This window comes from Pelobates fuscus, chromosome 5, assembly GCF_036172605.1.
Source record: "Pelobates fuscus isolate aPelFus1 chromosome 5, aPelFus1.pri, whole genome shotgun sequence".
NCBI lineage: Eukaryota > Metazoa > Chordata > Amphibia > Anura > Pelobatidae > Pelobates > Pelobates fuscus.
Genome location: NC_086321.1, coordinates 74093238 through 74381595, shown reverse-complemented (window position 1 = coordinate 74381595; position 288358 = coordinate 74093238). Strand labels below are relative to the sequence as shown.

Below are 288358 nucleotides of genomic sequence, written 5' to 3'. Positions count from 1 at the left end.
GGCCGGATCCAACCTCGAAGTGAACACCAGGTTCTGAACTTCATCCAAACTCTGAAATAGATTTACGAAGTGGACCAGCGGACAGAAGACAGCAACACATCACATAAAGGTCAGAGAGACCATGGCCTTGAAGGATCACCCTTGCAGCAACCATGCCGTCAGGTGAAAAATATCCAGAGTTTCCACGGGGAGAGTCACATTCTCCAATACTTGAGAAGAGACTGGAGATGCCAACGTGAGATTGTCAAGTTTTCCACTTCCGAAAACCAACTCCTGTTCGGCCAGAAGGGCAGGACTGCCAATTACTTGCCTTCTTCATCTTACTTATGAACAATCCGTGGTATAAGAGCGACAGGAGGGAAAACATAAGCCATGGCGAAGGTCCAAGGTATTGATAGACCGTCTAGGACAACTGGGTACTCTCCTGAATGGAGAGAAGCAAAACATTGTACTTTCCTGTATCTCCTTGTGGCAAACAGGTCTATCTCCGGCCTGCCGAAGCATGAACCCAGCTCCAAAAAAAAAACTTTGCTTGACAGAGCCCAGTCTGCCTGAGACCAAAGTCTACGGCTGAGGCCGTCTGAAATAACGTTTAGAGACCCTCTGACAAGGGTAGCTGATATAGCGAGAAGATTCGCTTGAGCCCAAGACATATGAGGTAGCAGAGCTCTTGAAGAGCTTTTACCTTCGTGCCACCCTGGCGATTCAAAAAAAAAAAAAAACACTGTAGTGGCGTCGTCCGACTGAATCCTCATTGCCTGATTGGTGATGGCTGAACGGAAGGAAACCAGTGCCTTCCAAACCGCATTTAATCCCTGAAACTTCAGGAAGCGCCTGCCTCCACTCTGTTCCAAGACCCTGACGGAACTGAGAAGCTAGATGGGCGACCCAACCCATCTGGGAGGCATATGTGGATATCATAAACCATTGTTTCTGAGCAAACGATAGGCCCTTTGAGATTTTGCTTCTGTGTTTCCACCAGTTCAGGAGTCCTTTCACCCCTTTGGATAGGTGGAAGGGAGAGACTAGATCTTCCTGTTTTCGTGTCCATTGGGAAAGGATGTCCCATTGCAATGGTTTTGCTTCTGCCTTTGCCCAGGCCACTGCTGGGATTGCAGAAGCGAGGAGGCCTAGAACCTCATAGCATCTCTGATTGAACTTAGGTTTTTATGCAGCTTTGATACGGCTTTTAAAATCCTCATTTGTTTCACTAATGGTAGAAAAAGAGAGAGGACTGTGAATTTCCTCTAAGACCCAAGAACTCTAGACTACATGACGCAGTCAGCTTGGATTTTTCCAGGTTCCGGATCCAAGCGTGATCTCTTAAAACCTTCATTGTAATCTTGAGATGAAGATTTAGCAGTTGTCTTTATTGGGCCTTCAGGAACCAAACGTCCAGGTATGGAACAATCGAGATACCTTTCAGACGTAAAACCACCGCTAAGGGTGCCAGGATTTTCGTAAAAGCTCGAAGAGCTGAGGACAGGCCAAAGGGAAGAGTTTAATTGTAAATGGAGAATCCTTCGCTTTCTTGAAACAAGAATGCTTGGGCACTTCCGGATTTGAACCCTGGACCTCTTGCACCTGAAGCGAGAATCATACCACTAGACCAACAAGCCAGTGTTGCTAGAACAGCAAACCTGAGAAACTTCCGGGAAGATTCTGAAACCGGTACATGGAGATAAGCATATTTAAAAACCAACTCTGCCATGTAATCTCCCTCTGACCCTTGTACTGAAAACTTTAATATCCCTGGGTTCTTGATTCCAGAGGCAGGGCTTTCTTCGTATCAGACATCTGTCTAACAATGTCTTCCAAAGGAGTGCCAAAAAAAAATTTTGTTCCTTTCAAAGGGTAATTCACATAAGGATGCCTTAGACGCAGAGTCAGCTGTCCATGTTCGTAGCCAAAGAGCTCTTCTGGCTACTGACGACAAACCCATAATCCTCGCTGATAAACAAAGAAAACTCATCTTTCAGTAGGAACAAGAGATGGGAAGGATCTGTATCAGATTTCCCATAAGGGAATCTTCCAGGGCTTGTAGCCAAACGCTCTGAGCTCTGAGAACCGCTTAACCTGCAAATTCAGCTCTGCACTGATATACTGCGGCCTGGAATATTCTACTACACGAAGATTCGGCCCGTTCGTCCATTGGGTCTTTAAGCCCTGAGACTTCGCCAATGGGTATAGTGGTTTTCTTTGATAGCTGGGCAATCTGAACATCCACTTAGGAAGATCTTCCCATTTTTCTCCAGACTGTAGCTTGAACAGCAGTTCAAAAAAGTTTTGAAATGAACGTATTTCAAGATTCTTTAATTCTCTATGATGGAGATCCAAGATTTAAGGAGACATTGGGAAACCTTTAACCTTACCCTTGGTAGGTTCAGTTTCTTGTACCGCCGTCGTCACTTCTTTAATAAATTTCTTCAGCTCTTCTGGTGGAAACCCCTCCTCCACACTTGAAGCCAGGCTGGAAATATCCGAAGGCGAAGAGACGTCAGACACGGAAGGAGATCTATTCCTCCTACGCTGTGTGGGCCGTTTCTCCCGAATAGCCAGTCTTTATAAGCTTCAAACGTCTGGGACAAATTTTCCTGAAACCAGTCCAGGAAGGATGCCATATCAGTCTGCTCGGCTTTTTCTAGCCGATCCGTTGCGCACTGAATGCATGTATTTTTGCGACATCCGTCAGGTAGAGATAACGCACATTCCAGACAACATAAGTGCTTAGATTTACTTGTGGTGTTTGGAACAGAAGTTGACATCTTGTCTATATCTGTCTTATCTGGAGACATAGGACTTATTCTAGAAGCATGCATTAAGAAAGGTGAAAAAAAAGGAGAGTTCTCACCTTAAATCACCTAAGATCCGTGTAGGAGGGCAGGTGACACGGAGAACCAGAACTGTACACCCACCCTTGGGGTCAGGAAGGTCCTGCACAGCCATGTATCCAAATTTTAAATTTGGCGCCAAACACCGTTTCGCGCATGCTCAGTAGCGTGATTCTGTGTTTGGTGGAACGCAAAGCCTCCCGGGCGTGCGTTCCACCGCTGTGCGCATGCGTAATGAGCAATGAAGGAGGACCGCCTGGGAACTCCGTCAGAAAAACCACAAAAGACAGTACCCGGTCACGTTCCGTAACGCGAACCCGGAAGTACTGTAGCCGCTCAGTTCCCGCCCGGGAAACTATCGGGCACTCACCTCCCGGTCAGCAACCTGTGCTGAACGCACCAAATCTCCACCTGCACTGTGGGGGAACCTGTCCGTCCTGTTGCCGGGACAAGAAGAACTGGTGAGTGTCTCTGAGTTACAGCTTATATGGAGGCAGCAGGCGGAGCACAGCATTTAAATTCTAAAGAAGGGGGAGCTTCTTGTCCAGAATCCTAAGGAACATCCCACTTGTAAGTACTGCCACTATACAAAGGGAAAATACTATTTTGTGTGTGTTTATTTAGCCACTCTAATTGTACACACATTATTACACGCGAATCTGGAAGAAAGTTTTTGTTTTTCATTTTATTCCTAAATTATTAGTTTTATATATTCATATTGAATCAAAAGAAAGTCGTATCTGTTCAAGATAAAAATACAGGAAGGCAGAAAACCCCTGGTTCTCAAAGGGTATACAATGTATGTATTTTTTAAAACTTTATTTTTGAGGTCAGGAAAATCTAGTTTCACCCTATTGTAGCAATATTTGTATTAGCAGGCCAGGTATGCAACACCCTGTTTACCCAGTAAACAGAATGTTTGTAAAAGAAGTCCCTTTGATAAACTAGTTCCACTTGTCAACACTAGCTGTTTTGCAACTATATAAATCATGCATTGACCATGGAGGAGTCAGTTCCTCATTTGTATATAGATGCTGTTCTGAAAAGCTTCATTTTACTCCCGGAATGCCAACAGTCAGAATGTCAATGAAGGTATTATCGTATCTGGTGGGACTGACCGTTACACTGTGCATTTTACAAAGTGATATTTTTGTTTCAGGAAATGTAAGGTAAGACTAAATCTGAAAAGTAATAGTTTATTAACTAAACCGTGGTTCATTGAAAAACAAACTTTTAAGGAAAATATCTGCGCTTACATTTAGAAAATGCAGATCTCTGTCTACCATCATTCACTAGAACTCACTGACTGCAAAATACAATAACCATAGTTGTTTTGAATTCTTATATTATTGTAGTTTATATTTTTGCATTGCATATTGTGCTTAGTTTCTAAAAATCACTTGTAAACTTTGCAAGTGAGTATTGCTGAAGGTTCTGATTGGATACATAGGTCGTTTTGTTTCTCTGATAAATAATTTGCTGATATTAAAATCATGTTTATTTATTTCTATTTAAAGTCTACCTGCTAGGATAGATTCACATGAGTTGTAATGTTTACTTAAGCAAACACTATATGATGTCTTATATGATTTCTATGAACATTAAATATATATGTAATAAAATTTAGGAAACAAGGCATCATAACTGGGTAGAGATATAGGGAGGGTTACTGCATTGCCCAAAAATCTAAATTAAGAAAACCTAGTAATTCTGTGCTGCTAATCTTGCTTCTCCAGCAAAGCACAAGATGTGCTCACCAGAGGAATAATCATAGCAGCTACAGCTCATCTACTGTAGTTGTTGATTCAAACAGCAGGAGAAATGCCTGCTGTTGGCTTAGTCCTATCTACAGAGAATCGATTCCAAAGTGAAGGAGGACCTAATTATTTTATAAAAATCTATCCATTTGCTAGGACAATACAGTTTAAACAAAAACTACCTGCTGTAGTGATTATGGTGCCAGAAGCGTCACCTCCCAGTTTACCTCCCAGTTTAACTAATCAAACCATTTGAATGATTTTGCAACTTATTGTGGATCTGCTGGGTTCCTCCTCTTATGAAGCTGGGAAGCTCCTGTAAGAAGCTCCAGTTAAGTCCTCTGAGCCAAGCCTTGCCATTTAGGGCTGGCTCATTCCTGAGAGCATATGCTGAGCGGGATAGCTCAGTGCAGGGAGCTTTAGGGCTGCAGAAGAGGAGGTAACTGGTGCCACACGGACCCCAGGTAAGTTGTCAAACCGTTGTAAAATGGTTTGACTACTTACACTGAGAAGGCACTCCTGGCACCATACCCACCATAGCAAGCGGTAGGGGTTTTGACACTTGGGGTGTTCCTTTAACCCCTTAAGGACACATGACATGTGTGACATGTCATAATTCCCTTTTATTCCAGAAGTTTGGTCCTTAAGGGGTTAAAAACAACTCAAACAAACTTTGGTTATGTTTGCTTCAGACTGCAGCTGCTATGGACTTATTCTTCTTATACAACATACATAAGCTATTCTTAATATGCATTTTGTTTGGCATGTACAGGGTTGACTCGATGATTTTTGCAACCCTTCCTTTCGTGTTCCTTTGGAGTTTTTTTTTTTAACTATCTCTTTCTTTAGGATTTTCTTTTTTTAAATTTCGTTTCTATCCTTATCCAAAAGGCATTTTCTGATAACCATTCATCAGTTTGTTTGTTTTTTCCACTTCTTGAATTTTTCTTGCTCAGTATTTATCTGTGCCATTTTCCCCTGACCCATGTTGGTCACTTTTTAACTCCTCCTCACCTTTCCCTTTGATCTCTCCTGCATACTCTACCTGTGTCCTGTGGGTTTTTTTCTGCCTCCCTTACCTGCCCTTGATTTATCGGACAGGTTGCCCACTGGACCAGAAGGGAGGAAGACTGTTGAACCTTCAGAAAATGTATTACTTTTTGTTATTTTTAATGTGGGGAGACTGGTCAGTGATCACTGGTCACTGAAACACAGCCTCTCCACACACTGTCATGGTCCCACACACACACTGTCACCATCCCCACACACTGTCACGGGCCCACACTGTCACCTCCCCCCCCACCCTTCACCCAACTACACTTACATTAAAGCTCCTAATCCTGTCACTCTCACCCTCTCCAACCATACCACACTCACCTGCCCTTGCTCTGCCACCGTGTCATCCTATCACATTAACCCCTCTAATCCTGTCACACTTGCCTTCTATCTCAAAAAACGCCCCACCAACCTGGTCACACTCTATCACTCTGTCACACTCACCCTATCACATTAAATCCCCTACTCCTGTCAGACTTACCTCCCCACGCCCTGTCACACTCATCCCACACCCTGGTACACTCAGCCTACCTCCTTCTGTCACACTCACCCCCTCAACCCTGTCTAATGCACCCGCTTGCCATATCACACTTGTTTTTTATAGATTGTTTAGGAGCGCATATACTATTCTATACAATTTGGAATTTTTTCTCCTTAAGTCACTTACATATGTATGTAGCTGCCCAAGTTAATATACTATTTTAGTTACCAGTGATTTACCTTTTTACTTTTTCCCTATTACACTCACCCTACCACAGTTACCCCTTTACTCACCCTGTCACTCTCACCCCCTGGACATTCATCATACACACAGTCGTGAAACATATCTTCACAATAAACACAATACACAAAGGCAACAGACAGCACACACAAACGGACAACACACCGCAAGCAGCAATCCCACACACATATAGTCCTAGTCACAAAAATGCACATGCCTTCGAGACATACATTTACTCACAAAGATGCTCTCTGTCAGGCACACACTCTCAGACACTAATACTGGTAGACAATGTCAGACACACTCAGAAATACACACAGCCAGATACACATTATAACTGTATGTTTGTATTTGTCAATGTGTGTGTCTCTGGATGTGCATGTATTAGAGTGTGTATTTTTGTTTGTGTATTAGAGTGTATATGTGTGCATGTATTATTGTGTTTGTTTATGGATCCAATGTGAAGGTGATATGGTATGGACAATGCAAAGGTAAAGTTACAACATGTATAATATACATAATATACATACATATACAATACATGGGGCGACACATATATGTTATATAGGATAATATATATGTAAAAGGATTATAAAATATGTGTGGGAAATGTCTATGCCATTGTTTTCTTATCTGCAACTTTATTATTTGGTAAATAATTTTTTAAAAGCTTTTTTGCTCAACCAAAATTTTCAATTTTGTTTTAAACAACAAATGTATACATGACTATCAGGCTATGTAACCATACCCGACAATTGAGTATTAACGATTAGCATAATTGCAAATGATGCCATAACTACAGTCAGAGAGCCCACAACGCAGTGGCACACAGAGCCATGACACTGCAAGCCTCTGAAAGACGGATACAGTGACTAGTGCAACCCTACCCTTCAATATAACTACAGTTATAATGGCAAATTACCAGAAATAGCTATTTCAAACACTCTTATTTAGATATATAATGGTATTACCATTATCATGTTTCTGAAATGATGCAGTGAATCTAACAATAGCTACGGAAGAATTGGAGTGAATCCACCATTTTTGGATTGCTGTTTAAGTTTGATGTCAAATTATATAAAGCATAAAGTAACATAATGTTTGCTTCTATTTAAATAGATTTGTGAGAGAAGTTAACCCTCCATCTCCAATCGATTGTCAGCTAAGCAACTGGGGCAATTGGAGTGAATGTGATCCGTGTACAAAGCTAAAGGTAAGTATTAGGTCACGTGCATTTGGTGGAGAAAAAATATTTGGTTCTTAAACACCCCTTAATCCTAAACTCAAACAGTATGATCTCAGTAGTGTATTGATAAAAGTCTAAAAATTAATATAACTGACCAATAAAACCAAAACGGTTTGTTTCAATTTGACAAAATCTGTACTTCGGTCAATTGGTCTGAATGTCCGTACACCATTAGATTTTAAAAATAAAATGGATTTCAAGTTCCAGAACTTTTTTTGTTTCGGACTGAATTTGATTAAGTTGGAACCTTTACAATGTATGTACTTATTACTAAAGTGTTTAAAAAAAAATGTAAAATCTGTTCATGATGAATAAATGTCATCTAGTTAAAGCAAATAGGGTTTCAGGCTTTCTGATGGAATTATACCAAACATCCAATAACCATTCCTCTAAGTTGATTCTGTGTTGTCAGGCTTAACTACATATAAAGTTTGCAAATATCCTTTCTTTGTTTATCATGTTTATCTTGAATAAACCAAATGAGAACAAGGAAGAGGAAACCTAGGAAATCAACAAGTGACTTGAAATGTCTTTAGTACATAGTATGTTACACTAAATATTTTTGTTTTTTACATATACACTTAATTTAGTTCAGTTAAAGGAGTCCCAAAATTATATGTTAAAAGGCCTGAACTTGTGGAGGCCTGAATTTGTGGGAGGAGTAAGTCCCCTACTTAAACTCCCAGCCCCTACTCACCTCTGCCTTTCAGCTGATTGTTTTGTCCCCATAGCAACCAGCACTTCCTGTCCAGCTTCCCTCCAGAATTTTTTCCTGTTTCCAGCAGTCAGACGTCCTGACCAGTCCTCTGTCCGTTTGAGGCCTTCCACTCGGTTCCCGGTCAAGGTACCCGGTTTCCGGTCACGAGACCGGCACGTTCACGTAAGTTAGGCGTAGGAAATAGCGCCCCGCTATTTCCCGCCGTTCGGGCCTAAAAACGTAGGGGTAGGCTCCCTCTATCATATTCGTACAAATACACGCTTTTTTAACCGATTTCAGTGTTCACGCCAAAACAGACGAACGCTCGGCACTTTATCACTGCTTTTACATATTCGTACGGAAACTACCGAATCTATTATTATTTATATACACAGTAATATTATTATGGGCATTCTCTTATTTCCGTTTGGTCACCCAGGACCAATCTATTTCGTACGATTAAAACAAACACCTTGCTCTAAATCCATATTCGGCTAGTTCTTATTCAAATAGGCTACAGTATGCACTAAGTTCTATTTCACGAATTCTACTTTTCTTTACGTATATTCCCTGTTCGGTCATATTGCTACTGATACCTTTTTTGTCAGTTTGGGGATATAATTAGCTTGTTTAAAAATCTGCCTTGTGATTTTCTTTCTATGTTAACCAGTTAATTTGTTTTACTACTTTTTAAAATATCCACGTCTATCATAAACGTACGGTTTCTATACACTGTGGCAGGATGGCCAGGCTCGTCACAAACTTCAAATGCAACAGTCAGGATAAAATAGTACTGCAGTTTATTGTCACTTTCCACAATATATACAAGGTTGTGCTCTCCCACAAAATAAAACAAAAAGAAAATAAATCCTACTCCAACTTGGAGACTTACTAAACAACAGTGTTACTAACTATCCAACTGGCCAGCTAATCTAGTTACCAGTTTTAAACAAAATGAAATACAGCACTTTAAGCAGGTTTCACACAGTACCTTTGTCTCAGGCTTAACTGCCTCCTCTCTCCCAGCTGTTAGACTCTCTGATGTCTTCAGAGGCTAACCTTTTAAAACCCTAGTGCTGGTTAATTACATTCACCTGGTATATAACATTCAAGGGGTGACTCCCACCAATTAACCCCATCATGCTGGGAATAGAGAGCACTCCAATCTATTACTAACATAGAAAGCCTCTATGACCTTGCCACAACACATATTTACCTATTAAACACTTCATTTTGTCACATATACTAATAAATACTGTTTATAAACACAATATCCGGCGCATAAACGTCTGTACTATTCATTTTCCATATAATCACGCTGTCACATATTTTTGGCTTTACAGACTGCATCGGTTTCTCGCTTTTTCTGCGCTAAAGTTGTTTATTTCAAGATCTTTTATTACAGGAACAGGTATTGTATTGTATTTTATCACTTTGCATTATAAAGCCATAGGCCTAAAATGTTTACATATTGGGTTTTATTACTTACCTCCACACCTGTCGTTAACTATGGAATTTTTCTTCGGTTAACCCTTAGCTCCAGTATTATTCTAGGCTTCCCCCGGTTCTACACAGTTAAACCGTTTCGCAAAACGTAATTTCTTTATGTCAAACCAAGGTATAGTTCACAACTCGTTTGTTACTACACCTCATATAAAACCTATCACGGTCTCAAGTTCATTACTACTTTTCCACAGGCTTACGCCCACGGTACGTTAATTCTTTACTATTATTTCTACTCAGACATACGGTCATACAGCCATCAGGCTCCGGAAAACACCAAAACCTGACCCGGTACTCAGCCATACCTTCAGGTACTTACGTCTATACCCAAATACGTCCAATCGTCACCCCAAGGCCTCATCCAGCCTTCTCACAAATATCTATTTCAGCCCAGTCACACACTTAAACCTTCCAGATCCCTCAATGCAGGATCTCACGTTGCGCCCCTAACAAACAACCTACTCCCAATTCAAATCATACGCCACCACGATACGCATAAATACGTCAACATCTGTCTTAAAGCCTCAGGACTCTTCCTCAAGGACCGCATAAGATGAGACTTACCACACTTATTACCACCAGAAGGTTCCAGATACCATTCGCAAGAAGTCAAGGTTAGTATCTACACAACATTCCAGTCCTCTCACCTTATCCTTAAATATACAATCGAACTGGCTACAGGGTCTAGGCTAATGCCTTAGCGCACCCTATCAGAAAACCCGTCCCAGCGAGGCCTTCCATCCCCCCCACCTCAACACGGAGGTACGGCCCCACGCCCAAATCATAGTTACAAGCCTCGCATGCCCTACTACAGGGCGCTAGTCAGGGCCTCACCTGTCACGGCCACACGTTTTGATTTCTCTCTACTGTCACCGAGAGGCCAACATCCCGCCACCACGTCTGTGGCAACTACGTCATAAGCCAAATCATAGGTAGAGCCTCTCACCGCCACTTGGCATTAGCAGGGCCTCACCTATCCAAACATTCAACAGTTAAGTTTTTCGCTTTGGCATCTAGCATTACAGTCCAGTTCTTCCATATACACCACCCCACATACCCCGCCTACTTACCTTACGCCCCTTCTAATATATCTTTCACATAATCATTCCTTTTAGAATGTCCCAAGAACCTATTCCAACCAAAGAATTGACAGAAGAAACTCCATTCACGCCTACCAGACCCGGGTCTCCAGGCGAATCACTCACTCTTTCAACCCCCACGTCCTTGAGAGCATGGACTATTCCCAAAATTACGGCCGAGCTTAGGCTCAGGGGAATCCCCTTTCCGGCCACAGCTAGGAAGGCTGAACTTTATAGGCTACTTACTCACCAAGCCCCCGAGCCCAGGCCAGGGACGAGCTCTCAAGGACAACCACCAAGCAACAGCACGGCCACCCAGGATACCCTGGCAGAGATCTTGGCCAATCTACATACCCTCAATAGCAGGCTATCTAAGGTGGAAAGCGCCATCTCCTCCCCAGGTACTACCACGGTAGTCCCAGTCACTTTCACGGCTGTACCTACTATACCAACATGCCCTCCTATACTCCCCCCTCCAGCACCGGGCACTGCCATTACACCATTTGAGTCACCAGCACACTCCGTCCCTGACTCTATCAGGAAAGATATCCTAGACGGGAAGGATGTGTGTCTGGTGTCCTTGCTCATAGCCTCACAGGATGTACTTGAGAACAAGGCATTCAATTATGGTGATATCTCTGTGGTGCTCAAGACAAGGGATCCCAGGCTTAATCATCTGGTGGATTATCTCACCACATGGTTCACTAAAGGGTTTCTCACGGGTATTGTAGCCATTCCCCCAGGTACACTAGAATGCCCTAATCTCCAGTCAGCATGTTTAGACCCAGTCTCCATAGACACTCTCATTGCCTCTGAAATCACGGTTTCATGATCGGCCCCTTCACCTCTTCACCATTCTCCTCCTGGCGCACTAACCCCATTGGTATTGCTATTCACAAATATTCTAATAAAAAAAAAAAGCCGCACTCCTCTTTTGTTCCAAGCATAAACGCACTCATTCCAGCAGACAAATTCTCACTTCAGTACGTAACCATCGACAACGCCATACAGTCCATCATATCATCTGGTAATCGACCCTGGCTTAGCAAAACGGACATCACAAACGCGTTTAAATTACTACCCATGCACCCCTCACTCTGGCACTTACACGGTGTTAAATGGCGAGGGAAATATTACTTCTCTACACGACTCACTTTCGGTTCTCGAAGCAGCCCCAAACTGTTCGACATTTTCGCAGAGTCACTATGCTGGCTGCTTCTGAACGTCACCAGGTGTCACTCCATTATCCACTACCTCGACGACTTTTTACTAATAGAGCCAGGGTCACCTTCACCCACAGCAATCAGAAGCACTACTGCACTATTTTCCACACTTGGAGTCCCTTTGTCCACAGCCAAAACTATAGGCCCCACAACTAAATTGACCTTTCTGGGGATAGAACTGGACTCGGTTAACCTCAGAGCTAGCCTCCCCCACGACAAACTGTCACGTTTGAGAGGGGAGATGACTTGTTCCTGCGGAATGATGTTTGCACTAGAAAAGAACTTCAGTCCCTTCTCGTATCCCTGAACTTTGCAATGCGCATCATTCCGTAGGGAAGGTCTTTCATATCCAGACTCCTTTGCCTGCTGCACGGAGTTCCGGACTCTGGCACAGTTTCTTTGGACCCCCACGCCAAGGCTGACTTAGCTATGTGGGGGAAGTTTTTGAAGGACTGGAATGGAATCTCCATGTTTATTCCCCCTCTTCACCCATCATCCACACAGACGCAGCAGCCAATACCGGTTTTGCAGCCATTTTTGGGAACCACTGGTTCAGGGGCCATTGGCCCACTGATACGGATGCCTTGCCAGGATTGAGAGAGACCTCAGCACTATTTGAAATTTATCCCATTGTGGCGGCCGCACACACCTGGGGTCATCTCTGGTCTGGCAAGGCAGTCAAATGCTACTCTGATAACTCGGCAGCTTGCGAAATCGTGAACAAAGGGCGATCATCTTCCCTAACCATCATGCGGCTGATTCGCAAGCTGACCTGGTTGGCAGCATCCGGCCAGTTTCACTTAGTTTGTTTTCACATCCCGGGTATTCACAACACGGCCGCTGACGCTCTTTCTCGTTCTCAATTTCAGGCATTTTCTCAGGCACTCCCAACGGCTCACCTACAACCATCCAGGACACCACGGTTCCACGATCTAATCCTGGATTAAGCACACTCTTGAACCACGCTAGAGCACTCACTCACCAAGCATTATCACCAAACACGGCTATCACTTACAATAGGGCTCTTAATATATTTAATAAATTCACAGCAGAGTTCGGTTTACAAGGTGACTTCTCTATTCAAACCATGGTGGCTTTTGCCTCTTTTTTCCACCTACACCTTAAACTATCTCACAACACCATTAAACTATATCTCACGGGGGTCCAGCACCACAGCCTCACCTTTTTTTCCTAACAACACACCTTTCCTGTCTTCATACCCCGTCAAAAAGGTTTTGAAAGGAATATCAAAGGTTTCACTCTCTACCATTAGATTACCTATAGATGGGCCTATCTTCAGGTCACTTAGCAATCTCCTTGACACAGCCCCATTCGACATCGGCACAAATACGGTGATCAAATCTGCTTTATATCTCGCTTTCTACGGTTTTCTCAGACCTAGAGAGTTCACCGTAATTTGTCAAGGAGATACAAAGCTAAGACTTAAAATATCACACCTCCCTAAAATAGAGGATCACTACCAACTTTCGATCCCTACAACTAAAACCAACCGGTCACTACACCCTACTATAATTCCTCTCTTCCCTACTGATAATGCCTGGTGTCCGGTAAAAGTACTAGACCACCTACGGTCAACTCTGCACGGTCACCTACTGGACTCTCCGCTCTTAACACTACAAAGGCACCCGTTAACCACAGCAAAATTGATGGTTCATATCAGAATTCTGTTATCTAAGCTCGGACACAACCCAATTGCATTCTCTAGGCACTCCTTCCGTATAAGAGCCGCCTCTGCAGCCTCTAGCACTAACACACCGGTCCATATCATCAAGAGACTGGGGCGGTGGAAATCCTCCATATATACTGCATATATTCCACAGCCGGAGAAAGAGCTTCGCCAAGCTTTCAGCAACTTGGTTTTGTAAAAAATGCAATAAAGTGTGTATTTCTCGAATTTATCTTTTTGCCCTCTTTTATTTACAGGCCCACTCGTACGTTGGTTTCGGCACACCACAACCAACTTTGCTCACAGTTACTATCCATTACGTATTTAAATTCCGAGCACAAGTTAAAAGGCCTGAACTTGTGGAGGCCTGAATTTGTGGGAGGAGTAAGTCCCCTACTTAAACTCCCAGCCCCTACTCACCTCTGCCTTTCAGCTGATTGTTCCCACCCACCTACACCCTGTTATAATTACATTCTCCTTGGTGGGCCCTCTTTTATTTACAGGCCCACTCGTACGTTGGTTTCGGCACACCACAACCAACTTTGCTCACAGTTACTATCCATTACGTATTTAAATTCCGAGCACAAATATATATATATATATATATATATATATATATATATATATATATATATATATATATATATATATATATAATTATTATTATTATTTTGTAAATGAATGGCTTAGATGACACTAAATATTTTAGTTTTTTACATATACACTTAATTTAGTTCAGTTAATGGAGTCCCAAAATTATTACATATACTATATATATATATATTTGTGGTCAAGGCATAAAGCCGTACAGTTAGTAACTTTAAAACAAACAGGACATGAAAAGTCAGTTGTGGTGTGCCGTAACTGACGACGTAGTAGGCCTGAAATAAAAGAGGGCAAAAAGATGTAACCAGTTTATTCAGCCTACAATACAGTATAAGATTATCACACAATCATATTCTTGAATGCTAGGCGTACTTCCTGAACTGGCTGGGGGATGTATCGTGTATAAGCTGTGGACTTCCAGCGGCCCATGATCTTAATGATGTGTGCAGGGATATTCTTTTTTGAAGCGGTAGTAGCGGCTCCTATGCGAAATGAATGACCAGAATATTTGGCCGGGTTTAGCCCCAAGCGTACTAACAATGTTCTTATGTAAAGCATGAACTTACTGATGGTCAGTGTTTTACCGTACAATGCCAGTAGTGGTCGATGTGGTGTCATTGGGATGGACGAAAGGTACTGGTCGAAGACTACCAAGGGACACCATTTATTGTCAGTAGGGTAGTAAGGAATAGTGACCGTCTGTCCCTTCATACTAGTTTTCATCTGGTGTAGAAACAGTGAATAGTGGTCGTGTGTTTTAACTAGGTTAGCTCTTGTGAGGAAGTTTGGGGTGTTATAATTAGTAGTGGTAAATTCTTTGGGCCGAAGGAACCCATAGAATGCCAAGTATATGACTGTTTTGATGACCTGATTTGTGCAAGTCTCAAACGGTGAAGTGTCTAAAAGATTTGACAGTGACTGAAATAGAATGTCATGTATAGGTAATCTGGAAGGTGTAGGTGCCGGGGTGGAGTCCTTGATACCCTTCAATACAGACTTTACTTGGTAAGAGGAGAGGAACCGTTGTTTATCAGGCCATGTGGTGAGGATGTGGTGTTTAATACCCGTGATGTATAATTTAATAGTGTTGAAGGATAGTTTTAAGTGAAGATGGCAAAAAGAAATAAATGCAATCATAGTGCTCATGGCAAATTTGTCAGAAATTTTGTGTTCCATCACAAATTTATTAAACATCAGAAAAGCCCTGTCATAAACCTTTTTAGTGTTTACAGAAAGCCCTAATTGTGAGAGATGATATCCGTGAGCGAGTAATCTGTTTAGTCCAATATCATCTCCTGCCACTGTGGTACTGGAGTGGGTATTAAGGCCGCTGTGGGTAGGGCCTCCCGGAACTCCTGAAAACGAGATCGGGATAAATGGTCAGCGGCAACATTGAGAATCCCAGGAACATGTACGCTATTCAGGAAAAAAATGTATTTCGCTGCTTGCCATGTGAGATTCCTAACAAACCGCATGATGGCCAGGGAAGCGGAACGTCCCTGGTTAACAATATGGCATGTTGCCATGTTGTCCGAGAAGCACTGCACCGACTTCCCTGACCAGATAGCTCCCCATTTTACCGCTGCTGCAACAATGGGATAAAGTTCAAATAAAGCAGACGTGTCCTTGAACTCTGGTATCTCCGCAATTTCCTTTGGCCAGTTGCCCCACATCCATTCATTGCCAAAAATAGCGGCAAAACCGGAAGTGGCTGCAGCATCTGTCCAAATAGAAACAGACTCATCCGATAACACTGGTATGAATAAGCTCTTCCCATTCCAGTGTCGTAAAAACTCCCTCCACATGTGTAAGTCAGCGGTGGCATGCACATCTAACATTATACGAGAGGAGTCGGTCTGAAACCTAGGGAATAGACTGAGTAGTCGGGATATAAAAGACCGTCCTTGAGGAATAATTTTCATGGCAAAATTAAGAGAACCTAACAGGGATTGCAACTCCTTTTTGCTGCAGGACTGTTTGGTTAAGTAAAAGTCAACGGCGGCCAGTATGCGTTCAATCTTTTCCCTGGGGAGGCTAGCCTGCATGTGTACTGAATCCAGCACGACCCCCAGGAAATTGATGACCGTATCGGGACCTTCGGTCTTAGTAGGTGAAATCGGGACTCCTAGTTGTGTAAAAAGCCGTGTTGTAGCCTGGAGGCTACTGGGAGGTAAGAGGTTGCTTTCTATGGAAAGAAAGTCACCCAGATAATGAATAATGGTGGTGCATCTACAGGTGTTAAGCAATATCCAACACAACATCTCAGCAAACATATCAAAAATACGTGGGCTGGGGGGCGGGGCCTGACAGCCAACATGGCAGGACTTGCTCTATGAGAGCTCCGGCAAAAACGGGCAGAATCTTAGCAATCCCGGCTACATTACTGTGGCCAGCACCACACGGGACCCAAAAACAGGTCCAGGACCTTACCAGCAACGGAAAGACACCCGATTTGTACAGTTTCGCACTGCGAGCACAAGTTCCGACCATGCGGCCTAAACTGGAGCGGAGCCCGAGGCCTGGGGGAGGCAGCCGATCCCCCGGCTTAGGACCTGCTCCCAAGCGCAACCTAACAACTGCCCTGCTGCCCCCCCCCCCTCTGGACCGGCGGGGGATATCCCGGTCCTCGTGGGGGACGATTACCCCCCACACACAGCTCCAAAAAGCGACGAAACTCGAGGCTAACCAGGACTACAAAGGTCCAATCAAGATGGCGGTCAAAGCACAAACAGCGCCAAAACGCTCCCTCACTAAGCCACCTGAAAACATTTGGGTATTCCTTGAACGGATCGGCAATCACTTCTGGACCAAACTCCAGATCAGAGGAAGGTCCCTCCACTCAGCAATGTGTGCACTGGCGACATGGATACGACCAGCGATCCGGCGCCAACTAGGCAGACACATACCCCCAGCCACTGGAGCGGTCTCCGGCCAGAAACAGAACCGGGGACCGAAGCGGCGAGTGCGGACGACATTTCCCTCCGAGACTAGCAGACGGTCCTACGACTACCGGAACGACCCAACCGAACCCGCTCGACACACTCCCCACCCAGTGGAACCTGACCCTTCCGACCACCAAAGCGCAACCTGGCATACGCAGACCCGCACAGCAACTCGGGGAAAGGCACAGCCTCACATCGCCAAATCTGTCCGGCTCCAACGTCCCTCGCAACACCCCATCGAGACTGTTTGGCCACAGCATATTGCCGAGCGGATTCTTGCTGCCGGGCGGCGGGCCGCAAGGACTGGCGTGGGTTGAGGGCCTAAGACGGACTAGCTGCATGTGTCCCATAGCTACCTGTTATTTCGCAGGGATACCTGCTGCTCCTACACACAAGATGGTCATGAGCACCACTGGACTGGCGAGGACTCAGTTTCCTTTTCTTTATCTTTTTCTTTTCTAAACCACTCACTGAGGTGCTCCTCACCCGACTCCTCAGGTACCAGCCTTACTTGCCTCAGCAGAGTGAAGCAGGTACCTCTTAGCTTAACTCACCTGCATCTTAAGTTATTACGGCCAAATATGGCAATGTAGTCCATAAGCATAGCACATATTGTTTTACCTGCTAATTAGACCTCCTTGGACTTCCTATGCTCGACTCATTTAAACCTGTTTTATTGTAAGCAACCCTATAGTTTACAACAGAGATCGAAATATATATATAGCGAAATGATGTATCACCATTTATTTCTTTGGGAATGATAGCACTGCCACAGCAGTATTGAAATCTGAAAGCTGGTCAATCTCGTTGTTTTAACCATTAAGTATGCTGTTACAGACATGTCTAACCTAGCCTCCTTTTATACACAAGACCGTAGATGCATAGACTGCTACACTACTGATAATGAACAATAGGGAGATGCATTTCATGTTAAACGTAAGCTAGAATATCTTACTAAATTGTTGAAGCATGTTATTATTACTTTACTATAAAATTGTGCTGTCAAATGTATGCCACAAGAATGTTTAACACTGTTACTGTCTGGCTTGTCACAGCTGTCGTGGCTTTCACAAGCGTAATGTTATGCTCTGCACAGAAAAAATAAAGAATTAAAAAAAAAAAAAAACCTGGGCTGCTCTTTGAACCGAATGTAAGACACGTGAAAAAATAATATAACTCTTGCCATTTAACACCATGTAAATGCCACAGGGATGGATGAATAGGGAGTAGTCTAAAAGCATTCACTATGTCCGTCTTACTAAGCCAAGCGCCTATTCCTGCTGAGAGGATGGCCGTGATGGCATTATCTATAGTAGCGTATTGCAGCGAAAACTCTTCAGACGGAATAAGTGAGTTAAGACTTGGTGTAGCTGATGCATGAGGAGCAGAGAGGTCAAGAATCAACCTTTGCTTGTTTGAGGTTTTACCAGTGACCAGACCTATGGGGTTAGTTCTCCATACAGCAAAAGGTGGAGAGTCAAAAGGCCCAATTACAATCCCTTGGTCAATCTCTTTCTGTATTAGTCGGTCAATAGCGTCAGGATCTGCCATGGCTGTTTGCAAGTTCTTGCATTCTAAGACCCCAGTAGGCATGTGGATGATACCCGTGTGAAAACCCGCCGTGAAACCTGACACAAAAGATTCCACTAAGTGTTGGGATGGGTGATCACATAATAACTTTCTCAGCAGTGAGACATCAATAGACGATAAATACTGCTTGGGGTATAATTTATTTGGGCACATTGCTTTAGAGTGACCCCGGAAACATAAGGAACAAACATGAAGCAACCTACATGCACTGAACCCGCACGTGCCTGTATTAAAATTGTTGCAAACCTGCGACTTCCCCCAAAAAATTATATCACGGCCCAGTTTATCTTTAAGGACCTTGGCTGGTCTCCCAGTCGGTGTCATATTGGGAGGGGGGTAGTTTATCGAAAATACGACCTAAAGAGGTCAAGACCGAGGATAATATCGCGTGCAGATCAGAAGACTGACCGCTACTAGAACCTTCATCAGCCCCAGTATTACCAGTTTGCGTGTTTAAAAGTCTATACAATTCGTCTTTCCTAGCCGTAGCTGGGAATGGAATATTCATTTTCCTCAATTCGGCGGTGATCCGAGGAACCGTCCAGGAGCGGAGAGATGAAGGACTTGCATTGTCGACTCCTTGGGATGGAGTGACCGATCTAGCAGGTGTGCTAGGGATAGACAGATCTTCCCCGCCTTCTGGTAGTTGTGACATGCTACAAAATACATTTTTGAAGTTTTACCTAGTGTAATTTTTTTTTATTTTTTTTACTGGCTGCTTTAACTAGTGCCAAGCGGCGAAACAATTAAGGCGATAGGTGAGGCCCTACTAGTTGCCAAGCGGCTGTTAGAGGCTCTACCTATGAATTGGCCCGATTGGGGTATGAGGCCATTGACATTATGGCGGGGAGTTGTCCCCTCTGTGACAATAACCAGAAAAGACAGAATGGGAGTGACAGGTGAGGCCCTCTCTATGCAACCGAGCGATGCGGCAAACTATGATTTGGCCCGAGGGGATGTCGTACCTCCGTTTGAGGATGGGTGTTGGCCTCGCGGGACCACTAACGTAAGGTGTAGAAGGCCAAGAAGAACGTACCTAGAGGCTCCTATGCTTTAGTGCCAGTGTATAACTAGCTTTTGAAAATAGTCGGGGAAGGGAATCGTGTAGAATCAAGGCAAAGGGACGTACCTGTTGAGCCGAGTATTTAGCCGGGTAAGGTAATACAGGTGAACTGTAGGTCCTACAAAATAGTGAGTTTACAATTAAATTAAATTTAATAACTATTAAGTGGTTATCGATATGTACCTTACATTCCCTCCTGTACCCAAGATACCTACCAGGTAGCAAAATCCTAAATTGGAACCTGGAACCAAAACCCCAAAATGCTGCGTGGATGGCCTAGCCTATAAATGTAGAAGTAACAGAAGTGGCTAGTTAAAACATGAAAAATGACATGTGAAACTGTACGTGTTTTAAGAATTTTATGTGTCTGTTGCGGTCACCGGCCCGCCGAGCCTCACGGCCGTGCCCGACCGGCACGACCGCACCGACTACACGAGCTTACCTGCTTGTCGGCGAGCCGGGAACCGCGCACGTAGTTCTTCCGGGCATCACGCCCGAATCCAATATGGCGCCGACCACGTGGTCGCGTCTATGGATAGCCCCGCCCCCGAGAATTATACTAACGTGTGCGTGACGTCACGACGTCAACGCACACGCACGTTCTGGGGTCAGAGGTCGCCCTCTGACCAATCATAGCTTAGAGAGGGGTATTTAAACCCCTAATTCACCCCAGTACTTTGCCATGTCGTGGTTTCAGTTTCCTGAAAGTGCTATTCTCGTGTTTCTGATTTCCTGGTATCCTGATCCTTGGAGTTTCCCTGGTTATTCTGATCTCTGGTTTCCCTGACTTGGCTTGTTTTATCGGTATTGAGTATTTTCTGGCTTCCTTGACCTCGGCTTTCCCTTTGACCATTCTCTGTCTCTAGCGTATTAGTCCGGCCATTCTAAGGTCCGGTTTACGCTCTATCCTGTTATTTTCCTTTTCTTACTTATGTATATGTTTACATAGTTTCTGCGTGCTGGACCACATTACTAGTCGTGACAGTGTCACATAACCAGAAAAAAAAAAAAAAGCCTTATCTTGATTGCATGTAGTATCTGGAACACGGAATGCCTCATGCCACACCTGCAAGTAATTTGCCTGAATGCAGGTGTAACCCAGCTAAAGTGCACAATGAAATTACGAATGCATTTAAAACTAATGAATAATGAGTATTGTATCCCATAAGCACAATTAATATATGCAGCTTATAAGTACGTATAACTTGCAAACTGATTTAAACTAAATCAGGAATCGAAACGAATTGCCCAGCGTACGTGCAACAATTCCCGCCAAAATATTCAAAAATGTGACGTAACGGTAAGCTCCGTATTTGGATAGTGGTATCCCAAGATGACGCAGATCGACCGCGACCTCCGCCCGACGGCAGCCGTGACTTACGGTTTTGCTGAAAAACGGAACCAGCCGCCGGTCGCTTATGCGTTAAGCCGAAATGCGGGGACGCCGGGGAGACAGGGAATATCTTGCAAGCTGAAACGGAGCAACAGGACCAGGTAAGTGTATCCTCGGGGTTCAGCCTGTGACAGAGGAGATTTGCACGGACCGGAAGTGCGGTTATGCAAATCTCAAGACCTGAACCGGTAGCAGGTGAAGGGCTGGAGCTCCTTAAGAAGGGAAACCAAGCCCCTCCCACAACTTCAGGCCCTGCCTTCCATATATGTATTTTTATTTTATTTTTTAATTAATATGTCGAGGTTTTTTGGATAACCATAAAACCAGAGAATTTGTCCTCATAGTGCCACAACCATGTTGGCAGGTTTAGTGAGCCTCATAGCGCCTTTACAATTCCCATGCATTGTGGGGTGTAAAATTAACCACTTTTGTGACTTTTCTGTAGTTCCCAGTTAATATGCTATGAATACAAAAAAAAGTATAGATTATCTATGAAGTTGTTCATATTTTTATTTTTGCAAAAGTAAGCATGTTTTACTGAGTCTGGGACAAAACACACTTTTTGAATACCTTATTAATGCTAGATAACTTTTCACTTGTAACATTGTAATTTTTTTTTGTATGTCTAGTATCGATCTCGAAGCATTGTAAAATTTGGTCAATATGGAGGAGCACGTTGCTTGAGTTCATTGGGAGAAAGTCGGCGTTGTAAACCTGATGCAGCCTGCGAGCAGGAACGTGTTGATTGTGGAAATGATTTTGAATGTGAATCAGGTAAGAATATCTGTAGATGTTTTGAAATATGTAATCATTATTACTGTCTTGATTTATAGAGGTTACTATAGTGGTTGCCTATTTGATCATGAAGGACCCTCAATATTTCTGTTCTTGGTTAGCATCTATATTGGAATAATCTTTTTTCAGTTATTGTAATAAATAAAAAAGTATATAATAATACTAATAATAATAATATATAACCTATTGTTTTAAAACCAACACATACCTTCAGAATTCTAATTATCATACTATTCACGAATTCAAATGAGGTTCCTATTGCAATCCTGTTCCTAGTCCCTATCCTATCAATAGTTAGTATCTGGTAACTATTCACTTGGTCCATAGTTAGTATCCGGTAACTATTCACTTGGTCCATAGTTAGTATCCGGTAACTATTCACTTGGTCCATAGTTAGTATCCGGTAACTATTCACTTGGTCCATAGGTAGTGTCCGGTAGCTATTCACTTGGTCCATAGTTAGTATCCGGTAACTATTCACTTGGTCCATAGTTAGTATCCGGTAACTATTCACTTGGTCCATAGGTAGTATCCTGTAACTATTCACTTGATCTTGTCATTGTCTAGAATTGTCATGTGTCATTGTCTTGAATTTGAAGTGAATTCAAAGTGAATTTTACATTTTAGGCCAAAGTAGTCAAACTGAGAACATGCCTGACTTAGATATATTTTTTTGCCCACCAGATTTGAAATTTACTTTTATTTAGCTTTGAATTTGAAGAACTCACAATTTAGTTAAACCTGTTTAAAAATTTTTATATATAAATATAGATATTTTTTTGCTGGGACTTTTAGAAATAAATGGGTATTTTGGCAAACAGAGAATATCCATGGTTAATGGAAAAGTTTGGGCACCATCATTATTTTATCAAAATGAACTGGTTATTGTAAGAGTCATCGAGATCTTCTGGAACCTAGAAATGTCTCATGGTTTAAAGCAGTGATCCTCAACCCTCTCCTCAAGGCACACCTAACAGTCCGGGATTCAGGGATTACCCGGGTGTGTCTAAGGTGTTTTTAAAAAAAATCTAAAAACACTGTAGACTCTAAGGTGTTTTTTTTCTTCTTCTTTGAAACACCTTAGACACACTAGGGTAATTCCTAAATCCTGTACTGGTAGGTGTACCTTGAGGAAAGGCTTGAGAAGCACTGGTTTAGAGTATTCAGGATCCACCCCTAATGAAAGATCTTTATGGAATTGGGAATTTGTCATCAATCTCAAAAACATTCCAATAGTATCCTAAGTGATATTGAATATTTATTAGGTGTTCTGGGGGTGCTTCTATATGCTTCTCTCCCATACCAATGTGCTTCAGAAAGAATGGAGATATAAATGATAATTGTCTACCTGCTAAGATCTATATTGCGACAGATTCTTCTTCTCATGCTTGTAATTTCAAATTGTGTGCTCATTACTATTGTTTTTTAATCTTACTTTACAGGTAGATGCATAAAAACAAGGTTACTGTGTAACAATGATAATGACTGTGGAGACAACTCTGATGAACAATGTGAGGATGAACAAGAGCCAAAGCCACCATGCCGCAACTTGAACATTGAATTGTCAGAATTAGGAAGAACGGCAGGGGATGGGTATGTGAAACATCATCTAAACATTTTCTTTTTAATTTAAATGAACACATGCTAAGTTAACGTATTTGCTCATGAGTTTGAACACACTTCCATTCTTATTACTTGTCTTCTGTATATTATATTATGTAAAAAAAAAATAATTCCGACAAACATTCCACTGCATGTTCACTTTCTAATTTGGAGAATTCTAAAATAATTCATGTGCATAAGTCAACATGACTCACAGATGGGAGACCATCTTTAATGAGGTAAGGACCACAGTTACAACTAGGCTGCGAAGTCAGTTCGGGCACAATATCATTGTCCTAAAACCTCATCTATCTTTGGTAAAATATTAGACACAGCTGGGGCTGTACACTCAAAGGCACAGATCACTTATTTCTGGCCCACTCTGTTGCAGTACTAGAATGCCCTGGAAGTACTTCATTATTTGTCCATTGCCTGTTAAATAGTTACATATTAGTAAGTAATATATATGCTTTAAAAGACCTAAAACCACCAGTTCCAACTCTTCATATATACACACACATTACTGCTGTTGGTCCAAGAGATGGTAAAAAAAACACCTACATTTTAAGCATTTTCAAATTTTGCCACAAAATAGGAGAACATTCCTTCTTGACTCCAAAGTGGCAGTCAAATTTCTCATTGGATCAACAAACTGTTATCGTATATATTGGAGTTTATATAATTGAATATTCTGGTATTCCAAAAAAAACAAAAACAATCAATTCAAAATGTGTAGAGAATCTGACAAAAAAAAACTTTATAGGCAAATAATTCAAATAATTCCGCTTCATTATTATTTTTAATTGTAAAGTACTTTTTCCTCTGACATAAGGGAAGTAACATTTCCTCATGTTTAAATGGATGACCTGTCCTTAGCCCAATTAATGGACTGATTGCCTGAGAGCTGCACTGGCCCTGTTTATATTATTTTTATATTATTACCATGTTCCCTCTGAGTTGCCATTTTTCTAAAATAAACAAGTAAACATTTTTTATTTGGTATCCTAATTAGTGGTACCCTACATCTGGGTGCCAAATTAGTGGAGCCTTCTACTAAACAGTACCCTAATTTGGTAGGGTTATCCCACATCTGGGTACCAAATTAGGGTATGTTACAGTTGCCTCCAGGCTGGCTGGAAGTTGGACCGTAGAAAAGGATGCTCCTAGCGCTCACCAAAGGACCATCAGCACCGTAGACACCATAACTACGGCGTAGCCACCATAAGTACTGCAGACTCCACGAACAACCGCTGCTGGGCTGGTATTTGTCATCTGCTCTGCGCCCTGGACCTACGACCAGGCTCCAGGTTCCAGTAGGTGAACCTCTTCCTTCTGTAGAGCGAAGCAGGATCAGGAACAAGAGCTCTTACAAGAGCTCAGTAGCTAAGGGAGTATGAAGAGCATAGCAATCCCTGTAGTGATTATAGCTGTCCCCTACAAACATGAGTCAAGGATGCAAGTTAGAGGGACAAGTCATTCTGTTTATTGGCACAAAAAAAAAACCTTCTTTTATGCAGGTTTCCCTTAGATAGGACCACCCACAGGGCGTTACAAAACAACCAATCATACACATACATTACCGAAAACACTCCCAGCAATTAAACACAAAATCCTCCCCTCTGCCTGTGCTATAATTATGTCACACAAGGGATTAACATAATTATCACACACAGTAAAAATACAGTTTTTACACATACACTGTAACTTTAAAACCATACATCCAATCTTCGAACGGGACTTAGTCTCTGCAGCTGAAAATTCAGTATGGGAGAAGGTAAGGGTCAGCGGTGTTCGCGGAAATGTGTAACCGATTTTAGTTCCATGAATTTGGCTACACATACCGCTGACCTCGTTCGAATGAACAAAGATGGCCGTCGCCACGTGTTGGTTTGCACGAACTGCGGCCACCCAGCGGTCGGCAATTAACCTGCAGTAACCTCACAGCCTGGGAGGTAAATTGCCTGCACACTTCCACTTCTGGGTGGTCTGCCTGTGTGGTACTTGGTTCAGTAAGCCCCATTTACTGAACCAAGTGGGAGAAAGCCAGGGGCACAGTGTATTAAAGGTCTGGGGACACCATCTTAAAGGGGCATTGTTCAGCAAAGTCACACTATGTCCCCAGACGGTTCTTAAAGGGCCATACACACCCAGAAAAAGGCCATACTGTTTTTATAGGGCCCGATCTCCCAGGGGCCATAGTCATGCGGGAGGAGGCTGGCAAATAGGCTTCTCCACAATCCAGGGAAGCAGGGCAATTTATCATTTAAAGGGCCAGTTACAAATAGCAGTTTGTAACAGGGTAGCTTAACAGCGCCTTAGTTAGGTATCCTAAGTAGTGGAACCCCTCATTAGGGTACCAAATTAGGGGAGCCATCTACAGATCAGCACCCTATATGGAATACCGAATGTCTGAATTTTGCAAAAATTTCAGATAAATTTTGGGTCATCCAAATTGATAATTACCAAATTTCGACAAAAGAAATTCGGAATGACCATAATTAAAACGAAAACAATCTGAATTTGTTTTCCTCTTTCATATGTCTATTATCAACCCTATTTTTTAAATCATTGAATTACACCTAAGAAACAGGACATATTTATACAGAGAGAAAGTAATTAATGTATCCCTGTTATGGAAAATATATTGGCTGTGATTTACTCATGCTGCTATCCTATAGTCTATTATTTTCTGTTTTCTATGCTTATTGATGCAACACATTTTTCTACTGCCGTTCCCTCTAATTTTATTTCTGTTGACGTTCCCTCTTATTTTAGTGTGAATATATTGGGAATGCATCCAGGGAGAAATCCTTTTGACAACGAATATTTTAATGGAATGTGTGACAAAGTTTGGGATGGGAACACCAGAACTTATTACCGCAAACCGTATAATGTAGCTTCTTTGGTTTACCAGGTAAGCTGCTTATATCAAGCTTTGCTACATGAGTACCATTATGCGTTAAGATAAATGTAATGAACAGATAAAACAGCACTTCCAAGTGTCTAATACTTTTTTTTTTAACTTAGATTTTATATTTTCCAAGGTCCCACAAAGTCCCTTCAAAATTAGGTATTAGATGTCCTGTTGGTTCCTAAGGAGATATGTAATGTTTTACGAGGGGATTTGGATAAATTACGAGACAAGGCAGGCAAGTGGCTGATTAAATTCATTATAGATAGAGGCATTTTGGGATACCGACCCCTCAAGCAGTTTAAATTCTGAATGAGATTGAGTTATATATAAGAGTATATCAAATTTGCTAACAATAGACTAGGCAACAATTAGCAATGTCAGTCAGTCATTACAAAGGTGAGTAAGATACTATTGTACATAAAAAGATAAACTCGTGGACATGTTGAAAATAGGTACTTTTTTGTAAATTAATGGCTTAGATGCCATCGTGAGTATGTGGTGAAATGTTGGGATTTTTTTTTTTAAATTGCACAGTTGAGCTAAAAAATATAAACAGGGAATGGAAGATATTAATTTGGGAAAAAAAGCTAGAAAAAAAGCATTTGTTTTAGTTTAGAATCTGAGAGAGGTTATATACAAAGTCAGTACAAAGAGCTATTTGGAACAGGAACAGAACTGTAGAAAGGATGTAGAGAGGAGTTCATCTTCTGATAATGGAACAAAAGTCACTTGTAGCAGAAGAAGGGGCTTTAAAGTAAAACGTGAAAGTTAACACATAGAGGTTTTAACAGATCAATTACCGTAGATATTTTTTAATTTTAGAAAAAGTACATTTCAAGAATAGACTAAATAATATGCATGGTAACAGTTTGAATGTCTAAAGAGACAAATTATGGAGTCCAGAAGGAGTTTTCATTGCTTCACACACATCTCTGTGTATCGGTTTCACGGGGTTTTAAGGTTTTATTTGAATTTTATTTTCTAAGTAGAGTACATGCGTACTAGCTTCGATGCAGCATGTACATTTGACATTCATAGGACATGGCAATATCATCGTCTTATGTAAAACTCCACCTTCCAGAATTGCTTCTAGGTTTTGGTATTGCAATTGTCTGTGCCCTACAGTTGTGATTGACTATGGGAATCAATGGCCATTTCATTCTGTTGCCATACTCCATTCATCAGTTAGAAATACTTTATCTCGTACATTAAAGTCAATTTCTGTGAAGAATGTGTCAACTTATCTGTAGTGGACTGTCTTTGTTTTGTATATCCAACAACTCACATTGGGAGAACAACATTTTTAGTGTAAACATCTACAATGAGTTTCCATTAATAGGCTTTGCCACAGAAAATTTAAAACCAGACATTTTTGCTATTTATTTTTATCTTCTAGCAGTCACATTTAGCTCAGACCCTGTTTTTCTTTGTCTAGCTATGATTTTGAGCTAAACAGCATCATGTGCCTAAGCATTTCAAGAGACACTGACAGTTAATTGAAGTGGTCTGGGTGCTGTCTACCTTCTGCACCTAGTGCTGCAATGTAAACAGAACTGTCTCAGCCACTGGGGGCGCTTCCAGGATCCAAACGGACATTTGCATGAGGATCTCCAGCGTCAGATTTTCCCCATAGGAAAGCATTTATTAATGCTTTCCTATGGGGAGGTCTAATGCATGCGCACTGCCATTGCTGTGCATGTGCATTAGGTCTCAGTCGGCGGGGGTGGAGCGTGGACGGAACCTGACCCAGCGCCGAGAAGCAACGGCGCTGGATTCAGGTAAGTGACTGAAGCGGTTTTAACCCCTACGGCCCCATGGGAGGGGGGGCGTGAGGGAGAGGAAGACCTATTGACTCTATAGTGCCAGGAAAATGGCTTTGTTTTCCTGGCACCATAGGATCCCTTTAACTTTCCCAGTACATACAAGCATCAGACAAAATCAAAGTACAACAGAATTAGAAAATTATAGAAAGAACAAGAAACGGATAAATGTACTGGTCCACCTACTGTCAAGTATGCAAAATTGATTTATTACATATGTTAAGTGACGTTGCAACTTTATCACAATATGTGTTTTTTAAATTAGTTAAGATTCAACATTATCATCCAATTTCTTACACCCTCATCCTTAGATGAAACTACATAACTGCTGCCCCCATTTGTGATTGTCTGATGGACAGTCTGGTAATGTACCAATGCGTATGCCTAGGAAAGCGATGTATATCCATGTTTTTTTGTAAGGGAGTCTAGCTAAATGTGGGCTTCAAATTTAAAACGTAAGAATGCTGATCATGTCAATGTGGATTTCTTGCATAGCATAGCATTCAAACTTAATACAGTTTTGTATATGCGGTCATTTTTTTAATGTTGCCTTATGGTAAGTGAAAGCTGATGAATATCAAATATATATGCATGTATAAATATTTCAAATAAATATATATATCTGTTTTCTTGATCTAGACAAGAGCTGACAAAACATTTGCATCAGACACATTTGAGGATTCAAAAGAAGTAATTGTAAAGATTTTACAAGAAACAACAAATAACTTTGACGCATCGTTTTCCATCAAAATTACTCCTACAGAATCAAACGTCTCTCTTACAGGATCTTTGGGAATAAACACAAATAGAAGTGAAAGTTTACAAAACCTCAAAACATATTTTAAAAAAACGGTAACACTTTTTAGATATCTTATTATCTTTTCTATGTGTTTTAATAAGTGCTTGATTATGGCATTAATAATAGATAACCACATTTTATCAAATCAGAAATTTTCATTTCATGTTTAAAAATGTTTTTGTGGATGTGTATTTTGAACCTGTTTCCAAAACGTAATGGATTTTTTTTTTTCATAAAACTTGATATTTTCTGCATGTTTCAACCTTTTTGTAAACAGTTGGAAAATACTTTTCATTTGTTTTATTCAATTATTTGCCCTGTGGCACAAGTGAATATTGTGCAAGCTGATGTTCAATTCCAATTTTCAGTGGTTATTGAAATTCAATGAGTAAATTTAGCTGAGATTAAAAAAAAACTGTTTATTAGAATATAAAAAAGCATATTCCATCAGTTGGGCTACTTGGATATCCCATAATAGCATGAGCCTTGGCAAAAGGCCTTACTCAATGTTATATATATATATATATATATATATATATATATATATATATATATATATATATATATAAGGTACCTAGCCTTTAGCTTAATGAAGCAATTTTGTTTTTTTTTTAGATAGCCTTTACCTATTTAACAAGGACAGATTATTTCCTTCTTGTCTACATTCTTCAAAAAGAGTTATCCCCTCTTTTCTGTCCTTGATCCTACATTCATAAAATTAGACTTCCTTCTCTTTCATTTATCTTTTTAAATGATTTAATATTTTTGGATAAACTTTTAAAATGTTTTTTTTTTTTCAAAATATTAAAATTACCAAAAAATATATAATTTATAAAAAGATATATCCATTTATAAAAAAATAACAAAATATGAAAGTATTAAAAAAAATGTTAAAATTATAAATACTTTTAAAAGGTTATTAAAAAATATTAAATCATTTATCCAAAAATATTCGATCGAGGCCATAGTGAAGTGCAATGATCCATTAGCCCTGCTGGTGTTGAGTTTTATAATCAGAGGTACATTCATATTAAATGGACTAGGCTTTTGTATAGAATCCTGTGGTTAACTGATACATTGCTATGTAGATCCCTCCATATGACTTAATCTACATTTAGGACCAACATTCCATTAAAATTAAAGGTTCTTGGCTTTGTTAGACAAAAAAAAACATATAATTAGAAGACAGTAAAAAGTGTTGTATTACTTTAATGTTATTATCTTAATTTTCAGAATAAAACATTCCTGAAAGTGACGGGGAATATACAGTTAGCAACATTTCAGATGAGAACCCGAAATGCCATTTTATCACCGCTTTTCCTTGAGGATCTCAACAGTCTTCCAACTTTTTACGAAAAAGCAGATTATTATTCATTCCTAGAAATGTATGGCACTCATTATACAGTTTCAGGAAGTCTTGGAGGAAAATATAATCTTGTTTATGTATTAGATTCTACCGTTATGAAGGAAAAAGGTATTGTCATTTTCAATTGCTTTAATATCCATTTAGTAGACGAAACTTAAAATAAAGTTGTTTACATATAGTTGTTTCCTACATTTGTTATAAATGCAGAGGTGTATGTGAGATAGGTGGGGGGAGTTAAATGCCATTGAAGTATAATATTGTATTGTATGTGGTGTCTAACTGATAGGTAGAATGAACAATCCCACTTAGTAAGTAAAAGGAGTATAACCATTCTTCCACAGCAAATACTCAAGATCCTATTTTAGCAAATTAGTGGATTTGGGGAGACCCTAAAAGGGATTATGTGTGTTTTATCAAAATCTTGTTTAAGAAGTTACAAATGTTTCAGCAAAACATTACTTAGCAGGGGATGGAAGGTATTCTCTGTTGTGGAGCAAATATTTGGCTAAATGTCTCAAGTGCTACTCATGTATATCAATATCTTGTTCCTTTAAAAACTGGATATTTAAGAGAATATCAAATATTTTATTTGGCTGTAAATTATTTACTATATATTGTATCTTTATTTAATATTTTTTTTTTACAGACATACAAACAGCAGATGTCAAGGATTGCCTTGGATTTAATGTGGGAGTAACTGCAGCCATAGAAGGTGTAGATGTAAAAGGTGGGATAAAGAATGATAAATGTACAAAGAACAATCAATACAGTGAAGGTGAGTGTACATTTATTCTGTTTATGAGAGAGTTCATATTTATTTTCAGAAGTAATGAATCTTTTTTTTATGACACCTGACATTCCCATAAGCCCAGTGATACCAAATATGGGTTTCAGCAGCTTGTAGGTATATTTATAGAATAGCGCAGGGAGGGACAAAGATAGGTAAAAGATTAGTTGGTAATGTAGACACGAGAAAGTTAAAGGATCACTATAGTGCCAGAAAAACAAACTTGGGTCTTTAGTTTCCCCCACCCCTCCACCCCCACCCTCAGGGTCCAACTCCAGCTGGGCTCAAGGGGGCTGAAGGGGTAAAACTTTAACCTTTCTCCAGCTCCCGGCTCCCTCGGCGCTGTAGTAATCTCCTCCCTCTTCTGACGTCAGCGCTGAATTTGCATGCATGGCAAGAGCCGCACGCGCATTCAATCAGTCCATAGGAAAACATTTCTCAATGCTTTCCTATGGACGTCAGTGTCTTCTCACTGTGATTTTCACAGTGAGAAGCGCGGAAGCACCTCTAGCAGCCCATCAATGAGACAGCCACTAGAGGCTGGATTAACCCTAGTGTAAACATAGCCGTTTCTCTGTAACTGCTATGTTTACAGCTGCAGGGTTAACCATTGAGCTGAAGTGGTCTTGGTGCCTATAGTGGTTCTTTAAGAAAGGATGTATGGAAATAAAAGGAAATTGAAGATTTCAATAGGGGCACTTGGGCAGCACCACACCAGTTTTTATATAGGGAAAAATTAATTTTAAGTATTTTAGAAACACTAAGATTATACATGCTATTGCCCTCTCTATTTAGCAGCCACTATTGTCTGATATCACCAGGGGTGGAGTTACTGTGCACACAGGAGAGATAAGCAAGAGTCCATCTTGAAAGTAACATGGAGAGAGCACAGCAGCAGCAGTTCCTGACTCCTGCCAAATCTTAGTGTATAATATTGATAAGGGAATCTTTTAGGCAAACCAATAAGTTTGAATGACTATATGTTCCTGACCAAATTAGAGATGTATAAATTGCGTATACGCAGAAGTAAATTCACACTGACACACAGAGTTCAGATTAGATGAAAGAACTTCAGGAAATTTATTGGCTTCTGTTAAAAAGCGGGCTCGCAGGCCCTTTTAAAGGCAAAATTACATCATTGTAAGAAATCGAGATAGAAGCAAGAAAACATTGTCAATTGGCTCAAGTGCAAAGTGGTTAGTCAAATGCCCTCCTTGTTGGGTGTTACATCTTTATGTCATAGCTGACGTCATGATGAGCTCCTACAGGTTTCGGCTCCATTTTGCTAAACACGAGGGAGCTTACTCAATGGGAGGGGGGCTTGGCAGCTATCCATAATGAGTAGCTGGTACGTTAGTCGTTTCAAGGTTAGTATCCTCAAGGCCTTTTTAGCAATTATACATTCTATTAAGACTATCTGCTACAGTGTTTCATTTAATCAGAAGATTCTAGCATTTTCTGCTGACATGCTGTTTCTACGAACAAAGCAATCTTGTAAAGCTTAAACTATGAGGCCTGAGAACTGAATATGAGAATATAATATTAAAGGGGCCCAGTAAGGAATATAGTTTATAAGGGGCCTAATAATTCTACAACAATATTATCTTTTTTCTCCTCCAATAGCCCTAGTGACTACCCTGAGGGCTGATTAAGCAAGAAAGTTTACGCAAATATATAATTGATATATATATATATATATATATATATGTATATATATATATATATATAAAGCCACAGATGCTCAAGGGTGACAAGTGGAGGGGGCATTTCTGACACATAGCACTGTGCTGTCTGTCACTAATAGTTTCAATAACATACCCACCATCTTCTTTAAAGTGTCCAACCACTCTACAGCTGAGACTTGAGACACTCATTATGTGGTTGGTTGAAGAATTGTGAAGCTTCAAACTGCCGAACTAGGGCTGTGACTCTGAGGACTTGATCTGATTCTGATTTTTATTCTGTTTCAATATGTGATGGTTGTTGCCTCTGTTAACCATGTCAGCTACTTCTTTGCTACATATTACCACTTCAAATTAATTATATTGCCAGTTGTAAAGATAATAAGAAATATATTAATAACCTAATGCTTTAACCATGTGAACTCTGTGTGCTGAGAGCTAATAGTGAGCCAGGAGTAACAGACTTTGTTGGACTCTATCTGTATCTTGTTTCTTTGACCATGAGCACAGAGACATGTGTGGGTATCTCTGTATTGGCTGTGTGGGATACCCCATTGCGCCCAGTTCTGTATGTTATTTCTCTGTATTTTTCTCGGCTCTGTTTGTGGTATTGTTGTCTCTGTATTGTACGCAGCTCTTTGTAATTTATAGATATCCTTATGTTTTGTCCAGCTTGTTTTATTGTATGATAATCTCTGTATTATGCTCAGCTTTCTGTATTGCATGATTATCTCTGTACTGTATAGGGAGGAGTAACATTCTGGGGGAGATGTCTGGCACCCCACCATCTTAAAACTTCACCAGCTGCCACTGACTGGGAGGAAGCACATTCTTCTCTGGTGACTGAGCCCTCTGTTACTCAATCTATCTGGGATCCTATTAGGGTCCTAAAGTGAAAGATTCATTTCAGTAAAACGACATACATTTGGGTTGTGAGAGTCATTTAAAATGATTCACTAAAGTAAGAATTCTAAGGGAATTTAAAGGGAATTTCAACTATAAGACCAAAGTAGCCAAGCTGGTAGCATAGCCGACATAGTGAATTTTTCCAGTTTGGCTATTTTCACCTTGAATTTGAGATTTACTTTGAATGTTCACTATAGTGAATAATCCTGGTAGTGTTGGATGACATTTAACAGGGTTATTCAAAAAACGAAAAATGTTATGCGGATAGACCAAATCTGCTAAAAAAGGCCCAATTCCTATATTTATTTCACCCTGACTAAATTTACAACAATCGGCTGGATGCATTCAGTGTCTGACTGCTACACAAAGTATAAGATTCTGAATGCGTACAGAACACTGATTTTTAAACTAACTAGGGACCAAGTGCATCCAGCAAGATATATATTCACAAATTATCATTCATGCACTTGTGTGCAATAATTGAAAGTACTTACCACATTCATATGCACCTAAGTATGAGAAAGCATATGTCTACACATGTTTTATACATGGAGATATAATAATAATAAAAATGTCATTATAGTACATCTTAACATATGATGGGGGGGGGGTCATATAAAGCTCTTGAAGAAAAAAGGAAAATTAATTAAGCTCTACAAACAATGCTAGCATAAGATGAGATTCTAAAAACATTTTCTCTGAAACACCTAAAGACCCTATAGTGCCAGGAGTTTGTTTTTCTGGCGCTGTAGTGGTCCTTTAAGCAACAGCAACTGCAAAAATTAGAAAGGCTAGTTTTCTTTCATTTTAACCTTTCAGATCTTCAATGGATAGATCCATAATTTGTTGTCCTTAAATGAAATTTCCATACTTAACCCCTTAAGGACACATGATGTGTGTGACATGTCATGATTCCCTTTTATTCCAGAAGTTTGGTCCTTAAGGGGTTAAGGGTACAAAATGATGTACGTATCTACTAAGAAATGAGTCAGCAAAATTAAGAAAGGACTTTTTTAGAAGTTTAGTAAATAGTTTCCTAATTTGGTGCCCTGCATTTATGTGTTGCATGTGATAAAAATTTTAATAAGCCACGTTTTGTTTTTTTAAAGCGATCTTTATATAGTTACTTTTTATTGATTTTCAAGAAAGAGATACATACATATTTTAAACAGTCAACGGTATTGTATTAAATGACATAGTTACATTGGATTATGAGAAATGTTATACAATTCTTATATTTTAAACAGTCAACGGTATTGTATTAAATGACATAGTTACATTGGATTATGAGAAATGTTATACAATTCTTATATGAAATCATACCTGACAGTAGATTTGTAAAATCATTCTTATATATTAAATGTTGCTTGATAAGCAACCAAAATGAAAGAAAGAAAAAGAAAAAAAAAGGAAAAAGAATAAAAAAAAAGGAAAGTTCATTACTGTGATATTTTACCCAAAAAGTATCAAAATGTTCAAGTTTATTTGCCTAATATAAGAGAGGCAATCATGTAACACATTAATCACATTTAATAAATCTAAAACCCCGCCAACCTGGCTTCTTACTTGAATGGGTATAAGGCACTTTTATAAGTCACACCCGACATGGCTTATCCAATAATATTCAACAAATAACAACACCAAAACCAAGCTGACATGCTAATACTTATTACTTGATTACCAACTTTGCTGACCGACCGGGGAGTATTCCTGTTACCTTATTCAAAAGTCTAAATACTAAATACTCATAATTGTTTTAGCATTCCATTCTTTCCAAACCTCCCTCCTAAAATCGTGTGAAGATATGGATTTTCTAGCTGCTACTTCATACCTGCCCACTTGTGAAATATAATTTGTGAGTTCTAACATTACATAGTTACATAGCTTACAAGTTCAGCCTTCCTCACATATGTTTTTGCTATTGATCCAAAATAAGGAAATAAACGCAGTCTGAAGCACTTCCAATTTTGCGTCAAACAAGGAAAAATCCCTTCTTGAACCCAAAATGCAGCTATTACCCCGCTAATTAGAAATTATATCCCTGTATGTTATGTTTTTGGAAAGATTTATATAATTTCTGTTTAAACATCTGTATGGACTCTCTAAAACCACCTCTTCAGGCAGAGAATTCCATATCCTTATTGTAAAAGAAAACCTTTGCCTTAGATGAAATCCTAAATGTGTGACATTGTGTCCTATGTATAGCCCTGTTTATGAATAGATTTCCAGCTAATGGTTTGTACCGGCCCGAATATATTTGTAGAATGTTATCATATCCCCATTTTTTGACCATAGAAAGGGTTTTAGTTTTCAACCAATTTTTAGCTATTAATGATAAGGCAGCCATGAGAATGTGGAACATCAAATATCTAATAGGTTTAGAATACTGGTCTTTAAAAAATACTGATCGACATAGGCTTTTTGACAGGAATCGATTGTACACAGAATTTCTCGAAGTCGGTCAGTTGATGCTCGTTTACAGAAATTAAATCTATCACAACATGATTATTGCACCAAGATCTAATCTGCAAACATAAAAAAAGTGCAGCGCTCGGCAGTGTCTATAATCGTTCCAATTGTGAAGATGTTAACATTTTACCTTCATAATATAACATATGTGAATACAAGATCCCACAACGGTTCCATAACTTATAATCAAAATCAGGTATTAGAACTCATAGTGCCCTCATAGGTGTAACTAGAGAGATAGGGGACAACTGCACAATGCATGCTATTGCAGTAGGTAATGCATTAATAAAATGTGGTCTGTGTAATGGTGTCAGCCACATTATATCTGAATTGGGCATTCCGTGTGTCCAATGTTTTTCAATTGTCACCCACTGTGGCAGATGTTGTTGTTAAGGGGAAGACACTAAACTATTCAAGAGTGCCGCTTTATAATGCAAACGTATGTTTGGAAGGCTCCTACCGCCTTTTTCAATGGGAATATATAGTGTAGTCAGTGCAATCCTAGACCTTTTGCCTTTCCAAACAAAGGAGTTTAGACTTTGTTAAATTAAGTGAAAATAAGTTTGTGGAATAATAATGGGAACTGTTCGAAATAAAAAATGGACATTTTTGTAATATGATCATTTTGACCGTGCCTATTCATCCAGACAAAGATATAAATTTGTTATGCCAATTATGTTATAATATTTCTTTACTAAGTTTCACATCGTTTTTGGTAAGGAAGCTGTACTCCCCCAAAAAAGTCAGGTGGTCAGTTCTCCATTCATATTTATATTGATTTTTATTAACAAAGTTAAATTTAACTTTGTTAAAAAAGTGAACTTTAAAGCAACCGTTTAGTAGATAGCTCCCTAATGGTACCTTGATGTGAGATTACCATTTTAAGGATACCAAAATTAGAAAGCTGTCTGCCAAACAGTTGAAAGTTCAAAATGAAGGGGCAAAATAGCCCTTTTCCTAAGTTTGATGTTTTGGTTGATCAATAGAGAAGTTCCCATATTTGCTATGCATATGAAAATAAATGGATACCAATACTTGTGAATTTTCAAACTTCATCCAAATTTAGATGAAATTTGTTTGCTGAATGAAACAAATACAAATGTGTAGCGCAGGGGTGCCCAAATGGTAGATCCCAGACGTTGTAGAATTACAACTCTCATGATAATTTGCATGCCTTTATCAAAGCATCATGGAAGCTGCTGTTTGAAAACATCTGGGGATGTGCCTTTTGGGCACCCCTGGTCTAGTGGGTGTGGGTGGCTGAATGGGGTGTCACTTTTAATTATAGAACTAAATGTATTAATTCTGATTAGAACACCTTTTTATAAAGAGTACACTCGTGAAGAATATTGTCCACTCTTTACTAATTTGCTTTGGTATTTATTTATTTTTTATTTAGTTTTCTATATTTTATTTTAAAATCTCCTTAAAAAATACAACATAAATTTTAAATGTTCTTTATTGCAACCCTTTTGCAGACAACCCAATAAAATCAGCTGTGATTGAGGAAGTCATTCCTTTTGTTGAAGGAGGAACTGTAATTCAAGCAACAGCCCTGAATGAAAAGCTGTCTAAGAGTTATAAAGATATGGATGTGGACGACTATGTAAAATGGTCTGGAACTATAGTAGATGCACCAGTCATTATAAAATCCAAGGTACAATTTTAAATATTTTTTGCACATTCCAAGAAAATACAGACCATAGATATGATAGTCAGTTTCAATAAAAATTATTTTCTGATTATCTATGAAATAGTGCAAGATAAAAACTTTTCATACTCCAATAGTTTCTATACAGGATAAACAAAAAAGTGAAAAATAAACAAAATTGCTTTTTACCATAAGATAAATGGTAATATTTTTTTATAATATATAACAAAATTGCTTTTTACCATAAGATAAATGGTAATATTTTTTTATAATAATAATAATTATTGCTTTCTGTAGCGGAGCGCTAGTTTAACATAGGTTTTCCTCAGCTGGTATTCCAACAGCTACTCAGGAACAAGCAGGATATTATAAGAAGCACAGCATAAGTAGTAAATAAATCCACGAATCTCCCATTGCCCTTCCCAATAACTGGACGACACTCGGTATCAGGAGCAGAACTAATTTTTAATGCCACGCACTCTGTTTTTATGCAATTCTAACATGCAAGGGAGACGCCCACAGAAAATTAGGAATTATCCAATCACTAGCTGGTTACAGTACACATATTCCCTCCCCTCAGCCTGAGAGAACTTAATTATCTGTACATTTTAAACACACATTTTCCCCCAAATCTTAGATGTACCCCAAAACTATAACCTACACCCATAAATCACATATCCCCTGATATCCCTGATCTGGGTGAGCAACATACTGAAAAATCACCCACATCAGTTCAGGGGTTCATGAACTTCCTGGAGGTCTTAGTTTTACCAACCACACACGAGGTGTATGCCCAAAATAGTTCCACATGAAAGGTCTGTGCAGTCGGTCTTTGTTTTGACTAGTCAAAACATACGAAATCCCAGGGTTAATGAGTTTGTGACTTAGTTCGGCATAATCCCCTCGTTCGTATACTGATTCTCAGAAACTACCGATTTGTTTGGTTGGATTTTCACGAACTTCCATGAGGAATGTTTTAACGGTGTTCGTGCCTTCGAGTGTCCGATTTGGGTTCCAGACACTCGACGACCAAACACCGCTGGTGTCATTCGTATGCCAAGATGGCCGCCGCCACGTGTTCGTCTATACGAACAACGGCTACCCTGAAGTTTACAAAGGGATTCGGGCATTTGCGGTTAAGTAGGTATGCTGAAGATTAATGGGATCAATTGGTGCCACACTCCACTCCTGGGTGGCCGGGTTGTTCGGTACTTTGTTCGTTTTGACGAACCATATAGGTGAATCCAATATAACTGATCTTAATACCGAACAAATAGCCGAAATAACATAGGAACACAGTGTTACATTAGATCGATACAAGTTAACAGAATATACATACACACACAGCGGTATGGACAGCCTCTAGTACCAAAACGGGATACTGACCTATAGCCCATTTCACTACACTTCCCATGCATAAATATTTTTTTTAATGCATTATGTAATTGCCCTGATACTTATCAGATTAATCATGTTGTCTGAATTTTCATAATGTATTTACTGTTAGGAATGGGGGTACATTGTACCACTGTTATTTATTTTGTTTGCTCACTATGATTTTTATGTTACCAGACATCTCCAATTTACACTCTAATTCCACCTGATCTGAAAGATGCCTACACAAAGTCAAAGAACTTGGAACGAGCCATTGAAGATTACCTTGAGGAAAACAGTGTGTGCAAATGCCAGCCTTGTCAAAATGGTGGCACAGTAATTGTGTTAGATGGCGAATGTGTTTGTAAATGCCAAAGACATTATACCGGAGTGGCATGCCAGACAGCAAAATCTGATATTTTACCTAGTAAGTAATTTGCAACCATTTTATTGTATATTAATGTGTACAGGTTGTATGTTTATTTATACATAGCACATGCATGGTACTCCCTGCCCACTCCCAATATAACATTTGATGCACTGCCTTTTTGACACAAAACTCTGAGATTCTTTTCACTCCAAACTGCAATTCGGGCGGACTCTGATTGGGTGATCGGCAGAGCAGGGGTAAGGATTTCTGGCTACACAGGCACAGATGCATTTTGCTGCCACCCCTAACCAACAAAAAATGTTACTTTGTGTTTCTTATTCCCTTTTTTGAATGTTGACCCCCTTTAGTGTACCGTATGCAACATTTTTCTCCTTTGTGTGTTTTACATCCCCTTGTGTGTTACTTTTACATCCCCTTGTGTGTCTCTTACTGGCTTTTAGCCACTCTGTGTGTCTCTTACTCCCATCAGCCCTTTTGTGTGTCTCTTGCTTACTCCCAGTCACTTTGCGTGTCTTTTACTCCCACTGGCACAATTGTATGTCTCTTTCTCCCCCGAATTCCTTTGTGTGTCTTTTTCTCCCCTTATCCCCTTTGTGTGTCTCTTTCTCTCCACAGCCCCTTCGTGTGTTCCTTTCTCATCCCCAGCCACTTTGTGTGTCCCTTTCTCCCCCCCACGTACCATATATGTCTCTTTCTCTCTGACCCTACATCCCTTTGTAGATTCTTCCTCAGCTTACATCTATTTTGTAGCGTGGCCATGTGGACTGATGAAGAGGATCTTCTGTATTCTCTACCCGGTCTGACAGGAAGCTGTTTGTTGCTCATAACGAGCAGCTTCCTATTAAAATAGACAGAGGATACAGAAGATCTCTTACTAGGGTCTGCACAGTCATACTACATGAAGTGATTGGCAGGAGGGGGAGTACTGTGTATTCCTCTCCCGAGTGTCACCCGGAAGTTGCGGCTCCCGGGCCAGTGCACCGTAAGGGGGTTACATGTGTAGCTTTATGGTTACGCTGGCACTGGTGATCAGGGGTTCAGATTTCAGAGCCACAACATTATTATTATTATTTTATTATTTATATAGTGCCAGCAAATTCTGTAGCTGCCAATTGGATGCCAGAACATTAGGGAAACCAATTCACCCTGTAGTGTGTAGTGTAGTGTGACTCACTATTTTTAAGTGTGGAAAAAAAATGGTGTTATACCATCAGCTGCTACCAACTGTGTCCACAGAGGTAGGAGGCGCTGTAAGCAAAGCTGGGAGAAACCACTACACTGAAAGGCATTTGAAAAAATGGGGAGCAGCTGCAGTATGAGTAATTTAATTTGAAAACGTCTTGAAAAAAAAAAAGTGAATGGGCAATTGATAACCCATTCATCAGTTCAACTTTTCTATTTTTTTATAAAATCCCCTTTTTATTCAATTAAATGACTTTTGCTTTTGCTTTAAAAAAAATAAATAAAAAAAATGGAAGGGCTGTCTCTGAAGCTTAAAACAGGAACGTTTTTCCTGCTGTTCTGGCTGTTCAAATAGCTTTCCAGTTTTTTGGGGGGGGTACTGAAATTTGTCAGAGCTAATTTTCTAGACCCACAGTTTTTTGAGTTCCATAAGAATACAAATGGTACAGACATGGATACAAATGTAATCCACCACAGGCCAACAAACGTACCAACTTCTAGATGTGTCTTTTGACCTTCTGTAAAAGTACAACCATCTATATTTTTATTTCAGAGCAACCTAGTGGACGATATAAAAAGTTTAAAAACTCACACAAATGTGTGTTGTTGGAAATATATCATTTTTATTTAGAGTTTGTGTTGGTAAGATAGTCACATCTACACTAGATGAATACAGATCCAAATTCACACTAAAATTGCCAATCTTTCATTTATTTACTCTTTATCAGTTCACATGCTAAAACGGTTGTGTTTCATGCAATATTTCACTGTGGTCCTTTTTTTTTGTGTGTGAAATGCAATAATTTGTTTCCACAGAATCAAACCCTCAGGTGGATGGGAGATGGAGTTGTTGGTCTCCTTCATCTTGCAAAAATGGAGAAATAACTCTAACACGTCAATGCAATAACCCTGCTCCGCAACATGGGGGTCAATCATGCCATGGAGATAACAGAAAATCCGTGCCATGTTGATTAACATGAATTTCTGTCTATAAGCCAGCTTCAAGGGACAGAGCACTAAGTATGTGACTAAGAACATAAAACATTGCAAGGATTAAGAAAATGAACAGCAAAATAATTGACTACATCTTGTCAATAAACTTAACATCTTAAATTGCAACCTCTCAAAATTCAGAATAAAAGAAAATAAATGAAATATTGTTTTTGACTTGTGAAATAAAGACCATATCTGGGACAATTAGTGATGAAGACAGAAATAATCCATATCTGGGACAATTAGTGGTGAAGGCAGAGCAAGCATCCTATCATTGAGCAGATTATGTATATCATGAGGCGCTCATAATGTAGCAGATGCTTCTCGGTAACACAATCATTGAACATGGCTTGCCTTAGTTACGTTCCTAAAATTGAACACATTTGTTATTTATTTATTTTTTTCATTCTGTATCCAGAATAGGTTAAGTAAGACTTATCTTATGTAGGTACTTGCATTCCACCATGGAAGGGACATTTTAAAAGGAAAAAAATAAAAACAACACATTTATTAAACAATTGAGTCGATATACCCCCAATGAAAACATGCATGCATTAAATTATCAATTTTTTTAATTGGCGTTATATCTAAAAACAGCTTGTAAAAAAATAAGATCTCTTTTCTGGAGACTTTGCAAGCGCTTCTATCACCACCCAGACTTTCTGTGGTTGTCCAATCGCAGACTTTTCAATGCAGTTCAATGAGAAATCTTTGCAAGGCAGATGAGTCCTGAATACACTTATAGTTCTAATATGCGAGGGCAGATCATCAGCAATAAGCCATATTAAGTGATGGAGGCTAACTGCTGCATAATTGATTCAAATAGACCTTAAAAAGTGTCTGTAATGTTTCAGGGCTACTAACTCGTTGTCTTAAATAAAAGGCATGATGTCAAACTTATGTGAGGGGATATGGTAATTGTCTGCAGAAAGTGGCTACTTACCCATCTGTCAAACTTACATCTAACTGCTAGCACAAATACGAGATTTATACAAGGATATGAAAATGTTATTGTAACGGAGTAGCAGTATAATCACGGTATCTCCGCTGGTAGTCAGGATAAAGCAGGTAAAACACAGGCAGCGTAATAATAATCCCTCTTCCCCAAGGACTAGACGACACCAAGTCTGGGAGCCAACTGTCAACTGTCATTTTATTCCACGGTCACAGTATTTATGCAAGACCCCATGCAAGGGGTTTCCTGAATGACATTGCAGGGGTTTTACTACAGAGGACTGTGTGGGTGTCAGGATCGGGACAGGGATCCAACACGCAGAGTACAAAGAGTGGAAAGGTACGTATACCGGGCCTTAGAATGGCCGGACTAACGTACCGAGAGTAATAGAGAATAGTCAGAGACAAGCCGAGGTCGAGGGAGCGAGAAGACAGATAAGCGAGAGACAAGCCGGGTCAAGGGATAACAGAGATAAGCAGGGTAGTACAACAAGCCGAGTCAAAACCAATAGAGCAAACTAGAATACCAGAGCACTGAGTGACTAGACAAGCTAGAACCACGACAGGGCAATGAGCTGAAGTGAGAAGTAAGCTTAAATACCCTGGCTCCGGATGGTAGACACGCCTCTGACAAGTACCGATTGGATATCGGACACTTGAGTGGCAGGTCGCTCGTGATAGCGTCATGACGTCACGTATTGAGCGTACCGCTAGAAAAGGACGTGGATTCCTCGCGGTCGGTGTTTAAGTGACTGGATGAACCGCGAGGAACGAAGGAAACAGCTCGTTTGGACGGATAAACTACTAAGTCTCTACCTCTTTTAGAGGTAGAGACCTCAGGTACCCTGACAGTACCCCCCCTCTCAGATACGCCCACCGGGCGGAAGGAACCGGGACGAGATGGAAAGCGGAGGTGAAATGCTCTGCGAAGGCGAGAAGCATGAACGTCCTCCTGAGGTACCCAACTCCTCTCCTCAGGACCATATCCCCTCCAGTTGACCAGATATTGCAATTTTCCCCTTGAAATTCTGGAATCAATGATGGAGCTGACCTCGTACTCCTCCCGACCCTCCACCTGAACAGGACGAGGTGAGGAAACCTTAGAGGAGAATTTGTTGCAAATAAGAGGTTTCAACAAGGAGACATGAAAAGAGTTAGGAATGCGTAAGGCAGGTGGCAGAGCAAGGCGATACGCAACCGGGTTGATACGAGTGAGAACCCTGTAAGGACCTATGTAGCGAGGAGCAAATTTCATAGATGGAACTTTTAGGCGAATATTCTTAGTGCTCAGCCACACCCTATCCCCAGGAACGAAGACCGGAGCCGCTCTTCTATGCTTGTCAGCGTGTCTCTTGAACAACGAGGAATTATGTAACAGAATTTGCCGAGTCTGATCCCATAATTTCTTCAGGTTGGCGACATGATCATCAACCGACGGTATCCCCTGAGAAGAGGAAACCGAAGGAAAAATTGAAGGATGAAAGCCATAGTTCATGAAGAAAGGGCTAGAGCGAGTTGAATCACAAACAAGGTTATTGTGTGCGAACTCCGCCCAAGGGATCAAACCGACCCAATCGTCCTGGTGTTCGGAAACAAAGCAACGTAGATACTGCTCGATCTTTTGATTGGTGCGTTCAGCAGCTCCGTTAGACTGAGGGTGATAGGCAGAGGAGAAGTTCAATTTGATTCCCATTTGAGAACAAAAGGATCTCCAGAAACGTGAGATAAATTGAGAACCTCTATCAGAAACAATCTCCGAAGGAATCCCATGTAGGCGAAAAACTTCTCTCGCAAAAATCTCTGCCAATTCAGGAGAAGTCGGAAGTTTAGGTAATGGCACGAAATGGGCCATCTTTGTAAATCTATCCACCACCGTGAGAATAACAGTCTGTCTCTTGGAAGCAGGTAAATCTACGATAAAGTCTATGGACAAACAGGACCAAGGTTTCTCAGGAATGTCCAAGGGGTGTAACAGGCCACAAGGGGATGTATGAGGTTGCTTAGTCTTGGCACAAGTCTCACAAGCTGCGACGAACTCCTCAATATCTTTTCGTAGTGAAGGCCACCAGAAATCTTTGGATATCAGAGAGTATGTCTTGCGAATACCAGGATGTCCAGCTACTTTACTTTCGTGAAAACATTGTAAGAGTTCCAGTTGGAGTTCAGGAGGGACAAAGTTTCTTCCCTCAGGAGTGTTTCCGGGTGCCAGATGTTGTGACTTCAAGATCTGGTCAAGTAGCGGAGAATGGATCTTGAGACTGGTATTAGCAATAATATTGCCTTTGGGTACAATGGAGGACAAAAGTGGTTCAACTGAAGCAGACGGCTCATATTGGCGAGATAGCGCATCGGCTTTAGAATTTTTTGACCCAGGTCTGTAAGTCAGAACGTAATTGAAATGGGTAAGAAATAACGACCAACGAGCCTGCCTGGAGGACAAACGCTTGGCCTCTCCGATATAAGACAAATTTTTGTGGTCCGTTAGAATGGTAACAGGATGTAATGTACCTTCCAATAAATGTCTCCACTCTTTCAAAGCCTTGATAACCGCTAGTAATTCTCTGTCACCAATGTCATATCTGCTCTCTGTACCAGACAATTTTTTAGAGAAAAATCCACATGGATGTAATGGTTTATCAACACCCAACCTTTGAGATAGGACAGCACCTAAACCAGTCTCTGATGCGTCTACCTCAAGTAGAAAAGGCAGGGAAGTGTCGGGGTGAACTAAAATTGGAGCGGAAGCGAAAAGCTCCTTGAGAGTTTTGAACGCAAGAAGGGCTTCAGTAGTCCAATTCTTAGTATCAGCCCCCTGTTTGGTCATATTGGTGATAGGTGCGATAATTGAAGAATAACCCTTAATAAAGCGCCTATAATAATTAGAAAAACCAATAAATCTCTGTATGGCTTTAAGACCTTTGGGTAAAGGCCACTCTAGAATGGACTGGAGCTTATCCGGATCCATCTTAAATCCCTCCCCCGAGATCACATAGCCGAGAAAGGTTACCTGGGTTTGATCAAAGCTACATTTCTCCAACTTGCAGTACAAGCCATGTTGAAGAAGCTTGTGCAAAACCCTCCTGACTTGCTTGTGATGAGTCTCAATCTCACTAGAATGTATGAGTATATCATCTAGGTATACAATGACGCAATCTTGCTGAAATTCCCTAAGAACCTCATTTATCAGATCCTGGAATACAGCTGGTGCATTGCATAACCCAAAAGGCATGACTGTATATTCATAGTGGCCATATCGAGTATTGAATGCCGTCATCCACTCATGTCCCTGCTGGATTCTCACCAAGTTATATGCCCCTCTGAGATCCAATTTGGTGAAAATTGTAGAGCCCTTCAAACGATCGAAGAGTTCGGTGATCAAGGGAATCGGGTAGGCATTTTTAATGGTTATCTTATTTAGGCCTCGATAATCAATACAAGGTCTTAAAGAACCATCCTTCTTTTTAACAAAAAAAAATCCAGCCCCGGCAGGAGAGGAGGACCTCCTAATGAATCCCTTGTCTAAATTTTCGTGAATATACTCCTCTAGAACTGAGTTCTCTTTCGTAGATAACGGGTATACATGACCTCTGGGCGGCATGGTACCAGGGAGTAGGTTAATTTTGCAATCAAAGGACCTGTGTGGGGGTAAGGTATCGGCTTTCTTTTTGTCAAACACTGCCTTTAAATCTAGATACTGAGACGGAATTTGTGTCTCTGTAGGATTGTCAGAGTTAGTCGAGGTGTTGGTTAAGCAGAGAGGTGAGACCTTCCGCAAGCATTTCTCTTGACAATTCTGTCCCCATGAAACTATCTCCCCTGACTCCCAATTAATAATAGGGTTATGTCTCCTCAACCAGGAGTACCCCAGGACTATGGGAATAGACGGAGAAGAAATGAGCAGTAAGGATATGTCCTCTCTATGTAGGATGCCAGCAGTTAAGTTAATCGGTATGGTCTCACGGAAAATGACAGGCTCAAGTAACGGTCTACCATCGATGGCCTCAACAGCCAGTGGTGTCTCTTTTAACTGGGATGGAATAGCATGCTTGGCAGCAAAACCCTGATCTATAAAGCTCTCAGCAGCTCCAGAATCGATTAGTGCCATAGTCTTGACTACTCCCTTTTCCCATTTTAAAGAAACGGGTAACAGAAGCCTGAACTCTTTGTAGTTGTGAATAGAGGACAAAGTAGAAACACCCAAGGCCTGTCCTCTAGAGAAACTTAGGTGCGAGCGTTTCCCGAACGATTAGGACAATTTAGGCGTAAATGACCTCTGACTCCACAATACATACATAAACCCTCCCTTCTTCTGTACTGTCTCTCCCTCTCTGTGAGATGAGTACTGCCTATCTGCATAGGTTCAGAAATACGTAAGTCCTCGAACTCAGAATTTTGAAAGGTAGGCGCTAGTTTAAAGGAGGGTCTACGGGTCCTATCTCGAGTGTTCTGCCTCTCTCTTAGGCGTTCATCAATACGAGATATAAAGGAAATTAAATCCTCCAAATTCTCAGGGAGTTCTCTAGTAGCAACCTCGTCAAGAATTACATCTGATAACCCATTCAGAAACACATCTATATAAGCCTGTTCGTTCCAGTTAACTTCTGCCGCCAAGGACCTGAACTCTAGTGCATAATCCACTAGTGTTCGATCGTCCTGTCTAAGGCGCAACAGTAATCTAGCTGCATTGACCTTTCTACCAGGAGGGTCAAAAGTTCTTCTAAACGCAGCTACAAAGGCATTATAATTATAGACTAGTGGATTATCATTCTCCCATAAAGGATTGGCCCATCTCAGAGCTTTCTCAATGAGTAAAGTAATAACAAATCCCACCTTCGCTCTATCTGTAGGATAAGAGCGGGGTTGTAATTCGAAATGGATGCTAATCTGGTTCAGAAAGCCACGACACTTCTCCGGTGACCCGCCATAACGTACTGGTGGGGTAATACGGGAAGAAGCACCTACAGTGGCTACCTCTAGACCTGAGACTGCAGGAGAAATAGAAGAAGTACATGTCTCCTCAGGTGGGTTACTAGCACGAGACAAAAGTGCCTGTAGTGCTAGAGCCATCTGATCCATCCTATGCTCCATGGCGTCAAACCTGGGATCAGAAGAACCAAGCTGACTGTTTGTACCTGCAGGATCCATTGGCCCTGTCGTAATGTCAGGATCGGGACAGGGATCCAACACGCAGAGTACAAAGAGTGGAAAGGTACGTATACCGGGCCTTAGAATGGCCGGACTAACGTACCGAGAGTAATAGAGAATAGTCAGAGACAAGCCGAGGTCGAGGGAGCGAGAAGACAGATAAGCGAGAGACAAGCCGGGTCAAGGGATAACAGAGATAAGCAGGGTAGTACAACAAGCCGAGTCAAAACCAATAGAGCAAACTAGAATACCAGAGCACTGAGTGACTAGACAAGCTAGAACCACGACAGGGCAATGAGCTGAAGTGAGAAGTAAGCTTAAATACCCTGGCTCCGGATGGTAGACACGCCTCTGACAAGTACCGATTGGATATCGGACACTTGAGTGGCAGGTCGCTCGTGATAGCGTCATGACGTCACGTATTGAGCGTACCGCTAGAAAAGGACGTGGATTCCTCGCGGTCGGTGTTTAAGTGACTGGATGAACCGCGAGGAACGAAGGAAACAGCTCGTTTGGACGGATAAACTACTAAGTCTCTACCTCTTTTAGAGGTAGAGACCTCAGGTACCCTGACAGTGGGGAACTTAGCCCGCAAGGTTGTTTCCCAGCAAGCCTTGCTGTACAGGAGAGATAATTGTGCAAGAATGTATTGTTAATCACATTATGTCTCCGTACAGCAAAATATACAGTTTTACATAAAAAAAAAAAAACAACTGATATAATATTCAGATGAACGCTACACACTGCATATAAAACGAGCATAGCAACAGTTAACAAAATAGTCACCCTAAGTGTTCAGAAGTGGCTAGGTTTGCCACAGTTATTGAAAGAGCCACCATTATCACTGGATTTGCATGAATCCTCCGTGCCCTGCAAAATCATGGGAATATGGTAACCCAAAACACACCCATGACTCTTACATAGACCCTGACAGGGTGGGCAGCAACTTGTGTAAGCCTGGCCAGCACGCACCAGCTATACACATTTGTTTCCAGTCAATGGAGGAAATCTATGATGTCTGTCATTAATGGAGCAAGTTTTAGCCACCAGTGGGATAGCGTGGGGCAGGGGGCACAGGCATGGTTGTCCAGGGCTCAAAATTGTTAGGGACAAACTTTCAAGAGAAAAAAAAAGAAAGTAGTAATAATGCACTTTTAAAAATATGGCAGCCTTCTTTTCACACAGAGAATCTCACAATGCTCAAACATTCTACACAGTTTTTCAACATTACAAGGGGCAAATAATTTTGAAATCCATCTGTATTATGAAATGTGTATTACTTTAGGCATTAGATAGATGTTAAAAATTACGCAAAGTAACTATCAGCATCACACGCATCATGGAGACGAGGCAGGAAAGGAGCAGCGAGGCTATCTTGGCACCCGTTGTCACGATTCGGGGAACCCAACACGTTAACACACACACACACAGAAAAGGACCTTAGAGTGGCCGGGCTAAGCACACAAAGAATAGTCAGGAGACAAGCCGAGTAAGGGGAACCAGAAGACAGAATAACGAGAAACAAGCCGAGGTCAAAGGGTAGGAGAAAGTCACAAAGTCAGATTAACAAGCAAGAGAGTACGTAACCAGAAACACAAGTTCAGTAGCAATACTAGCAAGCATAGACCACAACAGGGCAGGGAGGAACAGGAAAGGTAAGTATTTAAACCATAAGGTTAATTCTGATTGGATAATTTCCAATCAGAATTAACAATCACACGTGGGAGATATCTAAACCTCCCACTGCGATTGAGGCACTGTGCCTTTAACGCCAGGTCAGGTGACTGACCCCGGCGTGTAATATATTGGGCGGTCTCCCAGCGTGCAGCGTCATGCATGCTGCCGCTGGGGGACGTGGAGGAAGACGCGGAGGAACAGTAATTCCTGTTGGTGACTTTGATGTGGCCACATATAACAGTTAGACTTCAGGGAAACGTGTTACAATATAGTTTTGGCAAAATTCCTTCCATATTCAACAGCTAAAATATTCTGTGTATATATCGGCAGGGTCACAAGCACAAAACACAACACTAAGTTGGCCTAAATCACTTTAAGGGATATACATAATACAGTACATATTATTCAATGATAACATTTTTCAACTGTAGGGTAATAGGTTCTTGATCGTAGGATAAATCTGACTGCCATTCTAGGGTCAAGAGGGAATTTTTTCCAAGTTTGTTACAAAATCGGAACGTGCTTCAACTGGTTGTTTTTTTTTAACCTTCTTTTGGATCAACATCAAACACAAATGTGAGGAAGGCTGACCTTGGTTGACGCATGTCTCTTTTCAGCCTATGTAACTATGTAACTTGTCAGTACCCTCAGCTAGAAATATAAAAAGACTCACTCTTATACCAGTATTAAGTGCTGAGAAGTCAATAGTAATTGATTTGATGATATCCAATGATCCCAATAATTGCTTTCATACCATGTTGTATTGTGAACCCATAACAATGAATAACCTGATACAATGAATAAACAACTATTCTCCTAATCTTAAAAGTATTCCTACAGGACAATAACTAAAAGCAAGATGATACAATATATAGAATAATTTAATAAAACTAGATTCAAACTAATCTCTGTGTCTAATTCATCAAGTAGTGCATCTGTTATCAATTATGAAAAGTAGAGGAAGAGCTTTGCATAAAATTATTATTAAGTATATATACACTGCTCAAAAAAATAAAGGGAACACTTAAACAACACAGTGTAACTCCAAGTCAATCACACTTCTGTGAAATCAAACTGTCCACTTAGGAAGCAACACTGAGTGACAATCAATTTTACATGCTGTTGTGCAAATGGGATAGACAACAGGTGGAAATTATAGGCAACTAGCAAGACACCCCAAATAAAGGAGTGGTTCTGCAGGTGATGACCACAGACCACTTCTCAGTTCCTATGCTTCCGGGCTGATGTTTTGGTCACTTTTGAATGCCGGAGGTGCTTTCACTTTAGTGGTAGCATGAGACAGAGTCTACAACCCACACAAGTGGCTCAGGTAGTGCAGCTCATCCAGGATGGCACATCAATGCGAGCTTTGGCAAGAAGGTTTGCTGTGTCTGTCAGCGTAGTGTCCAGAGCATGGAGGTGCTACCAGGAGACAGGCCAGTACATCAGGAGATGTGGAGGAGGCCGTTGGAGGGGAACAACCCAGCAGCAGGACCTCTACCTCCGCCTTTGTGCAAGGAGAACCAGGAGGAGCACAGCCAGAGCCCTGCAAAATGACCTCTAGCAGGCCACAAATGTGCATGTCTCTGCTCAAACGGTCAGAAACAGACTCCATGAGGGCGGAATGAGGGCCCGACGTCCACAGGTGGGGGTTGTGCTTACAGCCCAACACCGTGCAGGATGTTTGGCATTTGCCAGAGAACACCAAGATTGGCAAATTCGCCACTGGCACCCTGTGCTCTTCAAAGATGAAAGCAGGTTCACACTGAGCACATGTGACAGACGTGACAGAGTCTGGAGATGCCGTGGAGAACGTTCTGCTGCCTGCAACATCCTCCAGCATGACCGGTTTGGCAGTGGGTCAGTAATGGTGTGGGGTGGCATTTATTTGGGGGACAGCCCTCCATGTGCTCACCAGAGGTAGCCTGACTGCCATTAGGTACCGGTTAGCACTGGGTTCCTCCTAATGCAAGACAATGCTAGACCTCATGTGGCTGGAGTGTGTCAGCAGTTCCTGCAAGACGAAGGCATTGATGCTATGGACTGGCCCGCCCGTTCCCCAGACCTGAATCCAATTGAGCACATCTGCGACATCATGTCTCGCTCCATCCACCAACGTCACGTTGCACCACAGACTATCCAGGAGTTGGCAGATGCTTTAGTCAAGGACTGGGAGGAGATCCATCAGGACACCATCTGGCACCTCATCAGGAGCATGCACAGGCGTTGTAGGCAGGTCATACAGGCACGTGGAGGCCACACACACTACTGAGACTCATTTTGACTTGTTTTAAGGACATTACATCAAAGTTGGATCAGCCTCTAGTGTGTTTTTCCACTTTAATTGTAAGTGTGACTCCAAATCCAGACCTCCGGGGTTGAAAAATTTGATTTCCATTTTTACATTTTTGTGTGATTTTGTTGTCAGCACATTCAACTATGTAAAGAACAAAGTATCTCAGAAGAATATTTCATTCATTCAGATCTAGGATGTGTTATTTTTGTGTTCCCTTTATTTTTTTGAGCAGTGTATATAATATTTTAAAGGGACACTCCAGGCACCCAGACCACTTCTGCCCACTGGAGTGGTCTGGGGGCCAACTCCCATCACCCTTAATCCTGCAAGTGTAATTATTGCAGTTTTTGTAAACTGCAATAATTACCTTGCAAGGTTAAGTCCTCCTCTAGTGGCTGCCTATCAGACAACAACTAGAGGTATTTCCGTATTCTTAAAAGTGTTTTAAAAAACAATGGAAGTCCTCATACTATGCATGAGGACCTCCAGCGTCACCGAAATCCCCATAGGAAAGCATCGGCTCTTGATTCAGGTAAGTCACTGAAGGGGTTTTAACCCCCTTCAGCAACATGGGATGGGGGCTGGAAGGGAGGGGGCACAAACAGGTTTGTTTTCCTGGCACTGGAAAGTCCCTTTAAGTATCACTATGTTCTTCTGGAGAAGATAGCAAATGTCCATTTCTCCATAGGTTAATTTGGGTCTAGTGTGCAAGCATGATTTTTTTTTAGACTGGGAAACCCTGTGCTTATCACTCGCTCTGCCTTGTTATGTAAGTGCACTGCCAATTGGTGGCATAGTTCATTAATGTATGATCATTTTATGTTTTCCTTTAAGGCTGGAAGGAGAACATAGATGTATACACTCTGCATGGAGCATTGTTAATTTTGGCAGCAAACTTCAATTAAGTTTTAGTCATCGTCTTTTGACTAAAAAGCCATTTTAGTTTTAGTCGTATTTTAGTCATCCGAATTGTTTTAGTTTTAGTCTAGTTTTACAAGTAGACACCACTTTGTGTGAAAACTAGGTTTAGATGGTAATCCCCTTAATACACACACAGTAGAATATAGTGCAACGCTAGACAAGGCTTACCCATACAATATGGGGCGTTTCTCATATAAAGCCGAAAAGACAAAAAATAGAGAAATACGTAATAGTACAATACTGTTATAAACAACTGGTATACACACTAAAAATTAGAGAATTTTATGCTCGCAAATCAAGAGCCTTTTAGACTCTATGGCTCTGAACGTATGCGCTTGCTGTGCCTTTAAGGTAGCAACAGTGACCTCCTTGTTAGTCCCTTTCACAAGTTCGGATATGATGTGTGTACATGGAAGACATAAACAAGCGTTAGGAATAGTGCAGATGGTAAAAAAAACTCTTTGGGTCACAACTTTAAGAGTAAGGTGAGCAACTTCTACCTTACTCTTAAAGTTGTATGGGTAAGCCTTGTCTAGCACTGCACTATATTCTACTGTGTGTGTATTAAGGGGATTACCATCTAAACCTAGTTTTCACACAAAGTGGTGTCTACTTGCATTTCTGTTTTCTGGGTAAATAAGAGGACCCTAAGAGTGCTACAGCTGCTTAACTAAATTTTATATTATATTAGATAGACTAAGCGCCTCAAATCACACGCATAAGAAAATATAGTTTTTTCTTTCCTTTTCTTTTAGTCTAGTTTTAGTCGACTAAATCTCCAGTAGGTTTTAGTTGACTAAATCTGAAATTGATTTTAGTCAACACAACTAAAATCTAATGTGTTTAGTTAAAGCTTCTATCTGTCTCTTTTGCCTCTTCCCCAGCCCCTCTTTGTCTCTTTGTGTCCCTCCAGCAAGGCCAGATTAAGAGCCCAGTGGGCCTGGTGCTGACAATTATGATTGGGCCTAATTACAGAATCTTATCGATCAAAAACACTAGTCATACCTCTCAAGCGTCGTGTATCTGATGGAGATGGTGCTGGAGGGAAACTCAAAGGATGCAGCTATAAGAAAACACATACTCTATGCTAATCTCTCTCTAATTCATGCTTTCATCTTTCAAGTAAATCCATACCCCCTTATAGCAGTGTCCAGTGAAGCAAGAAGTCAATGGGCGGGGTAAAAGGGTGTGCCACTGATGCAAATCACGTGACCAGAACTGCCAAAAGGGGCAAACATGCCCAAGAAGGGGGCATGTCTGTTCACAGAATTGGAAGGCCAGCCTGGCATCAGTGTCCCTATGTATCACCGTGTCAGTGTCCCCATGTCACTCAGTCCCCTAGTCTCCCAGTGTCTCAGTGTCCTCATTTCTCCCAGTGTCCCCATTTCTCAGTGTGTCCTGTGTCATTAGGAGATAGGAGACATAGGGACATAGTGAGACATGGGGACACAGAGACCCGGGACACTAAGACACTTGGGGACACTGAGAGACAAGGAGGCACTTGTGGATCCAGATATGGGGACACTGGGAGACATGGGGACACTGAGACACTAGGGACACTGGCTGGGAGAATTGTGGACACTGAGAGACATGGGGACACAGACATTTGGGGACACTGGGAGACATGAGCACACAGGCACTTGGGGCACAGAGACATGGGGACACAGACACTGGGAGACTACGGGACACTGGGAGCCATGGGGACACTGAGACACTAGGAGACATGGAGACGCTGTGTCCCTAGTGTCTCTGTATCCCAATGTGTATTCCAATGTCCCTATGTCTCACAGCGCCCCCATGTGTCTCAGTGTCCCCATGTCTCACAGTGTCCCCTAGTGTCTCAGTGTCCCCATGTTTCCCAGTGTCCCCAAGTGGCTCAGTGTCCCCAGGTCTCCCAGTGTCCCTTAGTGTCTCAGTGTCCCCATGATTCCCAGTGTCCCCAAGTGTCTCAGTGTCCCCAGGTCTCCCAGTGTCCCCTAGTGTCTGTGTCCCCATGTGTCCCTTAGTGTCTCAGTGTCCCCATGTCTCTCTGCTGCCTATCCCCTCATCCCTCACTTCCCTGAGCTGCAGTCTTTCTCTACAGGCTGGGAGCTGCTGTCTGAACTCTCTGTGTTGTGTAGCTGCTCCCCCGTGGATTAGGGAGTAGAGAGAGGCAGGGAGGGATATGCTGTAACTTCCTATCCCTGCCTCTCTCAACACACAGTGATTACTACTTGCTGGTGCTGGTATTGCAGAGTAATCTCTGTTTATACTGAGAAAAAATATCTGCATTTGTATTGCCGGTATTACTGCAATACCGGCACGGCCAGGCAGCCTCTAATACCGGTAAAATACCAATCAGGGGGGCGGGGCCTGACCGGCATGGTGGACGGTTGCAACTCGTGGGAGCTCCCACCTAACCTATGTACCCAAGCGAATTGCAGGGGCTCCCACCGCACGAGATCTGACCCAAACGGAGCCTTACATACCGCAGACGGCAGCTGGAGTGTCCCGACGCAGGAAAACGGGATGCCGACCGCCGGCAACGGAGCGGAGCGGCTGCGGCCTAACAGGGGCTTCGGGCGGGAGATTCGGCTGGTCTCCCGACTCTTGCCTCTCCTGCCTATGAGACCGCGCAGGGTCCTGCTTCCCCCCCACAGGACCGGGGGGGATATCCCGGTCCAACACACTCAGCATGAATCTGGTCCCGACCCAAATACAGGCGACCAACATGGCCGGACGGAGATGGCTGTGACAAACGCCACAAAGGCGCTCGACAATGCAGAGGACATGCTGGGAAGTGACTCCAGATTGGGGAGACTCTTCCAAGATTTTTGGCACAAACTAGAAGCGCTGATGTACCGTCCAGCTCAAGCCCACCCGACTACCAGCCTCCCGCCTAAACGCCAGCCTGACCCGCTGCAACTGCACAAGCAACATGTGTTGACGCGACACCCAGCACCGCAGTTGGGAAAAATGCCGTTTAAAACCCTGTTTAGAATACCCAGCTCAAGCCGTGCGCCCCTAACTAGGCCTAAGGATTCCCCTCCAGGCCCAAGGATACACCCACAATGATTGTATATCTTTGATCAGATGCCGATTGGCGCCGTGTTCCTCACAATGAACACTAGCCCTCTCAAATATATATTTTTTTATAACTTCTGGATTGTCCGAACATCTAAATAGATTGCATAACACGCTAGGATCAGAAATACAGGGTTTTTTTTAATGTGTTGTATTGCAGATTTAGTCAAAAGTTAGGGATCACCCAAATATGTTTGATTAATCTCTATTTCAACACTAGTAATATCAGTTGCATCCATTATTTAATGCCATTCATTGGCTGAATGGGTCATATAGTAGTCATGGTTTCTCAACTGCCCCCTAAGTCTCCTCAATGCATTATCATTAAGTGTGTCAACCCTCGTCATCATTTAACTATTGCTTCCACACCACATTCCAGTCTACAGCACTACTTCACACTCATATTTTTTTTACAAGTTTTATTGGATGCAAGTGTCATACCTGTCATCTAAAGGAACACTCCAAGCACCATAACCACTACAGCCCACGGTCATGATTGTGGTGCCAGGGGTGCACTGGTGCCAACACAGTGCAATTTGTCAAACCGTTTCTAGAATGGTTTGCCAACTTACATGGGTCCTGCCGGGTGCCTGCAGCCCCTGCATCCTTCAGCTCCATTGAGTTGAATGAGAGCATCAGCTGTGTGATCTCAGTCAATAATCATGATACTGAATTGACAAGGCTAAGCTCTATGAAGACATGCCGCTCCAGTATGAGAAGACTGAACGCAGTGCGGGCAGCTGTAGGACCCCAAGTTTTTAAACTGAACAAATTACACTGCGAGGGCACCAGTGAACTCCTGGCACCATATTCAATGCAGTAGTCTGTAGTAGTTATGGTGTATGTAATACATACAGGCAGTGGCGTAAATACCGTGGTCGCAGGTGTCGTAGCTGAGACCGGGCCCGCCACTCCAGGGGGCCCGGCCGCCCTGCGGACCCCTGCGACCAGGTACCAGCTGCCATGTTTTGCGGCCCCGGCCCGTGCAGCAAACTGCCGGGGCCGCATGTTAAGAGGTCCATCGGTTGGCCCATGCCGTCAGGGCCACCCGATGCACATGGATTGTCAGGGGTCCCAGTCAGTGCTGGGAGCTTTAACAGCGTGACCAGGCCCCCTGTGATGACATCACTGCTGGGAGGAGGTGACTCCCCGGTCACTCCTCCCAGCATACAGAGAGCCCGCACGGGAGGAAGCAAGAAGGAGGGAGTCAGAGTGGGAACTCTGACTCCCATCAGGCTGAGCCACCACTGGACCCCAGGGAAATTCACAAAAGGTAGGAAACATTTTGTGTATGTGTGTGTGTATATCTGTATGTATGTGTGTGTCTGTGTCTCTGTATGTGTGTGTATCTGTATGTATGTATGTGTGTGTCTGTGTCTCTGTGTGTGTATGTATGTGTGTGTATGTATGTGTGTGTCTGTGTGTATGTATGTGTGTGCCTGTGTCTCTGTATATGTGTGTGTGTATCTGTATGTATGTGTGTGTCTGTATCTGTATGTGTGTGTGTGTGTCTGTGTGTGTGTGTGTCTCTGTATGTGTGTGTGTGTCTGTGTGTGTGTGTGTGTGTGTCTCTGTATGTGTGTGTGTGTGTTTTGTGTGTGTTTGTCTCTGTATGTATGTGTCTGTCGGGGGGGGTGTTTGTGTCTTTATGTACGTGTCGGGAGGGGCCCACGGTCAGGGGGGGAGAGGGTCAGGGAAGAGGGGGGGGGAATGATCAGTTTTGCACCGGGGCCCCATGGATTGTGTGTACGCCACTGCATGCAGGGCAGTGGCAACTAAATATGATGCCATCGCTGTTCTAGAGAAATAAAAGCTTTAGCATTGCGGTTTGATTGCTTTATCTATCAGCAACAATAAATGCATAAATAAGCATCAGATAAACATTGCATGTGAGATACTTTGTTTAATTTAGAGGAAATAAAACAATGTTATAAATTATTTATTTAGTGCTACTACTAACAACAAACTCCAACTGTCTATAAGGAGTGAAACAAAATTGGTTGTCTTTGTGAATTTCCATAAAAAGAACAGTTTAAGATTTGGAGAACAAAAAAACAAAACAAAAATTTCCCCGCAGACTAAAGCTGATAAATCTTTTACAGCTGAAATCTTTGAGGATTCTGCTGAGCTTTTAATAAGTATTGCTCACGAAACAACCAGGGATTTCCTACAATCATTGTCCCTTCAAATAACTCCTTCCGAAATGAATGATACTACAATCACTGGGAGTTCGGGGATTACATTTTCAAGAACAGGAAGTATCCAAGCAATTAAAGAATATTCAAATGTAAAGGTAATTATAACACAATTGTTTATTTGTTCTAACAACAAGGATACCAAGTTTAGATTTTTTCATTTTACCACTAACATGTTATTTTTTTTGTGTGCATGGAAACCTCTATTAAAGTATCAGGGATTATACAGGTGGTGACCTTCAGATGAAAGATTGAAATGCTGTGTTATCACTTTCTTTCCTCAATGATGTCAAACATCTCCCAACCAGGTTTGAGAAAGGAGAATATTATGCATTCCTGGAGATGTATGGAACCCATTACTCAGACTCTGGAACTGTGGGAGGAGAATACGAATTAGATTCAACAATTCTGAAAGGAAAAGGTATAGTCACTTTTATTTCCCTATTATGCAGCTCAAATACGGGTATATTTTGTGAAGTTTGTCAATTACCATCTGTATATTAACTTAATGTGTGCCTCTATGTGGGAATAGCATTTCATAAGGCCGCATAATGCATTTAGTGCCCCCTGCCATCCTCTGCCTGAGGGAGTGTGCTTTAGTTCTGTTGACCATTGTGACCATTGTGTTTTCTGAAACTGAACCCACATTTGCAATGTCAGAAGAGTTGTAGGAAAAACATTGGTGTTATCCTCAGGAGTGGGGGTGTCCATAGTACATCTAACACAAGTCTTTGGTGACATTCCTGCGTTTCATGTCGACCCACTGAAGTGTGCCCTTGGGTGAGTGGAGCTTAATGGCTGATTCTAATAAGGCTGCTTTATGGAACAGTAGGACATTAGGCATTCCCAGGCCTGTGGAGTTTTGGTGCTTTTGTATTAGGGTCATAGCGAGTCTGGATTTATGACTGCCCCAGAGGAAAGCAGAGACCAAAGATTGGAGTCTTTTACAGATCTTTATGGGGCTTGGAACCAGCAGCATACGAAAGACACAGTATTTTCTGTAATGCTATCATTTTTATGGCATTGAGCTGCCCTAACTAAAAAAGCTTTACTGATTTCCACTTTTAGAGGTCAATTTTAAATGTTTGGATTAGCGGGTTGTAATTTTGTTTTACCATTTTCTGTAGAGTGGGTGTGATGCGTACTGCTAGGTAGGTAATGGACGATCTTTCCACTCAAATATATATCGACTGCGTAGAACCTGTATTCTATTAAAAGGTAATCTGATCATCAGTGCTTGTGTTTTGGATTGATTTAGTTTATCAAATAAGATGACACTGTATTCTGACAGGAGGTTCAATAAGTTTAGTTGAAACATGGTAGGGTCCTGCAATGTTAAATTGATATCATCGGCAAACTTTGATTAATAATATTCTTTACTGTTTATGATTATGCCCTTGATATCTTGATTAATCATAATCTTGCATGCTAAAGGCTCTAGCAAAAAAAATAAAAAGAAGGGGTGGCAGGGGGCACACCTGCCTTGACCCATTCGTGATTGGAAAGGGAGTTGATAGGCCACTGTAGAGAGCCATCACACCTGCCAAGAACTCCAGTGGAAATCCATATTTAATCAATACCTGGCACACAGCTGTTCTTCCTCATTAATATTTACATTAAGTGGTTTATAACATATCCCAACCAATAATTGATTTATCTTTATTTGCCCCAAGCAGATATCTACCCATAAAGCTTCCATATTTTCCTCGTCACACTCCACATACCTAAGATTTGACTTTAACTCATGGTTGACATACAAAACTACCCCACCACCCTTCTTGTTTTTCCTATCCTTCCTAAATAACTTGTACCCATTTAAGTTAACTGCCCAGTCATATGTCTCAACCCACCACGTTTCTGTTTTGCCTATTATATCATTTTGCTTTTGTTATTTAGGCTCCTTGCGGTAGTAAGCATACATTTAATATTATCATGAGTCATTTGTACTTTTTGTGATTTTTTATCACTATTACATACCTCCTCTGTTCTGAGATTGCCCCTCCCCCATCTCCAGCCCCTTTATACTGAGTTAAAGTCCATCTCGTTTCTATCCTATCTCCATTTTCTAGATTGCTCTGACCCTCCCCCCATGCTACTAGTTTAAAATCTCCTACAACATTCTAGCCATCCTATCCCCCAAGCACAGAAGACCCTCTTCCGTTTAGGTGCAATCCATCACGGTTATGCAAGTTGTACCCAAGCGCAAAAATCGGCCCAGTGCTCTAAAAACCCCAAACCCTCTTTCCTGCACCAAGACTTTAGCCACGCATTGACCTCTCTAATCTCCTGCTGCCTTTCTGCTGCAGCACGCGGCACAGGTAATATTTCTGAAAATATTACCTTGGAGGTGCTTTTCTTACTTCCTAGTTCCCTGAACTCATTCTTTAGGTCCTTCCATTTTCCTCTGACTTTGTCATTGGTACCATGACAGCTGGGTCATTGCCAGCCCCTCCCAATAATTCGTGAAAACAAAATAGTAAATGGTGAGAGCACACACAAATAATAAAGTTTTACCCTTATGTTCAATTAAAATCTTGTGAATATAAAATCAGGAAAAAGGCATAGGGTAGTAACGCAACCGGCAACCGGGCATCCTAGCGTCTATAGTTACCCCCCTCACTTCCGTATTCGTAAGCGTGACGTAGGGGTGTGGGAGGAATCTCTTGTGCCGAGAAATTTTCGGCGTTCGCAAAAATCTCTCATTAAAAGTGCAACATAGAAACATTTAAACAATATACATTATTAATCAATCAACGTGATACTTTCATCTCCCCTATATGTGCAAATAGATACAGTAATTCATGCTACCTGCATTTATCCACATTCTAGCATTTCAACTTTCTAACAGTTAGAATAATGCGTTTAAGTACTCTGCATAAAAAATAATCAACATCAATTATTACATACATTTCCTCTATATCAAAGGATAAATAAAAACATATATTTAGAAACATTATGCTCTTATTAAAAGACAAAAATGGAGAGAAAAGGAGATATATTAAAATAGGTTCATAACATAAGTGAACATTCTTCCAACTACATTGTCATTCCTAGTAATCAAAAGGAAAAAATATATAAAGAGGAAAAAAATAATTATATAATTAATTAAATCTTGATAAAAAGTTAATTTTTATAAATAAATATATAAAAGATCATAAAAAATCACCTGAAAATTATAAACGGTTTTTAAAAACCTAAAAAATTTACCTAAAACTCATATATGGTAATAATAATAAACTTTTTACAGGAATCTGATTCAAATCTAAGCATTTATTTCAAAGTCGGCATTAAGCCCCCTTGGTATAAGTGTGTCCAAGTCGAAAATCCATCTCATTTCTGTTTTGCTGAGAACACTTTCCTTATCTCCACCCCTCCAATGGATTTTTATACGCTCAATTGCAAAAAAATCTAAATAACTAGGATCTCCGTTATGATACTCCATGAAGTGTTTGGACACACTATGATTTGGGAATTTTCTCTGGATGTTGTATATATGTTCCCTAATTCTTATTTTAAAGGGGCGTGATGTTTTCCCTATATATTGTTGTCCGCAGGGACATACTAACATATATACAACATCCATAGTGCTACATGTCATGAAATGTTTGATATCATATTCCTGTTTTGAATTAAAAGAGCTGAATTTTAAGGTTTTTCTATTGTTCCCACTTCTTGTTTTACATCCTTTACAATTTCCACAATAAAAAAAACCCTTTTGTTCTTTTAAAAAAATTGTTTGGGCATTCTCTCTTTTCCTTATCTAAAAAACTATTAGTTAAAATCTGCTTAAAATTACTAGCTCCCTTGAAGATGAGTCTTGGTTTTTCTCCTATAAATGGACGGATTTCGTCATCTATATTTAAAACATGCCAATTTTTTATTAACAATCTTACGTAAATCTTGGTTATTAGAGTTAAAATTAAAAATTAGGGGTATAATGTCTTGTGCTTCTTCATTCAACTTTTTCTCCTTATATTCTAACAGATCCAATCTATTCTCTTCTTTCACCTCCTTATATGCTTTTTCTAAAATTCTTTTATCATACCCTTTCTCTAAAAACTGTTTTTCTAAAATCTTAACTTGATCCTCAAAATCTTGTTCCTTTGCACAATTTCTCCTTATTCTTAAAAACTGCCCTTTGGGTATATTTGATAGCCATGGTTTAAAATGGCAACTACTATAATCAATAAAACTGTTGACATCCACTGTTTTAAAATATGCTCGACTTTTGATCTGATCATTTTCTATAAAAATCTCAAGATCTAAAAAATTTATACTGGAGGGGCTAATAACAGGCGTCAATTTAATATTCCATGAATTTTTGTTGAGGGAATCAATAAAATCTAATAAAGATTGGGGACTGGCTTTCCATATAATAAAAATGTTGTCTATGTAATGTTTGTAGAGGACCAGATTTGCCCCAATGTCCAATCTGGAGAAGACATTAGTCTCCTCCCAATAGGACATAAATAAGTTGGCATAACTTGGGGCAAATCTGGTCCCCATGGCACTCCCGTTTGTTTGAAGATAAAAATGCTCCTCAAACCAAAAAAAGTTATTGTTGAGGATCATACTGATCCCCTCCATGATAAAATCTATCTGTGGTTCTAAAAGGTTCCCACATTTTGTTAAAAAGTGTCTCGTAGCCTCACATCCTATACTATGTTTTATATTCGTGTAGAGGCTACTGACATCACAAGTGGCCATTATAAACGAATTTTCCCATTTAAACTCTTTTAAAATTTGTAAAAGGCTCATAGTGTCCTTGAGGTATGCTGGACATTTTGGGACTAGATTCTGTAAAAAACAATCTATATATTGCGAAAGAGGTGATAATAGAGATCCTACTCCAGAGACTATAGGTATCCCCGGTGGATTCTCCTGATTCTTATATATCTTAGGTAAAACATAAATAACCGGAATTCTAGGAAATGTTACATCTAAAAATTCATACTCTTTCTCATTTAAAATTCCTTCTTTAAAACTTTTTTCCAAATACATTTTATAATTAGTTTTAATTTTATCCAAGGGGTTACCACGAAGTTTAATATAGGTGTCTAGATCTTCTAATTGATTGTAAATCTCCTTTAAATAGTCTTCTTTCTTCCAAATGACTACATCTCCACCCCTTCCCCCCCCCCCCTTGTCAGCTGGCTTAACCACTATTGTTTTATCTGTTTTGATCTCTTGTAAGGCCATTTTCTCTTTCCTAGTTAAATTTCCTTGTCCAATGTTTAATGGTTTGATCTTTCTTAAATCTTTCAAACACAATTTTTCAAAAGTTTTCAGAGAATCTGATTTAAGAAAGTGCGGATAAAATTTAGATTTTTTCTTAAAATTGGTATGTTTAAAAGAATTATCAATAGCAATTTCCTCATCTTTATTTTCTGGTAATTTATTAAAAAGCTTTTTAAGACATAACTTAAATTTGTCTATCCCACAGGCAGGGGCATATTTAAACCCTTTACTTAAAACCTGTTCATGAATTGGGGTTAAAATTTTCTCTGACAAATTAAAAATCCTAATTTTTTGTTCATTTTTTATATTTACTATCTCCTCAATGTTCTCTCCTCTTTACTTTTGTTTTTGCATTCTATTACCTCCTCTTGTGTTTCTCTTATGTTTCTCTTATCCTTTTTATCCTTTTTATTGGGGTTTGTATTTTCCCCCTCCTTTCTGTTAATCTTGACATTGAAAGGCCTAAAAAAGGCTCATCCTCTACCTCTTCATGTCTTAGATTCTCAAATCGGTTTGATAATGGGATAGTAGATATTTCCTTTCTCAATCTACTATCACCTCTTTGTTGGGGTTTTTGTTTCTTAGTTCTAACTTCTGTCCAAACCCTTTCTGTCTTTTTCTCCTCTCTGGGTACCGCTGGACTACCTCTATATTGTGGGAATTTTTGTGACATATTTTGTTTCTTCAATTTTGTTCCTTTTGATTCCATTCTCTGGAATCTTGGATTCTCTCTATTGTTTGGCTTCTGCTCATATTGTTTATTTTTCTTTTTCGGTCTTATGTTCCCACTTTTGTAATCCTCCTGATCTCTTATTAATTTCCTTTTCTTAGTCTCGATTAATGCCGACTTTGAAATAAATACTTAGATTTGAATCAGATTCCTGTAAAAAGTTTATTATTATTACCATATATGAGAAAAAGAAAAAGAAGGAAACCGCGCCCTTAATATAAATACGTAAAAAATATGTAAGTATACGTACACAATGGTAATAGTAAGTAGTCTTCTTATACAATTGACCTCAAAGAAAACATAAAACATAAAAACAATAATAGTGTGGTATGTCAGGTATAGTGGGTGGATAAATAGTTGTAAGTGATCCACACTCACATGGCCCAGAGCTAACTCAGAGCTCAACTGTTTGCACGCTTGGACAGAACAATCCCCGTCTAAGGATATGTGGGTTTCTTTCACGATCTCAGATGGGCGATATATGAAAAAATAATAAGAGAACTCCAAATAGTGCAGTATGTATAGATAAAAATGTGTGAATAAATAATAAAATATCGTACTCACATTTGCTAGAGCAGAACTTGCTCTAGTCTTAATGGCATAGGTGGTATAATCCCCACCAAGGAACAAGTAGATGATCAATTGACCTAAAAAAAAAAGCATAAGACATAAAAACAATAATAGTGTAGTATATTAGATATAGTGGGTGGATAATTAGTTGTAGGTAATCCACACTCACATGGCCCAGAGCTAACTTAGAGCTCAGCTGTTAATGCGCCTGGACGGAACAATCCCCGCCTAAGGATATGTAGTTGTCCTCACGGTCTCAGATGGGCGATATATGGAAAGATAAAATAACTCCAAATAGTGCAGTGTGTATAGATAGGAATACGTGAATAAATAATAAAATATTATACTCACATTCGCTAGAGCAGAACTTGCTCTAGTCTTGATAGCTTGGGTGGTATGGTCCCCACCAAGGAACAAGTTGGTAGCCAGGAAAAAAAATAATAAAAGTGATAAAAAATCCAAATATAATAAAAAGGATAATTTATTAACAAAAATGTATTAAAAGTAAGTAAAATATAAGTATATAGTCTCTAGTAATCCACTTGACGCGTTTCACCTGTAAAAGGCTTCCTCAGAAGTGTGGAGAATGTCCTGGTACCAATCGTTTATATAGGAGTCTTAATAATGGTAATTACTTCCTGCTTTGTGTAATTGATGCTTCCTGTAACCACTGGTGAACTGCACGCGTCATACCAGAAGTGACGCGGCGCAATGTGTTCGTGGTTATATCTGTGTTCCATATATGGAACACACACAAAACTATATTAGTGATGTTGTGTTCCATTAGGTTAGGTAAGGTATAAAGTCCATTATAGGATTTTGTTCCCGAGATTTGCTCGTTGTTTAAGTCTTTCGGGTGCGTCTGACGTCACTTCCGGTGTCGCCCCGGAAGTGACGCGACGTTAAGGACCATGAATGTGTGTTATGCGTTCCACATGTGGAACGCAAGTGTTACTGGAACTATTCCGGTTTCTATTCTTGTTAGGAGGGGCGATCTTCAGGGCAATAATCTCGGTAGAGAGAAGTGTTAGTATACAGCTTATATATAAAATACCAAGTGGTACATATATGGAAATATAAATGTATATACATATAGAAATATATGGATAGAAAGGAAAATCTAATAGCCCCAAAAGAGGTATAACACTGTATATACAGGGAAATAAACCCAAGTGGGTAATATATTGAATAAAAGTGTATAATATAAATATAAATATAAATATTCAATCAGCTTGAAACCAAAAGAACTGAACTGAATATAAGGAATAAATAATATTCAATATCGGTAAATATAAAATCTATGTAAAAGCAACAGATAAAATAGTCAATGTATCAAAACAAGTGGCTTTACAGGTCTATAGGCTATATAGGCAACTAGAACATAGAGTACAATAAAATGACATTTAAGAGGAAAAAAGTGTAAAATATAAGAAAATATACATAAAAAAGCATGCAGCGCTTAATGGTACAAATAAGAGGATGGGGAGACTGATTAAGATGTAAGGTATGGAATGGATAAACTATAAAAGAAAAAAATGATAAAATGTAATGATAATAAAAGATTATAAAAAATTAAATAAATCAAATTCTATGTTTAATCCATGTGAGTGTGGATCACTTACCACTATTTATCCACCCACTATACCTGACATACCACACTATTATTGTTTTTATGTTTTATGTTTTCTTTGAGGTCAATTGTATAAGAAGACTACTTACTATTACCATTGTGTACGTATACTTACATATTTTTTACGTATTTATATTGAGGGCGCGGTTTCCTTCTTTTTCTTTTTCACATTTATTCACTACAAGGTTGGGGTTCCTTGTATTGGTTACTGCTGCCATATTATCCCAAAATATATAGTGAGCGCCTAATCCACCAAAACTTACACTCCATCCTTTTTCCCCACCCATTGGGCAGCCCTATAAGATTATCAGAATGACACTATTCGAATATCGTGATAATTACAACATCAACATTGCCGATATTTTTAATGACCTAGAAGATTTAACAAATATAGATAATAATGAACCTCTGATCATCTTTGATGACCCACAAGAATTGCTCAAAGAACTAGAATTCTCTTTAATAAAAGAAATGAAATTAAGGTGGGAAATAGCTACCCTAACTAAATATGTTAACGACAAAATTACACCCAGAGGTTTAAGACTATTTAAAATGCCCACTTCAGATACTGAAAATAAGACATTCATGGAAGAATGGTACAATCATTCCATACCTTACATCTTAATCAGTCTCCCCATCCTCTTATTTGTACCATTAAGCGCTGCATGCTTTTTTATGTATATTTTCTTATATTTTACACTTTTTTCCTCTTAAATGTCATTTTATTGTACTCTATGTTCTAGTTGCCTATATAGCCTATAGACCTGTAAAGCCACTTGTTTTGATACATTGACTATTTTATCTGTTGCTTTTACATAGATTTTATATTTACCGATATTGAATATTATTTATTCCTTATATTCAGTTCAGTTCTTTTGGTTTCAAGCTGATTGAATATTTATATTTATATTTATATTATACACTTTTATTCAATATATTACCCACTTGGGTTTATTTCCCTGTATATACAGTGTTATACCTCTTTTTGGGCTATTAGATTTTCCTGTCTATCCATATATTTCTATATGTATATACATTTATATTTCCATATATGTACCACTTGGTATTTTATATATAAGCTGTATACTAACACTTCTCTCTACCGAGATTATTGCCCTGAAGATCGCCCCTCCTAACAAGAATAGAAACCGGAATAGTTCCGGTAACACTTGCGTTCCACATGTGGAACGCATAACACACATTCATGGTCCTTAACGTCGCGTCACTTCCGGGGCGACACCGGAAGTGACGTCAGACGCACCCGAAAGACTTAAACAACGAGCAAATCTCGGGAACAAAACTCCTATAATGGACTTTATACCTTACCTAACCTAATGGAACACAACATCACTAATATAGTTTTGTGTGTGTTCCATATATGGAACACAGATATAACCACGAACACATTGCGCCGCGTCACTTCCGGTATGACGCGTGCGGTTCACCAGTGGTTACAGGAAGCATCAATTACACAAAGCAGGAAGTAATTACCATTATTAAGACTCCTATATAAACGATTGGTACCAGGACATTCTACACACTTCTGAGGAAGCCTTTTACAGGTGAAACGCGTCAAGTGGATTACTAGAGACTATATACTTATATTTTACTTACTTTTAATACATTTTTGTTAATAAATTATCCTTTTTATTATATTTGGATTTTTTATCACTTTTATTATTTTTTTTTCCTGGCTACCAACTTGTTCCTTGGTGGGGACCATACCACCCAAGCTATCAAGACTAGAGCAAGTTCTGCTCTAGCGAATGTGAGTATAATATTTTATTATTTATTCACGTATTCCTATCTATACACACTGCACTATTTGGAGTTATTTTATCTTTCCATATATCGCCCATCTGAGACCGTGAGGACAACTACATATCCTTAGGCGGGGATTGTTCCGTCCAGGCGCATTAACAGCTGAGCTCTAAGTTAGCTCTGGGCCATGTGAGTGTGGATTACCTACAACTAATTATCCACCCACTATATCTAATATACTACACTATTATTGTTTTTATGTCTTATGCTTTTTTTTTTAGGTCAATTGATCATCTACTTGTTCCTTGGTGGGGATTATACCACCTATGCCATTAAGACTAGAGCAAGTTCTGCTCTAGCAAATGTAAGTACGATATTTTATTATTTATTCACACATTTTTATCTATACATACTGCACTATTTGGAGTTCTCTTATTATTTTTTCATATATCGCCCATCTGAGATCGTGAAAGAAACCCACATATCCTTAGACGGGGATTGTTCCATCCAAGCGTGCAAACAGTTGAGCTCTGAGTTAGCTCTGGGCCATGTGAGTGTGGATCACTTACCACTATTTATCCACCCACTATACCTGGCATACCACACTATTATTGTTTTTATGTTTTAGGTTTTCTTTGAGGTCAATTGTATAAGAAGACTACTTACTATTACCATTGTGTACGTATACTTACATATTTTTTACGTATTTATATTGAGGGCGCGGTTTCCTTCTTTTTCTTTTTCACATTTATTCACTACAAGGTTGGGGTTCCTTGTATTGGTTACTGCTGCCATATTATCCCAAAATATATAGTGAGCGCCTAATCCACCAAAACTTACATTACCATATATGAGTTTTAGGTAAAAAATTTATGGATTTTTTAAAGATTCTTAGGTTTTTAAAAAACGTTTATAATTTTCAGGTGATTTTTTATGATCTTTTATATATTTATTTATAAAAAATAATTTTTATCAAGATTTAATTAATTATATAATTATTTTTTTCCTCTTTATATATTTTTTCCTTTTGATTACTAGGAATGACAATGTAGTTGGAAGAATGTTCACTTATGTTATGAACCTATTTTAATATATCTCCTTTTCTCTCCATTTTTGTCTTTTAATAAGAGCATAATGTTTCTAAATATATGTTTTTATTTATCCTTTGATATAGAGGAAATGTATGTAATAATTGATGTTGATTATTTTTTATGCAGAGTAATTAAACGCATTATTCTAACTGTTAGAAAGTTGAAATGCTAGAATGTGGATAAATGCAGGTAGCATGAATTACTGTATCTATTTGCACATATAGGGGAGATGAAAGTATCACGTTGATTGATTAATAATGTATATTGTTTAAATGTTTCTATGTTGCACTTTTAATTAGAGACTTTTGCGAACGCCGAAAATTTCTCAGTACAAGAGATTCATCCCACACCCCTACGTCACGCTTACGAATACGGAAGTGAAGGGGGTAACTATAGACGCTAGGATGCCCGGTTGCCAGTTGCGTCGAGGAAGAAAGGGGAGGAGCCGAAAACCAAAACAAGGGCGTGAAAGGACTCCTATTTAAAGCAAGCTTGGACTGAATGGATTTACACTTTGAGAAAAGCTTTGGCTGAAACGCGTCAGTGTGTGGAGAGTGGACTTGCTGTCTTCTAAATTTTGCTGCTGTTTTTTATGTAATAAAACCTTATTAAAAAAGAACCTGCATCCTGGGCATTTTAAAGAAGGAACAAGTTAACAGTTGGCATTTGAGTTCAGCTACCACTACTTTTTATCCATTCAACGCTTCTAGTCTGAGTCAGCTTTTAAGTGACTCAGAAATATGTGAGTTTGATAATTTATTCACTATTTAATAATTTACTTTGACGTTATTACCCTATGCTTTTTTCCTGATTTTATATTCACAGGATTTTAATTAAAATAAGGGTAAAATGTTATTTGTGTGTGCTCTCACCATTTACTATTTTGTTTTCACTGATTTTAAGTGTGGTGGAGTGACCCCACAGGTGATTGAAGCACCCCAAGTTATTGTATTTTAATCCAATATACGCACTTGTCTTTGTATTGTTACGTATTTTGCCTCCCAATAATTCCTCCACTCTGTCAGCAACATGCCGGACCCGAGCACCCGGGAGACAGCAAACTGTCCGGTTGAGACGATCAGAGTGACAGATTACCCTATCTACTCTCTTAATAATAGAGTCCCCTACCACCACAACCGTTCTAGCCTTCCTTACACTCTCAACCCCATCCATACTAGAAGGGCTGTTCCCACGGCTGTTAGAAGGAACATTTTCCTGCAGTACAGCTAATCCTGAGCTGATGCTCCCAACATCTTCACTTAAATGAGCAAATCTGTAAGGCTGCACAAGATCGGGACTAGCTAAACCTTTCCTGTTCCCTTGCCCCCTGCTTCATCGACCCACTGTTACCCAGCTATGTGCCTGCTCACCAACTGTCTCATCTCCCCCCACTTCACTACCTGCACCCACTAAACTCTGCTCAGTGAGCAGCAGTCTCCTCTACAGATTTTCAATCTCCCTCAGTGTTGCAATTTGCCTCTCCAGATCTCCAATCTGAGCTTCCAGAAAAGCCACTCGCTCACACCTGCCACAGAGGTATGGACCCTGGACAGATTCATCCAGGCATAGTCTACTTTAAAAAGACTACTTGAAATAGCCTACTTTCAAGCAAACGCCTGTGAGCAAGCTCTGTGAGTCAGTAGTGGGTTTATATTAGCAATACAAATCCCACACAGGTGGAAATGAAGTGCACTCCCACTAATTAGCTTAGCAGCAGCAGCACACAAAAAGGAGGGGAATAAAAACAGCAAGAGAAAAAAAAGAGGGAAAAGGTTTTAGATAAAAACAGCAAAGACATAAAAATATATATAAGAAAAAGTGAAAAAAAGCTTTTAAATTAAAACAGCCAGGAGAAAATAAATAAATAAATAAATAAACCTTTTTTAGCAGTCTTTAGCAGAGTCAGGGCCAGATTAAGAGCCCAGTGGACCTGGTGCTGACAATTATGATGGGCCTAATTACAAAATCTTATTGACCAAAAACACTAAAACAGTCCTACCTCCTAAGCGTCATGTATCTGATGGAGATGATGCTGGAGGGAAACTCATAGGATGCAGCTATGAGAAAACACATACTGTAGCAGATGGTATCAGGGCTGTCCTAAAAGACTGCAATATTATTGCAATTCGTGTGTTATTTTTGTGCCTATGGTTAAAATGTATGTGGGATTCGTATAATTGTTCGGTAGTTTCCATCCGTACTCCATACGAATGTAAACTACCGAACCAATAGACCACCCCAGAGAGAAGTGTGTACCTTATTAATCGTTCACACTTCTCTAACCGCAGGTTAATCGGTACTTTAGTGCTGTATCTGGGTGGCCGCTGTTCGGTATACGAACACGTGGCGGCGGCCATCTTACGCACAAAAATCTCAGCGGTGTTTGGTCGTCGAGTGTCTGGAACTCAAATCGGACACTCGATTACCCGAACACCGCTGAGGCCTCCATGGCTCCGTAACTCCCGAACGGGAAGGCTAATCAGTCTCCCGTTCAGTAGTTTCAAAGTACCGAACAAGGGGGTTCATACGAATCCAAGAGTAATCGTGGATGGCAGTATTTGATGTGTATTTTACCTCCCGAACGAAGAGGTGCGGTCGTTCAAATTACACCCTCCACCTAACTCCCGAACCCCTGGACAGATCTGGATGATTTTTGCATATGTTAGTCACCCAGATCAGGGCTACCAGGGGGTAACCCCAGGATTATTGTAACTGCTTGTTTGGGGTACATTCAGAACTGGGGGAAAACTACAGTATGTGTAATGGGATTAAGTGTCATACTGAGGGGAGGAGATGTGTGGGAGGTAACGGTTATACTATTGGATACTGTCCTAATTAATGTGAATCCCTCCCTTGCATGGGAGAATGCTTTATAAGGAGACTGTGTGGATTAAAAGTCAGTTTTGCTCCTGATGCTGTGTGTCGTCCAGTCATTGGGATCTGTATGGGGATATTCTTGGATTACTTTATTTGCTGGAATTACTGCTTCATGGTGTTTTTACTATTTGTTCCTGAGCCTCACTGGGATCTATAGTGGAGTTAACCTGTGGAATATCAGGCCTCCGCTACACATACCCTATGCTAATCTCACGCTTTCAAGTAAACCCATACCCCCTAACAGCAGTGTCCAGGAAATAAGGAAGTCTATGGATGGGGTAAAAGGGTGGGCCACTTACACAAATCACATAACCAGAACTGCCGAAAGGGACGAACATACACATACATGGGGCATTTCTGTGTCCCCATGTCTCACAGTGTCCCCATGTCACTAGGACACTAGGGGACATTGAGATACTAGGGAACAATGGGAGACCTGGGGACACTGAGATACTAGGGAACAATGGGAGACCTGGGGACACTGAGACTCTTGGGGACACTGGGAGACATGGGGCACTGAGACAATGTGATACATAGGTGACACTGTGATATATAGGGAACACTGGAGACTTGATAAAGACCTGGGCACAGGTCAAAACGTTGCAGTATCCAATAAACCAACTTAAATCTATCACAGTGAGTGCCTGAGATTTTTTTATTTTATACTAGGGGACACTGAGACACTTGGGGGCAATGTGAGAAATGGGGACACAAAGAGACTAGGGGACACTGAGACACTATGGATACTAAGACACTGCAGACACTGAGAGACACCAGGGACACTGGGAGAGATGGGCCACTGAGACACTCTGATACATAGGGGACACTGTGATACATAGGGGACACTGGAGACTTGATAAAGACCTGGATACAGGTCAAAACGTTGCAGTGTCCAATAAACCTGCTTAAATCTATCACAGTGAGTGCCTGAGATTTTTTCTTTTATACTAGGGGACACTGAGACACTAGGAGACATGGGGACACTGGGAGACATTGGGACACTGAGAGACTAGAAAACACTGAGACATTAGGGACACTGGCACACTACGGACATTAAGAGACACCAGGGACACTGGGAGACATGGGGATACTGAGATACTAGGGACACTGGCTGGGAGACATGGGGACACTGGGAGTGCCCCATGTCTTCCAGGTCTCAAAGTCACCCAGTGTCCCCATCTCTCCCTGTGTCCCCCAGTGTCAACATGTCTCTCAGTGTCCCCTAGTGTCTCAGTGTCTTCATGCTGCCCAGTGTCCCTTAGTGTTTGTATCCCCATGTCTCCCAGTGTCCCTTAACTGGGGGCACCTAGAGACATTGGGACACTGGGAGACATGGGGACACAGATACATGGGGACTCTGGGAGACTAGGGACACAGACACTAGGGACACTGAGATACACCAGGGACATTGGGAGACATGAGGACACTGAGAGACTAGGGGCCACTGGGAGACATGGGGCAACTGTGTCCCTAGTGTCACAGGGTCCCCATGTTCCCCAGTGTCCCTATGTCTCAACGTCCCCAAGTCTCTCACCGTCCCCATGTCTCGCAGGCCCGGAGCAGCTGTCTGGCCTCTCTGTGCAGAGCTGCTCCCCCACGGATCAGTGAGTAGAGAGAGGCAGGGAGGGAGATGCTGTAACTTCTTATCCCTGCCTCTCTCCACATAAACAGCGACCCCTACTGGCCGGTGCTGGTATTGCAGAATAATCTCTGTTTATACTCTGTTTATTACTGCTATACCGGCACCGGCTAGGCGGCCTCAAATACCTGAGAAATATTTCTGAGAAATACCTGGCAACCATAATAAATACATGAGCAATACCTGGCAACCCTAAGAGTAGTGAGTAAAAAAAAAAAAAAATGTTTTTTTTTTTTTAAATCAATGGGCCTGTCTTATGGGCCTGGGCCTGGAGCTGCAGCTCCATCAGCCCCTATGTTAATCCGGCCCTGAGCAGAGTCACTTGTTAACTAATACCAACCACAGTCCACCAGTTCTCCAAGAAACTCCTTTTTCTATATTATTTCTAACAATAGACAGTATAAAAAAAGAAAAAACAATCATGCCAAACTTACCATGATGGAAAAACCTCAATTTCCCATGATTCTTATTACAGTTCACACACATGAACCCTACGAATAAAAGCAATCGCTCAGAAAACAATACATTTATAAAATTTAGTCAGTAGGTGGCACTAAACCACATTTATTTGTGCAAAAAAAGAACTGTAAAAGTTTCAAGGACCATTCGACAGTTTCTGCAAAACGGCACTATTTTACATTGAAGGTTTAAAGCGATATGTGTGAAGGTAGTTGGGATAATGTAGGAAGAAACCCCTTTTAACAACTTATAACAACTTACCCAGAATAATTTGATGCAAGAAGTAAATGGTGACAAACAGGCCACAACTTTATTTAAAACAATACCATTATTAACATAACACATTGACATGACATTCAATAACCACAACCTCCATTACCATATCCTTGCCAACCATTTAACATAACCTGGGCGCTTGCCTCCCCCCTCGTCCATACACCACAATTGGCCTTCCAACTGGCCTACCAATACCATCCATGCTAACCACTGGTTTTGGCTCAGTGGCCACATCCTTCATTATAACTTAATCTCGAGGCTAAGGGAGGGATCAGCCCTGAGCCATTTCCACCGGACCACTGGTCCAACCCTGACTGGCAAGGACCTTCATCCGCCTGCTGTGAGAAGAAAACACTATTAGGAATACCATCACAGAACATAACAAAGGGAGGGTGGGTGAGAACCTGTTCCCAAGCCGTATAATTAAGATGGCTGAGGGTAACAGAAAATGGCTCCCTCTATGTACATGGCCACTCCCCTTAACTTAGGCCTCCCCCCTTACCTACAGGACCTTCTTTCTTTGAACGTATTACACTCCCCCCACTCACACATGTCCCTGATCCCATCTAGCCTTTTGGTCTGCCTCCTAAGGGTCTGGACCAGTGCACTCAGAACACTTCATGGAGATAAAGTGATCTAGGTGCCTTTACTGGTACTTTAAATCTGAAAATCACTTTGGATTCCTTACAATTCACACGGTAGAAATTAACCCTGATAGAATGTTTCTAATGATGATACCGTATCATGGTATAAATATTCGCTGATACATATAATATTTATGTTTCTCAATAGTAATCCAATGTCTGGTGTGATTGAAAACGTCATTTCTTTTGTTGAGGGAGGAACATTACGTTTTGCAAAAGCTCTAGCTGAAAAATTTGCTAAGAACTACAAAGACGTTGATGTGAAGGACTTTATGACATGGAGCTCCTCATTATACGATTCACTGGCTCATATATAAAACGAACGGTACATCAGTTTTACGCTGTGGCTTTGCTTTAATATGGATAACGATAAGTAATGTCTGAAGTTTGTGTAAATTTCTTGCTTTATAAATTGGTATGTCCGTTAATTAATATGTAGATTCAAAGATAAAATAAACAATTTTAATAATTTATAGCACATTTTCAGTATTGCTTCCCAAATTAAAAGCACAATTTAATTGCAATTCCAACTCTTAAAGGGATCATTGTTATTGGTACTAGCATTTAAACATGCCAACATGTTCTGCGCTGTACAATTGGACAAAAAGCACTGCCACATGTGAGTTCTGGAGGCACCCATAAGCCATGTATACTGTACATATACATATGTAAAAATATATATATATAATATGGCTATTCAAGAGTATCTTTACGAGTACAGTACAAACAAACCATGTCAAAATGATGGCATGGTGATGATTGTTACCGGTTTAGCCTGTCAGATATTGAAGTCAGACTTGTATGTATAAAGGTAAGCCATTTATTATTCAAATCTGTGCATGCAAATTTCAAACCGTAGCCTTGAATTAATATTTTTGTATAAGCTTTTCAAATATTTTTTCTACAGCAGTCACCAAAGTCTATGAAAATGTTTGTTGCTAAATCATTTTAAAAGCTATTCCAAAAATATCACGACATTTTGGATAAAAAAAAAATTATTTAGGTTTAGTGATTTGGAGAATTTTTGTTACACTTTGTAGTTCCATTGTCCGCTCACCACAACTAGCTTTTTAGCGAATACCCTCTTTGTCTTGTGAGTCTTGATTTTGGGATCCTGCCCTGCCATCCTGCTTTAGGTCCCTGGTGTCCCACATCTACAGACACCGGGGAACTGTTCCCAGCACATTAGATGTACGCTCGCTGTGCAGTAGGCACTAGTAACATGCAGGGAGCCTCCTGGTCAGGCAACCCGTCAATAACCTGATAGCATTACGCTGTTGCTGTCAAGTTGTTAGCTTCCCTGGTTCATGAAGGCTAATATACCTTGTAATGGCACCCCAGGCATAAAAGGGTTAAACCGCCGTTTAGAAGATCTTCCCCTTCCAGAGATACAGGCACAGCTACTGCAAAACACCAACCTCCTGAACTGCATATAAAATAGCACTCCAAACTCCCGAACTGGAACCTCACGAATAGCTGCTAGCAGACAAACAGGAAAAGCACCCAAGCGGCTTACACTCCTGGCAATCAGTCTCTAACAGCATACAGTAAATCCCCCCCAAAGACGAGACAGAGCTCCGTGTTGAAGGTCAAGCCGTGGTCTGCTTTATTCAGGGCTACCTGCCCAGTATTTATGCAGGTCTCCCACCTGGTGGACACTCCCCTAGGGGACCAGATGGAAGACTGTAACACAGACAGACATGTATCACATTCAGACACACAGAAGTAAAACATCCCCACAATGCATCCTAATTTCCCTCCCTCTATCCTGGAGATAATTGGGAAGTAATCCAATTATCTCCCAGGACAGAGGCAATACTCCATTATACACGTGGGGACACAAAGACAGCAAAACACTTTAAAATATGCAAAGTTACATTTTATACCTAAAATACAGACATGTCACATATCCCCAGATAGCTGGGATCTGAGCGCACATAACTACCGAATAGCACTCAGATCCTATACACACAGTTCAATTGCCATGGAGCCAAAGTCTTTAATTACACGAATAGGCTCCATGGCATAGCTATCTGGCTTAAAACAGTCACATAGAAAAAGTCCTGATTAATCCAGCGTTCGGCTAAACCGTCACGAATAGAAGCAAGGAGGCTGACGGCTCAGCGGTGTTCACGCAAATAAGTGTCCGTTTCCAGTTCCATAGTTTGGGCGCTGAACACCGCTGGCGTTCGGGACTTTAAAATGGCCACCGCCACATGTTCGGCAAACGAACAAAGGCCACCCAGTATTCATCAATTAAGCTGCAGTTAACCGCAGCTTCTGGGAGGTAAATTGCCGACACACTCCAGCTCCCAGGTGGTCCAGTCTTTCGTGCGTTAGTTCGGTAGATTGAATCTACCGACCGCCGGGCAGAAAGGCACAAACAAGCCTTTTCTGCAGGCAAAAGGAAGACTTTTTAACATGGGGCCATAGTCCAGAGGCAACAGGTGGGCAACCAGGCTCCTCCAATGCAATGTGGCGAGATTGGTCTTGTCACATACCTGTTTTAAAGGAACATTTCAGGCTGAATCTCATCTGTGATTTTAATGCATATTATAATATTAGCACACATCTATTTCACATTATTTTTAGGAAGTATCTAAACTATTAATGGAAATTAAGTGTGTTTGTTTCCTATATCCACATTTATCTATCTGGGAATAAACTGTAAGATGACTGTGTAACAAGACAGCTCCAAAACGTTCTGGTATACCTTGATGTGGAGAGCAGTTTAGAAAAGATGAATTAAATTTTCTGGTTTTAACCAACTGGGTTTTCCCCAATTGAAGAATGACCCTTTGCGTTTCCTTCCTTGCTCGGGTAGTTGAAATCCTATGTTTTACACTTTCCCTAGTGTGTTTTATTCTGTTGTTTTACCCCCTTTTTATTCTAGAACATTTTATATTATAAGAACCTGCTTATTTACTAATATGAGGTTGATAGTTTAAGCTTTGTAAACTTTTATTCCTCCTTTTATTCTTATGCAAAATGCAAGAAAATTGTATCTATGTCAAGGAAAGTACCAGGTCTTATTTACAAAGTGTGTTAAATAGACATTTAAAGGGACACTATAGTCACCAGTGCAACTACATGTATTCCTGACCCTATAGTGTTAACACGACCATCTAGCCCCCCTGGGCCACTCATGCCTCCATAAATATAGTAAAAATTGTATTGTATTCAAGCCAGAAGCTGTAAATCGGCATGCTGTTAGACTCAGGAAAAACAAGCAGTCTGCTGACATGTGATAGCCTGATCCAATCACAATGCTTCCCCATAGGATTGGCTGAAACTGACAAAGAGGCAGATCAGGGGCAGAGCCAGCATGATCCAAACACAGCCCTGGTCAATCAGCATCTCCTCATAGAGATGAATTGAATCAATGAATCTCTATGAGGAAAGTTCAGTGTCTGCATGCAGAGGGAGGAGATACTGAATCACAGGATGCTCGTGCACAGCAGATGTGAGTGGATGGAGGCATAATACTCAGAAGTCCCTCTGGTTCACTCCGAGTGACTGCAACTGGAGGTGTTCCTAACTTTCAATGTAAACACTGTATTTTCTCAGAAAATACAGTGTTTACATAAGAAAGGCTGCAGGGGGCTATAGTTCTCACCTGAACAACCTCATTAAGCTGAAGTTGTTCAGGTGACTATAGTGTAACTTTAAAATTATTATAGGTAACAAATGGAATGTGAATTGTGAAGATAATTCAATAAAATGTAAGATCGACTTATTCTTAGGAAACAAGACAATGTATATGCTTATATTGCTATAATGTAGCATTTGTAACTACACTGTGTGCAGAATTATTAGGCAAATGAGTATTTTGACCACATCATCCTCTTTATGCATGTTGTGTTACTCCAAGCTGTATAGGCTCGAAAGCCTACTACCAATTAAGCATATTAGGTGATGTGCATCTCTGTAATGAGAAGAGGTGTGGTCTAATGACATCAACACCCTATATCAGGTGTGCATAATTATTAGGCAACTTCCTTTCCTTTGGCAAAATGGGTCAAAAGAAGGACTTGACAGGCTCAGAAAAGTCAAAAATAGTGAGATATCTTGCAGAGGGATGCAGCACTCTTAAAATTGCAAAGCTTCTGAAGCGTGATCATCGAACAATCAAGCGTTTCATACAAAATAGTCAACAGGGTCGCAAGAAGCGTGTGGAGAAACCAAGGCGCAAAATAACTGCCCATGAACTGAGAAAAGTCAAGCGTGCAGCTGCCAAGATGCCACTTGCCACCAGTTTGGCCATATTTCAGAGCTGCAACATCACTGGAGTGCCCGAAAGCACAAGGTGTGCAATACTCAGAGACATGGCCAAGGTAAGAAAGGCTGAAAGACGACCACCACTGAACAAGACACACAAGCTGAAACGTCAAGACTGGGCCAAGAAATATCTCAAGACTGATTTTTCTAAGGTTTTATGGACTGATGAAATGAGAGTGAGTCTTGATGGGCCAGATGGATGGATTGGTAAAGGGCAGAGAGCTCCAGTCCGACTCAGACGCCAGCAAGGTGGAGGTGGAGTACTGGTTTGGGTTGGTATCATCAAAGATGAGCTTGTGGGGCCTTTTCGGGTTGAGGATGGAGTCAAGCTCAACTCCCAGTTTCTGGAAGACACCTTCTTCAAGCAGTGGTACAGGAAGAAGTCTGCATCCTTCAAGAAAAACATGATTTTCATGCAGGACAATGCTCCATCACACGCGTCCAAGTACTCCACAGCGTGGCTGGCAAGAAAAAGTATAAAAGAAGAAAATCTAATGACATGGCCTCCTTGTTCACCTGATCTGAACCCCATTGAGAACCTGTGGTCCATCATCAAATGTGAGATTTACAAGGAGGGAAAACAGTACACCTCTCTGAACAGTGTCTGGGAGGCTGTGGTTGCTGCTGCACGCAATGTTGATGGTGAACAGATCAAAACACTGACAGAATCCATGGATGGCAGGCTTTTGAGTGTCCTTGCAAAGAAAGGTGGCTATATTGGTCACTGATTTGTTTTTGTTATGTTTTTGAATGTCAGAAATGTATATTTGTGAATGTTGAGATGTTATATTGGTTTCACAGATAAAAATAAATAATTGAAATGGGTATATATTTGTTTTTTGTTAAGTTGCCTAATAATTATGCACAGTAATAGTCACCTGCACACACAGATATCCCCCTAAAATAGCTATAACTAAAAACAAACTAAAAACTACTTCCCAAAATATTCAGCTTTGATATTAATGAGTTGTTTGGGTTCATTGAGAACATGGTTGTTGTTCAATAATAAAATTAATCCTCAAAAATACAACTTGCCTAATAATTCTGCACTCCCTGTATAACTATCAACAAACAGTTTAAAACATTTAAGTTTTTTTTTTTTGGGGGGGGGGGGGGGTTAAACAAGGGAGCTTTCAACTGTAAAACAACATTATAAAAAATAATAATAAACAATACATATTTTTTTTTTCTGAATATGATATTTGATGCAGTTTTCACATTATATTTATTTATTAAAACAATCCATAGCGTGACCTTTCTTCAGTTAGTGCCAGTGCTTTCACCTATGGAATACTACATGTTTATATCAGAAAACTGTGATTTGTATTGAATTAGAAATCATTTTCTAGTTATTTTGCCCTACACTTATATAATTCACAGTTTATTGAATAATCCTTTCACAAGTAGACAAAAAAAAGTATTGCAACAGAAAGAGAAGTAAAGTAACGGTCTGCAATGACTGCTGAATATGCAAATAATATACATCTATATATTTATAGCTACTTTGGGGAACCGAGGAAAAAATATTGCTGACTTTTTATTTGGGGGGAATTTATTCCTTTGTTCTCTAAGTGTAAAACAAATTTGAATTTTAAGATAATTTTCACGTAAAGTAAACATTGTGTATTATAAAAATCCACAGAAACTTGTTTTTTATACGGATGACATCTGTGATCAAAATATGTTTTAATTATAATAATAGTCATGTTTTGTTCTTTTAATAAAAGTCTGAATTTCTATTTTAAAAAAACATGTAAACTGGATTCTGGCCAAGATGGTTATATTATGAAGCCATCCAGGCTTCTCAGAGGCATAGTGTACAGCTCAGTGGCGTAACGACCACAGTCGCGAGGGTTGCAGTGGCAGCCGCGCCCAGGGGCGTATTAGCCGCGAGGCAAACAAGGCATTTGCCTTGGGCGGCATTTTCCAGGGGGCGGCAAAAAACGCCGCCCCCAAATGCCCAAGGCAAATGTCTTGTTAGCCTTGCGGCTAACAGACATGCTGGGCTGGTCGCTGGTTGCTGGGCCGCCCGCAGAGTGAGACTGGGAGCCGGAATATGACGTCATATTCTGGCTCCGCCTCCCAGCCTCACTCTGCGGGCGGCGCGCGAGGGAGCTGAGCAGAGAGCTCAGGGGAAGAGCTCCCTCGCCGGCCGCCCAGCCTGCCCGCCAGTGCCGCCCTGCAGCCACTGGACCACCAGGGAATGGGAGAACCCCCCCCACCCCCAGTGTGTGTCTGTGACTGTGTGTGTTAGTGTGTGTGTGTGTGTGTCTGTTAGTGTGTGTGTCTGTTAGTGTGTGTGTCTCACTGTGTGTGTCTGTTAGTGTGTGTGTGTCCGACTGTGTGTGTCTGTTAGTGTGTGTGTGTGTCCGACTGTGTGTGTTTGTTAGTGTGTGTGTCTCACTGTGTGTGTCTGTTAGTGTGTGTGTGTCCGACTGAGTGTGTTTGTTAGTGTGTGTGTCCGACTGTGTGTGTTTGTTAGTGTGTGTGTCTCACTGTGTGTGTCTGTTAGTGTGTGTGTGTCCGACTGTGTGTGTTTGTTAGTGTGTGTGTCCGACTGTGTGTGTTTGTTAGTGTGTGTGTGTCCGACTGTGTGTGTTTGTTAGTGTGTGTGTCCGACTGTGTGTGTTTGTTAGTGTGTGTGTCTCACTGTGTGTGTCTTTTAGTGTGTGTGTGTCCGACTGTGTGTGTTTGTTAGTGTGTGTGTGTCCGACTGTGTGTGTCTGACTGTGTGTGTCTGTTAGCTAGTGTATGCGTATCTGTCAGTGAATGTGTGTGTATTTAGAAGGCGGGGCAGGGGGGAAGGGTTGGGTGGGGGTGGCGCGCGCGCGCGGGGGGTGTCTGAGTTTTGTCCTGCCTAGGGCAGCACAAAACCAAGATACACCACTGGCCGCGCCTGTTACTCCAAGGGGGAGTTAGAGGAGGGAATGAGACACAAGGGGGAGGGCAATTTTAGCACCAGTTTCTAGTTACGCCTCTGGTACAGCTCTGTTGTATATAATAGTTCTCAAGCACAGTCTCATCGGGACCAACTAAAACCAGAGATCTTGTTTTTTTTGTTTTTTTTTATGCACATAGTCTTCTCAGTATGGAATTGTAGGATTCCTAGGTCAATCAATTCTAAAGCATCAACCTGAAACAACCTGACTCTTTTCTTTTAAGTTAACTTTCCCATAGGGATGTACAACAGTTATCTCTTTGGGACACTGCCATAGCAGCCATTAGCAATACTAACTGGACCAGTACTGCCCCACAGAGATAGGTATGGAAATGGATATAAAGTTAAGCCTCAGTGTTTCAAAAATAACTTTAACCTTGTGCTGTTTTTATTTAGATAACCCATTTATGCTGATAAAAAGCGCACTCTCCATATCCTTGTTGGCGTTATTATGCACTATTTTTCTGAATGCAATTATGCTGGAGCCATCTTATTTTACACTTATCTAACAAACTATACGTCTCATCTCAAGAGATTTAACATATTTTTTTCTTCTTGCTAATTGATCTGTTCAAACTTTAATAGCACATCTCCCCATAGGGAGATGAAAAAGAAAAGAAAACGATCTGTTAGAGGCTCGCCCTCAGCTTAGCAGCTTGTTAAAAAGGTTTAAGCATTTTATATTCAACCAGGGTACAAATCAGCAGTAATCCCCTTAACATGTAAACACTCAGCTAGACCATACTAAGTTCTGTTTAGCCCGGCGTTTCTCACAAGATGCTATTATATATTTATGTTTTGGACATATAGTTGATATGACAAAGTATTTTTAATGAACTATCTTTATGCACATAATGTATATATAGAAACAAACTAAATAGCTTCATTAGCTATGTCACCACAGGGTGGAAACCAGTTGGTCACATGCCAGATTAGGCAAGAAGGCACAGGCTACAAAAAGGGAACAAAAAGTGACTTCCAAAGAATACTGTGAAAACAATAATAGAATTCATGAAATGCTTAAAGGGAATTAGTAGATAATTTAAATATGTCCTTTAACTCATCAAATTGCAATATAAAGGGCCAAATTTATCAAAGTAAAATGAGTGCAAGTCTAAACTCATCCTGTAGATGGCAAAAGTTACCAATGTTCTAATCTTTTGCAAAATGCCATTAGTTCACAACAATATATCATGGCTTTTCTTTTAATTCTCAAACTAATTTTATTTTATGGAAACAAAATGCATGGATGGTAAATTTGAAGACTTTTCTCAGAAATTCATGCTCGCGGTAAAGGAGTGATGGTTTACAGATTTCACAGGAGTTTTTTTCCCAAAACATTTTTGCTCATTCCTGGACTTGGCTACTGTTGTTTTCATTTTTATAACTTTTAACGACTTATTTTTTATTTACTTTATACTATTTTATACTTTTTAAATGTATCAAATACCTGTTTATTTTTATTTTATTTTTTGCTCTGGACTTGGCTGCTATTGTTTTGGATAAACTACTTTTTTTACTTTACTATTTACTTTATGCTATTATTTTATACTTTTTAGGCTCATCCTATCCCTTTTTTATTTTGCTCATTCTAGCTTACTTTTCAGTGTATGTTACTAACTAACATCACCCACACCACGTGTTTTCCTCATACTTTCATTGGCTCGTAGAACTAGCAGTTTCCTTGCAAACGTCTCTACATTTCCAATACTCAAAACGATACAATATGACTGCAAACGGAAAGCTATAAACAGTTCTTGGGCCCTTATGAGATTATGAATTTACAATAGGTGTTTAGCATCAATAATTCAAGGCAGGCTTGAGCCACATCTTGGAATTGTGCCTTTAATCAGACAAGGTCATAGAAGTCCCTTTTTGTTCAGAAAATGAAGGACGTAGGAGATTTGAGATATCTGTAGCTTGGTAGACATCATTTTTTTATCTACCTTACATTTCAAACTCCACTAAGAGAGAGAAAATTGCAAAACCACAAATCCAACAAGTGTTTCAAGGGTCTGCAAGTATTAGTGCTCATATGTAGAGGAAATTAAACAATATCAGATATTATGAAGGTGTGGTAACAACTTGTAACATTGTTAAGGAAGAAACTGCGGCAGAAAATAGCAGAACAATAAAGGTTTATTCAAGCCTTGCCAGAGGCGGTTTGGTAGAGATGACGGAGGTTTTCATTTTTTTTTATTTTCTGTTTATCCCACTTACCCAGAAAAAAAAAATAGTTTTTTTGTTTTTTTTTCGTCCTAGTACAGAGCTCTGGTAAATGAAAGACATTGTCAATTTTTCTGTCGCGAAAAACACAAATGCTGATTTCTTGATAAGAGTGAATGATCCACAAACAGAAAAAGGGGAAGTGTTTAATGCTGTGTTTGGGATAATTATTAAACTGTATGACAGTACATATTCTTTTTGTCCCAGGAATAGTATTGGAGTTACAATGGTGAGTGCACTATTGTTTTTAATTTTTTTTACTGTAAACATATTGAAATGTATTTTAAAATATTGAAATGGAATTAACGAAAGGATTTGTTGCATATATTTCTAATACAGTTCTCTTTTTAAAGTCCCTTGCTTTCACTGTTCGTGTTAAGCAAACAATACGTTGGGTAAGAGTACAGAACGAATGAATGTCTGTGAATTATTAATATGACAAGGTTTTACACCATTACTCAGATATGTATTTTTATCACAAAAAAAATAAAATAAATAAACATAGAAATGAATGTATTGCTTAGAGAATGCATATATGGTAATTGTGAGAATTTCATTTGTTTATTTTGTTACTTATTCCTTTTATACATCTGTTATATTTTGTACTGTAGTTTATTTTTATTTCTATTTCAGTTTCACTGGTGATCATATGTGATATTAAGGATCACATATATGTCAGGCATGTTGTTTCTTGCTGTTAAACTCATCGTTGTAATGATGTAAATATTTTATTTTTGAAATTGCCATCCATGATTCAGGTCCAGCAAATGTGGACGTACTCATCTAAATATTAGTAAGGATATCTTTTGGAATGTCGACATTCCTGGCAGTTGGAACACCGATACTTCAGAGTACCTATTGTAATAACCATCAGTTAAAACTTGCTACCCCATTTACTCAAATTAAATTGAGGTTTACTTTTATGCTTGTTAAAACCCACTATTTTATTACTTGTAGGAAATAGTTTTTGACAACATTAGTTATTTTTCTGTTTCGCCCAGGGTATGCTAAGGTTTTTTAATGTAAACGCAGCTCAATACAAAAATAACTGTAACAGCATATTGCATGCAAACATATTTAAATTAGCAACACCCTACCAGCAAATGTTATTGGTATCCTTTTAGATTCACGCCTTCTTGAAAATTAGTTTTTTTTCTCTTTTCTCTTTTTTTTCTTATACTTTTTTTTCAGCCATTTAATTCATTGCTTTGGAGTACTACGTTGTATAAATGTATATGTTATACCGCTGTCCAATCCTGTTTTGAAGGTGAATCAGAGTGGAGAATAATATCAGTTCTTACAATGGCTCCTTACAATGATATGTAAACATTTGAATAAAGCCGCCAGATATGTAGTCATATCATGCGCTGTACTGTTTGCATTCATTAACTACACTGTGTCTTTCTGTTCCCTTAGACAAAGTAAATTATTTCTAAAATATGTTGACCTACAAATGTTGACTTTAAGAAGTCATGTGTCATTACAGCAAATGATATAAATATACCTTAATGAATTATTATAACTCAATGTGTAGGACAATACGGTATAGTACAGTATCTGTTGCTGTAATGAGAGTGTGACTAGCTGTGTACAGCACCAAGTATATGAAAATCATTATTGTGTTCTTTTTACCCAAGCAAACACGTTCCATTATTTATTTCTTCTTTCAATGAATGTGTGTGAACCTGAGGCTCTATTGTGCTCATGTTGTTTTCTCATTAATTATGTCAAACTAGAGAATCACCTGCTCTAAGGTTTAATTAGGCTATTTCACATGTTGATCTTAGGAGCTAAAAAGACATCAGTGGCGTTGCTAGGTGGCAAAAACAGGGGCTTCAGCCCAAACTTTTCATAGTTTTGGCAACAATAATGTGTGCATAATTAGTTAATCTTAAGAAAAGTTATTCAAAATAAATTAATGTATTTGTCAGAGTGTATAATATGTGTAGAAGTTCAGTTTATGTTTGGCAGTAGAAATTTTCTAAATTTGATTTGTTCCTCTTTTAATTATCATAGCCCTCACAGAAAACAAAATTGCCACCAAAAAAACATCTATTTATATAAAGTAGACAACACAGGCTATTTATCTATGGATATTTTTAACTTTTTACATAGGCTGTGTGCTTGACAGCCACTAGAGGCAGTCTTAGTCATGCAATATAATTATTGCAATTTCTCTAAAACTGCAATGATTTACATTACAGGACTAAGAGGGACAGGGACACTCACCGAATCCACTTCAATGTGCTGAAGTGATTTGGGTGCCTATAGTGTCCCTTTAATATAATCTTTATGTTATAATATATTAACCCCGTTTTTAGAATAAATGCATTTTTAAATTTGTTTATGGAAGCCTTTCTTTCTCGCTCTTTCAGACCAGGCCTGGACTGGCCCTCGGGCAAACTGGCAAATGCCCGGTGAGCTGCGAAGGCCACGGGCCAAGGCCACCATGAGAGATCAAAGGATCTCCCATGCCTGCCCGTGCAGGGCAGCACCAGCCCTAAGAGGGACAACTGACCCTTCATGGGCCAGAGATGAGATTCAAGAAAACTCATGAGCATTGAGGGTAAGAATTGCATGCCGAACAGCCTCTGTCTTCTTGCGAGCTCCGATATGGTGTGGTAACCTGAGGCAAATTAAATACTGCCGCTTGCGAGAGTTCTCTGAAATACTGGCGCTTGCGAGAGTGAGAAGCATGGTCTGTACCCTGCAGACCACAGGACCACCAGGGATCATCTTCAGGGTGCTGCCATGCACCCCAAAAAGGTAATAAAAGGGAGGAAGGAGCAAATATGATATACATATATATTTTGTATATTATTTAATTAAAGACTCCTACCCCTCTCCCACAAACACGTAAGAAATAGGCAAAACCATTAAAGGCAACATTATTCCTTATTACATTTATGTTATATAATTTCATGCATAATAACTAAAGTGTAATTAATAGAATCTCTTGGTGCCATGCAAGGTATTTTAATGTCCATAAAAACAGGGTGTCAGAAAGAACCTGCTGACTTGAAATTGTTAAACTGTTTGGAGATGACACAAACACACTACACACACTATATATCCCGTATATATACACTATACTCCAAGCACTTACATACAACCTTACTACACACACTATATATCCCGTGTATATACATTGAATTACTTCTCAATTATCTCCAGGACAGAGGAGAGGAAGCCAGGATGCATTGTGGTAAAAAGTATGTATAATTGGGTTACCTCTCAGGATAAGGGGAGGGAATCTGTGGGTTGTAACTGATATGTTATTGGATATTTTATACCTCCCTGTGGGCGGTCCTGTATTTGCAAGACTGTAATAAAAACCAGGCTGGGTGTGCCAGCACCTGAGACCACTGCTTGACCCTCAACACGGAGCCTTGTCTCGTTCTTGGGGGGATTCACTGTATGCTGATAGGGACTGATTGCCAGGAGTGTAAGCCGCTTGGGAGCTTTTCCTGTTCGTCTGCCAGCAGCTATTCATGAGGTTCCAGTTCGGGAGTTTGGAGTGCTACCTTATTCCCTTGAATGCAGTTCGGGAGTTTGGTGCATTCACTTATATCCAATTCGTGAGTTTTGGTGATTCTACAGTAGCTGTGCCTGTCTTTGAAAAGGGGATTATTGCCTAAACGATTTTAACCCCTTGTCTGCTGAAACGGTCTGTAACAATTGGTGGCAAGCGGCGCGATCGTTCCTACAGCCAGAAGGACAGCTACAGGAGACACCATTTCTTTGTATTTTACAATTTGAGGGCAACGCATGTCTCAGTACAGCGACCCTGACAGCACCAGGATGGAACCAGCAGTGGAGTACAGATACTCTGTAGAGGAATTTGACCGTATGATGTGGTTGCGGCTGAACTTCTATGGACCTAATCCAGCTGAGAAATCCGTGAAGTTCATGAGGGGTCTAGTGTTCAAGACTCTGCTATACCGGGCAGAGGGTGACAGTCAGCTGCCACGTTGGGTGGACCTCCACCGGATGTTACAGTTGCGGGACAGAGAGAGCTCAGTCTCCTCTCCCCAGCGGCAGGTACTGCAGGGAATTGGGAGCCCAGTCTCCATTCCCTAGCGGCAGTGTGAATTGCAGGGAATTGGGAGCCCAGTCTCCATTCCCCAGCAGCAGTGTGATATGCAGGGAATTGGGAGCTAAGTCTCCATTCCCCAGCGGCAGGCTAAGTTACAGGGGGCAGAGGTAGTTGTTCCTGCCCCCCCAGCAGCAGAGTGATATGCCGGGAAGGCAGTGTAAAGTGCAGGGAGAGGAGAGCAGCGTCCTCCCTCCCCAGCGGCAGGCTGAGCTACAGGGGGCAGAGGTAGTTGTTCCTGCCCCCCAGCAGCAGCGTGATTTTTTGGGAATTGGGAGCCCAGTCTCCATTCCCCAGCGGCCGAGTGATGTGCCGGGAATTGGGAGCCTAGCGGGAGATACAGCAGGGACTGTAATAAAAAACAGGCTGGGTGTGCTAGCACCTGAGACCACTGCTTGACCCTCAACATGGAGCCTTGTCTCATTCTTGGGGGGATTCACTGTATGGTGATAGAGACTGATTGCCAGGAGTGTAAGCCGCTTGGGAGCTTTTCCTGTTCGTCTGCTAGCAGCTATTCATGAGGTTCCAGTTTGGAGTGCTATTTTGTATCCAGTTCGGGAGTTTGGTGTTCTGCAGTAGCTGTGCCTGTCTCTCAGAAAGGGGCATATCGCCTAAACGGATTTTTAACCCCTTGTCTGCTGAAACGGTCCGTTACACTTACTACACACACTATATACCCCGTATATATACACTATACTCCATGCACTTACATAGAAACACACTACACACACTCTATACCCCTTATATACACACTATACCCCATGCACATACATACAAACATACTACATACACTGTATATCACCCATATACACACTACAGCCCCTGCACGTACATACAAACACAAACACTCTACACACTCTCTATACCCCCTACATAAACACTACACCCCATGTACTTACATACAAACACACTCTATACCCCCTATACATTGGTGGAACAAATGTAGAGAGGACCCTGGTGCAAGACATGTTTTTTGGCCTACCACTAGAGAAAGGGTGGGCAAAAGGTAGATCCCCATCTTTTTTTTGTATATAATTTGGGAGTTTTAATACAGGAGTGTGTTTGCATGTTGTGTTGGTGTTTGATTTATGGAATGTATGCATATACACGCACATACACTTCAACATACATACATACGTACATACGTACACAGATAAACATACACATTTACACACACACCCACACAAACATTCAGATACACACTGACACACACACACATAAATACACATACCATGACAAGCAGACACGCACCCTGACACACCGATACACACACTGACACATACAAACAGTGGCGTACTAAGGGGGGTGTGGAGAGGCGGTCCGCCCCCGATGCCACTCACTAGGGGGTTGCCCGGGGCAGACTGTGTCGGGTCCTGGGTCACTGACCTAGCACCCGACACCAGGAGGCTCGATAAGCTGCCGGGTGAGATGCCCCTCCTGCACCCATTGCAGACACGGGTCTGCAGCTCCGCAGTGTGCAGAGCTGTAGACCATGTGTCTCACGAGATCTGATCAATCAGAGCGTTGCCGCGTGTTACCACAGCAATGCTCTGACTGGGTGTTGCGAGATTCATGGTCTGCAGCTCTGCGGAGCTGCAGACTGGATATTATGGCCACCAGACCACCAGGGAGCCCACACTGGACCACCAGGGAATTAAGGTATTTAGTGTCACCCCCTCTCACACCACCCCCCTCTCACATCACCCCCTTCCTCTCATCATCACTCCCTCTCCCTCTCATCATCACCTCCTTCCCTCTCACATCAGCCCCCTTATCATCACCCCCTTATCATCACCCCCCTCACACATCACCCTCCAACCATCACCCTTCCTCCCTCTCACCATGACCCCGCTTCCCTCACACATCACCCCCCCTTCCTCTCACCATCACCCCCTCACACTAACACCCCCTCCCTCTCACATCACCCCCCTCATCATCACCCCCTCCTTCACACATCACCCCCCTTCCTCTCACCATCACCCCCCTCATTCACACCATCACCCCCCTCATTCTCACCATCATCCCCGCCCTCTCACATCACCCCCTTGCATCAACCCCCTCTCATCATCAACCCCCCCACACATCACCCCCCTTCCTCTCATCATCACCCCACCTCTATCTCACCATCACTCTCCTCCCTCTCATCATCACCCCACCTCTATCTCACCATCACTCTCCTCCCTCTCATCATCACCCCACCTCTATCTCACCATCACTCTCCTCCCTCTCACCATCACCCCCCTCCCTCTCAAATCACCCCCCCTCCCTCTCAAATCACCCCCCTCCCTCTCAAATCACCCCCCCCCCCCTCACATTCCACATTGCCAATGTTCACTTCTATTTAAAATCATGTGCTCTTTGTGCATGCATCACTTTGTCAGGTGATGCTAAAAAGCAATGGGCAGTTGCTAAACAGATAACTGACAATTCCACCAAAGATGAAGATCAGAAAGTGAGAGTGAGAAAGGGAGGCAAGGGATTTCTTAAAAAATGTCCGTGTATATGAATTTAAACAAAATATAATTAGATGGTATATTAAAACATAAAGATATATAAAAAAATGTAAAACATATATAAACATATTTAAAAATGATGACACTGTTCCTTTAAATGAAAGAAGTTCTGCGAGTTCTGGGGACCTCTTTGTTAGAGCTAGCTCTCTTTAGGATTGAAAGTGCTGCAGACAAAGAGAGGGGGAACAGGAAAGGCTTGGGAACTTTATGATTGCCAAAGCAGCAGTTTCATGTCTAAGTACTAAGCAATGGGCTGGTGCAAAAAGGGAATGGGGAGACATTGAGATAAAGATTACAGCATTATTCACTAACGTGAGAATTCAAAGTGAGTTCAAAATTAATTTCAAATTTAAGGCAAAAGTAGCTGAAGAGGAAGAATAGCTGACTTAGAGAATATTTCCAGTCCAGCTATTTTCAACTTAAAGGAACCCTACAGTGTTAGGAATAAATTATATATTCCTAACGCTATAGTGCCCTAGCCACCATTTTTTCGCTCAGTGTTTGCATTTATTAACTGTGCACTGTGCATTTTTTTTGCCACACTGTGCCGGTTTCCAGGTCAAACACCACCTCTTTAACTGAGATCATCGAGATTGTTGATCTCAGTCAATCCAATGCTTTACCTTGATCCTGTAGAACTACAATGTTTTGTACTGAGGGTTAAAAGGGAGGGAGAAGGCACATGCCCCTTCCCCAACGATAGTATACCTTTAAATTTGAAGTTTACTTTGAATTCTCACTGTAGCGAATAACCCTGCAAGACACCAAGAAGGACTGGACACTGGGCATATTGGTCATATCAGAGTAAAAGTTTGGTTGTCCTAGAAAGGAGCCAAATATGTATTAATTGAGGAAGGATCTACATTGTCCAGATAAACAGAATGCACTTTCCAAGCGTCTGTGATACCTGTAACTAGATTAAAAGTAGCTCTGTGTTTATAAGCATGCATAAGAACATAATACACCGTACACAAGTCCTTTGTTATAAAGTTCACTGCATACAATACCAGTCAGTGTTGTATTATGCAAAGTGAATACAAAGAAGGTTTCATTATTTTGAAAGGCATAACACAAGGTATTTTCTTAGTTGATATAGTTGTAGCCATATTTAGAGGAAATAACCGTAAATAAAAAAAATCAATTTCTATAAAAGTGGAAGGAAGTTAATTACAATTAACTCTCTGTAGACATTTTACTGCATGAATTTATTTTCTGTTGGAGACTGCTGATTTACTAGTCAGGACGTGAAAGTAAGACTCGTCTCCTCCTTTAGAGCGTCCACACCAGTGGAGCGTTTCCAGAAATAATCCGAAAATTACAGTAGTTGTGCTGTTCTCATTGTTTCAATATTTAAGATGGAGTGATGATAAAATTGTGTATTTGCTGTGTGTCAAACTCACCATCAGTCCTCCAGGTGGCATACGTGAAGTAAAGATTGAGTTCAATTATTGCATGTCTCCGGACACTGACAATTGTGCATCAAGTCCAGATCAACATTTGATCCTTAACCAACACAGGCCATTATCAAAACCAAAAATGCTCTAGAATCATTTTTTTGAAGAGAACAATGAAAAACATGTAATATGTCTAGTTAATACAGAAGGATAATTTAATCCCTGGTCACTGGTGTCAAGATCGTCAATCATTCAGCAATTTAGGGTGGCACTTTTGTCATCCCATAAAAAAAAAAAAGTCTTTCAAATTAATTAAATAAAAAAAATTCTATGGGGGTTATAATTGTACGTCCCTTAGCCTGCTCCTTCCGAGTGGCATATCTGCTAAATGCTTAACAATAGACTTGACAGCCTTTGCTGCGCAGTTGCTTGAAATGGGCCATGGAACCTGTGAAACAACAGGGGGAGGGAGGACATAGTTACTAAGGATTAAATATTAATAACTATGTTGGATGACCTAGTATCCCTCCCACCCAATAGATTTCCACCCATGTGGGAAATGTGTGGGGGCCCTGATATAATTAATAATATATTATATATTCAACAAACAACAAACAAGGAAGTGCACTCACGGGATTTGCTGTAGAAAAATCTCCACTTCTTTATTTCATGAGAAAGCAGGCTATAACATGCAATTCAATGTTTCAGTCTCACACACAAGACTTTCACCAGGACGCCAGTGATATGAAAAGTGCACACCTAAGTACCCCACCTGTGGATTGAAATCAAGGGTGAACTTGAAAGTGGTGCTCTAGATATCAGTGAACCCCTGCATCACCAGTCTGTATGCATCAAACACGACCCAATCAAGTGAAAAATCATTGCAGAGATCTGAAAAAGCAAAGAATGAGACACTGTGAAAAGTAAAATAGATTAGTAAAGAAATATATGTGCATTTAATATATGTATGTATATATAGACATAGCAGAAATGACCGCACTCCAAGGACTTTGTAGAGATTTTCAAATAAGATTTAACTTTTATTCAATCCATTTAAAAAGTCAACGTTTCAGCTTCCACATGGAGCTTTCATCAGGACAAAACATAACTTACTAGTGCAGACACAAAGAAATATATACCCCCAATCCCTCAAAATAATTTACCTTAAATGTGTACTCACCTAGCCATGATACAGCTTTAGAGAGTAATGTATCTCTGAGTGTGGTGGCCATGTGTGCCATTACTCTAATGCAGGGCAAGCTGTCTCATAAATTATAAACAAAATCCTAACTTGAGGGATATTCTTGTACATAACGATCAATTTAATAGGAAATCTAATACCTATATGAATGTTGGGTGTGTGAGGTGCACCATTTTGCTATCACGATCTTATCTTTTCTTTTGCTTGGATGCTTAGCAACTTCAAAAATCATGACAAGGTAGAGGGAAGTGGGTCTAGTAAATTACACAGTTTTCTCTATGTGATAGATATTGTGGTTGGGTTCACTTTGATAGTTACCCTTTGTTCCCATGGCAGTTTGGGTGCAGCTTGAGCGATGGTGGTAGACCAATTTAAGAACATACACTCTTAGGAGTACATTACATTTTATTGTTTGATAATTATTCGGATGTTATTGGCTCCTGGTGAGCCTTTAACGATATTGACGCAATCCTAGTCTCACCATTCTGATACTTTTTTTAAATTATTTTTGCTATCTTTGGTTCAGTGAAAGAGAACCTTTTGGTTGATATATTATGATTTCATGATATTTTAGGATCTGTATAACCTTTTTTCATGAAGGGGTTAAGCAGTTCCTCTTGGTTTTAACATGTAAGCTTCCTTTTAGAAACTAGTTCCTATTAATATTGTTCCTCTATGAAAAGTGGAATTGTTTCACACTTGGCAAGTGTCTTTCAACATATGACAGTAAATGTCTTCTTGGTAACAAAAAAAGCTAGAACACAAACGATGAGTGTTTGATGCTTTGTTGAGGACAAGAAATGCACTCATCTTGCATTTTGCTTTAGTGCTTCCCAATGTTTCTTTGGGTTCAGTGTTTACTAAAAACAGGTGAGTAATAATATATACTGTTTAAATATTTTGTTTATTTGATTTGGTCACTGGTGACATTCAAGTGCTATGTAAACTACTAATTATTGAACATATATAATGAAAAAAGAAAGTTTATAGTTTGTTTCGAATTCTCCACCTGTAGTTTCCCGAATGATTTTTTTTTGTGATAACTCTTGTAATATAATGTTGTGTTGTGTAGACAAAGGGCAAGCTCTGTTTGTTAAACTAATCTTTTCTGCTCTGTAAGATTTAACATTATTAAAAGTACATTCTTTTTTCATACACAGATCTACTTTGTAACTGTATATGTATTTATGATAAAATTATATATCAATACACTGAGCTATTTGTCCGTTCTACTGTTTGTTTGTAGCTCGGGCGCTGAATCCAGGGGCCATTAGATAGTTGAACTGTATCTGGTATTGGATTACCATTCCTTTCAAATGTTGTCATTCACCTCGCCCACTAAAAATCAATTAATTACTGTCTCCTCCTGTATATAAGTCAGGAAAATTCATCCAAAATAGATATTGTGCAGGGCATAGGAACAACAGCAACGTTCTAGGTCTCAGCCCTTTATTAATGTGTCAGGGTGTACAAATTAAGAAAGGCCTGAGACGTTTCTTGTTTTAATGCACTTTACAAAAAGTTGAGTTAGACTAGAGGGCCCTGCATAACCCATTTGTATATTTCTAAATATACAGTAGTATATTTCTGTTTTGCCGATCATGTATTTGAATACTCCTCTCCAAAGCCATTTAATGGACATCGTAGCTGTCATGTTTAACCTGAAGTAGGTGCATCTTATCCCTTGGTGGCAGATAATGATAGGAGAATGAAAAATGATATATTCAGACTTATGATAATTGGGGAAACTATAACTATAGTATATAGTATAGTCTTTCTACAGTTAAGTCCTGGATGTGTGATTACTTTTGAGTAAGGATTTCTATATTTCCCAGTGAATACTGTGGAATAAAATGCTTAATTTATGTTTCTGCATAGATATGAATTAAGGTTAAATGGTATTGACACAGCAATCAACCCATGAAATCAGTTATGGTTTTGGGAGCTAGATCTATTATATTGAAATTTGACAGGGTTATTTATGGAAGTGAGAATTCAAACTGAATTCAATGGGAATTTCACATTTAAGGCCAAAATACCTGCAAGCCTAGCTGATTTAGAGATTTTTTTCTAGTCTGTCAATTTTGACCTTGCGTTTGATCAACACATTAATATCACACATATTAAAGGAACACTCTAGCGTTAGGTATAAAAACATGTATTCCTAATACTAGAGTGTTATACAAGCTAGTTCAATTTAGCCCCCACCCAGCAGATATTAACTAAAGCATTTTAATTACTGTAACATATTCCCATGACACTCTGGTCTTCCTGTGCAGCCACAGCTCGCCAGGCTGAGATCATCAATACTGATGACTTCAGCCAATCCAATGCTTCCCTACAGGGAAATGCACAAGTGTTCATGCAGTGCAACAATCAGCATTGTCTCATGAAGATGCATTGACTCAATGAATCTCTTTGAAAAGCATTCAGCTTTCATCTCTATGTAGTAGAAGGAGACACCAAAGCCTTCCTGCAATCTTTGCAGCACTGCATCTAGGAGTCCCTCTAGTGAATGTCTGAGTGACAGCCACTAGAGGTAGCATTAAGCAATGTTTGCACTGCTGCGACTGCAGGAATAGGATCTTAACTACATTAAGCTGTATTAGTTCTGGTTCCTACAGTGTCCCTTTAATTATTGCATCTTAAAACATTATGTGGTATTTGTGTCGAAAAATAAACTGTTCTGTTTGTTAAAAGGACACTCCAGACCCCTAAAGCACTTCAGTTTGCTGAAAGGTTTTATTTGTGAAAAGCGTAGTATTTTTTCATTTTGCAAAAAAAAAAAATTAGATTTCAATTGAAATGTAAACTTTTATAAATTAAGTTTGTTACACCCCCATGGATTTCACTCAAGCAACTGGTCTAGTTATTTACTTGTGTGTTTAGTTCAGCGAAGCTAAGTTCAAGAGGCAGGTAATTGCTCCGAGCAACTGTCTTGCAAAGTCTTCTCATTGAGCTGCATTGGGAAGTCTGTGATTGGACAGCTACAACAAGTCTGGGCAGGGTTAGGAGGGGAGGGCTTGCAAAGCTGTTTTAGATATATCCCAGTGTAAAAAATGCATAGTTAAATGCAGGCAAGTTTCTATTTGGCATCTATCTACTTAATAGTGATTTTTATTTCTTTTGTGTATTTCGGCAGCGGAGTTTACTTTTAAGTATCCTGGTCACCTTTAAAAATTAAATCTCTAAAAAATATAATAAAGCAATCTCATTCATTAAAGAATTCCACATCATTATTGCTCTTATTGTAAAGAACCCCTTCTTATAATGTAATGTGCAAATCCTCCTTTTCTATATGGATGATCTCCATAAAGTCCTGTTAATACACAGGTTATGAGTGCACCTGCATAAATGTGCATAGTATTATCGTCTTTTCCAAGATGTCTCTTTTGAAAATTAAACAGATTAAAACACATAATGTTTTTCTAACCTTTCTCCATATTTTAAATCTTCAATTCCCTCACTTTTGAATAGTTCCATAAAATTTAGATTCTCATTAAATGCTAGTATTTATTTTAGCAGTAGTAGTAATTTTCTAGAGTATTAGTGGTGTTCGTATATTTAATAAATATAAAAATATATTCAGAAATTGGAACTATTTTAGTGTATATGCTAGTATCATATTAAAATAGATGTTAATTTGCATTTTTTCATAATGGAAACGATAATATCCATTATAAGGATTTTCCGTACATAAATAAATCGTGTATTTATTGTTTTCACTTTTTTTCCATGCTTAAAATTTGTTATTTTCTGCTGCCTAATACCTGTCCTCTTTTTCTGAATTTGCTGTGCTATTTGTTTTGGAGTATTTTGGGTTTTCCAAACTAAGCCTGCCAGTCATGGTAAACTACATTTCCCTGAATGATGTATTTTTCTGTGAATTTCATTTCAAAAAAGTCCTTAGCAAACATTTTTCTATTGATTTCTGGGGAAATAATTTACAGTTAACGTAATATTACTAACCTCACAAAAAAGGTAGAACCCCCCACTCACATGTAAAATTACTTTTTTTGATCACACCTACAGAAACATTCTTCTTTTTCACATCTCTTATTTCCTCACGACACAACTACATTGCATGCAGTTATCTTCCCTCACAGCTATACTATAATTACACACCAACTTTCATAGCACAACTATACTTTACTAACTTATCTTAAATTACAATACAGACATATTGTCTTGTCATATTCGCCAGACAGTGATACTATATTGACTCTCTTTACTGTCCCTTAAAGTATACCTGACACTAAATTACAGCTTAAAAAAGTAGGCACCATAACCACTTCATGTCACTAAATCATTATGTTTAGATTTTAAAAAGGGCATGGGTAGATGATAGGCAGAGTTTTTTTTGTTAATTATTTGTGGCATTGACTGTGTCTGCTTTTGGTATGTGGGTTTAAATTAGTGTTTAAGTGTCTTGGTTCTTATAATTAAGTTGCTTAAATAAATTAAATATGTTTGCTATCATTGCTTTATTATTTAAAAAATATTTATTTTATTGTGTTTTCAACAGTACACCATATATTTTATATAGCCATGCAGACCATTCAGCAAATATGTGAAGCAAAAGTCACCAGGATTCTCAGTGAACCAATGGATAATGCAGCATGCACCCCCTATTCTTTCATTTCATTAGGAATGTAGGAAAAGTTTATAATATAGCATGTAATTGGGCAGAGGAGCAAGAGTACACCCTAGCCAACTCTTTTCCCTAAACTAATGGGTGGTGTAGGCCTTTCAGAATTAAAAATCATTATGCCTCCCACTTGCTTAGAATTATTGACTGGCATGCCCATAGCTCTCAAAAAGATGGTTGAGTGTTGAGAGAAAGGTCTCTGATAGCTTAATGTGCTAGACTCTAGCTACACAAATCTTCTGTTTCCAAATAATTCTTGCAGCACCCATTTATTGGAGCTATATTAAAAGCATGGTACCCTGTCAGGTATAAATATGATTTAACAATCTACCCTAATCCTTTAATTCCTAAAGTATTAGTCAGGGGGGCATTAGTTGAGAATTTACCATTAAATTGACCTGGATATCTTTACTCACTCACAACCACTTTAGATATTTTTTCCAGCTTTTACATTACTGTCGTTAGGGAAGACATAGTGTTAACAGGGACCTTACTGTCCTGAATCGGGATCAAGAACACACAGACAGAATAACAAACCGGAATATTGTAATACCGATCCTTAAAATGGTTGGTTTATACAATAAAGAATAGTCAGAGAACGAGCCAAGGTCGGGAAAAATAGAGATAAGGAATAACGATAAGCAAGCCAAGGTCAAAGGATGCGACAGAGCAGAATACACGAGAGACGTAAACCAGTCAAGATACCACACAACTAATCCGAAGGAACGCGCTACTGGGCTAACAAGAAACCACAACAGGGCAAGGAGGAATAGGAGATCAGAGAATGTATACCCCAAGATTACTTGTGATTCGTTGAACTACGATTGGAGTTAACTACTATACGTGAGGGGTATCTAATCCAATTACGCTTGACCCTGACGTCATTGGTATGTGCCGAAACCCTGGGGTATTTCGGGTGCATATTTAAAGAGTCAATCTGCTAGCGTGTAGCATCTAATGGAAAGCTGGAAGAGACTGTGGTACTAGGAGGTGAACCATTGGGTAAGCAGGCAGGAGGTCTGACTCTTTACAAACACATTGTATCTCCCATGAGCATTTACACAGAGGTATATCTGCCTTACATCAACTTCTATTAACCTTCCATCCCCTACTCCCCACTATGTTTCTCTGCAGATGGGAGTTTGAGTTTGGGCATACTCTCTATGAAGCTTAGTGGAAAACTATTATTTTGACACACTAGAGTTCAGTTTTAACTAATGTTCAGGAGCTAAATAACAAACTCCTGAACTTTAGTTAAAACTAAACTTCACCCTTTAAATTGGTGTTGGAGACAGGTTGCCCTGCTGAGGAAGGATTATTTATTTATTTATTATTGCTATTTATAAAGCGCCAACAGATTCCGCAGCGCTGTACAATTAGTGGAGAAATGTACAATATACACAGACAAATACAAGAGGTAAGAGAGCCCTGCCCATAAGCTGATATCTAGCCATTGGAGCTCTTTTATACAAAATGCTTGGCTAGATGGCCCGTGAGCTTACAATCTAAAGGAAACCATGGGGATTTGAGACAAGAGGTAGCAGGGGAAGTTTGGAGGTGATGGCTGAACGAGTTAACAGAGAAGCAGCTATTGGTAAGATGTTAGGGGAATTAAGAGGTAATTGGGTGAGAATCTCAAACAGCTGGAGGAGCATGCTATATATTTAGGGGGAGCCTGGGTGGGGAGAAAAAAATGCAGTCTTTCACTGAGTTGAGTGAGGCCTGAATAACAGAGAATAGGATTGAACAATTATATGGAGGTATTTACAACTGGGGAGGAGAAAATAGTACATACTGCATGCACAGAATATTACAAACTACAGGTAAAATGTTTACAAATCTATAGTAATACATGAAAATGTTGGCAATACAGGAATACAGGAGGTGGAGTATCTTCCAGCTTCAGTCAGTACCTGAGAGTGGTAGGTGTTTCACTGCAGGATGGAAAATGCAGTCTTTCACTGAGTTGAGTGAGGCCTGAGAGTGGTAGGTGTTTCACTGCAGGATGGAAAATGCAGTCTTTCACTGAGTTGAGTGAGGCCTGAGAGTGGTAGGTGTTTCACTACAGGATGGAAAATGCAGTCTTTCACTGAGTTGAGTGAGGCCTGAGAGTGTGGTAGGTGTTTCACTGCAGGATGGAAAATGCAGTCTTTCACTGAGTTGAGTGAGGATCGGAAATAGCACTGCACATTTGGTGATGTTGCCCTCTTATAGCTTCTTTCTAGATAGCAATACATGAATAGATACATAAAATTACAGATTCTCATATCCCATTTTCTCCAGCAGCTATGCCTTTCCATCTCTCTCCAATTTCAATTGCTGATTATAAGCAACTTTTAAAGACAGCTAAATTATTGATTTCACTTCTCTGAAAGATGTCTGTGGTTCCCACCTTCCATCAACGAATGACCAAAGTTGAAAAATTGCATTGCCAGATCAGGTTGGACAAACTTAGTTAACTTGCCTGAGTTTATTTTCCGCACTTCCCCTACTTAAGGCTTAAAGGAACACTATAGTCACCTAAATTACTTTAGCTAAATAAAGCAGTTTTAGTGTATAGATCATTCCCCTGCAATTTCACTGCTCAATTCACTGTCATTTAGGAGTTAAATCACTTTGTTTCTGTTTATGCAGCCCTAGCCACACCTCCCCTGGCTATGATTTGACAGAGCCTGCATGAAAAAAAAAACTGGTTTCACTTTCAAACAGATGTAATTTACCTTAAATAATTGTATCTCAATCTCTAAATTGAACTTTAATCACATACAGGAGGCCCTTGCAGGGTCTAGCAAGCTAATAACATAGCAGGGGATAAGAAAATCGTAATTAAACAGAACTTGCAATAAAGAAAGCCTTAATAGGGCTCTCTTTACAGGAAGTGTTTATGGAAGGCTGTGCAAGTCACATGCAGGGAGGTGTGACTAGGGTTCATAAACAAAGGGATTTAACTCCTAAATGGCAGAGGATTGAGCAGTGAGGCTGCAGGGGCATGTTCTATACACCAAAACTGCTTCATTAAGCTAAAGTTGTTCAGATGACTATACTGTCCCTTTAAACCTCTTTTTATTGTTTTCTCACCATCATAGTTGGTCTAACATAGGGTAATAAGTTCACCAAAAGACACTCTCTATTCAGCACATTACTTACTAACTGGACCTCCAGTGACTATTATGCTCATCGCTCTCTGAGGGGTTAAAAGTTCAACTCCAACTTCTTTCTTCATCACTTACCCATTAAATGTTTCATAGTAGAAACATACATAATTATACAGCATATATATTCACCAAGAATGACTCAGTCTCATACTTCCTGACTTTGATGCAGTAACCGCCAATGCAGTATCATGGGTATTTCAACTTTGAATATTTTATTACATAAGCATAAAATAATAAAACCACAATAAAATAATATGAACAGTATTACTCCAAGTCCCTATTAGTTTTGTCTCTTCTGCAAGAAAATCTTCAGATAATCCATGTTTTCATGGTGTATCTTTTCTCCGTCACAATAGCTCCTATTGTATACTCAATTTCACTTCAATGACCACACGGGAATATCCATATGATAGCCTAGTGTTCGTGAGCCCTCTTTGACTGGTGCTTATAAGGACTGAGTCTACACCCTGTATCAAATTATTATGCAAATTCTATTCAAGTGTCACAAAGATTAAATATTTTGTTTTTCAGTTTTACTCATGGATGGCATTGTGTCTCAGTGCTCTATTGATCACTGAAAACAATCTCTGACACCTGTGATAATTAGATTGCCAGGTTAGCCCAATTTAAGGAAAAACTACTAATGGAGGGTGTTCCACATATTAAGCAGAGCACCATTTTCATGCAATATGGGGAAGAAAAAGGATCTCTCTGCTGTTGAAAAGAGTGAAATAGTTCAATGCCTTGGACGAGGTATGAAAACATTAGATATTTCATGAAAACTTAAGCGTGATCATCGCACTATTAAGAGATTTGTGGCTGATTCAGAGCACAGACGGGTTAGTGCAGATAAAGGCACATTGAGGAAGATTTCTGCCAGATCCATGCATCGGATCAAGAGAGCAGCTGATAAAATACCATTACATAGAAGCAAACAGATATTTGAAGCTGTGGGTGCCTCTGGAGTCCCCCGGACATCAAGGTGTAGAGTCCTCCAGAGTCTTGCAACTGTGCATTAAGCTTCTATTCGGCCACCACTAACCACTGCTCACAAACAGAAACGGCTGCATTGGGCAGAAAAATACATGAAGACTAATTTTCAAACAGTCCTGTTCACTGATGAGTGCCGTGCAACCCTTGATGGTCCAGATGGATGGAGTAGTGGATGGTTGGTGGACGGCCACCCAGTTCCAAAAAGACTGCGAAGTCAGCAAGGCGGTGGTGGAGTCGTGTTTTGGGCCGGAGTCATGGGAAGAGAGCTTGTCAGCCCCTTTAGGGTCCCCAAAGGTGTAAAGATGACCTCTGCAAAGTATGTGGAGTTTCTGACTGACCACTTTCTTCCCTGGTACAGAAGGAAGAACTATGCTTTCCATAATAAAATCATCTTCATGCTTGACAATGCACCATCTCATGCTGCAAAGAATACCTCTGCATCAATGGCTGCTATGGGGATAAAAGGAGAGAAAGTCATGGTGTGGCCTCCATCCTCCCCTGACCTCAACCCTATTGAGAACATTTGGAGCATCCTCAAGCAAAAGATCTATGAGGGTGGAAGGCAGTTTACATCCAAACAGCAGCTCTGGGAGGCTATTCTGACATCTTGCAAACAAATTCAAGCAGAAACTGTCCAAAAACTCACAAGTTCAATGGATGCAAGACTTGTAAAGCTACTATCAAATAAGGGGCCCTATGTTAAAATGTAATGTGACCTGTTAAAATGTTTAAAAAGTTAAAATGTTGTTATAAGTTTGATTGAAATAGCTTTTAATTTCAGTAAATATGCTGCACAAATGACAATTTTCAGTTCTTTACAACCTATAAAGTGTTTGTGCATTGTAAGTTGTTTATGTTTAAAAAAAAAAACACTTATCATTAGGAGGTTTGTTCAATAAAATTTGAATTGTACTCTTAATAGTTGATAACATGAAAATTATGCTGACTGTTATTTACATAAATTATTTAGATAAATGAGAAAAATAAAATTTGCATAATAATTTGGAACAGGGTGTAGTCTTTTCTTTGCATATTCGATGTGGGCTAATAGTGATAAGCCCTTATTATTTAGTTAATGCATGATTCTTTAGGATGCTCTCTTAACCATGCTTTGGCCTGTGGTGGCACTATTATCCTCTTGATATTGCGATTTGTCAAGGGCATGGCATGTTGGGTATGTCATACCTTCCAACATTTCAAATGGACAGAGAGGGACATTTTAATTTTAGAGCAGTGACACGGGGGTGACCAGGTGCAGGGCTATTCTGAGAAATGTTATGTAACAGTAATCTAGGATAAAAAAAACTCAACTCCATCGAGTTCAATCTTTAAATCCCCCAGACGGGGATAAAGAAGTGGTATGAACCATTCACTGGGACCCTACCGCATTTATTAATATCTACCACTAGACACCAGTTAGAGGATTTGGCAGGATTGTGTGCCAAAGTCCTACCCTGTTTATTATTATCTTCCAATGTATATGCGGTGGAGGATAGGGCAAGGCTGTATGCCTAAAGTCTGCTCATTTGTTACTATCTTCCACTGTATATAAGAGAGGATTGGGAAAGGCTGTAGGACAGGATCCTAGCAGTCTCATTTATGTGTCCCCAGCTCCCTCATCCGCGTTGTCCACCAATGTAGGAATCATGCTTTCTGCGATACCATGCTGCCTCCTTGGATTTCCAGTTCCTTGCCACATCCCCATACCTGGTACATATCATCAGGCATGCTTCTTCTGACTGCAGAGAGATATAGCTAGGTCCTTCTCCCAGATTCTTGCAGTGGTGGCTAACTGTAGAAATGCCCCAATCTCAGCTAGTAGGGCCATGGTCTAAATGGCACCCTATTTGAAAGCACTGAGCAAGTTGCTTAGTAGTTCTGTCTTCTGTCTTTTATTGTATTTTACATTTTATACTACTGACCTGGATTTATTGTTTTATTTTATAAAATAGCACTTAGCTTGTTATATATATATGTAAGGCCTTGGCCTGTAGTTGTGGGAGGGTCTTGAATTCCCTTTAAAAGGGCGCCAATCATCTCCAACCTTACCGTGGACAGTCTGGCGAATCACTTCTGACTGGACTTCCGGTTCCCTAAATGCTTGCAGCTGTTCCAGAATGAACCTGGCCTGCGGACCACACACAGCCAGACCCGCCAAGGTCCACGGCTGCTGTACAGGGGCATCGGCTCAGGGGTTCACAGAGTTTACCCGCCGGGGGGCCTTGCTCCCATGACAACTTACCCGAGTGCCAAACTAACCTGAGTGCCCCCTCAGCCTGCACTCATCGCAGTGCTCTCTGCTGGCTACCCGATCACATGTTCGAAGGCTCTTCCAGATCTCCACCGGTCGGAACCCGGGCTGTCCTCAATGTATTAAATATCATGTGTATGTACTGCTATTCAATTCTGTTAGCCAACATTATTGAGACATTTACGCCTCTCAAGTTGTATATTTAAAGTAATCTGGCTATTTATGTCATTCTGCTATATTTAGGGTTTTGATATGTTTTCAGTAAGTTCCGTGTCAGGTACCTCTATAAATATCCAATATTTGTATTTTACTCCATGCTCAGAGTACGGAAGCCCCATGTATCTATCTTAGTCTGGTATAGTGAGTAAACTCCCCCCGGGTTTAGTGAGTGAACTATAGTGAGTGGACTCACCAGGGGTACGGAGTGTAACCACATATCTGCTTTGCCGGCACCTCACCAGGGGCTGGCCATGACCGGCACAGTAGGGCTACTCATTGGGTCTTAGTTCGGCCAGCAGCACTCGGTGCGGTGTCGGCTCCCTCCACAGATGGCACCAGGCTATCTCTGGCTGTCAAGCGCTGTCTCAGCACACGCTCTGCCTGCCTCATTAGTCGGGACGGCAGAGGGTCTACAAGCGTAAATACATGCAAATCTCATCACTCTCGACCAAGCGTGACCACATAGAGGGATTCATGCTGACCCTGACAGGGATGGACACGACGGTCCTGCATATGGACTAATATAGATATGGTACCAATAAATTACTTATGTTATGTGCACATAATTGGTCAACACTCAGTATTATACGAGTGCTGTGGTTTGCTATCCACGTCATGGGAGTCTTAAACGTAATATCTGACATGACGTGTTAGTACTAGACTTAACTCATTTTGTATTGTAGGTCTTGAGCTGTTTGTGGATATAGTTACTGAGTACTGTTTAGTGGTGGATGGCCATATCAAACTTCTTGCCAATTGTGATGGGGGGGGGGGAGTAGGGATAACCTTTTTCCTTAGGTAGTTTATTTTAGACATCACTGAAACACCATAACTACTTTGCATCTTTGTAAAGGGTTTTGGTGTAACGTGCAGAGGAGTCACTCGTAGCGGCAGCGATGGCTAAATACCACTACAGCTAAGAACCGCCCTCACTGTAACGACCACAAGTATCCATTCTGGTCTGTCTGTGTAAATTCTGCCTATATGCTTCAGATACTTGGCCTTATTGGGTTATTGATGTGGTTTGGGGTTGTACGTATTAAATGTTATTTTAATGGGCATTGACATCTCGCTTTCTTTAGGTGCCTTGGTCATGCTGGTTGGTTGCTGTACATGCACTGCAATTCCGTCACCTACCTTTGTCATATTTTCATCACTCATCTATAGATTCTGGTAGGTTTTCTGTTTACTGTTCGGGGCCACGATCTGGGCCACTCACATAATCTATACGTACGGTTACTCCCCATATAGTTTTCACTGGGTTACAGCACGTATCTACTACCTCCCTCTTGCTCCTATTTTCTGCTTATAATCTCGTCCTGACAGACTGTATCAGGCACGTTTTCACAACCCCATACTTTCTATTTAGGGTAATACTGGCTTTTGAAATTTAGGTTGCCCAACTAGGTTTTGTTTCCGGTCTTAATCCATACATTAGTGGTCCCGCGCGGCCAACACCCATCCTCATACTCTGAGGTATACGCCCCTCGGCCCAATTCATAGGTAGCCGCCTCGCATTGTTGCATAGGGAGGGCCTCCCATGTCACTCCCATTCTTCCTTATGCTTTAGTTGCCACCGAGAGGCCGACACCCCGCCACAACGTTTCGGTAGCCTCAAAAATCCCCTCGGGCCAACTCATAGTTAGCGCCTCTCATGCTGCTTGGCAATTAGAAGGGACTCATCTGTCAAGTTAGCTTAATTTTTTGCCGCTTGGCTTCTAGCTAGCCTGCCAGTAACCGGTCCCTTTGTCTCACTTATAATGATTGAGTTGCATGTATATTTTCTGTTATGTATAAAGTTCCGGAGGGACTGGTGGTTCTAGTTCGGGTAGATTGTTGCAAGTTTTGTTCTCCTTATTCCCGGGCTCATGGTAATTCCATGTGTACGAATTATGTTTTCCTATAACCTCACCACACGGGCATCAACATCACGTTATTGGTTACGCTTTTACAACGTCATTTGGTTCACTTTATCAGCAATAGGCTGGCTCAGGGGTTCAACATGGGTTTTGTACATTTTGACAACTGGGACAATAGAAGGCAATTATAAGGATGGAATTAGTTTGAGGGTTGTGGGGGGGGTTGGGTCCTTTTATTTTTACATTGGGGAAAACCAACCCCATATGGGGGACACAAGGGGCACTTAATTTCCACCCTGACCAATAATATACGTCTCCACTGTTCCCAGTCTTCATTCACTCATACTCTCCGAAACACTTTACTTACAATTTGCCGCTATCAACTATGCCATTTGGGCCATCCTGGTGACTGGTACAGGCGCTTGGCTCAAACAAAACTGACATTGTCAATGTTTTAACTTATTTCCCATTCACCCTTTGCTATGGCATATACACTGCATTTAAGTGGCAGGGGCTTTATTTTCTCATTACTTACTTTTAGCTCCGAGAGCAGCCACGGAATCGGTGCTACTTGGCTGATAGTTTGTGTTGGTTATGGCTTAATATGTACTGATGTCCGTCCGTTCTTTCTACCTGTACAATTTTCCCCTTTGTTGAGTACAAGGCACTCCCCCTAGCAGCCTTACACCCATGTTGGCGTTGGTGTCCCTGGCTACCCCAGTCTCCCCTCACAAGACCTTAGGTCTTGTTAATGCCACGCAATTTTTGGGGATCCTACTTGACTCTATCCACATACAAGCTGGCCTTCCCCATGACATGGATTGAGCGCACCCTATCATGCATTTGAACTCTACTTGCAACCAGGTCTGGCAACCGCTAGGTACTTCAATTACTGCTGGGGTCGCTCAATGTTGCCACGTGATTCATCCCACAGGGTAGATTCTTCATTTCCCTACTACTCCTTATTCCCACGACTCACCACAGACGCACCACATATCACGTTAGTCACTCATGCATCCTCTGATTTACTAATGTGGCGCTTTCCTCAAATACTGGAAAGGGCAAGCCATGTTATCCTCCCTCTCTGACATTTCACCCTCCGTTTTGACAGATGCCGCGGTAAGCTCTTGTTTGTTTTTTGGCCATCAGAGGGGTTATATGGCGTGGTGTGTCTTGGCCTATAGGCGTTAAGTCCCGACCCAGCTTCTTTTCTACTTCAGCCTTGTTTGAATGATGTCTGATCATGACAGCTGCCGTTGCCTAGGGGCCAATATGGTCCGGTCACTCGGTCGGATGTTATTCACATACACCTAACCATTGCGCATATAGGCCGATCTTCATCTCTAGTCATCAGGAGACGGTTGAGGAATCTCACTTGGGTAGCCACTGGCATATCTTATCACAGGTATTCACGTGCCGGGTTTCACAAACATCTCCGTTGACCATTTCCATGGGTTTCATTTGAGCTTTCGGACAGACACTGCCAGCCTCTTCCGGGCTGGCTAACCTACCCCGCCTTTCCGAGACATGCTTGCATGTCCCGTTTCTCACCTTACACTTTCAGTCAACACTAGGTACTTATACAATAGGGTGTTCACATATTTTTCACTAAGGCTATAGTTGGGTTTCAAGTTCTTGACATGTTTGCTATGATATCTTTTATTGGGGTTCACTTCTTTTGCCACCTTTACTTAAATTATCATTTAACCCAATTAAACTGTACCTTACGGATATCCAACACTACATGCTCATACGACACCGCAACAATACAGGATTCCTTTCATATTATCTAATAAAGATCTACTGAAAGGAATTCAAATCCAAGACACACATACCATCTCAAAGGATACCGATCCACACGGCATATTTCATTCACTATCCGACTTAGTAGATTCAGCTCCGGTTGAACACATGACCATACGACAATCAAACGGCCATACATCTAGCATGCTGTGGGTTCCTACGTCCCAGGAATTTAACTGAATATAACTACCACTGAATTCCTGGGAATGTCTGATATCCAGACACCTTAGACCCTATAGCACATACGGCCACCATACCCCTATTACCTACTCTAGACAATGGTGCCCGGTAAAGTTTGGGATACTTATTGCACCACTTTACAGATATAACCACTCAAACCATTATCAAAACTTTATGGCTCCTTTCTTACAGCATCTTTAGTCAAGCTTCATGTTCACTTACTGTGAACTAGGCTCGGCCTAATACAAACCTTTCATCAGGACACTCCTTCCACATAGGGGCAGCATTCTGTGAGAAACTGACTCTGCTGGGTACCTGAGATCTGGTAACCTTGACTCTACAAGCATTGGTATCAGTGACAAGTCTCTTCAGCTGTGTCTGGTCCTGTGTCTGGTTCTTGGCCTGTAAAAGCCACTTCCTGTCTCTGTACCTTTGCCAGATTATTGTGGTTCCTGTACTCTCTAATCAAGCTTGTTCCTGTTTCTCCTATCTGTTGCTGAATTTGGACCGTTTTGACTTTGCTGCTTCTCCTTCCCACTGACATCGGCTTGCCTCACGACGATTATCATCTCTCTGTTCCAGTCTACCATCTCTGCTTAAGACCAGACAGCCACTCAAGGCTCAGGGGCTCAACCACCTGAGTAACGAGTGGCTACCTCTGGCAGAATACTTTGCTGATCTGGCTACTGGACTCCAAAACTTTCTAACATCAATATAATTACAGAATAATCTGGCCCATTCATGGAGACCGTCGGATCAGATTCTGCATTGGCCCAGCAGGTTGCTTTTAATGCACGAACTATGCAGACCCAGGCACAGACCATTCAAGTGCTGCAAGATCAGGTAGCTGAACTGCAAAATGAAGTTCAATCAATGCATAGTGAGCTTACCAGCTGCAGGGCACATGATGTTGCGGCTACTGCTGCTACTACTGTTACACTTGCACAAGATGCCCGCTTGCCTCTACCAGAAAAATTTGGAGGAGACCGCAAAAAATTTAGGGGTTTCCTAAATCAATGCTGTTTGCATTACATGATGTTGCCTAACCGTTTTCCATCTGAAAGAGCGAAGGTGGAATTTATTTTCTCCCTATTCAAAGATGAAGCCCTGGTTTGGGGCTCCCCTTTTCTGGAACAGGACAGTCCAGTCTTGGGAAATTTAAAAGACTTTCTTGAGGCCATGTGCCTAGTTTTTGATGACCCCAATCGCTGTGCTACAGCAGAAGCCACTCTCCTTCATTTACATCAAGGGAGGCGCTCTGTGGCTGAATATGCTGCTGAATTCAGATAGTGGGTTGCTGATACTACTTGGAACCAATCAGCCCAGAGGTTCCACTTCAGAAGGGGTCTCTCAGAAGCTATAAATATGAGCTAGCTCGTGTTGATCTTCCTGTTGAGTTTGATGCATTTGTGCGGTTGGCTATCTGTATTGATCGAAGACTTTCAGAAAGAAGATTGGAAAGACAGGGCTCTTTTAAACCAAGTGTTACTCCTACTTTCTATTCAAGAATTTCTACTCCGACCCCACAAACACCTACAGACTCTGAACCTGAGGCTATGCAGGTAGATCTAATAAGAGGGTCATTATCCAATGAAGAAAAACAGTGGCGACGCACTCACAATTTATGCCTGTTTTGTGGTAGTGCTGGGCATTATGCCATCAATTGCCCTAGCAAGTCTAAAAGAACAATAGCTATGACTGCTGAGGGTGCACAGATTCAACACCAAACACAGATTTCAGACCAACTGGATTCTGTCACACAACCCTTGTTTTCTCTGGCTCAGGGTGAAGAGGGTATGATGACTCAACATCCTCATTTGGTGGTGCCTATCACTTTGCAATATGGTGATAATAAAATTTCAACAACAGCTATGATAGATTCAGGCCGAAACTTTTGGGATATTAGATTTGCAGCAGGAAATAAAATTCAGTCTATCCCTAAATCTTCACATGTGTTATGTAATGGAAACAGAAGACGGTTCTCCACTTACGTCAGGCCCGGTTACACATGAGACTGTGCCCTTAAAATTGATTCTGGAAGTGAATCACCATGAGTCTATATCTTTCCACCTAATTTCCTCAACACAGTTTCCAGTGATTTTGGGTATACCCTGGCTTGCTCTGCATAACCCACAGATTGATTGGAAGACTAGAACTTTGTCCTTTCCTTCAGAACACTGCTTAATGAATTGTCAACCCTCTAAGGCAACACCTGTTGCCACAACAATTAATGAAATGGTTGCTACAAACTTAACTAAGCTTCCTCTACAATATCGGGATTTTGCAGATGTCTGTGATAAGAAGAATGCACAACAATGATGTACTACGGGATCTCCTGGATCAGTTTGTTGTGGCATATTTGGATGATATCCTGATATTTTCTGATAATCTTGAAAATCACAGAAAACAGGTCTGCATTGTTCTTGAGCGCCTTCGTAACCACCAGCTATACATTAAACTGGAAAAATGTGAGTTTGAACAAATTCAATTCCTGGGATATGTAATAACTCCTAAAGGTTTAAGTATGGACGCAAGTGAAATTAATGCTGTGCTGGACTGGCCCATCCCCAAGAATGAAAAAGATATTCAGAGATTTGTGGGGTTTGCCAATTTTTACAGGCGTTTCATTAAGAATTTCTCTGCCGTTATTACACCGATCACTGAACTTACACGTAAAGGGACTCCTTTTCAGTGGTCCAATAAGGCTGACACTGCATTTTCCAGATTAAAGACTCTGTTTACATCTGCCCCTATCCTGGTACATCCTCAGCCAGAATTGCCATTTACTGTAGAGGTAGATGCTTCTGATTCAGCTGTTGGGGCTATACTGTCTCAAAGGACTGGACCTAAGATGTTGTTACATCCATGTGCCTTCTATTCCCGCCAGATGTTACCAGCAGAAAGAAATTATGACATAGGGAATAAAGAACTTTTGGCTATAAAAGCTGCCTTTGCCGAATGAAGACATCTCTTGGAGGGAGCCACCCATCCAATTACTGTCCTCACAGATCACAAAAATCTGGAATGTATTCAATCAGCTAAGAGACTGTCAGCCAGACAAGCACGCTGGTCCCTATTTTTCTCAAGGTTTAATTTTTTGATTTCACACCGCCCTGGTTCCAGAAATGGCAAGGTAGATGCCTTGTATAGGATAGCTGACCCCCTCCATACTGCAGTAACCAAAGCCACCATCTTGCCTGAGAGTAGATTTTTAGGAGTTACCTTTCCTTCTGATCTAATGTCTCGCATTAAAAAGGGCTACGCTGAAGATCCAGTTTTTCGTGATCCTCCTCGTGATCTTCATATGACCATGCTTAATGGGTTTTGGATTTTTCAACAACGTCTGTTTGTTCCAGAATCAGTGCGACTGGACGTTTTACGTCTCTACCATGACTCAAAACCAGCAGGTCATCCAGGAATCCGAAAGACACAAGAACTACTTACCCAATCCTTTTGGTGGCCTAAATATTATGAGGATGTTAAGAAGTATGTGTCCTCTTGTGATGTATGTGCCAGACATAAGACTCCTCGCTCATCCCCTGTTGGCATGCTTCAGCCTCTTCCTATTCCTCATCGTCCCTGGGGATCTATATCCATGGACTTTATTGTGGAACTACCTCCCTCTAAGGAACTCACTACCATTCTTGTTGTTGTGGACCGGTTAACTAAGATGAGTCATTTCATACCAGCTCGTGGTCTCCCTTCAGCTAAACAGACTGCTGACCTAGTTATTCCGGAAATATTTCGCTTGCATGGAGTGCCTGATGAAGTCATTTCTGACAGGGGAGTGCAGTTTACATCTCATTTTTGGAAATATTTTTGTTCTAGTCTAGGTATTAATGTAAATCTGTCAGCTTTTCATCCACAAAGTAATGGACAGACTGAGCGAACCAACCAGACTTTAGAACAATATTTGCGGTGCTATATTAGTTACCTGCAGGATGACTGGCTGGATTTTCTACCCACGGCGGAATTTGCCTATAACAATGCCCAACACTGCTCCACTTCTCTGAGCCCATTTTTTGCCAATTATGGTTACCATCCAACCTTTCTAGTGAGTCTCCCAATTACTACTTCCATTCCTGCAGTCACTGACCGGCTAACCGCCTTACGAGATTCCCAAGAACTGTTGAAGAAGACTCTTTCGGAGGCTCAGGAATGTTACAAAAGAGCTGCTGATAGGCATAGAAAGGAGGCCCCAGTTTATCATGTTGGTGACAAGGTTTGGCTGTCAACAAAGAATCTTAAGCTTAGGATTCCTTCTCATAAATTGGGTCAAAAGTTCATGGGACCTTTTGAGATCATCGCTCAGATCAATGCTGTCACCTTCCGTCTGCAACTTCCAGATTCCATGAAAATACATCCAGTGTTTCACGTTGCACTGCTTAAACCTTTTCAGGAAAATACTTTCCCTGGTCGAGCCCTGCCTGCCCCACCACCAGTCCTCGTGGATGGTGAAGATGAATACGAGGTGGAAAAAATTCTTGACTCCAGGATATTCCGCAACAAGCTTCAATATTTGGTTCATTGGAAAGGCTATGGTGAGGAGGATAGATCGTGGGAACCAGTGGACAATATTCATGCTCCTGATCTTCTTCAGTCTTTCCATGCACAGTACCCTGCTAAACTAGGAAATAGTGCATCCAGAGGCTGCGCCTGTAGAGGTGGGAGTAATGTGAGGAACTGACTCTGCTGAGTTTCGAACCCTGGTTTACATGCTGCAAAACCTCTTCCTCACCAGTACACCAGCCTGCCTTTTTGCAAATGTACCTGAGATCTGGTAACCTTGACTCTACAAGCATTGGTATCAGTGACAGGTCTCTTCAGCTGTGTCTGGTCCTGTGTCTGGTTCTTGGCCTATAAAAGCCACTTCCTGTCTCTGTACCTTTGCCAGATTATTGTGGTTCCTGTACTCTCTAATTAAGCTTGTTCCTGTTTCTCCTACCTGTTGCTGAATTTGGACCGTTTTGACTTTGCTGCTTCTCCTTCCCACTGACCTCGGCTTGCCTCACGACGATTATCATCTCTCTGTTCCAGTCTACCATCTCTGCTTAAGACCAGACAGCCACTCAAGGCTCAGGGGCTCAACCACCTGAGTAAGGAGTGGCTACCTCTGGCAGAAAACATTGCTGATCTAGCTACTGGACTCCAAAACTTTCTAACATCAATATCATTACACATTCTGAGCTTCCTCCAACCACATTCCAGCTTATATCATCGGGGATATGGGACGCTGGAAGTTCTCCGCCTATACTCCTTAAATTCCGTACCCACTTAAAAAGGTAATACAAGTTTTTCATGACTTATACGAATAAGCAATGGTTGTTATATGATTCATTTTGTATGGTATTCTTTTTGCCCACTTTTATTACAGGCCTACTGCTCTGTCGATTCCGGCACACCACAACCGACTGGTGTCATTTGAATATGTCTATTGGTTATAATATGCTATGTTACACTATTATCACAGCTAGATTGCCCCGACTACAAATGTAAGGCCTTGGTCTGTAGTTGTGGGAGGGGCTTGAATTCCCTTTAAAAGGGTGGCCAATCATCTCCCACCTTACCGTGGACAGTCTGGCGAATCACCCCTCCCACCGCTCCCTCTATTCATATCACCCTCTAAGGTAGGCCCACTTTTATTACAGGCCTACTGCTCTGTCGGTTCCGGCACACCACAACCGACTGGTGTCATTTGAATATGTCTATTGGTTATAATATGCTATGTTACACTATTATCACGGCTAGATTGCCCCGACTACAATATATATATATATATATATATATATATATATATATATACATACATACATACATACATACACCGGTAATGTGAAATATGAGTTTAGCTATACATTTTGCATTTAGTATGTTCTGACACTTCACCTGAATCTTTGCCCCTGTGTGTCTACGGTTTGGATCTATTTCGCAAACTTGTCTTTGACCTTTGTTTGGCGTAGCTGTCTTTGAACCTTGCTCCTGGATATTAATTTTGGCCTATTTCTGAACTACCCCTACTGCCTTTTCACATTATTATACCATTCAACTACTTGGAGACATGCATCATGGGTTCCTGTTATCCAAACCTTCCTGATACTTTTTTATTATACTCCATTGCACACATTGTAGAGGATAGGTTGCCAGGACCCAACCCATCTGATTATTTCCCTTAGTGCTCCTGTACTTGGGGTTGAGTATAGGATGGGGTCGTTGCCATCAACACAACAATAAACTAAAAAAAAAAACACACAGAAAAGCACAGCTTTTAATTTACCTATTTCATGAGGCGTTTCGCCTGGCTTATTATAGATTTTCTTCTTGTTGTAATGTAGTTTTTAATATACAGTCACTAAAATAATACTAATATAGTACTGCTGTCAAATCAAGAGAGCACAGAGGGGAAAAGAGGAAGAGATAATGGAATGTAAAGGAAGCACAAAAAGTGCTATCGTTATCTTTAACATTTTTCTAACATGTTTTTTTCAATAGGGGAACAATTTTATATGCACGTTGTAGCATGCTAAAATCATGTTCCCTTTTTAGCACAGCACATGACTGTTTTAAAATTCTGATAACAGTACCCAACAAAAAAATATATTTCTACCACCCTCTCTCCATAGACATAAATTCAAAAACAAATTGCAAAAACCAAACTAAAATAGCCAAATTGGAGAAAGAAATTGATAAGCTTTTATATTCAGCTATTTTGGCCTATAATGTTACAATTTGATTTCCCAGTCACCAAAATCCACTATTTATGGAATAAATTCAAGAAGGTCTTATTTCAACTGGGATCTAGATGTCAAAAGTAATCATAATCAGGAACTTTACACCAGCATTAAATTGGAGGCCAAGGCAACACCTTACACAATCGAGTAAAAGATTGCGAGGGCTATAATTCTATAAGTGGAGATGTGAAGTGGTAGTACCCTGGGCTCGCAGGGCTGGCAACATTGGGCTTGGGGACAGGAACAAATGAGTATCTTATTTTGTGCACATAACTAAATGATGTCAGTGTGGATGCTCCTAGTAACATGGAACATACAATATATGTATTTGACGTATGGAGGCTTTTAGAGTTGCAAGATGTAATATTATATACATATGTTGATCAGCACCAGCATTAAAACTTAGATATGCAGAGAAGAAATATGGGATACAGCTGTTACTTCTAAAACGAAAATAAATTATACATAGTGTAATATGTCAGAACATTATATATATATATATATATATATATATATATATAAATAAAACACACTCATACTAGTAGCGCACATAATAGTATGCAGTTAATATTGCCTTAAGGATACCTCCCCTGATGGCGCTAGGGGGTGAATACTTTCCCTTTATGGATATCACTCTGCAGAAATCAGCAAATAACAAGAACAGTCAGTTGTGTAAAAAAAACGGTGCTACGCGTTTCATTCTAAACTTAGCACTTCTTCAGGGACCACAAAGATATAAAAACAAAGAATCCGGGGGCATGGCCAACTATCTTGCTGAACTGACGTGCTGGTTTGGAGCTCTGTACCAGAAACAACACATAATAGGCGAAAAGTCCCAAAGTCCCACAAACGGCCACTCACAAGCCTCCTACCAAGAGACGTCCATGGGGAGAAAAAATAAGAAATTCTGCCTCCCAGAGCTGCCAAAATCCCCCGTTATTAGGCTCGCGTTTGCAAGGCCCTCTCCACTGGCTCCCGCCAAAATGGCGCCTGAAGCACTCAGTGAGACCTCGGACGACTCCCACGAGGCCAGGGAGAGCCTTGCTTCGCCTCCTGCTGAAGATGGGGCTCACTACCAAGCCTCAGAGGAACACTCCTCTCCTGTAACTAAGCAGGACATAAGGGATCTGCTGGAAGAAATGCGGGAAGTGTGGAGAGCAGACCTGCAGAGCACAAAAAAGGAGGTGGGTGATCTCCAGCAGAGGCTTACAGCAGTTTAATCCAGAGTGGGAGCAAGGGATCACCAGCTGCAGCACTCCAGTGACATGGTACAAGCCCTCAGCTCCCAAGTCCAGTCACTCACACGCACAGTCACAACTCTGGAGATCCGGCATAGGCGGCGGAACATCCTCATCCAGGGGCATCCCAGAGAGCGTTAGGGGAGAAGCCTTGTTGCCCTACATACACCACTTACTCACGGTGATGGGCATAAAGGGTGAGCGCCAAGCCTGGCCTGATACTGTCAGCATTTTGGATCTGTAAAGCCGCAACAGCGCCAGTGGAAACGCCCAGAGACACAATAGTGGTCACAAGAGATATGGCAACCCGCTTCGCTGTCATGTCCCGCTCCAGAGCCCTAGGCACAGTGCAACTGAATGGCAGCACTGTGGCCTTCTATGGGGACCTCCCTTTCGCAACACTTGTAGAAAGGAGACAACTGGCGCCTGTAGCAAGAAGACTAAGGGAAGCGGAAATTAGATACCGATGGGGTGCAGACAGCTCCCTAGCGGTACCACGGGGAGACCAGACGCTCACCCTGTCCTCCAAAGACGACCAGGAGACATTCCTCAGGAAGCTTAACCATGCAGGATGCATACGAGGGAGGGGCCAGCGGAGGTGACAATCAAGCACTGCGTCAGCCCAAGAACAACAGGGGGCCGAGGAGAGACATCAACGCACCGACTATAACAAAGAGACAGCCCTAAGCTTTAGCAGGTGGCAACTCCAGTCCGTCTGATGGAATCTCGCTGGCCCTAGCAACCATACGGTACGGTGCACGAGAGAGCAGCCCTGGGACACTCGATCTAACAGAGGTCCAGAACCCCACACAACTCCAGCTCCTGTACACAGAGACTTTTGCACACTCCTGAGTGACACAACAGCAACTGCATAAGGCCCCTAAAACCAAAGCTAACAATAATATATGTCCTTGCTCACCCCTAGTAATCGCCAGACACATAGCCAAAAAAATAATATAGCTAAAGCCAGTTGCTCGCCAGACAATGTTTATGCAAAACTGCAAAACTGTCACTATACACATGCAAGTTTGACATTACTTATATTTGAAATTGTTACTATTTACTTTCTAAGTCTAAGTTGTATTTTGAGTCTTTAAACTCCAATAAAATACAAATTAAAAAAACAAACAAAAAACAAAGAATCAAATTCGAACTAAGAATCACCCTCCAACGACTTCAATCCAAGAGGGGAAGAAAGAGGATGCCCATTTCACCACCAATGAACATTCAGGTTTAGTCCTATATAAAGGGTTTGTGTGGAAGGGGGTTTTAGGCTGCTTTGTGGTACATGATTATTCGAATCTTTGGTTTTGTATCTTTGTGGTGGTCCCTGAGGAAGTTCTAAGTTTAGAAAGAAATGCGTAGGAATGTTTTTTTTTTTTTTTACACCACTTGTTATTTTGATATATTTTATTTGTTTATCTTGTATACAATTGCCATAATAAAAACAATTAATTACCTTTGTCTGATTCCTGACTATGGTTTCCAGTTGAATTCAGGTTCCTGCAGAGTGATATCCATAAAGGCAGAGGAGGTATTGGCTTCCCAGTACCATGGAGGGAGCCACCCTTAAGGTGATATTAACTACATACTATTGTGCTTGCTACCAGCATTGGTGTTATTTATATGTTCTGACATATTACACTATGTATAATGTATTTTCTTTTTAGAAGTAACAGCTGTATCCCATATTTGTTCGGTGTATATCTATGGTTTTATGAGAAGTTACCATCTAGGAGGTACCTTTGGGAAGCTGTACAACTTAAAGGACCACTATAGGCACCCAGGAAACTTCAGGTTAATGAAGTGGCCTGGGTGCCAGGTCCATCTAGGGTTAACCTTGCAGCTGTAAATATAGCAGTTTCAGAGAAACTGCTATGTTTACATTAGGGTTAATCCAGCCTCTAGTGGCTGTCTCATTGATTTTTCACAGTGAGAAGACGCCAACGGCCATAGGAAAGCATTGAGAAATGCTTTCCTATGGACTGATTAAATGGGCGCGTGGCTCTTGCCGCGCATGCGCATTCGGCGGATGACGTCAGAAGAGGGAGGAGAGTCCCCAGCGCCAAAGGAGTCCAGTGCTGGAGAAAGGTAAGAATTTAACCCCTTCCTCCCCCTTCAGCCCGGCAGGAGTGGGACCCTGAGGGGGGGGTGGACCTAAAGACCCTATAGAGCCAGGAAAATGAGTTTGTTTTCCTGGCACTATAGTGGTCCTTTTACTGAGCTAGGTTAATTTGTTGCTTTTTACTTCACATTGGGTTTTGTGGTTGAGCATTTTGGATATTGTTTGTACAACATTAAAACCACTTGCCTAATATCATGTAGGTCCCCGTGTGCTACCAAAACAGCTCTGTTGTGTTGAGGCATGGACTCCAGAAGACTACTGAATGTGTCCTGTGGTATCTCGCACCAAGACATTTGCAGCAGATCATTTAAGTCCTGCAAGTTGCAAGGTGGGGCATCCAAGGCAAAGGCCCATTTTGTTGCCCCCTAATGAGAAACAATTCCATTCTCTCAGAACTCTATTCACTAAACACCATAGCAAACCGAAAACTAGAATGTAAAACACGAATGTAAGGTGCACCCAATTCTTTGAGCTGCACCCAATTCTTATTTTTTCTAAATGCACTGCTGGACACATGCATTCTTCCGACATATGCTGCAGCACACACTAATAAACATTGTTGCACACAAATAATCAGTGACATCAAATAGAAATACATGCTGTCACATGCACAGTCTGATTCACACTTCCACACAAATGCCCACTGAATGAGACACACGCATATGCACTCACAGAAACACAGTAAAATGCACACTGACACATACATAAATGCGCATACCAACACTACCAAACACACAAAGACACAAACAAAATCCATGTTTTAACCATACCCATTTTGCATATGACTTTTAAAGGGGTCTGGTGCAGAATGTCAGTATCCTACATGCTCTGGGAGGAAGGGATGTGAAATCACTCCGTCCCACCGCAACCCTATTGGTGGGTCAGTCTGCTCGGGGGCCTGGCTGACAGGCTGCTAAATATGGTGCCAACTGCTATAGTCCTGGTGCACACATTTCATTAAAGGGTTTCATGTGAGTCTGGGCTTTAATGCCTTTATGGCAGTTCTTCATTGAATAGCAATGCCTACATTACTCATTTTGAGTGAAACATAGCCCCCTTTAACATTCCACTCAACAATTCACACTGTATTTCCCCAGTGACACAGCATATGCATTTTGTACATGATGGAAGAAAGCATCTTTGCAGTTTACACTGTTGCAATCAGGAAGTGGTTTTCAGAAGCCAAAAGCCTCTTCCAAAATGACAGATGCTGTTTAGCTACTGATGTGGTGCGCTTTCAGTACGCAGCATAGTAGCACGTTGTTTCCTCTAGCATTTCTAAACACAGCAGCAAATGCAATAGGTGAACTTTGAAGATTGCTTCATTTTTCATAGTTCTGTTGTGCACTCTGGGATTGTGAACATTGCCATTTTCATGGTAAATTAGAACTTTGCATCATACAGTGAAGAACAATCACCGACTTGTGGGAGCAGAATATCTCAAAATGTAACAGTTATATCAAAATAATATTGATAAAATAAGTACATTGCAATTTGAATGGTTACTTTAATCACCAAGACCACTTCAGAGATTTGAAGTGGTATTGGTGGTAGGAGACTGTATGTATGCTGCACAGAGAAATGGGGCTTGTTATGCTCCAGACACATGTGGCTTAGGAATCACAAAACTTAAAGTCTTTCTTTACAGATTTGAAAGGGGTGACCTACTTACTAATGCCCAATAGGGCACTTTAAATTAAAAAAATATATATATGCCTTAAAAAGGGTTAGAGTAACTAGAGTAAGATTAACTGCTGAACTGACCTTACAAGAAATTGCATTGTTTTAATGGGAATCCAGCTAATTAATTACATTTGAAACAATTCACTAAGACCTTGCATGCTCACACATCCACAAGGAATTATGGGGCATGATATGCTGAGAATGGCAGTGTTTACTACAAGGTTCCAGAGGCGTATGCCAGGCCCAGCATGAAAAAAGAACCATTTATGACATGTACTAAATCTTGTGGTACTAGATTTACAGGCAGAGATGATAGATAGACAGACTGATAGTCATTACAGAGAGATGATGATAGACAGAGAGACAGATACATGTAACATCGATGCGTACACATGACACCAGTCCTCAGAAAATTCTGCATAATTCAATTCTAAACTTGGTCCTGCTGTGTTAAAATAACACATAAAATAACAGGACATTTTTGAGAATTTAATAGTGTTTCAGCAGTGCTTTGTATATAGGCAGTGGTGGGTCGGCTGGCCACTAGAACAACTTTTTCAGAGAAAAGGCAGTGTTCACATTACACCCTAGAGATACCTCCACTGACCACTCCTCATATAGCTAGAGGTGCATCCGGTGGCAGTGCTGCACAGAGTGACTGCCATTCAGTGTCTCCACTCTCTGCAAGCAGACACTGAACTTTCCTCATAGAGATGCATTGATTCAATGTATCTCTATGGATATGCGGATTGGCCAGAGCTGTGTTTGGCTTGTGCTGGCTCTGCCCCTGATCTGCCTCTTTGACAAGCTTAACCAGTTAAATGCTTAACCAGTTAAAATACTATATTTCGGTGGGCGGGGGGGGGGGGGGGGGGGGGGAGGAGGGGGGAGGGCAGTGGGTTAGATGGTGTTTTTAACACTATAGGGTCAGGAATATATGTTTGTGTTCCTGACCCTATAGTGTTCCTTTAATCTCTCAATTAAAAGGGACATCCAGGCTTTAACCCCATTAATTAAATTAAAAAAGTGATTTAACTGGCAAAGACTTGAGCAGTGAGACTGCAAGGGCACTAGAAAAAGTGCAGAGGCGGGCTACAAAATTAATAAAAGGAATGGAACATATCAGCTATGAAGAAAGGTTAACAAATTTAAACCTATTTAGTTTAGAAAAACGTCGCCCGAGAGGGGATATGATAACATTATACAAATATATTCGGGGCCAATACAAACCATTGTGTGGAAATCTATTCACAAACCGGACTTTACATAGGACACGAGGCCATGCGTTTAGACTGGAAGAAAGAAGATTTCGTCTAAGGCAAAGGAAAGGTTTTTTTACTGTAAGAACAATCAGGATGTGGAATTCTCTGCCTGAAGAAGTGGTTTTATCAGAGTCCATACAGATGTTCAAACAGCTACTAGATGCATACTTGCAAAGACAGAATATTCAAGGATATAATCTTTCAATGTAGGGTAATAACTGCTTGATTCAAGGATAAATCTGACTGCCATTCTGGGGTCAAGAAGGAATTTTTTGTCCTAGCTTGTTGCAAAATTGTGCTTCAAACTGGGTTTTTTTCTTTTTTTTTTTTTTTTTTTTTTTTTTTTCTTTTCTTTTGGATCAACAGCAAAAAACAGGTGTGAGGAAGGCTGAACTTGATGGACGCAAGTCTCTTTTCAGCTATCTAACTATGTAACTATGTAACTATGTAAGGGCATGGTATATACACCGAAACCACTTCATTAAGCTAAAGTTGATTTGGTGCTTAAAGTGTCCCTATAAAGTTGTGTTGGTATCTGGAATGTCTCTTTAATATGAATACTTACAATTTGTATTACCAAAAACAAAACAAATAATATATATATATACATATATATATACATATATATATATATATATATATATATATATATATATATATATATATATATATTTTTTTTTTTATTTACTATATAGAAAGCACATATAGTACTAGTATGTATATAAAATAACAAATATAAGTCAAGGTAGATATGAGACTATCAAAAGTAGATCACATTTACTATAAGGAATATTGAAAGAAATAAGGTAAACAAAAAAGTAACAAAATGAAAAAAGGAGCTAGTACCATTTGCATATCTTTTAGGGTAATTTTAATTATGAAGATAACGTTTGATCATTTTTAAAAACAATCTACAGAGAAAATGGCTGTATGTATGGGTTGCAATGTATGAGCTATCTGGGCTATTCATCGTACTCTGATTTGTAGCATACTGAAATGTGATTTTTAAACTTCTGGCTAAAACAGCTTTGACTATAGCTGACTATATAGTTTGAACTATATTTCCATCTTTTTGTAATTTGGGCTTCAATTTAGAATGTTGTGAATAACCCAGTATGTGTTCAAGGCGATGAGTGCAAGTTATGTAAGTATAGTTATACACAAATGGGAATTATATATTTTTTTACTTAATCTAGTGATTTCTATGAATTATATTAACATTTGATTGTATTCCTACAAATCTACTGCATATGTATAGACTATGTATTAATTACAGTATTAATAAATTATTTTTATTATTATTTATAAAGCACCAACAAAATCCGCAGAGCTGTACAGTAGGAGGACTAACAGACATGTAGTTATCGTTATCATCAGACAAGCTGAAGATTCAGGAACAGAGGGGTTGATGGCCTTGCTCGATGAGCTTACATGCTAGACAGAGTGAGGTATAGTGACCTGAAAGGTAAGGGTAGGGTGGAAAAACTAGGTTCCTAGAAGAGTATTCACTAAGGGCATAGTGGATGTATTTTTTTTTTTGTTGCTTTTTTTTAAATGACAGTTGCAGAAGAGGAATCAGGGTGTGGGGAAGGAAAGCTATTAACAGTTTAATTACTATGCATTCCCAAAAAATACTATCAGGGAAGAGTAAAATACCATTCAATAAGGTATATTATATTTTTTTAAACATATTTTATTATTCTATCTGTATCTGAAAACAGTTGTATTTCTGCTTCTGTTATTTCGAAACCAGTCTGGAATATTGCATAATATTACAAAATCTCTAAACATGTATATACAATGTAAGAATATTTTACATTATTTTATTTTAGCAAGTAACGCCAAACAGCTAATATCTATGCTAAATTCCTGCTATATCCTTTCTTCATGTGCCCCAATTAGTCCAGATCCTTCTAGAGAGAGATGCCATCCTGTTCAGAATGTGTTACTTTACCTAATTTTGCATCGTCTTGTGTAGTTCGTAATGCAGTTCCCATTTAGGTTGCCATCTGATGTACATTAGCCACTATTCAGGGATGGACTGACAAAAATCTGGGTAAACTGAGATTCTGGGTTCGTTGACACACAAAATACACACATAACAATACACGCAGTGGTTTATTCACTAAGCAAATTTAATGTGGAATATTAACTATGAAATTGCATATTTTAGGTCCAAATATCGGAATAAATAGATCAATTGGAGATTTTTTCCACTTAAGATATTTTGCTCTGCAATGTGCAATTTTCTTTTTTGTCTGTAGTTCGAGTGTGTTGATGCAGGAATTTATTTGTAGTTTGCAGTAGTTTTAGAATGTGTCTAGAGGTACATTTGTGTTTATTTTTAGGGTTAATGAAAGCAATGTGTATTTTTGTGTACTGTCCAGATGCAAAAATAGATGTGTGTATTGCAACCTTCATTACATGTTGTCCTTTGTGGTTTAGTTCAGGAGTAAAGAAATAAAGGAAATCTGTGGCTGTGATGCTCAGATCTCTTACTTGTTTTGTCTGCTGGTTATGATCAGCGAGTACATTCATTGTGGTTGTAACTGTATCCCTGTATGCCCCTTTTAATTAGACAAATGTATGCACCAACTATCCCTTCATTTTAATTTCATAAGGCTGATGCCTATGCAAAACATGAACCACTTTTTAAGTACATACATGTTGCTGAACTTGGTCTGTTGTATTTAAAGCCAGGGTAGAAATATTAAAAAATATTTTAAAAAACAGTAACAGAAAGTAAAAGAGTAACAGAGACTAAAGAACAAAACTATTGAGTGACAAAGGAGGAAATGTGTTACAATACCCGATCAGCTAAGCTGCAAGCCTCAAACCAGGAAACCTTTGAAAGACCTGCAACGAGATGTGTTAACTGCACAATTTCTCATTTCAGCTGTTATTTTTTTTTTCTTTCTGCTTGTAGGACACAAGCTCAAATGTAAAGTCGCTCGCAGCGAAGTTTAACTCGGTGCCTCATCCCATGGAGGATTCAGAGAAGTCACCTGTACACCCCGGTTTCAAGGGAATACAAGACAGAAGAGCTGGTTTTGAAAATAATTTCAGCCCTGCTGTCGATTTTCAAGCAAAAAAGCCTGCTTCACCAAAACCGACATATGGCTTGAAACCTGTAACAGATGAAGTAAAACCTTCAATAGCAAGACCCATCGTAGGAGTTAATAGAATTGGAGGCTCTTTTCAAGCTAACAAGGAAACTGAACCAAAAGGTGTCTTTCCAAAACCCCCAGGGTTCAAGCCTCCTGACCTGCACAAAGAAGAAGCCCGATCACCATTTCCTAAACCGATTGGAAATAAAACTGCTTTTGGTGGGACCCCTCCACAAGAACCTAGGTTTGGAGCTATCAAGTCAGCATTTGAGCCAGAACATAAGGAAAATCAAGAAAAACCTGTATTTCCCAAACCATCTGCCATAAAAGGACTCAATGCGGCCACAGAAAATGTATCAAAACCTATATTTCCCAAAAAGCCACAGCTGGGCGGGAAACCTCCAGGGAATGTCGGCACATTGCCTACAGAAAATGCAGTTAGCAACAATACCTTTGTGACTAAGACCTATTCAACATCTCTTGATAATAAGCCATTCATACAGTCTAAAGAACCCGCTGAAAGCAATGCTCAAGCGAATTCACGGCCAACGGGAATTAAATCTATCCAGAGTCCATTTCTGAAGCAAGCTGAGGAGGAACAGAACACTGGTGGCCCACGCCCAAATTTCCCAGTAAAAAGTTTTCAGAACAAAACGAGTCAAGATTCACTGTTCCCAAAACTGCAATCATCGGGTCAGGTGTCCAGGTTTGGGGAAAAACTTAAGGAACATGCACAACCCTCAGAACCCAAGAAAAAAACCCTGACTCCTATGTTTAAATTAGGTCCTGCACCCCAGAAGCCCGTTCGGCCACCAAAAGTAGACCTCACACGATTTAAAGGTACAAAAGGAAATGGTAAGTTGATTTTTTTAAATACATATTTTTTTAATCTAGCATTTCATGTAAATATATTTTTTATTACAGTGTTGGACATCTTTTCAATCGGGGAAGTCATTTGCTATTGAAATGCATAGTTATGGGTGATGTAGAGTCAACATAGCAAAACAGTGGAACCCATTTAATTTTGTGGTTTTACAGTAACTCTAACGGTGCTATTCAATAAGCCATATGCTATCAGGAATTCATTGGGGATTTGCAAACTGAATCCCAAAATATTTGAACTCAATATATATCCAAGTCAACTATTATGCCCTTAAACTTGCAATTCATTCACTCAATTCATGTTTTAGTGAATAAACCTGTGTGCATATTATGCTGTATTTTATAATGTTACTCTTTTAAAGCGAGGCAGGAAAAGGAAATAAAAAACAGGTTGTTTTATTATTGTTATTATGAATATTAATCTTGTCATGTATATGCCATCAGCATATTCCACTCCCATTTACGATATTAAAAGGGGAAGAAACCCCATTTTATTATTGCACAGGGATGTCATAAATTACAAAAACAAAATAAAGTGGACAGAACCAAGTAATACAAAGGGCCCTACACAGATAATCTTCTCATTTATAATTGTTATTCTGTATTTGTTTGGACTATATAGCATAACCTATTTAATCATACCTTACAGTATAACCAATGGTTGATATGAGAACCGGAATATTCTCAATATTTATATAGCAGTGAGCAAAGCTCCTCAATAACCTATTTCTTGTTAATATTTCGAATAGTTTACTACATATTGGTTTTCTATTTCTTTCCACATTAAAAAAAATCGTAAAGTGTTGTGGAGAATGTTGGTACTACATGAATGCCAATAACAATAATAATAGTAATAAAGGTGGTATAATCAAGAGAGTTAAATAAAACAAATACTTCGTCATCCATTTTTAAACTGAAATGTTTTAACTGTAAAGCAATTTATTCCCATAAAAAAAGCAAAGGCATGTGTAATTTTAGAGGAAATTATTTGAAGTAGCTAGAAGCTGTGGGCAGAGCCATACTAACATAGGGGCTATTGGAGCTGTAGCCCAATGTCCATGCATTGCAATAGATCCACATGTTGAAATAGGAGACCTTTCTTTTCTCCAAATTCATTGCACATAGACCTTTTGTGCTCCATTATCCATGGGTTGGAATCTATGTGTCTCCTTACTCATAGGATGGTCTGTGCCCCCTCTAACTTCCCTGCTTTACCAGGGAAGCCTGCATGTGAAGATGGATTTTCAGTGCTTGAAATGTCCAGTTTACAAATGCAAGTAGCAATGGTTTTATATATGGCTGCAAAAATGGCTCTGAACAGAAGTCAGACACTCAAGGCTAGAAGCAAAAGTCGAATTGTGCTCCAGGCCAATACAGATACTAATCCTGCTTTGATTTTACATTCTCTAAAATAATAAAAAATATATGTATTTCTGGATTGTCAGCAGAGGTAATGCACTAAAAGTAAAGGGTTGTTTATAAAACTCATACATATTTTGTAAAGTTCTAATATTTGAGTATAGGTTATTTGGCAAACATAATATATAATATATTATATGTATATACAGTATTCAGAGAGCTTAGAATGTAATGTTGTGCGGATGTTGTGCATGTTTTGTTTCCAATATATACCCCATTCTGTAGACAGAGACTGGGAGTGAGAGATTGAAAAAATCAGGTTGGTCAACTAATTATATTAGAAAGGGACAGAAAATGTTTAGACGGAGGATGGGTTTGAGATCCTGGAGACCAGCATTTGTTTATATAGGCATATTCTCTTTTTTCTGGTGAAGCAGAAATTAGGCTGGTACCTTTCACTTAGGTGAAGAAAAATGCATATTTCCATTTCATGAATAGACTTGGTGGAACACATAGAGTGCTGAGGAATGAGGATAGGAGGAGAACTGGTCTAGTGATGATGGAAAGAGGAGGGGTAAAAGAACTGAGGAGAGTTTTTGGAGAAGTGACCTCTGAACTTCGGATGAGGGAAAGGAGAAAGAGTGGTGAGAGATATAGAGGCTTTCATAAAGATGAGGACAGTGTGAGGAGGGGAATTAATAGTACGAGAATGAGGAGAATGTGGGTGAAAATATGAGGTAGAGGAAGAAGTATACATTTAAAGTCCATAAGCTAAGGAGGCAGAGGACCGAATAGAAAATTGGCAGTCCACAGATAGAGAAGCAATCACCTACTTGAACAGTAGAGTCCAGTATCCATAAAAACTGGTCAGTCCTAGTCAAATAGGTACAACAGAACGGTGGATTTGCCTGCTAACACTGTCCAATAGTATAGAAGAAACTGCTCCAAAAATTAATGTGAGAAACGTAGCTTTTATTCTATGATAAAAAGTTTAAATAGTGATACACAGCATACACTTCGAATACACACATGATCAGGATGTCTCCAAAGATTATGCTGCCGAACATGTTTTATGCCAGATAGCACTAAGCCCTAGTCCTAAGTGTGAATATATGAGGCAGAGGAGAAGACTTATCTCACTAGAGGTTGAACTCTTGAAATGTTGGGCTACTACTTAGGTTAGTTTTATGGGGAATATGTCTTCTTTTCTTTTTCATTTTTTTAATAGTTTTCCTTCTATTTGTTATCACATTTGTACTTCACATGAATGAAAACAACTTCGCTGGACCCAACAATCCCTCTTTAAATGTGTTTATTTTACAATTATTTGTGACTTTCATTAAAATAAGCAATTTGTAAGCAAGTGAGCCAGTGAGGGCTAGCATTTTGACATTACAGCTTTTTTCAAGTTTAGATAACATCACCCATGTTGCCCAGCCAGCTATATGGCTAAAAAAAAAAAAAAAAACTAAATGGACGCAGACATCACATTTTCACTTTTTCCTTTCATATACAACTGCACAACCATGAAGGGTTTAGCAAAATTAAAATAAAAATTAAAAAAGTAAAAATAAGTTAAAAAGTTGAAATATAATACACTGTGATATTTCCTTTACGATTTTTCCCAGGCGCTGTCAGACAGATAATTTACAGCTACGATGAATCATACAAAACAGGAACAATGTATTTGTAGTTTTTATTTTCTCCATTATTATTTCTGTATTGCACCTCTTTAAGCATGATCAAACTGGTTCATTGTCTCTGTAGGTATTTGATATCACAGTATTACATTTTGAGCTACTTCTAATTCGTTTGTTTATCATCCTTTGGTCATCAATCCATTACTAATCTTATTGTGTGGTGTTTAACGTATTAGTTTTGTGTTGTTTGTAACGATACTTAAGGCAGGGTTTTTCATTTCCATTTTCACTTGTAAAATTGGTTCACTGACCCATTCGTTATTTGTAGAATTAAATATCTGACAATGCATTTTAAATAGCACACAGTAACATGAATAGTTCAACTTAATTTATTCTAGGAAGTTGTCTAAGGGTGATCAATATAATCAGTCTGTTCTAACCAATGGCGGCCAAAACAGAAAAGTATTCTCTGTGAATACTATTTGTTAGGGATATACATTAACATTTACCTCCTTTAGTGCACCTTCTCACTTAATGTTGCACTTGGGGACAGTCATCTTTAAGCCTGTTTGATCAGAAGCAACATTTATCCAACAAAACGTCTTGCAGTCTAGAACAAGTAGACATCTATGATCTTGACATTATTTGCAAGCTTGAAGAAACTCAGGATCTTTTCTAGACCATTCAAAGCCACTGGACCTTAGCAGATAAGTAATGACCAAAGTAGACTTAAAGATGGCAGCACTCACCCAGGGAAAACCAGACAATGTACTAAACCATTGTACTAAACCAATGTACTCAAGCAGACAATGTACTAAAAAGATTTCTTAACTAATACGTGTTATAAAACAATATCCAGCACGGCTCTTTTGAACGGCAACCTAGGGGGTTAAGAACTACTCTCCTTAATACAGTATTGATCATTTAGTTTTGTACTGTATATTTTAGAATCACATGTTTAACTGTGTATACAACCATGGATTGCTTCAATCCTATAGGTGGGATTTAGTCAAAGTCATACTGTACTATACATACCCTATAGAATTGTTCCAGAGAGGGTATGATCAAAACTATTTTATAACATTATTAGATATTAGAAATGAAACTTTGAATTCTAAACTTGCCCTGCCGCCACTGAAAACACATCATTTAATAGGTTATGCAAAACTACCTGTGTGGTCTATTATATTTTATATCTGTAATTGCCATCTGTATTGCCACTTGCAGAGCATCTTTAACAAGGAAACTTGTTGTGGAACGAATTCTTGTAGAGAGAGCGAGGAATATACATACAGTCATTGGAAAAAGAAAGTGTGCACCTATACCATGCTAATATACAGCTATACCCTTTCTGTGTGCACTGATACCATCCTGATATACAGCTATACCCTGTCTGTGTGCACCAATCCCACCCTAATATACAGCTATACCCTGTCTGTGTGCACCAATCCCATCCTAATATACAGCTATACCCTGTCTGTGTGCACCAATACCATCCTAATATACAGCTATACCCTGTCTGTGTGAGCCAATACCATGCTAATATATTATTATTATTATTATTGAATTTATATAGCGCCATCAAATTCCGCATCGCTTTACAATGGGTGGACGAACAGACATGTAGTTATAACGAGACAAGTTGGACACACAGGAACCGAGGGGTTGAGGGCCCTGCTCAATGAGCTTACATGCTAGAGGGAGTGGGGTAAAATGACACAAAAAGGTAAGGATAGTATTAGACTAGTGACAGTTGCAGAAGAGGAATCAGTCAGGAGCTATTAACAGTTTAATTGATACGCTTTTATGAAGATTTTTTTGAAGGAGTGGAGACTGGGTGAGCATCTAACGGGGGAGGGAAGTGAGTTCCACAGGAACAGTGCAGCCATCGAGAAATATTGAAGGCGAGCATCAGAGGTGGGAGTACGGACAGAAGATAGACGTAAGTCTTCAGCAGATCTTAAGGGCCTAGACAGGACATACTTGTGTAGAAGGGAGGATAGATAGTTGGGAGCAGCATTATGTAGAGATTTGAAAGCAAGAACCAGAATTTTAAATTGAGCTCTATTTTATAGGAAGCCAATGTAGGGACTGACAGAAGGGTGAGGCATGGGAGGTGCGGGCAGACAGGAAGATGAGCCTCGCTGCCGCATTCATTACGAACTGTGACGGCGCAAGTTGGGAGCACGTAAGACCACTGAGAAGTGGATTACAGTAGTCAACGTGAGAAAGGACCGTGGAATGGACCAACACCTTAGTCGCATCTGGCGTTAAGTAGGGGCGGATGCGCGCAATGTTTTTGAGACGGAAATGACAGGATTTGGCGATAGATTGAACATGAGGCTTGAAGGAGAGGTCGGAGTCAAAGAGAACACCTAGGCAGGGCCGGACTGGAAATGAAAAGCAGCCCTGGAAAAAAATTCCATACCAGCCCCGTAATGCATCGCGCCAGCATAGTGCGCAGATATGGAAGCGGGGAAAAAACTGAAAAATATCACTCAAACATGAAAGAAATCGTTTGTGCGTGGAGAGAGTGCCGTTTGTGCGTGGAGAGAGTGCCGTTTGTGCGTGGAGAGAGTGCCGTTTGTGCGTGGAGAGAGTGCCGTTTGTGCGTGGAGGGGTGCTGTGTGCGTGGAGGGGTGCTGTGTGCGTGGAGGGGTGCTGTTTATGTGTGGAGGGGTTCTTTGTGTGGAGGGGTTCTGTGTGCGTGAAGGGGTTCTGTGTGCGTGAAGGAGTTCTGTGTGCGTGAAGGGGTTCTGTGTGCGTGAAGGGGTTCTGTGTGCGTGAAGGGGTTCTGTGTGCGTGAAGGGGTTCTGTGTGCGTGAAGGGGTTCTGTGTATGTGTGGAGGGGTTCTATGTGTAGAGGGGTTCTGTGTGCGTGAAGGGGTTCTGTGTGCGTGAAGGGGTTCTGTGTGCGTGAAGGGGTTCTGTGTGCGTGAAGGGGTTCTGTGTGCGTGAAGGGGTTCTGTGTGCGTGAAGGGGTTCTGTGTGCGTGAAGGGGTTCTGTGTGTTTTGAGGGGTGCTGTTTATGTGTGGAGGGGTTCTGTGTGCGTGAAGGGGTTCTGTGTGCGTGAAGGGGTTCTGTGTGCGTGAAGGGGTTCTGTGTGCGTGAAGGGGTTCTGTGTGCGTGAAGGGGTTCTGTGTGCGTGAAGGGGTTCTGTGTGTTTTGAGGGGTGCTGTTTATGTGTGTGAAGGGGTTCTGTGTGCGTGGAGGGGTTCTGTGTGTGTGAGGGGTTCTGTGTGTTTTGAGGGGTTCTGTGTGCGTGAAGGGGTTCTGTGTGCGTGAAGGGGTTCTGTGTGCGTGAAGGGGTTCTGTGTGTGTGGGGGAGGGGGGTTCTGTGTGTGTGTGTGTGGGGGAGTTCTGTGTGTGTGGGGGAGGGGGGTTCTGTGGGTGGGGGGGGTTCTGTGGGTGGGTGGTTCTGTGTGTGCGGGGGGTTCTGTGTGTGCGGGGGGTTCTGTGTGTGCGGGGGGTTCTGTGTGTGTGGAGGGGTGTAGTGTGTGTATGGGGGGTGGGGGGTTGTAGTATTGATATATTTATATAAAAAAAGACTTTATATTACTCCCCTCCCCCCTTACATTTGGTCAGGGCCCAGGGGAGAGGGGGAACGGTTACTCTTCAATCCCTGGTGGTCCAGTGGTGGCGCGTGCTGTTCAGCCTGCAGCTCCTCTGGCTGCAGGCTGACTTCGGTCTCCTCCCGCGAGCACAGCAGGCAGGTCAGAGCGTTGCTATGGTAACGCACAGCAACGCTCCAACCTGCCTGCTCGAGGGAGGAGCGTTCTCGTTTGCAGGTTCCTGTCAGACCGGGCAGGGGAACAGAAGCTCCCCTACCCGGTCTGCCTGCTCTGCCACGCTACATTCTGTGACCGGCAGGAGGGGAGCACATCCCCTCCTGCCGGTCACCCTGTAATTGCGGCCTGGGCTGGTGCACACTAGGCGGCCGCGCACCGGCCCCCTAGTGTGCTGGCCCACCGGGAAATTTCCCGGTGTCCCGGTGGGCCAGTCCGGCCCTGCACCTAGGCAGCAAGCCTGCGTGGTGGAGTTGATGGTAGCACAGTTGACTTGGAGGGAGACAGACACAGGAGTAACAACACTTGAGGGAGGAAAGACCAGAATTTCAGTTTTGGTCAAGTTTAGTTTAAGGAAGTGGGCAGCCATCCAGTTAGAAACAGCAGAGAGGCAGTCAGAGACACTAGTCAAGAGGGACGGGGAGAGATCAGGAGAGGACAGGTAAATTTGCGTGTCATCTGCATAGAAATGATATTGGAAGCCAAAGGAGCAATGAGTTTACCAAGGGAGGCAGTATAGATAGAGAACAGTAGGGGACCAAGAACTGAACCTTGGGGGACACCAACAGAGAGGAGTTGGGGAGAAGAAGCAGAGCAAGAGAAAGAAACAGGTAGGAGGAGCACCAGGAGAGAGCAAAATCTTGTAGACCAATATCGCGGAGGATGAAAAGAAGCTGTTGATGATCAACAGTGTAAAAAGCCGCAGAGAGGTCAAGGCAAATTAGGATAGAGTAGTGACCACGAGATTTTGCAGCAAGTAGATTATTGGATACTTTGGTCAGTGCCGTTTCCACAGAGTGCTTAGCGCGGAAACCAGACTGAAGCGGGTCTAGCAGAGAGTTGGACTCGAGAAAATCTGTCAATCTTGCATACACAATTCTTTCAAGGATCTTGGATGCAAAAGGCAGTAGCAAGATAGGATGATCGTTGGATGGGGAGTTAGGGTCAAGATTCTAAAGGCTTCTTTAGAATTGGGGTTACAGTTGCACCAATTGAGAAAGCCTAATGGAATCGGCGAAACGCGTTACTGTATGTATTAAGATTGATTTTAAGTGTATGAAATAAATATTATTTTATTTTACTTTAAAGTATATTTGGTGTATCTTCCATCCAACTAAAGAGGGAAGGAGTCATCCCAAAAAGGACTCATATGCCTTTTGTCACGATTCTGGGAACCAACCACGCTAACAGGTCACAGAGAGGAAGGGTGCTATACCGGTCCTTAGAGTGGCCGGGCTAAGCACACTAAGAATGGTCAGGAGACAAGCCAAGTAAAGGGAGCCAGAAAACGGGAGAACGAGAAACAAGCCGAGGTCAAAGGAGAGGAGAAGACAGGATAATCGGAATAACAAGCAAAACAATCGGTAACCAGAGAGCAACACGAGAAAACTGCACTACAGGTATCACAAGACCACAACAGGGCACTGAGAGACAGGAAAGGTATAAATACCCTAGGTTTAATTCTGATTGGATAACTTCCAATCAGAATTAACAATCACACGTGGGAGATATCTATGCCTCCCACTGTGATTGTGGTACTGTTGCTTTAACGCCGGGTCACTCACGTGACCCCGGCGTTTGCATAAATTAACGACCTTCCGGTGTGCAGCCTTATACATGCTGCCGCTGGGAGGCGTGGAGGATGCGAGCGGCGGAGAGGAGACGCCGCTTGCCGACCGGTAGGAGGAGGAGAGACCGCTGACACCTTTCTACTTAGAGCCAGGTTACAGGCTCTTGTCCAGGTGAGAAGCAACCTTCACCTGCATACATATGTTTGCATATTGATGGTTTAAGGATTTCAACACTAGGGCGAATTTTCCCTGTTTCTCTCTCTTTTTTTGAGGGATATCCTCTATTTGGAGTTGAAGGTGTGTGTCACCTAAAGGACACAAGGCAAGAGTGATTAAGAGCCAATCCTCAATAGGCTCTGAACCACGTGAGTGCTTCCTATTATATGGTGTACAACCACGTCCTTCTGCACAGAGTGCACTATATATTTCTCTATTTTCTCCACAGTAGATATATCTCCTACACCCTCAAAGAATTTAGAGGATATATATGTATCCCATACCCCTGAAGTTTTTTATGTTGTAAGTTAATATAATTTAGCGCTACACACTTTCACTTTTACATACTGGTTATGTAAATTAGTGTTTAATTCACATGTAATCACGATAGGATTGGAGAGTACCTAGTTTTTTGTGTGAGAGCTGCTGTACCATAAGAACACAGAATATTTTGTTATATTGTTGATTACAGTTGCATGTTTGAAAGGCGATGGAAATATACCAGAGGGGAGAGAGAGATTGAGAATTTTAGTGAGAGGTGGAGAAAGAGAAGAAGACAGAGTACGGATGAGATGCGAGGGAATTGGATCTAGGGAGCAGGTGGTGGGGCGGGAGGACTGGAGCAGAGCAGAAACCTCTTTCAATATAGCGGGTGCGAATTAACATAGAACAGCAGAGGGAGTGAAGTTAGGGGAAGTATTGTAAGGGGAAGAAGAAAGATGAGAGATCTCTTCTCTGATTGTAGAGATCTTGTCAGTGAATTGAGTTGCAAAATCTGAGGCGGTCAAATTAGTAGGTGGAGGAGGAACAGCAGGGCGAAGAAGAGAGTTAAATGTGTGAAAGTCGTTTAGGTTTGCGGGAGAGTGTGGTTATGAGGGTATTAAAGTAATTAACTTTTGCAGAGGAAAGAGCAACTCAGCATAAATTTATAGTGGAGAAAGTCAGATGCACAGTGAGACTTTCTCCAACAGCATTCAGCAGTTCTGGAGCATTTTTGGAGATATCGAGTGAGCTTGGTGTGCCAGGGTTGTTGTTGGGGGCGCCTGTGGCATTAAAATGTACAAGGTGCCATGATGTCTAGTTGAGAGGAGAGAGTGGAATTGTAGAAGGAGGTTGCAGAACTAGGACAGGTGAGGTTTGAGATAGGTAAAAGGAGAGTTTGGAGATTAGTGGAGAAATGCTCTAGGTCAAGAGATTGGAGGTTTCTGTGAGAGTGATGTTCAGACGGTGGTATCAATTGGGTCTTAGGTATGCCAATGTCAAAAGTCAGCAGATGGTGGTCAGATAGATGAAAAGGAATATTGGAGAGATTAGAGGAAGTATAGAGGTTGGTGAAGGCAACATCAAGGCAAGGTTTCCCGCTGTATGGGTTGCTAAATTGGACCATTGCGTAAGGCCAAAGGAGGAGGTTACAGAGAGCAGATGAGAGGCATCAGTGCAATTGGGGTTGTTGATTGGGATATTGAAATCCCCAAGTATAAGGGAAGGAGTGCTAGATGAGAGGACATGGTGAAGCCAGGAAGAAAAGTGAATCAGGAACTGTACTAATCAAGCCCAATTATCTCCAAGCACAGAAAAACATACAATTTTATGAAACCCTAAAAAGTACCTTAAAAACACATAAAATCCCCTGATAGCGCCGATCTGGGTGAACAACATATCCAAAAATCACCCAGATCGGTTCAGGGGTTCAGGAATTTCCTGGAAGTCATAGTTTTGACCGACTGTGCACATGGCCCTATGTCCAAAACAGTTCCAGGGAAATCAGTGCTAACAGTGGGTCAAGTTTGGTAGTCTTTTACAGGTTTCCCTGCAGGGCCCATAGTCTGTGAGCAGGAGGCTGGCAAGCAGGCTCCTCCAGAAGCTCGTGGCAAACTCACTTGGAGAGGGGAGTTTGTCACATATACATATACATATACATATACATATATAATAATACATAAAATGTATTATCAAACATAATGTGAAGCTGAACTAAACAGCGACATTTTATATATAAATATAGGCTTTTGTTTAACTTTGGTGGGGCTGAAAGAAGCTATGGATGTTTGATAAATCAGGACTGTGGTGCATGCACATTATGCATTCTCAAAGGTTGGCTGTGCATCATGGGTGTTACTATTACAGCTAGGAGCATTTGGATAACCCTTAAATGGGTTTAGTGGCATAGGGGGAGGCAGGCACTTTGCAAGGGGAGTTAATTGAATGGGGGCATAGAGGCAAGAGGCATAGAGGGGTCAAAGGCAGGTTCACCCTCCAATGGATGGGGTTTGAGGGTCCCCCCACTCCATTATTGAATTGCTACCACCCACCACCAAGTTCCCCTCTCCACTAGCACTAATCTGCCCTAGCTCATTGATGGGGGATATAGGAGGACCAGTGGCAGCTCCCTACTCCATTACTGATGTTCCTTCACCCACTGGGATAACCACTGGAGGGCCCCCTTTATTACTGCCATATTATGCCAATGGGTGAGGGCTTAGGTGGTGATGAGCAACAAGTACCTACTGCAAAAAAGCAGGAGACTTGATTTTGTGAATTTGGCTGGTTCCAGGTAACACCCGGAATCAATGCAGTGTGTGGTAAATAAAACTGTGAATGTAATAATTATTTTTAAAACCAGGAACTATTTTATAGCAATTGAAAAATAATTAAATTTAAACTGCATTATCTTAACTGAATTTCAACCAGAACATATTTAGTCTGTAGCAACAAACCCTGTAAGCATTACAATGTCTTTGAGTATTGTTCTTTATATGAAACTGTTACATAGTTACCTGAATCCAACGAAGCCAACTAATTTGTGTATGGATTATTGATTCTGACTTCCTCTTTTAGGACATGGTTTATGAAAATGTTTTTTGTAAACACTTAAGGGTTTATATACTAAACAGTGAATTGCAATGAATTTACATGCTGTATGGCCTTTCACAAAACTTGTATAAACTGTGTAGATGTCTTTAGGGCCGGTGCAAGGATTTTTGCTGCACTATGCAAAAGTAAAATTTGCCCCCCCCCCCCATATGACATCACAATGCCCCACCCATATGATCTGCCGTGTTAACGAATGCCAGTGCTGCAGTGCCGCCGTGTTTACATTAAAAGGCCTGCAGGGACAGGCATTGGCGCATCCAGGGGGGGGCAACAGGGCAATTGCCCCCCCCGAGATTCTCCCCTGCCGGCTAGTGCAGGGCTGGCATTGCCCAAGCGCCAGCCCTGCAATGTGCCTGCGGACCGGGGAGGGAGATCAGTGATCTCCCTCCCCGGTCCGCAGGCACATTACTGACAGCCGACCGGAAGGGGAGGGAGAGAGGACCCGGGAGCTGTTACCAGCAGCTCCTCCGGGTCCTCCTCTCGCGAGATTTGGAGCGTTGCCGCGGTTACCACGGCAGCGCTCCAAATCTCGCGAGAGTGAACTCTAGCCCTGGAGCGCGGGCTAGAGTTCACTGGACCACCAGGGATTCCCCACTGGGACCACCAGGGATCCAGAAATGTCCCTCCTCCTCCTCAATAAAGGTAAGATGGGAGAGGGGACATAAATATATTTTATTAAATACATTTTTTTTTTTTATTAAAAAGCCTCCCTTCCCTCCTCCCCTCCCCCCCATACACACTGCCCCACATACACTGCCCCCATACACACTGACCCCATACACACACTACACACACTGACCCCATACACACACTGACCCCATACACACACTACACACACTGACCCCATACACACACTACACACACTGACCCCATACACACACTACACACACTGACCCCATACACACACTACACACACTGACCCCATACACACACTGACCCCATACACACACTACACACACTGACCCCATACCCACACTGACCCCATACCCACACTACACACACTGACCCCATACACACACTGACCCCATACACACACTGACCCCATACACACACTACACACACTGACCCCATACGCACACTACACACACTGACCCCACACGCACACTACACACACTGACCCCACACACACACTGACCCCACACACACACTGACCCCATACACACAAACACTGCCCCCATACACACAAACACTGCCCCCATACACACAAACACTGCCCCCATACACACAAACACTGCCCCCATACACACACTGACCCCATACACACACTACACACACTGACCCCACACACACACTACACACACTGACCACACACACACACTGACCCCACACACACACTGACCCCATACACACAAACACTGCCCCCATACACACACACTGCCCCCATACACACAAACACTGCCCCCATACACACAAACACTGCCCCCATACACACACTACACACACTGACCCCACACACACACTGACCCCACACACACACTGACCCCACACAAACACTGCCCCCATACACACAAACACTGCCCCCATACACACAAACACTGCCCCCATACACACACTGTCCCCATACACACACTGTCCCCATACAACACTGTCCCCATACAACACTGTCCCCATACAACACTGTCCCCATACAACACTGTCCCCATACACACTGCCCCATACACACTGCCCCACAAACACTGCCCCACAAACACTGCCCCATACACATACTGCCCCGCACACACTGCTGCCCCCCATACACACATTGCCCCAAACACACACACAGTGCCCCCCCATACACACACTGCCCCACACAGACATACAGTGCCCCCCCATACACACACTGCCCCACACAGACATACAGTGCCCCCTACACACACTGCCCCCTAACACACACACTGCCACCCTTACGCACTCACACTCACTTCACCGCTCACACACACACTGCACCTTTCACACACACTTCACCCCTAACACACACCACTTCTCCTATGCCCTATATCCCAGCAGACCCCAGGTAAGTTGTCAAACTGTTCTTAAACGGTATGACTACTTACTCTGGGGTGGGATCCTGGCACTACTGGCACCATAACTACTACACTGAGCTGCAGTGGTTATTGTGCTAGGATTATTTTTTTTAAATAATCTACATGTGCCCCTCCCGAGATCAGGCTCTGGATCCGCCACTGGGGACAGGCTATAGACACCAGAACCACTACATTAATCTGAAGTGGTTCTGGGGACTATAGTGTTTCTTTAATGTGAGGTAAATTAGAGATTAGTGCCACGAATAATATACTAGATTGCCTACTTACAACCAGATGAGGATGATGATGGGCTCTTGCTGCAGTCTGGCTCCACAGGTCTGGTGTAGAACAGGCTCTCTGGAGGCTGTTTGTAACTGTGGTCACAAAAATCAATGTTCTGGGAGAACGGGAAGCAGCTCCATTTTTGTAACGCCCTTTACACAGCTCAAGGTCTGAGTCCCAGGGTCCACCTTCATGTTCCACCAATGAGTTTGTTCACAGGAGGTGGAGTAGGGGATGTCCTGATATGTGTGTAAGGAATGCATTGGGTGAATCTGTGTTTGTATGTGTAAGGGCTGCAAGGTGTGTTTCTGTGTATGTACGGGATGCAGTGTGTGTAAGGGGTGCATTGTGTGTAAGGGTTGCATTGCTTGTCTGTGTGTGTAATGCATTGTGTGTTTTTCTGTGTGCAAGGGGTGCATTGTGCAAGGGGTGCACTGACCCCATACACACACTACACACACTGACCCCATACACACACTACACACACTGACCCCATACACACACTACACACACTGACCCCATACACACACTACACACACTGACCCCATACACACACTGACACTACACACACTGACCCCATACACACTACACACACTGACCCCATACACACACTGACCCCATACACACACTACACACACTGACCCCATACACACACTGACCCCATACACACACACACTACACACACTGACCCCATACACACACTACACACACTGACCCCATACACACACTGACCCCATACACACACTGACCCCATACACACACTACACACACTGACCCCATACACACACTGACCCCATACACACACTACACACACTGACCCCATACACACACTACACACACTGACCCCATACACACACTACACACACTGACCCCATACACACACTACACACACTGACCCCATACACACACTACACACACTGACCCCATACACACACTACACACACTGACCCCACACACACACTACACACACACACTACACACACTGACCCCACACACACACTGACCCCACACACACACTGACCCCACACACACACTGACCCCACACACACACTGACCCCACACACACAAACACTGCCCCCATACACACAAACACTGCCCCCATACACACACTGACCCCATACACACACTACACACACTGACCCCATACACACACTACACACACTGACCCCACACACACACTACACACACTGACCCCACACACACACTGCCCCCATACACACAAACACTGCCCCCATACACACAAACACTGCCCCCATACACACAAACACTGCCCCCATACACACACTGACCCCATACATACACTGCCCCACAAACACTGTCCCCATACAACACTGTCCCCATACAACACTGTCCCCATACAACACTGTCCCCACAAACACTGCCCCACAAACACTGCCCCACAAACACTGCCCCACAAACACTGCCCCACAAACACTGCCCCACAAACACTGCCCCGCACACACTGCACACCTATACACACACAGTGCCCTACACACACTGCTGCCCCCCATACACACATTGCCCCAAACACACACACAGTGCCCCCCCATACACACACTGCCCCACACAGACATACAGTGCCCCCCCATACACACACTGCCCCACACAGACATACAGTGCCCCCTACACACACTGCCCCCTAACACACACTCACTTCACCGCTCACACACACACTGCACCTTTCACACACACTTCACCCCTAACACACACCACTTCTCCTATGCCCTATATCCCAGCAGACCCCAGGTAAGTTGTCAAACTGTTCTTAAACGGTATGACTACTTACTCTGGGGTGGGATCCTGGCACTACTGGCACCATAACTACTACACTGAGCTGCAGTGGTTATTGTGCTAGGATTATTTTTTTTAAATAATCTACATGTGCCCCTCCCGAGATCAGGCTCTGGATCCGCCACTGGGGACAGGCTATAGACACCAGAACCACTACATTAATCTGAAGTGGTTCTGGGGACTATAGTGTTTCTTTAATGTGAGGTAAATTAGAGATTAGTGCCACGAATAATATACTAGATTGCCTACTTACAACCAGATGAGGATGATGATGGGCTCTTGCTGCAGTCTGGCTCCACAGGTCTGGTGTAGAACAGGCTCTCTGGAGGCTGTTTGTAACTGTGGTCACAAAAATCAATGTTCTGGGAGAACGGGAAGCAGCTCCATTTTTGTAACGCCCTTTACACAGCTCAAGGTCTGAGTCCCAGGGTCCACCTTCATGTTCCACCAATGAGTTTGTTCACAGGAGGTGGAGTAGGGGATGTCCTGATATGTGTGTAAGGAATGCATTGGGTGAATCTGTGTTTGTATGTGTAAGGGCTGCAAGGTGTGTTTCTGTGTATGTACGGGATGCAGTGTGTGTAAGGGGTGCATTGTGTGTAAGGGTTGCATTGCTTGTCTGTGTGTGTAATGCATTGTGTGTTTTTCTGTGTGCAAGGGGTGCATTGTGTGTGTGTGATGGATGTCAATCTCTCCCCCCTCCCTTGTCACTCTCTTCTCAACCCCCTCCCTTGTCACTCTCTTCTCCCCTGTTTGTCCCTCTCTTCTCCCCCTCCCTTGTCACTCTCGTCTCCCCCGTTGTCACTCTCTTCTCCCCTCCCCACTCTCATTCCCCCTCCCAACCCCGTCAATTCCCCTCCCTGTCAATTTCTTCCCCCCACCCTGTCAATTTCTTTCCCCCCCTTTCAATTTATTCCCCCCACCCTCCCTTTTAATTTATTCCCCCCTGTCCATTTATCCCCCCCTCCCTGTCCATTTATCCCCCCTCCTGTCCATTTATCCCCCCTCCCTGTCCATTTATTCCCCCCTCCCTGTCCATTTATTCCCCCCTCCCTGTCCATTTATTCCCCCCTCCCTGTCCATTTATTCCCCCCTACCTGTCCATTTATTCCCCCATGTCCATTTATTCCCCCCTCCCTGTCTATTTATCCCCCCCGTCCATTTATCCCCCCTCCCTGTCCATTTATCCCCCCCTCCCTGTCCATTTATCCCCCCTCCCTGTCCATTTATCCCCCCCTCCCTGTCCATTTATTCCCCCCTCCCTGTCCATTTATTCCCCCCTACCTGTCCATTTATTCCCCCATGTCCATTTATTCCCCCCTCCCTGTCTATTTATCCCCCCCGTCCATTTATCCCCCCTCCCTGTCCATTTATCCCCCCCTCCCTGTCCATTTATCCCCCCTCCCTGTCCATTTATCCCCCCCTCCCTGTCCATTTATCCCCCCCTCCCTGTCCATTTATCCCCCCTCCCTGTCCATTTATCCCCCCTCCCTGTCCATTTATCCCCCCTCCCTGTCCATTTATCCCCCCTCCCTGTCCATTTATCCCCCCTCCCTGTCCATTTATCCCCCCATCCCTGTCCATTTAATCCCCCTCCCTGTCCATTTAATCCCCCATCCCTGTCCATTTAATCCCCCCTCCCTGTCCTATTAATCCCCCCTCCCTGTCCATTTATCCCCCCTCCCTGTCCATTTATCCCCCCTCCCTGTCCATTTATCCCCCCTCCCTGTCCATTTTAATCCCCCCTCCCTGTCCATTTTAATCCCCCCTCCCTGTCCATTTAATCCCCCCCTCCCTGTCCATTTAATCCCCCCCTCCCTGTCCATTTATTCCCCCCTCCCTGTCCATTTATTCCCCCCCTCCCTGTCCATTTATTCCCCCCGTCCATTTATTCCCCCCGTCCATTTATTCCCCCCCGTCTGTCCATTTATCCCCCTCCCTGTCCATTAATCCCCCCCTCCCTGTCCATTTAATCCCCCCCTCCCTGTCCATTTAATCCCCCCTCCCTGTCCATTTAATCCCCCTCCCTGTCCATTTAATCCCCCCTCCCTGTCCATTTAATCCCCCGTTCCCTGTCCATTTAATCCCCCGTTCCCTGTCCATTTATTCCCCCCCTCCCTGTCCATTTATTCCCCCCCCTGTCCATTTATTCCCCCTGTCCATTTATTCCCCCCCTCCCTGTCTATTTATCCACCCTCCCTCTCCATTTATCCACCCCCTCCCTGTCCATTTATCCACCCCCCCTCCCTGTCCATTTATCCACCCCCCCTCCCTGTCCATTTATCCACCCCCCCTCCCTGTCCATTTATCCACCCCCCCTCCCTGTCCATTTATCCACCCCCCCTCCCTGTCCATTTATTCCCCCCCTCCCTGTCCATTTATTCCCCCCCTCCCTGTCCATTTATTCCCCCCCTCACTGTCCATTTATTCCCCCCCTCACTGTCCATTTATTCCCCCCCTCACTGTCCATTTATTCCCAACCCCCTCCCTTTCAATTTATCTCCCCCCCTTCCCTACCTATGTTGTAGCGTGGCCGAGCTCTGTGTGGTCCGCGGGTACAGGGAGCTTTTGTTTCCTGTACCCGGCCGGACTAAAAGGAAGTGAACACTAAAAGGAAGTGTTCACTTCCTGTTAGTCCAGTCGGGTACAGGAGACAGATGCTCCCTGTACCCGCGGACCATACAGCGCTCGGCCACGCTACAGTGAGGGAGTGACAGGAGGGAGCGCTGAGCGCTTCCCTCCTGTCAGTCCCTCTCCTCTGGCTGCGCCCGGGCGGTGCGCCCTCATGGACGAACCAGCCCGGGCAGAGCTGCAGCCGCCTGAGGCTCTCTGCAGAGCGCTCGGGCGGCTGCAGCATGAGGGGGGCCGGCGCTCCTGGCGGCGCCCCTTCCCAAGGGTCGACCTAGGCGGCTGCCTAGTCCACCTTACAGGTAGCGCCGGCCCTGGATGTCTTTTATATACTTAGCCCAATACAGCTATAGTCATACCTTGGTTACATTAGACTCTTTTCAATATGGTTTTCATTTCACCACAATTTCATGTTTAGTAGTGTATCCATCAAACTCCAAATTGTAGCACATTTAAGTCTTAATGGCTAAGTGTGGGCTAAAATAGTAATGACAAAATCTCCAATTGAGCAACAGTCAAACTTTGGCTATTTCAGCTTACATTTAGAGTTTACAGTATAAACTTAACATTGAGATGTATTCACTAAATAATTTATTGAAGATCAAATATAAGCCTAAAATGCCACTTTAGGATTCTATTTCACTATATATTTTGCAAATTCATTTTTAATTTGCGACAATTTTCAAATTAGCCAATATATTGCTTCAATTGCTATTCCCCCAATTGTCCAAATACATATTAGGGGCACATCAGTTGAATAATAATGTTACAGTTATTCACTTTGAAGCCTGGAATTATGTAAAATAGAAAAATGGCCTATCCTTACAATTCTTTTCATTGTTTACACATTTATAGTAATCACATTCTATACTTGCAAAACAACATATTGTACTCTATATGTTAGATATCAGGAATATCTATCTGATCTAAAACTATTAAGCAATTCTCCTACTCAAATAGATGGCAGTTTGTTAGGGGATTTTGCTAGTGCATTACTTTAAGGAGGCTCTCCAGACCCCAGCTTGTGTGAAGAGTGTGTCCTCTTTTTTCATTTTATAAATAGTGCAGATTTGAATAGAAATTGGCATTTATATAAATTAGTCTTGTTACACCCCCAGGCTGTAAATCAAGCATGGTGTCCTGTTACTTCTTGATTGTTTAGTTCAGTGGAGCTAAACTCAAGATGCAAGCAATTCTCTGACCTCCTGCCTTGCAAAGACTTTTCATTGAGCTGCAATGGGAAGTCTATGATTGGACAGCCACATGAAGTCTGTACTGTGGAAGAAGGGGAAGGCTTGCAAAAGCTGCAGATACAAATTCTGCAGGCTTTGCAAGCTGTTTTTAGATATACCTTAATGAAAAAGGCATAATTAAATGTATTCATATTTTTATTGGAGGTATATCTACGGCACATTATTTTTTTTGGTGGGGGTGCGGGCGTGGGGACAATGGATTGTACATTTAAGTACATAGAAAACTTATTTTCAATACAGGTATTTCTGCATTGCACCCCAAATTTTTAGCGGCTAAACCCCTTCATTTGTTTTTGCTAAGCTTGGTTTGTTGTACTTCTTTTACCAGCAGTAAAGCTCTGCTGTGCCAGCCATGTAAAGTGGATTTGCCATCCAGTACTTTCCAACCAGTAGGACATTTCAAAGAGTTCTTTAAAAATGCAGTGTCCAATATACTGTAGCATTTTCCAATGCAATGTGTAGGAAGTGTGGAGCAAATGGTAGTGGGTCAGGAGGCATGTACTATGCTGGTGCTTTAGCATGTACGTTTGTTTGGGCAGGGTCCTCTTTAACCATTGTTTCTGTATAGTTTATCTTGTTTACTTATTGTACAGTACTGCAAAATATGTGGTCACAATATAAATAATTGTAATTGAAATGTAATTTCTAATCTTATTATTTATTTTCTTAAGCATATTCCTTACTCTTATTTTTTTAAATGTTTTTCCTTTTCAATTTGCATTTTTCACTAGTCGTTATTTACCCCAAATTTGTAACGTTTGCTTTGGGTCCTATTTTTAGGTCTAAATGGGTCTTTTTTATACCACATAAATGTGCTATTTTCACTTTCATTTTTAGCCAGTGTCCAGTGACTATCTTTCTCCTTGACCTTCTCTTTGCTGTAGTTTTTTTTTTAATTAACAATTGTCGATAGAATATTTAATGGTTATCAATCATTCACTACAAACATTGCATCCACTACACAAACACAGACATTGCTTTCACTACACAGACACACACTGCATACACTACCCACACGTTATCCACTACACAGACACAGACACTTCATACACTAGATCCACTACACACACTGCATACAATACACACTGCATCCTCTACACAAATAGAGGCACTGCATTCACTATATACACACACTCTGCATCTATTATACGCAAACACACCCACCTTGTATCCACTATACACACACATCCACTACATCCACTATAAACATACATAATGTATCCATTATAAACACACACTGCATCAACTTTACTTATCCTTGTGGGTAGGCTCGAGGTTAGACTCTGTGGGATGGCAGCCCTGATAATGGAAAAGATATGGGTGGTTAATAATGTCACCTTGACGTCTATAGCATACCTACCAACTGTCATTATATTCAACGTCTTGTTACAACATCCTTGATTAAGTCCCTGGTGTCCCACATATGTAGACACCAGGGGATGGTCTCCATTAAGCAGAGAACCAGTGCTTCAAAAGAAGTGCTAATGATGTGCTTGGTGTGCAGTGCACGCATGCCAGGTTGACATGCCCCATATTAAGAGATATTTGCCCCCATCTTCACCATCCCTTTTTGCCCTGTTCATCCCACCATGGTGGTTTCCATACCTCTCGAAAGGTGGCTGTCCAATTACTGACTTCCCAATGCAGCTCAATGAGATATCATAAAACGTTTCATCTTAAATCCTACTGGAAGAGGTATTCTAAACTCTAGGACATACGATGGGGTAAATAAATCAATTTGAACCATGCTTTATTGTCTCTCACACACAATAGATTTCATCAAACGTGTGTTAAAACTTACACGCAAGTTTGAAGTCAGCTAGGCAGATCCTTTGCAATGCTTTCAGTTGAAGGCTTGCATTTTTTACCACGGAAAGTCTGTGGTTAGTTCTTTCAGACATTAGTAATCTTGTGGCAACAGGTGAACCTATCAGATAAAAAGATGCCTGTATTTTAAGTAAAACACATCCAGAACCACAGAAAAATTTGTATAGGTCTTTTAAACATAAAAGGTGTCAACTTCTGCCAAGAGAAGGTAAAGGGTGGTCAATGCTTTACACTAGACAACCAAAATCATTTTAAAAATATGCTACAATACATAAATTAAAAATGTTGTGGATGATACAGTCCATTTCAGTTGTTTTGAAGAAACCTAAATAAGCCAAATAGAAGAAGATGCTTAGAAATGCTGCAAAGCTCCTCTGACGTTGTTTAGCTAACTATAGCCATTTTATCCACATGATAATGGCCTCAGGGGTGAACTAGCTATCCATCGCCACGTCTCTTTTACTTGTTCACCCCTGACATGGGTGAGATAGGTCTGAATAAGTGGAATGACAAGATACTCCTCAGCACACAGCTATTTTGTCTCATGATGGTTTTATGGCACCTTCAAACATTACAAAGCAACGTTTCGACACAAGATGTGTCTTTGTCCAGCCATAACTTCAGGTTTATTATGCAAAGTGTTATGTAGTGTTATTATATGACACTTTGAATAATGCACATGAATTTATGGCTTGACAAAGACGCTTGTGTCGAAACGATGCCATGTAATGTTTGATGGTGCAATAAAACCACCATGAGACAATATTGCTGTGTGCTAAGGATTATCCTGCTGTTACTAAAAGTGAGACATTTTGGTGGAACGGGAACCCTAACCTATGGCACGTGCTCCAATATTTGGAGGAAACATTGGCAGTACTGCATATCATTCCTTAATGAATAAGGGGCATTTCAGGCTGACATGCATTCACACAGCCGTTCTTGCCGGTCCTAGTCAGGACAAACCATGCGCAGAGCACTCCTGAAACACTCTGAGAAGGGGCTTAATGCTCTGCGTTAACTATGCACATCACATTTAGTTTTATATTATTTTCGCTGTGTAAATGTGTTGCACCAATAGTGTTTTGCATGTTGCACTTTAACTGTAAATAAAATCCATATTGTAGATACATAAAATGTATTGCTACATGATTGTGCAATGTTACTACTTCTTAGCACAATCTCTGAGAGTGATCTCACACTGACAGTTGACAGGGGAGGATCCTAATTGCCTCTTTTTCAGAGCAGATAGGATTTGTATTTTTTGCAGTGATCACAATGAAATTGCTAGACTAACTAGTGTCAACTGGTGAATTTTTAAGCGTATCTTTCATGCTAACCCAATGATCTATCAGTGAAACATCAGCATTCAGCAACTAAACTAGTTCACAACCTCATTTCTAGCTCAGCTCAGTGCCACTCACAGCACCCAAAATCATTATGCTTCTCACTGCAAACTAAGCCAGGCAGCCGAAATACACTTCCACCTCTAGTGGCAGCTGGTGTTTGCAGTTTGACGATGGTGAGGAGTTAGTCTCTACCCCTGGAATTTGACTCAGTCCCCTCTTTCTACTATCAATACAAAGTTGCCCACTCTTCTATACATACACATGTGGATACGTATGTATATATTTTTTTATATATCCAGGCTTAAGGAAATTCTTAATATATACATACTACATGCACAAGTATACCCACACCTTTCCATAGATATAAACAAGCATAACCACACTCTATATACACCCATGTAAACCCACACTCTTTGCATGCCAAGAGGCATATTCAAAGTATCTTCAATGCACCTATACAAAATAGGGTTTGTTATATGAAAGTTGAATTTGAATTTGTAGTGCAATCTAGTGGCTTCAATTTGACACTACAGGTACAGTTTATAGCTGAGCATTTAAGCAGGGTTTTCATTAAATCAGCTTAAACTATGGTTAAATCTGAGATCTTAGCTCAGTACATCACAGAAGACAACATATCACACAACATACACAATAAATTAGAGCAGCAGGTTTAGCTTGCATGACAATATGGTGTTCTTCCGAGAAAGGTCAGCAGAGATACTATTGCACAACCCTGCGGCTGGTGCCTGCTTAGTTCCTCTTATGGTGCTCTAATGTGTTATATGCCTTAAATATCCTCCACTACTCTTATCTAGCATATGTAGGCTTATATATATATATATATATATATATATATATATATATATATATATACAAAATACAGAATCCAGCGCACTCGCTTATTAACTAAACAGTGATTTCAAATCTTAGAGATTGTAATAGTTTTATTTAAAAACACCTCACCTAGGCAAAAAATGATGGGAGTTTAGTTACATTATATGATCACACATTGCATAAGCCTGCCAACTACGTCAAAGTACCCCATATTCGGCAGGTCCTATCCTAGTAGCAGCCTAATGCTTGCTCTTATGAGATTAATCCACTTACTTGGGAAATACTTCCTTACTGGGACTCTCTACAAGTCAAGGCTAAATAGGGTCCTGGAATGATGCACCTGTAACAGGGAGGGGTGCAAAACCAAGGAGTTGGCCTGGGACTCCCAAATATATAAAAGAAACCAAGAGGGCTGCACTCACCTGAACATGCATACATTATAGGGTGCTGCTGGGGCCAAAATATACAAAATACAGAACCCAGCGCACTTGGCTGCTACTAGGATAGGACCTGCCGAATATGGGGTACTTTGACGTAGTTGGCAGGCTTATGCAATGTGTGATCATATAATGTAACTAAACCCCCATAATTTTTTGCCTAGGTGAGGTGTTTTTAAATAAAACTATTACAATCTCTAAGATTTGAAATCACTGTTTAGTTAATAAGCGAGTGCGCTGGATTCTGTATTTTGTATATTTTGGCCCCAGCAGCACCCTATAATGTATGCATGTTCATGTGAGTGCAGCCCTCTTGGTTTCATATATATATATATATATATATATATATATATATATATAAAATTAACATAAAAGAAAAACTTTCTCACCCCTCCAAGGTGGTAATTTGGTGTATTCCTCATTCCTGGGTTATCCACCAGAGTTTTGTGGGGTATGTGCAGTGTCTGAGCTCCCAACTTGGAAAGTTACAGCCCCAAGTGCTCTTATCTCAAGTGGGAGTATTACTACATTTAGTTTCCACATCCTCTCTACCTTCTCTACTCAATAATCATTGGTATTCGTTCACCTCCTCATGTACCTTCTCCTTGATCTTTTGGTCACTGGGTATTGCCACATCCACCACCACTGCAGTCTTCCATTCCTTGTCTACTTCTTGTTGTTTGGCCAGTACTGCTTTTCTGTCTGGATCTGGAAGCCCTACAGGATCTTAGCCCTGTTATTCTTAACTACACTTTGTGGTATCTCCCATCTGGACTTAGGCAGGTCCAGCCCATATTCCGTGCAAATGTTTTGATAAACAATCCCAGCAATTCGGTTGTGCCTCTCGGTGTATGCAGTACCTGCGAACATCTTGCATCCAGCTACTTTGTGTTGGATTGCCTCTTTGCACAGTCTGCACCTTGAGTACGGTCTGGTAAGGTAGACCCCTTCATCTATTGATCTAATGCTGAGTACTGGTACTCATGGTGCCAATCTGATCTGATCACAACAAAGATAGAGCTTTGCTTCTCATAAAGCAGGAACAAGTGGTTTTGGGCTGGTGACTGACTGGCAACTTGTGGCCCAAGTGCCTTATGGCATATCCTGCCCTGTACCTCTATAACCACCGAATTCAGCTGTCTGTCCTGCTCTCTAAGTCAATCCTGACATTCAGTGTGAGGTAGAGGCAGGGGAGTAGAGAGATGTGGCTGTTAATGAGCAGGGGGCAGTATCTGAACAGTGTAGTAGCGATGTGGCCGTGAATAGGGAAAAGCAGCAACACCAAAGTAAGTATCCTCAGTGCACACCCCGATATATATATATATATATATATATATATATATATATATATATATATATATATATATATATATATGCAATCAATATATATGCGTGTGTGTATATTTGTGGAGGCTATATGTATCAGTAGGTAGGTGGTTGGATGACAATTGAGACAGAACTAAGGGATTAATTGTCATAGACTGAAATACTCTCTATAGCAATAAAATGGTTAACATTGCTGTGAGACATGAGTCGTATTTGTATTTCACATACCTGTCTTTCTCTAAAACGATAGGGTTTGGTTAAAGCGAAAACACTGTAGAGCAAAAACAATAAATGTTCTGATGCCTCATGTCCAGTCCTGTGTATCTAACAGTTTAGAAACATAACTTGACAATTTAAATTTTAAAAAGAAAATATAAAAGTGTCAGATGTCTTCCTGACATAGTATTTCCATGTACATCGGCCTGTGTGATTTACATCATGAAATGCATTACATTAACAAGACAAATAACATATTGTATAGGGAAGTGAAGTAAACAAATGATTGTAAAGAGGAAGTGCTGGAGGTGATGGCCTTTCTTCACTCGTCACAGAGAAAAACAACATGATGAAGAATATCCTCAACGTGAGAAATTAATGCATATTTTAAAAAGTATGAGATCCAAGTCCTCAAGGACCATTAACCACGCAATACATTCCTGATCGAGCAGTATGGCCTCAAGTAGCAATATTCCCAAGTCTGTCATATAAAGTAACGTCATAGCAACATTTCTATCCATCTAAGAGCTATCCCATAGTGAGTAGGGCTGCACATTTTGATGATGCACCCACTTCATATGTCTCTTACAGCATGTTAGTGGCACAGGCTCTTGTTCAGACACAGACCTCTACTTTTCCATTTTTTTCTTGCCATGGCTCATTGATGCAAAAGGTAAAAATATTTGATTATTAAAAAAAAAAAAACTAAAACACTAGCATGGATAGGGTTTCGCAAACTCACAAATAAGTACAGAAATGCTAACTCTCTTAGGACACATTTTCTTTAAAATGTATTTGACTTGTATGTAGAATTTGTGTCTCATTCTTTCTACCAACAAAACAAAGTCAAATGATATTTACTGCTTTGACGTACACAGGAAAACATGCAAAGCATTTACACTAAAACACAATCACACAGGAGCACACTAATATAAAAATATGCAAATGTTAGTGGAAATCCAAAATATAGACTCCCTTTAGTAATGAAAGGACCACACACAAATATATGAAAATATACAGAACAAAAGTTCGAACAGGTCTTATATACATCAAAGTACTTAATCCAGCGTTCTACAGAACAGTCTAAACAGAGTATTTTTCTTCTCTCACGTCATTGTTGTAACCTGGTTGACTGGTATGTAATTCTGTACTCTGTTTAAAGGAAAAAAATGTGTATTCCTGACACTATATGTATAAATAGTCTGGCTAAAAAATTGACTGTCTGGCTAAAAAATTGATTTACACACCTTTTTCGAGAGCTGCTAGTGTCCGATCACGGCTGGCCCCACCCACACTCTGCCCCCTTGGCTGAGATCATCAAACTTGAGAGGCTGTTGCGCATGCATCTCTATGGGGAAAGTTCAATTTCTGCATGCAGAGCGTGGACATTGTGCACACTGACCCAGGATGCACCTAGAGTGGCCGTTTGAGTGACTGCCACTGGATGTGTCCCTAAGCAGTAATGTAAACACTGTCTTTTGTCTGAAAAGGCAGTGTTAACATTAAATGCCTACAGGGACTGACTATACTCACTAGAAGAACTACATTAAGCAGTATTTGTTCTGGTGACTATAGTGTCCCTTTAACCTATTTCACTAATGCAATAAAGGCATACATGTTAAAAGTATAGAGAACATAGGATTGTGATTGCTATGGCATCATTAATGACTTATCAACAACAGATAGCACATCAGTAAGTATCAAAGAATGTAGTTGAATGTACCCTTGAGGGTCAACCCTCACTGTACTTATGTGATTCCAGTGCCGAATTCCATAGGCGCTGGGTCGGTTCTCCACCTTCTCCGATGTCACCCGACGGGTGCACTAATGCGCATGCACGGTGAGCGCTGCGAGCACGTTAGGCTTCCACATAGGACAGCATTGTTGCCAAGGGAAAATAGCTGACAATGGATATCGTCATGCACAGAATGAGGACTTCCAGCATCATTTAGAGTTCCTTAGAATCCAGGAAGTGCCTCTAGTGGCTGTCTGGTAGACAGCAACTTGAGACAGTCTTAGTGCTGCAATGCAATGATTTACATTCCAGGAGTAAGTGTAACAGGGACACTGCGCCCAGACCACTTCAATGAGCAGAAGTGATCTGGGTGCCTACAGTCTCCTAGTCTCCCTGTAATGAATATCACTCATAATTATCCTTATAATGCAGATTAGGCCCAGACATACCAATGAAATCCCAATGAAAATTATTTGCCATTTAGGAGTAGAATAATTTTGTTTATGCAGCAGTAGCCCTACCTGTCACGATTCGGGGAACCCAACACGCTAACATACACACAGACACACACACAGAAAGTGTGCAGTACCGGTCCTTAGAGTGGCCGGGCTAAGCACACACAGAATAGTCAGGAGACAAGCCGAGTAAGGGGAACCAGAAAACAGAATAACGAGAAACAAGCCGAGGTCAAAGAGTAGGAGAAAGTCACAAAGTCAGTATAACAAGCCAGAGAGTACGTAACCAGAAATCACACGTTCAGAATCAATACTATGAAGCAAAGACCACAACAGGGCAGGGAGGAACAGGAAAGGTAAGTATTTAAACCATCAGGTTAATTCTGATTGGATAATTTCCAATCAGAATTAACAATCACACGTGGGAGATATCTAAACCTCCCACTGTGATTGAGGCACTGTGCCTTTAATGCCGGGTCAGGTGACTGACCCCGGCGTGACATATCTTGGACAGTCTTCCAGCGTGCAGCGTCATGCATGCTGCCGCTGGGGGGCGTGGAGGAAGACGCGGGCGGCATCCGAGGCTGGAGGGATGCCGCTCGCCGAACCCACGTGGAGAAGGGGACCGCGGACGGCTGGAGGGTGAGTGCCGCGATCGGACTGCAGCCTCCCCTTGCAGCCGCCCGCGGGATCCTGACATTACCCCCCCCTCGAAGACTGCCCAGAGGGCGGGAAGCAGAAGGCTTCAAAGGAAACCGGGCATGAAAGGAGCGGACCAAAGAGGGAGCATGCAAATCAGAGCACGAAACCCAAGATCGCTCCTCAGGGCCGTACCCCTTCCAATCCACCAGATATTGCAGCCGACCCCTAGAAACACGAGAGTCGAGAAGGGCAGCCACTTCGTACACATCACTGGGGACAGCGCGAGGGGAAACAGGCCGCCCGAGGGGACGAGAGAACCGGTTGCAAAGCAAGGGCTTCAAAAGCGAAACGTGAAACGTGGTCGGAATGCGCATGGAAGAGGGCAAGTCCAGGGAGTAGGAAACGGGGTTAACCCTACGTAACACCTTGTAGGGACCAAGGAACCTGGGAGCGAACTTCATCGAGGGCACCTTGAGGCGGAGGTTCCTAGAGGACAACCATACCCTATCACCTGGAACATAGGAAGGGGCCGCACCCCTATGGCGATCAGCAAACTTCTTCTGAACAGCCGCTGAACGGGACAGCGCAACATGGACCTGATCCCACATCTTCCGCAAAGAGGCGAGGTGCTGGTCCAAAGCGGGCATTCCCTTGTCGGAGAACGCACCGGGAAGGACGGAAGGCCGAAACCCATAAGCAACCTCAAAAGGACTTAAGCCAGTAGACGAATGAGACACCGTATTCCTGGCAAATTCAGCCCACGGAAGGAGGCGAGACCAGTCATCCTGGTGCGCATTAGTGAAGCAGCGCAAATACAATTCCACAGACTGATTAGCACGTTCGGCTGCACCATTAGATTGCGGGTGATAGGAGGAAGTAAACGACAAGGAGACCCCCATCTCAGCACAAAAACCCCTCCAAAACCGAGAGACGAATTGAGGACCCCTGTCAGATACAATATCCTCAGGTACCCCATGCAAGCGGAACACTTCCTTGGCAAACACCTGAGCAAGCTGAATCGCAGAAGGCAGTTTCTTAAGCGGAATAAAGTGCGCCATTTTAGAGAACCTATCCGTCACAGTTAATATCACTGTCTGACCATCGGAAGGAGGAAGGTCTACAATAAAATCCATGGATAAGTGGGTCCATGGTTTCTTGGGTATCGATAGAGGCATCAGGAGACCCTGGGGTCTCACATTAGGGGACTTACACTGCGTACAGACCCGACAAGCCTGCACAAAATCCATTACGTCTCGCTTGAGTGAAGGCCACCAGAACTGTTGAAGGAGGCCCTTATACGTCTTGGTAACCCCCGGATGACCAGCAGTTTTGGCGGTGTGAAATAAAGTTAATAACTTCTTTCTGTCATTCACTTTAACGTACAGTCTGCCAACAGGCGTCTCAGGGGGTGCTTGGGTTTGGTATGTCTTAATATTATCAAGAACAAGAGACGAAACAACCAAACGGGTAGCAGCTATTATCTGAGACGCAGGTACAATAGGTTCAGGGGTCGGGTTAACAGATTCTAGAGGTTCATACTGTCGAGAGATAGCGTCAGCTTTGGCATTACGGCAACCAGGTCTATAGGTAATCACGTATTGGAAGCGTGAAAGAAATAGAGACCATCTAGCCTGCCGGGCGGACAACCTTCTAGCATCAGCTATATAGGAGAGGTTCTTATGATCTGTTATAACCATAACTTTGTGTCTAGAACCCTCTAATAAGTACCTCCATTCCTTAAAAGCTAACACAATAGCTAATAGTTCCCTGTTCCCAACATCGTAATTCTTTTCCGGATCAGATAACCTTTTAGAAAAGTAGCAACAGGGATGGAGGGGTTCGTCATACGATGACCTCTGTGACAGTACTGCTCCCACGCCTGATTCAGAAGCGTCCACTTCCATAACAAAGGGAAGAGAAGGATCAGGGTGGCGTAGTACTGGAGCAGAGGCAAATGCCTTCTTGAGAGTGTCGAAGGCCTTAAGGGCTTCAGGAGTCCAAACCCTAGGGTGTAGACCTTTCTTAGTCAGCTTCGTTATAGGGGAGATAAGTGGTGAAAAGTTTCTTATAAATTTCCTGTAATAGTTGGCAAATCCTATAAAACGCTGGATAGCCTTAAGACCTTGGGGAAGCGGCCAGGATAGTATGGCTTCTAATTTAGCAGGATCCATACTGAAACCCTGTTCGGAAATTATATATCCTAGAAATTGCACCGAGGTCTGATCAAACAAACATTTTTCTAATTTACAATAAAGTCCGTTCTGTAATAACCTTTTAAGCACCTTCCTAACATGATTATGATGTGTCTGCAAATCAGGGGAATATACAAGGATGTCGTCAAGGTACACCACGGCACAGACATGTAATAGATCCCTGAGGACATCGTTTATGAGGTCCTGAAACACAGCGGGAGCATTACACAGTCCAAAAGGCATGACTAGATACTCGTAATGTCCGCTACGTGTATTGAATGCTGTTTTCCACTCATCATTCTCCTTTATACGAACAAGGTTATAAGCCCCCCTGAGGTCTAATTTAGTGAAGTACTTAGAACCTTTGACCCGGTCAAACAACTCCGTGATGAGGGGAATAGGGTAGGCGTTTTTAATCGTTATATTGTTCAGGCCTCTGTAGTCTATACAAGGCCGTAGGTCACCCTCCTTTTTGGCAACGAAAAAGAAACCAGCCCCAGCCGGAGAGGAGGACCTTCTGATAAAACCTTTACATAAGGCTTCCTGTATGTACTCCTCCATTACCTGGTTCTCTTTTTCAGAAAGAGGGTATACCTTACCCCTAGGCGGCATAGTACCAGGTAAGAGGTTTATGGCACAATCATATTCACGGTGCGGGGGTAGTTTATCTGCCTCCCTTTTTTCAAACACCTTAGCTAGGTCTGCATACACAGGAGGAACATAAACAGAAAGTGGTTTGGCTGTGGGTACATTAAGCAAGCCAACAGGACAAACACGAGTCATACATTCCCTTTGACAAGATTTCCCCCAGGAGAGAATCTCCAAACAACCCCAATCAATCATCGGATTGTGTTTAACCAACCAGGGAAAGCCCAAAACGACAGAGGCTGTAGGGGAGTTGATTATTTGAAAGGACAATCTTTCCTTGTGCAAGGCACCCACAGACATAACCAGTTCTTTGGTCTCATGGGTCACCAGAGGTTTCTCCAGTGGTCTACCGTCTATGGCCTCCACAGCCAAGGGAGTGACCTTTTGGATCAGAGTCAAAGATGCGGTTTTAGCAAAACTCTCATCCATAAGATTGTCAGCAGCCCCTGAATCTATCAAGGCTTTGGTAATCACGGTAGTATTACCAACAAAAAGGGTAACCGTAATAAACGGTCTAGTAATGGGGACGTGAGGGGTAAACGACATAACACCCGAGGTCGACCCCTCTATAGGCCTTGGGTGCTGCAGTTTTCCCCGCAATTCAGGGCAGGTTCTTAGAAGATGTCCCCTTTTCCCACAGTAAAGGCATAACCCTTCCCTTCTTCGGTATGATTTTTCTACCTCAGTTAACCCAGTAACACCCAATTGCAAGGTTTCAGGGGGAGGTTGGCTAGAAGGGGGTAATGCCAGTAACGCAGTACTGGGTAAAGCAGGTAACATCTGTGTATACATACGCCTCTGACTACGTCTCTCTCTAATACGATTATCAATACGGATGATATAATCTATAAGATCATCCAGAAGAACAGGCAATTCCCTGGACGCTATTTCGTCCAGGATGTAAGCAGCCAAACCCTCCTGAAAGGCTGTAACGAGGGCATCATTATTCCAAACCACCTCAGCTGCTAGAGTGCGGAATTCGATAGTGTAATCCGCTACAGATCTGTTAACCTGTCGGACCCTAAGCAGAGCTTTGCCAGCAGAAGCAACCCTACCGGGTTGATCAAATGTGCGTTTGAATGCGGTCAAAAAGTCTGCAAAGGATATTGGGGAAGCATTCTCCCACATGGGATTAGCCCATGCTAAAGCTCTCCCTGACAAGTGGTTTATCAAAAAGGCAATTTTAGTTCTGTCAGTGGGATAGGAACGTGGATTCATTACCAAATGGATGTCAATTTGATTGAGGAAACCACGACACAAAGCTGGGTCACCACTATAGCGCTGTGGCGGTGTCATATGGACTATATGAGCAGGAACGGGTACTGGAGTGGCAATGGGTTCGGACACAGCAGCAACCGCCTTCTGGACGGCAGGCTGCTGGTGTGCAGTACGAGCCAGTATGGTCTGCAAAGCTGGGGCAAACTGATCCATACGGTGGTCCAAGCCATCCATTCTAGCCTCCTGATTAACTAGGAGCTGTGGTATGTCAGCAGGTTCCATTATGGCCCTGTTGTAATGTCACGATTCGGGGAACCCAACACGCTAACATACACACAGACACACACACAGAAAGTGTGCAGTACCGGTCCTTAGAGTGGCCGGGCTAAGCACACACAGAATAGTCAGGAGACAAGCCGAGTAAGGGGAACCAGAAAACAGAATAACGAGAAACAAGCCGAGGTCAAAGAGTAGGAGAAAGTCACAAAGTCAGTATAACAAGCCAGAGAGTACGTAACCAGAAATCACACGTTCAGAATCAATACTATAAAGCAAAGACCACAACAGGGCAGGGAGGAACAGGAAAGGTAAGTATTTAAACCATCAGGTTAATTCTGATTGGATAATTTCCAATCAGAATTAACAATCACACGTGGGAGATATCTAAACCTCCCACTGTGATTGAGGCACTGTGCCTTTAATGCCGGGTCAGGTGACTGACCCCGGCGTGACATATCTTGGACAGTCTTCCAGCGTGCAGCGTCATGCATGCTGCTGCTGGGGGGCGTGGAGGAAGACGCGGGCTGGAGGGATGCCGCTCGCCGAACCCACGTGGAGAAGGGGACCGCGGACGGCTGGAGGGTGAGTGCCGCGATCGGACTGCAGCCTCCCCTTGCAGCCGCCCGCGGGATCCTGACACTACCTCTGTCAGCTGTGACTACATACTTCCTGAAAGGTCCACATTTTTAGCTTCCCTTATTGCACAGTCTAATTTAGAATATATTATCTCCTGCTCGGTTAATAGCCCACTAGATCATGCAGGACCGTCCGTCCTGTGTGTGATTAAAGTTTAATTAACAGAGTAGGAGATAAAAACCCTCCAATTTAAACACACAGTAGGGTAAGATCTGTTGGAAAACAAAGCCATTTTTTTTCTCTGAGGTTCTGTGAGTCACAGGCAGGGTATGTGTGGCTAGGGCTGCATAAACAGAAACAAAAGTGATTTCATGACTAAATGGCAGAGAATTGAGCAGTGAGACTGTAGGGGTATGATCTATACACCTAAACTGTATAATTAAGCTAAAGTGTTTTTGGTGTTTAAAGTGTCCCTTTAAAGCTATACTTTATCTTTCTAGGACCTAGCTATGTCCCTGACTAAATACAGTTCTTACTGGAAAACGTCAGCATTATAAATAACTATAATGCTTTTCCCCCTGTTATGTATAAATAAAAGAAATGAACTGATCTAACACAATGGTGACTGGGTTCCTCACAAGAGCTCTGCTCTGCCCACCAAGAGATTGTTAGCATTGATTATCTCACAAACAGTCTAAAGCATCTTACATGGAAACCTCGGTGTGCAGCTTCTCATAGTGAAGCATTGAATCCAGTCATTCTCAATGAGAACCATTTCTTTCCACTCTGTGCCCCAGTATAAAGCGATCAAGAAAAGCAGTCACAATGGTGAAATCTTGTCAGTTTATAAATGTGAAGATTTCTCCTGAAATTAGCATTTTTATAAAGTAACACTCTGTTAACATCTAAAGCACTTCAGAAAGCTAAAGTACTTTAGACATACCCACCAACATTGGCATTCCATGAATTGGGACCCCGGTGGGCATGGCAAACGGGGGCATGCCAGTGATGTGAATTGCATTACTTGCACCACTCAAAGGAATTGTGGTCCTGCCGCCCCCAAAGGAATGGGGGTGGGACTGCTCGGAGAACTGCCAGGTCAGCCTTGCATGATTGCATGCCAGGCTGCCTGCCAATCATACAGGCCATCCCACTGAGGGCAGACCATGCAGGGAGCTCTGTTTCAGTGCTCTCTGCAAGGTCCCAGTGTCCTTAGAGTAGAGTAAGCACATCTAATGATCCGCTTGCGCACCGCATTTTGGGGACAGTTTCCAGGTGTTCCCAAAAGTGGGCAGGGGCTTAAAATTGGGAACGTCACACTGAGATTGGGATGATTGGGAGGATTGTTTTAGAAGTTTGGAATGTACTTAGAGACCATGAATACAGACAGAGATGTAGAGAGCGTGCTTATGTAAACTGTATTGTGAGATAGTTTAAAGGAAAAATTATGTATCATGATGCACTTTTTGGGACAGTGGTCAACTCACTAACGTGATGTGTTTGCTGAAAAGTTATATAGTTACATAGTTACATAGCTGAAAAGAGACTTGCGTCCATCAAGTTCAGCCTTCCTCGCATATGTTTTTGCTGTTGATCCAAAAGAAGGCAAAAAAACCAGATGCAACCAGATGTCTCCGTGGCTCAAGCAACTATTACCCCACTAATTAGAAATTATATCCCTGTATGTTATGTTTTTGCAAGTATTTATCAAATTGCAGTTTAAACATCTGTATAGACTCTGAAAAAAACACCTCTTCAGGCAAAGCATTCCATATCCTTATTGCTCTTACTGTAAAAAAACCTTTTCTTTGCCTTAGATGAAATCTCCTTTCTTCCAGCCTAAATGTGTAACCTTGTGTCCTATGTATAGCCCTGTTTATGAATAGATTTCCAGATAATGGTTTGTACTGGCCCCGAATATATTTGTATAATGTTATCATATCCCCTCTAACGTGCCGTTTTTCCAAACTAAAGAGATTTAAATGTTTTAACCTTTCTTCATAACTAAAATGCTCCATTCCTTTTATAAATTTTGTAGCTCGTCTCTGCTCTTTTTCTAGTGACATGATATTTTTCTTTAGAACAGGTGCCCAAAATTGCACAGCATATTCAAGATGTGGTCCTACCAGCGATTTATAAAGAGGCAAAATTATATTTTCATCTCGATAATTTATGCCCCTATTTATACATGACAAAACCTTACTGGCCTTAGCAACGGCAGATTGACATTACATATTGCTGCCTAATTTGTTGTCTATAACAATTCCCAAATCCTTCTTGTGTGTGGTTATCCCTAGTTCACTACCATTTAGAGTGTAAATTGCTTGTGCATTCTTAACCCCGAAGTGCATAATTTTGCGTTTCTCTACGTTAAATTTCATCTGCCATTTTAGTGCCCAGTCCCCCAATCTATCCAAATCGCTCTGCAGCAAGGCAGTATCCTGCTCACATTTTATTACTTTAAAAAGTTTTGTGTCATCTGCAAACACTGATACATGGCTTTCAATGCCCATTTAAAGATCATTTATAAATATGTTAAATAGAAGCGGTCCCAAAACAGAACCCTGAGGGACACCACTTACCACTTTTGTCCAGCTTGAAAATTTACCATTTATGACAACTCGTTGTACTCTCTCCTTAAGCCAATGTTCTACCCAAGAACAAGAATATTCATCTAGACCAATTTCTTTTAGTTTGAAGACTAACCTATTGTGAGATACCGTATCAAATGCCTTGGCAAAATCCAAGTAGATCACATCCACTGCAACACCCTGATTTATACTTCTACTTACTTCTTCGTAGAATGCAATTAGGTTAGTTTGACAAGTCCTATGTTTCATTAAACCATGCTGATTATTGCTAATAACACAGTTCTTCCCAATGAATTCCTGAATACTATCCCTTAATAGCCCTTCAAATATTTTCCCAGTTACAGAAGTTAAGCTCACAGGTCTATAATTTCCAGGCAAGGAGTTTGAACTATTTTTAAATATAGGAACAACATCTGCCTTCCTCCAATCTTCCGGTACAATACCTGAAACAAAAGAATCTTGAAAAATTAAATACAGAGGTTCACTTATTTCCCCACTTAGCTTCTTAAGTACTTGTGGGTGGATACCGTCAGGCCCCTGAGCTTTATTTACATAAATTTTCTTTAATAGCTGTAGCACCTTGTCTCAAGTTATCCAATCACAAGTTATCTGCAAGTTTGTTGCAGCAATCATTTGCATATCTCTTGCCATAGGATCCTCATTAAATATACTGAAGGAAAATAGTTATTTAAAATGTCTGCCTTTTCCTGGTCTTCATTAACTAACAGACCCATCTCTGTTTTCAGTGTACCTACACTTTAATTTTATTTTTTTTAGAATTGATGAACTTGAAAAACATTTTAGGGTTGGTTTTGCATTCTTTGGCTATCAATTTCTCATTTTCTAGTTTTTGCAAGTATTATTGTCTTACTTATATCTTATATGGGATGCCTCTGATTTGTCCGATTTAAATGCTTTAAATGCCCTTTTCTTATTTTTAATCTCTTGTTTTACTTCTCTACTAAGCCACATTGGTTTTAATTTGTTTCTTTTATATTTATTACCCAATGGTACATACTGTGAAATGTACCTTTCTAATATTTGTTTGAATAGTTTCCATTTTTCCTCAGTGTTTTTATCACTAAGGAGTTTATGCCAGTCGATGTGTTGTAGAGCCGCTGTAATCTTATTAAAAAAATTTTTTTTTAATTATACGTTTTAGTTTACCCCACGTGCTTTTGCTTTTTTGAGTTTATTTCAAAAGTTACCATATTGTGATCACTATTTCCCAAATGCTCCCCTACTTGAATGATGGTTAAAAGATCAACGTTGTTTGTTATAACGAGATCCAGACAAGCATCCTTTCTAGTTGGTGCTTGTACCAGTTGTGACATGAAGGTGTCATTTAACACATTCAAAAACCGGATTCCCCTTGCTGAAGTACTAAGTGTTCTCTCGATCCCTACATCTTCATAAAATACATTTACAACCATGTAAGCTTGCTGCTGTACAACAACACCCAACAACTTATAGCTCAGCATGCATTTTAAAAATATGTTTTTTACTGAATTACAACTGAGTGCTTAATTTGTGGTATGATAATATGACAATCAAAAGTGGACTGGCAACTGAACGTTTAGTGAATAGGCCCCTAAATATTATGCAAACAAAGGATCCCAGGGAAGGAGAAGTGTCACTTCCTTTCTGTTTCACTTCTGCTTGGTTCCTGGAAGAGTGTAATTAAAGTGTCATCATTATCAACTCCAGAAAAGAAAAAAAGAAAGATCAACCATATTTTGCATCAGGCTTTTCCAAAATTCTCTCATAAAGCAGAGCAGAGGTTTTGTGCAAATTTATCTTAAAGGGATAGTCTAAGTGGCAAAATCATTTCATCTTAATGAATTGATTTGGTGGCATAAATGTCACCCCTGCTGCCTTACTTTTATAAATAGTGTCATTTCCGTGGAACAGTGCTGTTTACTGAGAGGGTACTTACTTTACTGAGAGGGTAGTGGATGCATGGAATAGCCTTCCAGCTGAAGTGGTAGAGGTTAACACAGTAAAGGAGTTTAAGCATGCGTGGGATAGGCATAAGGCTATCCTAGCTATAAGATAAGGCCAGAGACTAATGAAAGTATTTAGAAAATTGGGCAGACTAGATGGGCCGAATGGTTCTTATCTGCCGTCACATTCTATGTTTCTATGTTACTGTACATTTCATTTTCACTACTACTAGTTACTGTCTGACAGACAGACAGTGTCTAAAGGTTTTGGACACAGTTAAATAAAATTCCTGAACCTATTTGATATACAGTGTCAGCATGTAAAGTATGTTGATGCCCGACCTACTCTCATAAAACATGTATGATAAAATCACTATTGCAACTGAAAGAGCATTAGAAACATCATTGAACAGCTGGTTCTCCTCAAAGATAAATCCACGGCAAAATTGAGAATGTCCGTCTCATGGACCAACTTACAGCTTTGGTTCATAACAATATGACCTACTATCATAAGACATGGTCTCTCTGGTTAGATTATGTGAACATGACCTAGTCAGATGTTTTGTAGTAATGAGAGGTTTATATGTTGCACGTTGAGGAATCTTTTTAATTTCTCTACCAATTTCTTCATTAATCCTTTTTCTATATCTGTAATTCAAGAAAATTCCATATGTATTTGTCATCAATTGGCTGAATTGCTGATTTATTTTTCCTAAATGAAGATTTTTTTGTTAAAGTGCATTCTGTACACAGAAGGATGGTGTACGCAGTGCAGTGCCACACTTGAAATATCTTTTTTGTTATACAGGGAGTGCAGAATTATTAGGCAAATTAGTATTTTGACCACATCATCCTCTTTATGCATGTTGTCTTACTCCAAGCTGTATAGGCTCGAAAGCCTACTACCAATTAAGCATATTAGGTGATGTGCATCTCTGTAATGAGAAGGGGTGTGGTCTAATGACATCAACACCCTATATCAGGTGTGCATAATTATTAGGCAACTTCCTTTCCTTTGGCAAAATGGGTCAAAAGAAGGACTTGACAGGCTCAGAAAAGTCAAAAATAGTGAGATATCTTGCAGAGGGATGCAGCACTCTTAAAATTGCAAAGCTTCTGAAGCGTGATCATCGAACAATCAAGCGTTTCATTCAAAATAGTCAACAGGGTCGCAAGAAGCTTGTGGAGAAACCAAGGCGCAAAATAACTGCCCATGAACTGAGAAAAGTCAAGCGTGCAGCTGCCAAGATGCCACTTGCCACCAGTTTGGCCATATTTCAGAGCTGCAACATCACTGGAGTGCCCAAAAGCACAAGGTGTGCAATACTCAGAGACATGGCCAAGGTAAGAAAGGCTAAAAGACGACCACCACTGAACAAGACACACAAGCTGAAACGTCAAGACTGGGCCAAGAAATATCTCAAGACTGATTTTTCTAAGGTTTTATGGACTGATGAAATGAGAGTGAGTCTTGATGGGCCAGATGGATGGGCCCGTGGCTGTATTGGTAAAGGGCAGAGAGCTCCAGTCCGACTCAGACGCCAGCAAGGTGGAGGTGGAGTACTGGTTTGGGCTGGTATCATCAAAGATGAGCTTGTGGGGCCTTTTCGGGTTGAGGATGGAGTCAAGCTCAACTCCCAGTCCTACTGCCAGTTTCTGGAAGACACCTTCTTCAAGCAGTGGTACAGGAAGAAGTCTGCATCCTTCAAGAAAAACATGATTTTCATGCAGGACAATGCTCCATCACACGCGTCCAATACTCCACAGCGTGGCTGGCAAGTAAGGGTATAAAAGAAGAAAATCTAATGACATGGCCTCCTTGTTCACCTGATCTGAACCCCATTGAGAACCTGTGGTCCATCATCAAATGTGAGATTTACAAGGAGGGAAAACAGTACACCTCTCTGAACAGTGTCTGGGAGGCTTTGGTTGCTGCTGCACGCAATGTTGATGGTGAACAGATCAAAACACTGACAGAATCCATGGATGGCAGGCTTTTGAGTGTCCTTGCAAAGAAAGGTGGCTATATTGGTCACTGATTTGTTTTTGTTTTGTTTTTGAATATTCAGAAATGTATATTTGTGAATGTTGAGATGTTATATTGGTTTCACTGGTAAAAATAAATAATTGAAATGGGTATATATTTGTTTTTTGTTAAGTTGCCTAATAATTATGCACAGTAATAGTCACCTGCACACACAGCTATAATAGCTATAACTAAAAACAAACTAAAAACTACTTCCGAAAATATTCAGCTTTGATATTAATAAGTTTTTTGGGTTCATTGAGAACATGGTTGTTGTTCAATAATAAAATTAATCCTCAAAAATACAACTTGCCTAATAATTCTGCACTCCCTGTATACTGCACTATTTATTTTTACTACAGTGTTCTTTAAATAAAGCTGCCCTTTGACTGTAAGAAAAGTAAAGAGAAACAATAATGCATGTATTAAAAAAAATAATACGTAGGACAGCTTTAGCATTACTGGAAAACAAAGATATATGTTAAGTGACAAAAATATTATTATTATTATTATTATTACTGCTATTTATAAAGCGCCAACAGAAATATACTTCAGTATTACTGGAAGAAAAGAATACTGGGGTCAATCTCTTATGCAGTTATCTTTTTCCTCTTTGATTACTGGTTTTATACCCTATTTAAATGACATTGTAGGCTCAGTTTGAGCAGAGCCTCTTCACATCTGAGTTCATGTTCTATTTAACTTGTTTGGTATTTAATTTTGTTTTGTTTTTATTTGGATCCAACGTGTTTGGTAGTTGTGTATAATCCGTATAATGACATCTTACATCCTCTCTCTCCCGAGTGGAGAAATGTCTACTGCTCCCCTAGTTGTTGCTGTTGACAGGAAGAGCACTTAGCTTGTAGCCACACACTGTCTGGTTTACATTATTGAGTACTGCTGACCAGACTTATCTAATTAAAGCAGCATTGTCACTGTCTGGGGACTTTCCAAATTTGCAAAGATCCCCAACGGTGACATCGCCGCTGGGGGTCTGATGGCCCTGGGACAGGTAAAGGTGAGATTTACTTACCTAGACCTGTCCCTCGCATGCGCCACCTCTTCCTCTGTCAGTGAAATTCCAACACAGTCAAAATGAGTATTTCACAAAGATTATATCTTTATGAAATGCTTATTTTTCAGGGTGGTGACAGTGCCTCTTTATGTGGGGCTCCAGTTACTTAATAGCAGTGCTGCTCGATGTCTCCAGTAGTCATGCACACAGTGAGCATGCTGGTAGAGTGTGCAAAGCAGCATTACCAGATAATTGCAGAGCTCAAATGTCTTGAAAAAATATAACTAATATATAAAACACGTAGAGCCCAAATACCAAGCTACTTTTCCTATGTAAGCAAATCCATACAGCACTCTAGGCCAAGGATGTCAAACTCACATCCCACGGGCCGCATGCAGCCCACAAAGAATTTAATTGGGGCCCAACCGATCAGGCGGGAGCAAAAATCACTTGTCAGACTGACAAGTGATTGCGCCCACCTCGACCTGCTTTTCTTCTGCCCACAGGCAGCATGCAGCTCCATAAGGGTACTGCAGACACATTACACTGGGAGAGGGAGTGCCACCCTCTCCTATTCTGTGTAGGAGCATCGGGTGTTACATGATTACCTGGCGGTCTGACATAATGCGCCACCTGAGACTAGGAGGCCCCCCTCTCCTTCTATGTAAGGTGAGAAATAGCAGAGAGAGGGGCCGTCTATCAATAGGGCAGAAGCCAAAGAAAAACAAGTTACCTGCACTCTCTCCTTAATCCCTGTGTATATTTAAACAAATGGAGGTCATTTAGTTACTCCAATGGCCATTGGAGAGAATGCCCACCTGCCAACGTCAAGGCAGACCCCCCTAAGCCGGTCCTACACTGACCCTTCAGCTTGCTTCCTTGAGCTTCTGGCAAAGATATCTCTAATGAGACAGAAAGGGGTATGTTTTATATACACCCCTATATATTATTAACCCTTAATAGGGAACACATGGGATGGGCGGCAGCATTGTAACAAAGCTGTGTGATACAAAAAGTGAATACAAATACAAAAAGATAAGTCCTGCGCTTACTTCCATCACTCCTGGCAGCAGCATCGACTACAGTACACATCAGCCCCAATATATAGTAAAAACCAAAGAAAAACAAGTTACCTGCGCTCTCTCCTTAATCGCTGTGTATATTTAGACAAATGGAGGTTATTTAGTTACTCCAATGGCCATTGGAGGGAATGCCCGCCTGCCAACGTCAAGGCAGACCCCCCTAAGCGGGTCCTACATATAAAAAATGCCCCTCTGTCTCATTAGAGATATCTTTGCCAGAAGCTCAAGGAAGCAAGCTGAAGGGTCAGTGTAGGACCCGCCTAGGGGGGTCTGCCTTGGCGTTGGCAGGTGGGCATTCCCTCCAATGGTCATTGGAGTAACTAAATGACCTCCATTTGTTTAAATATACATAGGGATTAAGGAGAGAGCGCAAGTAACTTGTTTTCTTTGGTTTTTACTATATGTATTGGAGCTGATGTGTACTGTAATCGATGCTGACGCCCAGGAGTGATGGGAGTGAGCGCAGGACTTATCTTTCTGTATTTGTAATCAATAGGGCAGAGCAGAGCCGGCGCTGTCAACACCTTGGCACTGGCTCTGTGAGAGAAACAGCTGCCTGCCAGAGCAGGAGGTGGAAGGTACGAATGGAAGGGGTAGGAGGGAGACATGGGTGGGAGACATAGAAATGGAAGGGCGGTAGGGAAATATGAATTGTAGGGTTAGTAAGGGAGATTTGGATTTAATGAGTAAGGGGAAGGAATACGGAATGGATGGAGACATGGGGGGGAGAGATATGAAAGGGAAAGAGAGATGTGGGGTAGAGATTTGGAAGGGATGGAGAGATGTGAAAGGGATGGAGAGATGTGGGGGAGAGATATGGAAGGGAGGGAGAGATGTGGAGGAGAGATATGGAAGGGAGGGAGAGATGTGGAGGAGATATGGAAGGGAGGGGGAAACGTGTAAGGAGAGACATGGAAGGGAGGGAGAGATGTGGAGGAGAGATATGGAAGGGATGGAGAGATGTGGAGGAGAGACATGGAAGGGATGGAGAGATCTGGGGGGAAATGTGAAAGGGATGGAGAGATATGGAAGGGATGGAGAGATGTGGGGTAGAGATTTGGAAGGGAGGTAGAGATGTGGAGGAGAGATATGCAAGGGAAAGAGAGATGTGGGGGAGAGATATGAAAGGGATGGAGAGATGTGGGGGGGAGATATGAAAGGGAGGGAGAGATGTAGGGGAGACATATGGAACTGGAAGGGAGAGAGACATGGGGAGAGACATGGAGGGAAACAGACACGAATGGAAGGGGGAAGGAGAAACATGGATGGGTAGAAGCGAACTGAGTAGATTGCAGACAGTGCGCCTACTTATCTGGCTGAAACTGCAGTTTACAGAGGCACTTCACACAGGTAACTTGAGGTGAAGCTTTTGAGTGAATTATATGTATGTACCCAGGATTACATGTTGTGTGCATGAGAATGATGCAAGTAATTTTAGTTTGTGTTGGTCTAGGTCGAACTCTTTTTTTTTTTTCTGTGGCCCACATAACTTAAGCCTTGTATATTTGGCCAGAGTTAGCATTTGAGTTTCACATGTTTGCTCTAGGCTTTTGTTAGGGCTGATGCAAAGATTCTTGGCTACACTGGCAACACTTTTTGCCACCTTTCTCCTTCAGACTCCTCACTCTCTCTCTCTCTGTTTAACCATTTTGTATTTTTTTTTTTTTTTTTTTTTAAATAAAAGATTGTTACTGAGTATATTTTGAGATACCATGTGTTGGTGGTTGAGGCTGTTTTGGCAATGATTGCTGTGCATTTGTTACATTATAATTTCCTGCCTTCTCAGTAAGTACACCCTATTATATTTTTCAAAGGACAGATATGATTTTCTTACGATGTCCTATTTAAATAAATAAATAAAAAATTATACACATTAGATGTTAAAAGTGGATTAAAAAGGAAAACAGTATTTGTTCATATTTTTGTAAAAACAATTTCTGAGCAAATAGTGCATCTAAAAAACTAACTCAAAAGAGATTAATCTTTCAATCGTGATTGTTGACATAGCTCATATGTCTACGATTTCAATGAGTTAGAAGCTATAAGGTAGTAAATTACTATACTAAACATTTGCAAAATATTGTGTGTGGAGAGTGTAAGTGTAACAGCAGTCACCGAATCCACAATTTTTAAGTATATATTTGTAGAAATTAGACCCCCAGTAATTTTCTATATGAATATTTTGACACGCCTCATATAACTATGAACACCTCTGCCAAAACTGCTTGTTATATTTATTTTTATCAAACACATATCTAATTTTTATGGCAAATTTCACAATTCTTGTGTTCTATTACTGCTCTAGACCGTAAGTCTATTAAACTGTAGACATACTCCGTACATCTGCTATCACTAACCATATAAGTGAAGGGGACATACAGGGTAATTACACCATCACAAAGGAGTTCAAGTACAAGTTCACTTATACACTAAAACATCACAAGCCTCATACACACACTATGCATTAGAAAACACACACACAAAGACACCCCTGTTACACAGATATTAACATCTTAGATGCACAAATGCACAATAACAAATCAAAGGCACACGATTAAACTTGATAGCATCTATCTATCTATCTCTCTGTCTGTCTGTCTTTGTTTTGCTTGTTCAAAACAAGGAGATGAGTATCACAAGCATATCACAAAGATGGCCGTGATTTAGGTTGGTTTGGGTATAGCAGTTCTGAGAAATCAGGTTTTCACAATTCTCCTATATTTACCAAGTTTTGTTCTTTTGGAACTCATCAGCGTTGAAGGTTCTTGTCCAGGAGTTGGAGTCTTTCTGGCAGCATGTAGCTAAGTATTAAAGAAAGCTTTAGAGTGAGCAATAAAACTCCATACGGATTGATGCAAATTCAAAATTTACTGTTTACCGTTTATCACCTACATATCACGTCAAGTCAGGCTTTAGAAAAAGTCTTTCTTGGGCACAGTAGTTCTGAGAAATCATGTTGTTCAATTGTAGAAACATGTTTTCTTAGAACTGCTTTCTCAACTTCTGACTTGTGTTAAAATTGTGATGCCCAACAGTAAATTTTGAATTTGCATCAATTTAGGGGAGTTTTATCATGTTTTTCCTTATAACAACATTCTTTAAAACATATCTGTGTATATTATACATGCTTATACATGGGTCAGCCACAACATTGAAACCACTGACATGTGAAGTGAAAAACGTTGCATATATTGTTACAATGGCGCCTGTCAAGGGGTGGGTAATATTTGGCAGGAAATGAACAGTCAGTTCTGAAATGTCATGTGTTGGAAGCAGGACAAATGGGCAAGTGAAAAGAGTGACTTTGACAAGTGCCAAATAGTGGTGGCTTGATAACTGGGTTTGAGCAAAATGGTAAGTCTTGTTGGGTGTTTCTGGTACCCAGCGGTTAGTACCTACCAAAAGGGGTAGAACAAAGCACCTTCAATGGGGATGTGAGCATCAGAACTGGACCATGGAGCAATGAGAGAAGGTTGACTGACAAAAAATTTCTCCATTCCCCTGCATATGTAGCATGCTTTATAGTGGAGGAATTGGCACATTTTTAACAACTTGGATGCAGTTTTGGGGAACAGCATGTGGGTGAACCTTCTGTTACCATCTGCTCTCTTTCGGGCCTTAATGCCTTAATGCCTGCCCCCCTTCTCCCCCCCCCCCCCCCACCTTAAATCCACAAACACACACTGATCACTTAAATATCCCGATCTCCCTTTTTGAAGAAAATAGCAGTGTTTTAACTATTACTGGCTGGAAAGAAATAAAAGTATGCGCTGACAAAGAAAGACCTTGGATTTGAATTAAAATGATTTACTCTGATTAAAGGAGCACTCTGTGCACCATAATATGTTCAACCTCTTCTCAATTAAGCTGTTGTGATGCCTGAATGTCCACTGCATCTTAAGTGTTTTCTACCATGACCTTAACAAGTGGAAATCAATGCACCATGTGGGGAATGTATTTTATCTCAAATGTGAGCCATGGACATGAAAATGTTTCTGCTGTCAAGTGATCCAACTTCTTCAAACTAGAGTAAGTAGGGAGCAATTAGCTTGTTTTATAATTTACATTTTTATTGTTTTTAGTCACAAGAAGTACAAATTCAAAGTACACATACAAATCTAGGGGTGTGCATGATGACATATACTAAGCACACAGATGCAATAGTTGTGACAAGTTATTACCCATCTGAGACAGATCCATTGAACCCTTCCAGTGGAAGGGGTGTAGACATGTTTTAGTAAATAACTTGAGATTTAAAGGTAGAATATGGTTGCTGTAAAACTATGTATTCAACATACATAAAATGACTGACAAGTAGAAAGTAAAGAGGAAGGTAGGAGGGGAATATAACTTAAGGCGGAAGGCTATGGATGTGGTAATTGGTGGGTCTCATATCATTCTCCAATGTACTTAAATTTGGCCTGGGTTCCCTATATTTTATATACCATTTCTTTGTGGCTCCAGGTGGCTTGCAAAATGGACCAAACTAGTTCAATTGGAGATGGACCAATATAATGCTATATTCATGTGAGCTGCTAGGATTATATAGAGTGACAGTGTTTTGTGGGTTTCACAGAACTGTGGGGGCTGCAGATTTAATAGAAAACATGTTGGGTTCAGTGATTAAATGAGATTTGTAGTGTTTTATGTGAATGTGAGAACAATAGGTTGGCAAATAATCGGAATCCCAGGATACCTGCAACAATATCTGTGTGGGATTTACAGCTCCAAGTGTTCAAGTATTGGGAGTACTGGGATAAATATGGGCCAGCCGGAACCATGAACCATCTAAAAAACATTTTCTACTGGCTTCCCAGTGGGTTAAACAATTTGAGATGTCTCGTATATTGATTGTATTGTCAATTACAATTCCTTTTCCCATTGTAGGGCATAAGTGAGTTTTCCCTATACCTGAGAGTCTAGTAGAGCTCTGTAATATGTGGACAGTGACTTATTGCTAAGTTTGACACCCGTCAGAGGTTATTACTAAGTTTGACACCCATCAGCAAGCACTCACTGGGCTTTGGGAGGAGTAACGTGTAGATGAGTAAATGCTAGGTAGTTTATAGTGCTGCCACACTGTTGGAATGTACCCCATTTTTTTGTATCTTCTTTGTTTATTCTTACTTTTCATTAGAATTACCTGAAGTTAAACAATAATGAAAAAACAATGCTTCATGTGGGAACATTCCACTTCATTTCAACAGAAGTCCTGTAAGGTTGTAATCTCAGTGCTCAATGAGCCCAGTAGACTGGTACTTAGATACATATTACCGGAACAAAAATGTCTACCTTCCTAAATACTGGTCTATTATATAGATAGTTGAATGAATGCACTAATTTTGTGCCTTTTTACTGGTTTTCAAAGTGGAATTTCCATACAATGATTATAAACCGAGCAACTAAAATTGTGAAAGCTTTGAAGAATGTTGGGGTTTTCTCAGATGTTTTGCTCAACTTCCTAAGTCACAACTGATCTTTGCAAATCTGCTGGTTCTCAATATCCTGTAAACCATAATTAGAGGCAGCATTAAAAAAAAAAAATATATATATATATATATATATATATATATATATATACCCATTCCCACACCCCCCCACCAATCAAACACTGACACTCTGAATATAGACTGATCATTTCTTTGTCAGTGGGCAAACGTTCAAAATCAGCAGGGAATCAAATACTTTTTTCCCTCTCTGTAATTTAGTATCTTAGAAAAACTAGTGTAAATAGCCAGGACAGCTGTAAAGAAACTTCAAACATAAGTCTGGATACTCACACTGGACAGATATACATCAAGATAGCTCAGTAGTAGCAAAGAAAACAGCCTTTAATAAATATTGTTAATCTGAGAAGTGTCTATGTCACTTTTTAATTAAAGTTATTTAATGTTAACTTTGCTATGTTGTAATACAGGTTTTATTTAAGATTAGTGATGTCCCGAACGGTTCGCAGGCGAATAGTTCCTGGCGAACATAGCTTGTTCGCCACGGATGGCGAACATATGCGATGTTCGGTCCGCCCCCTATTCGTCATCATTGAGTAAACTTTGACCCTGTACCTCACAGTCAACAGACACATTCCAGCCAATCAGCAGCAGACCCTCCCTCCCAGACCCTCCCACCTCCTAGACAGCATACAATTTAGATTAATTCTGAAGCTGCATTCTTTTTCTATTCTTTTTTTTGTGTGTTTGTGTTTATTATACATTATCCTCCATAGTAGGTAACCTGTGTTTATTATACATTATCCTCCCATAGCCAGTAACCTGTGTTTATTATACATTATCCCCCCCATAGCCAGTAACCTGTGTTTATTATACATTATCCCCCCACAACCAGTAACCTGTGTTTATTATACATTATCACCCCACAACCAGTAACCTATGTTTATTATACATTATCCCTCCCATAGCCAGTAACCTGTGTTTATTATACATTATCCTCCCCATAGCCAGTAACCTGTGTTTATTATACATTATCCTCCCATAGCCAGTAACCTGTGTTTATTATACATTATCCTCCCATAGCCAGTGTAACGGCTACCCAGATAGAGAGAGGGTTTCTGCCGTTGAAGACGTCCTTTTTCCCTGCAAGCTGCTGTGGAGAAGTAGGCTGATGTAATCCCATCCACGATATCCAGAGCGAGAATCAGGTTCAGCTGCAACAGGAACAGAATAACCTTCCCAAATAATCCCCTTTCAAGAACGAGACGAGGCTACGTTATGAAGGGTCAAGATGAACTGAGGACTGGAACACCCAGCCTGCTTTTTATTAGAAAAGGGTACACACAGGACACTCCCAGGGGGAGGATAAAAACAACCAATTATGCACAGGGTAACACCCCCACGTCTCCTCCCCTCAGATAACCACATAACACAATTATAACATACAATATTTTACCCCAGTTCTGGATGTACCCCAAAAACAGGGGGTACACCTTTAAATCCGGCACCGCTTGAGAGATCTTGGTTAGGGGAACACTCTGTCCAAAAATCAGCCCGATTGGATGAATGGTTCGGGAGTTACAGTGTTTCAAAGTTTTGACCGACCGCACAGACCAACTAGCCGAAAATAGTTCCATGAGTTTTGGCCTTGCGGTCGGTCTCTGTTCGCACGGTAAAAAGGTATGAAAATCTTGCCATCCATCCGAATCGCGGGGTTCGCTGCAATCCCCATAGATGATTGATTGTAACTACCGAATGGTGGAGTGTTCGGTAGTTTCTGTGCGAACTTATGGAGGTCTGGAGGACTCAGCGGTGTTCGCCTGTTTGCGTATCCGTTTTTAGTTCCATGCGGTTACAGGCAAACACCGCTGTTCGTACACAAGATGGCCGCGAACACGTGTAAAGTCCCGAAATGGCGGCCACCTATATTTCGCATACGGACTTCGCACGAAATCATGCGAACAGAGGAATGAAACGAACAAAGGACTAAGTTGTAAGGATCTGTTACACTGCTCCCCTTTTGTGGAACACTCCGGCAGACCCGGATTGATCCTTTTCGGGTCAACTTGGGGCTGTCCGGTCCCTTGTTAGGGCAATAGTTCTGTTTGTCTGGACAGACCATCGGCATTCCCATTAAACCTGCCAGGGCGGTATTGAATGGAGAAGTTGTAGGGTTGTAGTGCTAGGCTCCATCTCAACAAGCGTCCATTATCTCCAGCTACTCTGTTTAACCACACCAGGGGGTTATGGTCGGTGATTAGTGTAAATTCCTGTCCGTACAAATATGGGGTGAGTTTCTTTAATGCCCAGACCAGGACTAAGCATTCCTTTTCCACTGCCGCGTAGCTCACTTCTCTAGGTAACAGTTTTCTACTGAGATACGCGACAGGGTGCTCGCCTCCATCTTCTCCGACCTGGCTTAGAACTGCCCCCAGTCCATACATGGATGCATCTGTATGAACGACAAATCTTTTGTTAGGGACGGGGGCAGACAGGACAGGTGCATGAATTAGAGCATTCTTTAGGGCCTGAAAGGCTGTTTCACAGGCGGGAGACCACAGGACTATCCTAGGCAAGTTCTTTTTGGTTAGGTCTGTTAAGGGTTTTGCGATGGTACTATAGTCAGGGACAAACCTCCTATAATATCCTGCGGTCCCCAAAAATGCTAATACTTGAGTTTTGGTGTGGGGTGTGGGCCAGTTAGCTACAGCTTCAACTTTAGCGGGTTCTGGGCGCTGCTTCCCACATCCCACTCGGTGTCCCAGGTACTGGACTTCTGCCATGCCGAAGTTACACTTTTCTGGTTTCAGAGTCAAGCCTGCGGCCCGAATCTGATCCAGTACGGCCTCTACATGCCTTAAGTGCTCTCCCCAGGTTTCGCTATAAATCGCAATGTCATCCAGGTACGCGCAAGCGAAATCCTGGAAGCCATCAAGGAGGCGGTCCACTAAGCGCTGAAATGTAGCCGGGGCGTTTTTCATCCCAAATGGCATGACCTTAAATTGGTACAAGCCAAATGGGGTGACAAAGGCCGACTTAGGGATAGCCTCCTTGGCCAGGGGAATCTGCCAATACCCTTTACACAAATCGATGGTGGTCAGATAACGTCCCCTGGCAATGCGATCTAATAGCTCGTCTACTCGGGGCATGGGATATGCGTCTGTCAGGGTTTTGTCATTGAGACGTCGATAATCGACACAGAACCGGGTAGTCCCATCCTTTTTGGGGACTAGGACCACCGGTGAGGCCCACGGGCTGTCAGATGGCTCTATCACTCCTAGTCTTAGCATCTCCTGGATTTCCTTCCTCATCTCATCTTTTACTGCCTCAGGGATCCTATAGGGAGTTTGTCGGAGAGGAGTTTGTCCTGGGGTCTCTACATAGTGAGTTGCTAAGGGGGTGTATCCGGGCTCTTGGGAAAACGTCAACCTCTTTTCAGTCAGCAGTTGTCGGATCTGTCCCTTTTCAGCGGGGGTTAACCGCTCCCCTAGCTGTATGGTATTGAGCAGGGTCTTAGGTTCCGAGTTAGCTAATAGGTCGGGTATGGGTAAGCTGTCAGGGTCTTCAGTGGCTGGTATACATATGGCTGCTATATCCTCGGGCCTTTCTTGATATTCTTTTAATAAGTTTACGTGAAAGGACTTCTGAATCCTTTCATCTTTGCTGCTGGCAATTACATAGGTGGTGTCACATACCTGTGCTACCACTTTGTAAGGGCCCTGCCAGGAGGTCTGGAGCTTATTCCCTTTGACAGGTCTAAGCACCAGCACCTTCTGGCCTACTTGGAACGTTCGCTGGCGGGCGCCCTGATCGTACCAACGTTTCTGCCGTCCCTGGGCCGCATGGAGATGGTCCCGTGCCATCCGGGCTAACTGTTCCATACGGTCCCGCATTTCTAGCACATATGGTACGATGGGGACACCCTCATGCTCTGTCTCTCCCTCCCAGTGCTCTCGGATGAGGTCGAGAGGGCCTCGTACTCTCCGGCCATAGAGCAGTTCAAAGGGAGAGAACCCTGTGGATTCCTGTGGCACCTCCCGATAAGCGAACAGGAGGTGCGGCAAGAATCGTTCCCAGTCTTTGTATTCCGCTGTAAAGGTCCGTAGCAATTGCTTTAGGGTACCGTTAAAACGTTCACAGAGACCGTTAGTCTGAGGGTGGTACGGGGAACTAAGTAGGGGCTTAATACCACAAACCTTCCATAGCTGCTGGGTTAGGTCTGCGGTAAACTGGGTCCCTCTATCGGACAAGATTTCCTGAGGGAATCCCACTCGGGTGAATATCCCGACTAGAGCACTGGCGACAGTGTCAGCCTGGATATTCGTCAGAGCGACAGCTTCCGGGTAGCGAGTAGCATAGTCCACTACGGTAAGGATGTATTTCTTACCAGAGGGACTGGGGTTAGGTAGGGGTCCCACTAGGTCGACTGCCACCCTGCTAAATGGTTCCTCGATCACAGGCATAGGTAACAGTCGAGCTTTAGGGTGATCTCCTCTCTTCCCTACCCGTTGGCATACGTCACAAGTGCTGCAGTAACGTCGTACATCCTTTGAGATCCCCGGCCAAAAGAAGGTCTGGGTGATCCTGAAGGTGGTACAGTTACCCCCTAGATGCCCTGCCAACGGAATGTCGTGGCCGATTCGAAGAAGTTCCAACCGGTACTTTCTGGGTACCACTAGTTGGCGCTTCTGCGAAGGGGGACAGCCTCTCTTTTTGCCTTCCGTCAGTCTGTACAACCTGTCCCCATCCCATAGAAAACGTTCCTGTTTGCCCTCCCTACTGTCTGCTAATTCCCGATACTTTTGGAGGGTGGGGTCCTCTCTAGTTTCCCTCCCAAACTCCTCTGGGGTGTCCCAAGCTATGGGCCTGCTTGTCGTAGTGGGGTTACATGTGGGTGCTTGGCTTACCTGGGTCTCCCGGCCTGTATTAGGGTCATCTGTGACACGGGCCTGTGAGCGGGTGGTTACGGGACAAGCGGCAGCAGGTGTGGGCAAATATGCTGAAGTCAAGGGGCCAATGTCATTTCCCAAGACGACCTCGGCAGGCAAGTTGTCCATAATGCCAACTGTGGTTTTTCCCGATCCGACTCCCCAGTCTAAGTGTACTCGGGCAGTGGGCAAGCGAAAAACAGCGCCCCCTGCGACCCGAACAGCAACAGTGCGGGTAGACACATTCTCTGGCTTTACTAGGTGTTTTTGGATCAACGTGATGGTAGCCCCGGTGTCTCTTAGGCCTTGTGCTATTTGTCCATTCACCCGAACTTCCTGCCGATGATGTTGTCGGTTATCTGGAGAAGCAGCTTGTATGGGATCTGCTTCATACAAAATCCCCAGGCATTCCTCAGGGCCCATTTCAGCTTCCACACAGTGAGCCGCAGAGGGTCGTGATGCAGGGGCCTCTGTGTTGGGAGTTGTGCGTCTCCAATTGTTGCTATTGGACCTTAGGGGACAATATCGAGCAATATGTCCGAGGTTGCCGCAGTGATGGCACGTCACTTTCGACAAATCTCGGGGGTAGTTGGTAGGTCCCTGAGGACGGGGTGGTCCTGGTGGGACTGGAGCTCGAAACTCTGGGCGTGAGACAGCAGCTGGGGTACGTGGCTCTATCTTATGAGCTGGTCGTGGAGTACCCTGGCTTACTCTCCTTGTCTCGGCGTATTCATCGGCCAGCCGAGCCGCCTCATTTAAATTAGCGGGGCGCCGGTCTCGTACCCAGTCTTGTAGGTCCGCAGCCAAATTTTGGAAGAAATGTTCCATTAAGAACAATTGCAATATCTCCTCTCCGGTGTTGGCCTTACACCCTTGGACCCAATGTGATGCCACTCTTTGTAGTCGGTTGGCCCATTCCATGTGGGAGTCCACAGCTTTCTTTTTGGACTCCCGGAAGCGGCGACGGTATGCTTCTGGGGTTACCGCATACCTGGTGAGCAGTGCCTCTTTTACTGTTTGGTACTGCGTGATCTCCTCTGTAGTGAGCGCTCGAAAAGCCTCACTAGCTTTTCCTGATAGTTTTCCCACCAGGATAGTGACCCATTGCTCTGGCGGTATTTGATGTAGCGAGCACTGTCTTTCAAAGTCCGCCAAATACCCATCAATTTCCTCTTCATTTTCCACAAAGGTTTTAAATGCAGTGAAGGGAATTTTCTTTACTGTAGTAGTGGGTAGCGGGGTAGGAACTGTCTGTGTAGTGAGCTGTCTGGCTCTTACCAGTTCCATTTCTTGATCCCTCTTGGTTTGGATCTCTTCCCTCGCTTCCCGGAACAGTTGGGTTATTAGCTCTGTAGACGTGACTGGATACAACGCTAATCTCCGCTGCACAATTGCCGTAATCACATCGTCCTCACTGATGGGTGCCATGGGTTCCGTTACCTCCATGGACCTATCCATCTCGTCCAGCTCCAGCAGGTCAGCTATCAGCTCCCTCCGTGGTCTGTTGCTGGCACTCCTACCACGATTCTCCAATAAATCCTTTAGTGTGGGTCTTTTCAGCTTGGCATACTGAGACTCCATTCAGCACTTGCTCCTTGGATAAAAGGACCATCCCACCGCTTGCCACCAATGTAACGGCTACCCAGATAGAGAGAGGGTTTCTGCCGTTGAAGACGTCCTTTTTCCCTGCAAGCTGCTGTGGAGAAGTAGGCTGATGTAATCCCATCCACGATATCCAGAGCGAGAATCAGGTTCAGCTGCAACAGGAACAGAATAACCTTCCCAAATAATCCCCTTTCAAGAACGAGACGAGGCTACGTTATGAAGGGTCAAGATGAACTGAGGACTGGAACACCCAGCCTGCTTTTTATTAGAAAAAGGTACACACAGGACACTCCCAGGGGGAGGATAAAAACAACCAATTATGCACAGGGTAACACCCCCACGTCTCCTCCCCTCAGATAACCACATAACACAATTATAACATACAATATTTTACCCCAGTTCTGGATGTACCCCAAAAACAGGGGGTACACCTTTAAATCCGGCACCGCTTGAGAGATCTTGGTTAGGGGAACACTCTGTCCAAAAATCAGCCCGATTGGATGAATGGTTCGGGAGTTACAGTGTTTCAAAGTTTTGACCGACCGCACAGACCAACTAGCCGAAAATAGTTCCATGAGTTTTGGCCTTGCGGTCGGTCTCTGTTCGCACGGTAAAAAGGTATGAAAATCTTGCCATCCATCCGAATCGCGGGGTTCGCTGCAATCCCCATAGATGATTGATTGTAACTACCGAATGGTGGAGTGTTCGGTAGTTTCTGTGCGAACTTATGGAGGTCTGGAGGACTCAGCGGTGTTCGCCTTTTTGCGTATCCGTTTTTAGTTCCATGCGGTTACAGGCAAACACCGCTGTTCGTACACAAGATGGCCGCGAACACGTGTAAAGTCCCGAAATGGCGGCCACCTATATTTCGCATACGGACTTCGCACGAAATCATGCGAACAGAGGAATGAAACGAACAAAGGACTAAGTTGTAAGGATCTGTTACAGCCAGTAACCTGTGTTTATTATACATTATCCCCACATAGCCACTAACCTGTGTTTATTATAGATTATCCTCCCATAGCCAGTAACCTGTGTTTATTATACATTATCCCCCCCATAGCCAGTAACCTGTGTTTATTATACATTATCCCCCCCATAGCCAGTAACCTGTGTTTATTATACATTATCCCTCCCATAGCCAGTAACCTGTGTTTAATATACATTATCCCCTATAGTCATTTATCGTTGGACCTAGGCAGCATGATGTCTTAGGCCGGCCCAGAGAGTGAGTGAGTGAGTGAATAATATAATATACAGGGAGTGCAGAATTATTAGGCAAGTTGTATTTTTGAGGATTAATTTTATTATTGAACAACAACCATGTTCTCAATGAACCCAAAAAACTCATTAATATCAAAGCTGAATATTTTTGGAAGTAGTTTTTAGTTTGTTTTTAGTTTTAGCTATTTTAGGGGGATATCTGTGTGTGCAGGTGACTATTACTGTGCATAATTATTGGGCAACTTAACAAAAAACAAATATATACCCGGGGGCGGGGCCTGACCGCCATGCTGTCCGGTCGCAGGCTAGAGGGGCTCCTGCAAAACTTATTCCCCTAGGGAAAAATATGGAAGTTTACCACCAGCATCGAAGCCCAGGAGATATCCCATGTGTCCGGGTAGCTGCCGGCGGCTCTGCGGTCCCCAAGATCGGAAGTTTCGGAGCCTATGTGGGCAATACGGGGCTTTGGGGCCTGTGTGGGTGAAGAGCGGGGCGGACGGCCGCCGTCCTGTTGGTGAGCCCGGCTGCCGTGTGGCGACCTTGAGACGTGCCTCGCAGGTCCCGCTTCCCCCCCCTTGGACCGGGGGGGTTATCCCGGTCCCCACTGGGGAGAATCATAGCCTACCATCGGCCTCTCACCAGGCCTACGCTGCATGGTGCACTGTGTGCCTAAGCACCAAAATGGCGGCAATGTGACCAACGCTGACCACGCTGACAATTTCGCCTGCCTGCAGACACCTCCGCCCGTGCCCTGAATCAATCTACGGTACCTGAGTCACACACAACGGATCCCTGCAGAAGCTAGTAACCACAAACCCACTGATTACATCTGGCACCCACGGCTGCCTTCCTGGGCACAGAGCCCTCAGAGGTAAACCCTCACTCCACAGCCATACACCTGGACATTTCACCTCCCCAGGACTCCCACTGTTTGCCATAAATCATCACCGAGGGCGCAAGTACTGGGCCCATAAAGTGCAGGAGGTAATATCAAGACCACACACCATGATGCTCTATACAGCTGGAGGGCAACAGGAGCCGACCACAATCAGAAGACACGGCAGATCAGTCTGTAAACATACCCCTGGAGACCACAGGTGATGACCAGACAGCATGCCCTGGCAACCTACTACACCCACTGGACGCAATTGTGCTCTGATAGTTTTATTTTGATTTTGGCCTGTTGCCTTATGCTCTATTATTTTATTGCACTTCAAATGTTCATGCTAGTTCAGGAGGGGTCAATAATGCAGTGACTTGTTTTACCATATCAGGTGCAACCAGCATTGTTAATGATAACCCAGGCTCAATGTACCCCTATAGGTCTCTCAGTGTTGTGCTCATTCGAGTAGCTTATTCTAAGGGAGAAATAGCCTCAGGGCATGTTACTGGGTCACCGTCCCCAGGCGTAGAGCTCATCTTGTCTCCCATTGCCCTCTAAGGCAACACTGCCTGACGCATACACACCACTCCTGGCATGGCCAACGGCGGCATGGGATGGAGGACACGAGTGGAAATTTTACTTAGTGCACACCCTAATTTAGCATCCAGCTTCTAGCGATGCAATGCCACCTTCTCCAAGGATAGCCTGAACGGGCGTCCCCCCCAGTGGTCCTATAATGTGTATAAAGTGTTGAAGAAAGCTATAAATAATCATTTACAATTGCTATTGAGTCTAGATAGATTTGAATACCCTAAGAATCTACGTTATAATCTCACTCTATAATAGTGATACCAAGCATGTACCTACTCTTGTCTTTGTAACTTTAAAAATTGTGCATGTTTTCTCACTGCCTTACTGATTACAAGCTGTGTATTTTGTCTCCTGTCACAAGCTGTTGGGGCGTGACAAGTTGTATGTAATTATCTGCACTTCAAAAATAAAGAATTAAAAAAAAACAAATATATACCCATTTCAATTATTTATTTTTACAAGTGAAACCAATATAACATCTCAACATTCACAAATATACATTTCTGACATTCAAAAACAAAACAAAAACAAATCAGTGACCAATATAGCCACCTTTCTTTGCAAGGACACTCAAAAGCCTGCCATCCATGGATTCTGTCAGTGTTTTGATCTGTTCACCATCAACATTGCGTGCAGAAGCAACCACAGCCTCCCAGACACTGTTCAGAGAGGTGTACTGTTTTCCCTCCTTGTAAATCTCACATTTGATGATGAACCACAGGTTCTCAATCGGGTTCAGATCAGGTGAACAAGGAGGCCATGTCATTAGATTTTCTTCTTTTATACCCTTTCTTGCCAGCCACGCTGTGGAGTACTTGGACGCGTGTGATGGAGCATTGTCCTGCATGAAAATCATGTTTTTCTTGAAGACTGCAGACTTCTTCCTGTACCACTGCTTGAAGAAGGTGTCTTCCAGAAACTGGCAGTAGGACTGGGAGTTGAGCTTGACTCCATCCTCAACCCGAAAAGGCCCCACAAGCTCATCTTTGATGATACCAGCCCAAACCAGTACTCCACCTCCACCTTGCTGGCGTCTGAGTCGGACTGGAGCTCTCTGCCCTTTACCAATACAGCCACGGGCCCATCCATCTGGCCCATCAAGACTCACTCTCATTTCATCAGTCCATAAAACCTTAGAAAAATCAGTCTTGAGATATTTCTTGGCCCAGTCTTGACGTTTCAGCTTGTGTGTCTTGTTCAGTGGTGGTCGTCTTTCAGCCTTTCTTACCTTGGCCATGTCTCTGAGTATTGCACACCTTGTGCTTTTGGGCACTCCAGTGATGTTGCAGCTCTGAAATATGGCCAAACTGGTGGCAAGTGGCATCTTGGCAGCTGCACGCTTGACTTTTCTCAGTTCATGGGCAGTTATTTTGCGCCTTGGTTTTTCCACACGCTTCTTGCGACCCTGTTGACTATTTTGCATGAAACGCTTGATTGTTCGATGATCACGCTTCAGAAGCTTTGCAATTTTAAGAGTGCTGCATCCCTCTGCAAGATATCTCACTATTTTTGACTTTTCTGAGCCTGCCAAGTCCTTCTTTTGACCCATTTTGCCAAAGGAAAGGAAGTTGCCTAATAATTATGCACACCTGATATAGGGTGTTGATGTCATTAGACCACACCCCTTCTCATTACAGAGATGCACATCACCTAATATGCTTAATTGGTAGTAGGCTTTCGAGCCTATACAGCTTGGAGTAAGACAACATGCATAAAGAGGATGATGTGGTCAAAATACTAATTTGCCTAATAATTCAGCACTCCCTGTATATGTTCAGAAACATATTAGTAATATATGTAAATCGGGTTCATGCAAAGAGGGTGAAAAGGTATTAAAGAAAAAGAAACTTATTGCATCAAATTTACAAAGCCAAACTTTTAAAAGCTTTCCTCATTTCTTTCTCGGGATGAGGAATATATCGGTTGTAGACTGAGGATTTCCATCTGCCCAATCTTTTAATAATATGCACTGGAGTGTCAGTGTTGAAGGAGATCGAAGCTGCCCCTATTCTAAATGAAAGACCCGAGACATGGATACAACCCAATCTTAGGAGTAGTGATGTAGAAGATGAATTTAGCCGTAGTCAGAGGGATTCAGTGAGAGTAGTGGTGAAATGTGTGTGGGTAAGTAAGAGTCAAGTATTTTAACTGGGCACTAGTTCTAGGTGGGATAAAGTGGTATAGCGGATGGATGAGTAGTTTGGTTCGTTTTAGAGGTTTGTAGAGAAAGTATATAGTGATCATGATTTTTAGCGATATCCAATATTTTTAAGGTGGTCTCAAACAAACCTAAAATGCTATATAAAATTTGTGGGAATATCGAATAGTCGTGTACAGTAAATCAGAGAGGGCTCAGAATATCGAACCATCGAACGGTAACCTGGATGAAGTAGGGGGTCTATCTGTTTTATTAAATACGCGGTAATATGATTTTAATGGGATAGGATGTTAGGAAAGGTGTGTGATTGGGATAAGTGGTTGTGGCTGTATTTTCCTTATCCTGGGACCGACCTGGCTCCTAAGCTTGAGCCGCGCGTGGCTGGATCACTCCTGCCTCCACATGAGCCGCATGAGCTTGATCTCCTCTTCTGACATAGCCGCATGCACTGACCGCAGTTATCGGTCACGTGGCCCGCCTGGCACTAGGAGCACGGCTCGAGTCATGAGCTCGCTCTTAAAGGGGCAGTGGGAGCCAAAAGTTGATTCAGGCTCCCATTGGCCCACGTCATTCCAGCGCCCCCACACACAAACGTTTTGGGGGCGTAGGCATGACGTGGGCCAATGAAATGTTAAAGGATATTTAAACTTCCCTAGCCCTATCCACTTCGTCCTATCATGGTTTCTATGTCAGTACCCTTTAGTGCGTTCCTTGATCTATTTTGTTAATTTTGGTATTGACCATGGCTTTGTTCTTGACTCTGAATTTATCTTTAACCCTTTCCTGTCTTGTTTGCCCGTGTGACTGATTACCATCTACCTGACTCTGGCTTGTTCTCGTTTTCGTAGTCTCTCTGTTACCATGACCTTGTCTCGTTTCTGATTATGCTTTATCTCTGTCTGACGTTTAGTCTGGCCCTTCTTAGTCCAGGTAATAAGTTATATACTAGTCTTGTCCCTTGCTATCCTAAACTCTGCGTGTTGGGGTATTACATCATGACATTATGATAGGACCATGGGCCCTGCAGGTTTAGGACAGCAAATGGCCTCCTATGAGGCAAGATTTTAAGAACAGGATCACCGTATGGACCAGATTGCCCAGGCCCATCAAGCACTTTTGTCTAGAAATGCTTATTTGGCCCCTGAGACACTGGTATGCGTACCATCTCAACCTGCACCTCCCATTCCAGAGGCATCTATCCTGACTAGAGATGTCCCGAATAGTTCGCTGGCGAATAGTTCCTGGCGAACATAGCTTGTTCGCGTTCGCCACGGATGGCGAACATATGCGATGTTCGGTCCGCCCCCTCTTCGTCATCATTGAGTAAACTTTGACCCTGTACCTCACAGTCAGCAGACACATTCCAGCCAATCAGCAGCAGACCCTCCCTCCCAGACCCTCCCACGTCCTGGACAGCATCCATTTTAGATTCATTCGGAAGCTGCGTTTTTTTTTTTTTTTAGACAGAAGTGTGGTATATTTGAGCATGCTAGGCTGAATGTGCGTATATCATGGCTAGTTGCGCTGAGGGTATGAGTATATAGCAGTACATTGTTGTGAAAGATGGCTGTCATGTTTAGGGTGTAGCTTGCACGTTATCAAATGTGTATTTATATCAGCAGCTCGACCACTAGTTATAAATCAAGTGTGAGTTGCCCCATGAGATGAGACTAGTGAATAACATAATACATGAACGGTTAAGGTAAAGGCATGTAAGGAACTACGACAATAAACTCTTTAGGAGGTGAAATAATGACATGTTTAAACACTTGCTACTTTACTATTAGTTAATGTGCAGAGAGCAGTTCATGTGATCAAAGGCATGGTGTGGAGGATCGGCTATAGTGGGACATGCTTGGCAGGCTGCTGTTTACTGCTTGTGCTCATCCGATCCCTTCTGGGCGCCAGGTGCAGACCCTGGGAGTCCCTGATACCTGGAACAACAAAGGCAAGTCTCTGGCTGAGTGCCGGGTTCGCGGCTTGAGGTGGTGGAAGCTTGTTTTGTCGGGTGGTCGGATCTGTCCCGGTGGTGCTTCACGTCCGGTGCGGGATTGTGGTGGCTTAAGGTGGAGGCGAGTGCTTGACATGGGGCAGGCTCTGCATTTCTGTTTGTGCCTCCAGTCCCGTCTTCGACGCCTTTTGCGTTGGTGGATTTTAATGGGGACTGCTTCGCTTAGCTGTGGTGGAGCTTGTTGGGGCTGTAGTTGAGCTTGTTGGGGCTTCCTGCTTGTTATTTGCTTCCAAAATTGATTAAAGAGCCTGTCCAGCTTAGACTCAATATCCTGCCATGCTTTGCTGGTACCAGGAGGACACGCGGCTGCCGCCATATTGGGAGAGTCGCAGATGAGTATGTCAGCCTGGGCGGCTGTGCTCTGTGCGTCCATTAGCACAGAGCCTCTCAGGGGTGGACCGGGATAACCCCCACCAGTCCGAGGGGGGGTAACAGAGCTCCTGCCGGGAAGTAGCTGCTCCTGGGCATCCCAGGATCGGGAGATCAGCCGCCTCTCCCGCCCAGTGAGCACCAGGCCACATTTGCCACGCGGAGGTAAGTAAGACTCTGTCGAGTTGCTGACCGCTATTAAGCATGTCTGGTCGGTCAGGTAGGAGCAACATTGCTGGGTCATCCCCTTCTGGGGTGAAATTCGCTTGTTGATAGCTGTTTAAAGTGAGATATTGAGGGAGCTCACACGAAGTGCATCTTTCCTCCATGACAGCTAGGCCCCGCCCCCCGGAAGCTGCATTCTTAGTGAGAGGAGGGACAGTGTAGCTGCTGCTGATTTGATAGGGAAATTGATAGCTAGGCTAGTGTATTCAGTGTCCACTACAGTCCTGAAGGACTCATCTGATCTCTGTTGTAAGGACAGCACCCCAAAAAGCCCTTTTTAGGACTAGAACATCAGTCTGCTTTTTTTTTTTGTCATCATGCAGAGTCCAGCATCAGTTAGGCAGCCAAAATCGCCTAGCAAGCAGGAATCCCCTCTAGTTGTTGTCTTGTAGAAAGCTACTGAAAAACTAACACAAAATCACTATAATGTGAAAAATACTTAGCTTCAATAAGATGCAGCTTCCCTGGTGGTATTTCCCAGCTTAACAGCACAATACAAAAACAATATTTGGGAATCAGCTAAGCATCTAAAGAGGAAAAAAATAAACCAAACGTAGTGAAATATAGTTAGATACAACTATATTTCACTATGTTTGGTTTATTTTTTTCCTCTTTAGATGCTAAGCTGATTCCCAAATATTGTTTCTGTATTAGACCGGTACTAGAGGATGTCTTAGTGCTGCAGTGTAAACATTGCAGTTTCTCTAAAACTGCAATTGTTTACATTGCAGGACTAAGGGCAATAGGGACAATGTACCCAGACCACTTCAATCAGCTGAGGTGGTCTGGGTACCTATAGTGTCCCTTTGAGTTATTTTTTCAGGGGTGTGGGGTGAGAAACTCTCACCTTCCCTTTCATCCCTCTGTCTCTCTTTCTTATATCTTTTCTCTTTAGGTTCAATTGATTTAGCTTTAGCTCTTTATAATAATTTAAAAAATAAGGTGAATATTTCCCACTACATGAGTAATTTCTCATTTCCAGGACGACCGTGAGACTCTGAATGAACAGCATTGATCTACCCTGCCATGTCCTGTCTGATATTTTAATTGCTTGCTGATTTTTCTTACACATATTTTGTTCTGTACGCTATTTTTATTACTCTGCATTATTGCCATGTAATGCTATATTTAGCCTTTATTAAAAAAAAAAAAAAAAGTTAAAACAATAGATCTACATTTATGGCTTTTTTGTTCTTATTTTTGTGGATTTTTATTCACAGGACAGATAAGGCCAGTTTAAGATGGCAGAGAATTGTGATACATTGAAAAAAAAAAATTACTAATCTGATAATTTTAATACTAGCAATACAACTCTTAAATAATAATTTATACATAACAGAAGAATAATAATCACTATTTAGTGATATGCCCCAATTAAAGTATGAAAATATTTTTGCATATTTTTATTGGGGGTATATTGAAAACCAGCTTGCAAAAGCTGCATATCTCTTGTCTGCAGCCTTTGCAAGACCTCCTCTTCTAACCTTGTCGAGACTGTCTGTGGCTGTCCAATCACAGACTTCTCATTGCAGCTCAATGATAAGTCTTTGCAGGGTAGGTAGACTGGGCAATTGCTGCCTTTTGAGGTTAGCTCCCTTGACATAAATAACCAGGGAGTAACAAGATCAATAGTCTTATTGACATAATGTGTCCCTTTTAAATAAAAAGAAAATGATGGCACAAAAGATATCTTCCTCAAAAGTGATATTACAGCTGTAATACGGAGTATTTATACACTTAAATTGAAGCTGCAATCATAGGCATTGTTTGGGGCTGGTTTTGGGATGTGTACCCGTGAATTTAGACCGTGTTCACTCCAGATCCCTTCGGGTGGCAAAGTACCAGTACTCTAATATGTTTGAATTGTGCAGCTGCTAATATAAGTAACAATTAATGAAAAAAATCACTAGTATTTTAACTTTAGGAGGAATGGGGTAGACCCTCAACCAGGTAGTCAGAAGAGTGGTGAAGGGCTATCATTACACTGCACCCCTTTCTCCTTGTGCAGCCATTATGAACGTGCAGAGTTCACTTTTTTTAAAAGTCTGTATTGAAGTACATCATATACCCATGATGTATACGGGTTCAGAGGACATTGTGGGTCTTATTGCATTGAGCTAAATTGTAGCAATGTTCTTGATTGTAATTTCCATTTTGACTGGCTTGGCTGTTTCAGCTTATTTTATAGCATTTGAGTTGTGATTTTAAATCTCCTGGTATAGGATTTTTTTTAGCAAACAAATTGTTTTGAATTAACATATTTGGGATTAATATCTGAATTTGCGTCCAAGTATATACAGTAAATGTGAAATAAAAGTGTGATCTAGTCTGGATTTTTAACAAACAGAGGCAGATTAAAATCTTGTGTATTAATTAATTGTTTACTTTCTAAGACTCAATTGTAATTTACAAGCCAGCCAGGGCTAACTACAGGCTCATTCTAACCTGAATATTAGATGTTATTCTCACAATCAAATGGCTTCTCCTCATTTTATCATTTAAGCAGAATTCTGCCTCCCCTCTATATTTTGTTTATAGAGTAGGGGGTCTTAGTTTCATAGTCATTGCATACACAAATATTTATTTCTTTATTTTCGTTTTAGGACACAGTAAAGGACTACTCACTGAACAGAGGTCATCGGCCCTTTCAACAGCACTACCTCCACCTCCACCATTGACACCAACCACTAGTGCACCAACTCCCAATTCATCAGCCAAACAACCTGCAGGCCCTCCACTACCTCCCAGTTTACCTCCCAGAAACATCAGAGCTCCTACAGAAACTACGTGAGTACCATTTCTTATATGTTACAATATATTTATTATTTCTTTGCTATGGTTCTGCCACTTCCTATTTGTCTGCAATACCCAAGCCGAGTAGATTTTATTTTACTTGGCATGAAGTGCTGGTAAAATTCTCAACCATACTCCTCCTACATTTTCACAAATCTTTAATTTCACACAGTGATGACTCATTTCACAGCATTTTAAAAATAAAAATGGATGTGTACCACGAAAAGAATTAAACATGTGTGCTATTAAAAAGATAAAAACAACAGTCAATGTAAATAATAGTCATTTCAAAATTAAAATAACTTGAATCAAGTAAAAAGAAAAACAAAAATAATGGTATGATACTGTAATACAATTGCAAAAGTACTGTCTAGAGAGATAGTTCACTCATAAATTAAAGGGCTGACAATAGCTCAAATGTTAAGTGTGTACAGAGTGTCTGTGCTCCCCAGGGAGTGAAAACATATTTGCCAAAAACTAGACTTAACACTTATCTAGCATCAGATTAAATAATTGCTCTATAGTTTGTGAGTAAAATATTACTCCTACACCGTACATTCACAATTACACAATAATTTTTTTGTATAGTGTTTATGAATTCCCAATGCTTTACAACAGCAATTGTTTTTTAATGTGATATCAATATTAATAGTGTAATCATTATTTAGAATATTGTATTTAAAATGTATGTATATATATATATTTATATATATATATATATGTATACATTTTATATTTCTTTTTTTATATGTTCATAGTATTTATATTTAATTTACTTAAATGGACATACATCACTTTGAGACAATTGTCTCATGCCAAAGCAGTCATTATTGTTGTTGTCATGTTTAGCTGCTTCTTCTTTCTTATCCATTACATACCCACTCCAGGTGGGACACTGTTCGAACCAATCAGTGTCCTATCCCTAGGAATGCTGAAAAAGTGCAATGAGCATGCCTGACAAATTTACACATGTGCAGTTGGAATATCTCTTCACTTTGCAACATCTGACAGGGGAAGAAGCGAGGGAGTTTTGATCAGTGTTTCATGATTCATAAAACATCAGTGATTCATGCAGAGCAGGTTCCGGTGTTTTATAGTTAAATAGTTACATAACTGAAAAGAGACGTTCATCCATTAAGTTCAGCCTTTCTCACACTTGGTTTTGCTGTTGTTCTAAAAAAAGCAAAAAATCCAGTTTGCAGCACTTCCAATTTTGTAACAAACTAGAAAAAAATATTTCAATGGCAGTCAGATATCTTCTTGGCTTAAAAAACTATTACCCCACTAATTAAAAATTATATTCCTGTATATTATACTTTTACAAGTATGTATCTAATTGCTGTTAAAACATCGGTATGGACTCTAATAAAACCACCTCTTCAGGCAGATAATTCCATTTCCTTTTTGTTCTTACTGTAAAGAACCCTTTCCTTTGTCTTAGACTAAACCTTCTTTCTTTCAGTCTGAATGTGTGACCTCGTGTCCTATGTATAGTCCTGTTTATAAATAGATTTCCAGACAATAGTTTTTATTGGCCACGCATATATTTGTATAATGCTGTAATATCCCCTCTGAGGTGGTGTTTTTCCAGACTAAAGAGATTAAAAATTGTTAGCCTTTCTTCGTAACTAAAATGTGTCATTCATTTTATAATTTTTTTTTGTAATTCGTACTTTATTGAAAAGTTTTTGGGTGTGGGATACAGAAGGCATAAAGGGGTGGGGGTTAGGGGAGGGGAATCACACATAGAGTTAAGGCATATCATGTAACAGTTTGCGGTTGCACATCAGGTAACAGTTTGTGATTGCACAAACAAAAGTACAGGATTTACACAGGTACAGGACCATGGGTGATCGGTAATTATGGGTATAGTAACAGTAATATTTAACCATTATTCGTTAAATCATTATTTGTAAAACATTTGTTAAGCAACAGTTGTTAAGTAACAATTATTGGTTCGCTGACGATGTGGACCTTTGACCCCTTAAGGACACATGACATGTGACATGTCATGATTCCCTTTTATTCCAGAAGTTTGGTCTTTAAGGGGTTAACCAAAGTTAAACATGCTATTGCAGTAGGTGGTGAGGTTGTCCCAGTATAAATAACGGTAACACATGACTCAATGAAACATTAATAACTATATCCACTAGGCATCTCTTAAATCCACTACGCAACCCTGAATATGTGTCAGGATCGGGACAGGGATCCAACACGCAGAGTACAAAGAGTGGAAAGGTACGTATACCGGGCCTTAGAATGGCCGGACTAACGTACCGAGAGTAATAGAGAATAGTCAGAGACAAGCCGAGGTCGAGGGAACGGGAAGACAGATAAGCGAGAGACAAGCCGGGTCAAGGGAGAACAGAGAAGCAGGGTAGTACAACAAGCCGAGTCAAAACCAAATAGAGTAAACAGAATACCAGAGCACTGAGTGACTAGACAAGCTAGAACCACGACAGGGCAATGAGCTGAAGAGAGAAGTAAGCTTAAATACCCTGGCTCTGGATGGTAATCACGCCTCTGACAAGTACCGATTGGATATCGGACACTTGAGTGACAGGTCGCTCGTGATAGCGTCATGACGTCACGTATTGAGCGTCCCGCTAGAAAAGGACGTGGATTCCTCGCGGCCGGTGTTTAAGTGACTGGATGAACCGCGAGGAACGAAGGAAACAGCTCGCCTGGACGGGCAAACCACCAAATCTCTACCTCCCTTAGAGGTAGAGGCCTCAGGTACCCTGACAGTACCCCCCCTCTCAGATACGCCCACCGGGCGGAAGGAACCGGGGCGAGATGGGAAGCGGAGGTGAAATGCTCTGCGAAGGCGAGACGCATGAACGTCCTCCTGAGGTACCCAACTCCTCTCCTCAGGACCATATCCCCTCCAGTTGACCAGATATTGCAATTTTCCCCTTGAAATTCTGGAATCAATGATGGAGCTGACCTCGTACTCCTCCCGACCCTCCACCTGAACAGGGCGAGGGGAGGAAACCTTAGAGGAGAATTTGTTGCAAATAAGAGGTTTCAACAAGGAGACATGAAAAGAGTTAGGAATGCGTAAGGCAGGTGGCAGAGTAAGGCGATACGCAACCGGGTTGATACGAGTGAGAATCCTGTAAGGACCTATGTAGCGAGGAGCAAACTTCATAGATGGGACTTTTAGGCGAATATTCTTAGTACTCAACCATACCCTATCCCCAGGAACAAAAACAGGAGCCGCTCTTCTATGCTTGTCAGCGTGTTTCTTGAACAACGAAGAACTATGTAATAGAATTTGCCGAGTCTGATCCCATAATCTCTTCAGGTTGGCGACATGATCATCAACCGACGGTATCCCCTGAGAAGAGGAAACCGAAGGAAAAATCGAAGGATGAAAGCCATAGTTCATGAAGAAAGGGCTAGAGCGAGTTGAATCACAAACAAGGTTATTGTGTGCGAACTCCGCCCAAGGAATCAGACCGACCCAATCGTCCTGGTGTTCGGAAACAAAGCAACGTAGATACTGTTCGATCTTTTGATTAGTACGTTCAGCAGCTCCGTTAGACTGAGGGTGATAGGCAGAGGAGAAGTTCAATTTGATACCCATTTGAGAACAAAAGGATCTCCAGAAACGTGAGACAAATTGAGAACCTCTATCAGAAACAATCTCCGAAGGAATCCCATGTAGGCGAAAAACCTCTCTCGCAAAAATCTCCGCCAATTCAGGAGAAGTCGGAAGTTTAGGTAATGGTACGAAATGAGCCATCTTAGTAAATCTATCCACCACCGTGAGAATAACAGTTTGTCTCTTGGAAGCAGGTAAATCAACGATAAAGTCTATGGACAAACAGGACCAAGGTTTCTCAGGAACGTCCAAGGGGTGTAACAGGCCACATGGAGAAGCATGAGGTAGTTTAGTCTTGGCACAAGTCTCACAAGCTGCGACGAACTCCTCAATATCTTTTCGAAGTGAAGGCCACCAGAAATCCTTGGATATCAGAGAGTATGTCTTGCGAATACCAGGATGACCAGCTATCTTACTTTCGTGAAAACATTGTAAGAGCTCCAGTTGAAGTTCAGGAGGAACAAAGTTTCTTCCCTCAGGAGTGTTTCCGGGAGCTAGATGTTGTGACTTCAAGATCTGGTCAAGTAGCGGAGAATGAATTTTAAGACTGGTATTAGCAATAATATTGCATTTGGGTACAATGGAGGACACCAGTGGTTCAACTGAAGCAGAAGGCTCAAATTGGCGAGATAGCGCATCGGCTTTAGAATTCTTTGAGCCAGGTCTGTAAGTCAGAACGTAATTGAAATGGGTAAGAAACAATGACCAACGAGCCTGCCTGGAGGACAAACGCTTGGCCTCTCCGATATAAGACAAATTTTTGTGGTCTGTTAGAATGGTAACAGGATGTAAAGTACCTTCCAATAAATGTCTCCACTCTTTCAAAGCTTTGATAACCGCTAGTAATTCTCTGTCACCAATGTCATATCTGCTCTCAGTACCGGACAATTTTTTAGAGAAAAATCCACATGGATGTAATGGTTTATCAACACCCAACCTTTGAGATAGGACAGCACCTAAACCAGTCTCTGATGCGTCTACCTCAAGCAGAAAAGGCAGGGAAGTGTCGGGGTGAACTAAAATTGGAGCGGAAGCGAAAAGCTCCTTGAGAGTTTTGAATGCAAGAAGAGCTTCAGTAGTCCAATTCTTAGTATCAGCCCCCTGTTTGGTCATATTAGTGATAGGTGCGATAATTGAAGAATAGCCCTTAATAAAGCGCCTATAATAATTGGAAAAACCAATAAATCTCTGTACGGCTTTAAGACCTTTGGGTAAAGGCCACTCTAGAATGGACTGGAGTTTATCCGGATCCATCTTAAATCCCTCCCCAGAGATCACATAGCCGAGAAAGGTTACCTGGGTTTGATCAAAGCTACATTTCTCCAACTTGCAGTACAAACCATGCTGAAGAAGCTTGTGCAAAACCCTCCTGACTTGCTTGTGATGAGTCTCAATCTCACTAGAGTGTATAAGTATATCATCTAGGTATACAATGACGCACTCTTGCTGAAATTCCCTAAGAACCTCATTTATCAGATCTTGGAATACCGCTGGTGCATTGCATAACCCAAAAGGCATAACCGTATATTCATAGTGACCATAGCGAGTATTGAATGCCGTCATCCACTCATCTCCCTGCTGGATTCTCACCAAGTTATATGCCCCTCTGAGGTCTAACTTGGTGAAAATTGTAGAGCCCTTCAAACGATCGAAGAGTTCGGTGATCAAGGGAATCGGGTAGGCATTTTTAATGGTTATCTTATTCAAGCCTCGATAATCAATACAAGGTCTCAAAGAACCATCTTTCTTTTTAACAAAAAAAAATCCAGCCCCGGCAGGGGAGGAGGACCTCCTGATGAATCCCTTGTCTAAATTCTCGTGAATATACTCCTCTAGAACTGAGTTCTCTTTCGTAGATAATGGGTATACATGACCTCTGGGAGGCATGGTACCAGGGAGTAGGTTAATTTTGCAATCAAAGGACCTGTGTGGGGGTAAGGTATCGGCTTTCTTTTTGTCAAATACTGCCTTTAAATCTAGATACTGAGGCGGAATTTGTGTCTCTGTAGGATTGTCAGAGGTAGTCGATGTGTTAGTTAATCCGAGAGGTAAGACCTTCCGCAAGCATTTTTCTTGACAATTCTTTCCCCACGAAACTATCTCCCCTGACTCCCAATTAATAATAGGGTTGTGTCTCCTCAACCAGGAGTACCCCAGGACTATGGGAATAGACGGAGAAGAAATGAGCATTAAGGATATATCCTCTTTATGTAGGATGCCAACAGTTAAGTTAATCGGTATGGTCTCATGGAAAATAACAGGCTCAAGTAACGGTCTACCATCGATGGCCTCAACAGCCAGTGGTGTCTCTTTTAACTGGGATGGGATAGCATGCTTGGCAACAAAACCCTGATCTATAAAGCTCTCAGCAGCTCCAGAATCGATTAGTGCCATAGTCTTTACTACTCCCTTCTCCCACCTCAAAGAAACGGGTAACAGAAGCCTGAACTCTTTGTAGTTGTGAATAGAGGACAAAGTAGAAACACCCAAGGCCTGTCCTCTAGAGAAACTTAGGTGCGAGCGTTTCCCGAACGATTAGGACAATTTAGGCGTAAATGTCCTCTGACTCCACAATACATACATAAACCCTCCCTTCTTCTGTACTGTCTCTCTCTCTCTGTGAGATGAGTACTGCCTATCTGCATAGGTTCAGAAATACGTAAGTCCTCGAACTCAGAATTTTGAAAGGTAGGCGCTAGTTTAAAGGAGGGTCTACGGGTCCTATCTCGAGTGTTCTGCCTCTCTCTTATGCGTTCATCAATACGAGATATAAAAGAAATTAAATCCTCCAAATTCTCAGGGAGTTCTCTAGTAGCGACCTCGTCAAGAATTACATCTGATAACCCATTCAGAAACACATCTATATAAGCCTGTTCGTTCCACTTAACTTCTGCCGCCAAGGACCTGAACTCTAGTGCATAGTCCACAAGTGTTCGATTGTCCTGTCTAAGGCGCAACAGTAATCTAGCTGCATTGACCTTTCTACCAGGAGGGTCAAAAGTTCTTCTAAACGCAGCTACAAAGGCATTATAATTATAGACTAGTGGATTATCATTCTCCCATAAAGGATTGGCCCATCTCAGAGCTTTCTCAATGAGTAAAGTAATAACAAATCCAACCTTCGCTCTATCTGTAGGATAAGAGCGGGGTTGTAATTCGAAATGGATGCTAATCTGGTTCAGAAAACCACGGCACTTCTCCGGTGACCCGCCATAACGTACTGGTGGGGTAATACGGGAAGAAGCACCTACAGTGGCTACCTCTAGACCTGAGACTGCAGGAGAAATAGAAGGAGTACGTGTCTCCTCAGGTGGGTTACTAGCACGAGACAAAAGTGCCTGTAGTGCTAGAGCCATCTGATCCATCCTATGCTCCATGGCGTCAAACCTGGGATCAGAAGAACCAAGCTGACTGTTTGTACCTGCAGGATCCATGGCCCTGTCGTAATGTCAGGATCGGGACAGGGATCCAACACGCAGAGTACAAAGAGTGGAAAGGTACGTATACCGGGCCTTAGAATGGCCGGACTAACGTACCGAGAGTAATAGAGAATAGTCAGAGACAAGCCGAGGTCGAGGGAACGGGAAGACAGATAAGCGAGAGACAAGCCGGGTCAAGGGAGAACAGAGAAGCAGGGTAGTACAACAAGCCGAGTCAAAACCAAATAGAGTAAACAGAATACCAGAGCACTGAGTGACTAGACAAGCTAGAACCACGACAGGGCAATGAGCTGAAGAGAGAAGTAAGCTTAAATACCCTGGCTCTGGATGGTAATCACGCCTCTGACAAGTACCGATTGGATATCGGACACTTGAGTGACAGGTCGCTCGTGATAGCGTCATGACGTCACGTATTGAGCGTCCCGCTAGAAAAGGACGTGGATTCCTCGCGGCCGGTGTTTAAGTGACTGGATGAACCGCGAGGAACGAAGGAAACAGCTCGCCTGGACGGGCAAACCACCAAATCTCTACCTCCCTTAGAGGTAGAGGCCTCAGGTACCCTGACAATATGGAGCACATAGTATGCAGCCCTACACCTCATCTCCACATCAATACATGGTCGTGCAATTCCCTCTCGGGTGTCGTCGTCGGTGATGCGGCAGTGTTATAAATCCCTATGTAGGTACATCTCCATGTTCTGGTTTAAACTTAATCTACCTTTGCCAGTTATGGCGCGTGGTGGTGATCTGTTTGTTCATAGTAGCTGTCAGCATTTCATACCTAAGGTAGTGGGGAGGGGCACACTGTTTTATTCCAGTGGTTAGCTATAAGGTTACGTGCTGTTAAAATCGTTATCAGCGTCATATGTTTATCAACTAGAGGGAGAGGGATAGGGAACAGGATAAAGAGACTCAATGTGGGTGTCCGTGACAGCTGTGGGACATTTTATAAATTCTGTAGCACACCGCTGCACTTTTACTAGTGCCATAATATCCTTCTTTAAAACAGGTGCTCAATTTTGCACAGCATATTCAAGGTGTGGTCTTACCAGAGATTTAAAAATAGGCAAAATTATATTTTCACCCCTAGATTTAATGCCACGATTTATACATGACAATACCTTACTGGCCTTAGCAACTGCTGATTTGCATTGCACATTGTTGCCTAGTTTGGTGTCTATAACAATTCCCAAATCCTTCTTGTCTGTTGTTATCCCTAATTCACTACCATTTAGGGTGTAAATTGCTTGTGCATTCTGCATAACTTAGCATTTTTATACGTTAAATTTAATCTGCCATTTGAGTGCCCAGTCCCCTAATCTATCTAAATCTCCCTGCAGTAAAGCAATATCCTGCTCACATTGTAATACTTTAAAGAGTTTTGTGACACTAAAACATGCCTTTGAACGCCTATTTCAAGATCATTTATAAATATGTTAAATAGAAGCGGACCTTGAACAGAGCCCTGAGGGACACCACTTACCACTTTTGTCCAGCTTGAAAATTTACCATTAATGACAACTCTCTGTATTCTATCTTTAAGCCAATGTTTTACCCATGGTGAATCAACTAAGCCATTATTGGCTGTAGAATTTCGAACGGACCTCCACAGACTGCCAGACCGGAGATTCTTAGCCTATTTAAGGCAACAGCATCTTTGCACATATTGATTGTCTCAATTGTGCCACACCGTTTGTGAGTGTTTTGATTTATGTGTTTTTAAATACTTATATATTAAATAGTTTTGCACTATGATGTTCTCCTTTGTATTTTCCATATGAGCATTCTCCACATGAATTTCCCTACCCATTCGCTGGAGGGTAACTATATCCAGTTTTTTCATACATGGTGATAAGTGGCGCCCTATTTTCTGTATTGTATACAGCTTTTTGTTGCACTTTTGGTTAAGGGACACAGGGAGTGCTTCCCTATATATAGTGGCTGGCCTGCACTAAATTGATAACCAGTTTGTCTCACTATCTACTTTTTGGTTTATATATTATTTATACTATTTATAGTATAATATTTTGCACTCCTAAGATATTGAGAGACTGATTTGTATGATTTTTGAAATTATTTACTGTTGATCTCCACACTTAAAACTATTATAAAATATGGCCTATTGTAGACTAATGAATACTACTATTCGAGAAGCCAGGAATAAAAAGTTTGAAAATCTATTCTCTAGGAAAGAAACAAATCAAGTCCCTAATAGGACTTTTTTGTTCCAGAGATTAGAGAGACTTGCTGAAAAGGAAGTAAAAAAATGGTGGGAGATCAAATTTTTACAGCAGTATATCCAACTCGAAATTATACCCAGAGGATTAAGGTTAGACAAACAACCAGCTTTTGGCAAAGAAGATGAACAATTCATGCTTAAATGGAATAAAACTCTCGATAAGTGCTCTTTACAATTAATGGGAATCTTAGTTGAGTATCAACAAGAGGTAATGAGCCAGGTTGAAAATGAGTTAAAACAGGTGGAGACTGAAATTAATGTGGAATATAATGAGGAACAAATTAAAGAGAACACCATACAACTTAATGAAAAAATTGAAAAATTAGAAGAGAAAATTGTGACAACAAAAGAAAGCAAACTAAATAGAGATAAAGATGACTATAAGAATGGTAAAGAGAGAAACTGGAAAAACCAGACCCATAATTTTAATAGATTCCATCAGGGAAAGAAAACATTTTTTAATAGAAGAGGAGAGAAATATGAGACAAAAAAATACGACAACATAGGGACTACTTCAAAAGAACAGAAAAAAGACGAAACCAGTGTGAGACGAAAGGAATTTCCACCACACCCTGAAAAATTTAATCCAAAAAGATATCTGGGAAAAAGTCCAGTCCAAAGGAAAGATTTTTTAGGGAAAGGCACACGAGACAAAAGCCAGATAATGTGGAAAGGAAAGGAGAGTACATGGTTGCACAAAAATCGTTTTGCTCCTCTACAGAATACTCATACTCCCCCCAAAAAAAGGAAACTTTTGGGAGCAACAGGAGGAATAGAGGAACTAGAGGAGGACGAAATATCAGACTAAGTGAGGATATAGGCAATGAAGGCATTTTTAATCTTTCAAATCAAATTCTGAGTAGAGAACAGAAAGAATTGTTGAGTAAAGGTTTAAAATTTGCCCCACAAAGAGGTCCTAATTCGTTTGAATTGTTCGTAGACTCCCAAAAGTTTTTAAGAAAATTAACTCTGAAACGTTTCTTCGAAAAAAAGAAACATAATGATATGGAGGATAGAAGAATAATAAATATAGGAAATGATGTAGAATCTAATCAAGATGAGGATCTAATAGTACACACAGACTTGAAGCACAAATCCAAATTTTTTCCGACATGGGAAAAGGGAGATTTTATACCAGTTTTTAGCAGTATGATTTTATCAGAATTTGAAAAATTAACGGAAAATAATGGAAAAGAAAACCTCTCAAAAAAAGAAAAAACGGCATTAAAACAATTGAAAGAGGACCCGAATTTGGTCATTAAACAGGCTGATAAAGGGGGTGGCATAGTTATTTTAAACCGAGAGGATTACATGCAGGAATCCATGCGGATCCTGGGGGATAGTCTTACCTATAAAATCTTAAAAGGAAATCCTATAGAGAATTTCAAGAAACAATTCTTGGAATTACTAAACAAAGGTTTTGAAGATAAAGTAATAAACAAAGATGAGTTCGACTACCTCTTCATTAAATCCCCTAAAATGGCAGTTTTTTATTATTTGCCAAAAATTCATAAGAGATTAGAAAACCCCCCGGGAAGACCGATAATTAGCGGGATTGGATCCTTAACAAGTAACATTTCTCAATATGTCGACTTCTTTTTACAGCAGTATGTTATTAAAGCCCCGTCCTTTGTTAAGGATTCTGCCCAAATTATTTTAGAACTAGAGAATTTTAAGTGGCATGATGACTTTTTATGGGCCACAGTAGATGTGGCCTCTCTATACACGGTGATTGACCATTCAAAAGGCATACAAGCAATAAAGGAAGTTTTACATGGCAATCAGACGATGAATAAATTACAAGCCGATTTTATATTAAACGCCATCGAGTTTATTCTTTACCACAATTTTTTTTGGTTCGATGGGAAGTACTACCTTCAAACCTGTGGTACAACCATGGGCACCAGGTTTGCGCCGAGCTATGCAAACATTTTTGTTGCAGATTGGGAAATGAAGAATATATGGAATAACAACCCTTTCGGCGCAAACCTGGTGCTATGGAGACGCTACATCGACGACGTCCTTATTGTATGGAGAGGCACAAGAACCCTTTTAGAAGATTTTTTATCATATATTAACTCCAATTCTTATAATCTAGTTTTTACGGCAGATATCCATCCTTTTAATATCAATTTTTTAGATTTGACTTTTTTTATTAAAGACGGACAAGTACAAAGTAAAGCCTTTTTTAAACCTACTGATGGCAACAGTTTTATTGAATTTTCAAGTTGCCATCATCCTAATTGGCTAAGAAATATACCCAAGGGACAACAAATGAGAATATACAGAAACTGCACAGGAAGAGATGATTTTGAAAACCAGGTTGAGATTTTAAATAAAAAATTTAAGAATAGGAATTATCCAACCAACCTTATTTATGAGTCTCAAGAAAAAGTAGAAAGATACAATAGAAAGGACCTCTTAAAATGAAAAAAGAAAAAGGAAGGTAACAAGGATTTTAATACAGCCTTTATAACTAAGTATAATAATAAAGCACACCTAATCGAAAAGACTATTAGAAAATACTGGCCTATTTTAAATCAAGATGAATTTTTAAAAAAAGTTTTACCTAAAAGGCCTCGAATAATATATAGAAAACCAGATAATTTGAAATCAATTTTAGCTCCTAGTGTCTTACCGGAAATTAAGAAAGATAAAGAGCAGGATAGCTCGAATAATTTTATGAACGAAAAACCAAAAGGATTTTACAAGTGTGGCAGGTGCAGCACTTGTAAATCCCAACCATATAAGACACTAGATTTTAAAAGTAACACCACAGGAGAGTCTTTTCATATCAAACATTTTATAAATTGTCAAAGCAAATGTGTAATTTACTTGTTACAGTGCAAATGTGGGATACAATATATAGGCCGCACAATAAGGACACTGCACATTAGGCTGTTGGAACACTTTGGTGGAATTAGAAGGAAAAGTATAAAACACAGTGTACCAAGACACTGCAACAATTGTAAAGATTTTAAAATGGAAAATTTTAGTTGTATTGGTATTGATCGGGTCAGCCCCCATTGGAGGGGGGGAGACATAGAAAAATGTCTAGCGATGAAAGAAACAGAATGGATTTATAAATTAAAAACTTCTGTTCCAGACGGTCTTAATACTGACTTAGACATTTTAGTGTTTATGGACTAATTCCACCGAGATGTTCTCTCTATTGCATAAATGCGAATGTATTTTAATGCTTTTATGACTGTATTCTTTAATACTAATACTAATCTTTTGTCTTTTCCTTCCTTCCTGCAATTTAAATTTTAAATCTTAAATTTTAAATAAATTTTCCTTTGTGTCCTATATTGAGCTAAACTACATGGTTTTTAAAGAATTATGGATTTTTAATATTGTCTAGTCCAAGTTCCAACATTGTCTAGTCTAAGTTACTTTTTGTATAAATTGATATAATGATTGCATTTTTATTTAAAATACGTTATTTGAAAATGTATTATGTAAAATGTAGTTTATTATTTTTTAACTATGTTTTTTATAAAATTATGCCTTTTTAAATTATGATTTTTAAAATTATGCCGTTTAAAATTATGCCATTATAAATTGTGCTCCTTAGATACTGTCACTTTAAAGTCTTATAAGCTAAAATATCATATCCTCTAAATTAATGTTCTCACAATTGATGATATACATCTTTTACTATTTTCTACTATTATTTTTTATTTATTTTTTCTTATATGGTCTATTTGGGGTAATATGTTGGTTGTGCATATGATATTTACATGCACACAAACCTTTTTCCCTCTCTTCCACCCTTTTTTCCATGTTCTGATCTATATATGCACAGCCGATATATTGTAGCACCGGGACACACTCCATCCTAATTTATTGGGTTCGAGTGTTGCCCCTGATGCTTAGAATAAGAAAGCTTCAGTTGTATGCGTTCCAAGGTGGAACGCACATGCGCGACGGAAGTCAGCTGATGGTATGTCATCAACCTGGCGCCCGGTCGCGCATGCGCAACTGCACAATTAAGACGCCGGCCGGCATATTTAAACACCGAACCAGGAAGAAGATGGATACGCTCTTGAGAAAGTCTGAACGAGAAGAGACGAAACGCGTCGAGCAGCTACCAACCCGGATATCTGAAGCAGCGGATGGTGAATCAACTAAGCCATTATTGGCTGTAGAATTTCGAACGGACCTCCACAGACTGCCAGACCGGAGATTCTTAGCCTATTTAAGGCAACAGCATCTTTGCACATATTGATTGTCTCAATTGTGCCACACCGTTTGTGAGTGTTTTGATTTATGTGTTTTTAAATACTTATATATTAAATAGTTTTGCACTATGATGTTCTCCTTTGTATTTTCCATATGAGCATTCTCCACATGAATTTCCCTACCCATTCGCTGGAGGGTAACTATATCCAGTTTTTTCATACATGGTGATAAGTGGCGCCCTATTTTCTGTATTGTATACAGCTTTTTGTTGCAATGTTTTACCCAAGAACAAGAATTTTCATCTAGGCAAATTTCTTTTTTTTTTTTTTTTTTTAATTCTTTATTTTTGTGTGCATGAGATTAACAGACATTTTCCCAATGCCACAACAGCACTGGCAAGGCAGATTGTTTAAACAAGACAAATCAGTTACATGGCATTTGAGTATACTGCACAATTTTTTTTTTTTAGTATAGTGTAGAGTACAGGTTGAGCATTACATGTCTGGCAGAATTGTTGTGGGATAACTACGCAGCTATGCAAAGTCGTAGACATGGTGAGAATTAAGTTAGAAAAGGCAAACAATACAAACAATAATGCAAACAACATGTGAAACAATACCAGGGCAGAAACCTCTGGGAGCTATGACATGCTTGTTACTACTGGTCAGAGCCCTGCTATGAGGGTCAGGAGGCAGAGAGACTATTAAGGAAAGAGCATCAGTGTTAATTACTTAGGCTAGGTGCAAGTGATTAACTGCCACTTTAGATTACGAATAACAGTAACAATGCAGTACCGTCTTGTAGCTTAGAGCCGGTCGACAGTGGGCTAATGGTGACACGCAAAGTAAACAAAGATAAACAAAGAATTATGTGTGCTGTGATAATAAGAGAGCCGGCAAGAATACCGTTATGTGTCCATCCAGTTATATTGGCATATACACAGATTAAGTCCCGCTCCATCCGCCAGGATGGGGGCTGGTAAAATAAAAGAATTTCGTCAGCCGATGCCCAGGGACGGGAGGCTGTCAGCAGGTAGATGCTTAAGTCCGTCCGCGGCTCTTTGGGATGAAAGGCCCCGCCGGGCTCCAATTGCTTGACGCTGTGTTTTGAGGGTATTGTGATGTACGCCGCGGCTGACCGCCATTAGCGGTGTTTCTGTTCCTCTGGATTCCTGCGGTCTGTCTCGCTTTTTCTGGGGCCCTCGCCCTGGGGGGCTTTGCAGGGTAAGTCCAGTGGGTGTCTGGTGATAGTGCTGGATTGCAGTTTTCCGCCGGGTTTGAGATAATGCTGCTCTCTGTGTCAGCCTCCTCGTGTGGGGCCTTCTGGATGTCCGTCGCTTGGGCTGTGCCCGCCGTTTGTGCAGACGACGTGTGGGGTGGCCCCTTCTAGGTGGAGTTGCAGGCTTTCGCGGTGGGCCTTGGTGTGAGGGAGTAGCTGTCTGCACAGCGGTAGGCACACTCATCATGCTGTCTAGTCTCCGCCAGAATTCCATGAACCTCTTGTCTAGCCAGACGAGTATGTCATCGAGCACTGAGTTAGGTGCTGGGAGCCATGAGGTATCCGCCATTTTGGCATGGCCTCCGCTGGGTGCACCCGTAGTCGGGAGCTTGATTGCTGGGGTTGCGCTGCCCTCTGGGGGGGGACCGGGATCACCCCCTCCGGTCCAAGGGGGGGGTTACGGGGCATAGGTCTATGCTTATCTGCAGCTCGGTTTCTTCGAAGTGGGGGATCGGCCGTTTCCCCCGCCCGGCGCCCGCCGGGCCGCGTTTCCCACGAGTGTAGCAGGACAGGTACCTCGGGTCGCCAGCCCCCTTCTCGCTTTGTAGCTAAGGTAGGTAACTTGGGTATCAGGGAGAGTAGTTCAGAGCGATTAATATTTGGTTGTAAAATGCCTTTTTTGGCATATTGGTGGAGGAGCTCCTCCGAGATGCGTCCTGCCGCCATGCTGGCTTGGCCCCGCCCCCGGCAAATTTCTTTTAGTTTGAACACTAACCTGTTGTGAGGAAACATATCAAATGCCTTGGCTAAATCCAAGTAGATCACATCCACTGCAACACCCTGATCTATACTTCTGTATACTTCTTAGTAGAATGCAATTAGGTTAGTTTGACGTGGCCTATGTTTCTTAAAACCATGTTGATTATTGCTAATAGCAATGTTCTGCCCAATGAATTCCTGAATATCATTCCTTAATAATCCTCCAAATACTTTCCCGGCCACAGAAGTTGAGCTCACTGGTCTATAATTTCCAGGCAAAGATTTTGAACCCTTTATTGGAGCCACATCTGTCTTCCTTCAATCATCCGGTACAATTCCTGAAAGAAAAAAATCTTGAAAGATTAAATACAGAGGTTCAGTTATTTCCACACTTAACTCCTTAAAGGAATACTATAATGCTAGGAATACAACGCTGTATTCCTAGCACTATAATTCCCTCTGCCCCCATTCCCAACCTCGTGGCCAGCCCCCAGCATTGTCAGGATTAATAAACCCTTACTGTACTTACTCGATCCTAGCACTGGCTAGGCTCCCAGCCTCCTCTGATGTCACCTGATTGGGAGGGGGGGGGGGGCGCTAATGCCCCCATAGGAAAGCATAGCTGCAATGCTCTCCTGTGATGATAAACTGACACTGGATGTCCTCATGCAAAGTGTGAGGATGTCCTGCATCAGTTAGGTGACCAAAAGTCACCTAACAAGCAGGAAGAGCTTCTAATGACTGCCTGATTGACAGCAACTAGAGGCAGTCTTAGTTCTGCAAGGTAATGATTGCAGTTTCTCTGAAACTGCAATAATTTCCATTGCAGTACTAGGTGTTACACTTCAATGAGCTAAAGTGGTCTGTGTGTTTATAGTGTCACTTTAAGCAATTGTGGGTGAACACTGTCAGGCCCCGCAGCTTTATTTACATTAATTTTCTTTAGCTGCACTACCATCTTCTCTTGAGTCATCCAATCACAATTTTTCTGCAAATTTTTTGGAGCAATCATTTGCATATCTCTTGCCATAGGATCCTCCTTAATATATACTAAGGAAATAATTTTATTTAAAATTTCTGCCTTTCATTAACTAACATGTTCATCTTTGTTTTCAGTGCCCCTACACTTTTAATTTTTTTGTTGTTTAGAATATGTCCTTAAAATTGGTTTTGCTCTCTTTGGCAACCAATTTCTCATTTTCTAATGTAGCCATTCTAATGGCATTTTTGCTGTCATTATTGGCTTCCTTGCATTTTATATAGGATGCCTCTAATTTGTCTGGTTTAAATGCTTTAAATGCCCTTTTCTTATTTTTAATCTCTTGGTTTACTTTCCTACTAAGCAACATTGGTTTCAATGTGTTTATTTTATATTTATTACCCAATGGTACATAATGAGGAATGTACCTTTTTAAGATTTGTTTGAAGATATTCCATTTATCCTCAGTGGTTTTTCACTAACGAGTTTATGCCAGTGAATATTTTGTAAAGTTGCCCTTCTCTAATTGCAATTGATCTTTTTAAAATTATATGTTTTTGTGTACCCCATGTGCTTTTGCTTTTTTTGAGTTTATTTCAAAACATGCCACATTGTGAGCACTATTTCACAAGTGCTCCCCTACTTGAATGCTGGTCAAAATATCAACATTGTTTGTTATTACCACATCCAGACAAACAACCTTTCTAGTTGGTGCTTGTGCCAGTTGTGAAAGGTGTAATTTAACACATAAAAAAACTGATTCCCATTGCTGAACTGCTAGTCCATATATCCCAATTTATGTTTGATTACTTAAGAACACAAATAATTAATATGTTGCCCAAATGTGCAGCTTTCCCAATTTGCTCTAACAGCTGTTCTTCCTCATCAATCTTAACTTTAGTTGGTTTATAACATATTCCAACAAATAATTGATTTCCCTTCTTTTGCCCCAAGCAGATATATACCCAATATCTTGATAACTTGTGACCCAACACGCAGAATAAATAAATATGATAATAGATTAGACAACGTTTGCCAGTACTTAGAATGCCCGGGTTATACGCTGTTAGAACTAGAATAGTCAGGGACAAGCTGAGTCGGGAATAGTGATCTACCGAACTGTTCGCTGGCGAATAGTTCCTGGCGAACATAGCGTGTTCGCGTTCGCGACGGCGGGAGAACACATGCGCGGTTCGATCAGCCCCCTATTCGTCATCATTGAGTAAACTTTGACCCTGTGCCTCACGGTCAGCAGACACATTCCAGCAAATTAGCATTAGCAGCAGACCCTCCCTTCCAGACCCTCCCACCTCCTGTACAGCATCCATTTTAGATTCATTCTGAAGCTGCATTCTTAGATAGAAAAGGGAAAGTGTAGCTGCTGCTCATTTGATAGGGAAATTGATAGCTAGGCTAGGGTATTCAGTGTCCACTACAGTCCTGAAGGACTCATCTGGTCTCTGCTGTAAGGACAGCACCCCAAAAAGCCCTTTTTAGGGCTAGAACATCAGTCTGCTTTTTCTTTTTCTTTTTTTTTTCTGTGTAATGTAATTGCAGTTGCCTGCCTGCCTGCCAGCTTCTGTGTCAGGCTCACAGTGGATACTGTGCCCACTTCCCCAGTGCCACCACTCATATCTGGTGTCACAATAGCTTAAGCTTGCATTTAAAAACCCAAAAAATGTTTTCACTGTAATAGATTGAATAGCAGTTAGTTGTCTGCCAGCTTCTGTGTCAGGCTCACAGTAGATACTGTGCCCACTTGCCCAGTACCACCACTCATATCTGGTGTCACAATAGCTTAAGCTTGCATTTAAAAACAAAAAAATTGTTCACTGTAGTAGATTGAATAGCAGTCAGTTGTCTGCCAGCTTCCGTGTCAGGCTCACAGTGGATACTGTGCCCACTTGCCCAGTGCCACCACTCATATCTGGTGTCACAATAGCTTAAGCTTGCATTTAAAAACAAAAACATTTTTTTCACTGTAATAGATTGAATAGCAGTTAGTTATCTGCAAGCGTCTGGGTGTCAGGCCTTCAGCGTGTACTCTGCCAACCTCTGCAAGTGCACTTTGCCACTCATATCTGGTGTCACTATAGCGTTCCTTTAAAAAGCAAAAAAGTTTTTCACTGTAAGCTAATAGCAGTCAGTGTCCTTCAAGCGGGTGTCAGGCCTTCAGCGTGCACTTTGCCAGTCATATCTGGTGTCACAATAGCGTGCCTTTAAAAAGAAAAAAAGTATTTCACTGTAAGCTAATAGCAGTCAGTGTACTTCAAGTGGGTGTCAGACCTTCAGCGTGTACTCTGCCAACCTCTGCAAGTGCACTTTGCCACTCATATCTGGTGTCACAATAGCATGCCTTTAAAAAGCAAAAAAGTTTTTCACTGTAAGCTAATAGCAGTCAGTGTACTTCAAGTGGGTGTCAGGCCTTCAGCGTGTACTCTGCTAAGAGGTGTGCCCAACAATGCAATCTAACCAAGTTTGTAAACTTTTTAAGGTCTTTTTGCTTTAATTTTGGTTTGTATACAGGGACGGACTGACAACTCATGGGGCCCCCGGGCAATAGAAGATAATGGGCCCCCCTTGTACAAATTAACTTGCAAACTACACAAATATACATCACACCCACATACACACACAACCCACATGTTCATCCTTGTGTTACAGATAAGGGCTCTAGTGGGGGAATAGGCACTGTAGTGGGATTATAGGGGTTGTAATTGGGGATAGAGAGTAGTGTGGGGCTTGGGAGGTTATGGGTTGTAGTGGGGCAGTAAGGGCTGTAGTGATGCCATAGGGGATGTAGTGGGTGGAGAAAAGTTGTAGTATGGTATAGAGGTTGTAATTGGGGATATAGTCTGTAGTGTCGACGTTAAGGGCTGTCATGGGGGAATAGGGGCTGTAGTGGGGAGAAAAGGACTCTAATGGGGGAACAGGAGCTGTAGGGGCGATATAGGGGATGTAGTATGGGAAGAAAGGCTGTAGTGGGTAAAGGGTACGTAATTGGGAATAGAGACTGTAGTTTGGGTGTTGGGTGGTTTAGGGTGTCATGGGAGATAGGGGCTGTAGTAGAGAGATACGATTATAAGAGGAAAGCTTCCGTGCAAATGGAGCACTATATTTGTTCTGGTGACTATCGTGTATATTTTGCCTCTGATTAAATATTCCCCTGCATTGCTAAATTAATGTTTTCTATGTGTACCATTTTTTAAGTTGATAATCTGCATTACGCTCAGTGGTGGAACTAAAATAGAAAGGGCCCTGGTCCAATAATTATTTTAAGACCCCCCTATCACAAGGATGGAAAAAAGGGTACAACTCCCATAATGCTTTGCCAGCTGGGCATCTACCATTTGCCCATTATTGCAGGGTTGTACTTAGCACTGGTTATGTTTATATGTGAGCATGTTTTTGAATGCAGTATCGGTGTGTGAATGTAGGGGTGTATTTGTGTGTAGTGTGTTATGTACTGTTACCATTTTAAAGCAGTGGTTAACTTGTGTGTTGTATTTGCTTTTGAATGTAGGGATGTGTCTACATGTTTTGTATGTAGTGTTGATGTTTGAATGCAGGGGTATATTTGTGTGAAGTGTTGGAGTTTAAATGCTGAGATGTATACACTGCCACACACACATATACAGATACACTGACACACACACACACACAGATACTCACACTAAAACACACACAGATTCACAGAAGCACACGGTCACATACAGATACACACACTGACATACAGATACACAAACTGACACATATACAAATACACAGGCACACACAGACACACGCATATACAGATGCACACTAACATACATACAGATACACAGACACACACAGAGACACACAAATACATATAGATACAGAGACACACACAAACATATACAGATACAGACATACAGATACACACATACAGATACAAAGACACACATACAGATAGAAACACACAGTGGCGTAACTAAATAGAGAGGGCCCTGTTGCAAGAATTGTTTGCACCCCCTATATTGCAAGGATGGACAAAAAGGTAGATTCCCATCTGTCGTACAACTAGCGCAATGCGTTGCCAGCTGGGGATCTACCATTTGCTCATCCTTGCAGGGTTGTATTTAGCACTAAGCAGTGTTTGTATGTTGGATTGTAAGTATTTTCTTGTATGGAGTATGTGTGTGTGAATTTAGAGGTGTACTTGTGTATCGTGTTGTGTGTTTTTATGTACTGTGTAGTGTTTGGTTTTGAATGTAGGGGTGTGTGTGTATTTAGTGTTGATGTTTGAATGCAGGGTATTTGTCTGTAGGGTTGGCGTGTGAATGCTGAGATGTATACTCATATACACATATACTGCCATACACACACACACTGCCATACACACACACACACACACATAACGACACACACTGACACAGATACACATGCATATACACAGGTACAGTCATGCAGATACAGACACACATAGATACACAATAACATATAATAATACCAATACGCAAACACACACACTAACACACATACAGATAAACAAACACACAGATATAGATAGACACACTAATAATACAAATACACAGCCTTACACATAGACACACAGATAACATTACATAGTAACCACCCCACCTGCTTTAATACCTTTTTGGTGCAGAAGAGTTTTTTCCCTGGTGTCCAGTGGCATCTGGCTGAATGTGATGGGGCTCTCCTTCGTCTGGTGCTGCCTCTTGGTCTCCCTCCCTCTCTCTCTTCCAGCAGCTGGTTTGTAAGAAGGGAGGAGACTTCCTACCAGCAGAGAAGCAATGCATAGATCAGGGGCCCAGACGCACTGATATAGGGACCCCTGATAATTTTTCTTCCATCGTTGCAGCCCGTGCAGGAGGCACACATCAACGTCAATGGTGACATAGCGCGCCTCCGCGCACTGGGCCGCATTCACTATCTCCTCCCCCGGGCCCCACCTGTACTTCTGGTAAGTACTGCTGCCCCACTGGGCACGAGGACGGCGCAGTTATTGCGCGTCGGACTCGAACGGCCAGTTCAAAAGTTGTAGTGTGTGTGTGGGTGGCGGGCCCCCTTTCTCGGCCAGGCCCTGGGACCATGTCCGAAGTGCCCGACTGATCAGTCCGCCCCTGTTTGTGTGTATATATATATATATATATATATATATATATATATGTGTGTGTGTTTTTACAATGCTGTTTTAATGTAGTACTTAGAATGAAGATGTTAATGATTTTGTGTAACCATAAGTAAATGCTATCTACATAGCCTGCCCTTTGAAAAGATGAGTGTGGCCCTTTCTCCACAATTTGGGAGAAGCTGTGCATTAGGTAAATTATTAACCACTGGTTTCACAGGAACCATATCTTGCATTGCATGCTGTGCAGCAGAAGTAAATAATTTCAGTATTTCCGCCCACTGCGTAGTAATACTGATAAAACATTACCTGCTGGGATGTGATGTCATATCTCAACACCCACTGACTGTGGGCAAAATGCCAAGGTAAAGTAAGAGCGAGAGCTGTAATATCTGGTGAAGATCTCTCCTGTTTGCCCAGAGCATTCCAGAAGTTGTAGAATACATATCCCCTGATACTCTGCTTGCATTGTTGTTTAAGAGCGCATTATTGTTTAAGTTGCCCACCCCTGTTCTAGGGACTCAGAATCGCAATTGCTTCTTCCTCTCCCCATCCATGAGAAAAATTGATGAGAGACATGAAATTATCAAGTGAAAATGGGAGTGTATGCCTTTGGATGTGTGCTGACATTGGTACTGTGCATCTCTGTGTGTCTACAAATGTGTGTGTTGTAATTAGATTTGTGTAAATGAATGAACCAGTATGTGTTTAATTAAATGTTTATAAGCAGCAAAACTGTAAGGGTGGCCCAGTCCATATGTTAAACCTGGCACTGTAGCCCAGTTTTTTATACTTGTGTATCAAATATGCCACCAAAACATGCAGGCTATGTACTTTTATAGTTTTTGTTTGCTGTTGATTTGAATTTGAACACATTTTCCTGAATTAAATTTCCTAATTACCACTGTGAATGTTAAGATTCTGTCTCAAATTCTCACAAACGCTCTTAGAAACACACACACACACACACACACAAGCATACCCACACTCTTATATACAGGCAAACTCACTCTTCCATACATGTCCAGAGTCATACTCACACACTTTCCTATACATATATACACAATGAAAATTTTTCATACAAGACATATTAAAGATGGACTTATCATCACAGCAAAACAGAGCAATATGTCAGAGCAACACACTTAGTTTACAGTCTGAACTGGTGAGACAATGATGAAACATCAACATGGCGATACAATTGCACAACCTTGTTCCTGGTGCCAGATTAGTTCTGTGGTGGCTGTGTGCAACATGATGACCCATTACTGCTAGTCTCAGCCTGTCAACACATATATCACATATTCTATCAGACAGCAACTTTGAGATTATTCTAGGTTCAGACTTCAGAGCCTGGGTCTAGTCAAACTTTATATCTCTGATAGTCTGAACATGCATAGTTGCTTTTTGACAGCCACCAATAGAGGAAGGGGGCCTGCAGAACATCATATACAGATATAATTTTTTGAAACGCAGTGTCATACATGCGTAAAGACTGTTAAGTTAATTAATATCTTTTGATAAAGATGTTCAAATAACCCCTTCCCATTTTACCCAAAAAAAAATCTTAGTAGCCCTCTATGTCTTTGCCAGTAAATGTTTTGGGGGGGTGATAAAACTGGTAAGATACTGCCGTAAGTGTCCTTAATGGACAAGCCTCCACTGGTCATTCATATACCATGCATGCTCCACACCAATATAACGTGCCGTAATGTATAGTGTGTATGGTTGTACATAACCTGCCCAAATCAATGAATCTCACAGTGCTGTGCAGCGTCTCTGAATGAGTGTTTCAGAGAGCAATCAACAACTATGAATCATATAGTAATTTCCAGTGTGTATGAGGGTATCATGGAGCTCCAATAAAGTTTGAAATAGTTTGCAGGCCGTTTGGTTGAATCAAGGTAATGTGCGCAGCCATGCAGGCGCAAATATTCACGTTGACTCCGTGTGAGTGTCAACCTGCACTTATGTGGCATTTTGAAATAACAGCAATTATCTTGTCTAAGATTAAGATTATCATTTATTTTATCACTAGTTCATTTCTGAAGCGTGTATTATGTGTCAATTGATATATAAAGAACTAGTTCCCTTCCGTCTCGCCGGGTTCCCACGTTTGTCTCCACCCTCCCTCCCCCCCAACGCTGCTCTGCGTTGCCGGCAGTGCATGGGCTCCTGGCCTAGGTGTTCTGTCCTATCACAGGTGCCTTCGTGGGGGTGGGGGGTTCTGGGGTTTCTCGCTTGCTGTGGTCTTGACTGGTTTCGTGGTGTTGCGGATGTGTGGCTCTGCTTCGTGGGTTTTGTTGTATCTGGGTTTGCTTTGTGTGGGTGTTTGGCTTTGTGTTTTGCTGTCATGTTCACCTCTTTATGCTCATCTGGTTTGCCCCATGCCCTGTTCATGTTTCGTGCGTTTTTGGCAATTTGAGGTGCTCCGAGAGAGGCCATCACCACGCCACCCGCATCTCATTGGCCTCTACCTCCCCAACGCATAGATAGAGCCTCTCTAGCAGGGCCTCACCTGTCACCCTCAGTTAAATTCTTCACCACTTGGCAATAGCTAGCCTGCTGGTATGTTATAGTGCCAACACACACTAATGGTGGCTTTGTATAAATCGTATGCCTCGAGTTCCCAAGTCACTGGGGGACTGTCTCTACCCAACACCTCTGAAAGGTCTGGTGCTCCATCTCGCAGAGTATACACAGTTAATCCGGCATCCCTTAGAGCCGGGACTACTCCACTACAACCACAGGCATGGGACGATGGCAATCATCCTCTTGTACATTATCTATACCGGAACCGGTTAGGGATTTGTCAGGCATATCGTGACTTCTCCAAGTAATTTTGAGGTATTGTAGAATGAATATATTTGTATGGTACACTTCTCTTTGCCCTCTTTATTACAGGCCTACTGCATTGTCGATTCCGGCAGACCACAACTTGCTATTGACCGGTGCTATTGACTAAGATGTTTATTGCTATTTATGTGTTATCTAACCATTACGGCAATATTGCCCTGACCACAAATTTGAGGCTGGGCCTGTAATTGCGGGAGGGACTTGGATCACCTTTATATGGGCATCCAATCCTCTACCACATTATCGTTGTTGGCTGGGCGAGTTACCCCTCCCACCACTCCCTTTATTCACATTACCCTCTAAGGTGGGCCCTCTTTTTTTACAGACCTACTGCATCGTCGGTTCCAGCACACCACAACCGACCGGTGCTATTGACTAAGATGTTTATTGCTAATTATGTGTTATCTAACCATAACGGCAATATTGCCCCGATCACAAATAAATATCAATAGCAAAACATTTCTCCGTAATCTTCCTTGTGCATAAGTGCATCACAACATTCAATAAGAAGCTATGTTTGAGTGAATCACAGAGCTCTACAGTATTAAAACTCACACTGCTATGAGTCAAATATATCAAATGAAGAAAAATGCTCACTACAATGATCACTGAATATATATTATTCTTTCTTGAAAGTGTGTCAAGATGTCATGTTTTTGTTTCAGATATTTTGAATTTTCACACAACACTTTTCTGACATCTAGTGGTCACCAGTATACATCCATCAAGTTATTTTTCTCACCTACAATACAGACATAAGCCAAAATACAACACATTCACAGCATAATTTGAATAAACACATTCACAGTATAATTTCTTACCTACAGTTAATGAATATGTACCTAACGTCTAGCTCTTCATGTTGTTTACCAGATATAGACAACATGCTGAAATCTTCATTTATTTAGTTGTTCGTTTGTGGGATAGTTTGGGTATTGTTTCAATATATTTTACTTCCATACGTAAACAACTATCTTTGTTTTCAGGATACCATCTGATGAAGAAGACTATGATGATGTGGATGATAATGGTGTGTATGGCACTTGCTATTTTTATACTTTGGTAACATTTCAAGATTGCATATGGTCAGAAAATGAAAGTGTGAAATGTTTCACTTAAAAAATGCATTAAAGGAACCCTGTAGCATGAGGAATACAAACCTGCATTAGTCACGGCATTGGTGGAACCTAATGTGCATGTGCGGTGAGCGCTGGGTAGGTTTTAAAGGTTCCCCATATGAGAGCATTGCATCAATGCTTTCCAATGGGGTATCTGAAGATGCTAGATGTCCTCATGCAAAGCGTGAGGATGTCCAATGTCGTTTAGCAGAGTCAAACTCCAATAGAGACCCAGAAGCAACTCTGGTAACTGTCTGGAATGCAGCCGCTTGAGGTTGAGTCAACCCTGCAATGTAATCATTACAGCTTCTCAGAAACAGACAGGGGGCCTTCACCCAGACCACTTTAGTCAAAATCATACCTAGATTTATATTCACAATATATTTCCATTATGGATTCCTCCAGTCACTTTTGTTGTTCGATTCTGTGCTTTGTTGATTTGTACAATCCACAAGCACAGAAGAATGCTGCTCTTGAATATTTAGAGTAGAAGAAAATCAAAAAAATGAAAGAACTCACTTGCAAACTATTATATTATAACTCACTTACAAACTACTATATGCATTATTAAATCTAATCATTAACATGGGTCAGCTTCCCCTGTATAAATCTGACATCCTATCAATATAACTAAAATCCCAATTATGTCTGATTAAATTGAACTCTATTAAATCCCATATATATATAAAGGGACACTATAAGAATCAAAACAACTTTAGCTTAATGAAGCCGTTTTAGTGTATAGATCATGCTCCTGCAGCCTCACTGCTCAATTCTCTGCCGTTTAGTAGTTAAATCACTTTTGTTTCTGTTTATGCAGCCCTAGTCACATCTCCCGTGGCTGTGACTGATTCAGCTTGCATGAAAATAGCGGTTTCATTTTCAATCAGATGTAAACTTGCTTTAGACGTTTTTATCTCATGTACTGTAGATTGAACTTTAACACGGATAGGAGGCTCCTCCAGTGAGAGGCTGCATGTGGGGTTGTGTGCATGTATGTGTATTGTTAGTGGTGTTGCATTTGTGCGGATTGTGTGTATGTTTGTTTGTGGGCTGTTCATATTATTTGTATGAGGGGAGGGTTATTCTGCATTTCTGTGTATATCTAGCAGTGTGGGTGGGTTCCCTGGGTTCCAGTGGGGACCAGGCTGGCCAGGTACAGGTCAAGGACAGGAGCTGCGATAGCTGCTCTACTAAAGTGTGGATTCCCATTCACAAGTGCTGGGAGGAAGTGATCTGAGATCAGTTACTCTATGTGCTGCAATGCATAAATTGAGGATTGTCCTTCACCACCTCTTCGTATTAGCAAATATCTGAAGTTTTACTGGGACTCCTGATAGGCCAGAGTGTGTTTGGCTCCAGCAGCCTTGAGTGCCGTACAAAGACACCTCGAGTGCCGTGCATGGCACTAGTGCCGTAGGTTGCCTACCCCTGGACTAGGACTATGTAAACAAAGTATTTATCTCCTAAATGGTAGAGAATTGAGCAGTGAGGCTGCAGGGGCATGATCTATATACCAAAACTGCTTCATTAAGCTAAAGTTGATTTGGTGCCTATGGTATCCCTTATATTACAACTGTTAATTTCGTAGTTTTTAACAAAGCCTTTTCTCTTTCAGGTGGAATGTTTCCTGATGATATGGTACGTTATTTATTGCACTTAATGTACAAAGACATGGCAGGTACCTGAATGTCTGGAATGCATATTTTAAAGCTGGTGGTAAAATAAGTTTTCTGGGTTAATACGAATGCAAAAATAATAATGTAACTTTAGCATGCTTCATAGGAATTAGAAATTGGGAACCTGCCCACCAATATCAAATTGCTTATGCAGGACTTTCCCATTACCTTCCATCAAGCAAATTAAATATCATTTTAATCATTTCCTTTAAATCATTTAATCATTTTTACATACCATGCAGTGTTGGAGAGGACTTCGAAAACAAAACTGTAACAGACCACTGTAATTAGAATGTCTCCCCCCACTCAGCGTTGTCTCACTCTCTAAATGGAATAGCGTGTTCTAATTTCCTTTTACAGAGGTAGTCGTGCAGATACCCTTAACTCTACCTTCGTCAAGTAACTTTATATAAGAACATAAGAAGATGAACAGTAAAATACTGTGCACTGCTTCCACATCACATTTGCAGCTGGGTGTTGGTTCATGTATGGATACCTCTTGGCCATCGCTGGTGGGATAGTGTAGATTAAAATAAATCTCCAATCCATCACCCATAAAATGTCAAAGTCCACTTTAATAAATGTAAAGCCAAGAAGTTGCCTAGCCCCTCCTAAACAAGCAGTGCCCGCTTTCATGGGAAATTCAGTGCCATGGAGATACCAAGTTATCTGGCATCTAAAAGATAATAAGTCAGTAAATCCCATACTCCTAGAAATCTGTTGGTATGGTGGATGCAAAAAAAGATTATACCACTTACCAGATAATTCATAGCACAATACCTACATAACCTCAACTGCTGGCCACTGGCATGGGCAAACATGCTTAAAACGTGTCCATTATATTAAAACACTTGAGCACAGAGAATAAAGTACATAATACCTAAAAACATTTAGCCGTTTATTGGGGGTTGGAATTTTTTTCTTTGCTTGGCACCATTGCCAGGGGGTTTGGTCTCCGTCTAGTATTTTGATTGAGAGTTGGGAGGGTTAGACCTTTATTAGTGGTTGAGGTTCTAATTTTCTATTGATTTTAGTAGATAGAACATATATAATGAATGAGAGTATTGCACTCCCCACTTTATCAATCAGATGGGGCAGTTGAGCACAATCCTCCATATGAATAGGGGATCTTGGTGTCTTTCACATTTCTATTAGGTTCCATCACAGATTGAATTGGATAGAGTTATCTGTTTGAAATGTCTTTGAAAGTCTGGGTCAAAATCAGGCTACAGCAAGCTAACAATTTGTCCAACTGAATTCTGGTTAATTGCAGACACCATAAACAAATATTTATAGTTAAAGTAAACTTGTATAGCCTCAGCATTTACAAGTATTGTGTTGGTGCAGTGGAGAATTAATAAATTCCTCAGTCACCTGAGTGATTCAGGAGTTCGGGTAACAAAGTAGGTCACAGCCCAGGCCCAATCCTCCAAAAATCTAGGGTGGTTGCAACTTCTAAGGCTCTCTGTTACAAAATCAAGGGCAAAGAAGACCAAACTGCATTACCCTCTCACAGCATTTGGCCAAATATGGTTTAAGAATATGGTTTAAGGTGCCTTCCCACATGACTGTATATATTAATACACAACTGCACTGCCTTCAGCCTATAACTGGTATCAATTGGCATATAGGCGAACAGAAGATGGGACCCTCATTCAGTGTCAAACCAATAGTGAAAATAATTTAACATTGGGACATTGCCAGACGTGACACCATGACCACAATCAATTTAAATAAATCTACATAAATAAAGACTGACAAAAATAGGAGGTGACCTGTAACCCAATGTATGTCTGGTGAACCGGATTATCATCTAGCATTGTACATGTCTGTTGAACTTACATCCAAATGGGACTTTGAGTGCAAGACTGCAATTGAGTGTTGTGCACACCATCCTACTATCCTGTGTTTAGAAAGAATACTGTCAAAGCGAATAAAAGAAAGTGCTTATGAAAGATAAGGATATTCTCTATAAATGTTATCACTACTAATTGCACTTGAGTAATGTTTTCTCTTAATTCTGAAACAAGAATTCTAGTGACAGTGGTAAACATGCAGACATTGGCACACACACCATGATAAACAGACAGCTGAAATCTTAACACACAGATTGGTAGCACAAAGACATAGTCTGGCAGAAGCGCATAAACAGACACTGACATTTACATAACATTGCAGATACAAATAAGATGGCTCAGACACTTATTATAACACATCATAGTAAGGTATTGACAGTTACATATTATACATGATGGCTATTTATATGAACATATTTTTTCTTGAAAATCAGGCATATTTATAGGATATAATAATTCACTTTGACCTTGGTAAAAAGAAGTATTATGTTTATTTATTTTTATTTATTTTTATTGTGTTGCTCACAGAGCATGGAAAGTGATGAAGAATTTTATGAAGGAATTGACCAAGAAAGGTAAACTTTTCCACCAATTATGGAATCTGTACACTAATAATGAAATATTATTGCACTGGACTGTTGAAAAGCAATTATTTTAATTACACAATTCAGCTATTTGCAAACATGAGATTGAAAAAAAAATGAAAACTGTTATTTGCAAATATAGACTAGATAGATAGACGGATAGACATATGGACAGAGATATGGACAGACATATAGAAAGATAAACAGATATATAGACAGACAGACAGATATATAGATGTCAGGGTACCTGTGGTCTCTACCTCCAAAAGAGGTAGAGACTTAGCTGTTCCACCATCCAGACGGTCTGATGACTCCCTTCCCCGCAGTCTATCCGGTCATGCAAGGCCGGCCGCGAGGGAGTGACTGCCTTTTACACCATCTAGGCAGGAAGTCATCATCAGGACACTCCCCCGGATCGACCTGTCAGTCAATTGCTGCAGGACCAATCAGGACGTCTCGGAGGTGTGGTTACTGCTCTGAACAGGGTATTTAACAGAGCTTCCTTCATTAGCTCATTGCCCTGTCGTGGTTCTAGCTTGTTCTAGTCACTCAGTGCTTGTGTATTCTATGATCCCTTTTGGTTTTGACCCGGCTTGTTTACCTTACTCTGCTTATCTCTGTTACCCTTGATTCGGCTTGTCTCTCGCTTACCTGTCTTCTGTTACCCTCGACCTCGGCTTGTCTTTGACCATTCTATACTGTACTACTTACGTTAGTCCGGCCATTCTAAGGTCCGGTATACGTATCTGGCTACTGTTTGTACTCTGCGTGTTGGATCCCTGTCCCGATCCTGACATTACGACAGGGCCAATGGATCCTGCAAGTACAAACAGTCAGCTGGCTTCTCCTGATCCTAGGTTTGAAGCCATGGATCACAGAATGGATCAGATGGCGCTTGCGCTACAGGCTTTATTATCTCATGCCAATCACCCACCAGAGGAGATACGTAATACCCCTGTTTCTCCTGTCAGTTTAGGTCTAGAGGTAGCCACAGTGGGTGCTTCTTCTCGCATTAACCCCCCAGTACGCTATGGTGGGGCTCCTGAGAAGTGTCGTGGTTTTTTAAACCAAATTAGTATCCACTTTGAATTGCAACCCCGCTCTTATCCTACAGATAGGGCAAAGGTAGGATTTATTATCACCCTACTTATTGAGAAAGCTCTGAGATGGGCCAACCCACTATGGGAGAACGATAAACCATTAGTGTATAACTATAACGCATTTGTAGCTGCTTTTAGAAGAACATTTGATCCTCCAGGTAGAAAGGTTAATGCAGCCAGATTACTGTTGCGCCTGAGACAGGAGAACCGAACACTGGTGGATTATGCACTAGAGTTCAGGTCTCTGGCGTCAGAAGTCAAGTGGAATGAGCAGGCGTATATGGATGTATTTTTGAATGGCCTATCTGAAGTAATCCTTGATGAGGTTGCTACCAGAGAACTCCCTGAGAATTTAGAAGATTTAATTTCGTTCATCTCTCGTATAGATGAACGTTTAAGAGAGAGACAGAACACTCGAGAGAGGAACCGGAGACCTTCTTTTAGGTTAGCCCCCGCTTTTCCAAGTCCTGACTCCACGGTATCTTTGCTTCCTGAACCTATGCAGATAGGTTATACCCGCCTCTCTGATGAGGAAAGACAGTACAGGAGAAGAGAGGGTTTGTGTATGTATTGTGGAGCCAAGGGTCATTTACTCTCGAACTGTCCTAACCGTCCGGGAGGACACCTAAGTCTCTCTAGAGGACAAGCCTTGGGTGTTTCTATTTTGTCCTCTACTCCTAATTATAAAGATCACAGGCTTCTGCTACCAGTTTCCTTAACTTGGGAGAAGGAAGTAGTAAGGGCTATGGCATTGATAGATTCCGGTGCTGCTGAGAATTTTATCGACCAAGCCTTTGCTATTAAGAACAATTTCCCATCCCAGCTAAGGGAGACACCCTTGGCCGTTGAGGCCATAGATGGTAGACCACTACTAGACCCTGTTATCTTTCGTGAAACCATACCCATTAGTTTAAATGTTGGTATCCTACACGTGGAGAATTTATCTCTTTTGCTCATTTCATCCCCTTCCGTTCCCATAGTTCTGGGGTACCCATGGTTGAAGAAACATAACCCTATTATCGATTGGGAGTTAGGGGAGATACTCTCGTGGGGCCAGGGTTGCCAGGATAGGTGTTTATGCAAGGTTTCTCCATTAGCTAATGTTAACATACCTGAGACTCCTATTCAGTCCACAGAAAGACAGATACCAGACCTTTACCTAGACTTAAAGGCAGTATTTGACAAGAAGAATGCCGATTCTTTGCCGCCACACAGGCCATTTGATTGTAAAATTAAGCTTCTACCTGGGACTATGCCTCCGAGGGGCCATGTATATCCTTTGTCTGTTCAGGAAAACTTGGTTCTAGAGGAGTATATTCGGGAGAATTTAGAAAAGGGATTCATTAGGAGGTCTTCTTCCCCGGCCGGGGCTGGGTTCTTTTTCGTTAAGAAAAAGGATGGCACGCTGAGACCTTGTATCGATTACCGAGGCTTGAATAAAATAACTGTCAGAAATGCCTATCCTATTCCACTTATTACCGAGTTATTTGATCGTCTTAAGGGCTCCAAAATCTTCACCAAGTTAGATCTCAGAGGGGCATATAATTTGGTGAGAGTCCAGCAGGGACACGAGTGGATGACGGCGTTCAATACTCGGTACAGTCACTATGAATACACAGTTATGCCGTTTGGACTTTGCAATGCTCCTGCAGTATTTCAGGATCTGATTAATGAGGTACTTAGGGAGTTTCAACATGATTGTGTCATTGTCTACCTAGACGACATACTGATACACTCTAGGGAGATTGAAACTCACCATAGACAGGTCAGAGCGGTATTACAGAAACTTCTGCAACATGGTCTATACTGTAAATTGGAAAAATGCAGCTTTGATCAGTCTCAGATAGATTTTCTTGGTTACGTGATTTCTGGGGAAGGTTTTAAGATGGACCCTGACAAACTCCAGTCTATTTTAGATTGGCCATTACCTAAGGGACTCAAGGCTATTCAGAGGTTTATTGGTTTCTCCAATTATTATAGGCGCTTCATTAAGGGTTACTCGTCTATTATTGCGCCCATTACCAATATGACCAAACAGGGGGCAGAAACTAAGACGTGGTCTCCTGAAGCTCTCGCTGCTTTCAAGAGGCTCAAAGAACTTTTTGCTTCTGCTCCAATATTAGTCCATCCTGATACGACTTTGCCGTTTCTCCTCGAGGTCGATGCCTCTGAGACAGGAGTTGGTGCGGTTCTGTCACAAAGATTAGCGGTAGATAAACCATTACACCGTGTGGTTTTTTTTCCAGGAAACTTTCTGGGGCTGAGAGCAGATATGACATCGGAGACAGGGAACTGTTAGCAGTCATTAAAGCCTTAAAGGAGTGGAGACATTTGTTGGAGGGGACCCTACACCCTATTACGATTTTGACAGACCACAAAAACTTGTCATATATTGGGGAGGCTAAGCGCTTATCCTCTAGACAAGCTCGTTGGTCCTTATTCCTGACTCACTTCAATTATGTACTGACTTACAGACCTGGTTCTAAAAACTCTAAAGCCGATGCATTATCTCGCCAATATGAACCTTCTACTGTACCTGAACCAGTTCTTTCTTCTATAGTTCCGAAGTGCAATATCATTGCTAATACGAATCTCAGGATTCATTCTCCATTACTGGCCGAGATCATTAAGTTGCAACATCTCGCACCTAAACAGACCCCTGCGGGTCGTCATTTCGTTCCTCCTGCTTTTCAACTGGAACTTTTACAGTGTTTACATGATAGCAAGATGGCGGGACATCCTGGTATTCGCAAAACTTACGCCTTGATCTCTAAGGACTTCTGGTGGTCTACTTTACGGAGGGATGTTGAGGAGTTCATCGCTGCATGTGAAGTTTGTACTAAAACCAAACAACCCCATACGCTTCCATGTGGACTCCTGCAACCCTTGGAGGTTCCAGAGAAACCATGGTCCTGTTTGGCCATGGACTTTATTGTCGATCTACCTATCTCTAAAAGACAGACTGTTATCCTCACCGTGGTTGACAGGTTTACTAGGATGGCACACTTCATTCCCCTGCCTAAACTTCCGTCTTCTCCCGAATTGGCAGAGATATTCGCCAAGGAGATTTTTCGCCTACATGGGATACCCTCTCAAATTGTATCGGACAGAGGCTCCCAATTTGTTTCCCGCTTTTGGAGGTCCTTCTGCTCTCAACTTGGTATTAAATTAAACTTTTCTTCTGCCTATCATCCTCAGTCCAACGGAGCTGCTGAACGTACCAACCAGAAAATTGAACAATATTTACGATGCTTTGTTTCTGAACACCAGGATGATTGGGTCGGTTTGATTCCTTGGGCGGAGTTTGCACACAACAATCTCGTTTGCGATTCTACTCATTCAAGCCCCTTCTTCATGAATTATGGTTTTCATCCGTCTATTCTTCCTTCGGATTCTCCTTCCCAGGGGGTGCCGTCGGTTGATGTTCATGTTGCCAATTTGAGGAGGTTGTGGGATCAAACTCGACAAATCCTTGTGCACAACTCTATGTTGGTCAAGAAACACGCTGATAAACGTAGAAGGGCGGCTCCGGTCTTTGTTCCAGGTGATAGGGTATGGCTGAGCACGAGGAACATCCGTTTAAAAGTGCCCTCCATGAAGTTCGCTCCTCGTTATATTGGACCCTACAGGGTGCTGACCCGTATCAATCCGGTTGCGTATCGTTTAGCTCTTCCTAATACCTTACGCATTCCGAACTCGTTTCACGTTTCATTGCTGAAACCACTCATATGTAACAGATTTTCCTCCACAATAGCCCCTCCTCGCTCCGTTCAGGTGGAGGGTCAGGAGGAGTATGAGGTCAACTCTATTATTGATTCTCGAATCTCCCGGGGGAGAGTACAATATCTGGTTGATTGGAAGGGATATGGTCCTGAGGAGAGGAGTTGGGTACCTCAGGAGGATGTTCATGCTCCCCGTCTCCGCAGGGCATATCACTCTCGCTTCCCATCTCGTCCCGGTTCATTCCGCCCGGTGGGCGTATCTGAGAGGGGGGGTACTGTCAGGGTACCTGTGGTCTCTACCTCCGAAAGAGGTAGAGACTTAGCTGTTCCTCCATCCAGACGGTCTGATGGCTCCCTTCCCCGCGGTCTATCCGGTCATGCAAGGCCGGCCGCGAGGGAGTGACTGCCTTTTACACCATCTAGGCAGGAAGTCATCATCAGGACACTCCCCCGGATCGACCTGTCAGTCAATTGCTGCAGGACCAATCAGGACGTCTCGGAGGTGTGGTTACTGCTCTGAACAGGGTATTTAACAGAGCTTCCTTCATTAGCTCATTGCCCTGTCGTGGTTCTAGCTTGTTCTAGTCACTCAGTGCTTGTGTATTCTATTATCCCTTTTGGTTTTGACCCGGCTTGTTTACCTTACTCTGCTTATCTCTGTTACCCTTGATTCGGCTTGTCTCTCGCTTACCTGTCTTCTGTTACCCTCGACCTCGGCTTGTCTTTGACCATTCTATACGGTACTACTTACGTTAGTCCGGCCATTCTAAGGTCCGGTATACGTATCTGGCTACTGTTTGTACTCTGCGTGTTGGATCCCTGTCCCGATCCTGACAATAGACAGACAGACAGATATATAGACAGACAGATATATAGACAGGTAGAGAGATATATAGACAGACATATATATAGACAGACAGATATATAGACAGGTAGACAGATATATAGACAGGTAGACAGATATAGAGACAGGTAGACAGATATAGAGACAGACAGATATAGAGACAGACAGATATAGAGACAGACAGATATAGAGACAGACAGATATAGAGACAGACAGACAGATAGATAAATCAATAGATATTTAGACAGATAGATAAATAAAATCGATAGATATATAGACAGATGAATAGAACAATAGATAGATAGATAGATAGATAGATAGATCATTTATTTTTTTTGTGTAGAGATTGCCTAGTTAATGTAAATATAATTAATCACTAAATAGAGCCTTGTAGTCAAATAAGTGAGTTGTACACATTTTACAATTTACTTTTCAATTCACCAAAGATTCTTATTTGAGAATGACTTTGCGCTTAACACCAGACTTTAGAAAATATTAAATTCAACCGTAAAATGTAAATAAATTTGGAAATGTTTTCCAACACAACTATAATCACAGCTCGGCTTGGCCTAATTTATTCTTAGCACTCAACATCGAAAAGAGGAAGAACTAAAGAAAGACAAACAGGAAAAAAAGAGGTTGGAACAAGCCAAAAAAGAGCAAAAGGAAAAAGAGAAAAAAGATCAGGAAATGAGGAAAAGATTCAAGGTATGGACGTTCCCTTTACAATTCACAAGCAATATTTCCAGGTATCACAATAAAATGTTTTGGGATTTAAGAAACAAAGTAGAAGATTTATCAAAGTATTGCCAACACTTTTCCAACTGATTGTTGGTGCCATTTTGGCACAATTTATAACGTCTGGTGTTTTTTTTTTTCCATCTGTTGTTTCTAATCATCATTTTTTAGTGTACACCATATTTTTTTAGCAATACAACCAATTTATCAATTTTCTGTACTTATATTGCCAGCAAGTATCCTGTTTCACATATCTTTTTTAGGTCATTGTAAATTTGGTGTGAAAACTGGCAGTTTTTACTATTAATAAAACCATCAGTTTTTAGATCATTTTAAGAGCACGTTAAAGGAATACTTCATACACCATAACCACCACAGCCCATAGAAGATCTCTTCACGAAGCTAGGCTGGCAGTTCAAACCTTAGCTTTTTAGATGTGACAAATCAGCTGACACTCTCAGCCAATGAGCTAGTCATGCCCACCAGGGTTTAGTCCATGAGAGCCCAGTTCGACTCCTTACAATGGGGGCCATCAGGGCACTTCTGGTATCATAAGTACTGCAACTAGCTGTAGTGATTATGGTACTTGGAGTTTTCCTTCCTATCAATGCAGAAACGTTTTAGAACACTTTGATAACATCCCCCAAAATATCAGAAACAAAGTAGCCTAAAAATTGAATTAAACTTTGGTATGTGTGGGGATGTGTCACTAGGCAATTATTTTATGGCTAATTCTTTCTTTTCTTTCAGTTCACAGGTGAGATTGAAGTCCTTCACCAGGCAAGGGCCTGCAACGACTACAAAGGTGGAAAAAATGAGCTTTCGTTCAAGCAGGGAGAGCAGATCGAAATCATTCGTGTTACAGATAACCCAGAAGGAAAGTGGCTGGGCAGAATGAAAGGATGCTGTGAGTAACACTGGCTGAAAATTAAAAGTATGAGTTCTACACATGTGTGAAATAGAAGCTTTTAAATGAAAACATGGCAGTTATAATGTTGATGTTTTTATCATTATTGTTTTTATCATTATTATTTTATTATTTATATAGCGCCAACCAATTCCATAGCGCTGTACAATGGGTGGACTAACAAACATGTAATTGTAACCAGACAAGTTGGACGCACAGAAACACAGGGGTTGAGGTCCCTGCTCAGAGAGCTTACATGCTAGACGGAGTGGGGTAAAGTGACACAAAGGGTAAAAGTAGGGGCAATACCATGTTCTTAGCTCTGATAAGCCATTGTGTACAGGAATGCAAACAGAATGTAAATTATTGATTGATACATTATACTTATAGAATATAGAATTGCCAGGAAAACCAGCCGGGATGGAGAATTCCCTGGTTAATTTCTCCCAATGCCTGATACAGTTAATCATGCTGTTTAGGGTTTAATCAATAAAGACTTATTTGTAGGGAACTGAAAATCAAACTGCTCACTTATGAATTTCACCTTTTACAATTGGGAGGTTGGTATCAATCATATCTAGGCACCATAACCACTATAGCATGCTGATGTGGTTATGGTATTTGGAGTGCTTGGTTAATTTAAATCCAAAGTGATTCCAACTGTGTGTAGTTGTAGAACTAACATGTTTTATCCCTGTAAGGCTACTCAAACAACGTCAGGATCTAATAATATTAATCATAAAGTATGTCATAATAATACAGTGTAGAATGCACTGGTATATGGCAGCTAAATGTAGGCTCTCTATGCATGATCATTTCTAAATACTAATATCGTATAGCAATATAAAAAACCTGCTTTGTAAGAGTGAATATATGATGATATTTTATCAACTTATTTGTTTTAGATGGCTACATCAAGACAACTATGGTGAATATCGACTATTACTCACTCAGAAGGAAAAAGTCAACAATGAGTGTCCCGATAAAACCACATGACAGTGACCAAGAGATATATGACGACGTTGGAGAAGATGAAAGCAAGTAAGCATGAATCTATAGCGTAGACCACACATAACTGAATCTATATACAGGAGATATAGATAGGCAAGCAATAATATAATGTAGATATATGGATTCCAATCCTACTTCTATATTCATATATCTTGCATATATTAATTTGTGTGCCTGAAAATAGAAAGATTTGTAGCAACCATGAACTTCAATATAATAATAATCCTAAAAGAGAAAAATAAATGAACATGCAATGCTGTTATAAATGATCAAATGTGATACATACATACAAGTAATACTTGGCAAACCTTAACAAGTACAGGAAACAAGTGTTAGATAAGTGAAAGAAACAAGAATGATGAATCTCTCCATATGAACAACTAATTAGAAAAAGGGTGCACAGGTCCTTCCATAAATTCAATGGTGTTTATTGGAACATATATTTTGTGACTTTATGTTCCAATAAACACCATTACATTTATGGAAAGACCCGTGAGCAGGTCCGGACTGGCCATCGGGCACACCAGGCAAATGCCCGGTGGTCCGCGATGTCCATGAGCCAAGGGCATCAGGGGAGGTCACAGGAACTCCCCAGCCGGTACATGCAGGGCCCGCGCTATTCGCGCGCCGGCCTTGCTGTATTCCATGACGGGCCAGTGGGGAGATCAAAGATCGCCCTCACCAGCCCACTTCTGCCGCCAGCTGAAGAGGGAGACTGGAGATGACCCAGAGGAGAGGACCCGCAGGAGTGAACTCTAGCCTGCCGGGTTCTTCTCGCAAGATTCAGAGCGTTGCCATGGCAACACTATGGATCTTGCGAGGGTAAACTCTAGCCCTGTAGGCTAGAGTTCACTCACCACTAGGACCACTAGGGATGGCAGCATGGTCCACCATCCTAGGCATAAGGTTAGAAAGGAGGGGGGATATAATTCTTGTTTTTTTATTATTATTTAAAAAAAATACATATATATTGGCATTAACCTGCCTTCCCCAACACGCAATCCCTCCAAACACACACAGCACCCTTAATCACACACAGCATCCTCTCTCACACACATCACCCTAACATACACATCAACCTCACACAGCACCCTAACACACACATCATCCTCACACACACACACGCATCACCCTCACACAGCACCCTAACACACACATCATCCTCATACACACACACACACACATCCCCCTCACACAGCACCCTCACACACACACACACACAGCACCCTCACACACATCCCCCTCACAAATACACACCCAGCACCCTCACACAGCACCTTAACACTGTACCCACACACACACACACACACACAGCACCATTCCACCATTCGCAGAAGACGCTGTTCCTCTGAATCTTTGCAGAGGTGCTGTAACAAAATGGACCCTTCTTTTTTCACACTTTACAGAAAACCTTGAAGGTTTATGGCTGCATTGTAGATGAGAAAGGAGAGCGCAAGAGCTTTCTGGTTTGGCTATTATTACCTTTAATTTGAAATTCACTTTGAATTCTCACTTTAGTGAATAGCTATTTTGCTGAATTTACACCACACACCTGTTATATATTAGGAAGGTATACTTGAGGGGTACACTTAAATAACATATATAACAGGTGTGTGGTGTAAATTCAGCAAAATAGCTATTCACTAAAGTGAGAATTCAAAGTGAATTTCAAATTAAAGGTCATAATAGCCAAACCAGAAATAATCTTCAGATCAGCTATGCTTTCAGTTCAGGTACTCTGATTATAAATTTTAAATGTACTTTGAATTCTCACTTCAGTGAATAACCCTGTTAATGTATATGGGAGTTACGTGCATATATTTTTCATTGTGATAGCATTTTAGGTAAAAAAAAAAAAAACAATACATTTGAAAAATAGCCCAGTACTGCTAAGTATTTGGCTATTTTATCATTTTCTATTTTTGTCACTCCTGCTTATGAAAGCAGTACTGCGATAAGAAATACTGTGTAACCTGTGTAAAATGTTTAACACTCGTTCCACAATATTATTACAAAGTATAAACAAATAAGGATATAATGATTGTTTTAAAACTTATATATTTTGGTTGTTTGGAGGTACCCATGAACAGCAATCACACACAATTGCTATTTTATCTTTTATTTATGTGCATTCCGTATTCAAAATTAATTCTATACATTAAGACCTTTGTAGTGAAGAAAAGATAAATGAGATAAATGAGAAAAGAAAAGTAAAACAAGGATTAGTTAGATTAAAAACAAACGAAGGAAGGTATGTAGATGAGGATAAAGGTCTAGCTGACTGCCTCAATGAATATTTTTGTTCGGTATTTACAACTGAAAATGAAGGAAAGGGACCTCCGTTAAAAAAAAGGATAAATGAGTCATTTATTACACGTGAGTTTACAGAGGAAGAGGATCTATTTCAACTGTCAAAAGTAAAGACAAATAAGTCAATGGGACCTGATGGAATACACCCAAAGCTATTAAAAGAGCTTAGTGGTGTACTAGCAAAACCATTAACAGATTTATTTAACCAATCATTGTTAACAGGAGTAGTCCCAGAAGATTGGAAGTTAGCGAATGTTGTGCCCATTCACAAGAAAGGTAATAGGGAGGAGTCCGGCAACTATAGGCCAGTAAGCCTTACTTCAGTAGTGGGGAAAGTGATGGAAACCATGTTAAAGGATAGGATTGTTGAACATCTAAAAACACATGGATTTCAAGATCAGAGACAACATGGGTTTACTTCAGGGAGATCATGCCAAACTAATCTTATTGATTTTTTTGATTGGGTAACTACAATTATAGATCAGGGTGGTGCAGTAGACATTGCTTACCTAGATTTCAGTAAGGCTTTTGACACTGTTGCACATAGAAGGCTTATCAATAAACTGCAATCTTTGAGTTTGGATTCCAATATTGTTGAATGGGTAAGGCAGTGGCTGAGTGACAGGAAACAGAGGGTTGTAGTCAATGGAGTATATTCGAAGCTTGGGCTTGTCACCAGTGGGGTACCTCAGGGATCTGTACTTGGACCCATTCTCTTTAATATTTTTATTAGTGATATTGCAGAAGGTCTTGATGGTAAGGTGTGTCTTTTTGCGGATGATACTAAGATATGTAACAGGGTTGATGTTCCAGGAGGGATAAGCCAAATGGCAAATGATTTAGGTAAACTAGAAAAATGGTCAGAGTTGTGGCAACTGACATTTAATGTGGATAAGTGCAAGATAATGCATCTTGGACGTAAAAACCCAAGGGCAGAGTACAGAATATTTGATAGAGTCCTAACCTCAACATCTGAGGAAAGGGATTTAGGGGTGATTATTTCTGAGGACTTAAAGGTAGGCAGACAATGTAATAGAGCAGCAGGAAATGCTAGCAGAATGCTTGGTTGTATAGGGAGAGGTATTAGCAGTAGAAAGAGGGAAGTGCTCATGCCATTGTACAGAACACTGGTGAGACCTCACTTGGAGTACTGTACACAGTACTGGAGACCATATCTTCAGAAGGATATTGATACCTTAGAGAGAGTTCAAAGAAGGGCTACTAAACTGGTTCATGGATTGCAGGATAAAACTTACCAGGAAAGGTTAAAGGATCTTAACATGTATAGCTTGGTGGAAAGACGAGACAGGGGGGATATGATAGAAACATTTAAATACATAAAGGGAATCAACACAGTAAAGGAGGAGACTATATTTAAAAGAAGAAAAACTACAACAACAAGAGGACATAGTCTAAAATTAGAGGGACAAAGGTTTAAAAATAATATCAGGAAGTATTACTTTACTGAGAGGGTAGTGGATGCATGGAATAGCCTTCCAGCTGAAGTGGTAGAGGTTAACACAGTAAAGGAGTTTAAGCATGCGTGGGATAGGCATAAGGCTATCCTAACTATAAGATAATGCCAGGGACTAATGAAAGTATTTAGAAAATTGGGCAGACTAGATAGGCCGAATGGTTCTTATCTGCCGTCACATTCTATGTTTCTATGTTTCTATGGATTAAACAAACACAGCACTTTGCATATAAACCGACTGCAAAATGTGTCTATTAGAACACTGTTTAGAATACTCTCTCAGGGTTATACACTAAGTAGGTGAATTCAATATGTGATATTTCAAATCTGAATGGATACTATAGGCATCAGAGTAACTTTAGTTTAATGAAGCAGTGTATAGATCATGCCCCTGTAGTATCACTGCTCAATTCACTGCTATTTAGGAGTTAAATCACGTTTCCTTCTGTTTATGAAGTCCTTTTCAGAGGTTAACTTGCTTTAGAAGTTTTAATTTCCTTCTTTGTAAATTGAACTTTATTCACAAATATGAGGGTCTCATTCAGGGTCTAAAAGATTCCTAACAGAGCAGGAGATAAGTAATTATAAATTCAAATAAATTTGCAATAAAGAAAGTTTAAGCATTAGATGATTCTTTACAGGAAGTGTTTAGGAGGGTTGTGTAAGTCACATGGAAGGAGTTGTGACAAGGGTGGCACAAACAACTGGATTTTGCTCCTAAACCATGGGTCGTCAACCTGGTCCCTACCGCCCACTAGTGGGCGTTTTAGGATTTCAGGTGGGCGGTAGGGATTTCCAGGTTTTGACGACCTGACGACCGGGCGGACGGGCGGGCGGGTGCGAGCCGGCGGTACCCCTGCGACTGGGTACCGCCGTGACAAATTGCGGCTCCGGCAGGGGCGGCAAACCGCCGGGGCCGCATATGGAGGGGTCCATCGGGTGGCCCATGCTGTCAGGGCCACCCGATGGATGTGGATTGTGAGGGGGCCCAGTCAGCGCTGGGCGCTTTAACAGCGCGACCGGGCCCCCTGTGATGACATCGCAGAGCTGGGAGGAAGTGACCGCACGTCACTCCTCCCAGCTAACCCTGAGAGCCGCGCGGGAGGAAGACCAGGGAGTCAGAGTGGGAACTCTGACTCCCATCCACCTGAGCCACCACTGGACCCCAGGGAAAGTCACCCTCCTGAATCTAAAAGGTAGGTAACAGGAGGGTGACTTAAATATAATGTGTGTGTGTGTGTGTGTCTTTGTATGTATGTCTTGTGTGTCTGTATATATGTGTGTCTTGTGTGTCTGTATATATGTGTGTATGTGTGTCTGTCTGTGTTCCTGTATGTGTCGTGTGTGTCTTGTGTATGTGTATGTATGTGTGTCTGTGTCGTGTGTGTCTGTATGTGTCGTGTGTGTGTGTATCTGTGTCTGTATTTGTGTGTGTATATATGTGTGTGTGTGTGTGTATGTATGTGTCGTGTGTGTATGTATGTGTCGTGTGTGTATGTATGTATGTGTGTGTGTATGTATGTGTGTCGTGTGTGTGTGTCTGTATGTGTTGTGTGTGTCTGTATGTGTCATGTGTGTCTGTATGTGTCGTGTATGTATGTGTCGTGTGTGTGTATCTATGTGTCTGTATTTGTGTATCTATGTGTCTGTATTTGTGTGTGTGTGTATGTATGTGTTGTGTGTGTGTGTGTATGTCGTGTGTATGTATGTGTTGTGTGTGTGTATGTATGTCGTGTGTGTATGTGTTGTGTGTGTGTGTGTGTGTGTATGTATGTCGTGTGTGTATGTGTTGTGTGTGTGTGTATGTATGTGTCGTGTGTGTGTGTGTATGTATGTGTCGTGTGTGTGTATGTATGTGTATGTGTCGTGTATGTGTCGTGTGTATGTGTGTGTGTATTTGTCGTGTGTGTGTGTATGTGTCGTGTGTGTATGTATGTGTCGTGTGTGTCTGTATGTGTGTCGTGTGTGTGTCTGTATGTGTGTCTGTATGTGTGTCTGTACGTGTGTCTTGTACGTGTGTCTTGTACGTGTGTCTTGTACGTGTGTCTGTCTGTTATAGTGGACTATATAGTAAGTGGGCTACCTAGCTCAGCCTTCCTACTGGGCATTGCTACAAGGAAGGTTAAAAAATAGAAAAAAGGGGAAAAAAAGGTGGGGAGGGGAATTGAGGAGGGAGAGGAGATGAGCTGACGCACAAGAAAAATCATAGAGAGATAATATGAGAAATCATATTATGCGCAAACAGAGAAGTCGTCTGAATATCACTGAAAGAGACCTTCGTTTGTTCCTTACGAAAATCGAACCAGATATCAAATATTTAGTCTCGCAGCATCAACCTCAAGGATCTCATTAATCACTAGTAAAGGTAATTTCAATTTACTTTATTGTTTTCTCATTAAACTTTATAAAGTTAAAAACCTTATAAACCTGCATTAAGTAGAAATAAAAAGATAAATGTACGTACATTTATTTTTTGTAAAACACCCTCCTTTCTAAAAAATATTCTGCATTTGCGCGAAAACTGGTGGGCGGTAAGGAAATTTTTTCAACCAAAAAGTTGCATTAGTGGGCGGTAGGTAAAAAAAGGTTGACTACCACTGTCCTAAACTGATCTATACACCAAAACTGCTTAGAATGTGACGGCAGATAAGAACCATTCGGCCCATCTAGTCTGCCCAGTTTTCTAAATACTTTCATTAGTCCGTGGCATTATCTTATAGTTAGGATAGCCTTATGCCTATCCCACGCATGCTTAAACTCCTTTACTGTGTTAACCTCTACCACTTCAGCTGGAAGGCTATTCCATGCATCAAATACCCTCTCAGTAAAGTAATACTTCCTGATATTATTTTTAAACCTCTGTCCCTCTAATTTTAGACTATGTCCTCTTGTTGTGGTAGTTTTTCTTCTTTTAAATATAGTCTCCTCCTTTACTGTGTTGATTCCCTTTATGTATTTAAATGTTTCTATCATATCCCCCCTGTCTCGTCTTTCCACCAAGCTATACATGTTAAGATCCTTTAACCTGTCCTGGTAAGTTTTATCCTGCAATCCATGAACCAGCTTAGTAGCCCTTCTTTGAACTCTCTCTAAGGTATCAATATCCTTCTGAAGATAGGGTCTCCAGTACTGTGTACAGTACTCCAAGTGAGGTCTCACCAGTGTTCTGTACAATGGCACGAGCACTTCCCTCTTTCTACTGCTAATACCTCTCCCTATACAACCAAGCATTCTGCTAGCATTTCCTGCTGCTCTATTACATTGTCTGCCTACCTTTTAAGTCCTCAGAAATAATCACCCCTAAATCCCTTTCCTCAGATGTTGAGGTTAGGAGTCTATCACATATTCTGTACTCTGCCCTTGGGTTTTTACCTCCAAGATGCATTATCTTGCACTTATCCACATTAAATGTCAGTTGCCACAACTCTGACCATTTTTCTAGTTTACCTAAATCATTTGCCATTTGGCTTATCCCTCCTGGAACATCAACCCTGTTACATATCTTAGTATCATTTAGCTAGTTCATTTAGCTAGTTGTTTTGGTGCCTATAGTGTCCCTTTAAGATCAAAATAACTGAGCTGGAAACATTCTCTAAGACTTAGAGTCTAAGTCATCTGTGTTTTTAGTTCAGCTACTTTGGCCTTAGCTTTGAATTCTCTCTTTGTGAAGATTGTGGAAATACGTCACCCTGCATTGAAACATGCCATGTGCTCTGTTAAATGTAGCAATAAAAACTTTACAATTCAACAAAATATATTTTTACTCTTTCTTTTTCTTATAGTCACAGTGCTAGTGGAAGTGGTGGTAAGTACATTTGTATATGTCTGTCTCTTTAACTAGCCAACACTGACCTTTATAAATACTAAATTGGATCCCTATGTGAAAGCAGCCTAAAATTATTCATGAACGTAATTCCTTGTGTGCCAGGGCAGTTTTAGAGGAGCATCTCAAGCAAAACAACAGTGTGTTTGGTGCACAGTAGCGCAGTATTGAGCTTTTTGAAAAATGTATCTTTCTTATATAGATATAAACAATTCACTTACATGTACTTAAATACTTAGATAAAAAAAAATATATATTCATGTATAATAATGCATACAAACTATAAAACTATTTTACTATACAGGTCAAACAAAATAATTAAAATAGAACATTTTATTTTTTATGCTTTGAAAAAAACTTGAATCACACAAGCCTTTTGTAACAGCACAAAACAGATGTTACCACTGTGTTCATATAAATGCTGTGATAATATGACTACATCACTGTATAGCGACACTGACTTTTAAAACCTGCTTTACACCAGCAATGTTTTAAAGGCACACAGAATAAAAAAAGTTTTTCTGCTGTACCTTTTCATCTTTCAAAAATACATGTCATTATGTAGCAGGTTTATCCATCATTTAATTTCAAACTGCTGGTATTTATCTAAAATATTCAGACATTTTCATTATAGACTATACATTTTCTTCTCTTTAAATTTCAGCATTCTTCCCACCACCTCCAAGCAGCGATGAAATCTATGATGGAGTTGATGATGGCAATGATGGGTAAGTCTTTAGCTTCCTCTTTTACCTCCGTAGATGTCAAATGGAAGAGATGGAGTCTGCTCAGTTTATATAAAATATATAACCCCCTTCAAACCAAAATAGAAGGACAATTTCACACACACACCAAACACACCATTACTATTATTATTATTATTATTATTACTACTATTGTTGCCACTTATATAGCGCTTTACAATATTATAAGAGGGGGGATTTAGCTATAAATAGGACAATTACAAGAAAACTTACAGGATCGATAGGTTGAAAAGGACCCTGCTCAAACAGTCTATAGGAGGTGAGGTGTAAATCACAAAAGGGCTGGAAATAGCAATCAAATAGGGTGAAAGTGAAGCAGTGTGTAGAGTGCTGCTCTTTAGGAGAGAGCAAGAGACCAGTTTGTGAGGTAGAGGTTACTCTGGGAGGCCATAAGCTTTCCTAAAGAGATGGGTTTTAAGGCACTTCTTAAATGACTGAAGACTAGGGGAGAGTCTGATGGTGGTAGGCAGGCTATTCCAAAGGAAAGGAGCCACCCAAGAGAAGTCCTTCAAGCGTGAGTTGGCCGTACGGGTGCGAGCAGCGGACAGGAGAAGGTCACGAGCAGAGTGGAGAGACCAAGAAGGGGCATACCTATGGATCTGTCACGAGATATGAGAGGGCTAGAATTGTTCAGTGGTGTATAGGTATGGGTTAGCATATATAGGATACAGGAAGCCAATGTAAGGACTAGCAGAGGGGTGAGGTGTGAGAGGACCGACTACTACTCTGTATAGAAACTTCATAGAGCTGGACTTTCACAGAGTTATTTACAAAAGTGAAAATTGTTAGGAATTCAAAGTTAATTTCACATTTGAGGCTAAACTACAATTGAGCACCATTGATGCTTCCAGTTCTGTTACTGTTCATAACATTTCTCACTTTGGTAAATAACCCTCAGAATCTGTAGGAACCAGATTGCTAACGCTATTCTTGTCCTTGGACCCATACTCGGATTCACACACTGGAAGCTGAAATGAACATTCTGTGTAACTTTAATGTTCTTTAAATGTTAGACATCGGGTTGCAGTCTGTTTTGGCATTACATGATTTGGTGTCTATCTCTAGAGATATTAGGCTAATTTCACATATCGTAGGCATAAAAGAAAGATCTTCCACATTGCTCACCATACCTAAATATAAATGGAAATACAATAACTGTTGACATTTACTTCACATACAATGTAGATAATGGTGATATTAGCCAGGATATAAACTCATATAAAATGTATCAGTTTCCTAGATTTATAAAGGTATTACCTATAATCAGATCACTGCCTCTATTAGAAATGGTCATAACATTCTCCAAATAAATAAATTATTACAAGCCCAAAAAAATGTAATATTATGAAACCCTAATAATTATGTTAATCTTTTGAGTGTCTGAGGGTCTCGCAGTGTCATTGAAGATCTCTCTGTCACTCACAATGGACTGTAAACTGATCCAGTTAAAACATTGGTGGCCAGGATCTGGCACTCCAGTTTGCCATGCGCCTCAGTCCCAGTGACACTGGAGTAACAGAGTTTAGCGATCACTGTGTTAAAATGTCTCTTCACTGTTCCGTATAATGAGTTATTAAACAATCATGCTTTCTACACACTGCAAAGCTCTGTACCACAGGATGAAGACAAAGGAAAGGGACGTTCGTGGGGGATTTTACAGAAGCTGAAAGGGAATGATTCCAAAAAGAAAAGTTTTTATTCAAAATCAAAAAAAGAAGATAGTGAAGACAATGAATTTGTCCTGTAAGATCTTAAAACTCTGGAACTGTTTGCAAAATGTATGCTAACAGCACCCATCCACTACTAATAAACTTCCTTAATCACTAGATCAACCACTATTCATAATCATTAAGCTGTGATTTTTCTTTGCTTTTCCTTCAACACATTAACCAGTATGATCAGCCTATTAATTTACTCACAATTAATCAATGTAAAACGGAAATATGAAATATTGCTGTATGTAATATGTGTTTTGTTACATGTTATCTGATTATCACTGATGGGGTAAGTATTGATCATCCAGACAGTTATTTTAAGGTGGCTATTGTCATCACTATTCTAGGTGGCTTTGGGGCTAGATTTACAACCTAGGCACCCCTTGGTGGGAGGGCGCTGTACCTCCTTAAAGAGACAGCATCATCAGAGTTCTTTAAGTTCAGGTGGAGGCAGCCATCTAACATTTTGTTGTCAAAAGCACAATAAAAAACGTTGGACACCAGGGGCAGAGCCATATTTCTAGTGGTATACTTGTGTGCATGAATAAAGTTTTTAGCACTGTGTTCTTACCAGATGAAGAAAATTGTGATTAATTTATAGAATATATAATAAAATATTTTATAAATGTTTAATGTAGAGAGACTGTGTTAATTCTTTGTTAATAGAAAGCATATAGAAGTTGTTTTAACATGTTGTCTTCCTTTTTTTGACAGATTATCTCAATCTGGACATGGTATGTGAAATATATACAGTATTTATTTATATATATATATATATATATATATATATATATAGAACGATAAATAAAATAAATTATGTCTAAGTATAGAAAATGTCTATGTATAAAATGTTATAAAACACAATCCATCATAACGCTGCTATATAGGTTGATTTATCTAGTTTTTATGGCAGAAGTACATAGATGATGTTTTAGTTTAAGAATGTTAACTACATTTTGCTTCCTGTTGAACAAACCACATATTAACCCATTAAGGACCAAACTTCTGGAATAAAAGGGAATCATGACATGTCACACATGTCATGTGTCCTTAAGGGGTTAAAGCAATGTGCCCTCAAGTGCATTGTTTAGAAAGGATGGCATGTATAGGAAGGCTGACGGCATTTTGACATGAAATATTCACTGGAAACATTTACTATGGGTAGCTGAACCAACATGTATGTTCTATGTATGTTTACAATAGACATGTGCAATTTGTTTCCTTCCGAATGTTAATTCGGCCGAATTTTGGGCAATTCAGATATTCGGATACTTCCGAAGGTCCAAATAGCCGAATTGCTGAAGTCCCGAATTTGGGAATGCCGAACCGAAATTTTTCCCATGCACATCACTAGTTTAGAATGGTACAGATAGAATGGTGAGTTTAAACTAATAAAGAGTAAAGTGATATGATATGTTTCTGCATACATGAGATCAGAGACATTACAGAACTATTGAGAGAACACCATTTATAATTACAAAGTTAGTGGACAGTAACGTTTGGGGGCAGGTTAGGATAAGTATAGGGGGATGTTAGGATGTAAGGTCTTAGTGAAATTTAGTTTTTTGTGTTAGTGGATGTTTACAGTTAGTGAAGATTTAAAGTTTATGGTTTAGGAATAAGGAGATATTTTGGTTGCAATGACATTAAGTGTACTAGTATAGTGTACAGCACTATAATGACACTGCACTATTTTAAATGAATGCAATTTCTGATGTGTTGTATAGAACAGTGGTTTTTAGCCTAATATGCCCCTATCCTTTTCCTAATCTACCCCCAAACATTACTGTCTACTAACTTCGTAATAATAAATGGTGTTCTCTCAACAGTTCTGTAATGTCTTTGAACTCATGTATGCCAGAGGCTAAGAACCACTGTTCTATACAACACATCAACAATTGCATTCCCTTAAAATAGTGCAGTGTAATTATAGGGCTGTACACTATCCTAGTACACTTAATGTTGTTGCAACCGAAATATCTCCTTATTCCTAAACCACAAACTTAAAATCTTCACGAACTGTAAACATCCACTAACCCTAAGCTCAATTTCACTAAGTATCCATAAAGACCTTCAAGCCTAACATCCTCCTATCCTTATCCTAATCTGCCCCCAAACGTTACAATAAGTCCCCATGTCATGTTATTGGGTCAGCATTATTAAGAATGTTCATCAGCCCCTCGGGCAATGGCCAACCTTAAATACACTTAAATTTTACACTAAAGTGTTCCATTTTTACTTTATATTGAGAGCCCTTTTTTGAGAAAAAAAAAAAAAGTTAAAGTACATTAACTAAAGCTCGTACAGTCTTGTCCCTGCAGCCCGATCCACACATACAGTAAAAACACAAACAAACAAACAAAAAACTATAATTGCATTGATACTGGTGCTGGGGTAAGGTGGCCCACACAGTAATTTAATGCTTCTTCACCAGCCTCCTATATGCTCTCCCTGTCTTGCCACTTTACTGCATGACTCTCACCAGAGGCTGCACACTGATAGAGGACATGGGGATATGACAAAATTCTTCCCGTGTCTCTAAACGGTGTTGCCCGAATATCAGGCAGCCTGGAGTGCTGAATTTCTAGCTCTGTGCTGCAGACTAGCAATTCTCATTTATGGGCTACCAAACAGGCTACCAAACAGTTTAAGGAGCCCCACATTTGGCGTCGCCTCTGCTAGTGACACCCAGTGACATTCCAAACTCCCTTGTGCATTCTGGTGCTTAAAGTGTCCTTTTAAAAAAGGAATAAATTAGTTTAAGCAGTTTAAATCAGTTTAAATATTTTCATAATTAAAACCTCTTCTCAATTTCTGCAACAGATAACGATGTTTATGACGATGTGGATTCAAGTGACTTCCCTCCACCTCCACTGACGAGGTAAAAATATATTTCAAAAACGTCATTATCTATAATATTTGGATAGGAACCATAGTAACATGTATCCATTATAATGAGATATTCTGAAAAGGAAACAATAATATAGTAAAAGACCACTCCACACACATAGAGCACTTCAGCTTTCTGCATTTCAGTGCTTTGTGTGTCTGGAGCCTGTCACATTTGTGACAGTTTATAAAATTGCGGATTTCAACAGAAATTTGCACTTTTGTAATTGGGTGTGTATAGTGGATGCAGAGTGTGCTATGTTGATGCTGAGTGTGTGTATAGTGGATGCACAGTGAGTGCATAGTTGATGCATAGTGGATGAAGAGTGCGTGCACAGTGGATACAGAGTGTGTGATTAGTGGATGCAGAGTGTGTGATTAGTGGATGCAGAGTGTGTGATTAGTGGATGCAGAGTGTGTGATTAGTGGATGCAGAGTGTGTGATTAGTGGATGCAGAGTGTGTGTATAGTGGATGCAGAGTGTGTGTATAGTGGATGCAGAGTGTGTGTATAGTGGATGCAGAGTGTGTGTATAGTGGATGCAGAGTGTGTGTATAGTGGATGCAGAGTGTGTGTATAGTGGATGCAGAGTGTGTGTATAGTGGATGCAGAGTGTGTGTATAGTGGATGCAGAGTGTGTGTGTATAGTGGATGCAGAGTGTGTGTGTATAGTGGATGCAGAGTGTGTGTGTATAGTGGATGCAGAGTGTGTGTATAGTGGATGCAGAGTGTGTGATTAGTGGATGCAGAGTGTGTGTATAGTGGATGCAGAGTGTGTGTGTATAGTGGATGCAGAGTGTGTGTGTATAGTGGATGCAGAGTTTGTGTGTATAGTGGATGCAGAGTGTGTGTGTATAGTGGATGCAGAGTGTGTGTGTATAGTGGATGCAGAGTGTGTGTGTATAGTGGATGCAGAGTGTGTGTGTATAGTGGATGCAGAGTGTGTGTGTATAGTGGATGCAGAGTGTGTGTGTATAGTGGATGCAGAGTGTGTGTATAGTGGATGCAGAGTGTGTGCATAGTGGATGCAGAGTGTGTGCATAGTGGATGCAGAGTGTGTGCATAGTGGATGCAGAGTGTGTGCATAGTGGATGCAGAGTGTGTGCATAGTGGATGCAGAGTGTGTGATTAGTGGATGAAGAGTGTGTGTATAGTGGATGCAGAGTGTGTGTATAGTGGATGCAGAGTGTGTGTGTATAGTGGATGCAGAGTGTGTGTGTATAGTGGATGCAGAGTGTGTGTGTATAGTGGATGCAGAGTGTGTGTGTATAGTGGATGCAGAGTGTGTGTGTATAGTGGATGCAGAGTGTGTGTGTATAGTGGATGCAGAGTGTGTGTGTATAGTGGATGCAGAGTGTGTGTGTATAGTGGATGCAGAGTGTGTGTGTGTATAGTGGATGCAGAGTGTGTGTGTGTATAGTGGATGCAGAGTGTGTGTGTGTATAGTGGATGCAGAGTGTGTGTGTGTATAGTGGATGCAGAGTGTGTGTGTGTATAGTGGATGCAGAGTGTGTGTGTGTATAGTGGATGCAGAGTGTGTGTGTGTATAGTGGATGCAGAGTGTGTGTGTATAGTGGATGCAGAGTGTGTGTGTATAGTGGATGCAGAGTGCGTGCATAGTAGATGTATAGTGTATGCATAATGAAGGCAGAGTGTGTGTATAGTGGATGCAGTGTGTATAGAGTGGATGCAGAGTGTGTGTGTGTATAGTGGATGCAGTGTGTATATAGTGGATCCAGAGTGTGTGTTTGCATAGTGGATAATGTTTGTGTTTGTGTAGTGGATGCAGTGTGTGCGTTTCCATAGTGGTTGCAGTGTGTGTAAATATGTATGCAGGATAGGGACTGCGTTCTGTGGGCAAAAAGATTTCTTATTTTTATTTACATTTTTAAAAAAATAATAATAATCATTTTATCCCCCCTCCCTGCCTCTTACCTGTGGTCAGGCAGGGTGGACACTGCACTCCATGATAGTCCAGTAAGATTTTGCAGGCTGCCAGCTGCATGCATAATGAAGAGGGGGCCCAGCAAATGCCAATTTCCTACTCCAGCAGGTCCTCTCCCTTTCTCGCAAGTCTGGCGTCATGGCACACGGAGCATTGCCTTGGTAACCCGCAGCAATGCTCTGACAGACAGGCTCACAAGAGTTGGAGAGGATCTGCTGTAGTGGGAAGATAGCATTTGCTAGGCCATCTCTTCACTATACATGTATATATATATATATATATATATAGGAGGTTGAGATTTTTGTCAATATTTAACATTTAGGGTTTTTTTTACCTGAAAATAGAGTTGGTAACTAGAGAAGTGAGGTACTATAGGGAAGGGAAACACAACATTATATCTGATATTAATGTAATGATATATGTTGCTGTGATCTAATTATGTATGTGTTACAGGAACATTCCAAGCACCATAACCACTACAACTTGTTGTAGAGATTATGATACTAGGAGTGCCCTGTAGCCTGCCCCCCCCTAAACCTTAAGACCAGTTTTTTATGGTTTTATGTCTTATCTGGGGTCTACCGCTGGAAATGTAAACCTAACATTTGTAATTCCCTTTTCAATGAAGTCTAAATGTGTGGGTCACCATGCCCCTTCTATATATAATGATTTTTAGTGTTTGAATAATGTATTAATTTATGTGAGTAAATAATATAATCTTTTCTCTCTTAATTTAGTTTATCTTTGAATACAAAACCGTTACCTGGAAAACCCGCTGATAAAGATTACAGAACTCTGAAAAAAATGGAGAAGGAAGAGAAAGAATTCAGGAAAAAGTTTAAAGTATGTCTGCAGCCATAATGAACAATTAAAAAAAAAAGGATGGTCACACAAAAAACAACAACATATGTTTTATTCTTTCTAATGAAGCTTTCCTCCCAACCACTATAGTCTGGCATTTGGCTCAACTCTAAGTCATAAGTAGAGCTGTACAGGAAGAGAATCTACCTGAATTCAGAAGTATATATTCCCCCAAGGGTGCAAAGGACCTTGGCCATACATCTGCTGATAATCCTATATATAAAAGTGTCACAAACTCTTGTCCTATATACTCAAATTGATCTACAAATCAGGAGATATAGTATCAATTCACAGGTCTGAGCTGACATAGGAAAACAGTGAAAAATATCACTAATAGGACAAATATAGGACAAAGTGTTGTCAAATCATAGACACAAGTGTCATTATTCCAACAAACTACACTGATCAGACACAACACTAAAACCACTGACAGGTGAAGTGAATAACATTGATTGTATTATTACAATGGCACCTCTAAATGGGTAGGGTATATTAGGCAGCAAGTGAACAGTTAGTTCTTGAATTTCATTTGTTGAATGCAGTAAAAATAGGCAAGTGAAAAGATCTGAGTGACTTTGACAAGGGCCAAATAGTGATGGCTAGATGACTGGGTAAAAGCATCTCCAAAACGGCAAGTCTTGGGGGTGCTCCTGGTATTTAGTGATTAATACCTACCAAAAGTAGTTCAAGGATTGACAACTGGTGAATCAGGACTGTGGGCATCCATGGCTTATTGAGGCAGGTGTTAATAAAAAAAAAAAAAACTACTGTAGCTCAAATTTCTGAAAAATGTAATGCTGAACTGAACCATGAAGCAATGGAAGAAGGTCCAGTCTGATGAACCATGTTTTCTTTTAGATCAGGTGGATGGTTCAGTGCTTGTGCATTGTTTACCTGGGGAAGAGATGGCAGCAGGATGCACTATGCGAAGAAGGCAGGCTGGCAGAGGCAGCATTATGCTTTGGGCAATGTTCTGCTAGGAATCTTTGGGTCCTGGCATTCATACCACTCTGACAATTGTTACAAAGCATGTAAACCCCTTCATGATACCAAAAGACATGTTCCCTGAAGGCACCTTGCAGGACTTAAATGATCTGCTGCTAATTTCTTGGTGCCAGATACCACAGGACACATTCATAGATCTTGTGCAGCAAAAAAAACACCTCCCTTCCCTCCACAAACCCTCCTCCTATAATTTTCTTTCTTTTTTGTTTTTTATTTTCTGCCCCCACGAGCTATTATTCTTCACCTATACCTTTCACGCAACACATCACATACTGTTTGCAGGCCTAGCTCCTGTTACCTCAATTACACAATTGCCAAAGAGCCCACTATCGTTCACTGGAAAAACTCCCACCAGTTGGGACATATACTATGACCACACACCGACACCCACTAGTCTCCAGAAGACTCTGTCACAAAATGCTCATAACACTGGGCATATCGACCCGTATATACACTCCAACTATGCAACTCAGGCCCGGACTGGCCATCGGGAATACCGGGCAAATGCCCGGTGGGACGCGATGGGCGTGGGGCCGAGGCCGGCAGGGGAGAGCACAGGATCTCCCCTGCCAGCCCCTGCAGGGCCAGCGTATCCGAGCGCCGGCCCCGCTGTGTGCCTTCGTGGGTCAGTGGGGAGATCAAAGATCTCCCCAGAGGCACTGAGATGCGGCTGCTGGCTTGGGAAGGAGGGAAGAGAGGACCAGCGGAGCTCTAGCCAGCAGCTCCACTGGGTCCTCTCTCGAGGTCTGAGCATTTCCGCGGTTACCGCGGCAACACTCAGATCTCGCGAGAGTGAACTCTAGCCTGCAATTTGGACGTATTGTATGTGTGAAGGGCGCAGTGTGTTGGGTGTGCTGTGTGTATGTGTGAAGGGTGCAGCATGCATAATATTATTATTATTGCCATTTATATAGCACCAACAGATTCCGTAGCGCTATACAATATTATATACTACAGCATCACTACACACATTACGCTCCAGATGCATGCTAGATCCCTTACCCTATATACACTCTGAATCCTCTATACACACACACACAATCTCCTATACACACTCTGGGTCCTTTACACACAAGATCCCCTACACACACTGCACCAAGGTCCCCTACACACACTACACCATATGCTTTTCTGGCCCTTTTGTCCTTTGGTATCCCACTTATGGAGACACCAGAGACAAGTTAAAAGCAAACACAGTGCAAGCATGTTATTAAATTTGCTTGCGCTGCGCAGAAAAAATACAGGGCCTTTTTCTAATGCCAGAGCTCTTCAGCGGGGCTCTGCGCATTGAACTAACATGCTCACTTTGAGAGGGGGCGTGTTTGTCATTAGTGATGACAAAACACACCCTATCTGGCCCCGTCCCTTTCTCAGGGGCCCGCTGTGATTGAAAAATGCCCAGGCCTAATTTTTTTCCCAGTCCGGCCCTGATGCAACTCCATATCGCCTGGCTCCTTGAAGTCCATATTGCATTGAACTCACTGTAACCGTGTAGACTCCAGGGCTGTCCTTTTCTGGGGCGGGCTGAGGATATATGTGTCACGTCTAAACATTTGTTATGAAGGAACACAACTGCATATTTCTTATAGTTTGGATTTTTATTTATCAAAAGTAAAAGGTATTGACTTTAAGTCCAATTTACAGGTACTGTAGCTTTAATTAGTAAACGATAACTGAAGTTTCACAATTACAGGCACTGTAGCTTTAAGGAGTAAACGATAACTGAAGTCCACAATTATAGGCACTGTAGCTTTAAGTAGTAAACGATAACTGAAGTCCACAATTATAGGCACTGTAGCTTTAAGGAGTAAATGATAACTGAAGTCCACAATTATAGGCACTGTAGCTTTAAGTAGTAAACGGTAGTAATTAGCAGACACTGAATCAGAAAGAGTCTCTTAGTAGTGTTAATGAATTAGGTGATAAGAAGTTACAATAGCTGTTACATAGGCTTTAACTGAAGCAAGACAGATGCAGCTAACTTATATAAAGTATGAGTTGAAGTTAGCTGTAATTGGTTTGTTTTGTCGAAGGACTTTGGAGACAGGAAATAACAGCTTTGAGATGCAACGCTTATCACAGAGGTTTTACTTAGCTTCCGGCACATAGAACACTGGTTCCCGAGATCTCCTCAGAGGCGGTTATCCTGAATGGAGAGAGTTCAGCTTTAGTCGTGGATGAGGAGAGGTGAAGGGAACTTGAAGTCTTCCAGTCCGGTCCGGTAACAGAGGGCTTTCACAACGATGTTGTAGCCGGTTCGTGAGTACGGAACGTAGTTCAATAATCCAGCCTCGCTCAGCTGGTGCGGTCGGATTAAATAGGGAGACCGTGTCATAAAGGGGTGTGGCTAAGCTCCGTGGAACCAGGAAGTAAGAGGATACCATAGTTAAGGCATGACAATATGGCTCCAGGCTGCCCACAGAACCTTTACGCTACATACACACAGCACACCCAACACACTGCGCCCTTCACACATACAATACGTCCAAATATATATATATATATATATATATTTGGACGTATTGTATGTGTGAAGGGCGCAGTGTGTTGGGTGTGCTGTGTGTATGTGTGAAGGGTGCAGCATGCATAATATTATTATTATTGCCATTTATATAGCACCAACAGATTCCGTAGCGCTTTACAATATTATATACTACAGCACCACTACACACATTACGCTCCAGATGCATGCTAGATCCCTTACCCTATATACTCTCTGAATCCTCTATACACACACACACAATCTCCTATACACACTCTGGGTCCTTTACACACAAGATCCCCTACACACACTGCACCACCTACACACACTACATTCCTGACATACAAACTCTGGATCCCCTATGCACACACTACATTCCTTGTAAGCAAACACATACTACATTCTCTAAACACACAAGCTCTACAACCCCTACGCACACATTACAGCCGTATGCACACACTCACTACATCCCCTATACACACTATGCCCCCTATAAACACTCGCTACAGCCCCTAGCCACACATATTACACCACAAACACGAATTAAATTGACCTATTTACACAATACCACACCACAATCAGCTTACTCTACACACACGCAATCCCACAAGCAGGCTCCAAACACATACACCATATGCTTTTCTGGCCCTTTTGACTTTGGTATCCCACTTATGGAGACACCAGAGACAAGTTAAAAGCAAACACAGCGCAAGCATGTTATTAAATTTGCTTGCGCTACGCAGAAAAAATACAGGGCCTTTTTCTAATGCCAGAGCTCTTCAGCGGGGCTCTGCGCATTGAACTAACATGCTCACTTTGAGAGGGGGCGTGTTTGTCATTAGTGATGACAAAACACACCCTATCTGGCCCCGCCCCTTTCTCAGGGGCCCGCTGTGATTGAAAAATGCCCGGGCCTAATTTTTTTCCCAGTCCGGCCCTGATGCAACTCCATATCGCCTGGCTCCTTGAAGTCCAAATTGCATCGAACTCACTGTAACCGTGTAGACTCCAGGGCTGCCCTTTTCTGGGGCGGGCTGAGGATATATGGCTCCAGGCTGCCCACAGAACCTTTACGCTATGTAGCGATAAATGGGCATTAAAGATTTAAAGCTAGACCAATACTAACACTATTTTCATTGTTACTTAATTACTTTTCATTTTTCTTAATGTTGAAATTTATGGTAATTATGAGATGATGTCATAAAGCTGTATCCTTCTCATGCGATGTCTTGCCCCAACCAGTGTATACGCATCATCAAATGTTTTTACAATGGCATATTCTTTTGCTGTATTTCTGTATCTTAAAAAATAAAATCAAAAATATATAAATAAAGATTATTTAAAAAAAAAAAAAAAAGCAAATCTCAATTGGAATTGGAAACTTGTTCTGTTTCTCCATTCTTTGATTAAACTGTTTATTCCGCCATCTCTTGTTACAGTTCAATGGTGAAATCCGAGTCCTCTCATCAGTCCAGGTAGCAGCCAATCTAACTTCAAAGAAGTTTGGTTCTAAAGATTTATCTCTAAAACCTGGAGAGTCCTTAGATGTAATACAGAACACAAATGATACCATGATTCTGTGTAGGAATAATGAAGGAAAATGTAAGTAAAATAACTGCATTTACTTTGTTCTGCTTTGTGTACTAGGATGAAATATAGGCTACTGAACTAAGTGATAATCCTGAAAAACAAAATTATTGGAAATATTACAGAGTAATTTAAGATTAGAGATCATACGAAATAATATACATGTAAACCAAACATTCATTCTACATGTATTCCAGCCAAGCTGACATTCTCCTATTCTATATTCCACAAATAAGTAGTGACAGGCATTGTGTTAGCAGTTTTCCTCCTCCCTGTACCATTAGCATAGCTCCCGATATCTAAATTCATGGTTTGATAAGTTTCTGAAAGATAACCGGGAATAAAGGCTGTGAAATTCCACCATAGGAGAGATGGGACAGTATTATGTTAAAACAAATTTAATTGTCCCTTAAAAAAGGCCAGATTAGCTTAAAATATTTGGGTAACAGGAAATACATGCTACTCTCTTTACTAAATTTGTACATATTTTTAAGCGTGTCTGCTACATAATAACATGTTTTTGCTCTGTCTGTATTGCTTTCTCGGTTTTTTTATTGGCTATTTAAGCCATGTTTTGTGTACTTATTGTGTTAAATATTTCTGATATAATATAGTTTTGCATTCCATACCTTTGTGTACATACAGAGGTATTTCAATGTCATATTAAATATTAATCTGCAGGTATATTGCCAATAGACAAAAGTAATCGGACCCAAGCAGGTTCTGAATTAAGGGAATTTCCACAGTTGAAAGCAGACAGTGTTTTTAGGATTCGTGACCTCATATTTTTAAACCGGGTTCTCCAAACTCTGTCCCTGCAGGTTTTACTGAACTACAACTCCCATGATTCTGTAAATAAAACAGCCAGAGAAACATGGGCGATGTAGTTCAGCAACATCTGGAAGGCCAGAGTTTCGAGAACCCTTGATCTAAAATGTGATGACATGAGGTCAGAAACAAAATCTCCATGTTGAGTTTGAGGAAACAAATCAATATGGTTTGTTTTCTTTTATAGTGTTTAATACACACACATAAATGTCAATTTTTATAATTTTTTTCTGCATACAACTTTTATATGCCAAAAGATTGTCTAATATGTTTTGGTTCGGGCACATTTTTTTTCGTTGAAAATGAATGCCGTCTCTAATCGCCTTTACTTCTTTAATTATTATTACACTTTCCGCAGTGCTGTACATGGGTACAATTGGTACAAGTAAAAAAGACAAAGGTACAATACTTCTAGTAAATCACAAAGTGTGATAAACAAATACAGGACATGTTGAGGGCCCTATTACCAACACTTTGGACATTGAAATATTCCATTGAAGTTTTATTAAATTTATTTGACAAAAAAAAAAAACTTGTTTTTGTTACAAACTCATAATATTGTTCCATATATCTTCATTATAATGTTGTTAAAATCCAATAAACTTTGAATTAAAGGGACACTATAGTCACCTGAACAACTACAGCTTAATGTAGTTGTTCAGGTATTATCTATAGCTCCCTGCAGGCAATCTAATGTAAACACTGTATTTTCAGAGAAAATACAGTGTTTACATTGATTGATAGGAATACCTTCAGTGGCCGTCACTCAGACGGCCACTAGAGGGACTTCCTATCACGCAGGGCCCTAAAAAGGCCCTATACACGTCAGACGTATTAAAATACGTCTGACGTGTTCAGGAGAGAGAAGGCACTGTGTGCGCGCCTTCTCTCTCCAGCCTGTCAGCGGAGATGGGGGGCGGGCAAAGACCGCGAGCTGAGCTGTCACTCAGCTCAGCTCGCGGCTGCGCACACCGCGCACATGCGCGGTAGTGCACTCAGCACTTCAGAGGGCGGCATGAATGCCGCCCTCTGAAGTATGTGTACATGTGTGGCGAAGCCGCGCATGCGCACAAGGGACCAATGACGCTTCCAAATGGAAGCGTCTGATTGCTCCCTGCTCGCGCCCGCCTATTTCGTCATTTTGACGAAATGGGGGCGCGGCTTCACGAGGCTCCCGGCGCTGGAACGAGGTGAGTAAAATGTCCTCCCTGGAGAGTCCCTTTAACACATATTTTGAAGCTTGCATTAAACTATTTTGCAAAGGTTGTATCGTTGGCCTTGTTATGAAACAGTCCACAAAATGTTAATTGTGATACCATATATTTTAGAACCTCTCTGTGCCTTGGTACCCATCATCTACAATTTTGCTATCTCCTTAGGCAAAAAGAAAAAGGTTCATGCAGTTGAAAATTTCATGGAACCATTCACAATAATTGCACTAATTATAAATAACCTATTCTCTTTTTCTTACAGATGGTTACGTTTTAAGAAGCAACTTGGCTGATGAGTAAGTTATCATGAACTTTTTTACAACTTAAAATGAATTTAAATTTGATAACTTAATTTATAATAATCCACCAGATTATTTTTGATAGGTAAGACTTTTGATGGCATTCAGAGGTTTATTTTTTGAATAATTAAAATATTATGCTTGTGCATGCCATCTGAACCTGTTCTGTATTTTTAATTAATTTACCATATAATAATATGGTATTTCTTAACCCATTCCCTCCCAGCAACATTTAGCCCATATATTTTACTTTTATCCAATGCAATTTGTCATCTGTTCATTCTGTTCCACTGGAGGTCTTTCGGGGGAATATGAATAGTAATAGAACTCTAGAATGCCTCATATTGTATGGACACCTACTGTGATTACTGTGGAATTATATTTACATTCTGCTGGCATATTTAAATATGGAAAATTTACATATTAAATGTTGATATTGTTTTAATCACTGTTAGAGCATTCGTTAAATTCATTCTTAGTATTATACCTTCCATGTCCATATAGATATTGTTTTTACCAATCCATTATTTTGTTAATTTAAAAGCATTAAATAATAATGATACATTTACAATTATACATATATCATGGTGTGCCTAAATGTCCTTTGTATTTACAGTGATGGCGAAATATATGATGACATTGGTGAAGGTGTGTATCTATTGCCAACATGCCCTTATGGGATTAAATTTTTCATTCAACAAAGATTATGACATATAGCATTTGTTTGCTTTCTTTTCTTTGCATACACTTATGTTTACATTTCATCTAGAGATGTGCATAGGGAAAACATTTGTTTGATTGTGATTTGTCAAATTTCAAATCTTGGTTCGTCCAAAATGCATAAAATATCGATTTTGACAAACCGAAACTCATCCAAAAAGTTCATTATTTTCCAAAATTCGGATGTCCATTCTTTTCATTGGGAAATGAATGAAGATGGCAGTCATAAAGTTACAAAGTACCAATTTAGGGAGTTGAATGCTAAACTGCTCAAATGTACTTAATTGTGACATTCCAACTGCTTAGTAGATAACTCCTTAATTTGCTATCCTTATGTGGGATTGCCATATTTAAGGACACCATATTAAGGAGCTATCAAATAAACAGCATCCTAATTTGGTATACTTAAACATGGCAATTCCACTAAGGGAACCAATTTAGGAAGTTATCAATTAAACTGATGAAAGATCAAAATTAAGAAAAGCCCTATTCTTACTTTTGATCATTCAAATGTTTAGTAGATAACTCCCTAATTTGCTATTCTTACATGGGATTGTCATATTTAATTACACCAAATAAGGGAGTTATCTGCTAAATCCCAATTTAAGGGAGTTATCTATTAAACTGCTAAGATATCAAAATTAAGAAAAGCCATCATTCAGCTGTTTAATAGATAACTCCCTAAACTGCTCCCTAAAATCTTTATATGGAATTGCGTTATTTAAAGATACAATTTAGGGAACTACCTACTAAACGGCCGAAAGGTCACAATTAAAAAAAGCTCTTCTCTTAATTTTGCTCTTTCAATAAATAAGTAGATAACTCCCTAATTTGCTGTCTTCATCGAAAGGATCTAAATTGAGTTGTGTTGAGGAAATATAGAAAGTTGAGTTGAGTTGAGGGATACTGCATCTCCTATATTTAAAGTGATGCTTTGCTATGCATTGAAGTGGATACTATTGACATCTATTTGGATACAAAGTTTCACTTGTATATTGGAGTGAAGATATTACTAGAGGCTGAATCAAAGGAGGAGAGCTTTTCACAGTAGTTTATAATTGGTGCATCATTAGATCTATTTTAAAAGGATTTGGTCCATATTGATACTTATTCAGCGCTGACATTATTTTATATTTTTAAATCCAAAATAGCAAAATTGAAAAAAATCTCTATATCAGCTATGCTTCTAGCCCTGCTACATTGACCTAAAATGTTGAAATTCACTTTATTGAATTACCCTGATGAAAATGTGAAATTCTATATTACTAATCATGAGTATCTTTCTGATGCACCTTTCCTGTTTATTTACAGAATGTATCTACGACAATGATTAATCGAACACGAGAACATTTAAAAAAACTCAGTATAGTGATATTTCGTTTGCTAATTTGAATCTACAAGCAATGTGGCACTAGGTGATGCTCCTAAGACATTGCCCTTGTAAAGACACCTTCTAAAACCCATCTGTTTCTATTTTTGTATGAAAAAAAATGATGTTTTGGTAATGTCATATTTATTAATTTCTCATAATATCAGGGAAATTGGTCTTCTATAAAGAAAATAATTACAGCCAGTTTGAAATATTTTGATTTATGAGTTTAATATTGTTGAGTGTAAAATGGAATAGGGATTTCTTAATAAACTTAAATAAACTTTTTCTATAAATGTGAAGAAATTATAATTATGAAAAATGCATTGTTTAACGTTATTGATGAATGAAACACTGCCATGTCTGGTAGAAGAACCATTGTGTAGGTAAAGATATAGTCCGTGCCACACTCCAATTAAGTACAGTTAAGCATCTTTCTACTGCTTGTATTGGCAAATATATATTGGCTGGTTAGAGTAGTGGTAACATAGACACCTACCTCAAATCCTCATAGATTGTAAGCTTGTTTTACCAGGGACCTCTTCACCTCTACATATCCCCTTTCCGCGCTGCGGAATATGATGGCTCTATATAATTATTAACAATAACAATCCAGTAGATTCTATGTTAGTTAGAACTCGTGAGAAAAAAAAAACTGTCTTGGCTTCTCCTTGTATATGTGTATGACATCTTTATCCAGATTAGGATCTGGCAAACAACTTGGCAAAAAAGAAAACAAAAAATCCAAAATGTGAAAAATGGAGTTGTTCCACCATAATGTATGTGTGACATCTTCTTGCAGTGTCTAGAGAAGAGCCAATCACAGAGGGTAAACGGGATAGATGGGTGAGTTATTAGTATACTATGAACTTAGTAGATCGCCCAGATACTTACAGTTCTTCAGTACTGCTGTGTCATATCACTGCCCAATTCCAAAATAAATAGAATTGCCAAAATCTACTTTCAATGTAGTATTACATTGTTGTTTTTTTTTGCAAATATATGTGTACTCACTGCCATGGCACTTCTGCTTGGACAATGTAAAAGAATTATGAAAATAAAAATACTTTGGCAGGTGACATGTAACGACATATTCTGATAATAATTAGTGTCAAGCTTCCTTATTTATAGAAATCTTCCAGAATAAAATACATCAAGCTGTTTCTGCAAATAGTAATTCTACAAAAACAGGTGTTTTGTAGATTCCGTCTAGAGGTTAATGGTCTCATGGAAGATACTGGGAATAAATAATTAAATATAATTAATTAGAATAGGAGTCCCAGAAAGGATATAATATGGGATTTGCTCCGCCCTTTCACAAAAGCAGAAAAAGAAGCAGTTGAAAAAGAAGTAGAAAAAAAAGCAGTCTAAGATTGGGGATGGCAACCTATGGCACTCCAGGTGTTGTGGACTACATCTCCCATGATGCATTGCCAGCAGCGTAGCTATAAGAGCATTATGGGAGATGTAGTCCACATCGTGAGTGCTGAGGGTTGCCAACCCCTGGTGTAAGCATTCTGACCACTCTATGGTGATGGTTATTATGACATTAGGCAGCAAGCAACATTCCCTAGTAAAATAGTTTTTGAGTGGCTGACCAATACCATGGGTCCTCATAGCACCATCAGCCTGGCCTCGTACCTATATTTCAAAGCTATTTATTGGCTGAGCAAGTCAGCTGACCTGTTATGCAATAAACGTAGGTTGTTGTAGGTTTTTTTCGTTCACCCACTGCAAAGCGGTGCGGAATTTGTTGGCGCTATATAAATAATAACATAATAATAATCATAATAATCATAATACTTAGAGAGGCCATATAATTGTCTGGGTTATTTTACAATTGGCCCATCTACCCTGCTTTTTTATGGTAACATAAATTATTGTATTCACTTAAAAATGTATATAAAAAATGCAATTAAACAAATTCAGATGATGTATAAAATTAGACCTGAAAACCATTATTAAAAAAATCTAAGTGTGATTTCCAGCATTAACTGAAATGCTTTCTTTAAAAGCAAGACTTAGAACTGCAAATTAATATATTTGTGTACTAAATATTTCCTGAGATAAATACACATATGCTCACATATACTTATAAATGTAAAAACCATTGATATGCAAAACAAGTGATGACTTTAGTGACTGTTTTTATGTAGCTGTGTATAATGAATGTTCTGTATTAAGTTAGTTATATAATGTAAACATATACTTTGTTTCAAAAATCTATATTAAAAATAAAAGTCTTTTATTACTGATGAATAAATGCTTAAGAATTTGTCTGTATGCTTTCTATAGTCTTGATACTATGTAATGATTGGTCAATCATCACTACACTTTTCAGCAGGGACAGATGTAAAATGTATCACTCAATTTATATCCATCACTCCATTCCTCTTTACCTCTGCTAAAGCAAAGGGTGCTCTCCCCATAGGAATCACACATACATTATGCACTGGAGTTGTGACGGAGTGCAGGAGAACCATCTGTAGGAACATCCTTGTGCTCTCTCATGCCATTCATTTTTTGGCATAGAGAGTCATGCTGTTGACATAACACTGTATGCTGACAAATGATTGACAAGTGAGAGGAAGTTATTCATAAAATGTATACATTTGCTCAATATTCTGAAATCATTTTCTCCTCTGTCTGCTTAAACAATATTGTGACTACCATAACAGGTGTATTCTAAAACTCTGCAAATGCTCATAATCTTAAAATATATTATCGTTTATCAACTTTTATCGCAAATGGAAAAAGCTGCAACTCTAGGTCACATCTATATCTCTCCACACATGTATTGTGATATTGAAATCAGTATTTCAGCTCAGAGAAACACATGTTTTGACTAGCTACATTAATATGGGTTTATCAGTTTAAACAGGGACTAATTAGAATACGGGATTATTTAGGTATGGCAATAAATAAAAAGGTAGAGCTTTTTTCAAACATTTAAATAAAAATGAAAACTAGAGGATTTAAGACCACTGTGGTAGAAGGTTAGGAGAAAAAAAATTTTTTGGATGTTTTTAACAGCACTTTGATATATATGTCTTGTTTTATTAAAAAAAATATATATATTGAGTTACATTTGGACATTAAGATGACTTTAAGAACTTTCGTCACGCAGCGCTAGCAATGGAACGCAAGCGCCATGTTCAATATCCCTGTAATGGAACGCATATTTGATACGCCCACACACATAACGTGTAGATGCAAAAGAAAAGAGTGTCATACGGGAACGAGGCTTGAGGAGCACTCTCAATGGATGGAATACAGCTGTACCACTCTCTGCGGATAGACTGATAGCAGCTGCGGAAGCAGCGCATTTGGATTTAAAAGCACGGGAGTGACACTTGGGATTTAGACTGATGGGAGATTGGATGACTTAATAACCCCTTGAGGAAGTCCGGGCAATGAATGGACGAAACGTGTAGGGTTGAGCTGCAATAGAGAGTTTATTTTATTTATTTACTTATACTGGTGGAGTGCCTGTAGAAAAAGACCTTGGTAGTCTTGAGATCACTCTGGCTCAGAATCACATACAAATAAACAGACAAAGAAAGTATAATACTGAAGTACTGTTAGGAGATATGATAAAAAGGGATAAACAAGTAAATTTATTTCATATACATATAGACAATAAATACTATTCAAAGCTGCAATAAACACAAAGAATATGCAGTAAAAAACAGTTAAAATATAAATTACAATATGAAAAATAACGATATAAGGAACCTCTTACAAGAAAAAAATAGTGAGTATATGCAGTATGAACCTGCTACTCAGACACGCCTTTTGTTCCCACTGGAACACTTTGTGCTGCATTCAGCCGGCTACAGTACTCTCGAATCCTCCACGGATTGATGTAAGCGAGCTTCTCTGTGCCCCGGTCATGCGTCGTGTTCCTAGCAGGATATTTCCTCGATCGTTGGTATAGAGGCAAAGAAGACAAGTTCCGCGGGTTCCAATAGACTCTGCCCACTGTAATTACGTCACCACGTAGCTTACGTTGCTACGTCACTGCGTCTACGCGTTTCGCCTATTGGCTTCCTAAGGACGTCAATGTGATGACCTCACCCTGTTCGTATTGGGTATGAATAGCGTTTTTCTAATCCACTGATTGGATGGAACGGCAGTCCTCATTTGCATATTACGTGTGTGTCAAGGGGCCTCTGATCACCCAATCCACAATCATATTTTTCTATTCACATAGTCTCCTACAAGCCCCCTTCCCATAGCTCTTCCAAGCATCTATCGCATTACCTTTTCACTGAATTACATTACCCCTATCCCTCAATCCCAATAATATTACCTACTCTGATAACCTGTTCAACCGCCAATCACACTACCTCCATTCCATGTGTCCCCTCATTTAAATCACAACCATATTATTTTATACCGCTCACACCCTCAAACCAGTACCATAACCATATCACCCATAATTACATAATATCTTCATCATATAGCCACCTAGCAAATCCTGCACAAAAGCACCCTCAGCATGCCCAGCCCAAAAACCACCTCAACCCATTCCCTCAACATCACATTATCCTTTACACAGCTTCCCTTACTGTGATGTGTCTGAGAGAGGGTTTATCATGGATAGCGTGTGTCGGTGATCTCCGGTCACTTCCTTTCAGGCTCCATCTCACATACTGTGCAGTAAACATACCGCTGGCCCCTCTAGCTCATTGAGGGCCAAAATATAGTTGAGCCTCTGGCATTGATTCCTACATTGTTGGTAGACTTACATTTTTTTTTTCCAATTCTCTTTTTATTTGTGATTTAAGCAAGGTACAAGTACATAATGTAAGCAGGCAGGGGATCAAAGCTGTTACCTGCGCAGCATATTGAAATATACATTCAGACATAACACAAGCATATGTGTGTACGAATAAAAATAAAAACATACAAAAGAACAGAAATGGTACCTCAGACAGGGGCGAAAACAACATTTCGTTATTCACCAAGGTGCTACAGATTTGAGGTATCTCATCATATCGTGGCCTACCACAGGAATTGATCAAAGCAGAGCTTTGGTGTTGGCAGCCCCTTGATGGAGTGTGAGGGTTGAGAACAGGTAGCAAAATCCCCCCCTCTGTCTAATGTTACTATTAAGTGAAAACAAGGTGAGAATTTGCAATACATCACAGTAAGCCAATACAGAACCGTCCCTACCTAACCATCCACTAATCCCTGGTAAGCCAACAGATTAGGGGGACTCTTCAGACACACTTTACTGGCACTTCTGTGCTGAGACAAACCCCCTCCGTGGAATAATACTAGTTGTGAGACTGAGGGGATCTTGTCATGCTAGCCAGTTGTTTGTTTCCGACATGTTGGTTGCTTATTGGCAGGTGAAGGGTTGGGGAGGGTGGGTCAGTGGTGTTGGGTTTGTCGGGGTTGCCGCTGTGTGGTTGTTCGGCTTGGGCCGTCTATGTGTGTGGAATGTTCCTCCAGAGTGGAGGGGTATTGCATCCAGTACCCTGGAGTGACGGAAGAGCATGAGGGTGAGGAGGGGGGGGGTCTGGTCTGGAGGTAAAGGATGGGATCTAGTAGGAGAGGGGGTGTCAGCGGGTCGGCTCCGGGTCCCCTCTCCCCCACCGCCCCGTGCAGGGAGGCATCCGGAGGTGGCTCCGCCATATGTGGTGTCCTTGTGCACTATGGGGACTGTTTTATCGCCGTTGAAAGTTGTGTATTTCGGTTCCGGGTTGGGTTGATTGTTGTTAGCCAATGTGTCCAGTGGTACCAGATTTTCTGGTAGGTCTGGGTTTTTCCCTTTGCCATCAGGATGATTTCCTCTATGTTCCTGATGTCTTCCACTCTCGTGATCCAGTCTTTGGTGGAGGGGGCTGAGCTCCACCTCCAGAAGTTCGGGACGAGGCTGCGCGCTGCGTTTATCAAATATGGAATGACGGTTTTCTTGTAGGTCTTCAGCGGTATGGGGGTCATGTGGAGCAGATAGGTTTCTGGGGTGTATTCTACGGAGTCGTCTGTGAGTGCCGAGATGATCCGGTGTATCTCTTGCCAATATGGTTGGATCTGGGTGCACGACCACCATATGTGGAATAGCGTGCCCAGCTCCTTGCCACATCTCCAGCATTCCGGTGTGCATGTGTTGCTAATAGAAGCTTTCTCTGGGGTTTTGTACCAGTGAGAGATTAGTTTGTATCCGGATTCCTGGTATTTCGTGCTGATTGACGACTTATGCATCAGCGTAAAGGCGTTGGTCCATTGTTCTGTTGTCAGAGGGTGGCCTAAATCTCGTTCCCAGTGTTTAGTGAAATACGGAAAGTTCTGGTTTGTTGGTAGTGTCTGCAGTAGCCGGTAGAGCAGCGATATGGCATGTGGTGGGGGGAGTGGTTGGGTGCAGAGTGTCTCAAACGTGGTTAGCGGTCTGTCAGCTGAGTTTATGTTAGGTACTTGTTTGAGTCTGAGTGTGAGTTGGTGGTGTCTAGTGATGTACCGAACGGTTCGCTGGTGAATAGTTCCTGGCGAACATAGCGTGTTCGCGTTCGACACGGCGTGCGAACACATGCGTGGTTCGATCCGCCCCCTATTTGTCATCATTGAGTAAACTTTGACCCTGTACCTCACAGTCAGCAGACACATTCCAGCCAATCAGCAGCACACCCTCCCTAGCAGACCCTCCCACCTCCTGGACAGCATCCATTTTAGATTAATTTGGAAGCTGCATACATTTTTATTTTATTTATTTTTTTTATTATTTTTTTTTAATTTATTTATTTTTATTTATTTTTTAAATTCTTTATTTTTGTAGTGCATGGAGGTATAACAAATGAGCATGTGGTACCCCAACGGCATTCCTCATGCTTTTCAAGTAACAATTGTAACAATAGGGTATATGTTAATACCCTAGTCTGCGCGGAGCCCTCCATGGGTGAAGATGGATTCATTTTTTTTTTGCGCTCGGGTTTTTTATTTTATTTTTAAGTTCGACGGGTATGATGGCTTTTTATTTGGCCTTTTTGGGGGCTGAAAAATGAAGATTTTAGAAAAAAGAAAACGTTGAATGGTAAGTTGAATTTTACTTTACAGGGTAGTAATTTTATTCCCCCCTCACTATTTTTTAGGGTGAGGAGGGTAGGTAGGTGCTTTTTTATTTGGGTGTGTGACTAGGGGCTTGGGGACCCCTAGTCACCTTTGATGGGGGAGGGGGGATTTTCATTTAGGGCCCCCACCCGCCGCTCAGGGGTGGGGGCCGGGAGGGACAGTAGGTCCCCCCCTTATTGTTGTTTACGGTCCCCACCCGCAGCTCAGGGGTGGGGGCCGGGGGAGGACAGTAGGTCCCCCCTCTTATTGTAACTTAGGACCCCCACCCACCGCTCAGGGGTGGGGGCGGGGGGGGAGGACAGTAGGTCCCCCCCATTATTCTTTCATAGGGCCCCCAACCACAGCTCAGGAGCCTTGTTACTCTGTATATAGAGGGAGCCATGTTTACACTGTATATAGAGGGAGCCATGTTACTCTGTATATAGAGGGGAGCCATGTTACTCTGTATATAGAGAGGAGCCATGTTACTCTGTATATAGAGAGGAGCCATGTTTACACTGTATATAGAGGGGAGCCATGTTACTCTGTATATAGAGGGAGCCATGTTATTCTGTATATAGAGGGAGCCATGTTTACAAGGTATATAGAGAGAAGCCATGTTACTCTGTAAATAGAGAGGAGCCATGTTTACACTGTATATAGAGGGAACCATGTTACTCTGTATATAGAGGGAGCCATGTTACTCTGTATATAGAGGGAGCCATGTTACACTGTATATAGAGGGAGCCATGTTACTCTGTATATAGAGGGAGCCATGTTACACTGTATATAGAGGGGAGCCATGTTACACTGTATATAGAGGGGAGCCATGTTACACTGTATATAGAGGGGAGCCATGTTACACTGTATATAGAGGGAGCCATGTTATTCTGTATATAGAGGGAGCCATGTTTACACGGTATATAGAGGGAAGCCATGTTACTCTGCATATAGCGGGAGCCATGTTACTCTGTATATAGAGGCAGTGGCACTAAGGGGGGGCGGCGGGGGCGGTCGGCCCCGGGTACCATTCACTAGGGGGGTGCCCGGGGTGAACTTTGGGGCAGGGGCGGCGAAATGCCGCCCTGTGTCTTGTGTAAAGGGACCGGCCGCTAATAAGACTATCTACCGAGTTTCCCATCCAGCAGCAGCAGGGTCCTCTGTTCTCGCGATCCGGGAGAGCGTTGCCGTGGGTTGCCATAGCAACGCTCTCAGGGATCGCGAGAACGTTGCCATAGCAACGCTCTCGCGGATCACGAGAACAGAGGACCCTGCTGCTGCAGGATGGGAAACTTGGGTAGATAATCTTATTAACGAGCATGGAGAATACTGGGCCCCTCTAAACTGCCCAGTGATGCTTTGCCACCGGACCACCAGTCGAGGAGGACGGAGGGACAGGTAAGGTACAGGTAAGTGGCAGCACTTATTCCACACAACATACACACACTGCATACACTGCATACACTCTACACACACTGCATACACACTGCATACACTCTACACACACTGCATACACACTACACACACTGAATGCACACTACACACACGCTACAGACACTATACAGACACTGCATACACTGCACACACACTGCAAACACTGCACACACACTGCACACACACTACACAGACTATACACACACTGCATACACTCTACACACACTGCATACACACTACACACACTATACACACACTGCATACACTCTACACACACTATACATATTCTACAGACACTGCATACACTCTACACACACTGCAAACACTGCACACACACTATGCACACACTGCATACACTATGCACACACACTACACACACTGCATACACACTGCACACAATATACACACTACACACTATACAAACTGCACACACTATACACACACTGCATACACACTATACACACACACTATACACACACTGCATACACTGCACACTCTATACACACACTGCACACACTATACACACACTGCACACACTATACACACTCTACACACACTATACACACTCTACACACACTGCATACACACTTCACACACTGCATACACTATACACACACTGCACTAACTATACACACACTGCACACACTATACACACACTGCATACACACTATACACACACACTGCTTACACACTATACACACACTGCATACACACTATATACACACTATACACACTGCTTACACACTATACACACTGCACACAATATACACACACTGCGCACACACTATACACACTATACACACACACTGTACACACTATACACACACTGTACACAATATACACACACTGTACACACTATACACACACTGTAAACACTATGCACACACTGCATACACTATGCACACACTATACACATACACTACACACACTGCATACACACTGCACACAATATACACACACTACACACACTGCATACACTAAACACACACTGCACATACTACATGCACTACACACACTGCATACACACACTGCATACACTATGCACACACTGTACACTCTATACACACACTACACACACTGCATACACTTCATACACTATACACACACTGCATACACTATGCACACACTGTACACTCTATACACACACTGCATACACTTCATACACTATACACACACTGCATACACATACATTTAAAAAAATTGCAGTTGTTTTTTACATTTCAAAGTTGGGGAGAGGGGTGCCAAATAAAGGATCCGCCCCGGGTGCCAAATGCTCTAGGTACGCCCCTGTATAGAGGGGAGCCATGTTACTCTGTATATAGAGAGGAGCCATGTTTACACTGTATATAGAGGGAGCCATGTTACTCTGTATATAGAGAGGAGCCATGTTTACACTGTATATAGAGGGAGCCAAGTTACTCTGTATATAGAGAGGAGCCATGTTTACACTGTATATAGAGGGGAGCCATGTTACTCTGTATATAGAGGGAGCCATGTTATTCTGTATATAGAGGGAGCCATGTTTACACGGTATATAGAGGGAAGCCATGTTACTCTGTATGTAGAGGGAGCCATGTTATTCTGTATATAGAGGGAGCCATGTTTACACAGTATATAGAGGGAAGCCATGTTACTCTGTATATAGAGAGGAGCCATGTTTACACTGTATATAGAGGGAGCCATGTTACTCTGTATATAGAGGGAGCTATGTTACTCTGTATATAGAGGGAGCCATGTTATTCTGTATATAGAGGGAGCCATGTTTACACTGTATATAGAGGGGAGCCATGTTACTCTGTATATAGAGGGGAGCCATGTTACACTGTATATAGAGGGAGCCATGTTACTCTGTATATAGAGGGAGCCATGTTTACTCTGTATATAGAGGGAGCCATGTTTACTCTGTATATAGAGGGAGCCATGTTATTCTGTATATAGAGGGAGCCATGTTTACACAGTATATAGAGGGAAGCCATGTTACTCTGTATATAGAGAGGAGCCATGTTTACACTGTATATAGATGGAGCCATGTTTACACGGTATATAGAGGGAAGCCATGTTACTCTGTATATAGAGGGAGCTATGTTACTCTGTATATAGAGGGAGCCATGTTATTCTGTATATAGAGGGAGCCATGTTATTCTGTATATAGAGGGGAGGGAGCCATGTTTACACTGTATATAGAGGGGAGCCATGTTACTCTGTATATAGAGGGGAGCCATGTTACACTGTATATAGAGGGAGCCATGTTTACTCTGTATGTAGAGAGAGACATGTTACTATCTGAGGTGGTTAACTATGATTGGCCCTGGCATGTTTGTTAGTCTGGCCTGCATGGTTGTCTGGCATGAATAAAAGTAGCATGTTTCAACTATATTAGTAGTTAGACTGGTTTGCACTAAAACATGTGCAAATGGGGAGTTTGCGGTTGTGCAAATGGACTGTTTGCGGTTGTTTGCTGTGCGTTAAACGTGGAGTTTGGTCTGTCACTGTGAAGCGGATGTGACCCTTACACTACCTGATCGATACAACATCATACCTGATGTTTTAAAGCACATTATTCCAAACAATTTAGGAATGTTAGGTGATTTATGCCCTTTATGGATTAAAACCAGACTCTGCATCAACTATGTAATTTTCCATGGGAGTTTTGCCATGGATCCCCCTCCGGCATGCCACAGTCCAGGTGTTAGTCCCCTTGAAACAACTTTTCCATCACTATTGTGGCCAGAAAGAGTCCCTGTGGGTTTTAAAAATCGCCTGCCCATTGAAGTCTATGGCGGTTCGCCCGGTTCGCCTGTTCGCGAACATTTGCGGAAGTTCGCGTTCGCCGCTCGCGAACCGAAAATGTTATGTTCGTGACATCACTAGTGGTGTCTAAATCTTTTCAATAGATCTGGAGGTTCCGGCGTGGGCAGTTCAGGGAGCGGTGTAATGGCTCCGTTTGTGAGCAGGTGATGTAGGTTACATTGTGGCGGCAGTCCCAGGCTGGTCATTGTCCGGGCGGTGTCCAGGCCCCTAAATACCAGGTTTCCCGTGATGGGGTAAAGGGGAGAAGTTGGTGGGGAGAGGTCCGCCCCTGCCTGTATTTTCTTCCAGATGTGGATGGTGGCGGCTATTGTGGGGTGGCTTCGGTCTCCCCTGGTCACTGGTGTTTTGGGTTGCCACGGGAGTGTTCGCAGAGGAAGTGTCGTGAAGCTGGCTTCTATAGTCGTTACATTTTTATCTCACCTGTGCTACATATTTGCCATTACTGATCTCCAAAACTGTGTAGTTTTTATACGTTGTATCAGTATGTTCATGTGATTTACACCATCACTCTATGGTCATTCATTTCTCATGGGAATTCTACTCTGTCATTGTTGTTATTCGTACTTTTTATCTTGATTTATATTTTAAGCTATAATTAAACTAAAATATTTTAATTGAGGTAAGGGGATATGCTCTCATTAAGTTGTATCAGTACTTATTTACACACATTATGTTTCTTGTTTTACCATCAGAAACTAAAAGACTTGTGGCAAATAGTTCACTTAGCATGCCAAGTGCCTGTCACTGATTAACTGTCCGTGCATGCTTAAAAATATTATTTTTTTATTGTGTTCCTAAATTGGAACTGTATAGCCTGAAGTAAGACACCACAGGGCATTAATTACGGTGTTAATTATGGTACTAAATTAGGGACTCTTTCCCTCATACATATTTTTAATCCATAGCGAAAGAAGGAAACAAGTAGAATTATTTGCTTGCCGGCCCCTATAGCAGACCCTCACCATAGTAAACGAACCTGAGAAGTAACATAGTTTGTTCTAATAATTATTCCAACTTTGTGCTTAAGAACGTTTCGGTCACACGGTTTCATTTTAATATGCCAACACGTGAGAAGCAAAGATTAATAGCCCAAAGCATTAGAAAGTTGGACAGCACTGGTTTTCTCTAATGCCAGTTCCGTTTACCATCTTTTACTGATCTATGTGCATGTGACTGTATAAATATTTCCTTGCAAGTCATAAAATCTCTCCTTGACTTTAATGACCTGCATTCCTTCTCATTACACTTCGACTGGATGTGAAAGAGAATGCATTGTTTGAAACTCTTTAAAGATCTGATAACTATAGTCACTTTGGCCTTTATATATCCCCTGTCTCACTCAACATTAGCTTTCCTTGAAAGGAAGTAAAATATTATTATGATATTATAGCTTCTGTTTTCTGCTTACCGATGAAAGCTTTAACCATTAGAGGTCGCTGTTTCCAAATTTAAAACAGTCATTAATTATCATACTCATATTATAGTCTATTGATGTAACCTACCAATTGAGGTCTGAATAGCTTAAAATATCACGTTATAAACTGATCACAAATATTTACATTAACAGGTCATTTTCCTGTTTTTCTCCAAACCATGGATTCTCAGGAATTACCCGGAGAAATTCCAAGTTTTGGGGAAAATAGCAAAAGACACATACACTAGAAATTATTAACAATTGACCTAATTTGGTTTAATATCTGAAATCACTAGTCAATTCCTGGTTTAGAAAATAACACTGTTTCTCTTTTTTTAGTGACTATCTGCTCTACAATTCATTACATGTATAACAGTGGTTCAGTCATTGGGAGGTAATGAATCGGGACAGATGGGCGGCCCTGATGAGGGTGTCAAAAGTGATGCAAATTATATAATTGGTGATGCCCAGAAAGGGAGTGTCAGTCTGGCATTAAGTACGCCAGACTGACTGACAGCTTCTCTGGCTGACCCCTAACACAGACAATGTTGTGAGTGTGTCACGCACAGCATGAATTGTCTAATGATGCACTTGTGCTGTGCTGCCTAGAGACAAAGTGACCGGACCCTAAAATAGGGACTATATCACCATTTGCAAATAGACAAAAGACATGGAAGTTGATTTGTTATGTGACTTGTGGTGCTTTGGAACCAAATAGTAAAATTAGTTGTACGTTTTGGGTGTGGATACAAAGTCTAGAGATCATACGTGTAGGAAACAGAGGAGGTGGGGAGGACAAACTCTTTTCAGATAATCTTTTATCTGTCATGATAATGTAGCTTTTATATGATATAATCATATCTTTTGCTGCTTAAGAAGTACAAAATACATTTTAAAGTGTTGGGTATCTTCTCCACATAGCTTTTAAAACAATCATATTTCCACAGAAAATTCAAACAAACCCATCAAGAGTCCGAAATACAAAACAAACATTCAAAAAAAAAAAAAAATTCTACACATTTTTGTGGAAAGGTGTATATTTACATATAATATTAAAATATACATCTATACCGATATTAAACGGTGATGTCAGGTAACTTAAATAAGTCTATGTCCCATTCTTCAACACCTTTCCCAATAATACACTGTTTTATCTATAGAAAACATCATGGTTTACAGTCTGCACACTAAGGAGAGCTGAGTATGTTATGTAAGACTGCCTCCCACAGATTTCCTTTGGTTCCAATGCTGATGCTGGAAATGTCTGGATATTATCACAGTGGGACAATAATTGTAGTACCGTATCCTTGCAGTAACAATTTGGAAGAGTAGAACCAAGTATGATATATATAGCTTAGACTCAAACAACTTGGTCACACAGCAACCATTTATATGGAATAAGACTCCCATAAATCCTGAAAACAATCCTTTGTGCTGCATCGTAAAAAAAGCAAGGATGAGCACACAAAAGATAGAAAAGCAAAATGGAAAGGATGTTGGGGAAATATTCATTTTAATATTAATTTCAATGTTCAGATCAGAGAAGCAGTGAGAAGCAGAACTCCACAGATACATCTGAAGGTACTGTATGGAGCGTGGCCTAGCTGTCCGACAGGAAGTGCTCGCTGAGAGAGAGCCCTTCCTGTCACACCCGGTGCTGCGGCAAGCAGCTATAGTGGGGTGAGGGGAAGAGACGCATGGAAGGGCTGGGGGGTAATGAGACTATAAAATATTCAATATTTTCAAAATTACATGCATCTCACACTGAGGCGTGGTTGATCTTGAGTAACATGAACAGATGACAATACGTGTTGTAAGCTCTTTTCTATTTCTGAGTGTCCATGGAACATGGGATAACTTAATAGGGTTATTAGAATTGCCAACAAGCATTTTGTATCAATAGCATTGACTTTGTAATGCTTACACACCCCTTTTGGTGGTATATATGTAGAATGTATTATCTGTGTAAGGGAGTCGAGGAGAATTAGACACAGACACTGAAACTTGGAACATGAAGGGCAGAGTGTCTTCACACTCTGAATGTCCAGCATGTACCATCAGCTGTTAACCAATTTAACATCAATGACATTGTAAATACTGACTTTGTATTTGCGAAGCAAGAATGATAAATCTTGTTTATTAGAAAAGCCAGGAAAGTCTGATTGCGTTATATTTTTAAGTGACACAGAAGAACTATAATATGCATGATACAAGGCGAGCCACCAAACAATAGGAAAGAAGAATTTACATAAATATATATGAATAAGTATCAAGCAAAATAATTATTTTAAGAGTTCATTTTTCTACAGAGACATATATAGGGGCTTGGGGGAGAAAATGGGCCATTATTTTACTGGGGGCCAGAGGGAGGACAATTTAATCAAATCTAATTTAGGGCCCCCACCCACCGCTCATGGGTGGTATAATTTACTAATACTAAGTAATCTTTACTTAGTATTGGTAAATTTGGCTGAAAGACCAATTTAGGTCTTACAGCCTTTTAGTAGATAGCTCCCTAATACAGTGGGAAGTAGGCAGTTATCTACATATTCATTACATTTTATATGGATGTCTGTTACTTTATTGTTGTAAGTGTTGCAAATGCTTACAGATGAATCCTGGCTATGTTTGTATACTTTTTATTTAAACTTGTATACAGTGTAACATTCCTCATTCTTCCACTGGGTAGGTATATTAGTACTTCGGCAATACTGTGCTTCGGAACTTCAGCACTTCGGAATTTCGACACTTCAGAACTTCGGCATTTCAGCTATTCAGACATTCGGAAGTATCCGAATGTCCAAATGGCCCGAAATTCATCCGAAATGACATTCGGAACGAAACGAATTGCACATGTCTAATACTTTGCCTATGTGGACAGCCAGGTGAAAAAAACCTCTAACAATGGTTGACATTAATCTAAGATGGAGTTGCCCACTTGCAGGATAAAGAGCTGTGTTTTTCTACATTTAATTTGACTTTTTCACCTCACAAATAAATATTTGTTAAATATAGGTATACATAAGCATCACATTAAAAATGCAGAGAAATTACTGTTCCCTTTTAAGCGCGATACCTGTATGGTATTGATTGGCAAAGAAACACGGATTAACCAACCACCAGCACTAGATCATGTGTGAAAGGGTTATGTAATCTTGTAGCTCTAATGGTCAGAGAAACATTTTTATGAAAGTCATGATTATTAATTTGTAAAAGATAAATATAGCAACTGCAGTTCTCCCTCGGGCTGTACCTTGTGAAAGTCCCTTAATAGAATATATGATCTAAATACATTTCCAATTACAAGTTATGCAGGAAAGCTGTTAAGCCAGTGTAGTTGTGAAGATGAAAATGCACTTACTCGTTTTAACCTGCAACCATTATGCATAAACGAATGAGTAAAATATTGTTAAAATTATATTTGTATCTTTATATTAGACTAGTCCTACAAATACATACATATTTGATGTAATTTTGAGGATGCTAGCCAGTTGTACATTTTTGATGTAATTTTGAGGATGCTAGCCAGTTGTACATATTTGTTGTAATATTGAGGATGCTAGCCAGTTGTAGCACTTGATAGAATACACTTACATATACTCACAACACAGCACAAAACAATTACACGTGTCAACCACTGACAGTGAACCAATCCATGTCATTATACTATCTGCTTTTTACTTTTACTTTATTACATTTCTACAGCACTATTAACTAGTCATTGTTAAGGTCCGTTAGCTCACCTCTTAGCTTAGCGCTTATACTGTTAAAATTTTAAAGACTGTCAAGAAAATTATTTGAAGTAGGACAATTTTTTTTTAAACATATTTGGACATTTAGTACATGAGTTGTTTTTTTAAATTATTTCCTATTTTCTATTTATTTAAAAGAGTATGGAATAATGAAATGTATTATGCAATAATGAAATGTATAAAATAAATTTTAAAAATGTAAAAAAAAAAATATATATATATAAATATATAATATAAACAGAGAAAGGATAGGGGGCACTCCCGAGACCTGAATTTTGCATGAAAGGTGCTGCCGCTGTGACCAAAATTTCATGAATGAGAAAATAAATAGTGCGGCGCACTCAGACTACAAAAAAATACAAAAAACAAAGAAGGCTACTAAAATGCCTAACTAAGTATAAATATGGGGATTTGGTTCCACCATATGGCCATATGTTGTTAAGCCCACCACTACTTTCAAAGTACCCCATTATTAGTACTTTGGGGTACTTTGAAAGTAGTGGTGGGCTTAACAACATATGGCCATATGGTGGAACCAAATCCCCATATTTATACTTAGTTAGGCATTTTAGTAGCCTTCTTTGTTTTTTGTATTTTTTTGTAGTCTGAGTGCGCTGCACTATTTAGTTTCTCATATATATATAAATATATATATATATATATATATATATATATATATATATATATATATATATATATATATATATATATATATATATATATATATATATACATATATACAAAGATTGATGGGAGTTGCACTCCAGCTATCCAAGCGTGTCTGCCCGGTGCTCGGCTACACAATATATATATATATATATACAGGGAGTGCAGAATTATTAGGCAAATGAGTATTTTGACCACATCATCCTCTTTATGCATGTTGTCTTACTCCAAGCTGTATAGGCTCGAAAGCCTACTACCAATTAAGCATATTAGGTGATGTGCATCTCTGTAATGAGAAGGAGTGTGGTCTAATGACATCAACACCCTATATCAGGTGTGCATAATTATTAGGCAACTTCCTTTCCTTTGGCAAAATGGGTCAAAAGAAGGACTTGACAGGCTCAGAAAAGTCCAAAATAGTGAGATATCTTGCAGAGGGATGCAGCACTCTTAAAATTGCAAAGCTTCTGAAGCGTGATCATCGAACAATCAAGCGTTTCATTCAAAATAGTCAACAGGGTCGCAAGAAGCGTGTGGAGAAACCAAGGCGCAAAATAACTGCCCATGAACTGAGAAAAGTCAAGCGTGCAGCTGCCAAGATGCCACTTGCCACCAGTTTGGCCATATTTCAGAGCTGCAACATCACTGGAGTGCCCAAAAGCACAAGGTGTGCAATACTCAGAGACATGGCCAAGGTAAGAAAGGCTGAAAGACGACCACCACTGAACAAGACACACAAGCTGAAACGTCAAGACTGGGCCAAGAAATATCTCAAGACTGATTTTTCTAAGGTTTTATGGACTGATGAAATGAAAGTGAGTCTTGATGGGCCAGATGGATGGGCCCGTGGCTGGATTGGTAAAGGGCAGAGAGCTCCAGTCCGACTCAGACGCCAGCAAGGTGGAGGTGGAGTACTGGTTTGGGCTGGTATCATCAAAGATGAGCTTGTGGGGCCTTTTCGGGTTGAGGATGGAGTCAAGCTCAACTCCCAGTCCTACTGCCAGTTTCTGGAAGACACCTTCTTCAAGCAGTGGTACAGGAAGAAGTCTGCATCCTTCAAGAAAAACATGATTTTCATGCAGGACAATGCTCCATCACACGCGTCCAAGTACTCCACAGCATGGCTGGCAAGAAAGGGTATAAAAGAAGAAAATCTAATGACATGGCCTCCTTGTTCACCTGATCTGAACCCCATTGAGAACCTGTGGTCCATCATCAAATGTGAGATTTACAAGGAGGGAAAACAGTACACCTCTCTGAACAGTGTCTGGGAGGCTGTGGTTGCTGCTGCACACAATGTTGATGGTGAACAGATCAAAACACTGACAGAATCCATGGATGGCAGGCTTTTGAGTGTCCTTGCAAAGAAAGGTGGCTATATTGGTCACTGATTTGTTTTTGTTATGTTTTTGAATGTCAGAAATGTATATTTGTGAATGTTGAGATGTTATATTGGTTTCACTGGTAAAAAGAAATAATTGAAATGGGTATATATTTGTTTTTTGTTAAGTTGCCTAATAATTATGCACAGTAATAGTCACCTGCACACACAGATATCCCCCTAAAATAGCTATAACTAAAAACAAACTAAAAACTACTTCCAAAAATATTCAGCTTTGATATTAATGAGTTTTTTGGGTTCATTGAGAACATGGTTGTTGTTCAATAATAAAATACAACTTGCCTAATAATTCTGCACTCCCTGTATATATATATATATATATATATATATATATATATATATATATATATATATATATATATATATATATATATATATATATATATATATATATATATATATATATAAAACTTACCTTAAAAGTTGACCTGCATGCAGTCAAACTCAACACAGGCAAAGTGAACCTCTAGTTCTGGACTGATTGATATCTCTGAAGGGCAGGCTTAGTACTACAAAATGAATTACTTTTAAAAACCTGAGATTTGGCTCACAGTGCTTTATATGCCATCACCTCAGAAATTATGTTTTAGGGTGACCCTTGGACAAAAGGTACAGCACTGTGGAATTTGTCGGTGCTTTATAAATATTAATAATAATAAGACAGTACAGTATATAATCGAGAAACTGGTATAAAGGGAAAGGAGAACCCTGCCTGTGAACCTAATATCTGATATGAGTATACAGCTAGATGGCTTACAATGTAAATAAGATTATAGGAAGTGAAACAAAGGGCAGCAGGGTTTACTTCAAATCTGCAACATTAAAAAAAAAAAAAAAAAAGCATGGTAAAGGGATAGGGAAAGGTTTTTTTTAATCTAGGTCACCTGGTGTTTAAGCTGTCACTGTACATGGGTGAGGGACCATGGGGACCAGAGGATAGAGTATGCTGTAGTGGTTATGGTGCCAGGAGTTCCCACACAACCCTTTCCCAATCTAAGTGGTAAAATCCATTTAGAACACTTTAACTTCTCATTTGGGGAACTCCAGGCACAAATCCCACCTACACTGACTATAGCTTCTAGAACACGTGGAAGCTCTATGGTTGAGCTAAGCCAGGCAATGCATGGCTTACCTCATTGGCAGAGAACGATCAGCTGATGCCCTCAGCCAATGAGCTAGCCCTGCTATGTAGGCTTAGCTCAGGAGAGCTAATGGAAGCTCTTAAGCAGGACGTTCGGGCTCTCCTGGCTACCAAGAGGAGGCAAGTAGCAGCAACTGGTTAATTCCAGGTAACAAGTCAAGCCATTCTACAACAGTTTGATTGGAGGGGACTTCCTGGCACCATAGCCACTACAGTGCACTATAAGCCTCACCTTTGAGCCTCACATCCAGTATGTTGCCAAATCCTGTAGATTCCAACTTAAAAACATAGCCCGCATCCGCCCCTTTTTTACAAAAGATGTTACCAAGGAGCTTGTCCATGCTCAAGTAATTTCCTGCATGGATTATTGTAACCCTCTCCTAATTGGTCTTGCCAAAAGTCATATTGCCCCGCTACAGTCTGTAATGAATTCTGCTGCCAGACTGATTTTCCTCTCTAGTCGGTCCTCTCACACCTCACCCCTCGGTCAGTCCTTACATTGGCTTCCTGTATCCTTCATGAGTCAATTCAAAGTGCTAACCCATACCTATAAAGCACTGAACAATTCTAGCCCCTCTTATATCTCTTCACAGATCCATGGGTATGCCCCTTCTCGGTCCCTTCGCTCTGCCCGTGACCTTCTCCTGTGCACTGCTCGCACCCGCACGGCCATCTCACTCTTGCAGAACTTCTCGCGGGCGGCTCCCTTCCTATGGAATAGCTTGCCTACCCCAATCAGACTCTCCCCTCGTCTTCAATCATTTAAGAAGTGCCTTAAAACCCATCTCTTTAGGAAAGCTTATGGCCTCCCGGAGTAACCTCTACCTCACATACTGGTCTCTTGCTCTCTCCTAAAGGGTGGCACTCTACGCTCTCCTCCAGCTCTGCTTCACTCCCACCTTATTTGATTATTTCTGTCCTAATGTGTTTTATACCCCACCTCCTATAGACTGTTATCTCGTTTGAGCAGGATCCTCTTCAACCTATTGTTCCTGTAAGTTTTCTTGTAACTGTCCTATTTATAGTTAAATACCCCTCTCATATTATTGTAAAGCGCTACGGAATCTGTTGGCACTATATAAATGGCGATAATAATAATAATAATAATGTTGTTTAAACATAAGTGAACCAACAGAGTGACAAAAGAGAGGCCATCCATTAGTTAAGGGTAGGTCAAATGAATCTGACTTCTGTCTAGGCTAGTCAGCAGTAATAACTGATGTATGAAGGAATCTTCCAGTCTGCCATCTTAAGGTCTGCAAGCCATATCCTGTCTTTTTAAAGCAAGATGTGTATGACAGATAGTCACTCTCTTTAAAACCACGCAATCCACTTCATGTAATGTAGAACCGAGTAAAATTTAGAGACATTTTGCATGTATTAGTGAGCAGTTTGTATGCTAAGTATGCTAAGATTTATAAAGGGCTGCCATCAGGGGGTGAAAACTATGACGGGTGTCACAGACCCGGCGGGCCCAGGGGTAGCGGCGAAACTACCGCCGCTGCAGCTGCACTGGGGCCCGTTTGCTAATGGGGTCCATCGGGTGGCCCAAGCATTTAGGGCTACCGATGGGCCCTATATCTTCAGGAACACGGTCAACGCTGTGGCCGTGTAATAGTGCGACCGGCCCCTTTAAAAAAAATGCAGCCCAAGTATTGCTGAGAGGAAGTGACGGCCGGTCACTTCCTCCCAGCTTACTCCGTGCTGGAGGAGAGACAGTCAGGCAGTGAAGAGGCCAACTCCCATCAGGCCCAGCCACACTCCTGCAACGAAAAGGTAAGAAACAGGAGGGTGGTTGAAAAAGTATGTGTGTGTCAGTCAGTATGTCAGTATGTACGTCAGCATGTATGTGTGTATGTATGTCAGTGTATATGTCTGTATGTATGTATGTCTGTATGTCAGTATGTGTAACAGAGCTCACTGTACCCCTGTTTGGGTACGTCCGCCAAGGACCGCTTCCTAGGTAGAACAGGGGACAAACCGCAGCACATCTGCTCACAGTCACCGTGGCTTGAATGAGGCCCTTGAACCGTTCCCTCCTGGAGCCGAATGGGGAATTCGTTTTAAACACCCCAAGGCACTGGACAAGACTCAGTCCTGGGAGCTCTAGTCCTTACAAGGACTTCCCCCATTGAATCATCCACACTGGAACAGTGATTAAAGAGTAGCCCTTTCCCCTCCCAGTAACCAGACGACACATAGTTCTGGGAGTACAAGCTGGAATACTTTATTGGCAGCCACAACTGGCCTTATATGCAGGCCCCATGCAAGGGGCACTCCCCCATGGACCTGAGAGTAGACTACAGTAAAAACATATCCCCGATTACATTGGCTCTCAGGGCCAGGACACTCCCACACAAAACAAAATAATCCCTCCCCTGTACCTGGGAGATAATTGAGTCAAGCACTGTATTAAACTCAATTATCTCCAGGCACAAAAAAACACACATTTCCCAAATACCCCAAAACCATGATAGCCCCGATCTGGGTGACCAACATATCCAATAATCACCCAGATCGGTTCAGGGGTTCGGGAATTTCCTGGAAGTCAAACTTTGACCGACCACATGCATAGTCCCATACCCAAAACAGTTCCAGAGAATCAGGGTTTGCGGTCGGTTTAGTTCGGTAGTTTAAAACAAACAAACTACTGAACATAGTCAAAGTTCTTACCCTGGAGCCTGTTTCCCTTGTTTTCACCGAACAGTGTCTTTATAAGTGTTGTAGAACCGAATTGCAGCCCCCCAGATGAACACTTAGAACACCACGGTGGAAATTGCTACAAAGTATCAATTAGGCTTAACAAGTTCCAGGGTGGTCTCCGGTTCGTGCGGCTGTTCAGTTCCCGAACCATATAGTCCAAATACACGAACAGCCACTTTTACATCACATTTTACAGAGTCCATAGTCTGTGGGCAGGAGGATGACAAGCAGGCTCCTCCAGGAACTCGTGGCAAACTCACTTGGAAAGGGGAATTTGTCAAAGTGTTTATGTATGTATGTATGTCTCTATGTATGTCAGTCTGTATGTATGTCTGTCTGCATGTGTGTCTGTATGTATGTCAATATGTATGACAGTATGTATGTCAGTATGTATGTCTGCATGTATGGCATTCTGTATGTATGTATGACTGTCTGTATGTTTGAATGTATATCTGTATGAATGTATGTGTGTGTGTGTGTGTGTGTGTGTCTGTATGTATGTCCTTATGCATTTGTGTGTCTCTCTGTCTGTATGTATGTGTCACTATGTATGTCTGTGTATCTGTATATGTGTGTATGTCTGTTACAGTATGTGTGTATCAGTATGTATGCCTATATGTGTGTATGTCTGTTTGATTAGGTGTGTCTGTTAGTATGAATGTGTTTGTGTCAGTATGTGTGTATCTTTGTGTGTGTGTATCTGTGTCCTTTTGTATCAGTGTGTGTGTTTGTGTCAGTGTGTGTATTCCTGTGGGTGGGATTTTGAGATGGGCCTTGGGGGTGGGCTTGGAGGTGGGCCCTGGGGGCTGACTTGGATGCTGTGTTAGGGGCCCCAAATCCCTTTGTTTATGAACCCTAGTCACACCTCCCTGCATGTGACTTGCACAGCCTTCCATAAACACGTCCTGTAAAGAGAGCCCTATATAGGCTTTCTTTATTGCAAGTTCTGTTTAATTAAGATTTTCTTATCCCCTGCTATGTTAATAGCTTGCTAGACCCTGCAAGAGCCTCCTGTATGTGATTAAAGTTCAATTTATAGGTAAATTACATCTGTTTGAAAGTGAAACCAGTTTTTTTTTTCATGCAGGCTCTGTCAATCATAGCCAGGGGAGGTGTGGCCAGGGCCGGATTAACATAGGGGCTGATGGAGCTACAGCTCCAGGCCCATGGAATAGACCCATTGATTTTTTTTTTATTTATTTTTTTTTAACACACTACTCTTAGGGATTCCACCTGGCTTTTATTTTATTGGCACAGCCAGTATTTGAGGCTGCCTGGCTGGTGTCAATATTGCAGTGATACTGGCAATACAAATGCTGGTATTTTTCTCAATATAAACAAGAGATTATTATGCAATACCAGCACTGGCCAGTAGAGGTCGATGTGTGTGGAGAGAGGCAGGGATAGGAAGTTCCTGCATATCCCTCCCTGCCTATCTATACTCACTGATCTGCAGGGGTGCAGCTACAGAGAGTCCAGACAACAACTCCCACCCTGCAGAGACAGCCTACAGCTCAGGGAAGTAAGGGATAGGGGGAAAGGCTGCAAGGAAACATACACTGAGGCACTAAGGGACACTGGGAGACATTAGGGCAGACACTAAGGGACATTGGGAGACATTATGACACAGACACATGGGGACACAGTGTCCCCATGTCTCTCAGTGTCCCCATGTCTCCCAGCCAGTGTCCCTGGTGTCTCAGTGTCCCCTAGTCTCCCAGTGCTCCCAGGCTTCCAGTGTCTGTCTTACGTCCCCATGTCTCCCAGCCAGTGTCCCAGGTGTTTCAGTGACCCCTAGTCTCCCAGTGCCCAGAGTCTGACAGTGTCTCACTGTCCCCATGTCTCCTAGTGCGTCCATGTCTCCCAGTGCCTCAAGTGTCTCAATGTCCCCATGTCTCCAAGCTAGTGTCCCTAGTGTCTGTGGCCCTGGTGTCTCAGTGTCCCCATGTCTCCCAGTGCCCCCATGTCTCAATGTCCCCATGTCCCCCAACCAGTGTCTCTAGTGTCTGTGTCCCCATGTCTTCAAGTGTCCCCTATTTTCCCAGTGTCCCCATGTGTCCCAGCCAGAGTTCCCTAGTCTCCCCAGTGTCACTGGTGTCTCCGTGTCCCTAGGTCTCCCCGTGTCCCCAGGTCTCCCCGGGACCTCGAGTAATCGACACATGGGGGCACTGGGAGGAATCCATCTATACAGCAGAATCAAACTAAGTAGTTTTTGTGTGATTTTACCGCATTTTCTCTTATGTCACTCCTTGTGATTTACATCATGTGAAGTCCTCCATACATATTTAACTATGCAAATTAGCAAGGCCGGAATGTTTTTTCCAAGAAAGGTGACAACCCTAACTACTTTTCACATACTCTTACTTAAGTATGGAAACTTAAGAGGGATGTATGGGAACAAAACTTGTGTGGACTGGTTGACAATGAATATAGTTAAAGGGACACTATAGTCACCAGAACAACTACAGCTTATTGAATTTGTTCTGGTGAGTAGAATCATTACCGTCAGACTTTTTGCTGTAAGCACTGTCTTTTCAGAGAAAATGCAGTGTTTACATTACAGCCTAGTGATAACTTCACTGGCCACTCCTCAGATGGCTGTTAGAGATCCTTCCTGGGTCATGGCTGCCTAAAATGCATCCAAACATCCAGTGTCTCCTCCCTCTGCATGCAGACACTGAACTTTCCTCATAGAGATTCATTGATTCAATTCATCTCTATGAGGAGATGCTGATTGGCCAGGGCTGTGTTTGAATCATGCTGGCTCTGCCCCTGATCTGCCTCTTTGTCAGTCTCAGCCAATCCTATGGGGAAGCACTGTGATTGGATCAGGCCACCACTTCTAATGATGTCAGCAGACTGCTTGTTTTTCTGAGTCTAACAGCATGCAGAGTTACCACTTCAGGCTTGAATACAGTAAGATTTTGCTATATTTATGGAGGCATGAGGGGCCCAGGGGGGCTAGATGGTGGTGTTAACACTATAGAGTCATGAATTCATGTTTGTGTTCCCGACCCTATAGTGATCCTTTAAGGTAATGCTGACTTTGGTCTCTCTAACACTGTGGCATGTTCCCTTTCTTCTACACTCACTATATAGTGGACCAGTGAGTGCTAGGGGACAGTCCTTAGAAAGCATTGAGCGAGCGCATCATTAGATGCATTTATGCCAAGCTCAGGGTGCTGTCTGCATAGTATGCCCTTAGTTGGCCAGCTGCATGATTGGCAGGCAGCCTGACATGCATTCATGCCAGGCTGGCCTTCTAATTCTTTGGGCAGACATGTCCTCTTTTTGGGCATGTTCGCCCCTTTTGGCAGGTTACGTGATTTGTGTCAGTGGCACACCCTTCTCCGTGCCCATTGACTTCCCGCTTCACTGGACACTGCTGTTAGGGGTTATGGATTTACTTGAAAGATGAAAACATAAATTAGTGAGAGATTAGCCTGGGGTATGTGTTTTCTTATAGCTGCTGTTTTCTTTCTCTCCAGCACCATCTCCATCAGATACATGACGCTTGGGAGTGTTTTACTGTTTTTGGTCGATATGGTTCTGTAATTAGGCCCGTCATAATTGTCAGCACCAGGCCCACTGGGCTCTTAATCTGGCCCTGGGTGTGGCTAGGGCTGCATAAACAGAAACAAAGTGATTTAACTCCTAAATGGCAGGGAATTGAGCAGTGAAATTGCAGGGGAATGATCTATACACTAAAACTGCTTTATTTAGCTAAAGTAATTTAGGTGACTATAGTGTTCCTTTAAACAAGCTTACATTCTAAAGGGAGTGGGGTAAAATGAAATGCAATGGGGAGATGGTATAAATTAATTTAGATCCTAGACATATGAGACGTTTAACAGTCAGGACTGATAATTAACCTATTTTGAGCTCTTTTTATTTAAAGGACCACTCTAGGCACCCAGACCACTTCAGCTTAATGAGGTGGTCTGGGTGCCAGGTCCCTCTAGGATTAACCCTTTTTTTTTATAAACATAGCAGTTTCAGAGAAACTGCTATGTTTATACTGAGGGTTAATCCAGCCTCCAAAACTTCTAGTGGCTGTCTCACTGACAGCCGCTAGAGGCGCTTGCGTGCTTCTCACTGTGAAAATCACAGTAAGAGCACGCAAGCGTCCATAGGAAAGCATTGTAAATGCTTTCCTATGCGACCGGCTGAATGCGAGCGCGGCTCCTGCCGCGCATGTGCATTCAGCCGATGACGTCGCAAGGAAGAAGGAGAGGAGGAGGAAAGCTCCCTGCCCGGCGCTGGAGAAAGAGGTAAGCTTAACCCTTTCCTCCCCCCAGAGCCCGGCGGGAGTGGGTCCCTGAGGATGGGGGCACCCTCAGGGCACTCTAGTGCCAGGAAAACGAGTATGTTTTCCTGGCACTAGAGTGGTCCTTTAATTGAACTCAATGTGCAAAAACTATCATGAGTAAAAATGTTTGGGGAATAAATTTGTCCCATTTCTAACATGTTTTTCACATTGAATGTTGTATTATAAGGTATACATATAGGATATTAAAATAAAGCCATTTATGTATTTTAAAAACAATCTATAGTATTATATATGGGGACATTTAAAGAGAAAGCCTCAAATTATGGTTGAACAAACACATACTGCAAATTCTAGGTTTTGTTTTGGTTCTGAACTTGGACAAGTTTCTAAAGGGGTGAAATTGAATCCTGAATCTTATGGAAAGCCAATATAAGACTGACTGCAACATTCATTATGAACTGTAAAGGGGCGAGGAGGGAATGTGTAAGACTAATGAAAAGTGGTTTGTAGAAGTCAAAATGGGGAATGATTGTTGTATGAATTGGCACCTTAGCTGCATCCAACATTAGGAGATAAGAGTTTGAGACAGGTGTGCAGTTGACATAAATGCACTCCACGCTACCCTACGGTTGCCCACCTTAGGGTCTCCCCGAGGCAGGCGGCTGTGCGCTAAGGAAGATTGGGCGCCTGCTTTAAAAAAAAAAAGAAAAAAATTCTTTATTTTGTTGTGCATAGTTATGCAATCAAGGATTTAACAACATATCAAACAAGCAAATGCATCAAGAAGAATTGCATATGTAGTATAGGACATGTCAAGGGGCTTGTACATTTTATTGGTGGAGCATCATAAGTGGAACAATCATGTCTATATATGCAGTGAAATAAGTGCTTAGGAACAGAGGGCTTATAAAAGACATGAATATTAATAAAGCAAGCCAGATAACTTATCATGCGTATGAAAATATTCTTAACTACTAAAAGGAGTAGAGACATCATGAGCACAATTCTATCTGGGATTAGGCACCTGCTTACTCGGACGGCAGGTGTCTACTCTGTAATCCTGTCATCTTCCTGCTCTTCTAGCACTGCTCACACGCACACTCTGCGGTGATGCCAGGAGATGGGATATGGAGTCACTCTGTTACCGGCATCACTAAATGGCTCGTGAGGGAGCAGTGCAGGAAGATGACAAGATCACAACACCCCCACTGGACTCCAGGGAAAGGATTCACTTTAGCTCTTCCAAAAGTAGGGAGGCTGGGAAAACATGAATTAAAAAAAATAACAATAATAATTTATGAGTGTGTGAGAGAATGTGTATAAGTGTGTCAGTATCAGTGTGTGTCTATGTTTGTGTTCTGTCAGTGTGTGAGTCAGTGAGTGTTTGTGTCTTTCAGTGTGAGTCAAATAGTGAGTGGGTCTCTGCCAGTGAGTGTTTTTGTATCAGTGAACGTGTGTGTGTCTGAAAGTGTGTATCTGTCAGTGAGAGTGGCTGTCAGTGAATGTGTGTTTGTCTTTGAGTGTGTGTGTGTCTGTGAGTGTGTGTGTGTCTGTGAGTGTGTGTGTGTCAGTGAATGCGAGAGGACCTGTCAGTGTGTGTATCTGTCAGTTTGTGTATGTTACTGACAGTGTATGTCTGTGTGTGTGTGTGTCTGTCAGTGAATGTGTATTTGTCAGTGTGTGTTTGTCAGTAAGTGTGTGTCTGTCACTGAGTCTGCATGTATCTGTCAGTAAGTGTATGTATATCAGTGTGTATCTGAGAGCGAATGTGTGTTTCAGCGTGCGTCTGACAGTGAAAATGCGTGTGCCTGTCAGTGACCGTTTGTGTTAGCTAAACAGTGTGTGTGCCAATGACCATGCGTCTGTCAGCGAGTGTATGTGTATCAGTGAGAGCATGTGTCTGTCAGTTTAAGCGTGTGTTAAACAGTGGGTGCAAAGGAGAGCATATATGGACCAGTAAGAGTGAGTAAAATGTTTCATTAAAAAATAGTTTCAATCAAGTCATGTAATTATGCATATATGTATGTTTGTATATATGTATGTGCAAACACACAATAAATGTACAGATGCATGTATTATTAATAATTGTGTATTATACTAAAGTGTATATAAAACAATTGTATATTAAAGAGCATTAAATTCCATCTCTACATTGTGCGAGCAGAAATGCTAGCAAATGTATAGATTTTAATTTCAAACTTTTAAAAAATATGGTCAATCGTGTACCTGTCAATGAAATCTTCAATAGTAGACATGTGTACCAGTGGCACACAGGGTCTCATGCCATAGATTGAGTGAATGGTGGTTCTTTTGCTCCCTGTCACTTTGCTACTCCCTCAACAAGCGCTTGTTGGGGGAGTGTGGGATGCACTGACACCAGTGTGCTGACAGTGAAGCCAGAATGTTAGCAACAGCATGGACGGAGTATTGCCATACTTAGGGAAGTAACCCCAAACAGGGCCAATTACTCCACTCTCATACTCAGCCACACCCCTTATACAAACACATCCAGCCAGCCACACACACACAAACACACTCTGTCAGCTCTACACATACATATCACACTAAGCCAACCAACACAATCACACTCAGACAAACTCCACACAGAATCACAGTTCGCCAACCAACACACAGTCTCACTCAGCCACCACACACATGCCACGTAGGTATATTGCTGACGTGGAGCAAGGAGGGGTGATTAGGGGGGCACTTCTTTGATTCTTTTGCCGGGCCCTGTGATTTCTAGTTATGCCCCTGCATGGAACCCTAAAATTAAAATCATGTGCAGCCCACTAAGCACCCATGTAGGAAACAATGCTCCATTTACAATAATGGTAAGAGCAAGCAAGATTTATCTGAAGGAGTTGTGCCCTTTTCTCCTAGTTGATACGTGTTTGTCCCCAAGAAGCTTATAATACAGCCATATAAGCAGGATATGCACTGAGGATAATAATTAACTAAGGATTAATTAAACAACCATGTTATATCCTGCCTCTGCATCTGGATCAATATCTCTCTCCAGTGCCCTAAACAATGTATAAACAAATGTTAAGAGTAGGGTGTCGTTGCATTTGTGGGCAACTGGGTGAGGTAAAAAAATAAACAAACATCCAAAGCGATACATACAATTAAATTCAGGTAGCTTGAATGCAGGCAAGTCTGATAATTTCTCTCAAAATTCCTCAAGAAGTGACTAACCAATAGCTTATAGACATGCTAGGAGCCAAGGATTTCTCTAATTAAGGTAGCAGGGGAATTCATCTCACCCTGTCTGGGGAATTTATACAGGAGTAAGAAAGGTGGAAAAGTTTTCTTGGTGCACTGATTACAAAATAATACACAACCAGTTTTATTTGGATAAAAAGTACTAAATCTAGATTGTAGGAATAGGAGTCTCAACTTCTCCTGTGTTTGTTTGTCAAATTTTGTATTATCGCAGATAATATTGTACCTTATATGTATCTTTTTCCTTGTACCAATTGTACCCATGTACAGCACCACATATTATGTTGGTGCTTTATAAATAAAGTGTAATGCTAATAAATGTTAAATATTAATAAATATTAGTTTCCATTGTGATTACTGATTACTAATTTAGCGCTTTGCTTCTGAATAGCACCTGTTTTGCTTTTATAAATCTCACCTGAGCCTTTAAAGGGGCACTACAGCCACTAGAACTACTACAGCTTAATGTAGTGGTGCTGGTGTCTATAGTCTGTCCCTGCATGCTTTTCAATGTAAACATTGCCTTTTCAGAGAAAATGCAGCTTTTACATTGCTCCCTGGTATCACCTTTAGTGGCCGTCACTCTTCCTCTTCTACCTATCTCAGTGCTTCACACTGGCGTTCAGCATCTCCACGCTCTGCACAGAGGCGCTGAACATTCCCCTTAGAGATGAGTTGGATCTCTTATGAGGAGATGGTGATGGTGGTGCAGCGTGGTGGATTGACTGAGATCATCAAGATTGATAACCTCAGCCAAGGAGGAGGGAGCAGGCAGCCCAGCCGCAGTGAGACCAGCATGGTGTGGAAGAAAAGTTTTAAAAACTGTTCGAAAACTAGGGGCGCTGGAGAGCTAAATAGTTCGTTTAACACTATAGTGTTAGGAATACATTTGCATTCTCTACACTATAATGTTCCTTTAAGATATTGGAGACAGGTTCATTTATCTAGGCTTGATTAGAGGAAACCAGCACTCAGTATAGCCAGAAGACTTTCTCTTATAGTCATGGTAAAAGCAAATCTTCTTTGAAGCGGGTAGATCAATAACTGGGATTTTTTGTTGAAAGGTGCAGAAAAGGTCCACTAAGATTTCTGGCATTTCTCCATTTGAGAAAACCAATACTCCATATGTATATATATTTGGATATTATATATGATATGGACTGTAACCGCACAGGTGAAAGTAAATGTACCAGTATGAAAAAAGGAAATAAAATAAAATGATTATTAGTATAAATGGTTAAAAATCAATCTCTATGAGTCGTAATGTTATTCACTTCACCTGTCAGTGGTTTTAATGTTGTGACTGATCAGTGTACAGGTGATACTCGAAAAATTTGAATATCGTGCAAAAGTTCGTTTATTTCAGTAATGCAACGTAAAAGGGGAAACTAATATATGAGATAAATGCATTACATGCAAAGCAAGATAGTTCAAGCTGTGATTTGTCATAAGTGAAATGATTATGGCTTACAGCTCATGAAAACCCCAAAGCCACAATCTCAATAAATTAGAATATTGTGAAAAGGTGCAATATTCTAGGCTCACAGTGTCCCACTCTAATCAGCTAAGTAAGCCATAACACCTGCAAAGGTTTTCTGAGTCTTTAAATGGTCTCTGTCTGGTTCAGTAGGAATCACAATCATGGGGAAGACTGCTGACCTGACAGTTGCGCAGAAAACCATAATTGACACCCTCCATAAGGAGGGAAAGCCTCAAAAGGTAATTGCGAAGGAAGTTGGATGTTCCCAAAGTGCTGTATCAAAGCACATTAATAGAAAGTTACGTAGAAGGGAAAAGTGTGGAAGAAAAAGGTGCACAAGCAGCAGGGATGACCGCAGCCTGGAGAGGATTGTCAGGAAAAGGCCATTCAAAAGTGTTGGGGACTTTCACAAGGAGTGGACTGAGGCTGGAGTCAGTTCATCAAGAGCCACCACACACAGACAGATCCTGGACATGGGCTTCAGATGTCGTATTCTTCTTTTCAAGCTGCTCCTGAACAACAAACAACGTCAGAAGTGTCTTACCTGGGCTAAAGAAAAACAGACCTGGTCTGTTGCTCAGTGGTCCAAAGTCCTCTTTTCTGATGAGAGCAACTTTTGCATCTCATTTGAAAACCAAGGACCCAGAGTCTGGAGGAAGAATGGAGAGGCACACACTGCAAGATACAAGTCCAGTGTGAAGTTTCTACAGTATGTGTTGATTTGGGGAGCCATGTCACCTGCTGGTGTTGGTCCACTGTGCTTCATTAAGTCCAGGGTCAACGCAGCCGTCTACCAGGAGATTTTGGAGCAATTCATGCTTCCTTCCGCAGACGAGCTTTATGGGGATGCTGACTTCAATTTTCAGCAGGACTTGGCACCACACTGCCAAAAGCACCAAAGCCTGGTTCAATGACCGTGGGATTACTGTGCTTGATTGGCCAGCAAACTTGCCTGACCTGAACCCCATAGAGAATCTATGGGGCATTGCCAAGAGAAAGATGAGAGACATGAGACCGAACAATGCAGAAGAGCTGAAGGCCGCTATTGAAGAATACTGGTCTTCCATAACACCTCAGCAGTGCCACAGGCTGATAGCTTCCATGCAATGCCGCATTGAGGCAGTAATTGCTGCAAGAGGGACCCAAACCAAGTACTGAGTCCATATGCATGCTTATACTTTTTAGAGGTCTGATATTGTTCTATGTACACTCCTTGTTTTATTGATTGCATGTAATTTTCTAATTTACTGAGAATGTGGATTTGGGGTTTTCATGAGCTGTAAGCCATAATCATCGCACTTATGACATATCACGGCTTGAACTATCTTGCTTTGCATGTAATGCATTTATCTCATATATTAGTTTCCCCTTTTATGTTGAATTACTGAAATAAATTAACTTTTACACGATATTTAAATTTTTGAGCATCACCTGTATACTCTTATTTCAGGCTTGGCTGGTAGATGTATCTTTTTGTACAACCTTTACTCAGACTCTTATTCAGACTATCGTAGAGATTGATTTTAAACCATTTATACTAAAAGTTATGGTTCATTCTCAATATTCTCTATATGGTTCATTCTCTATATTTAGTGCTGGACGCTTTCCTCTTTACTTTTTCATAAGCAGTGTTTGAGTTTGCTCTCATGCATGTGTGAGAGTGCAGCAGTGTTATTGGCTCTTAGCAGATGAAACGCCAGGAGCAGAAGAGGTTGCACAGAACCTGTGAGATGCAGGTTCAGGTAAGTAAAACCTACCCTACCCCTGCACCAAAAGGCCATCACAAGTGAAGCAGTCACCATCAAAGGTAGTTGCAATATATGCAAAGATCCCAAAGGGTGACAGAGTCCCATTAAATATAGGATTCTACAGAAAACAATAAAATACTAGATTGTTTACCTTGAAACATTTATGACTAAATTTCAAACTTAGATATTTCTTGTGCCCAAAAAATCATGTAATTATTAAAGGGATACTATAAGTGCCAGGAATACAAAGCTGTATTACTGGCACTATAGCTCCTTCCCCTCTCCCCCGCTCCTTTATTTACTTACTTTACCCCAGCACTGATGTCTCTCAGCTCAGGGTTCTGGTTCCGACCTTCTTTGACGTCTCGTGACAAGTGGGCGCTAATGCACATGCGCAAACAATGCTGGGCGCGCATTAGACCTTCCCATAGGAAATCATTGAATATATGCTTTCTTATGGGGGGAAATCTGACCCTGGATGTCCTCATGCAGAGCGTGAGGACGTCCAGCATCAGTTACTGGACCAAAGATCTGATTGGATGCAGGAAGCACCTCCAGTGGCGGTCTGGGAGACAGCCACTGGAGGCAGACTTAGTGCTACCTCCAATGAGCTGAAGTGGTCTGGGTGCCTATAGTGTCCCTTTAAGCAGAGAAATGCTAATCTTAAAATATATACATGTATGTGCATTGTTAATTTAACATATGAACAATAAATATTATAATTATTTCATAAGCACAAAGAAATACATTTAAAAAAAAAATGGTACTATCACAAACCAAGTTGACATTTCATTAAAGACATTGCAGTTTGTTTTGTGTGAGTAGAAGGATGCCCTGTCTTGAAACCCTGTAATCTCTTCATCAAATAAGATCGAATTTAAAGAGTTTCAATTTTCCTAGAGATTTGTCCAATTCAACCAGCATGCCAAATAGATCTATATCACAAAAACTGACCTTACAAATACAATGTGTGCACTTTGTTGCTTGTTTGGATTATATACTCAGAATTGTAAAAAAAATAAAAAATATCTGAGTGGTAAAATTGAGGCTAAAATATCTAAGCTATCTCTATACAAGTACACAAAAAATAAGGTATAAATGTTATACCAAACAAGTGGAGCGCTATGAACAGTAGAGGGATTCACTCACCCCTTTAGTACAGTGACAGTCTTGAAAAACTTGAATGTACATATAAAAGGGAACAAGAAAACAAGAAATATAGTGCAGACAGTTTCCCAAAGTAGACAATTGATGGTAATAAATGACTGAAACCACTCACATGGACAGGAGACTATGTAATATTGGCTCCGTAAAAAGATCATTTATGCTCTTTGGGCAGCAAACACCCCTTTATCCCAGGCAGTATCCCTCCAGGAATATACGAGAAAGAAAGCAGAAAAGCAACTGTGTAGAATAGCACACACTATATTAATATCAAAAGTGTAAATAGTTGTGCTCACCTTCTCCAGAGCCCTGAAATCCCAGCTCTGAGATTGATAAACAATGTGCTATTTTAGGGGGGAATAGCACTCTCCCCAAGGGAGTTCCTGACGGCTAGAAAGGACTTTGGACTAAAGTATAAAATAATAATATATAAATTTATTGACAGTGCAGTAAAAACAAGATAAATATGTACTAGAAAGTAAAAAATCTAATTAAAGTCCAATTAAAAGTCCAGAATAATCAGCTAAACGCGTTTCACTCTATGAGCTTCCTCAGTAGCTGTATGGTAGCCTCAGGAATCCTTCTTCTTTTTAAATGTTTGAAAGTCCTTGTAGGTCCTCCTCTTGGAGTCACATGGTGTGTAATTAGTCAATCATCCAAACAGGTTTCATCCTACATTATGTGCTGGGAAAAAAACATCTGTGGTGGAAAGGTTCTCATTTGCTGACAGCATTGTCAATCACCAATAGTGTTTAATTACATGATGT

The 288358-nt window shown here is 41.3% G+C and overlaps 2 protein-coding genes across 2 annotated transcripts; both read left to right on the top strand.

The window, feature by feature from the left end:
* Positions 1 to 3834: 3834 nt before the first annotated feature.
* C9 (complement C9) lies at positions 3835 to 42262 on the top strand. Its single transcript, XM_063453996.1, has 11 exons — positions 3835 to 4000; positions 7485 to 7578; positions 22024 to 22168; positions 23632 to 23782; positions 26567 to 26705; positions 29165 to 29377; positions 30558 to 30798; positions 31337 to 31465; positions 38013 to 38191; positions 39758 to 39986; positions 41949 to 42262. Exons 1-11 carry the CDS (start codon positions 3897 to 3899, stop codon positions 42101 to 42103), a joined length of 1779 nt encoding a protein of 592 aa, XP_063310066.1. The 5' UTR covers positions 3835 to 3896; the 3' UTR covers positions 42104 to 42262.
* Positions 42263 to 84908: 42646 nt separating this feature from the next.
* On the top strand, positions 84909 to 255051 carry FYB1 (FYN binding protein 1). The gene is made up of 19 exons (XM_063453992.1): positions 84909 to 84962; positions 125005 to 126040; positions 189903 to 190086; positions 215474 to 215517; positions 217197 to 217246; positions 219669 to 219715; positions 225975 to 226098; positions 226879 to 227035; positions 227941 to 228076; positions 235613 to 235635; positions 236318 to 236381; positions 238023 to 238160; positions 238847 to 238866; positions 240956 to 241013; positions 243704 to 243809; positions 248754 to 248916; positions 251203 to 251236; positions 251856 to 251887; positions 253271 to 255051. Exons 1-19 carry the CDS (start codon positions 84960 to 84962, stop codon positions 253291 to 253293), a joined length of 2442 nt encoding a protein of 813 aa, XP_063310062.1. The 5' UTR covers positions 84909 to 84959; the 3' UTR covers positions 253294 to 255051.
* The last annotated feature ends 33307 nt before the right edge of the window (positions 255052 to 288358 follow it).

Bases quoted from the DNA above. Each gene is read 5' to 3' on its own strand.
- C9 (XM_063453996.1), top strand. From the start codon at position 3,897: ATGCCAACAGTCAGAATGTCAATGAAGGTATTATCGTATCTGGTGGGA. The intron at 23,783-26,566 runs GTATGTGAAACA...CTCTTATTTTAG, and splicing joins GGAAGAACGGCAGGGGATGG to TGTGAATATATTGGGAATGC. The intron at 26,706-29,164 runs GTAAGCTGCTTA...TTCTTGATCTAG, and splicing joins TAGCTTCTTTGGTTTACCAG to ACAAGAGCTGACAAAACATT.
- FYB1 (XM_063453992.1), top strand. The intron at 227,036-227,940 runs GTGAGTAACACT...TATTTGTTTTAG, and splicing joins GGGCAGAATGAAAGGATGCT to ATGGCTACATCAAGACAACT. The intron at 251,888-253,270 runs GTGTGTATCTAT...GTTTATTTACAG, and splicing joins ATATGATGACATTGGTGAAG to AATGTATCTACGACAATGAT.